Genomic DNA, 288,358 nt, shown 5'->3' with positions numbered 1-288,358 from the left:
TTGCTGACCTTGTTCCTCTAGGGGTAAGAACAACATGTTTAGGGACTGAGGATCCCTGTAATTATTGACATTTCATGCTCCATGCTGCGAGGCACAAAAATGTCTATAACAGGCTCCTTTTGCTAACACTCTTTTAACAATATAGGGGCCCATCCATAAGGAATTGAATTTACCTGCTCCTAATTTATCGGATTCTTGGTCATAAAGCAAGACCAAATCACCTTCTGAGAACACACGGGGTTTGACATTTTTGTCGAACTGAGCCTTGACTCGTTTCTTATGGGCTTCGTTAGCCAAAGCGGCATCACGACGGGTTTCATCCAAGTGGATTAATTCCAAGAAACGAGCCTCTTCTTCTGAAGTTCCGGGGAGGAGATCAATTGCGAGTTTAAGCGACGAAATTTCACACTGGATCGGTAAGACTGCTTCTAGACCGTACACCAATTGGAAAGGTGTGAATCCGGTTGCGTTTCTTACCGAGGTTCGGTAGGCCCACAAGGCTGCATATAGGATTAGGTGCCATCTTCTTTTATGAACCCCGATCATCCTTTGCAACATACGCTTCAGGACTTTGTTGATTGCTTCAACTTGTCCGTTGGCTTGTGGATAATACGGAGTAGAGCTGTCGTGAGATAGCCCTAGTTTGGCAGCTAATTCGACCATCATGTGATTGCGGAAATGCGATCCATGATCTGTAACTATAGCCTGGGGTACGCCGAACCTGGCGACTACATGATTAAAAAAGAATAGGGCAGCTGTTTCACCGGTATTGTCCAATGTAGGCATTGCCTCGGCCCACTTGGTAAAATAGTCTACTGCGACTATAATATGCCCATGCCCCCCGGTCGAGGTGGGGTTACATTGCATGAAATCGATGCCCCATTTGGCGAAAGGCCCAACTGCAACTATTGGTTGCAGGGGTGCGGGCGGTCTTCTGGTTTTGCTATCAAAGATTTGGCAGGAATGGCAACTTCGGACTGCGATTATGCAATCTTTGAACATTGTTGGCCAAAAATATCCTGCTCTTAATATCTTTTGGGCTGTAGCGAAACCTGATTGATGCCCCCCATACGCGCCTGAATGACACTCATTCAGGGCTTTTTCGGCTTCTTCATGGGTGAGACACCTCCTCAGAACGGTATCGATACCACGACGGTAAAGAGTATCACCGACGATCATGTAGTCTTTTGCTTGGTATCGTATACGTTTCTGTTCGGAGTGTGAGGTGTCTGGCCGAAACTTTTGGGTTTGGAGATAGATAATTATATCTCCATACCATTCATCGCTTGCAGATATCAGAAACAAATTCTCGTCCACGATTGATTCCTTGGAGGTTTCATCGTCGGACGACGAAGGGAGGTCGCATAATAATTCTGCGAATACCAGAGCTTTCTTTGACTTGGATTTCACAAATTCCAGATCAAACTCTTGAAGAATCGCTATCCATTTGGAATACTTGCCCCCCAGCAACTGTCGCGACGGTATATAAGTCATGGGGTTGCAATCTGACAGAATGGTAGTTTTCCTAAAGAGGATATAATGTCGAAATCTCTGTACCGCTTGAACAGCAGCAAGCGCTAGCTTTTCAACGTAAGAATATTTACTTTCTGTATCATTTAAGTTTTTACTTAAATAATATACAGGGTGTTCAACTCCATCGACTTCTTGAACTAAAACCATCGCAATGGTTGTATCTGCTGCAGCTAGATACAGGTTAAAATCCCTAAGATAATCTGGGGCGTACATTAATGATGCTTTTACTAGAGATTCTTTCAAAGCGTCAAAGGAAGCTTGCGCAACCTGGTCCCAATCGAAGGGTACATCTTTTTTCAAAAGACGTGTATAACCTTTAGCAAGTTCTGCGTAATTTGGAATGAACCTCCTCAGAAAGTTTGCTTTCCCTTGGAGTTTCTGAATCTGAAGCAAATTCGAAGGTGGAGGCAAATTGATGATTGCCTGAACCTTACAAGGGTCGAGACGAATCCCATCTTTAAAGACTACAAAGCCAAGTAAACGACCAGAACCGACGCAAAACACACACTTGTGTGGGTTGAGTCTTATCTTGTAGTGTCGGCAACGTAGAAATATCGCTCTTAAATGCTGCGGATGATCAGTCCGCTTTCGCGAATGAGCCGGAAGATCGTCGAGATATGGTTGAACAATGCTCTTGATGTCATGGAAGGCATAATTCATAGCCCTCTGAAAAGTCGCCCCTGCGTTCTTCAAGCCAAAGGGTAATTTTCGATAAGCGAATGTGCCCCACGGACATATAAATGCAGTCTTCGACTGGTCCTGCGGGCGGATATTAATTTGATTATACCCGGAGAATCCGTCCATAAAGGAAAAGATTTCACATCCGGCGCATTCATCAATTATCTGGTCGATGAAGGGTGTAGGGTAGTTGTCCTTCGGACAAGCTTGATTTACATCTCTATAATCGACGCACACTCGTATTGTTCCTTGTTTTTTCATAACAGGAACAATATTCGATACCCAATCGGTTAGAGGAACCGGGTAGATGAATCCGGCATGGAGAAGTTTCTCAACTTCTGCTTTAATGGCAGCCGCTTTCTTAGGGTGCACCTGTCGAAGTCGTTGTCTTACTGGTTTGACATCAGGATACATTTTAATTTCATGTTCAACGATACTCGAGTCGATGCCTGGCATTTCATCATACGACCAAGCAAAGACATCTCTAAATTCGCGAAAGAGAGCGTTATATATTTCCAGTTCTGAAGGGGAACAACCTTTGCCAACATGAATATTCTCTACAATACTTGTTTTGGTCGAGATATTTATGGCTATAGTCTCTTCAATATTGGATAAGTTTCGCTCAGAATCCACCGTGTTTACAGTATTTGTTAGGAATTCAAAGACTGAAGGGTGGTAAAGATCTTTCTGAGTATCTTCTTCGTATTCCGGAAGAAGGGAACGATGGTGGTGATCATTCCATGGTGCCCCCTCAATCATCATTGATTGTAAGATTCCTTCGTCAGTCCCATGTCCTTTCGACCAAGGATCTAATGGGGTACCATATTCTCTAGATCTATCTACCCAAACGCTCGAAGAGCGCTGATCGGGATTCGCCTCCCAGGCATGAAACATTGATTGCTACAATATTTCAATGGGGCTTGGTGGCAAAACCATTGCATGATCCATAGCGACTTTGCCTTCTGTGTCTTTCAAGGTGGATACCATGTTGCATGTTGCTACAAATGGTACATTTCCTATGCAACTAGGAGGTGGTAGCGCGAAAGTTCCCATCATAGTGGGATCTTTCAACAGACCTACTCCAATATCTTGAATCGACCGGTCGCTGCCATGGATCATGGGAACGCTTCCTGTAACTTGTGAACCATTAGGGAGGAAGTTTTGTTGATCGACGACCGTAATCCCTCCTTCAAAGGGGAATGCGATCTTCCTAAAATAAGTCGACACAACAGCTTGCATGGCATAAATCCATGGTCTTCCCAGTAGGATGTTATAGTCAAGATTGCCATCAATGACTTCAACATCTATTTCTACTGTTTTGTTCCCTAGTTCAACTTTCAGGTTACTAAGGATACCGTAAGGGGTATATATCCTTCCGTCGAATGCTTTTAATGTTGTCGATGATCGCGACAAGGTTGGAGATCCTAAAGTTTTCCAGCAACTCATCGACATAATACATGTCGATGCCCCCTCATCAATAATCGTTCTATGAACTGTTTTGTTGAGGGCTTTCACTTGGACGAGGAAAGCTAGTTGAGCTGGTAACTGAGGATCATACCCTTTGTGATCAAAGGATACCAGATTGGAATCTTTAGGATCCACCCCACCAATTGCTGATAACAATGCCTGCCTTTGGGATGGGCAATGTTGTAGTACCTCAAGAGTCGACATAGTAGATGGCAATTGCGCCAAATCTTCCACTATGTTATAATGCTGTGCCGCTCTGGCACGAGGATTAAATGTCGACTTGTGTACTACTCCCTTTGGCGGTTTTATCGTTAATTCATGCGTGATGGGGGGTACAACTTCTGCCGAAGTTGTTGTCGAACTGCTAGGTTGATCTTTACCTTTATCGTTCGACACCTGTGGATTCCCGTAATCTTTGTTCCTTGTCGAAATCAAAGCATCATTTTGCTGTTTCGAAATCGACAACATAATTACTTGAGACGGGGAAGCGTTTCCACTATCAACCAGATTCTGACCTGGGTTAGGAAATGGATCACTTGACACAGCTGAGGTATGCGGACTCTTAAAGAACCTCTTTAGCTCAGCTTTGAATGGGCAATTCTTAGTGTTATGATCTTTGTCATCGCATATTTGACATGGATTCGGTTTCCTATTCCCAGGAGGGTTCGAAGAATTTTTCTTAGGGGTTGACTCACCTTTTTTATTCTTCTTCCCTTTGTTTTGTTTCTTCTTGCTTCCTGGTTGATTGGTTTCTTTGCCCTTATATGTCGATACGGCATTTACTTCCGAAGCAAGAACTTCTTCATGCGCATTTTGATTCGAATCCTTACGGGCCTTCTTTTGATTGGTCCTTTTCGGATTCGTGTTTGCCGTGCCAATCACGCCATCGTCGGAATGAGAGTCACTATTTGATTTAGGAGGAGGAGGGATTGAAAACTCTGGTCTAGGGGCGTCTGGTATTTTGTCATAGAACGTGCCGGACTGAGTATATACTAAGTCCAAATATTGTGCACGAGCAATAACCTGCTCTTCTGTTACGACTCCCCCCTTTGCCACATCTTCCGTTATGGCCGGAAGTAACGACTTTATAAACCACTCAGCTAAAAGCTGATCAGGAACGTATGTTTTAACCATTCTTCGTCGACGTCGCCACTCATGTATATGATCTGATATATGAGTGGCGGTTGTCTGCTTGAAGTTGGTCAATATCTCTGTTCCCGTTTCATACCTTATTGGTAATTGAAAGTGGGTTAAGAATGTCGTGGCAAGGGAGCTAAAATTGTCGAACGAAGCTCTTGGCAATTCTATATACCATTTCGCCGCTGGACCTGTCAATGTCCTCTGAAAAAGGCGAAGCCTTATCGAATCATCATTTAAAGTGTTCGACGAACACCATAGATGAAATGTCATCACATGATTCGACGGGTCTTCACCTGGATTTCCATTGAATTTAGGAATGTCGGATGGAAGTTTGTGCGGGATCACTGGCCACCATGGGGCGTAAGCAATTGGATCATTGGTTAACCGATGTAAATCAGGCAACTCTAAAGTCGCCACGAATGGTAACTGTTGATTCAAGTTAGGGGAAGCGTAACCAGGGTACGATGGAATTGTCTGAACAGTTGGTCTTTGCATACCAGCATAATGGAGTTGATGTTGGTATGATTGATACGGTTGATGGACTTGACCACTATAAAGTGGTTGATTTTGGCCATTTTGGATATATGGTTGTCCAGTATTCGCAAAGATTTGCTGTTCAGAACCTTGGTACACTTGTTGGAATTGTGGCTGTTGGTATTGCACTATCCACGGTTGCGATACCATGGGTTGTTGCGCTACACTAACCATTGGACCAAGATGTGGGGTAATTGTACCCGATTGTACTTGTGTCACAATGACCCTATCCCACTCTAAGGGTGATAGTACCTCAGCAACAGGTAGTTAAGGCACAACTTTATCCATGTGAGAGAGAGAAGGGCAGTTAACCAAGGGTTCAACTCAATTATTTGCTAGTGTTGTTGGGCATTTGCCTAGTTATGAGCTAACATGTGTCTTTCTTGAATCCTCTTGGGTTAGGTACACTTGTTTACATTAATAGGTTTACTATGGATGTCATCAATTTGGGGAAACATCCCTTAGGTTTCCCTGTCATGTTTTCCTTGGAAATTGAGTATTTGGAGTAAATATTTGGATTAGCAACCATCAAATATTTTTAAGATAACCATTAATAAATAAATAAATCTTAATATGTTTTCCATAACTATTGTTGCATCCTTTCTTGGTTCGACACTTGTAATGTCAATGATTTAGATGTCATGTTTTGTGTGTTGTCTCTTATTTGTAATTGCTATCCATTTGATGCATGTTGTCTTCGCACAATAAAAATCTTTATGTTGATATTGTGTTTCACATGAACACTACTTTTGTAAATTGTGTATGTGTGATAATATAACCATTGAAGGTGTGTTGCAAATAATATTATATACGCAACCTTTACAAGACAAATATTGTTGACAAGACATTACACACAAAAACAACCTAGGAATCAATTGTAGAGTGTTAATTCTTAATTTGATATGATAGTGTATTCCCTCATTCTAATTACAATATTTCCATTCATTTTAACATTTCAATGTTATACCTTGTTATCATCCTATTTTCCCACATTTGAGTCAATTGTATTCATCCTTATACCATTGACCCTTTTGCATAGCTTGTGCCCTTGTTCCTGAGCATTTTTATGCACAAACACTGGTTTTCCACATGCAATATGTTACCTCCCCTGCTTCTCAGTCTATAATCTAGGTTGTGAGTGTCAGATTAGCCCTTTATAACCCGTGTTCATCAAGATTTTTCTAGAATTTCACATTCCTTAAGAGATCAGATAAATGGATTACCATAATGGCTTCGTCGGGGAAAATTATTGTGGAAATTTGCTAACTTCTCTCCCCCCCTAAGCATCCAAATTCATTTTCCCAGGGAAGCCTAAACACCTATATATACTTGTCTCATCAAAGGGTCAAGTTAGTTTTTGAGCGATAATCTACGATTTATTGTCATTATTATAGTCTGAGTGGGAGGCTAAGGAGATCATGTTGCTAGGCCGAAATAGAGGTGATTCTTGTGTCTTGAAGTATATTTCTTATGTACTTCATTTTGATACAATACATATTGATTCCCTCCCATATTTCCATTATGTAATTCTATGATATATTGCATGTTGGATTTTGTTGTGCATTAACCTTGTGGTTGCAAGGGAGTAGGAGGTTGTGCTCTTTCTTGTGTGCAGGTTCTAGGAAAGGAGTAGGAACTAAGATCTCTATTACATCTTCTTTCATGGTGGCTGCAACAACAAAGGTGAGGATTTAGTGATAATCTGGTAACTCCCATCACTCTTCTTTGTCAATTCTTGTATGCAAAACTAAGGAATTGTTTGAATCACATATTGGCATACACTTGTTTGTCTAGTGATCCCTCGACAAGGATCATGAAGAAAAAACTCATTGTAGTTGTGAGTCTTTAGCTACAACATAATTGGCGACTCCAGTTGGACCAAGGTCCCCTGTGGTCAATTTTGGGGTAAAAGCCCAAGTTTTTTTTATGTAAAGTGTAAAGTCTCAGCAAGTTATGATCGTGGAGCGCGTAAATAGTAAGTGTCATAAAGGGATTTTCCATTTGTTTATGTAAGTTGTGTCGGCTTGTATAGACCTACCCATGGTCCGCGGACCATAGGATTGTATAAAAAGGAGAGTCTTAGAGAGTCTAAGGCAGTTCATAGTCAATGTTGATGCATGTGATGGGTCATTAGAAGTGAAGAGCAAAGAGTCTTGGAGTAGAAGAAAGGCTTTTCAACTGTGTGCGTAGAGGCCTAGAGTAGAGTCCACAGTTAAGTGCGCGAACACCTGCACCTGAGTGCGCAGGGTAGTCTTGAGTCTGTCAGCAAATCTGAAGTATCAATAAAGAGATTATTCAGGAAATATATGTGTTTTGTCCATTTACTTTGGTTATGAATGAATGTATTTATGTTGTGATGAATATTGTGTTTATGATTTAATATTATATTATGCGCGATTATGCATGGTTTACATCGTTAAATGAACGTAAGTAATAATATATGTTTATGCAAAGAATATCTTAATACATGTTAAAGATATCAGACACTTAAGTCGATCTGGGTAATAAAATACTTAGGAGTAATTACAGAGGCACGTAAGTGGTAGATTTACCTATGTAGGGTCCGCGAAAGACAGTTGTAGACCTTTGTGAAGGGCTAGAGGCTAGTAAGAGGGAGTTATATCGATAAGCCTTAAGGGATTATCGATCTGTGTGAAGCCAGATAAAGGGTATAAAAACAACATCACAACCATCTCCGAGTGCGAAAACTTTCTTCCAGCATCCCCTCATACTGCTTCGGGTGAGACTTCAGTCCGCGCTCCGTGGATTGATGCCGAAAGGGCCAGTTATGTAGGGATTTGTTTGGAAAACCTAACTCTGAACCTGGGTCAGGACCCATTAAGCCAACAAATTGTTCTATTGTCGAGATCTGCATAAAGAGATGTGTGATGTCGCATCACTGGAATCCAACAAAGAAATAAATTGAAGACTGTTTGGATAGAAAGATTCACGAATTCGTGGCGCAAGAAAACAGAAATCCGCGATTGAAAAAAGAACAGTGGTTGGATAGATACCTGTACACAGAAATCCATGAAATTTTCTTCTATTCCTTCCCGATCGAATTATACGAGTGGATCACTAAATTGGCAGATGTCCAGGGAAGGTGGAGGCTTGACGATCCAATAGTTTGGACCCTGGAGCTAATGCGGAGATTGGAAGCCTCTGAAATAAGACCATGCACGCTGTTGATCATTGACTTGATCGTGTCATTGAGGGATTTGTGACAAAGTTTGCAGTCGATACCTCGGTCAGCTACAGCAAAGCAGAGCAACACTTATTCAAGGGACCGCGAGGTAAGTATTTAACGTATTTGAATACTTGGATTAAAATGCTCTTGTGTGAAAAGCAGGGTATGCAATTACCTTGATGTTTGGAGCTATGCGAAGTGGAAATTTATTCATGGATAGAAGGAGGACAGGTCCTGAATATAGCTCGCTAATTGAGCCTCCTCTGAGTGACGATGAAGGAGCAGCATAAGATTCTGCGCAGAGTGTTGTCGAGTTAATAAGGCAAGGGTTCCCGCGAATACCCCATCCGCCCACACCACCTCCATCTTCACCTCCACCACATACACCTTCGCCCACACCACCTCCACCTCCACCACCATTCAATATGGAAAATATAGTGAAGTTGCCCGTTTTTAAGGGCTTGGGAAATGAGGACCCGAACCAGTTTTGGTTCATCGCGAAGGTTGTGTGGCAAGCTCAGAATATTACAGATGATCAGATGAAGAAAGCAATTTTGGTCACTGCTTTACAGGATCGCGCGCTAACATGGTACATTAAGTATTGCACCGATAACCCGACAGCTGCATTGGTAGACATTCAAACTGCGTTGAATAAGGAATTCAATAGACCCAAATCTGAAGCGCAATCAATTGTGGGATTCAAGGAAATCATGATGAAGCCTAGCGAGACACCCTGGGATGTGGATCAGAGATTGAAATGCAAGATCCGCGAAGCCAACATGAATCTTACATATGGACAACACCACGAATGGTTTGTGGCTTCACTCTTGCCTCATCTAAGGGTTGCTTTACCAAAGAAAAAGAATGGGACCCAAGCTGAAGCCCTGGAAATTGCGATGAGATTGCATGAGACACCAATTCAAGATGTTGCTTTGGGAGTTCAGTAGATTCACGCGGAGTTGCAAAATCTTTGCCTAGGGTTCCAAAGTCTGAAGAAAGATAGAGCGGCTCGGCTTGAGGTGCGTGAAGAAGTTTGGTGTTGGAAATGTAAGAGTTAAGGGCATGATAAAGATCATTGCCTTGTCTTTGCAAATTATGTTGCAGGAGGAGGGTCAATGCCTCTGAGGTCAGAAGCTCAAGAAGGGCCAAGTACAGGGACCACACTATGGTGTGTTATCTGTCAGGTAGTTGGAAAACATGTGACAAACAATTGTCACTTTTTGCAGAAATTTGTACAGACACCACAACAACCCTTCTGCAACTTCTGCAAATCAGTGGGTCACGATGAGCGTAACTACCGTAGTTATGAGCTGATGATGGACAGAACACCTGTGTATCGGATGCAGATTGAAACTCAGCCTCCGGATCAAGGCACTGGGGGAGCGCGAGGGGTATATCAAGGGCATGGACGAAGCCGAGGCGAAGGAGGACTTGCGAGAGGTCGGGGACAAGTTATTTGCTACAATTGTGGAGGGTCAGCACACTGCGCACGAGAATGTACGAACTCGACGCACTTTTTATGTCGTTACTGTACTCAGTTTGATCACGCAACAAAAGTGTGGTGCAGGTAAATTCTCAGTGCGAACACAAACAATTCCTCTAGTCTGAGAGAGTGGGTCTAGCCACAAACAAACAATATATGGAAAATATCCTTAAGCTAGAATCAATTAAGAGGGCCTACCTTTTAGAACACTATTCTGCTTAGTGATGATCCTGCTTCCTCGCTCCAGCTATCTTCCATTTCCTTCCTTCAAATACCTGAAACAGGCAAACAAACAACAACAACAAATGTGATAGCATACAATATTCTATTCAACCTAATTAATAGGTCAAGGAACATTAAGCCATAAAGATGTAAATAAACACTTCATATAGGAAATCAATCAATAGTTGTATTCCTATAAATCTGAAAGAGATTACAACCAATGCCTTGAAGTTACTAGTCTCCTCTGTCGTATCTGAGTTCCCACACTTTTTCTAGCATCTCATGGATATCCCCAACAATATAAGTTTTAAGGCCTCTTTCATCTAGTCTCAAACTAAACCAAAACACACTATTCTCCCTCAAACATACACTAGAAAGCTACAAGCTATAGATGTCTTATTGATCATTCAAACTCACTCCAAAACTAGTTTAGCTTGGGAAAAGATAGGTATATATAGCTTGGATGGATGGGAGATGGTTCCTCTCATCATGGGAGAAGGTCTTATCTCTTGATTTTGTTCCATCCTAATAGGGGAAAGGAGCCCAACCTGACTCCCTTGGCTCCATTCAGCCCAACCATTTACCAAATTTTTGTTACAAAGCTTCTAGAGCTGGAAGCTTCGACAACATATTTAAAAAACTTGCCAAAAGAGGATCGACGTGACTGAAAAAGGGCACAGTCGCTCCGTACGGCGCTAGGGCTCGTTTTAATCTCTGCAAATCAGCGCGAGGAGGAAGCTTGTCAGTAGCGCCCGTCTTGTAAACTGGGATAAAAAGAAGATTCTTGGGAAATGATGCAAACGAGCATTATTCTGCTCATGAAGAGGGACATACTGGGAGTTTTTTCATGACGGGAAAGAATGTAGGGTTAACTATAGAAGTCCTCCAGGATCGTGGAGGGGGAGTACAGGGACAGTGACAAAATGATGTGTAACAAATTCCCCCTAAATCATGAAGGTCGAACTAGATTTAGGGGTGAAATGCTTTACATGTGGATGCAGGGAACCGGACTTCGTCGTTGGAAAACCTGCAAGCAAGCATAGATACATGTACATCACTGAAAACTCTAACAAATGATACATGAATCGTGGTATGGACACAGCCATCTAGAGAATGATCACGTAAATGGATCCAAGGAATGGGCACAACCATCCAATAGAAAGGATCATAATGAAACCAAGGTATGGTCGCAACCATCCAATAATGAGAAGGATCACATATAACAACTCATGGTGTGGTCGCAACCATCCATCTGAAAGAGACATGTATATCAATATGATCATGTCATATTGCCTCACAACCCAGAATGGTGTAATTTGAGCCTAGGGTCTTGCGCTGCAAACGACCCGATCAAAGTACAAATCCTAAAGTGTGAATGAATGTGTTGAAGTCGAACATGCTAGAAAGTCACTTGATTACCGACCAATGATGTGAACCGTTAACAAGTGCAAGAGAAACCACCAATAATGACAATGGATCTCAAGGTACCGGCAACACAGTTCACGGAATGTGAATAAAGGAATTGATGTCAAACACCTGCGAAATCACCCGATCAAAAGCCAATGATGTGAGCTTGTCGTCAAGTGCGAAGAACTTGCCATTAGGGCATGCAACCTCTAAGTTACTGGAAGGGAGTCTCTCGACCAGCTTCCTGGATAATGATTTGAAGTCAACACGAAGCGACCGTGTCGAAGGAGGGCCATGATGTATCCCACATCATCGTCACTAGACAAAGGGATGCAAATGATTTCAGATGTTACAGAGAATCAAGAGTAAGTGTAACTGTAGAAGGACTAACTCTTGAACATATAGGCAACACAACCCCGGAGTTTGGCAACTTTTGGATCCATAGGATCGGTGGTCATGATGACGTGGCAGAGATCAAATGGAAGGAAAAAATGAATGGCCCAACCCAGGAAGGTCAATAATGAAAAGGAGGATATCCCAACTCGACACGAAGCAGAAAGTGTCATGTTCAAGAGTAAGTTGCCGACACAACTGATAGAATTTCCAATTCCCCCCCACCGTTTCTGGCAGGTACCCCAATTATTTTTTTATCGCAATCTTGAAGGGGATAGCATGTGCTTGCACTACAAGTTCATCCTTCGAACGAATCTGACCTAGTAAGTTTAATGAGCCCTACGAAGGATAAGCTCACATTCATCATGGCGACAAATTCAATGCCATTTAATGTTTTAACGAGTCCGAAAAAGGTGTAACTCAATATCTTTTCATGTTTAGAGAGTTTGAAAAAGTCTCAGAAAAGAAAACTCCATATGGTTCCTTTTCATACATTTGTGTCTCTCGAGCCCGAAAAGGTAGAAAATGATACTTGAAAGAACCGCTTGACCATTTCAGTCAAGGAGTACCTTTTTTGTAAATAGTTCATCCCAACCCGCAAAAGGGGTAAACGTGTACTGGGTGAACGACATTTCACAACCTTTAACGAGTTCAAAATGACAAGAGCTTGACAATCTTTTCGTGTTTAAAGAGTCGAAAAAGAGGTTGAAAGTGGACCCCCATTTTTATTCTCTTTTACGAGTCAAAAAGGGAAAAATACTCGGTGATCTTTTCATTTGAGTTTTACAAGTCAAGAAAATAGCTTAAACACGACTCCAGTACCATCATCGATATCCCGTCACCTGTCGTTGCACAAAAGGTAAATGCATTATCCAGCTTCTGAGGAAAAATATGTCAAAAATACTTTTAAAACCCTAATGTTTCATGAAAAATGAATAAAATGAGGAAAAAGTAATTATTTTTTACCATTTACCATTTTACCTTTGTGTGAAGAGCTTTTTACCCACTTGTGCCCTAGTTTTTCAGGAGCAGATTGCAGGAGATCCGGGAGGCCATTCGTCGAGCCGTTAGTTGTAGGTAAGAGCTAAGACCTTAAGCTCCATTTTCATGCTTATTTTACCTGTTTTTAACCATTTTTTTGGATTTTGGAGGAGATTGTGACAAAAAAAATCGCCCTCGATCGACGCAATTTCCAGGCATGGAATCGCGCCGATCGAGGGTTATTGAAACTGTCAAGCACGCCATTGGTGCTATTGTTTTTAAAATAGCCGCACCGGCGTCGTGATTTTTTTTTTCAATTTTTTGCCTAATTTGTCCAATTGAATCCAAATTTCTATGGACAAAGATGTTTATTGACTTGATTATATGGTTTTTGCAGGGGCAAAATCGTGAAAAATGGTGGATTGGAAGGAACGTCAGCATGAGGACATTGACACTCAAGCAATGGTAGACCCAAATTTCTTGAATGCTCTGAGGAACTGTGGGCTCCTAAAATTATTCCTTACACCAGATCTATGGGCTTAACCCAAATTTCTACTGTATCCGATCAGTCTTTGGGATGTGAATCAGGAAGTTTTCATGATTTGTAATCAAGAATTGGAGTTGGAAACTTTATACATTTATTTCATCACAAGATTTTTCTGAAGAGGGGATCCAACCAATCTATATCAGCAAAGGCCTATTGGGGAAAATGTGACCATGTTACTTGCAGAACACTGCCCAGAAGCACTCAAATAAAAAAAGTGCTAAGATCGAGTCATGACTATTCGGGATCTTGTGCTGACAGTGTTATTGTTGACCATAAACAAAGTGGTTGGGGCTCAAGCGCAACATGAGACCAACAAGTCAAAGTTTCAGTATGCTATCGATTGTATGGCGCCCACTATCTTTAATTGGGCGGAAGCTATGAAGGTCAACATGAAGCGCAGGCTATCAAAACCTAAGGCAAGAAACCTGAAGCGGTTCTACTATGGCTCTATTCTAGTGACCTTCTTCCTAGAGCAGGTTCCGTTGTTTCACTACTAGTTCACTGAGGTGGAATCGCCATTTCCACGAGACGCACGGATGGTTCGTTGGAGTGCGTTGATGCCCAGGATTACCGAGGGCCAACAGATGTCCTATAAGCCCGTCTTCTTCTCGTCACTATGACGACAGTTGATCGTAGTGGAGGGTTGGCCTTACAACGATACCAACTTCCGTGTTGATCCGGATATGGCGCTCCGAGAGGGGGAGGATATTTTTTATTTTATTCTATTGTTTTTTAGATATATTTGTTCATGATATTTTGATTTTATGAATCCAAATGTTGGACCAAAACTCTCTGCTGAGATGTCCCTGATTTCTAGGCTCATTGCTTGGTAGTTTGATGTCGCTCTGTATCAGGAAGGAAGCGACAATGAGGATGAGATCTCGTAGAACCTTGAGGGATTGACCCACGGTATCCGAGAGTATGCCCAGATGGGTGATGTCCCACGCCAGTATCAGGGGCCTATGGTGAGTGTGTCAGATTGGATCCGCCAACTGCTGACTCGTGTAGTGTGAGCAGTTACATGCTACCATGAGCATCATTAGTGCATAGGTCCAGCATTCCACATTTTTTAGGCCTACGAGCCATGGATGTATAAGACCTGTGAGCCACTAATGTATTTGAACACACATATTATTTTTTTGGGGCTTTGATGTATGACAAACATTATCGACATATATATATGTAGGAGAACCAATTGCCTTCCAACAAGCGACAAACATGATGCAGGTAGAAGCACCTTCATCGATGACAGTCATATGAATGGTTTTCTCATTTATGATCACCTGAATGAGAAAGGAAATCTAATGCGGTAAACGCAGAACGTGGTTTTCCGGGTCAAAACATATGACATTAGATTCAGCTAGATCAATACCCCCAATAGCCGACAATAATGATTTCCATTGAGAAGGACAGCTTTGAAGGACCTCGAGAGTAGACATAGCTGATGGCGCTTGAGCCAAATCTTCAACAATGTTATAATGTTGAGCGGCTTGAGCATTAGGATTGTATGAGGACTTTCGTAGCACACCTCGAGAAGGTGGTCGAATGGTGGAATCAGGATTAGGTCACTCTATATGGAGAGGACCAGAACTGGATAGGGTAGAAGAAGAAGGGGTACCTTCTTTCTCTTTCCCTGTTATCAAGGTAGGAGTTTGATAATATTTTGACCTGGTAGCCACGTTAATCAGCGTACTCATCATGAACACTTGTGAATCTGAGGAAGAGGATGACTGAGGTTGGTATACCATTTGAGTCTGTTGGGACAGAAAGGGCTCTTTCAGAACAACTGGGGTCCCTTTGAGCAAACGACTAATTTCATACCTTCTGGGACAATCCTTAGTAGAGTGGTCCTCGTCACAAATGAGTCATGGATATTTGGGCTTCCCTTGAGAAGCATCACCATCAGATGACTTAGGAGGACTTTGTTTCGAGGCATCAACTTTACCCTTTCCTTTGCCTTTGTTCTTACCTTTAGAGGATTTATAAGCTGCGGTAAACTGGACAGCATGAACCTCCAAGGTTTTACTAGGGCTAGAGGAATTGCGAGAGGAATCATTAGGAGCAGTGTTGGAGACCGACTTCTGTTTGGAAGAAGATTTTGCAAGGGTCCAAGTCACTGAACCAATTACTCCATCAACAGGAGGTGTAGCTAGAGACTTAGATGTCATCAGATCAGATGATGGTCTGGGCACATCGGGTAACACATCATATAACGTGTCAGATTGTGAATAGACGAGGTCTACATACTAGGCACGCATGATGGCTTGTCCCTCAGTGATGCATCCACCCATAGCTATGTCCTTAGCAATTTTGTTGACAAATGATTTGGTGAACCACTCGATCAACAACTGATCAACAATCTCAAACTTAATCAGACAACGCCTACGTCTCCAATCATGGATGTGATAAGAGATGTGGGTCGCAATGTCTTTCTTGAGCAACGTTAGCATATGGGTGCTAGTTTCATAGCAGACCGGTAGCTGGAAATGTGTGACAAAGGCCATCTCGAGAGTGTTAAAGTCATGATAGGTATTTCGAGGTAGCTCGATATACCATTTGGCTTCAACATCGGTAAGAGTTTGTTGGAAAAGTCAAAGACAAATGGAATCATCAATGTAGAAATTCGAGGAGCACCAGAGGTGATATGTCATCACATGGGCCTGTGGATCCTCTTTTGCTTTCCTTCAAACTTCGGACAATCGCTCAGAATCTTGGATGGAACTGGAGGCCAATATGGCGAATGAAGAATTGGGTCATTCGCGAGTCTAGACACATTTAGCAATTACAATGTAGCCAAGAACAACAATTGGGTATTGAAAGGCATTTTAGGTCGATAAGGGGGCCCAACTGGCGGGGCCCATCCCTGTTGATAAGGATTTTGTCCCCATATTGGAGTATTTTTTCCATATGGCATTTGATTTTGCCCCCACTATAGGTTACCTTGCGCGTAGGGAGGATTTTGACCTTGAAAGCCTTGAAACTCTCTGGCCATAGGCTATTGATAAGCAACATACGGGTTAAAAGGCTATTGAGCCTACTGGCCTTGGACATATGGATTTTGTAACTGATGTCCCTGGGCGTAAGTGTTTTGGACCTACTGCCCCTAGACAAAAGGGTTTTGGACCTACTGCCCTTGGACGTAAGGATTTTGCACTTTCTGCCCTTAGACATAAGGATTTTGGACTTGTTGTCCTTGGAAAAAAGGAGCTAAACCTGTTGCCCTTGGACATAAGGATTTTGCGCCTCTTGCTGCAGGACTTGACTCTGGCCTTGCCCTTGCAAGGGTTGACCCTGTTGATATGAGTATAAGGGTTGTTGTTGCCCGAGTTGACCTTGTTGCTGCAAGGGTTGACCTTGTTGCTGCAAGGGTTGACCTTGCTGTTGTACAAGTTTTCCTTGTGGCTGCAGAGGTTGACCTTGCGAAGGCATAGGCTAGGAGGATTGCGGCACACACTGCACTTATGGATGCATGGTTTGCTGCGACTGTTATGAGGGTTGCCCCTACAGTTGTTGCAGTTGTCCTTGTTGTGGCATCATCTGGCCTTGCTGCAATGAAGGTTGCCCTTGCTGTCGCAGGAGCTATCCTTGTTGCTACAAAGGTACTTGAACAGTTCCCGGAATAACACCTTGAAAGTTCCTGAACTGTATCTGGCCATATCCACCAAGCGCGGCGGACGGACCAGGTTGGACATAAGGTCCAGGCTAAGGGATGTAGGGTGGATTAACCATCGCTTGTGAACCATGTGGAACATAAGGAGGTTGGTACTGAACCTGAGCCATATTAGGTTGTTGGTACTGGATGTTACTTGACCCAGATGGACCAATAAGGTTCAATTGTTGGTATTGGACATTGCTCGATCTAGCAGGACCAACATCATAGACACATTCAAAATTTCCCCCCCATGTGATGGCACAACCTATCCACTCACTAGAGGGATCAAAGAACTAACAGAGACATGACTCGAGATCGTCAGTTGAACCGAATGGGTTACTTGGACTGAAGAAACAAGAGGATTTGGAATGGTGGGTTGCACTGAGACTGAAGTAACTGCAGAAAGCACCGTCTGTTGGGAGGTCAGGTTCTGAATGAACGAACCTGAGGTAGGCATAACACCAGATGCCCAGATAGGGTTGTGATATAGTGATGAGGCAGTAGGCGTGCCTAAAACCAATTGAGCTAAAGTCACGTAATTACGCGATAACTCAAGATGAACATTGGTCAGAATGATTCCCATGTAAGGGAAACCTTCAGGAGGGAAAGGATATTCCTGCTCCTCGACTGTGCCTAGAGTGGAAACCTTCGAATGACCCGGAGAAGAGACCGATATTTCGCCTTTTGATTCCATGGGTGAAAACATGCGACGACGGACTACCGAAGATGTTCAAGGGGATAATTCCAAAGGAATACTCAGCTGATCGTACAGACTGTACAGATGTTGCGGTGATATCACAATAGGATCGAACAAAGGGTTCAGAGGATAAAAAACCAGTCCAAGCTGACCTTCAGAAGTCGACAGACCCTCAGGAGTTTGGAGAGGATTATCCGGAGATTCCGGGCCAATGTCAGAAAGTGACCCAGTATTTGAAGGAGGAGGACGAGATGACAAAGGTTAAATACTCAAAACAATTCCAAGCTCAACACCTTGGTCCTCAAATGACTGTGGCAATTTAGGAAAAGGCTCCTCAAACAATCTTTCAGATAGAGGAGAGGAAGAGGAACTAGGCGAACTAGTTGGTTCGGCCACGATGATTTTGTCTCAAATAACCAGAAGAGAGATTAATTTCAAGGATTTAAAATGTATTTAAAGGTATACTCATGATGTGGTCTAAAAAAAGACTAACATGGATGTTATATGATCGTGGGCAACAATTTTTTAAGACGTAAAAACAAACTGGTGCTCTTTCATGTTTTAAGAGTCAAGAAAGAAGCAAAGGTGACTTTATCACTTTTGGTTTGAAACAAACTCGAAAGGACAAGTGCTCAGGTGATATTTTATATTTAGGGAGTCAAAAATATCAAAATGACTATTTAGGATGATCTAGGCAAAAAGGATTACCAAAAACCGTAAACTGTAGAATACCTCCCGGTGAACCGAGAAGTACGGGCAGACAATCTCCTCGAATGTTGTGTTCGGTGTATCACATTTACAAGGCAGCAGAATCGGATTCCAATGGATAAATTATTGCAACCTAATGGGGTATTCCTTTATATACGCGACGGTACGGGGAGCACAAGTTTGTACTAGCATTGTCTAGTGCCGAAGTGAACGACAGCTCCTAGGTTTAAAGAGCCGGAACACGTCTCTAGCCTAGACCTTCTAAATGTGATCGTTAGGTTTCAAATGCACCTTAGGTTAATTAAATACATTTTAGAGTTTATATTGATATTATGTCTCGGTTTTAAGGCCTTATCGATGTGACTCAAAAAACACCTATATGCAGCTAAATGAGACAAGACCCTTTCAATTCAATGAATTGTCTATGCTAATGAGAGTAGAAAACACACTCAAATGCAACAAAACAAGCAATCGAAAGCAAAAATTACCTTTTCACTATTTCGCTTTTCCAAAGCAAAATGATGAAAAACTCTTTCCAATTCCTAACTTTCCTATCAAACGTACTTCAAGTAGTCCTTTCACTAGTAAAGAGAATTCATTTCTTTTCCAATGCAAATGACGATGCAACTCTAATCTTCAATGATGCTAACTAATGTAACATATTGATTCAGTAAACTATAATTATGAAATTTTCAATGAAATGACGGAATGAATCTTTCACAAACACTTCACACTTCAATGAAACATTTCCAATACAATCAATCATAAGCAAATGCAAAGCACAAAAGATAATTCCTTTCAAACCAGTGAAGCAAAGACTCAACAAAAAACAAGATGATCAATGTGATCTATGCCGGAAAAGAGTTGCTCAGACAACAAACAAAACTTTTCAAATTTGTTAAATGGAAATCAAAGCAACAAAATGACTAATCAAAAGAAATGCAAGGAGCAACTTTGACTATCGACTTGACTTGCTGAGCACGCAAACGGGTGAATGGGCGACGACCTAGATGCCCTAAGGTTATACACCATCCAAGAACTCAAGAAAATAAGTGAAGAAAATTCAAATCAAACAAGCATGCAAACCAAGCTATAAGAGCGTTCCAGTCAAGGATAACACAATCAAAACAAGCTGAGAGATAGAAATCAAAAGGGAAAGACACACTGGCTATGATCTAGGGGAAACCCTGATCTTCAGCTACAAGAATCGACGCGACTACCTAACTGACAACAAACTCCAAAAGGGGTTCGGCACGACTGTTTTTGAGAAAATCGCACTGATTGGCGCGACTGTCAAAAAAATAAATGCAGTAACTGAGGATTCAAGGAAAAAAATAAAAAAATTCAAAGGCTAAAACCAAACTTGCCACTGTAAATTTCAGGCTCAGAGCAGTAAACCAGGCAAAGCAGAGAACACTAAAGGGAAATGGTGATACTAGAAAAGTTCACACAAAACCATAAAATGACAATCAATCAAACATAAGGATTGGCTCCCCAGTATGGTTGCCAATTTGTGGTGCAGGTAAATTCTCAGTGCGAACACAAACAATTCCTCTAGCTTGAGAGAGCGGGTCTAGCCACAAACAAACAATCTATGGAAAATCTCCTTAAGCTAGAATCAATTAAGAGGGCCTACCTCTTAGAACGTTATTCCACTTGGTGATGATCCTGCTTCCTCACTCCATCTATCTTCTGTTTCCTTCCTTCGAATACCTGAAACAAGCAAACAAACAACAACAACAAATGTGATAACATGCAATCTTGTATTCAACCTACTTAATAGGTCAAGGAATATTAAGCCATAAAGGTGTAAAATAACGCTTCATGTAGGAAATCAATCAATAGTTGTATTCATATAAATCAGAAAGAGATTACAACCAATGCCTTGATGTTGCTAATCTCCTCTGACGTATCGGGTTCCCACACTTCTGTTAACATCTCATGGATAGCCCCAACAATATAAGTTTTAAGGCCTCTTTCCTCTAGTATCAAACTAAACCAAAACACACTATTCTACCTCAAAAATACACTAGAAAGCTACAAGCTATAGATGTCTTGTTGATCATTCAAACTCACTCCAAAACTAGTTTAGCTTGGGAAAAGAGAGGTTTATATAGCTTGGATGGATGGGAGATGGTTCCTCTCATCATGGGAGAAGGTCTTATCTCTTGAGTGCTTCCATCCTAATAGGGGAAAGGAGCCCAAACTGACTTCCTCAGCTCCACCCAACCCAACGATCTACCAGACTTCCGTTACAAAGCTTCTAGAGCTGGAAGCTTTGACACCATATTTAAAAAACCTGCCAAAAGAGGATCGACGTGACTAAAAAATGGCTCAGTCGCTTCGTATGACACTAGGGCTAGTTTTAATCTCTGCGAATCAGCGTGAGGAGGAAATTGGTCAGTAGCATCGGTCTTGTAAACTGGGATAAAAGGAAGATTCTTGGGAAATGATGCAAACATGAATTATTCTACTCATGAAGAGGGACATACTGGTAGTTTCTTCATGATGGGAAAGCATGTAGGGTTCACCGTAGAGGTCCTCCAAGATCGTGGATGGGGAGTACAGGCATAGTGAAAACATGTTGTGTAACAAGAAGACCGCCCTGTATTAATAGCTAAGATGCGCGAAAAGGGGACGCAACCTCAGCAGCCTACCCAGAAGCTGCAGATCATGAGGTCTGAACCCCGCAAAGAGGATTCTAATGTGAATATAGTGTTGCGAAGTGGTATGACGACTGGCGAAGATAAGGGAAAGTAGCCTGAAGAAAGCGAATGGGTTCGCAAAGCTTCAGAGAAGGAGGTTGGCTTTGATCTAGAACGTGCAAAAAATACCTTCATGGAAGTAAAGAAAAGCTTTGCTGAGGGTTCTACCTCAGGAAGTCAGGATAAGTAGTCTAAAGAAAGGAACCCATCCATGCTTACTACCTTTTTAGAGACTTGTATGAAGCTGCTACATGATAGCAAGGCTGTCAAAGGATTACAAGATTTGATCAATAAATGTGTTGGTAAATAAAATGCTCTCGAGGGACCGCTCGTGGTCAGGAAAATTGGTAAACATAAGGTAAGAACAGGGTGTGAGTGAGGCTTGTCGCGTAAATAGGAGAGTATGAAATGGACCAAGTGATTCTGGATCTGGGGTTAGATGTGAATGTTTTGGCAAAATAGACATGGGAGAGAATGGGGAGACCTACGCTACAGTGGTCTCCTATTCAATTGAGGATGGCAAATCAGCAAAAGATTATCCCCATGGGAAGACTACAGGGAGTGACAATAGATATTGAGGTGCAAGCACACTAGCCTATTTCGAAGTGACAGAGATTGTCGATGAAAACAATCCCTACCCCACACTCCTTAGGATCGATTGGGATATTGATATGAATGGGGTGATCAATTTGAAGAAGCGGACAATGTCATTTGAGAGGAAATCGCTCCACGTAGTAGTACCTCTGGACCCTGTAGAAGGACTGTGCTATACTGAACCAGTCCATGATTATGGAAGTGACGATGATTTAGATCATATTTATAAGATAATGGGGCGAGATCAAGATTGGGTGCATTCAAAAGTTGATGGACGTATTGCATGGGACCATTAGCTTTGAGGATGGATTTGATTTTGTCGATGAAGCATTACAGGAGGTCAAGGCGACGATCTTCAGAATACCATAGGATCCCTTGGATTTGATTCAATCAGATTGGCCCACCCAGTTGCGCCATGCGCTGGAGTCCTACGATATGACTACTAAAGAAGAAGAGGAGGACCCAAGGCACATTAATATCCCAGAGACAAAAGGTCACCGTGAAGTTGAGGGGCTGCAGATAGCGAACCCATATATCATTGTGTCGCTGAAAACTAGACAAGTGAATATTGGAACAAAGGTGGAGCCGAAGTTTGTGAAGATAGGGAACTACTGGGATGATTCTACGGTGGATAAGGTCACTGAGTTGCTCCGCGAATACCAATATTTGTTCCCTACAAAGTTGTCAGACCTGAAAGGGATAATAGGTGATTTAGGAGTGAGGAAGATAACATTGAAACTAGATGCGAAGCCTATGAAACAAAGGCCATATCGCCTTAACCCTAAGTACAAGGAAAAGGTTCGCTTGGAGTTGGACAAAATGTTTGCAGCGGGTATTATTGAAGTAGTAGAGGAGTCCGATTGGGTAAGTCCCATGGTCATTCAAGAAAAGAAGCAGAAGGATGAAATAAGGATATGTGTAGACCTCAGGAAGATGAATGATGCTTGCGTACATGATCCTTTTCCGACTCCGTTCACCGATGAAATGCTGGATAATGTAGGAGGCCAGGAAGCATACTCATTTACTGATGGGTTCTCTCGATATCATCTGATAAAGATCGCACCGGAAGATAGGAGTAAGACGACCTTCGCAACCGAGTGGGAATGTTTTCAGTATACTGTAATGCCTTTTGGACTTAAGAATGTGTCGACAATATTTTTGCGCATAGTCATTGTTTAGTCAATTTAGTGTTTCTAAATTGATGTCATTAATTGTCAACCCGGGGCTCGTAAGCTGATGAAGTGAAGGTGTACTATATGTACTTAAGCAACCTCTTAGATCTTTTTGTCGTTTGGGGGTGTTGTTTGTGGTCAATTTATCTTCCTAAGATGGAATGGAGATTTTATAAACAGATGAGTGAGTGTGTGTGTAAGGTGATTTCTAAATGAGTGAGTGTGTGTTACAGGTGATTTCTAACTACCTTCTAAACTTGCAAAGAAAAAGCTTGAAAGAAATAACTTGAAATGAAACTGAAAGCAAAGAACCACTTTCTAATGGCACTAGACACTATTCATGCTGCTGCAAATAAAAAGGTAAGAAAACCACTTTAAAAACCAATGATAATGTTTATCTCTTCCTAACTCTCTGTTTCCAACATATGGTACTATGTAAAACACGATTAGGAAGTAGTTAGAGATGAGTTGAAAAAGTGATCAAAAATGAGAAAAATCTACTTTAAAGACTAGTTATAATGTTCAGCTCTTCCTAACTCTCTGCTTTCAGCATATGGAATTATGTGAAGCACGATTAGGAAGTAGTTAAAGATTAGTCTAAAAAGTACTCAAAGCCAGCTGTAATTTATTAGTATTCTGATCTCTAAAAGATGAACAACTTATGATAAAGAGACCATCAATATGTTAACATACAACTTTGAGAAACTAAACTAGAAATCAGCTATGAAAATATAGTAAAGGCAGCAACTTTGAATATGTCAACTGAAAATACCATCAGATATAAAGCAAATACACAAAGACAAAACAATCCCGGGTTAAAAACCTGCAAAAGAACAATACTGATCAGTTTTAAAATAAATGCTGGAAATGAAATGACATGAGATCAAATGGTACACTATTATACATGATGAAAGAAATAGAAATTGCTGAAAGCAGGAAAATGAAATCAAACACTATGTACACGGGCTGTCATAGATGGGGGCCCTCCATCCACGCAACCAACTTAAAAGATCAGCTACGAAAAGGTGAACAGAATAGTCTTCTTTTTATAAAACCAGCATGTCAAAATACAGTGAAAAGTGTTGTAGGAACAACCTTCTAAACAGAGTTTTTATAACAGAATCAGCGCAACAATTACAATATTCCCAAAAGCTAATCCATAAGCGTTGGCACACGCTTTATTTATAAGCACAGAGGCAACTACTCTCTGCGTGAACTAAGCAACTACAGCCTAATTTATTAACTACGCAGCAACACGCAGTCTTAGCTAATTAACTTGTGCAGCAAACACGTAGGCAACTCCGTGCACTTTTGAGGGAAACGGTCATCATGGGGGACAAATCTATGTTTAGATCCTGTCTTTAGTTGTCTTCGTGGCGTGGAGGAGGTGCCAGCTATAGTTCCGTGTCCCAACTGCTCACGGCTCCCATGCCACCGTTTAGAACTTGACCGTTTGACCGAGGGAATACCTGCGTTGACCAAGGGCATACGTAACTGGTTTGGCTCAACCAATAGCATACGATCCATGTGTACATCCAACCCAACATGCCCATGTGGACCATTCCTTGAGAAGACACGTGGAGTATATCAAACAACAAAAAGGCTGCGGAATCTCTGAACAACTGCGGAATTGCTGAACAGCTGCGGAAACTCTGTTTATATGTCAAAAATCTAAACCAACAGTAAAACATAAGCAAAGTTAACTAATTATGCTTAAAGACATCAAATGTAATGATCTGGGTAAGTTTATGCGGAAAAATAGAGCAAAAGAGAGGGATAAGTGAGGAAAAGCTGTAGGTAATGATGGTTAATCAAGTGCAAGTTAGAGGCTCTACATACCCCCACTACGAGGGTGTTGCATGTCCTCATGCAACGAAAACATTGTTCAATCCACCTGCTGAGATGCCTCTGCTAAGACATCTAGTCTTCTCCTCTTCCTCTGTGTGGCCACATTGACTCTTGGTCTTTTCATCAAACATCTGAATTTTAAATTGATCAAAGCTCTGCTTAATTTCCTGCATTTATTCTTGAGCTTCTTGTTTTCCTTTTGCCAAAGGCCCATATGAAGCATGGTATTATCTTGGACCATCTTGTCCACATTGCTCTGTTCCTTCAGTTTTTCATTTTCTTGTTTGATGTGGCGATTTAGTACCTCTAGCTCAAATAATTCTTGCTTCAGTGATTGAACTTGTTGTTCAAGAGGTAGAACAGTGCTTGGACCAGCAACAGCTTGTTCTAATGTTTCCAAGTAGTTATATACTCTCTGCTGGTCTGGGTCAATCTCTGGTGACCTCTTTGGACTAGGCTCATGCTCAAATTCAGGTTCATGTTCAAATTCAGGCTCATGCTCAAAAGGACTTTCCTCACGTGGAGGGATAGTCTCAACCTGCTCAACATGTGGAGAGCTTTTCTCAAAGTCAAGTCTTGTAGCAACCTTTTTAGGTGTGCTCAAGTCAATAAAGAATGACTCTTTGTTCTTTGTGGCCCCCATTTTGCTTTGTAACCTGCTGCTCCTTCTCACGGTGGTGATGCTCTGTTTTTCTTTTTGTTGCTTCTGTTTTTGTTTTTGCATCTTCTTGGAAAGGGCAGCCTCATGAAGTTGGGCCAACCTATGTGCCAATGGCTGAGTGTCCTCTTCACTGGAATTCTCAGGAGTAAGGTAGGTTTCTTGGGCTATGGCTTTTCCTTTATCTTTCTTTTGTTTCTTCCTACTCTCCTTTTTCTTTTGAGCAGCTTCTTGTACAATTTCTTGCAGGGTTTCTGTAATGATTCCTTGGGCTGTTTGATCAATGTCTACAACAGGTTCAGGGTCAATTTCATGTTCAGAATGATGGGCAACATTTCTTCTTCAACAAGGTCTTGGACAGTTTCTTCTTGGACAGCAGTTTCTGGGGTAACCTCTTCTCTTTTTCTTCTACTCTTTCTAGGCACAGAGGCTTCTCCTGCCTCTTCGAAGTGGTTTCTCACAAGAAATCTTTCCCAGGTATCCCTTTTGGCCTTTAATTGTTCTTCAACTAGTATTTTGACAAGCCCATGATGGTATAAATGTGGCTCAATGTTTCTTGGGTTTCTTTGGACTATTGAGCACATTTTTCTAAGGCTTGAGAGTAAAAAGTATGGAAGGTTAATGTCATGCTCTCCTAAGAAATGCATCATAATTTTGGCATGATAAACATATAGAACTCCAAACCTTCCCTCACATGTAAAGAATTTTTGTACTAGTAGAAGCAGAGCTGTCCATTCTTCTTTGACAAGATTAACAGGGATTCCTTTTGTAAAGATGCTAGTGTCCATACCTGGATTCTTCAGAATTTGCTTCCATTGCTGGTCTTGTACTGATCGGTTTTTGAACCATCTCTCCCCAGTTTGTGGTAGTGAAGTGGCCTGTGCCAAACTGCTCTCGGTGACTGTGAATTTCAGATCTCCTATCTCCACTTGATTGTCTTTCTCTTTGAAAGAACGTGCAAAAGTCTTTGTGACCTCTCTATGATAACCCTTAAATTTTTGAATGCACTGGAGCCAATTTGCCTTTTGCAAAGGGTCTTTGACTTGGGGATATCCTTCCAGAAATTTGGAGCCCTCTGGCTCTGCCCTCAGAAGTTTACCCATCGATTCTCTAGCTCTGTTTTACGGCTCTGTTTTAATACTCTTGAGGAAGGGTTATACGGTTTCAACAGTGGTTTCCACACAGTAGACTTACGGCTTCAACACAACAGCCGTAATACATTCACAACAGTGGTCAAAGTTTAGCAGAGGAGAGAAACGAAACAGAGTATGGTTACGATGACAGAGTGGTGAATAAGGCAGAGTAGTGGAAAGCAAGGAAAATGCGGAAGTGAAACAACTGCGTGAATGAGATAATACATGCGTAGGAGGGTTATGAATGATGGGAAGAAATGGTTAAGTCCTTAGACTTCGGTCATGAGTGTACATTTGGCTGCGGAATCATAACGCAGAGAGTCGTAGTACAATTGTCTACGTCACTTAGGTACAAAAATTTAAATGGAAACGCAGCCGTGTGTGGGCTTTTAAATCGTGATGAATGGTGGCTGTTAAGGCTGAGAGATACGGGGATTTCGGTCGAGTAATGGAGAGGATTGGCAATCATTACATTGAATGGCAAAAAACACAACCCGTAAACTATGCAAAATGTTATAACCATAGGTTTAGAAATTAGATCATACCTTAGGTGTCCGCGTTTTGATTCCTTTTGCTTATCTGACATTAACCTTTCATTGTTTGTTGCTGCTACATGACCTTTCAATTTTTGCTGATGACCTTTGGACTGCAGATTCCTTCTTTAAACAGACTGTGTTTTTTTTTATGCAGGTGCAGAAAGTGTATTGGCTGCGGAATTGCTCCTCAGCTGCAGAAACTGCAGAAATACCCTTCTGACTGCACAAAACAACTTTAGCTGTGTAAAAATAAATCTGACAATGACTTTATTGGTGGAATGGAATGTAATGGATGGATGAATGGAAAGAAATGAGGTGGAGTGAGAGTGGTTGAATGAATAAGATGGTGAATGAAGTGGATGAAATGGCGAAATGAGATGGAAGAGAGAGAGATTTTTTTTTTTTTGGAAAACATGAGGTGTCAGGTGACCCTGATTTTCACCTCAGGTTTTCTGCATAAGACTACCAATCAGAGATTGGTTTTCAGGCTTATACATTTATTCTTTTTTTTTCTTTTTTTTTTTCAAAAACCAAAGATTAGGCTGATGGAGGAGAAGAATCCTTCTCCACCAACCTGATTGCGGAATCTTCTTTAAACAACTTGACAAATTCCTCTTTTGAGAGTGGCCTCTGGTAGATTTTCAGGCGATGACCATTCACAATAAGAGGAGTATGAAATTCATCAATAGTTTTCACTCGAACTGCTCCATTACTAAAGACTTCATCAACCTCATATGGCCCAAGCCAATGAGTTTGAAATTTTCCTTTGAAGTCCTTAAACTTTGAATCAAACAATAGAGCCCAATCTCCTTTCTGAAACTTTCTTTCTTTGATATGACGATCATGCCATTTAGATCTTTGGTGCTGAACTAGATCGGTCCTTAGAATTGCATCTTGTCTTATTTCATCTAGCTCATTTAGCTGGTCCATTCTGTGTTTTTGGGCTTCTGAGAGGCTCATTCCCAATTGGACTGCCATCTTGAAGGTCTTGATTTGGAACTCAATGGGAAGCAGGACTTCCTTCCCATAAACAAGTTCATAGGGAGAATGTCCTGTTGTGTTCCTCCATGTGGTTCGATAGGCCCATAAGGCTTCAGGAAACCTTTCCGCCCAATCTCTTCTATGAAGATGAACAGTCTTGGTGATGATGCCTTCAAGAACTTTATTGGTAGATTCCACTTGGCCATTGGATTGCGGATGGTAGGGAGTAGATGTTCTGTGCTTGATCTTATATTCCTCCATCAGCTTCTCCATCAATTTAGATGTAAATTGGCTGCCCTGATCTGTTACAATTTCCCTTGGGACACCAAAACGAGTGAAAATATCCTCAAAAAGAAATTGAACAACTGAATTTTCAGTGGCAGAAGGCAATGCCTTGGCTTCTACCCACTTAGTAACATAATCAGTACAAACCAGTATATACTTCTTTTGCTTTGATGGTGGATTAATTGGTCCAACGAAATCTAGAGCCCATTTCTCAAAGGGTTCGATGCATACCTGAGGCTGTAGTGGCATTTCATTTGAAGGAGTTGGTCTCCCAACTCTTTGGCAGCTGTCACACCTTCTAACATACTGTTTTGCATCTTTAAAGAGAGAAGGCCAATAATATCCTAAAGAAAGGATTTTATAGGCTGTCCTCTTGTCAGCAAAGTGCCCGCCGCATGGTTCATCATGACATTCCTTAAGGATGTCAGGCATTTCGTCTTCCCGAACACACCTTCTGATTATACAATTTGGCCCTGTTTTGAACCATTCATTAGAAATCCAAGAATAATGTGAACTCTCCTGAATGATTTTCCTTTTCTCATTAGGAAATAAGTGTAGAAGTAGCTTCCCTGTAACTAGATAATTAGCCATATCTGCATACCAACGAGTCTTGGTAGTTACTGCAAACAAGTATTCATCTGGAAACTTATCTTCTACTGGAGAATATTCATTAGTGTTTTGGATTCTAGACAAGAAATCAGCTACTGTGTTTTGTTTTCCAGGTCTATCTAACACAGTAATGTTGAATTCTTGTAAGAGTAAAAGCCATCTTGTAACTCTACCATTAGTAACAGGTTTGTTCATTAGATATCTTATGGCAGAGTGATCAGTATGGACAAAGGTTTCATAGCCGGTTATGTAGTGTCTAAACTTATTGATCGCATGTACCACAGCTAAGAACTCTTTTTCTGTAACAGTATAATTTAACTCAGTGGGAGTCAAATTTTTACTGGTGTAATAAATGGCATAAGGGATCAAATCCTTTTGTCCCAAAACAGCTCCTAGAGCTGTATCTGAAGCATCAGTAGAAATGTGGAAAGGGAGTTTCCAATTTGGCCCCCTTAAGATGGGTGCTTCAGATATTCTAGTCTTTAAAGCTTCAAAGGAAGATTGACACTCAGGATCCCATTTGAACTCACAGTCTTTGGTAAGTAATTTGAAAAGAGGAGATGCTATCTTAGTGAAGTTTTCAATAAATCTTCTGTAATATCCAGTAAACCCAAGAAAACTTCTAACATCTTTCTGGCAATTTGGAACAGGTAACTTAGAGATAACTTCAACTTTGGATCTATCAACCTTAATCCCATCTCCTGAAATATGATGTCCTAAAACAATTCCTTCAGTAAACATCATAAAACACTTTTCATGACTTAAAGAAAGATTTGTTTCCTTACATCTTATCAATACTTTTTCCAAATTTTCCAAAGCTTCTTCAAATGTATTACCATAAACTGTGAAATCGTCCATGTATACCTCTACACAATCATGAATCAGATCTGAAAAGATTCCTAGTACAGCCCTTTGAAATGTAGCGGGTGCATTGCACAATCCAAAAGGGAGTACTCGGTAGGAAAAAGTTCCCCAAGGACAAGTAAATGTGGTTTTGTCTTGATCTTCAGGTGCTACCTGAATTTGATTATACCCACTAAAACCATCCAGAAATGAGAAATACTTTTTACCTGCTAAAGTGTCCAGTACCTGATCAATAAAAGGTAGAGGGAAATGATCCTTTAAGGTTGCCTTGTTCAATTCTCGATAATCAATGTAAACTCTCCATTTACCATTCTTTTTGGGCACTATAACCAAGGGAGAAACCCATTGGCTATCTGAAATGGGGTAAATGAAGTTTACCTTGAGCAATTTCTGGAGTTCTTCTTTCACGATTTCCCTAAGGTTTGGATTCATCCTTCTTTGTGGTTGCCTAATAGGTCTGCTGTTTTCTTCAATATAGATGTGATGAATACAAGTCTTAGGATCGATTCCTTTCATGTCAGTGTATTCCCATGCAAATGCAGTGGAATGTTTTTGCAAAAGTTTAGTTAATTCTTCTTGTTGTGGTCTTTCCAAGTTTTTCTTAATGTTCAATGTTTTTCCTGGAAGGATTTCAACTGTAGAACTACCAAACTCTTCCATTGAGAAGAGAGACATCTGTCTAGAGGAGAGATATTCAATGTCTGCATCTAACTGAAACTGTGTAGAGTCATATTCTAAAGGTATTTCAAAATTTTCTAATGTATTTAGAATTTGACTATCCTCACTGATCTCAGAGATGGTTAGAACAGGTTGAATAGTATCCTCATCATCAACCCACTCATCTTCTCCTATTTCTGTTATTGCCTTTGCTGGAGGATACAAGTTGAATTTCTTGGTGGAATTACCATCTGATATATACATGTCCCCAGACCTACAACTGATAAAAGCATCAGCTGTTGCTAACCAAGGTCTTCCTAAGATAAGAGGATGTCCTCCTAGATTGTTCTTGGGAGTTAAAATCATAAAATCAACTGGATATTCCCAAGAGTCTAGGGAGACTGGAATGTCTTCCAATACACCATCAGGTTTAATGATTGATCTATCTGCAAGTTGCAGTAAAGTAGGTGTAAAGAGAAGGTTAGGAAGCTTTAACTGATCCATGGTCTGTCTACTCGTGATGTTTATAGCGGCTCCTAAATCAATCAAAGTATTTGGGATTTCAACCCCATTAATATGAGTCTTGACAATAGGGCTACCGGGATCCACATACTTTTGCATGGTAATCTTACCCATCATAATGTCTGCAATTTTTCCAACTAGATGTATCCTTTTGGTATCTCTGGTTCTCTTTCCTGTTTTCTTCAAACTCAACTCCTTTATTGTCTTCGCTAGAATGGGAATTTCCTTAATGGCTTGTAACAAGGGGATCTTGATACAGACATTCTTCAATTCATCTAGAAAACTATAGTCAGGCACCCATATTTGCTTTTCCACTCCTTTGTCAATTTGTAATCTTTCAGGAAAAGGAGGTGTAGCTAAAGGTGTAGGTTGCTCAACTATGGGAGTTGTAGAGGTTGATTCTTTTTCTTTTTCTTTTTGGATATTTTGGTTTTGAAGTGATACTTCAGAACCATTATTGACTTTGAGAGATTCTTCCTCAGAAATGCTTGGTTGTTGAACACTTGTAGAAGGTTGATCTAAGATTCTACCTGATCTGAGTTGTACTTCATTGAGAGGAACAACCATATAGGTAGGGAATGGTTGACCTTCCATCATGTAAGCATTTTGAGGGTTCCTATTATTTGGATTTGGTAATGGCTGAGAGGGAAGTTGATTTGATTTCTGCTGGGATTGAAGCGATAGTTGAGAATTTTGATTTTGTGGAGGAGGTTGTTGTTGTTGAGGGTATGGCAATGATAGTTGTTGACCTTGATTTGGAAGTTGTGGAGCTTGCTGATTCTAAAATGATGGAGGATATTGATAGAATTGAGCAAATCTCCCATAAGGATTTTGCATGCTTTGCATCCATGCTTGAAAAGCATTTTGAGGTTGAGGCCAAGGTTGTTGCCAAGGATTCCAATTTGGTTGGGATTGAGAATTCATAGAGTTGTTAAACCCTTGATTCTGTTGCCCTTGCCAAGGTCTCCTTGCAATAAAACAGAGAGATTCAAGTGTATTTGGATCCTCTTGAAAGACTGCTTTGAGGCCAGGTATTGAAGGACAATCCTTAGTCTCATGAGTTTCTGAGCAAATTACACATGTTTCTACAACGTGTGTGTCCAAGGGACATTCCCTTAAAGCATGTTTCTTTCTACATTTCGGGCAAAAAATGGCCAAAGCCTCAGCTTCTGCTTTTTGTTTATTGTGAATCTTAAGGGTATCTAGTTGTTCACTAAGACTCCCTAAGATGTCAGTTTTGAATTCATCAAGCATATTGCCGATTTCAGCCCTACTTACTGATCCTGTTGCAGATTTATTTGCTCTAAGGAGAGAAGGATCTCTAGGCCCTTTTTGAGTTTTTGATTTGCCTCTTGAGAGATGGATACAAAGTTCTGCTATATCATTGAATGAAAGTTGAGAAATATCCCCTTTCCCCATCATGTTTAAGATATCTATCCATTCATCCCTAATGGCTTTTAATAAGAGGGCTTTTAAGGTCTCTTCATCCAAGCTACTCATTTTTGCTCTTTTCAAGTTATATTGAAATCTTTCAAGTAAATCTTCTAGGCTCTCATCTTCTCTTTGTATCATTTTAAAAACCTCGTCCTTGTGATTAGTAGGCATACAATAGTCCAAATACCTATCCAAAAATGTCTGTTTCATTTCATCCCAAGACCTAATGGATTGAGTGAGTAACCCCATGAACCATTTCAAGGCTTGATCCTTCAGTGTTGAAGGGAACAATTCGAGTTTCTGAAAGTCATCCAGGTAGTCATAAGTTCGAAACACCACTTCAAACTCAAATAAAAATGTTTCAGGGTCCTCAGTTCTTAACCCATGGAAATTTGGGAGGACAGATGGTGATATGTTTTTCATAGTGGCTCGGGAATCCTCATTAACAATGGGAAACCCAAATGAATTATCCCCATCTCTATTTCCTCCTCCAAGGGGACCTCTACCTCCATTATTGTTGTTGTTTCCTCCTCCTCCTCTACCTCTACCTCTACCTCTACCACCTCCTTCTTCCTCTGCCATGATGGTTCTCCTAGGGATTTCAAAATCTTCTGGTTCCTCTACAAAAGGTGAATGAGAAGAGATTTCTCCTTCTTCTTCAGATGATTCCACTTCCTCAATTACAATTGGTCTTTCTGTAGGAGAAAGGGAAGAGTCTCTTCCTGGTTCAAATTCAATAGAAGGTGTAGGAGAGTCAACTCTTGGCTCTTGAATTCCAGGAATTCTAGGACTAGGAGTGTCGGTTGGAGATAAGGGAGGTGTCTCTTGTCTATCCCTTGAAGCAGATGGACTTGTAAAAATTGAACTTCGAGCTCTAGCTAAAAACCTTCCCCTAGAATCTCTAGCTCTATGCATGTCATTTTTTTTTATTTTTTTTTTCTTCAAGTCAAGTTAATAGTTCTTTTTCTGATCTTCCAGGTCACTCTAGGTGCAAGAAGAGAGCATACTCAAGAAACTACCAAATCAATAACTTTCTCTTTTCTGATCCTCCAGATCACTTTGAAGTGCAAGAGGAGAGCATACTTTGATAGGTTATCAACTTCTTTCCTTGAAATTTTTATGTTTTTTTTTTCTAAGAATATGTCTACTTAATTTCACTTCCCCTGCAACGGCGCCAAAATGTTTAGTCAATTTAGTGTTTCTAAATTGATGTCATTAATTGTCAACCCGGGGCTCGTAAGCTGATGAAGTGAAGGTGTACTATATGTACTTAAGCAACCTCTTAGATCTTTTTGTCGTTTGGGGGTGTTGTTTGTGGTCAATTTATCTTCCTAAGATGGAATGGAGATTTTATAAACAGATGAGTGAGTGTGTGTGTAAGGTGATTTCTAAATGAGTGAGTGTGTGTTACAGGTGATTTCTAACTACCTTCTAAACTTGCAAAGAAAAATCTTGAAAGAAATAACTTGAAATGAAACTGAAAGCAAAGAACCACTTTCTAATGGCACTAGACACTATTCATGCTGCTGCAAATAAAAAGGTAAGAAAACCACTTTAAAAACCAATGATAATGTTTATCTCTTCCTAACTCTTTGCTTCCAACATATGGTACTATGTAAAACACGATTATGAAGTAGTTAGAGATGAGTTGAAAAAGTGATCAAAAATGAGAAAAATCTACTTTAAAGACTAGTTATAATGTTCAGCTCTTCCTAACTCTCTGCTTTCAGCATATGGAATTATGTGAAGCACGATTAGGAAGTAGTTAAAGATTAGTCTAAAAAGTACTCAAAGCCAGATGTAATTTATTAGTATTCTGATCTCTGAAAGATGAACAACTTATGATAAAGAGACCATCAATATGTTAACATACAACTTTGAGAAACTAAACTAGAAATCAGCTATGAAAATATAGTAAAGGCAGCAACTTTGAATATGTCAACTGAAAATACCATCAGATATAAAGCAAATACACAAAGACAAAACAATCCCGGGTTAAAAACCTGCAAAAGAACAATACTGATCAGTTTTAAAATAAATGCTGGAAATGAAATGACATGAGATCAAATGGTACACTATTATACATGATGAAAGAAATAGAAATTGCTGAAAGCAGGAAAATGAAATCAAACACTATGTACACGGGCTGTCATAGATGGGGGCCCTCCATCCACGCAACCAACTTAAAAGATCAACTACGAAAAGATGAACAGAACAGTCTTCTTTTTATAAAACCAACATGTCAAAATACAGTGAAAAGTGCTGTAGGAACAGCCTTCTAAACAGAGTTTTTATAACAGAATCAGCGCAGCAATTACAATATTCCCAAAAGCTAATCCATAAGCGTTGGCACACGCTTTATTTATAAGCACAGAAGCAACTACTCTCTGCGTGAACTAAGCAACTACAACCTAGCTTATTAACTACGCAACAACACGCAGTCTTAGCTAATTAACTTGTGCAGCAAACACGTAGGCAACTCCGTGCACTTTTGAGGGAAACGGTCATCATGGGGGACAAATCTATGTTTGGATCCTGTCTTTAGCTGTCTTCGTGGCGTGGAGGAGGTGCCAGCTATAGTTCCGTGTCCCAACTGCTCACGGCTCCCATGCCACCGTTTAGAACTTGACCGTTTGACCGAGGGAATACCTGCGTTGACCAAGGGCATACGTGACTGGTTTGGCTCAACCAATAGCATACGATCCATGTGTACATCCAACCCAACATGCCCATGTGGACCATTCCTTGAGAAGACACGTGGAGTATATCAAACAACAAAAAGGCTGCGGAATCTCTGAACAGTTGCGGAATTGCTGAACAGCTGCGGAATTGCTGAACAGCTGCGGAAACTCTGTTTATATGTCAAAAATCTAAACCAACAGTAAAACATAAGCAAAGTTAACTAATTATGCTTAAAGACATCAAATGTAATGATCTGGGTAAGTTTATGCGGAAAAATAGAGCAAAAGAGAGGGATAAGTGAGGAAACGTTGTAGGTAATGATGGTTAATCAAGTGCAAGTTAGAGGCTCTACAGTCATTGCGGTGTTCAAAGAGTTCATTCACAAGTTTTGGAGGTATACTTTGATGATTAGACGGTGTTTGGGCTGGTAAAGCACCATGTAGCTAGTCTCGCTTGATGCTGGATACGTGCCGGAGGTATTAGATCATGCTAAACTTGAAGAAGTGTTTATTTTGCATCCCTTTTGGAATCTTATTGGGTCATGTAGTGTGGAGACAAGCATTAATGGCAGACCCATCAAAGATCGTGGTTATAATCAATTTGGAGTCACTAAGAAGTGTTAAATAGTTGTGCGCAACATTTGGTCCTACTGGTTATTATCGAAAATTCATCAAGAGTTATGCTCATATTACCGCGCCGATGGAAAAGTTGTTGAAGAAGAACGCTACATTATGTTGGAATGAGGAATGTCAGCGCAGCCTGGATGTGTTAAAAGAAAAGATGGTCATCGCGTCGATCCTAGTCTTCCCGGATTGGAAGAAGGAATTTCATGTGCATGTGGATGCGTCATGTATTTCGCTGGGAGCAGTAGTAACACAGGCTGGTAAAGGAGAATTGGATCACCCGATACGCGCTCCAGAAGTTCAAGCATTATTTTCTAGGCAAACACTTTAAGATGTATACATACCATTTTTGCATTAAAGTACTTGGTCAACAATTCTGTGTTGGGGAGGGAGGGGAATATGCAGGTGGTTGTTGTTGTTTCAGGAGTATGAGTTCGAAGAAATTGTGAAACCAGGATGCTTGAATGTCGGATCAGATCACCTGTTGCGCATCGAAACAAGGGAAGAGCCTACTAATATGGAGGCAAGACTGCCTGGTGCACAACTCTTTGCGATGTGCATGGCAGACAATCATTTTGCAGACATTATCCACTTCCTCGCTACAGGAACAACTCCAGAAGGATACATGAGTCAACAGAAGAAGGAATTGGTGGTGCGCGCGACAGATTTTATTGTTATTGCAAGTCACTTGTATAAAATGGGATCGGATGAGATATTACAACGATATGTGCCTGATTTTGAACGAAGCAATATCCTAGTTGAAGCTCATGGAGGGGTTGCAGGAGGCTAGTATATAGGAAAAACAACAACGCAAAAGATTTTACGCGTTGGGTTGTGGTGGCCGACATTGCATAAGGATTCCAAAGCATATTGTAGGGTGTGTGATGCATGTTAGACGACGGGCAGGTCATCACGGAGGGATGAGCTGCCTCTGAATCCGCAAGTGTCATTGTATCCATTTGAAAAGTGGGCGATTGATTTTGTAGGACTAATTTAGCCTCCAGGAAAGAAGACGGGTGTGCAATATATCATCACCGCGATTAAGTATTTGACCAGATGGGTAGAGGCGCAACCTATAAAGGATTGTATAGGGGAAACAACAGCGAAGTTCCTATTTCAATATGTGTTGACCAAGTTCGGTTGCCTGAATATTTTGATGAGTGATCACGGTACGCATTTCCTCAATGAAATGATCAACGCACTGACGGAAGAGTTCCAAGTGTATCATCAAAAGAGAATTCCATATCATACTTAGGCCAATGGGATGGTGAAAGAGTTTAATAAGATATTGGAGAATGCGCTGACAAAGGTTTGCAATGCACAGAGGAATGATTGGGACTTGCGCGTACCTGTTGTGTTATGGATGTATAGAACTACTTGTAAGAAGCCAACTGGACAGACACCTTTCAGATTGTTCTATGGCGTAGAGGTTGTGATGTCTATGGAGTATATTGTGCCTAGCCTACGCATACCAGCGTTCACAGTAATGGCGAACCACAGAGCCTTAGAAGAGCGGCTCGCGTAGCTAACAGAGCTGGAGGAAGATATATTCTTAGTTGGATTCCATCAACAAGTTCAGAAAGCATCGCACGATTGGCACATAAAATTGTTTACCTTCAAGGTAAACGATTTAGTTTTATTATATGACAACAAGTTTGATAAATTTGTAGGAAAATTTCAGATGCATTGGCTAGGGCCATATGTGATCAAGGAGATTACCAATGGTGGAGCACTTCAGCTTTTGAAATTGAATGAAGATCCATTTTCTAGAAAGGTAAATGGCAGTCGATTGAAGCCATACAGCGGGGATATGTCCAGATGACTATATGACGATCGCACAGTCTTAGCACTCCATGCAACTGAAAGGAGGCATGGGACTATAAACTACACTTCCCAGATTGTACAGCTGCGCACTGAGGGGTCTGCGCAGAATCGAAGGGTTTCACGGTATTAGTAGACACGCAAAGGGAGCTGCGCTAAAGGACAAGAGACCGTGAACCGTAGCCAGAAAGTGACTGTTATTGTCACTATTCATGATTTGACTACCAGAAGATGATTAAGAGGAGCGCGAGGCCAGAATTTAAGGTATTTAAGGCTAAAATCAAGTGTGAAATATTTGGAAATATGCTGCCAATCTCACATTTATGAACAGATTTTGGGGGAAACGATCAAATTTGAATTCGAAATTACCTATAAATTACATATGGTCGTCCAACGAGAAACACTTAGCATTCTGAGAATTTATGAGTGTTGATGTCTGTTGCATAAGCTCGTTGAGAATTTTTGCAAGCCTTCTGTCTGAGTCTGATCAGAACTTCATTAACAACATCATGTTTACACCAGATGAGACCGCTAGTACTGGGGGCATTGTTGCCTTTAGGGGGGATGCCCCTGAGGTCGTGAGTGGAGGTTCCCGCAGCAGTGTCTAAGGTGCCAAGGTCACCTACGCCGAGGCCTATGCCGCTGAGAGAGTCTCCCAAGCCAAAGAAGGATAAATAAAAGAAGGCACTGCCGATGCATGAGTCACCAAGGAAACATGCAGCTACACATGCGTAGCAGAAAGAAAAGCCAACCGCGGGGGAGAAAGGCAAAGTGGTAGACCCGGAGGTCGACGAGGGTGCGGAAGACATAGATGTTGAGGGGGTAGACCTTATTTCGAAGTTGTCGGAGTACATCCCTCCGTGCCAAGGCAAGGTGAAGCTCCCGAAGGACCTAGGTGAGGGATGGTTCCTCCTGAACACACCCTTACTGCCAAAAAAAAAAAACACACTTTTGAAGGTCCACACTTAGCTCACGTCCCACATCTGAAACTCGAAGATTGGGATTTGGGAGATGTTGAGCAGTTTCCCCACCTAGCCACGGATACCTTCATGAAGCGAGTATTCTACAAGGAGTCTGGTGTCACCGCGCTGGAGCCGGTGGAATGGATTCGTGGGGTAAATAATACAGGGTTGTGTTGAACCTGCTCTAGGTGCCTCACTACCACCACACTCCTATAACTTTGACAGTCATTAAGCAGTTGTTGTGCCTTGTGCATGACGAGTGCTTGTGGTTGACTGCGCCCATATCGATCACTAATATGCTTATCCATAAGATCACATTGTTACCTCACTTTGGGTTGAATCCTGCAAAGGCATTTGGCGGAAATAGGGGCGAGCACAACCTCGCTAGCAAGATGAAGGAGAAGTTCAAACTTGTCAAGAAAGCGCGTGGGTATTCTATTTCCAGTATTATTGACCCCACAGTGAAGGTGGCCACCAAAATTTTGGCTGGCAAAGTGATGATGAAGTGCCACGCGGACAGGGTGTCGACACCAGTAGTTTCGTTAGCAGCTCAGTGCGCAGAGGGCGTACAATTTAACTCGACACGCTACCTGTGTAGTAGGTTCCTTGCGAACTATAGAGAGGCACAATACCAAAGTAAAACTTTCCATTACTGGTGGCTATTAATGTCAATTGTGTTGATTGCATGGGAATTGCCAGAGGACAGCCAGTTTCCTCTGATTCAGACAGATTTACCAGAAGCAGCGAAGTTTGCTTCACTATGGCCCACAAAGGACGATGCACGCATTCGAGAAACTAAATTTTTTGGGTATTAATGAAGATGAGCATTCATATGGCCATCAACCGAAAGTCGGATTTGTCGCCAAACGTTTTTTAGCATTTATCTGGGTATGTGGAGTTCAAAGCGGGCTTCCACCGCATTTACATCTCAGCATTAAAGGATCCAGACCAGAAGTTGTATGATATCCCTTACTTGGCTACGGATGATGCCATTGTAGAGGTCCTCAAGCGATGGCCAGCTGATTGGCACACACCATCGGATTTAGCCGTCAGGACTAGCAAGTTCGCGGAGAAGCAGAAAAAGGAAGCGGCCTGACTGAAGGTGTAGTAGTTTGTAGAAAAGAGGAAGAAGGAGACCGAGGAAGAGGCACGCACAGAAGCGGAGCGCGCAGCAAAGGAACAAGCAGAGCAGGAAGAGCGCGACTCTAACAGGAGTAACAAATCTCCTTCACCCCAAAAAGAGGACTAAGAACAGTCGGAATAGGGTGGCAGAGATCTGGAGAGCACTCCTTTTCGTGTAAAGTGGCATAGGGAACAAGAAAAGGAGGGATAGTGAAAGAAGACCAAAGCCTCCAAATCATCGCTCGACCCAATCACCTTGACGGAGGGTGACTTGGATGATATTGGAGATAAGGTAAGGGATACAATAGTGGAACTACTGTAGCAGTTTGAGTAGCAGCAGAAGGAGGCACTAAGTGCCATACAGACTAGTCTGCACGAGCTGCAGATCCAAACAACTAGTCTGCAAGTAGGTGCAGGGAAGAGCAGTGCGACATCATATAGTTTAGCGTTTGGGACCACTCAAGCCGCAGAGTTGGTTCGATCCTTGGATCTCTAGGTAGTCGCGCTACTAGATGGAACTCTAAGCACGGAGGTGGAAGCTGATAAGGCTATTGTGAACGCTTCAAAGAATATTGGTTTCAACTTGGTCACACTCCCCAGTGAATTCCTTCACATGCTACAAGCAGGTGTGATTGAAGAGCTTAAGGCCCAAGAGCAACGCACACTGAGCATGATCAACGAGCAGAATGTCAACAATGAACCAATATTTGTTCATAAGACAGTCGCGCTAGAAGCATAGAAGAAGTTTAAGGAGAGGAATGAGCAAACCACAATCGTTGTAGCTGAAGCATGCAGAATAATTTCAGAACTACATATCCTAGAAGAAGCGTCGGTGGAGGCCAAGATCATGAAATTAGCTGCAGGTCTGCGATGCAAGGACAAAGATGGCCAAAGTTCAGTTTTAACTGAACCTTAAAATCATAGAGCTTGATTTGAAGTCACAACCTTCAACTCCACTAGAGGTCAGTGAACAACACGAGGAAACTATGAAGGATGCAGTCGCGACAGTAGATGCCGCAGTGGCGGATTGCACTGCGCTCTTTGAGCAGTCTATGGAGGTTGTTACGACTCAGCAGGAGGATCCTAACCTGTAGAGGTTGAAAATAGAGGTCCGAGAATTGCAGTAGCAATATGACGAAGAAAGAGCGATGACATGCACCATCACTATATCACAGCGATTGGCTAAGTTGCACGAGGCAAATAATTGCTCGAACATGTGGAGACAACACAACACAAAGAGGTAGTCCTTAAGGCTAGATTGGGGCCTTAGTTAGACAAGGCATATGTTATCTCTGCCACCATTGAAGAGAAGTTGGCAGGCCTACAGAAGACACATCAAAAGGTCAAAGAAGACAGTGCAGGACCAACGACCAAGCAACTCAAATAGGTAGCCACGTAGAGCGCGGCTGAGGTAGCAGTAGCACAAGTCGAGCTAGGAGGTCTCCGCAGTAAGATCTCCACGCCAGAAGAGTGACTTGGGGGCGAGTCACGATATTTGTGTTGGGGGCCTATTGGGACAGGGTCCCTTGCAGTCAATTTTGGGGCAGAAAGCCCAAGTTTTATTATGTAAAGTGTAAAGTCTCTACAAGTTGTGATCGCGAAGCGTGTAGCTAGTAAGTGTCATAAAGGGCTTTTCCCTTCGTTTATGTAAGTTGTGTCAGTTTGTATAGACCTACCCATGGTCCGTGGACCATGGGATTGCATAAAAAGGAGAGTCTTAGAGAGTCTAAGGTAGTTCATAGTTGATGTTGATGAATGTAATGGATCATTAGAAGTGAAGCATGAAAAGTCTTAGAGTAGAAGACAGGATCTGCAGCTGTGTGCGCAAAGGCCTAGAGTAGAGTTCGCAGCTGAGTGTGTGGACCCCTGCAACTGAGTGCGCAGGGTAGTCTTGAGTCTATAAGCAAATGTGAAGTATCAATAAAGAGATTATTTTGGAAATATCTGTGTTTTGTCCATTTACTTCGGTTATGAATGAATGTGTTTATATTGTGATGAATATTGGGTTTATGATTTAATATTGTATTGATGTGTGATTCTACATCGTTTACATTGTTATATAAACACAAGTAATAATATCTGTTTATATGAAGAATATCTTAATACATGTTAAAGATATCAGACACTTGAGTATTGGGTCATAACACACTTAGGAGTAATTACAGAGGTGCATAAGTGGTGGATTTACCTATTTAGGGTCCACGACAGATAGTCGTAGACCTTTGCGAAGGGCTAGAGGCTGGTAAGAGGGAATTATATTGATAAGCCTTAAGGGCTTATTGATATGCTTGAAGGCATATAAATGGTATAAAAACAACATCACAACCATCTCCGAGTGCGGAAACTTGGTTGCATCCCCCCATATGCTTCGGGTGAGACTTCAACCCGCGCTCCGCAGATTGATGTCGAAAGAACCAGTAGTGTAGGGATTTGTTTGGCAAACTTAACTCTAAACATCGGGCAAGACCCACTAAGCCAACAACTCCACTTGGGAGTTATCCTTGGTTTTACTTGAATCTTTCCTTCTCTTTGTGTTTTTGGTTTTCTTTTGATTTCTCCCTGTTCTCTGTGGCTATATGACCTTGTCTAGGTTTGTGTCTACTTTATTTGCCTCAAATATAGTCAGATCTCATATACTCTTATTTTTAAAGGCATTTTATTTCGTGAATGCAAATTTATACCTGCTGACAAAGCATTTTCACTTTGCAAATGCTAGTTAGTCGTTGTTAATTGGTGTCTAAAACCCATATTTCTTTGTTTAAACAACATCCACGACTGTATATTCAATTTTTGAAGGGTTCTCCCTCAGGATTTTATTTGGAACTTTTAGGTCTATATTTTTACTGCATGTTACAATTTAGATCTATTGCAGGTATGATTCAGAGCTTTCTATTTTGGTTGGATATTCCTTCTTTGCCTTCTTAGGGTTTATTTTGATCCCACTTGGCTTGGTTTTGGGGTACTTATCCTCTAATTATTGTTGTTACTTTTTTATTTGTGTTCCTACTGCTCCCTATAATACAGATCTACCTCATATTTGGTTTACAACTTTTCATTTAAATTGGATCTATTTAGTTTGCAATTTTAGGATTTCTTTAAACTTGCTTCTGCTTGACTTTGGGGTATCTATCCTGAAGATCTTGCTCTTTCCTTTTAGATCTATACTTGTGTTGGTTTTTACAATTCAGATATAGTTCAAGTATGTGTCAAAACACTTGTTTTGTATTCAATCTAGTCATTTTCTCCTCTTTGGTGTTTCCATTGAAGGATTTTATGCTTGAATTTGCTTGTTTTTAATGGGTTCTTACTTTTGATCTATCGTGGTTGTGCAATAGTGGACTTGAAAGGTCTGGTTGTGTGTCATCATATCTTATTTAAATCATTCTCGTTATTTCATTCCTTTCTAGTCTTTACCTTGGATTAGGGTTCAATTTTTTCCATTGTAGACAATTTTTGGCTACTAATTGAGCTACAACCCTCACACTTGTTTTCCATTTCTTCTTGTTGTTTATCAACCTTTTTTTATTGCTTTTGATTGATATTTTGTCTACAAAGGCAAGTTTAGATCTTTTGAGTGGCTTGTGTTCTTGTTTTATGTTATTTTTGCTCTCTTTTTGAGTGACTTGCTTGGGATTATTTTTTGGGTTTGTTTTGTTATAAGCTTAATGATTTCAAAGGAATGATTATTGAGAGTGTGTGAGGTTGATTTATTTCATTTTGAAAAGGAAAAGGCTCTCTTCCCTTCTCTAGTTAGAATGCATAGAACAAAAAAGAGAATTTTTCATTTCAATATAGTGTGCATTAGGGTTTGGGTCTTGAGTCTATTCATATCACCTCAGTTGCATGCTACTACCCTATTAAGTAAACAACAACCCTTAAAATTAACACTTAATCAAATATGTTCGATACTTTTTTCTTTTTCACCAGTGGCATAACAACATTAGCTTAGGCTATGGTCTTGGAATAGGAGAGTGAGGTTAACTACTCCAAGACCACAAAAACAAACTTAGCATCTTGTGTTAGGGAGGGAAAATCCACTTGTTGTTGCGCGTTTCCTGAGAAGCCTTTATATTGAGAGGTCATACACGAGGTCGCATTAAATCTAGTGGGGTGACATGACCCGCTTCATTCATCTTGGTGGCATGGTTTACATGTATTATAAATGTTGTTATTAACATATTTTGTTATAGCACTTGGGGATCACTTGGGAGGAGTACACCTCAATTTGAGGAATCTTTCAAGGGAGTTAAATTCTTTGTTTCCCTACCCTTGCATGTGAATCCGACTTAATATTGTTCCCCAAGGGCATGTGTTGTCACTGGTAGCCTAGGTGGAATTTCCTAGGAAGCTTACATCTGTGATGATGAGGGGGTCATCGTCCCTGTACCTTGGGTAGATATTGGTCAAACTCACTCGGTCCTCTCGGGGGATGCTCCACTTTTTGTGAGGGTACTTGTGCCGAATCTAAAATGATTGTTAAGTATGTCGCCAATGTAATTGCCCCAACCATATATTCACTATCGACCTGATCCCTCATCAACCATGCTCTGACAACGGGAAGATCCCTTCTCTATCTGTCTATTTTGTGTGTGTGCTTATCTTAGAGGTCTCGTTTAGAGAGTGTTTTTTGATCAAATCCATAGGTTGGTCATATGAGTGTCTTAATTGTCTTAATTCAATAATAAACATATATTCATGGTGGCTAAACAAAATAACTGATATTCTCATAAATTGTTAGGCATTTATCCCAAATAGGAAGGCCTACCACCTCCTAGATGTAGGTTAATTATGGTAACGGAAAACTTAAACCATGCTCAGGTTGGGGGGATAATATTGGTCCTAGGAAGGAAGATCTTATAACCATTGAGGTAATCGACGAAATTCTTATGCCACAAGTGAACCCACCTTTGACTAACCCTCTCGGCCTGACTTTAGTGCAACTGAATCATGACAGTAGTGAATCCTTTTCATACTTGTATTACCACATGGAGAGTGAAAGTATTAATTTTACCATGAGGGGATATGGGTATCTCTTTACCCTCTACATCGACAATATTTGTTGTAGTGTCATCTTTACCACTACTTAATGTGGCAGGATCCATACCTCCTACACCTCTCCCATATTCTCGGGGCATTCCACTAGATAGCTCTATGACCCCATCAAGTTTTCCAACTTTATCTATGTCTACGCCTTCCTCTAGATTTGTATTTGGAGTGGGGGGGAACTCTAATCAATCTGCAGGAGCTGGGATACTCACTCCTAGTTCATCTCAACCTATGATTCATACACTTAGCATGAGAATATTTACTTCTGGAACACGTTGTGGGGGGTCATCTATTGCCTCTAGCCAGACTGGGGGCAACTTTATTTTTGTTAGTAATTATAAACCTTGTTCTAGTTCTATGTTTAGAGGGATGCATTACTCCGGAGGTTCCTTTTCCTTTGGGGGGATAATATACTTGGGGGCACTTATCCCATTAGTACCTCTATGCCTATGAGTTTTAATCCTTACGACTGTGCTTTTGCACATGGGGGTTTTTCCTCTAATGTTGGGTATAATCTTATTGGCAGCTAAACCTTCAGCTGTCCTTTGTTCTCTAGGGGCAGTTACCCTGGGGTTCATAATCCTTACACCTCATTTATTGCCCTAGGACATCACTATACTAGGATGAACGCTAACCTTGGCCTTTAACTATGTTATGGGGGGACCATATGGTACGTCATGGTTTTTTTTTCCTTTATGATCCATTTGGTTAGCAACATATTCATTTCCTGACACCTCTTGATTTACCAGACTTGGATAAGTTGACAAATGACCCCATCTGTTATGACCCTCGATGGCCACCCATACCAGCCAAGTTACCTTTCGATATTCCTAAGTTTGAAGGGAAGTTAGGAGAGAATCCTTCCACACATATAACCACCTATAATTTATGGTGTTCATCTGACTCTCTGGTGGATGATTTTGTGAAGTTGAGACTCTTTCAAAGAACCCTAACAAGGGATGTTGTAAAATGGTATATCAAAATTGATTGCGCATCCTAGTGACTTTGCTTCCTTGGCTCGTACTTTCTTGAACCACTTTCAGTTACCAACTAGGCAGGATCTTAGGGCTGACCTTTTATCAAATTTCAAACAAGATAATGCTATAATATGTTTGACCATATTCATGAGTGACACAAATGCAATAGGTTAGTATGAATTAGGCTTCTTGATGAAGTTCTTAGAGACTGTTTCACCTTATCCCCTTTACCAACTAATAAAGATGTTTATTCTTTTTATTATTTTTACCACCAGGTTGTTGAATATTCTTAGGTGATGTGGACTTCACTGTAAGATCCTTGATGGATTGTTCAGAGAAGAGGGTGCTTGTTGAGAACCAGATGCACTTGTTGGGGCTTGAGAAGTGACAATCATTTTCCTTAGTTGAGTATAGATATGACTTGCAGTATTGGAGAAAATGAAACCAATAACACCATTACAGTGTGGTCGTGACGTGGGTCGTTGCAGATATGTAGAAGGCCAAGGAGCATTGGGAATGACATCATATAAGGTGCCAGAATGAGAGTAAATTAAATCAATATGTTGAGCATGTAAGATCACCTACTCTTCAATTTCTTCCCTAATCATAGGATGCGGAAAATTCAAGTTGAATATTCAAGGTGGAAGGATTAGAACACTTGCTAGTGTTCTGCACATTCTTGAATTAGCCTAAAATCTAATTTTTGTAAGCAATATGGATGATGAAGGTGTAAAAACGGTGTTTGAGAAAGATACCTACAAGATGGTTTCAGAAGCACTAGTATTGATGAGGGGAGTTCAGACCAAAAATCTGTACAAGTTGCTAGGAAGTACCATTATTGATGAGTGCAATAGGTTAATGGTTCTTGAAAGTGGAGCAGAAAATCTTGTAGTCTTTGGCAAAAAGACTATGTTGTGGCATCAAAGATATGGACACACTGGAGAGGAGGCCTTCAAATACTACATGGTATTTGTATGGTAGAAGGTATGTCTAATTACTATTTGGATTTTGTTTTATGTGAACATTGTGTATATGTGAAGTATAATAGGATAAGTTTTTCTTCTAGTGCTAAGAGAGAAAAAGGGATATTAGAGATTGCATATTGATTTGTTTAGACCTATGTCGGTTCCATCACTGGGTAATTCTATGTACTTTGTCTCATTTATAGATGACTTCTTGAGGAATATGTTAACACCCAGGTTGTTCCCTATGACTCCCAAGGGAATACGGCCGGGGTAACCACTAACCAATATTTGGATCACAGTTCCTAGCCAAACTGTAATCAGAGAGGGCTCTCTCTTTATGATTTGTCTCTATTTTAATAGTGTTTAGGCTAGCTATTATGCTCAGGTTTTTGGTTTATGTTTTGGTCGAAGGACTTCTTTCAGTGCTTAAGATGTAGTGATCAGACAGTAGTTTGTCATTGGGAAATGGAGTCTAGAGCTGTGAAATGTTTTGAAATGCTGGAGTGATGATGTTCAGACTGCAGGGCCTATTGGGTATCTCAACAAACAAAATTTAAACTTAAATGGTGATGTATGGTCAACCAACATAAAGCATTTAAGAATTTTCCATTAAACTGGTGATGTGAAAGTGAAACATGTGGCTCAGGAGCAAAATTGAATTCCTGAAACAAAGGTCACTGTGAAAGATATATTCTGAAAGTGCAGCAATTAAGAATTACACTTATCAAGATTATAGCTGAAGAAAACATCCATTAACAACATAGATTGAACTCAGGGTATTGCATGAATAAGTCCTGAAGGTTATTCTTTTTCTTTGTTGCTTAAACACTTAGAAATGAGAAACGTATATGGATTGTAAGAGATTAAAACACATAACAAAGAGAGTTACAGAAAAAACTTATTGTATTATGAGGTACACAGGAATCCTGCAGTTTTTCAACAGACACCAGAACGCATTCAACGCTTCAGAACTCCGAGAAATTCCATCACTTTCTTTATTAAACTCTGAAAGGATTACAGCATAAGAACTTCTTCAGGAGAAATCAACAACAACACCTCAAGCTTGTGCGAGGGGCAAATATATACCATCGGTTATACAAAATATCTGAGTGCTAAGTTATCTCAGAAATGAATACGTTCACCAACTTTTCAAGATATTTGATAAGAAAGATATTACATCATTGAATACAAAGTAAATGCATCTTTATGCTTGTCAGAAGATATTTTGGCCTAAAGAGGCCACTGAGTCGGTTGGAGTGATCCGCATTTAACGCTGAGAAATGCGCTTTGGGAGCTGCTCTGCTGTAGCTTCTCGGCCTGGACACCTGTAGCTTCTCACTTTACTTTGTTGGCCGTTAGCTCTGCTGAGGTGGCTCAGCCTTTATCTTTAATGCATGCTGATTCTTTTAAACTGTCCAGTGTATGAAAATTTCCATTTTCCATGAACAAAATTTATAGAATGGCCTCCTGTTTATAAAATCATATGTATGGCCTTAGTCCACCATTCTAGTGTAGGTAGTTGATGCCTGAGAGTTGCATCCATAGTCTCCTCTGCCTCTGTATATTTGAAAAAATTAGGAGGCACCTCAAACAGGTGTTTGATTTCATTCATTATAAAAAATAAACTTTCTACTCTATTGTAGAGAGTCTGTCCTGTGGCTGGCCCTGTTTCCTCTGATGTGCTGGGCTTCTCATTGATATGACTTGTGGCAAAGGCATTAACCCTTTTGGCATACTGCTCATGAGTGAACAGTCTCCCTGCGCTGTTCAGTAAGCTAGGGAGCCCTCTGTTTTCCAATACCTGAAACTTCTCCAAAAACCTGTTTACCTCAGTCTGCATGTCCTGGGTTCTTCTCTCTAATGTCTGGACCAAGTTTCTCAGTCTAAGAACCCTCTTGATTAACTGAATGTGCTCAGTTCTGTTTGAAATTCCCATGGCAGCCAACTGGGTACTTGTTCTATTGTTAAGCACATTAATCATCCTGGTAGCTATTTCAGGCATGTTGCTTAGAGCAGCCCTTGATCTCTGAATTTCATCATGTGCTTTTGGAATGAGCTCTAGTTGCTCATGGATTGTTTCAATATACTGCCATTGGTCATTAATAGATTGGCCAATGTTAGCCCACAACACTATTTTAAGCTCAGCCACAACCTTATCTAATTTGAGCTCATTTTCTAGCTCTTTGATCTTGTCTTTGAGGGCTTTTATCTCCCTGCCCTTTTCTGCCACAGACTGCTTGGACTTGTCATATCTATCATTTACTTTGGCCAATTTCTCCCTGGTCTCATTCAATTCTGTCATTTGAGCTTCCAGGGCCTGAATCTCATTTCTTAGCTTTTGCATATCTAAGCTAGGGGCCTGCTCTGTTGTTGGTGGTGCTGAAGTAGATGTTGCTGCTTTTTCAGTCTGTTGAGGAGGTGGAATAGTAGTTGTAGGAGCTTCCTCAAGGTTAATGACTAGAGGGGGAGGCTGGGAGGTCTGCCCTTCTTCTCTTCGTTTCAGAGTTGCTTGTAATGCTGCCTGTGCAGCCTCTGATTCTCCCAGCTTTTCTTGTGTCTGGATGAGCTGCTTGTAGAGAGACACCAGCAAAGCTGTGGCATATTGATCATGCCTTTGTTGAGCTCTTCATCTGTTTGAGGGTGAATTGTGGCTGGGAGTTTGATCTTTCTCCTCAAAGCTGCCATATATGCATCCCTCAATTTTAATATTTCTTGTATGCCCTTGATATCTTTGGGATCATGCCCAATCTCAATAATTATGTCTTCTAAGGACCTTATTCTATTGTCCTTTGCTTGAGAGGATGCCCTTTCCAACTCAAGTTGGGCAGCTGTATTATTAAGGCTATTTTCTAGCCTGTAGTTGTCCAATGTCTTATCAGCCAAGGAAGCATAGACCATCTCACCTGTTTGTTTGTGCAACTCAATTTTATCCATTGGGTGGATGTCCTTGGCCAGGACCTCAAGATTGGTCCTCAAGTAATCTGAAGGGGACTTTGGCTGCAATGTAGTTGGTATGAGGTGACTCATAATCATCTTGCCCTCCTGGACATCATATACAGACATTAGTCGTTGTTGATTGGTGGGAGCCATTTTCAACAAATGGTTATACATCTGTATCTTTATGGGCTCATTCCTTTTCTTTATTTCGATGAACTGTTGTTTAATGCTCAGTTCACCCTCTCTCTGCTGGCTAGAGGAGCTGACTTCTCCTCCCACAGTTCTGTTCTGTTCCTCTTGGAAGGAACTTGCAGATGCTTCCCTGCTAGGTGGGCCCATACCCAGAGACTGCCCTGTTGGCATTTCCTCATCAGAGAAAGGGTTCAATCTCTGTCTTTTCTCACCATGACTTTCTGATGTGGTCAAGGGAGTCTCTCTATCCCTTTTTCTGCTAGTATCCTCCTTTTGTGGAGTTTGGAGGATTGATGCATCATTAACTGCTTCTTGACTAGGAGATACTATGTTTTGAGCCTGCTGCTCAGTGAGAATTGGGGCTTCAACTGCCCCTTCTTGTTGTGTGGGCTGCTCTATGTCATGCTGCCCTTCTGTTTGCTGTGATCCCTGTTGTTACTGTGGCTCTACCTGCTGCTGCACTTCTTCTTGTTGTCCCATCTCTTTATCTGTTTGGTCTCCAGTTATGGGAGGTGGTTGCTCTTGTTCCACCTGCTTTCCTTTGCCCTTGCTGCCTGTCTGCTGAGTGTCCATGGCAGCTTGCTGATGTGTTGTTGAAGAAGAGGCAGCTGCTCCAAGTTGCCTTTGATATGATAAGGAAACCTGTCCACAAGTTTCCAAGTCAGCCTCCTTTTGCATATTCCTAGCCTCTCTCTCTAGTATCTGCTCTCTAGAGATTGGCTCTTCTAAAGTGCCCTCTTTCCAGCTTAAAGAATTTGCATACTTTTCAATGTGAGGCAGCTTAACATGTGAATAGTTACCCAATTTGTGTTTTATCCTCCTGAGGGAGATAAAATGATTACGGTCATAAGGTATCCATTTAAAGCTGGTTTGCAATTTGAGACCCTCTAAGATCATATCTGCCTCCTTCCATCCCTCCTCTCTTTTGTTGTACAAAAAGGGGCCTAGCTGGCTCCTTACCTTCAGTTGTACCTTCTTGTTTTTGCTTTGGAAATGGAAGCAATCTGAACTTCCAAACTGCCTAAAGTATTCTAGGGCAAACAGTCTCATGGGGACATACCTTGGCAGCCTGTAGGGGTCCAATTCACAGCCATATACTCTGATTACTGTGTGGTGTTGGTAAAGATACCAATCACCAATGCTGTAGGATTTGGAGAGATGGAGAATTCTCTGCATGTCATCGGTTAACCTTGGAGGAGGGACACCATTCAGCAATGTCATAGCTGGGTGAATGAACAGGTCTATAAATTCACAGTATGTGTATGGTGATTGAGAAACATAATGGAAAACTGAAGTCCAAAACACCACTGACCTTGGATTTCCCTGGGCATTAAGTTTCCTGAGGGGAATGGAGAAACTGTCTGGCTGATAAAATAAGAACAGGTGGTAGATGTATGAGGTGTATCTGAACACCCTTTCCCTTGGTAGATTCATCAGCTGTTCATGGATCTTCTCTGCAATGTAGTTGGCATAGTCATAGTGTACAGCTGGAGGCTTTCCAGGAGAAAACATGGACAGCATTGCCATTATAGTGCCATCAACATCCTCAATCCCCTTGTATCCCAGGACATAACTGATCAAATCCACTAGCATTCTGCCCAGGTCATTCAGGTAGTGATATCCAATAGGGGGAGTCCTTATAGTCTCAGAGCTTGGCTGTACAAATAACTGGTTAATTTTGGTGATCTGGGCACTTGACAGATTATTTCCCTTCTTTATTAAATCCAACATGGAAAGAGGGGCCAATGGCCTTGCAGTATGGAAATGCAGCATCTCATTTATGGTTTCTGGGGTGATGAAAAACAAAACTGAGCCTGTAGGACTGAGAACAGCTCTTTGGCAAGGATCATAGCATTCCTGGCACTTGTGGATCAAGTCTGGGAGGGCATTGACTTGAGGGAGGTTGTAAATGGGCAAATTTGAGTCCCAAATCCCTAAAATATCAGCTCCTTTAAGGTGTTGAGCTTTCAATTCATTTAACATGTGAATATTGAACTTGGAACCCAATGGAAACCAATCTAACATCTGATAATCTAGATCTCCCAGGGCTTTCCATGTTATCTCCCTTTGAGGGGCATTAAGAGGCTGGATATTCAGGGCTATTGGTGTCTCCATGGCTAGTGAAGTTTATGAATTTGTATGTAGACCGCTCTGAATGAGCAGAAAAACGCAGAGGAGTGTTTTCTTGCAATGGAAGTGAATTGTAAGAAACAGAGGGAAAATTGAATAAACAGCAGTTGAAATACTGTCTAAAGGATTGATAAAACAGTAGCAGGACTGACCAGGATTATTTTTTGTGGTGAATTTGGTCAATTGAAATTTCTAGTTCACGACTGCGCGAACTAGCTGTGAATTCAACTTAATTTGCCAAATGCGGCTCTGCAGGAGGTTTATGGCTTCACTGGTTGAAAATGGGTGCAAGTCACTGTGTATTTGATGGTGAAAACAGTGTTTTACAGTCTCTTAACAGTTTGCTTGAGGAAATACGGATAAAACCAGGCTCATGGAATGATTTGGAGGAATACCTGGTAATTTCGCTGGTAAGAGTTGCAAATGTAGGTGCAGTGAAGGCGCCGACGGTCTTGGAATCAGCTTTAGCAGGTTGGCGCTGGTTTGAACGTGAGCAGTATGCAGAAATAGTTAGAGTTTCTTTTGCCAAAAGTGGAAAAAACATGACATTTTGGCCTAAATATGGATTTTTGGCGATATTGGCGCGTTTTTGGGATGACGTCAGCATGACGTCACCGGGTGGGGTCGGAGTCGGATGACGTCAGCATGACGTCACCGGGTGATGTGGCAGGCTGCGATTGGTCCACGGGGATAGTGAGGTGGCGGCCATATCAGCGCGGGGGCGGACGAAGGAGTTGATGCGACGACGAGGTGGCAGTGACGTGGCTCTGACGTGAGGATGACGCAAGCCCGGCAAAACAGGTGGTAAGCGGAACAACGGTAATGGTTTTCTCGGACCGCTTATAATACGGCGACGGTTTTGTCAGAGGCCGACCCGAGAAGCTGTGAGGGCGACGCGTGGCAGAGGCCTGACGTCACCCTCTGACAGTTTCTCGGGTGCTAAACGTCGGACCTCGGGCCCAACCCGATATTCATAATAGCCGTCCGATCAAAAGTAACCAATCGGACGGTTGACGGGTTGATGATTTGATCGGATGATACGGGCGCGGGGAAGGATTAAAATAACATATTTTTTGGAGTTTGCGTCCGGCGGAAAAACTTAGGGGTATGGTATTTTATAATGTTTTTCAATCTATTTTGTCGGAATGAAATAATGCGGGCGGAGACTTTGGATAAATGGCAAAAAGTGGGTTTTTGTGTTATTTCATAATACAGAGTGGGTTATGGGTAAAACAAGGTCTTTTATAAGGTTTTCTTTAGCAAATGAAGGTTCTAAGGGGCCAAATGGATTCAGAAGATGGGAGGGGGTTTGGCTTAGGTTTATCAAAGTGACCAGATGTCATTTGATCCCTGACAGAGGACTAATTGGCTATAATGCCAAGGGGAGGGGTATTTATACAATGCTTGGGGGTTTATACACCATGGTGTTATAATACTAGGGAAAGGGTAACATAGGGGAATTATATAATAGAGTTAGGGTTAATATGGATGAAAAAAAAGGGTGGATGAAGGGAAATAACACTAAGTTTATTTGAAAATAACTTAGCTTAAGGAGTAGATCAAAATGAAAAGAGTTTTAGACAAGAAATGTGGCTTCTAATAGGACTAAAACCACCTTGAAACCATCAATTTTTCCATGAATCTCAACTGATGATGGGATGTTAGTTATGAAGGGGAAAAGGGGAAGAAGGGAGGTTAGACATGCTTCTTTGCTATGCTGCCACCTGATGGAGAAGAACACCTTCTTAAGTCATTGATTTTGCTTTGTGAACAAGGCTACCACACATGCAATTTGTAAGAAATTATATTTCTGCAACCCCAACTGGCCTACCCATCTATTTGCCTAGCATTTTTTGTTTCTTCTTGGAGGGTGCACTTAGGCTTGCAGACCTTTATTTGCCTTTTCTTTTCTTTGGCTTTTTTCTTTTGTTTTTCTATCTACTTCTACCCTTATTTCTTCCAAGGTCCCAGATTAAGCAGTTGGAAGCCTTTCTTCTCTACCTAAACTACTTGTCTGCCAAGATTAAACAGTTTGGACAGACTTCTTTCTCTACTCTACAACTGAAAATTTAAAACATGGCATGATCCAGATTAGGCTGTTGGACCATCCATCAAAATTGAGTTCACATCAAGCTATATACAAACCTTATATTCTCTTGGAAATATGGGATCTTTGCATCATCAAAGCAGAGCATATTTGGACCTTCCCTTGTCAATCATGAAATATGAAACCTATTGGTATAGGTAGCTAACAGTGGCTCCACATGGGGATGGTTTTTCATTTGAAAGACCAAGAACAGCAGGTCAGATTGCCTTTGCCCTTGATTGCCTTTATCAAAACTCGAAGTATGCTGCTCTGAGATGCCAAAATTGTGACCTTCCCTTCTTGGTAGATATCTGAACTTATTTTACCTTTCGCTGATAGTCAATAAAATTTTGAGAAATTGCATTTTTACATCATAACAGAAAATAATATATACATCTGGATATGTACAAGGGAAAACTCAGGTTGCCCTTATGGGTGGTAGTCAAAATAGTGCTTGAGCATCCTGCCATTCACAGGACCCTCATCCAAATTAGTTTCATTAAGACTTTTAAGGAAATAAGTGTTGTTTCCTTGTACTGCTTGGACAGCAAATGGTCCTCTCCAAAGGGAATCAATTTTTCCATGTTTTCCCTTATCCTCTCTTCTTGAATGTCACCAATGTTGAAATCTTCTGCCTTAGTTCTTCTGTCAAAGGCCTTTTTTAGCTTTTCTTGCAGAACTTGAACTCTGCTGAAAACCTGGTCCCTAGTTTGCTGTAAACATATTATTTGATTGATCCTTCTTTGCATATCATTTTGTTCAGCTTGGCTTTCTTGAAGAAGTTTCATAACAGGCACCCCTAGTGATGAAGGGAATTTGGCTTCTAATCCATAAACCAACTCATATGGGCTGGTCCCAATTGATCTCTTGGTTGTTAGTCTATCTGCCCATAGAGCATTCACAAGCTTCTTATGCCAATTCTTTTTGTTCTCTTCTAGCACTTTCTTTATAATGTTTACCAGGCTTTTATTTGATGACTCAGCAAGGCCATTTCCTTGGGGATAGTATGCAGTAGAGTGGCCCAAGGTGATGTGAAATTTATGGCAGAAATTCACCATCTTCTTGGATCTAAAAGCAGCAGCATTGTCTGTTATTATTTTGTCAGGGCAGCCAAATCTAGCCAATATGTTGTTCTCCAAGAACTGAATGATAGTGGAATCATTTGCTTGTCTGCATGGGGCAGCTTCAATCCACTTGGTGAAGTAGTCTATGGCTGTTAAGATCCATCTATGTTGGCCTGAGGATGAGGGGTGAATTTCCCCAATGAAATCCAAGCCCCATTGTTGAAAAGGTCTCTCTGTTGCAATAGGCCTTAAGGGAAGTGGCAGCAACTGTCTCTTTCCCTCAAACACTTGACATTTATGACATGAGGTGGTGAATTTCTTCACATCAGAGAACATGATGGGCCAGTAGTAGCCAGCCCTTAGTATTTTATCCACAGTGGACTTCCAATACAAGTGTCCACCACAGTCACCTGCATGAAACTCTTTTATGATATTGTGAGTTTCATTCTCAATTAGGCAGTTTAGCAATATTCCTTCATGGTTTCTCCAAAATAAATTCCCATCCATAACACAAAATTTAGAAGCTTTCATTTTCAAGAACCTGCATTTAGTTCTGGACAATCCTGGGGGAGCACACAGGTTTTGCAATACATAACATATGTCAGAGTACCAAGGGGATTGTTCAAAGGCTACATTGATCTTTGGAGTCGCCAGCTCCGGTTCACTGTCCAGCTGGTTAATGTCTAGGGCTTGGAAGTTTGCTTTTGTCATTAGTTTGGCCAAACCTTGCCCTTTTATTAGCTTTGTAGGTTTTATCTCAATATCAAATTCCAAGATGTTGGCAATCCATTTTCCTCTTCTGCCCTCTAGGTTTTCTTGAGTGAGTATGTCTTTTACAATAGGACTTGGCACATATGCTATAACATGTGAATAAAGGATGTAAATCCTAAAGTCTTTGATGGCTTTGACCAAAGCATAAGCTTGCTTTTCCATGATTTGATATTTTAAAGGTGCATCTCTAAGAGCTCTGCTAAAGAAAGCAATTGGCTTCTCATTTCCTTGGTCATCTTTCTGCAGCAAAACAACAACAATAGTATGCTGGGAGGCAAAAGAAAAAATGATAAATTCTCTGTCAAATTGAGGATTGGTCAAGACCGGGGTTTGGGTAAGAGCCAGCTTTATACCTTCAAAGGCTTGATTCGCTTCAACTGTCCACTTTACCTTTGAATCTTTCTTTAGCATGTTATTTAGTAATCTGATTAGTTCTGCTAAGTTTGGGATAAACCTTCTCAAGAAATTGATTTTTCCCAAAAAACCCTGCAATTCTTTGATATTTCTTGGGTGGGGCATTTGTAGGATAGCTTGTATCCTGTCTGGATCAATTCTAATGCCATCTTTTGAAATGATATGTCCTAGTAGCTTACCTTCTTCCAAACCAAATAGGGATTTCTTGGGATTCAAGGAAATTCCATATTTCCTACATGTTAAGAAAATCTGCCTCAAGTGTTTTAAATGTTCTTGGTCAGATTTTGAAAAAGGTGTGAGGTCATCTAAGTAAATGACTAAAAAGTCATGAATCTCTTTGGCAAAAGCAATATCCATTGCTCTTTGAAAAGTTGCCCCTGCATTTTTCAATCCAAAAGGCATTTTTACATATTTGAAAGTTCCCCATGGGGTTGTGAATGCAGTTTTGTCTTGATCATCAGGGTGTACTAAGATTTGATTGAAACCTGAGAATCCATCAAGTAATGAGATCCTTGAGGCCCCTACTACTCTTTGGAGAATGTGATCCATCTTGGGTAAGGGATAGTTGTCTTTGAGGGATACTTGGTTCAGATTTCTTAGATCCACACACAGCCTTATTTCACCAATTTTCTTTCTTGTAGGGACTAAGTTTGAGATCCACTCAGAGAATCTGATAGGTGCTATGATGCCTGCCTTGAACATTTTCTGTACCTCTTGTTCCATTGCTGGGAGAAGCATAGGATTGATTCTCCTCAATTTTTGTTTAAAGGGTTTTTGATCAGGCTTGAGAGGGATAGTATGCTCGATAACCGAGGTATCATAGGACTTTAGGTCCTCATAACTCCATGCAAAAACATCCTGGAACTCTTTGAAGAGGTCAATGTATTTAGGCTTTTGATCAGGAGGTAAAGATGCAGACAATTTTATTATTTTGGGCTCTGCAGCAGTCCCAATGTTGCATTCTTCAATGGCAGAGTTAAGGGGCTGCATTTTCGGTTTTCTAGGGATGTCATTTGAGTCAAAGATATCCTCTAATGGAGTTAGGCCTGTTGGAAGAAAATTATCCTTCAGCTCAATGATTTCAGCTTCAACATTAGGCACTTCTTCACAACTAACTTGGTGAATTTGCTGAATGCTTTCCTTGTTGAAAATGGTTGGATGTAGTATTTGTTTTGCTGTTCTAGGTGATATTGGGTGGTTGATTTGTTCAAACTGTATTTGTGATGGACTTGCTCTTTCAAGTATTTGTGATTGACTTGCTTTGTCAAGTATTTGTGATTGACTTGCTCTGTCAAGTATTTGTGATTGACTTGCTCTATCATTGTCAATATTTAATCCTGCAAACTCTTGTTGCAGCGTTAAAAAATTGTTTATTTGCATATCATCCTCAAATACTTGCCAATCATTGACATTGTTTGGAATGGAGGGTCTGTGTTTTACCTCAGCTGTAAAGCAATGATGGGGCTCAAAAGGCAGCTTGCAGGTACTTGCAAATGTGGCCAAACTGTGAGCATGCAGATTGTGGGTTCTAGGAATTTTAGTGATCTGGAATTCAGAGAAAAAATTTAGTACTTCAGCAACAACAGACCTATAAGACCTTAGTCTTTTGTCATTGGTGACAAAGTTTCCCTTCACTTGTTGGATAACTAAATCTGAATCACCCATGATTGAAACCCTGGCAGCTTGCAAGCACTTTACTAACTTGAGGCCTAGTAAAAGAGCTTCATATTCTGCCATGTTATTTGTACATCTGAAGTTTAATCTATAGGCTCTGCCTTCTGCATGACTATTTTCTTTATTGTGTACCCAAACTCCAGCTCCTGCCCCTAATTTGTTGACTGAGCCATCAAATTCAAGGAACCATAGAATGTCTTGTTGTGAAGGAGATTTAATGATCTGCTGATGGACTGGCAATGTAGGTTGAAGTTCTAGTTTTTTATCTGGCTTATCTTCTAGGACAAAGTCATTATTTGATTCAATATGCTTAACAACTAGAGCATCAGCAGTGTCTAGTGATTGATTGACTGTTGTTTCATGGGTGCTAATTCTTTCATTAGAGTTTTCCTCTTGTATGAGTATTTTGGTTTCAACATCATTTTTTGGGAGAGTTGTGCTGTCATTGAATAGAATGTATGAGTCTATGTCTGAATGGACAACATATATGGGAAAGTTTTGAGGCTTTTCTTCACTGCTGACCATGTATTTCATGAGTGTTTCTCTGTATAGTCTTTTTGGTTGCCCAAAAACAGAGATGGTGGCATATGACATGTCTAATTGTAGGGAACCATGAAGTTTAGCTCCCCATGATCTTGATAACAGCATCCCATACTTAGGTGGGATATCAGCAACTACAACATCCATTAGAATGGTTTTGTTTGGGTATTGAACCAGAGACACACATAAATCTTTTATGAGGCCTAAACACTTGACTTGGCTGGAGTCAAAGGAAAACAGGTCCTTGTATGGTCTTGTTATATCTAGATTCAATCTCTCCATGACTGCTTTTGGCATGAGATTGTGAGAAGCACCTGAGTCAAACATTGCATTGTGTAATATCTTATCATGAATATGTAAGCTGACATAAAAAGGTAATACCCCTGTGACTACTGCTTTTCCATCCACTTCTGGGCCAAATAGTAATTCCGGGGTGTCATCCAACACATTGACATCATCTTTGTTGCTAGTGAGTTGAAGGGACTTCTTGATCTGTTGTTTATAGATGTCATGCTTGGCTAGTTCTGAGAGAGGAATTGCTATCTTTAGTTTGCCAATTTCAGTTTCTAGGTTAAAAGGTTTTTCAGATTGGGTCTTAGGGTTATGGATAACAGTCCTTTCCTTGTTCACTAACTCTTCTTCTTGATTCTTATCTTGATTTTGGGACTTGTCTTTTTTACTCATCTCTTGAGGAGTAGTATTTAAATTAGGGTGAGAGGATGAAGTAGCCATAGGCTGCTGTTTTGAAGATAATGGTTCAGTGACCTCTTCAATGATTACTTCTTCTGCAGGTGAATTTGTTTTGTCATTAGGTTCTGTGACTATGGTTCTTTTAGGCTGCTGATTATCCTTTATCTTTTCAGGCTGACTTACATTCACAGTTCTGCTCCTTAGCTTGTATTGTTTATGGACTTCATAAACAGCAGTGTCATAGCCTTGTTTAAAGTCAAAGGATTCACCTGATTTAGTTTGGAACAGTTTGATTTCATCATCCTCATGATCTTCTTGCGTCAAAAAAACTTGACTTTCCCCATCCAGACCTATTAAATTGATCTCAGGATCTTCATTGGGTTCAGCTGATATGGAAGTTTCTGCATAATTTTCTTGGAAAGGGGGTCTTATGTCTTGATCAGCACTGGGCTTGCCAATGCCTGGGTTTTGAGTTCTCCTAAAATTTGGATTCCTAGGAGGGTTGTTTTGAGGTGCTTCCCATGATGATTTTCTCTCAAAAGATTCCACTCTATCACCCAATCTTTTCATTCCATTGAGTATTGCATCCAGCTTTTGATCAAAAGCAGAGGGTTCTTCTTTGAAGGCTGTTCTCTTTTCCAACCTTGCTCTGTTTCTTTTAGCAATCAGGTTAGCTTCCACTGTGACAGCAACATTTTGGGCCTCTGCAAGGGTTTGAGGGTCTCTTTCCTTTAACTGATAGGCCATGTCAGGGTCAAAACCATCAGGGAATTTGTACAAAGCTAAATCAGGAGGGGGTCTTAAATTTTGTGGGATTGCGTTATATACATTGTTGAATCTTGCACAATACTCCAAAACAGTCTCTTGGGGACCTCTTTTGATAGTGTCATATTCACCAAGTATGTGCAGAGGATCCTTCTTCTTCTCCCATCTGCTAGTAAAGGCTTGATAAAGCTCATCAGGAGTTGTGATGGAATTTGCATTCAGAGATCTAAACCAAGTTCTTACATCCCCAGTTAAGCTTTGAACAAACATCCTCATTCTCACACTGTCATCATCTATTTCATAGGTCTCAAAATGGTCTTGCATCCTTTTGGCATGTTGAACAACTGTCAAAGGGCCAGTGGAGTCAAAATATGAGATTTTGGTTTGGTAATCCCGGGGTAAAGCTGCAGCATTAGCTGGTATTTGCAGGGGTGCATATCTGTTAGCCATATTCACAAGGTTTGGGGGATTTACAGGGGCAACTGGGATAAAAGGAACAGTGTGTATTACAGGGGTAACAGGTGTTGCAGCACCTGGAGTATTGTTCAAGGGGATATGTGCAGTGGGTGAAGATGTACCAGGAGGGCTTTGAGATGTAGATGGGGAACTGGGGGAGACAGGGGTAGAGCGGAAAAGAACCTTAATAGGGGTGGGAACAGGTTCAGGGTGAACTGTCTCGGGACTTAAATCACTAGGCTCTTCCTGCCTTTGCTGCTTTCTAATTATTCTAGGGATTATATTAGGATTTTCAAAAACAACTTGTGGATTTGGGTCAAGGTTTGAAATAGTGTGTCTGGTTTCCCTTTTAGGAGCCAGTTTCTAAACTTCTTTTTGGTATTTTGCATAATATTTTTGTGTCTACAGAGACCAGACAAGATTTTGAACTTACTGTATATTTTCCAAAGCTAGCAGCAAAGGGAATGAGCAGCTTTCAGGAGATAAACAGAAATTAGAAAATCTTGAGGTTATCCCCAGAGGAGTCGCCAATTATGTTAACACCCAGGTTGTTCCCTATGACTCCCAAGGGAATACGGCCGGGGTAACCACTAACCAATCTTTGGATCACAGTTCCTAGCCAAACTGTAATCAGAGAGGGCTCTCTCTTTATGATTTGTCTCTATTTTAATAGTGTTTAGGCTAGCTATTATGCTCAGGTTTTTGGTTTATGTTTTGGTCGAAGGACTTCTTTCAGTGCTTAAGATGTAGTGTTCAGATAGTAGTTTGTCATTGGGCAATGGAGTCTAGAGCTGCGAAATGTTTTGAAATGCTGGAGTGATGATGTTCAGACTGCAGGGCCTATTGGGTATCTCAACAAACAAAATTTAAACTTAAATGGTGATGTATGGTCAGCCAACAGAAAGCATTTAAGAATTTTCCATTAAACTGGTGATGTGAAAGTGAAACATGTGGCTCAGGAGCAAAATTGAATTCCTGAAACAAAGGTCACTGTGAAAGATATATTCTGAAAGTGCAGCAATTAAGAATTACACTTATCAAGATTATAGCTGAAGAAAACATCCATTAACAACATAGATTGAACTCAGGGTATTGCATGAATAAGTCCTGAAGGTTATTCTTTTTCTTTGTTGCTTAAACACTTAGAAATGAGAAACATATATGGATTGTAAGAGATTAAAACACATAACAAAGAGAGTTACAGAAAAAACTTATTGTATTATGAGGTACACAGGAATCCTGCAGTTTTTCAACAGACACCAGAACGCATTCAACGCTTCAGAACTCCGAGAAATTCCATCACTTTCTTTATTAAACTCTGAAAGGATTACAACATAAGAACTTCTTCAGGAGAAATCAACAACAACCCCTCAAGCTTGTGCGAGGGGCAAATATATACCATCGGTTATACAAAATATCTGAGTGCTAAGTTATCTCAGAAATGAATACGTTCACCAACTTTTCAAGATATTTGATAAGAAAGTTATTACATCATTGAATACAAAGTAAGTGCATCTTTATGCTTGTCAGAAGATATTTTGGCCAAAAGAGGCCACTGAGTCGGTTGGAGTGATCCGCATTTAACGCTGAGAAATGCGCTTTGGGAGCTGCTCTGTTGTAGCTTCTCAGCCTGGACACCTGTAGCTTCTCACTTTGCTTTGTTGGCCGTTAGCTCTGCTGAGGTGGCTCAGCCTTTATCTTTAATGCATGCTGATTCTTTTAAACTGTCCTATGTATGAAAATTTCCATTTTCCATGAACAAAATTTATAGAATGGCCTCCTGTTTATAAAATCATCTGTATGGCCTTAGTCCACCATTCTAGTGTAGGTAGTTGATGCCTGAGAATTGCATCCATAGTCTCCTCTGCCTCTGTATATTTGAAAAAATTAGGAGGCACCTCAAACAGGTGTTTGATTTCATTCATTATAAAAAATAAACTTTCTACTCTATTGTAGAGAGTATGTCCTGTGGCTGGCCCTGTTTCCTCTGATGTGTTGGGCTTCTCATTGATATGACTTGTGGCAAAGGCATTAACCCTTTTGGCATACTGCTCATGAGTGAACAGTCTCCCTGCGTTGTTCAGTAAGCTAGGGAGCCCTCTGTTTTCCAATACCTGAAATTCTCCAAAAACCTGTTTACCTCAGTCTGCATGTCCTGGGTTCTTCTCTCTAATGTCTGGACCAAGTTTCTCAGTGTAAGAACCCTCTTGATTAACTGAATGTGCTCAGTTCTGTTTGAAATTCCCATGGCAGCCAACTGGGTACTTGTTCTATTGTTAAGCACATTAATCATCCTGGTGGCTATTTCAGGCATGTTGCTTAGAGCAGCCCTTGATCTCTGAATTTCAGCCTGTGCTTTTGGAATGAGCTCTAGCTGCTCATGGATTGTTTCAATATACTGCCATTGGTCATTAATAGATTGGCCAATGTTAGCCCACAACACTATTTTAAGCTCAGCCACAACCTTATCTAATTTGATCTCATTTTCTAGCTCTTTGATCTTGTCTTTGAGGGCTTTTATCTCCCTGCCCTTTTCTGCCACAGACTGCTTGGACTTGTCATATCTATCATTTACTTTGGCCAATTTCTCCCTGGTCTCATTCAATTCTGTCATTTGAGCTTCCAGGGCCTGAATCTCATTTCTTAGCTTTTGCATATCTAAGCTAGGGGCCTGCTCTGTTGTTGGTGGTGCTGAAGTAGATGCTGCTGCTTTTTCAGTCTGTTGAGGAGGTGGAATAGTAGTTGGAGGAGCTTCCTCAAGGTTAATGACTAGAGGGGGAGGCTGGGAAGTCTGCCCTTCTTCTCTTTGTTTCAGAGTTGCTTGTAATGATGCCTGTGCAGCCTCTGATTCTCCCAGCTTTTCTTGTGTCTGGATGAGCTGCTTGTAGAGAGACACCAGCAAAGCTGTGGCATCTTGATCATGCCTTTGTTGAGCTACTTCATCTGTTTGAGGGTGAATTGTGGCTGGGAGTTTGATCTTTCTCCTCAAAGCTGCCATATCTGCATCCCTCAATTTTAATATTTCTTGTATGCCCTTGATATCTTTGGGATCATGCCCAATCTCAATAATTATGTCTTCTAAGGACCTTATTCTGTTGTCCTTTGCTTGAGAGGATGCCCTTTCCAACTCAAGTTGGGCAGCTGTATTATTAAGGCTATTTTCTAGCCTGTAGTTGTCCAATGTCTTATCAGCCAAGGAAGCATAGACCATCTCACCTGTTTGTTTGTGCAACTCAATTTTATCCATTGGGTGGATGTCCTTGGCCAGGACCTCAAGATTGGTCCTCAAGTAATCTGAAGGGGACTTTGGCTGCAATGTAGTTGGTATGAGGTGACTCATAATCATCTTGCCCTCATGGACATCATATGCAGACATTAGTCGCTGTTGATTGGTGGGAGCCATTTTCAACAAATGGTTATACAGCTGTATCTTTATGGGCTCATTCCTTTTCTTTATTTCGATGAACTGCTGTTTAATGCTCAGTTCACCCTCTCTCTGCTGGCTAGAGGAGCTGACTTCTCCTCCCACAGTTCTGTTCTGTTCCTCTTGGAAGGAACTTGCAGATGCTTCCCTGCTAGGTGGGCCCATACCCAGAGACTGCCCTGTTGGCATTTCCTCATCAGAGAAAGGGTTCAATCTCTGTCTTTTCTCACCATGACTTTCTGATGTGGTCAAGGGAGTCTCTCTATCCCTTTTTCTGCTAGTATCCTCCTTTTGTGGAGTTTGGAGGATTGATGCATCATTAACTGCTTCTTGACTAGGAGATACTATGTTTTGAGCCTGCTACTCAGTGAGAATTGGGGCTTCAACTGCCCCTTCTTGTTGTGTGGGCTGCTCTATGTCATGTTGCCCTTCTGTTTGCTATGATCCCTATTGTTGCTGTGGCTCTAACTGCTGCTGCACTTCTTCTTGCTGTCCCATCTCTTTATCTGTTTGGTCTCCAGTTATGGGAGGTGGTTGCTCTTGTTCCACCTGCTTTCCTTTGCCCTTGCTGCCTGTCTGTTGAGTGTCCATGGCAGCTTGCTGATGTGTTGTTGAAGAAGAGGCAGCTGCTCCAAGTTGCCTTTGATATGATAAGGAAACCTGTCCACAAGTTTCCAAGTCAGCCTCCTTTTGCATATTCCTAGCCTCTCTCTCTAGTATCTGCTCTCTAGAGATTGGCTCTTCTAAAGTGCCCTCTTTCCAGCTTAAAGAATTTGCATACTTTTCAATGTGAGGCAGCTTAACATGTGAATAGTTACCCAATTTGTGTTTTATCCTCCTGAGGGAGATAAAATGATTACGGTCATAAGGTATCCATTTAAAGTTGGTTTGCAATTTGAGACCCTCTAAGATCATATCTGCCTCCTTCCATCCCTCCTCTCTTTTGTTGTACAAAAAGGGGCCTAGCTGGCTCCTTACCTTCAGTTGTACCTTCTTGTTTTTGCTTTGGAAATGGAAGCAATCTGAACTTCCAAACTGCCTAAAGTATTCTAGGGCAAACAGTCTCATGGGGACATACCTTGGCAGCCTGTAGGGGTCCAATTCACAGCCATATACTCTGATTACTGTGTGGTGTTGGTAAAGATACCAATCACCAATGCTGTAGGATTTGGAGAGATGGAGAATTCTCTGCATGTCATCGGTTAACCTTGGAGGAGGGACACCATTCAGCAATGTCATAGCTGGGTGAATGAACAGGTCTATAAATTCACAGTATGTGTATGGTGATTGAGAAACATAATGGAAAACTGAAGTCCAAAACACCATTGACCTTGGATTTCCCTGGGCATTAAGTTTCTTGAGGGGAATGGAGAAACTGTCTGGCTGATAAAATAAGAACAGGTGGTAGATGTATGAGGTGTATCTGAACACCCTTTCCCTTGGTAGATTCATCAGCTGTTCATGGATCTTCTCTGCAATGTAGTTGGCATAGTCATAGTGTACAACTGGAGGCTTTCCAGGAGAAAACATGGACAGCATTGCCATTATAGTGCCATCAACATCCTCAATCCCCTTGTATCCCAGGACATAACTGATCAAATCCACTAGCATTCTGCCCAGGTCATTCAGGTAGTGATATCCAATAGGGGGAGTCCTTATAGTCTCAGAGCTTGGCTGTACAAATAACTGGTTAATTTTGGTGATCTGGGCACTTGACAGATTATTTCCCTTCTTTATTAAATCCAACATGGAAAGAGGGGCCAATGGCCTTGCAGTATGGAAATGCAGCATCTCATTTATGGTTTCTGGGGTGATGAAAAACAAAACTGAGCCTGTAGGACTGAGAACAGCTCTCTGGCAAGGATCATAGCATTCCTGGCACTTGTGGATCAAGTCTGGGAGGGCATTGACTCGAGGGAGGTTGTAAATGGGAAAATTTGAGTCCCAAATCCCTAAAATATCAACTCCTTTAAGGTGATGAGCTTTCAATTCATTTAACATGTGAATATTGAACTTGGAACCCAATGGAAACCAATCTAACATCTGATAATCTAGATCTCCCAGGGCTTTCCATGTTATCTCCCTTTGAGGGGCATTCAGAGGTTGGATATTCAGGGCTATTGGTGTCTCCATGGCTAGTGAAGTTTATGAATTTGTATGCAGACCGCTCTGAATGAGCAGAAAAACGAAGAGGAGTGTTTTCTTGCAATGGAAGTGAATTGTAAGAAACAGAGGGCAAATTGAATAAACAACAGTTGAAATACTGTCTAAAGGATTGATAAAACAGTAGCAGGACTGACCAGGAGTATTTTCTGTGGTGAATCTGGTCAATTGAAATTTCTAGTTCACGACTGCGCGAACTAGCTGTGAATTCAACTTAATTTGCCAAATGCGGCTTTGCAGGAGATTTATGGCTTCACTGGTTGAAAATGGGTGCAAGTCACTGTGTATTTGATGGTGAAAACAGTGTTTTACAGTCTCTTAACAGTTTTCTTGAGGAAATACGGATAAAACCAGGCTCATGGAATGATTTGGAGGAATACCTGGTAATTTCGCCGGTAAGAGTTGCAAATGTAGGTGCAATGAAGGCGCCGGCGGTCTTGGAATCAGCTTTAGCAGGTTGGCGCTGGTTTGAACGTGAGCAGTATGTAGAAATAGTTAGAGTTTCTTTTGCCAAAAGTGGAAAAAACATGACATTTTGGCCTAAATATGGATTTTTGGCGATATTGGCGCGTTTTTGGGATGACGTCAGCATGACGTCACCGGGTGGGGTCGGAGTCGGATGACGTCAGCATGACGTCACCGGGTTATGTGGCAGGCTGCGATTGGTCCACGGGGATAGTTAGGTGGCGGCCATATCAGCGCGGGGGCAGACGAAGGAGTTGATGCGACGGCGAGGTGGCAGTGACGTGGCTCTGACGTGAGGATGACGCAAGCCCGGCAAAACAAGTGGTAAGAGGAACAACGGTAATGGTTTTCTCGAATCGCTTATAATACGGCGACGGTTTTGTCGGAGGCCGACCCGAGAAGCTGTGAGGGCGACGCGTGGCAGAGGCCTGACGTCACCCTCTGACAGTTTCTCGGGTGCTAAACGTCGGACCTCGGGCCCAACCCGATATTCATAATAGCCGTCCGATCAAAAGTGCCCGATCGGACGGTTGATGGGTTGATGATTTGATCGGATGATACGGGCGCGGGGGAAGGATTAAAATAACATATTTTTTGGAGTTTGCGTCCGGCGGAAAAACTTAGGGGTATGGTATTTTATAATGTTTTTCAATGTATTTTGTCGGAATGAAATAATGCGGGCGGAGACTTTGGATAAATGGCAAAAAGTGGGTTTTTGTGTTATTTCATAATACAAAGTGGGTTATGGGTAAAACAAGGTCTTTTATAAGGTTTTCTTTAGCAAATGAAGGTTCTAAGGGGCCAAATGGATTCAGAAGATGGGAGGGGGTTTGGCTTAGGTTTATCAAAGTGACCAGATGTCATTTGATCCCTGACAGAGGACTAATTGGCTATAATGCCAAGGGGAGGGGTATTTATACAATGCTTGGGGGTTTATACACCATGGTGTTATAATACTAGGGAAAGGGTAACATAGGGGAATTATATAATAGAGTTAGGGTTAATATGGATGAAAAAAAAGGGTGGATGAAGGGAAATAACACTAAGTTTATTTGAAAATAACTTAGCTTAAGGAGTAGATCAAAATGAAAAGAGTTTTAGACAAGAAATGTGGCTTCTAATAGGACTAAAACCACCTTGAAACCATCAATTTTTCCATGAATCTCAACTGATGATGGGATGTTAGTTATGAAGGGGAAAAGGGGAAGAAGGGAGGTTAGACATGCTTCTTTGCTATGCTGCCACCTGATGGAGAAGAACACCTTCTTAATTCATTGATTTTGCTTTGTGAACAAGGCTACCACACATGCAATTTGTAAGAAATTATATTTCTGCAACCCCAACTGCCTACCCATCTATTTGCCTAGCATTTTTTGTTTCTTCTTGGAGGGTGCACTTAGGCTTGCAGACCCTTATTTGCCTTTTCTTTTCTTTGGCTTTTTTCTTTTGTTTTTCTATCTACTTCTACCCTTATTTCTTCCAAGGTCCCAGATTAAGCAGTTGGGAGCCTTTCTTCTCTACCTAAACTACTTGTCTGCCAAGATTAAACAGTTTGGACAGACTTCTTTCTCTACTCTACAACTGAAAATTTAAAACATGGCATGATCCAGATTAGGCTGTTGGACCATCCATCAAAATTGAGTTCACATCAAGCTATATACAAACCTTATATTCTCTTGGAAATATGGGATCTTTGCATCATCAAAGCAGAGCATATTTGGACCTTCCCTTTTCAATCATGAAATATGAAACCTATTGGTATAGGTAGCTAACAGAATACATGGATATAGTTCCTCACAAAGAAACCTAAAGCCTTTTACATGTTTAAAAAATTTAAGGCTCTAGTGTAAAATCAAAAAGAGAAGAAGATTAAGGTGTAGAGGACAAATAATGGTGGAGAGTTTGCCAAGAAGAAATGCAAAGAGTTTTGTAAGAAGTGTAGTATAGCACAATAAAAGAATACCACAGGCACGCCTCAACAACTGGAGTTGCAAAAAGAATGAATGAGATGTTGATGGAAACGGCAAGAACCATGCTCAGTGGCATTGGATTAGGGCAGAAATTTTAGGCAGAGGCAGTGGATTTGCATGTTAATTGTTTAACATATCACCTTCATGTGGAACCCATAAACAAGCAAGGTTGTCTACAGTCAAGATTTGGTGTTTAGAGAAGTGAAAGATGTTATTAAACATGAATTCCTACCAAAGGAAAATGAACTAGAGAAGACAGAGTTTGAACTAAAGGAGGAAGAATTAAACTTTGCAAAAGAACAAGAAACATAAGAGGAAGAACCACACACTCCAATTTTGAGGAGATCAGTTCGAGAGAGAAGACATCCAACAAGGTATAGTCCATCTACTTTTTGTTCAAATTTTGCTTCATCTATTACTGATGATGATCCCTAAACTGTCAGGGAGCCAGTGGATTCAGAGGATGGAAAACTTTGGAAGAAGGCCATGGTTGAAGAAATTACAACTTTAGAAAAAACGAGGCTTTGGATCTCGTGGAGTTGTTAGCTGGAATGAAACCCATTGGCAACATATGGGTGTTTAAGAAGAAGATGAATGAAAAAGGTGAAGTGGATAAACACAAGCTTGGTTAGTAGCGAAAGGTTATTCCCAGGTGTCGGGAATTGATTTTGGTGATATATTTTTTTATCCTGTTGCCAAGTTAGCTTCTATTATATTACTTTTATGTGTTGTTGCTTCTTTTGATTTTTAGGTAGAATAGATGTATGTGAATACAACATTTCTTCACAGGGATCTAGAAGAAGAGATATACATGAAGCATCAACAAGGCTTTGCGGTGAAGGGTAAGAAAGAACCAATATGAAGGTTGAAAAAATCTTTGTATGGGTTAAAGCAATCACCAAGGATGTGGTATCAAAAAATTGATACGTATATACAAGGACTTGGCTTCACAACCAACAAAGCATATAGCTATGTGTATTATAAAATAATTGGTGATTGCGGTCTTTATTTGGTCTTAAATGTTGATGTTATGTTGTTGATAGCAAATGATAAATAAATTATCAAGAATATGAAGACCCAAGTGTCCTTTAAATTAACATGAAGGATCTTGGTGCTAGAAACTATATTTTAGGCATAGAAATTAAATGAGATCAGGAAAAGTGGAAGCTTTGGTTAAACCAGAGGAAGTATGTCAAGACAATATTATAGAGGTTTAATATGCAGGATAACAAATTGATGAAGGTTCCTATTACTGTAGTTGTAAAGTTATTTATTGAACAATGTCCTAAGACATGGGAAGAGGAAGAGGACATGTCTTGTGTTCCATATTCGAGTGTAGTTAGTCGCTTGATATATGGAATGGTTTGTACCAGACCATACATTGCACGTGCAGTGGCAGTATTGAGCAGGTTTATGTGAAAACTAGGGAGAAGCATTGGATAATATTGAAGCGGGTATTCAGGTATTTGTGTGGCACTAGTGATTATGGTGTTTGCTACTAGGGATGACCAGGATTGGTTAGAGTGTTGGAAATATGTGGCTTTGTTGATATAGACTAGGTTGGAGATCTAGATCAAAGAAGATCTACAAGTGGGTATGTGTTTAACCTATTTGGAGGAGAAGTCAATTGGATGAGCAAGGGATAGTTTGGAATGACAATTCCAACTATAGAGGTTGAATACATGGCAACTACTCATGCAAGCAAGGAAGCAATTTGGTTTCAAAGATTGTGTTCAAGTATGGGGTTGGTACAATGATCTATAAGGATAGATTGCGACAACTAAAGTGCAATTTTCTTGGTAAAGAACCCTACTTATCATTTGAAGACAAAGCATATTGATGTTCAATATCACTTTGTGAGGGTTATGGTTGAAGACAAAAAGGTGTTGTTGGTAAAGGTGGACACTTTGAAGAATGTTGCAGATGTATTGACAAAGTCTGTGAACATTGAGAAATTTTATTGGTGTGAAACAATGGGCATTGTTGCCCTAGACCAATGACTATGCACTCTTTGCAGCTCCTTGTGTGGAAAGAAAACGAGTGGGAGAAGTTGGTTGTGTGTTATATTCTTTCCACGACTAGTATCAGGAGATATTACGTTGCACCAAGTGCAGCATGGGTGGCAGCCACCCTTTCCAAGGGGTTTGCAAGGGGACAGTAGCCCCCCTAAACGAGGTCCTATGCAACACCCAAAGTTTTTTTTTTTTTTATGTAGACCCATCCATGGTTTTGTACAATTTTTTTAGGCATTATGCTTTTTCCCATGGTATTTTGTAGATCTAGTCAAGGGAACTAAAGTTATGTTCTGATCCAAGGTTATTGGATTGGGGTTTATGAATGTTTCAACGTGTATATAATGTATTGTAACATTGAAAGGAAGAGAATGGAAAGTCAATATGGTTTTCATGGTTTTGGGTTCCAGGAGAAAATATCTATGTATATTTTTATGTTTTCACCATTATATATTTTTCTTTTTCTTAAGATTTCGTTTGCAAGTAATTTTTGTACAGGGTTAAAACCTACAAGAGCGTTCTACCAAAGTTTGTCATCGAGCTAGGGGGCAAGACTCCTTGTGTTGATATTGAAGTTGTAGATTCTCCCTTAGATTATAATTTGATCCTTGGCCATAGTTGGTTTTATGCCATGCATATTGTTGTGTCTTCGGTGTTTTGTGTGCTTCACATTCCCCATGAAGTCAAGATTGTCATGATCGACCAGTTGGACTATTGTATATCGTCAACCAAGACTAACACTACGAGCACTTTTGTGCCGCTCATTGGATATAGATTTGGCACTTATGAGAGTGTTGGCACAAGACTGTTTAAAATCCCATCTCTTATTGATGTCTTTCTTTTACCCATGCCCGAAATTCCTTCTTCTTCTATTTCCCCTATGCACATAGTAACTTCCAACATCTATGGATCCCATAGGTATCCTGACCCTCGGGTGGTGCTTTTCTCCTTTGGAATTTGATCAAAGTTGTGAACATGTGCCGCCTTTAGCAGAAGATATTACCTCTTTCATAGTCCCATCAGTACCTCCTAACACTGGTGTGAAACTCCATCCTAATATGGAATATAATTAGACTCCTTTTCCCACACGGGTCATCACTTCGCCTCTTCCACATGACTCCCTCGACGATGAGTCTTCTTCTTGATAAGTCATCTTGGAAGTCATGGATTCACTTATTGATAATACTAGGGAGATTATGCCACTTTAGGCCTCTATTCTCCTGGGCTTCGAAAAGCTTAATCAACCCAGGGGGCATTTTCTTGGCCATCCTTGCATGTGCTGCCCTTGGACCGAGTCAAGTCTTGGGCTTCTAATGTTGAACTTTCCAATGAATTGTCCCACTCATATGTACCTGTCAACAAGTTCCTTGTAACCCCTTTATTCCTTGATAATCCTTGTCAAGGAGCTACACTAATTCATGAGACCACCCACCTTGTATGTCCTCGCATCAATCTTGATTACGCTATAGTTCTAGCTTTTTCCTAGTATCACCAACCTTTAATAATTGGGTAGTTCAACTTTCTACAACATGGTCCCACAATGGTGTGTCATATGGTATCTCCGGTCCTCCATGAGTTCATGAATGGAAATCCTTGGCTTGTGCCTGGTAGTGGGCATGCCTTGACATGACCTATTAGATTGAGTTGCGCGTGTACATAAGAGTGTGTGTGATGTTTTTATCTCTTTTTGGTTTGGTGTGTGATGTGAACACTTTTTCTAATACATTGTATATGCAAAAAATCCAAAAAAATTCATATGTTATAAACCTGTTTTCTCGCATTTGAGTCAGTTGCAGTCATCCTTATACTCTTGACCCTTTTGCATAGCTTATGCCCTTGTTTCTGAGCATTTTTGTGCACAAATGTTAGTTTTCCACATGCAATCTACTACCCCCCTAGTTCTAAGTGTATAATTTGGGTTTCGAGTGTTAGATTAACCCCTTATAACCTACGTATGTCAATATTTTTCTAGAATTGCGCATTTCCTGGGAGATCAAATGAATGGATTACCTTTATGACTTAGCTAGGGGCGAATTATTATGGAAGTTTCCTTATATATATACTTGTCTCATAAAAGGGTCAAGCTAGTTTTTTAGTGAGAATCTCATATATGTTTTCATTATTATAGTCATTGTGGGAGGCTAAGGAGATCATGCTACTAGGTTTAATGAGAGGTGATTCTTGTATCTTGAATTTATATTGTGTATGTACTTCAATTTGATATAATACATAGTGATTCCCTTCCATATTTCCATTGTATAATTCTATGATATATTGCATGTTGGATTTTGTTGTGCACTAATCTTGTCATTGCAGGGAAGCAAGGGGTTGTGCTCTTTCTTGTGTGCATGTTTTAGGAAAGAAGTAGGAGCTAAGATGTATGTTAGATCTTCTTTCAATGTAGCTACAACAACAGAGACAAGGGTTTAGTGATAAGTCTCGTAACTCCCATCACTCTTCTTTTTCAATTAGTATCTTCATAACAAAGGAATTGTTTGAATCACATATTGACACACACTTGTTTGTTTGGTGGTACTTGAGCAAGGATAATAAAGAAACATCTCCTTGTAGTTATGAGTTTTCAACTACAACACTTACCAACTATATTTATGTTGCAATCGTTATATTTTAAAACCATATATGTGTGTGTGTTAAAAATGTATTACCTTATGATCAATTAATTACATGCAAATTGAGAAGTTTAGCTTGGTAAGTCCTAGGGGAAAACCAACCAAATCAAATCCAAAGACAAGTTAACATGAGCTTACATGGAAACTGAGAAATTTGGATTGTTCGGTCTCAGGGGAATCCAACGAAAACCAAACTCAAAAGACAAGATAAACTAGATTTGATAATGCCAATATGATTACTATTGTCTTGATAATTGGGCCCAAGAATTATGATGGGTTTTTTTGAGGTAATTTTTTACTTCATTTTTTTTTTCCTGATGAACATCAAGCCAATCTGAGGAGTCGTCAGGAACATAAGTAGAGGAGATAATGATTGCATTTCCTTGAGTCAATTCTAATCCTAGGGGATCTGCAATGTTAGGTGCTTCCTTATCACTATCTATGATATATGATTCATGGAAACATTTGTGCTCGCTCATTGACGAAGTTAAGACCGTGATTGTGTATCTTTGCCACCATTGTCACCCTCTGCTTGGCTTATTGCTTGCTTTCACTTTGTGTTCTTACCTTTCCTACAGGGGTCGTTGCGATGAGTGGTCTTATTTTCCAACCTCTTTGCCTCCTTATGCTTAAGATTCTTTTGTTAGCTTGAAACAAGTTTCTACCCTTTATACCACTCGTTCCTCCAACACAAGCTTCCTTTGTGGTATGCTCATTAAACCTTGAAATACACCAAGTATTCTTTTATCTCTTTTTTGAGCTCGTTAAAATTGAGCGAAAAAAAAAATATATTATCAAGCGTACTTGTCTTCTCTTTTGTGTTTGTTAAAGTATGAACGAGACTAAAAAGAGAAAATGGAAGGGGAATCATTTACTTATGTTATTATTGAAAATGACAATGTCAGTCCCATTGCCCTTGAACGTGCCACTTGTTTGAGTCATTATCTCCTAATTCAGATTTAGCTTGCCTAGGAGTCATACCATACATATAGGTTTGTTCAATGCTTTGGATGGTTACTCTTTTAGTCACTACAGAGTGTGCTTCAATGAATCCTATGTTATTGAACAATATCACGTGGTACTCATTAGTCAATGTTGCCAAGTCACTTTTTGTGTCATGTCGTGATGTATTCAAGGGAAGTTTTAGCTTGAGTCAACCATTTGTAGTCCCTATTGACCTTTTTGTTTCAACCATCCGTGTGTCAATTGCACTTCATTATTTCATGACTTCGTTCATTGTGTCAATTGATGGGGGACACATTAAGGACCTCCTTCGATGGATCTTCTCCTGTCGACTTCAACTCATTATCTAGGAGCTTAATCTAGGAGCTAGTAGTACCTTGGATCTTGTAGACCTCAGTGGCAGGTTTCCTCACAATCAATAGTGGGTTTACCTCATTGGCTCTTGATCAGTCCAGTCTACGAGTGTTCAATGTCAACTCATTTATTCACACTTATTAGATTGTGCTAGGTACCTTGGGATCCATTTTCATCATTGGTAGGTACCCTCGCATATGTTAACGATATACCTCATAGGCTGTTAATAAGGATGTTTTTACCATGCTTGACATAAACACATATATTCACATGTTGTAGTTTCATACGATCGAGGTTGTGTAGAAGATCCTGGGTTAGGGACATTTCCTTCTTACATGGCACCCTTTTGAGGCTATGTTAGAGTCATGTAACATTTATGTACTTTGAGGACTATTATGGGGCACCTCTGTTTTATGTGTCCATAGTCCTATTGATGTTTACTATGAAATATATCCACACTGCATTTGTTGGTGGATATGATATTTTGATTTACCATATGGATCCACTATGTATTGTTTATGGCCATGTTCTAACATTTCATGTCATGGATCTGCAATATATAGTTGGTGACCATGTTCACTTTCTCTTTATGACCTAGCATGGGTATGCTTGCCTCGAGGATGTTATTAGCGGGGTTGAGACTTCAACGCTTGAGTTCCTCTAATTCGACTTGGTTTTGTATCCTTCCTCCCATTTTGAGATATGAGTTTTATCGCAATGCATTTTGGCCGCTAGTTACTTTTCTAACCTCATGCATTAGGGAGCATTTTTTATCTACATATTTTCATGCATTTGAGTTAGCTGTAGTCATCCTTATGTTGTTGACACTTTTGCATAGCTTGTACCTTTGTTTCTGAGCATATTTGTGCACGAACAATGGTTTTCCACATATAATCTACTACCTCCCCTAGTTCTCAATGTATAATGTGGGTTGCATGTGTCGAATTAGCCCTTTATAATATGCATCTGTCAATATTTTTCTCAAATTGCGCATTCCCTAGGAGGTCATATTGATGGATTATCTTTATGACTTGGCTAGGAGTGAATTATTATGGAATTTTACTAACTTCTATTCCCCTTAAGAATCCAAAATCATTCTCCTAGGGATGCCTAAAGGCCTATATATACTTGTTTCATAAAAGGGTCAGGCTAGTTTTTGAGTGAGAATCTTATATCTGCTGTCATTATTATAGTCAGAGTGGGAGGCTAAGGAGATCATGCTGCTAGGTTGAAGGAGAGGTGATTCTTGTGTCTTGAAGTTATATTCCTTATGTGCTTCATTTTGATATAATACATAGTGATTCCCTCCTATATTTCCATTGCATAATTCTATAATATATTGCATGTTGGATTTTGTTATGCACTAGTCTTGTTATTGCAAAGAAGTAGGAGGTTGTGCTCTTTCTTGTGTGCAGGTTTGAGGAAAGGAGTAGGAGCTAAGATCTATGTTAGATATTCTTTCAAGTTGGTTGCAACAATGAAGATAAGGGTTTAGCTATAATTTTGGTAACTCCCACCACTCTTCTCTGTCAATTATTGTCTACATAGATAAGGAATTGTTTGAATCACATCTTGGCACACAATTGTCTATCTTGTGATCCCTTAGAAAGGATCACAGAGCAACATATCCTTGCAGTTGTGAGTTTTCAACTACAACATTTATGAAATCTATTAATGTTGCATTTGTTGTATTTTACAATCATATATATATGTGTGTGTGAATTAAAATTGTATTACCTTTTGATCAATCAATTACATGCAAATGTTGGCTTGGTCAGTGCCAATGGAAAATCAACCAAATCAAATCCAAAGACAAGCTAACGTGATCTCACATGGAAATTAAGGGATTAGGATTGTTCGGTTTCGAGGGAATCTAACCAAAACCAAACTCAAAAGACAAGATAAACTAGATTTGACAATGCTAATACAGTTACTACTATCCTGATAATTGGGCCCAAGAATGATCATGGGTTTTTTCGAAGGTCATTTTTTTTTCTTATGAACATCAAAACCATTATGCAGAGTTGTAAGGAACATACACAGTGGAGACAATGGTTGCATCTTCTTAAGTCAATTCTAATTCCAGGGGGTCTGCAATGTTAGTTGCTTCCTTCTCATTATCCATGATATCTGATTCATGGAAACATTTATGTTCGTTTGTTAATGAAGCTAAGACCATGATTGTGCCTTTTGCATCTCCATTTAATGGATGGACCCTTACGTTTGAGGGATGAGATGGCACTGCATGTGACTAAGTTGAGGATGAAAGACTCGCTTTAGCTGAAGAAGTTTTTTGTTGCTACTTGTTATTTGGGTTATGTACTGAAGCTTTCTTAGATCTTTTTGGATCTTTCCATCCTCACATCTTATTTTTGGCATTTAGAGGGGGAGAGAGTCCTTGAGAAGAGGAGTAGACATTTTGGAGATGATCGAGTTGTTGACAAATCCTACATTGGAAAGTCATGTATTCACAGCCCATTGGTTACGAAAAAATAATTCCCTTTCAAACGAGGAGGATTGTGTCTGGTAATGGTTTGCTAAGATCTATTTTAACACATAAGTGAGCAAAGGTTACAATACCCATCTCAAGCCTGTATGTGTCTGTCTTAATGAAATGGTTGAGAGAGTTCCCCACAACAACTAGGATATTCAGATGTAGCAGATGAAGGGGCATATTTGGGAGCCTTACCCAAACTGGAGTGGCTAGAGCTAGCACAAAAGAGGGTTAAAACTAGGAAACCATGGCTTATAGTAAAGCCCATATTGGCCCTAAAACCAAGGTCCTTTATAAAAATCCCTTTGATAATCCCAAAGATCTTTGAAATACACCACGAAGAAACCTTTCGAACAAAAATGAAGATCTGTATTTAGGGACCAAGTCTGATGCACACATTCCTGAAGCATAGATGCCATGACCATAACCCATTAAAACAACAAATAATGACATTCTATAAATAATCCATACAAGAATCGAAGGATTAAGGATGATCCACTTTGATAGTTGGAGTATCTTCTGCCTGATCCACAATGAAGGCTAGCCTTGAGAGATCTTTGGGAGTCAAATGTGAGATGCATGGCTCAAGCGCATCCTTAAAGGATTTAGACTTCGAAGTAGAGGGCGCACCCCGACATCTCAGAACTAGGTAGATTAAAACGTCCTTGGCTGTGCTGCAATCTCTAAGTGAATTCCCTTCTTGAAGTTTCATACATTTGTATAAGAGTTGCATAAAGACAGAGGGGGTTCCTACCCAATCTTGAATTTTGGCAACAAGCATAGAGACTAAATCAACGACCTTCACTTGTATATAGAAAGTACCCTTTAAAGTTGGTCTCACAAAGACTGAAAAGTTCAAGAGATCTAGAGTAATGGCCTTAGTGTGGATGTAGGAGGAAAAGCCTCGCAATGAAAGAAGTTCACCCTTATTTACTAGATCTGCAACAAAAGCTACAAGATGAGAGGTTTCCGGCAAATGTCATAGTCCTGTAGCGGAAAATCTCTCAAGAACAAGGTGACTGCTAAAGGCATTAGAGTTTCCATGAGAACTTTCTTATAAATTTACTAAAAAAAGTACACAATCAAATATCGTTATATCTACTATATTTATAATAAATATTTTTATATTGATTATTATTTATGTGAGACATTGTTTCACAAAAAATTATATTAAAATTTTGTTCCATGTTAATACATCTCCTCTTCTTGCTCCTCATCACATGCATTTTTGACTTTCCACTTTTAATCACATTTTTTTATTATTATTTTTTTTATTTTTATGAAAAATGATAAAGGTTGTTACTACTACAATATTAAGCCATGTGGTACATAGTAAAATTTAGAGTGGTATGTCAACTTTATGTCAATGTAAACCATGTGGTACATAGTAAAATTTGTGGGGGTGATATATCACTTTATGTCAATGTTTTATTTAACATTAACTTTACAACTAGACTTTGTAATTGAGCATGGAGGTTTGAAGAGCATTGCTTGCATAAAGATTATCACATAGCAACATATATCATACACATGCATAAAGATTATCACATAGTAATATATATCATAGACATGCATGGTAGTAAGGCACAACTTTATCTTTCCATAGTAAAAGTATCTATCCACAAACCTCTTCTATGCTATATATATTTCTTTAAAAAATTAGATAAATCTATTGACATTTTTATGTTAATGAAAAAAAAGAGCAGTAAGTCTTATTAATATAATAGCTAATAACTAATTGGTTACAAGGTGGATATACCTATTACTTGAATTTCCATTCCTTCCTATCTTAAAAAAAGCTACTAACTTATTATTTAATTTTATACTCAATTGAATTTTTTTTAGAGGTGGTTCACGGTTGGCTGCTACATCCACGGAAAATCTGGGTGGATCAACCCCAAAGGGAATCTTTTAAAGCCCGTCGGCTAGACTAGTAGGGCCTAACCCCAAGGGTGTCAAAGAGAATTGACCCTGTGACCTCTCGATTGGCGAGATACTTAACAAATGGGACTTGACCAATTGAACTAACCCTTGGGGCTATTACTCAATTGAACTAACCCTTGGGGCTATTACTATATTGATTTATTTTTTTTAGTCGATTTTAATTTTCGTAAAATGATATATTGTTTATTGTGATAAGGTTCTAAGAATAGGCCTCTCTTGAGATAGAATCTATTTCGGTCTAGACTCTTGCTAAATAAGTTATTGATGTATTTGGGTTATTACCTATGAGATATACTCTATGTTATAATGACAATTTGAATTTTTCATTATAAATACACTCCAATTATAATGATAATTGAAAAATTTCATTGTAAACTTTGTAAATTATTTAAACAATTTACGAATTCATCATATAAAAAAAAAAAAAAAAAAAAAAAATCATCCTCATTTCAACTCATTTTTAAATCAATTTAAAATAAAATCCCCCTTTCAACTCATTTGTAAATCAATTTAAATTGAAATAACTCATTTGTAAATCACCTTAAGTTCATAAATTTAAATGAAAGATATAAGAGAGGATTTATCAATTTGAGATGGAGTGATAATCACATTAATACGCAGATAGCATTCCTCTCTATATCTATGCATATTTGCATCAATTCATCATAGCAAAACACATGAAAGGAGAAGGGAAGGAAAGGGAGCCTATGCCAGCGTCAATGTCAATGAAAGCTTCAAAGCTTCTAAAAACTTGTATGAATATTTTATATTTAAAAAAAAAACAACCCATTTTATATTAAAAATAGGAAAAAAAGAACCAAGAAAAAAAAACAAGGGTTGGAAATAAAATCTAAAAAAATGAAAATCAATGTCAATTATATGAGTTGAAACCCGCCCAGATGTTTATACGGAAATCTACCAACCAATAAGGGAAATTAGCCTTCTTTTCCTTCATTTCTATTTAATTCATCTAGTTGCTTGCCTAGATAGTTAGATCTTTAAATCTATATCTATGCCTATTTGGATCAATTTATCATATCTATATAGCTACCTATTTAGATCAATTCAGATCAATCCATCATATCCATCATAGCAGAACACGTGAAAGGAGAAGGAAGGAAAGGGAGCCTACGCGAGTGTCAATGTCAATGTCAATAAAAGCTCTTGCCTAAGAAGATGCAAATTGACCGGCTTAAAGGTTTTCCGGCCCAAATCCACTACTAGTTGGTTCGTATTCATCAGTGAAAAATGGCAAAGAGCATTCTCTTGAGGTTCACCGGTTTGGGCTTTGTATGATTCAGCTCTCTGCCTAAGTTAATATGATTATTTATTGATTGCTCATTTCCAATTCATTAGGTTCACCGGTTTGGGCTTCGTCTGATTCAGCTCTATGCCAAGTTAATATGATTATTTATTGATTGCTCATTTCCAATATGATTCAAGTTACAAATTCCAGCGCCTCCACCATGTGACCCTGCTCTTATTACCCGCCATCTCAATGCATTAACTAAAATCTCTCAACATTTTGGCGGGCTTTTTGTCCGTGGAGCCTCTGCGCTTGTTCGCTAAAACCCATTCTTCCTGCAGTATGAGTGAGGGCCAAAATGGCAGGCACAAATTCATCGAATTCTCATGCAAATGAAGCTACTCAGGAAGAGAACGAAGAGCCGATTAAACGCATCAGAAAGGAGCTTAAAGACTGGGAACGCAGCTTCCACAAAAGCAATGGTCGCCCGCCTCAAAAAGAAGATATCAGGGCCTCGCCTACAATTCGTGAGTGTGTTGCCCCAATAAATAATTTTCGTCCGTGGATGCCTAAATTGGATCTTTAATTATTGTTCTGTTTATTTTGTCTTTGACTTCTAAATCAGATGTTCTGTACAAAGAATATGCAAGCCTCAAGACACAACAGAGTACACAGTGCCACATCCAACACAATGAAGTAAGATATTCATCCTTTCATTTTAGTTCAAATGTATTATACACTCCAATTTTCTTTTACTCCTGTAAATGCATCAGATATTCCACATTTCATTACCATACAAGAGAAAATTTTATCACGAATGACGCATCATTGAGCAAAAGCAAGGTCAAATATGTATCCCTTTATATAGGCGAATAGGTCAAGCATGACCGCTTTGGTACGTTTTTTCCTCTCTGGATTGTTATGGACAATTTGACATACCATATATGTATCCCGGGCTGATCTAGCGTGGGCTGAAGATTGATCCTTATCTTCATTAGGCAAACTTAAAAGCAAAACTATACACTATAACTTCACGCCATTATGCAATAAAAAATTGGTAATTTGTGCAAGATTATTCTTTTAATTTTTTTCTCGTGTGGATATGTGCTCTGAATTTCGACGAGCTAATTGATCAATCAACTTGCTTTTGTTTCTTCAAATATGCTCTAGATCTGTTTTCTCAAGCTGAGTAAGGAGGCCTTTAATTTCCTCGAAAAGCTTTCGATTTCCACTATTTTTTGTCCGGGTGCCTTTCATCAAGTTGACAAATATAAGGGGATTCATCCACCACCAACTTCTTGATCCCCCAACAACAAGGCTCGTTTCATTAAAGCAAGTTTTGCGAGCTTTGCCTCATTGCCCGAGGCATGATTCAATCCTTCTCTACAGGCAAGAATCACACTCCCTCCAAAATCTTAGTACTCCCGAGTCCTAATCCCCTGTTTGGCCAGTGATACCTTTGGCTGCCCCCTCAAGGTTTTCTTTATATAATGGAGGGATTACGGTATACTGTACTCAAAGTCTTCGATTACGTGGGCTCCTAAGGTTTGTTTTGCAATGAGAATTTTCCGCAGCATTGCTGTTTAGGCTTGTTCAAACTTCAAAGCTATGTTTGGATGTTAAATGTCTTTTGAAAACGGTCAATGCCATGTGGTTACATTTTTTTCTTCATTGAGAAATGATTAGATTTTGTCAACTTTAACTTGTTTAGTTCTTAAAGATAACGTATTTTCTTTCCATTTTGTTGTCTTAAATAGGGCGCTTCAGTTAATCGAAAATATCATCAGCTTACAAGCACAAATTCTTCTCCGTAGATTGCAAAGGGCCTAGGTAGGATATGCAGACTTTCAAAAATGATAGACAGCCTACACTTAAAATTCTAAATTAGGAGTCAGCAAAGTCAACACACAGAAACGAAACGAACCCGTCTAAAAGCCATAATACAGAAAAAATATTGGATCAAAGCCACGAGTCTAAGATCATAAAAGAAATATAGGCCCTTCAAAATATAAGTCGATAACAACTGTACTGCAAGAAGCAACTAATCATTTTGGGGGTGCAGGGTTATCCATATTGGGTCACGGGTGGTTTAATTCTCCACCCCTAGAGTCCCATCACAGCTATGTCCTTATTCATACCCCCACCTTCCCGACCACCTGTATTTCCTTCCAATGCCGGGGAGATGGGTTAGTCATCAAAATGTTGAACTTCGGATCTTCTTGCTGTCGATTGTCACATGGTGCACTTTCCCACTTATTGACACATAATGGGCCTTTGCTGTTAAAGCGCATTCCTTAGGACTTTACCCCTCCGTCTGCTCTGTTATGTCACTTTTGCATCTGATTTCTTTCCGTCTTTTATTTTTTCTGGTGCCCGCGGTGCCCTGTGGGGTGGGGGGAGGCAGGGTGCTTGTTGATGGCTATCTGCTTGTGGAACAGGCTGATAAACTCCAATTCTCTAGGACTATACCAAATGGTTGAGCTCCAACCGTACTTTATTAGCCAGTGGCCTAGTGCACGCATTTGTAAAAGGCAAGAATGCATTACATCTTTTTGCATTCAACTTAAGGGATCCACAATTAAAAATGACGTTGTTGCAGTGCTTCTAAATGCAACACAGAATTCCACCCTCGAAAGTTGCCCATGAAAATGGGAAGTGATATAGATCAGTGCATCATGTCTCCTGAAAAGGCTGCCAACCAGTATAACTGATCATATAGGTGATGCTTTTCAAGACTGGGTAGCCATGATTAGGCATATTTGGCAAGTGGGCAGAATTTAGAACAAATAGTCTTTTTCTCCTTGTAACAGAGAGGACAACAAGGGTTTTAGAGACCCATTGTAGACAACCTATCTCTGATTGCTAGTCCTCAGTGAATTAGAGACGATGCAAATGGTTCAAGAGGTGGCCCTCCAAATGACTTGAAATCTTATAGCCTACTTGCCAACAGGGGCCTAACATTTCCATCTTCGGTCGAGTTTCTCTGCCAGGCCCATGTGACTCTGAAAGCACTTATAAATATGAGCAACAGAGATGGACAAAAGGGTTTTGAAATCCTCTAATCTCACTACCTCCATCCATTAGCATAATTCATAATGGCCAGCTATGGGAAGATCTCATCAGGAAAGTTCACAAATTCTTTGAAAAATATTTTTTTCAGCAGGTTTGAGGCACAATTTGTGTTTAAACTCCTTTCAGTTCACGAAATTATGCTTTTTATTGTTGTCACCCATCCATATACATTGGGACCTGGGTAACTGTTAATTTTAGGTATGTTCTATGCTGAGAGCAAATTTACTTCAATTTTCCATATTAGCTCAATATCAATTCCAGGTTAGCAATCACATTTAGCATGATAGTAAAATGCAGATAGAACATAAACATAAATCGCAGAAAACAAGCCAAGACAAGAGAACACAAGATGTGGCGCCAACCAAAGACAAAGCCCATTGTGGGGAAACCCTTGATCAATTATTCTTATGTTCTTCAATAGTTCAGTAGAGAGAGATAGTACATATACATCAGAAGTCAACATTTTGACTTGTCATAATAAGGGCAGAGATCTTCTGTAAGAAGATGACACATGGGGTAGTTGATCTGAACTCAGGGGAAGGCAAACTACTTCAACTGATCCTTCAATTGATCCTCCAAGGTGATTCCATCACCATGCTGCACCCATCACAGAGCTGCACCCATCACTGCTGATCTGAACTCAGGTGAAGGCAAACTACTTCCACTGATCCTCCAATGTGATTCCATCACAGAGCTGCACCCATCACTGCTATGCTGTATCTCATCATGCTGTACTAGAGCAAACGTTGCCACATTTGCTCTAGTTTTTCAACGCAAGCTAGCCTCTTGCGTGGTCCCCTTCCTTCCTTCACACAATTTTTTTTTCCATTCACGCAGCCCTTCCTCCATCGCTGCTTCATCCACACACTTGCAAAGAGTCCCCACGCAGCTGTTCATTATCTCTTCGCCATCCCTCCTCATCCACGCGTTGCTCCAGCTCGCCTCACGTAGTCGTTTTCTGCTCCATTCGTGTTACCCATCGCTTTTCTCCAGCTCTGCTTGTTTCCTCTCCACACTCTTCCACGCAACCATCCAAACCTACGCAGTCATATCCTTTGCCCTTGCAAAGTTTCTCCACGCTGCCGTTTGCTAAACCTGCAAACAAATATTGGAACCCATGGCCTTTGCGTCGTTTTTTTTGGGGCTCCACGCTGTTGCGCACAGTAATTCCACCTCTGTTGCAAACTTCATCACATTCGCGTTTTTCCTTCAGCGATTTCCCTCCCTCGCTGCCATCACTTCAGCTCTCCACGCATCTGTGCGCTGTCTACGCTTCCGATTCCTCCCGCATGCTCCTCTAGAGCTGCGTCTCCTTCCCTCTTCAACGTGTCCTGTAGCTCCATTCTCAGCCACCTGCAAAACAAAGAAATCCCTCACGCTGCCTTGTTCGCCTCTCACGCTGCACTCAGTCATGTTTCTGCCTTCCGTGCTCCTCACTGCGTCCTGCGCTGTCAAGCAAACCCAACGTACCCTCTGCTTGTCGCACCTGCAAACACATCAAGCAGTAAAAAACAAAAAAAATCGATTTGATGTAATTGTATGAGTGAGAGTTAGTATTAGCGTTCCATTGATTGCATAAGTTTAGCGTAGGTAGTATTTTAGGTTTTAGTTTTACCTTTTTTTTAGTTTAGATGCTTTTGTTTACTTTGATATAATAAATAAATAAAAAATAATTTTTTTCTAGATTTGATTTAAGTTTTTTATTTAGACTTAGGTTTAGTTTCGATTTTTTTGGTTAGGCTTTAGTTTTGATAATCAGAATTTTTAAAGTTTAGTTTTGTTTTAATTTTAAAATAAATCAAAAATCATAAAAAAAAGTCATGAAAGGTTTTGAATTTTAGATTTTGTTTTGATTCTTAGATTTATTTAATTTTAGATTTAGCTTTGTTTATTTCAAGTTTTGTTAGATTTTGGTACTAGTTTAATTTAGGATTTGATTTTAGAAAGTTTAATTCTTAGGTTTTTTATTTAGTCTTGTTTTATTTTTTAGTTTATATGATTTTTTTTTTTTTGAAAAAAGACTAATTAAAAATTGAAGATTCCTTTTAAAGTCTTTTTTCTATTGTGTTATAGTTAAATGTCTATATTTGAAGATTAACTATTTCAATCTGGTTAGCATTTAAAATTTATGGTTATTTAAAACATTCAATCTTTAGAAATTTAATTGCTGGATCATTATTAAAGCTTTGAGTTTATTGAATAGCTTGTATCGCTTGGGTTATTTGATGATAAATGATTGTTTTACAAGGTTCATATTTCTGCAATATTTAATAAATAATCATTTAATCATTAACTCCACAAGGCACTGGTACATTAATTTCTAAAATCAATCAGGTGCTAAATTGCCTTGTTGTGTCTCCCAACCCAACTGGTCCACAGTTGGTCTTCCTTTATCGCATAGGGTCTACCCCCCTTAGCCTCGGGAGACAGCTTAAACTGAGAGATTGGGGATCAAGGTGACAACCCCCAGTGTGAGGGTTGGCGCGCTGCCCAGACAATCTATGCGACAACATAGTGTTTGTCTCTCCCTCTCAATTAGAGAGGACAAATCCACCAAACCAAGCTTGTCCCTTAAGTATACAAGCTTCTTGTTTGGAAGTGATCTTGTCAATATGTCAGCTACCTGTTCATCAGTGGAGATATAGCGTAGTTGCAACACACCATTTTGTACTAGCTCTCGAATATAGTGATACTTGTTATTGATGTGCTTTGTCTTTCCATGGAACACTGAATCCTCAGACAAACGAATGCAACTGGTGTTATCACAAAGTATCACTATAGGGTTCATCGATCCTTCAAACAGGTTAGATAGCAGCTTCCTTAGTCATACTGCATCTCTGCTTACTTCACATGCTGCAATATATTCAGCCTCAACACTACTCAAAGAAACGGTGTCTTTCTTTCTGCTCATCCATGAGATCATGGAGGATCCTAGACTGAAACATCCTCTCGTAGTGCTTCTTCCATCCTGTTCACTGCCTCCCCAGACGGAATCTGTATATCCAATTAATTGGACATCATTCCTTCTATCATATTTCAGACAATAGTTGATGGTTCCTCGCAAATATCTTAGAATATGCTTTGCTGTTATCCAATGATAATGGTTCGGCTCCACTTGGAATTTACTGAGTACATTTGCTGCAAAACATATGTCTAGTCGAGTATTGACCAAGTACGTCAATAAGCCAACGATTTGTCTATACCTGGAAGGATCCACATGGCTTGATTTAGAACTCCTTAGTCTCTTCAAGTTTGTGATCATCAAAGTGGTCATATGGTTACAATCCATCATGTCAAACTTCTTTAGAATCTCGATCACATACTTTCCTTGACCCAAATAGATTTCATTCGGTCCTTGCCAAACTTCTAGTCCCAAATAGTAATGCATCAACCCAAGATCCTTCATGTCAAATTCTGCTGCCAGTTGCTTCTTACATTCTTCAATTCGACCTTCTATACCTGTGAAGAGAAGATCATCTACGTATAGAAGAATAATTACAGGTTCATTATTTACAACCTTAATATTATGGTTCGAGTCAGTAGAAGTTTTTGTGAAGCCTATTCTTTGAAGGTATGTATCCATTCTAGCATACCATGCCCTTGGTGCTTTCTTGAGGCCATATAATGCTTTCTTCAATCTGCAAACATATACCTTCCTATATAGTCTTCTTCATCTATGGTGCCATTTAGAAATGCAATCTTGACATCCATTTGGTGGATGTTCCATCCCATTGATGTTGCCAGAGAGACTAATGATCAAATCGTTGTGTATCTTGCTGTTGGAGCAAATGTCTCTTCGTAGTCGATGCCTTCAAGTTGAGAGAAACCTCTAGCCACAATCTTGCTTTATACTTATCTATACTTCCATCAGCTGCATGCTTGATCTTATAGATCCACTTGGAAGTAACCAAAGATTTGTCTTCGGGCCTAGATACGATCTCCCAGACTCCATTTTTCGTTATAGATTGATACTCTTCATTCATGGCATCCTTCCATTCTCGATGTTCTACATCCTCTTCAAAGGTGGATGGTTCTGCTTCTATTAATTTTGTCATGTATGCAACATACCCAAAATATTTCGTAGGTTTCTTACTTTCTCTAAATGATCCTTGCGCTGCCTCATGACCTTTTGCATCCAGTAGTGTGGATTTCAACCAATTAGGTCTTTTCCTTGTTTCTAGAATGACCACGGGTTGAACAGGTTCACTAGGCCCTTCTTCTTCATGGTGTGATTCTTCTCCTTCCGTGTCAACTTCCTCCTCAAATATTGGAAATTATTCATCATTAGAATGTATAGAAAGTTCTTTTGACTTCTTGAATGCTATACTCTCATCAAATATGACATACGACTAACTTCAATGTGATGTCCATCTTTCATATAGATTCTATAAGCTTTTGATGAATTACTATACCCAACAAATATACCTTTTATACCAGAAAGATCCAACTTCTTTCTTTTGTCCTTTGGTATATCAATATACACAGGGCACCCAAAGATCCGAAGATGATCTACATACGGCTTCTTTCCAGTGAACACTTCTTTTGGAGTCTTTTTATCTAGAGATCTGCGAGGGCATCGATTCGGAATGTAGATTGCTGTCTTTGTTGCCTCTTCGCATAGAAACTTACGTAGATCTTGATCATGTAACATTGCTTTTACACTTTCTTCAATAGATCTATTATTTCTTTCCACGACTCCATTTTGTTTGGGATTGTATGGGACTATCAATTCCCTCTTAATCCCAGACTCCTTACAGAATGCTATAATCTCTTTGGATGTCTATTCTCGTCCATTATCAAATCTTAGTATCTTGATTCTTCTTTCTGTAAGGTTCTCCACTTCAACCTTGAATTCTTGAAATTTTGTAAATACTTCATCCTTGGTTTTCATTAAGTAAACCCAAGTTTTTCTTGAATGATCATCTATGAAAGTGACATAGGATAGATGGCCTTCAAGTGATTTTGGAGTCATAGGGCCACACACATCAGAGTGAATGAGATTCATGATTTCTTTCGACCGCGAAGCACTGCTTCCAAATGGTCTCTTGGTATTCTTGCCTAATGCACATTCCTTGCAGACACCTTCATGATTCTTCTTCAAATTCGGTATTCCTTGTACTATGGAATGTAAAGTTGGAAGTATTTTGAAATGTAGATGACCAAACCTTCGATGACAAAGTTCACATGGACTAATCTAAGTGTGAACTAGGGCTTGGTTTACGAGAGATATTAATTTGTAAAGCCTTCTTTCTCGGATACCAATAACTTTTGCTTGATTTATGCTCGAGTCTTTTCCCCAAACAATTAATTTTCCGTCAATGAAGGCTACTCTATCTCCTTTATCTTCTAAACTTGAAATAGAAAGTAAATTTTTGTGCAAACCTGGAACAAATAGAATGTTGTTGAGGTGGATGTTGCTTCCATCTTCAAGTTTTATGGAAGTTGATCCAATGCCTTTCACCAGATAGCTTTTGTTGTCTCCAAGTTCCACAGAGTAAGTGGATTTTCCTTTTGATAAGGTCTTCAACCTGTGGGAGTCGCCAACCATGTGCCTTGATGCACCACTATCAATTACCCAAATGTCTTTGTCTTGGAATGTACCAGAGAGCGTTGAGAAGAGACCTTCATCCCTTTCTTTAAATGATACCTTCTTTGAAGAGAATAAGAAACTCCATGCTTCCTTGATACCTTTTTTGAGATGACTTGCAATTTCCTTGATGAACTTCTTCATTGTAGAGGAGATCTTCATGACGCCCTTAGAGAACCAAAGTTCTGATACCATGTTGAGAATTCGATAGGGCAATGAATATGTTAATTCTCTTAACTTGATAATTGTTTGTGTTATCTTTTACTTATTAGCTTTGTTCGTTATTATTCCAATGAGCAATACATCAAACAACTACCAAAACAGTAAGAACAGTGACACAATACATAGGCTGAAAGCCAGGGCCAAAACCCCTCCTCTTGAGGGGAAAACCCGTAAATCTCTTCTTTGCTTAGATCTTTCTATTGACTAATACCATGAACTAGAGGCTCAGACAAATACCTTCCAAGATCAAGTCTACTATGGCCTCCTGCTGCAATATCTTCGACCTCCCAGTAGATTTGAAATTCTTCTCCCCAGCAATTGCTGCAACTGCTACTGCTTCTCTAGGAGACATTGATCTCCCTCTAGTAGCCTTCCTCTTGACTTCGCTTGCCTTGTCTCGAGTCTTAGGGCTATTAAGATGCCTTAGGAGACCCTCGCTTGCCTTGTCTTGAGTCTTAGGGCTATTAAGATGCCTTAGGAGACCTTCACTTGCCTTCCCTTCTCTTTTGCTTCCAAAATCAAACCACACAAGATTCTAGCGCAAAAGCCCTAACCTCGATCTCCCAAGAGAGATAGATAAGGCCCAGAAACACTTCGACTTCTTCGACTTCTTCTACTTCTGTTTCTTCGCATAAGAGATGAGTGAGTGAATGATCCAAGTCGAGGATGAGTTCCTTTTTATATAAGCTTCTTCAAGGGTGGATGTGGCTCTTCATGTAGGCTGACTTAACAGCTCATTAGGCCGACTTGATCTTGGAGGTATTTTGACACTTTAAAGACAATATTTTTTTCTTACAATTTACAATTGTGCCCATAGGGTCTTCATATATGACAATGACTCTCATACCTAGGACAAACCCTAGAAGCACTCAATGGGTGCTTGACCTATAAAATAAAAGAACTTGAGCATGAAACTCATGCTCCAATGATAATAATAACTTCTTTTCATTTTATATTTACAAGAATACATTTCATACTTACGAAGACCGAACCTATTTACACATTTTTCAATAAATACAACTCTGATTATCACAATATATTGTAGTTGGTCTCAACCTCTGACCAAATAAACCAAATAGCATCTTGCGAAGCCACATTGCCTCACAACCTGCCTGACTAGCTACCATAAATTGTGTCTGTTTGCTGTTCAATTTCCTGCTGAACCATGACACAAATGTTGAGCTCAACGAGAAACAACACTAATAAGTAATCTTCCTATCACTAGCATTGCTAGCCCAATCTGAGTCCGTGCAACCAATCAATCTGACTCCATCACACCTGACATAGTCCAGACCGTAATCCATTGTGCCCTAGAGGTACCTCAATACATGTTTCGCAGCCACACAGTGCACTCCCTTGGGCTCCATCATAAACTGACTCAACGTAGTGACTGTGAAACAAATATTTGTCCTAGTGTTACCCAGATACATCAATGAACCGATCAACTGATGATACAAGGTGGGGTTCACCAACTCAGTATCTGAAGCATGTAGCTTCTCCCAGTTGGTGATCATAGGAGTAGCCATAGACCTGCAACTCTCCATATAAAATCTCCTCAAGATATCACTTGCATACCTGCTCTGACCAATGAAGTAATGCCCATACCCCTGCCAAACCTCCAACCCCAGAATGTAATGCATCAACCTCATATCAAACTCTGAAGCAAGTTCTCTCTTGCAGTGTTGGATGAGTCTGTCCTCTCTTGTAATAAACAAATTTTCCACATACAGAACCAAAATGATTTGATCATCACCAGCCATAATAAAGTATAGGCTTGGATCAACATCACTCTTCTGGAAACCCATCTGCTGCAAGTAGACATCTATCCTCTCGTACCATGCCCTCGATGCCTGCTTCAATCCATACAAGGCTTTCTTAAGCCTACACACATGAGACTCCCTCCCATGCACCTCAAAGCCCTGTGGTTGCTCAATGTACACCTCCTCCTGTATAACACCATTGAGAAAGGCGGTCTTCACATCCATTTGGTGAATCCTCCAACCCATCTTAGCTGCTATAGATATGACTTCTCTAATGGAAGTGTAACAAGAAACTAGTGCGAAGGTCTCCTCATAGTCAACTCCCTCTACTTGTGAGAACCCTTGCACCACCAACTGAGCTTTTAACTTCTCTATGTTACCATCTGCAACATGCTTGATCTTGTAGAGCCGCTTAGAAGTCACCACTAACTTCCCATCAGGTCGCGACACTATCTCCCAGGCATCATTCTTCATGATGGAGGCATACTCCTTCACCATGGCATCCTTCTAGATCTGCTGACCGATGACCTCCTTAAAACTACTCGGCTCTGTCTCCACAACATCTGCCACAAAGCCACCCAACCTCTCTGGTGGTTTTCTCTCCCTCACTGACCACTTGGGTTTCCCCACTGCCTCCTATGCTTCCTTCGGGGCTCCCGAAAACATCTTGGCTTCCTCTTCCTTGTAATAGCCTCCTGTGGTGGCATGGGAAAATCCTCAACTGGTGCCTCTCCTCCTGATGAGGAAGGCTCTGCTATAACTAATGGAGATCTTGGACTTTGAGATCACGCACCTGATGATCCTGCACCAGGTGATACTGTAGTTTGAGACCTTGTCATCACTGAAGTAGATGACCCTCCTGATCTTGATGGACCACTTGATGCTCCTGAACCCTGTGGTGTGGCCCCTTGCTGAGGAGCTTGCTGCTCTAACTGATCAATCTCCCAAGACCTTCTCAAAGCCCTCTCTTCCTCAAATCTCACATCTCGTCTCTAAACAACTTTCCTCTATGTAGGAAGATATATATGATAGGCCCTGCTGGTTTCACTGTAACCCACTAGAATACCCTTCTTTGTTGTGGGCTCCAAGTTCGTCCTCTTCTCCTCAGGGACGTGTGAATATGTAAGGCACCCAAAAATCATGATGTGCCCAACCTTCGGCTTCTTGCCGGTAAACACCTCCTCAAGAGTCTTGCTCCCAAAGACTCTGTGTGGGCTCATGTTTTGTAAATAAACTGTAGTATTACACACTTCGACCCACAAGAAGAAAGGTAAACTTTGATCATGCAACATCGCTCTAGATGCACCCACTATGGCTTTGTTCTTCCTCTTTGCGATCCCATTTTGTTGGGGGTTATAAGGCACTATAAACTCCCTCTTGATGCTAGCACTCCTACAGAACTTCTTCATCTCCGTGGAGGTATACTCGCCCCCATTATCTGATCTCAACACCTTGATCTTCCTCCCTGTTTGGTTCTCTACAAGAGCCTTAAACTCTTGGAACCTCTTGAAGACCTCATCCTTGGTCTTCAGAAAGAAAATCTTGGTCTTCTTGGAGTGGTCATCAATGAAGGTGACATAAGACTCACATCTAGTCAATGATACATGAGACATAGGACCATGAACCTCTTGAAGACCTCATCCTTGGTCTTCAGAAAGAAAATCTTGCTCTTCCTGGGGTGGTCATCAATTAAGGTCACACAAGACTCACATCTAATCAATGATACATGAGACATAGGACCACATACAATAGAGTGTACCAAGTCAAAGATACCTGGAGCTTTGCTGTCACTGCTCACGAAAGGTGACTTGGTTTACTTTCCCAAAGCACACCCCCTTCATGCATCATGATGCTTCGTGCTGAAGTCAAGCAAACCTGTAACCACCTCCCTCAACATCTTGAAAGATCCATGGTGCAAATGGGCCATCCTCCTATGCCACACTGCCATAGCTCACACAACTCATTGCTGTTGGTCTGCGCCACCAAGGCTCTAATAGGCTGAAAGATAAGCCTGTATAGCCTCCCACTATGGTCTTCAATCACACGAGCAGACTCGATACTGGATCCTCTAGGATATATCAACATTTGTCCCTTTCTGAACAACACCTCATACCCCCTGTCCTCCAAGCTAGAGACCGATATCAAGTTCTTCTTCAACCCTGAAACATAAAGAACATTTGTCACCTTCAGAGGAGGCAATGACTCCCTTTGAAATGATATTGTCCCCACTCCTATTGCTTTGACCTTGGAGTTATCTCCAAGCATAACCTCCAAGTCAATATCATTTTTTGAGAGACTCTCTCACTTTGGTCGTATGGCATGATGCTCCATTGTCAACGAACCATGCACGGGAAGATGTAACATGAGTGGTTAAGCTCACCACCAAGGCAAACCCAATGTCAAATTTGGAAGCGAAATCGTCCACCTTTGTAGAAGCTGCAACTCCTTGCTTCTTCTTATTCTTCTTATTGGGGCACTGAACAACATAGTGCCCCATCTTCCCACAAGCAAAGCATTTCACCTTTTTCATGTCTTTCTCCTTCGCCTTATGCTTCCCCTTCTGCTTCTTTGCTCCACTAAAAGACCCCTTCTTGGCCTTCTTCTTGCCCTTCGTTGCAAGGGCGACATTCTCCTCACTTCCCCCACCACTCTTGTTGCCCACCTTAGCACTCCTCCTGATCTCCTTCGGATGAAATCATCCCACATCCTCCTCCAATAGGGAAGGTGCTCTTTGGCCACAATGCCATGTATGAATCCATCCCATTTCTTGAAGAACCCATCCAAGGCAATCTTGACCAACTGGTTCTTTGGAATAGCCTCTCCCACTGCAACCAACTCATCCTTCGCCCGTGAGATCTTGGTGAGGTATGAGGTCACATTGTCGGTCTTGGTCATTTTGGTGTTGCGTAGTTTCTACCTCAACACCATCTTCTTGTTCTCATTAGAACTCTGGTGTAATGAGACCAGGGACTCCCACATCTGGTAGGCAAATCTCATCCCGGACACATGAGGGAATAAATGGTCCTTGATGGCATTTAGAAGGATCCTCTTAGCCTTCACATTCTTCTTGTTGAAGTCCACTAATTGAACTAGGTCAGTAGGTGGTTGCACAAGAGCTTCTACAATGTCCCACACTTCAACTTCTTCCAGTAAAAGTATATTTCTCTCTTTCAAAGAGCCAAAATTATCAGCCTCTGCCAATCTGACCTTTACCCTCAATCCTGTTGCCATGACCCCACAACCAACAAAATGGAGCGAATCCGTGAACTAAGAACCTTCCTTTGTTATGAATATAATTCATAACAATTAGCTAAATAAAATAAATATTAATATTAAATAATTAAATGTTATTTAGGTTAAATAAGTCATTAATTAAGTGAACCGGCACGTCTAAAAGACATGCCCATTCACGAAAGGTCGCCTGTTGGGGTATAAAAGTAGGGTCCTCATTGTACATTCAAATCATCTTATACATTTTATATATATTAATAAATTATTATTTTAAATACCTCTGTGTATTTTAACAATTAAGTTTACAAGCTATCAAGTTTTTGTGCTTCAACATAAGTTTTTATGCTACAGTGGTATCGGAGCATGGCACACAATATAATCTTGCAGGCCTTTGAAAGCAGTTCGCTGCACAATGTGCCATTACATTCACGTCGTGAACGCATCGAACATTTTAGTGAAATTCAAGAAGCATTTCAACATTTGAAAAAATCAATTGCAGAAATTAAAGCATGTTCGGAGGAAAAATTCGATCAAAATGTTGATAGAGTTGAATATGACAATGATATAAATAAAGTTGATGATATGAATATGGAAAATTTTGAAGAAGGGGTTATGCTAAACACAAATCAACATAATGCGCAAGTTTAGGGAAAAATGACAGAAAATGACTTTATTAGGAATAACAGGCGCATTAATGGTCCAACAATTGCTGCCATGTCAGTGGTTGTTGACCATGCAGAGGATGTGAGACTTCAAAATGTGGACCCTGTTTATGGCTTTGCTTCGGGAGATCCGTTGAGATTTAAGAGAGCAGTGGGGCATACAGATTTGTTCTACATTGATGATAACGATTTGGAATTCAAAGATGTTACTGAAACACCATTACCAAGAGCTCCTTTGGACACTGCAGTTGTTGCTCATTGGCTAGCTATTGAAGGAGTTCAACCTGCTATACCTGAAAACCCTCTTCCTGAAACACTGGGAGTTCCCTCCAAGAACAAAAACACTGAACAAACCAAGGATGATGGGCTTCTCGTTGATGTAAAACTTTCGGATCCCATGGCGGACCAGTTACAGCACCAGGTTGCCAAAGTAATGGGCAAAGAGGCTGGTTTGTTCGTGGCCTCGTGCACCATGGGGAACCTTATCAACGTTCTTGTTCATTGCGAGGTGAGGGGCAGTGAAGTGATACTTAGTTTAGACAGCCACATACATTTGTATGAAAATGGTGGAATTTCAACAATTGGTCAGGTCCATCCCCGAGTGGTTCCTAACAAAGAAGATGGAACAATGGACCTGAGAAAAATTGAAGCTTCCATTCGGTGTGCAGAGTTATATTAACCTACAACACGCCTCATATGCATAGAGAACACACATGCAAATTCTGGTGGCAGATGCATTACGGCAGATTATACAGACAAGTTAGGGGAATTAGTTAAGTCATATGGATTAAAACTTCATGTAGATGGAGCTCGCATATTTAATGCTTCCACGACATTAGGGGTTCCTGTTAATCAGCTTGTTAGTGCTACTGATTCTGTTTTGGTGTGCTTGTCAAAGGGCTTGGGAGCTCCAGTTGGATCTGTTATCGTGGGTTCACAAGCATTCATTGAAAATGCTGATTTGATACAGGAAGTAGAAAGGGTCCGAAAATCGGTACAAGGCGCAGCATCGAAGGTTGTTTCCCTACAGAGTAGAATTGATGAAAGGGAGAACAGAGCGGAACAATTTTTTTCAGTCAACAACTGAGCAGAAAGAAAGCACTGTCCATTTTTTCACTCACGAAATTGTTTGCGGATCAGACATCCGTCGAATCAATTACACCTGTGCAACAATGGCGCACAAGGGAGAATCTTCAGAACCGAAAGGAGTCAAAAGGGATTTCAGCACTGTTATTTTGGAGCGGAAGAAGGCTCCCAATCGCCTTGTTGTCGATGAGGCTATCAACGACGATAACTCTGTGGTCTGTCTGCATCCGGACACCATGGAAAAATTACAGCGCTTCCGCGGAGATACAATTCTTATCAAGGGCAAGAAGAGAAAGGATACGATTTGTATCGCTCTCGCTGATGAGATGTGTGAAGAGCCCAGGATTAGAATGAACAAGGTTGTGCGTTCGAACTTGAGGGTTCGAATCGGCGATGTTGTTTAGGTTCATCAGTGCCCAGATGTAAAGTACGGCAAGCGTGTGCATATCCTGCCGATTGATGATACCATCGAGGGCGTTACTGGCAATCTGTTCGATGCATATTTAAAGCCCTATTTCAATGAGGCCTATCGCCCAGTAAGGAAAGGAGACCTTTTCCTTGTTAGAGGTGGAATGCGCAGCTATTCTCCCTGATGAAAACAACATTCGTTTCAAACGAGCGTTGAAAATAAAGAACAACCGCTATAACAACCCTACCGTATACATTACTGAGACTAGATAATAGGTGATTGTTGAACGGTAAGTGATATGTGGTGACCAATTGATACGGTGGGTGGAATGGTGTTAGGTAGTTACAATTATTCAAACTATAATATACAGTGGGGTTATTGATAAAATTATTATATATCATTAAACTATATAAATTTTCATTATATAATTACATTTATAATTATATAATTGTAAATATATAGTTAAAAAAAAGAAAAGAAATAGAGTTAAAAAAAATGGTTAATTTAAAAAAAAAGAAAAGAAAAAGAAATAATCTATATATATAAATAGAGTTATGATAAAAAATAAAAATAAATAAATAAATAAATAAATAAAAATTAGACACAAAATATATATATATATATATATCCAAGGAAATAGTACTAATAAGCTACTTGACGAATCAAATGACCAAGTTGTATACATTGACAACGACTAAGTGAAGAAAACCCAGTATTAAAGCTTTGAGGACAAAGCTTACGAAGGGAGAGGCTATGTTATGAATATAATTCATAACAATTAGCTAAATAAAATAAATATTAATATTAAATAATTAAATGTTATTTAGGTTAAATAAGTCATTAATTAAGTGAACAGGCACGTCTAAAAGACATGCCCATTCACGAAAGGTCGCCTGCTGGGGTATAAAAGCAGGGTCCTTATTGTACATTCAAATCATCTTATATATTTTATATATATTAATAAATTATTATTTTAAATACTTTTGTGTATTTTAACAGTTAAGCTTACAAGCTATCAAGTTTTTGTGCTTCAGCATAAGTTTTTATGCTACATCCTCCCTCTCAACTACTAAAGTCTTTGGGTTTCTGACAAAGTTTTATCAGTTCTGTTCATTGTTAGCAGAAGTTTGAGCTTGTTGGTCTTTGTATCAGTTGTGGCAAGTATCTCTGGTCTGACCCCTCTTTGGCTTTGATACCATGTAAAAATTTGAGTCTAGCTTGTATCTCAACCCAGTTATATGTTTTGCATGGTTAATGCCCAAAGTTCAAACACATCTTGAAACATGAGACTGATAATTGCATTTGCATAAAACATTAGGACTATTCTACCATTTAATTATCACAATTAACACATTAGATAAAATAGTAAGCACACACAATATTTGACACAAGTATTTTTGGTCAACTTGACCTTGGAAAATATTGGAATTTCTAAGTCTGACACGTTAAAAACCCTTCATGCACTTTACTGATTTATTCCTACCTACTTGTTCTGTTAATTAACAAGTTATTTACCATGTAAATACTGAAAATAAATACAAGTACATGCTCAACACATTACAGATCATCAACCGAAGGAAATAGAAACAAGCACACAAGTGACACCGTTGTTTTTGGACTAATGTCCCCGAAAAAACCCAATGCGAGAAAACTGGTGCAACTATCTGAGGGTTTGATTTATTAAGTAGTTTCAAAATACAATCTGGGTGCCAAATCCGGCTCATCCAATAGAGAAAAATCTCGACAGTAGCACCTTTCTACTCGGAAGCAGATATTCCGGCTAAAACCCCGGATAAACACTCCGGCAGCTCCACAGCTCCAATCTGCCCCACAAAACCCCAACGTCAGCTCTCCCGACAATTTCGGCTTCTGCCCTTTGCGTCAGCTTTCCCGGCTGTTCCGGCAGCTCCGGTTGTTCCCGATAGTTCCAGCGTCTAATCTCTGCATCAGCTTTCTCGACAGTTCCAGCGTCTACCCTCTGCGTCAACGTTCCCGACAGTTCTGGCAGTGCCCGACAGTTTCGGCTTCTGCCCTTTGCGTCAACTTTCCAGACTGTTCTGGCTTCTGCATCAGCTTTCTCGGCAGTTCCAGCAGTTTTCGGTAGTTCCGGCTTCTACCCTTTGCGTCAACTTTCCCGGCTGTTTCTGCGTCCCTCTCTCCAGCTACTGCGCTAATCCTCCCGGTGCTATCTCTGCCTCTCTGCTTCTGTATTCACTACCCCTCAGCTGCAACTTTGATCACTCTCTCAACTTTCTCAGCAAACCTAGCCCCAAAAAGTTGAAATCTTGATCTTTTGGTGTGTTTTCCAAGTGACCCTCAAGCCTCCTCTTATACTTTTCTCATTGACAATTCAATGGCCGAAATTAAGTGCCTAATCAACGGCTAAGATTAGAACTGGCTTGATCCATGACTTTTGGACCATTCTAACACAATTTTATATTAATTCACATTAATATTTTGTTCTCCATAAGTTTAGACTTAGGGACTCCATTAAAAATATTAATTATTTTAATATCTCCCAAACTGTTTAGAATTTCCCGTATTGGAGATCTTATGTGCCTTAACCTCTCCACCAATTTTCGTGGCTAGAGCACATCTGATGCTACCCCAAATCGACAAAAAACACCTCACAACCTCTTGGGTAAAACCAATCTTCTAAGGAGGAGTTTTATTTGTTTTTTCAAGGAATTTTACAATAGAGAAATGACTACTTATCTCTCTTGTATTGATTTGCAGTTGACACGGTGAGAATACAAATGAGTTGAAGCCTCCACACAATCCTTTTTCTGTTTCAACATTTTCTTGTTCTTTGTGCTAGAACCACAAATTTAGTGCCTGAAGGTAGCTAATATTCTCCTTGAGATTCAAGCCATAAACACTGACAAGAATCCTTTGAAATCTGTGTTGATGTAGCCTCCAAATACTTCGCTCACTGTGGCAAGTTCTAAGATTGATCACACACATAATTTTTGAGCTCAATTATGGTCTTCTCACAGCCAGAAATTTCAGCCTTTGTTCTAGTCTCTCGCATTCGAAATCTCGGCTTCAAGACTGGAGCTGCTCACCCGAAAATCTTTGCTCAAATTTATGCTAAAGTTTAAGCTTAAACTCTACCTAAACCATCCCACAAAACTCGGCATCTGTTCAGATTTAACACAACAAAAATATAGCTGCTTCCTCAAGCTAATCTCCACAACAAACTCGACTTGAATGCTGGAGCATACTACTTTGAAACTCGTGCTAGGATATACTGCCTTAAAACTCATGCTTGCTTTCTCTGCTGTAGGTTCGAACAAGAAGCCACTGCTACTGATTCAATCCTTCCTTCATACACAACAATTTCTCCTTCCTTAATCTGCTCTCACCTCTTCTCAGCGTACTCATAAGAATGATTAATGAGCATTGCCTCCTTTTCTCCCTTTTTGTCTCTCCAATAAGATAGGAACCCTATCTCTAAGATCTAATGCTTGAGATTTAATCTCAAACCATTAGATTAAGGGTGGAGATGAGTCCCCTACTTGACCCCTCCTTATGTGGTCCCCCTTTTTATTAATGAGCCTCCCTCGTACTTTTAATGTTTTTAGTACCTTGGTCACTTTTCCTCATAAAGTCGCTTTAGACTATAGAAGTCACTATAGTAAATAAACAATACTTAGTATTTTTTCACATAAACAGTACTTAGTATTTAGTACTATCATGCACTAGCATTTCATATCAATATCTACTAGGTAAATCCAAGATCAATACATCAAAGTTAGATACACAACAATTTTGATCAGGTTAGGGTTTCAATCATACGAAAGGATATACACCTAGGATTTCATTCCTAGGATCTTATTGTAACTACACCCTAATTCACCAAGCTATAAAAATCTAGGGTTTCATTATATAACTTAGACATTAACAACAAACCCTAAAGGACTAGGGTTTTTACCACGACATTATCAAAACCCTAAACTTCAAAAGAATAAGATTTCATTATATGTTCTAGACTTTATCAATAACCCCTAAGTAGACTAGGGTTTCATTATTAACATTGACATACCCTTAGCATCAAGAGGCTAGGGTTTTATAGTGAACCCTAAGGGTTAGGGTTTCACAAGAATGATCAAATGACAAGAGACAATATAACAAGGGTAGATTCAATCTAATGATTAATCACCCTAACAATAATCTTTATGATAAAAATCCAAGACATAATGATGTTAGTAGTGTAAATCAGACTTCAAAAGGAAATGATCATACCTTTTTGTATGAAGAAAACCTTGCAACAAAATTTTTAGTTTAAGACATATCTTGAGTTGTTCTTTAACAAGCCTTGTAGGACATCAATTCTTGAAGGGATTCCTTTGCAATAGAACTTCTATGATTCAAGTCTTCCTTTGAAGTCTCCTCCATAACCTTTGTGTATTCTGCAAGTTTTCTTACCAAGGAAAATATAAAGAAAAGATTGAATATACAAAACAAATCTTGATGTGAGGAGGAAACCAAACATGAAAAATGAAACATAGAATAATATACTTATCTTTGGTAAAATGGTGAAGACTCCCTCTTAATCTAGTCTTTCTGAGGGATACTTGCAACTTAAACAATCCAAAAGTTCTAACAAGATGTATTAGATAAAAACATAAAAAACAAACTTTACAAAAACTTAAAACAATAATCTAGAAAGATATGTATGGAAAGACTTAATAGTATAAGTCTTTGACTTCAGATTCTTCAGTGTTATTATTCTTAGGTGGAGCTTCTTTTGCAACAGTGGCATGTTCCCTTTCTCTCTTCTTATTCCTTGGATTTTTAGGACATTGACTTTTGTAGTGTCCCATCTTATGACAATTGTAGCACACAATCTTTGATAGATCAACCTTCTTCTTTGGACCTTTGAACTTTTTGTATGCTCCTTTTTTCTTGTGATGAGCATAGTAGGCATTTGAAGTGTTGTTTTCTTCATCCTCCTTCTTGTTACTTACTAGTGAGATGCAGGGTTCTTCTTGATTGCATGCATTCAACATTTGTTCAAATGTTGGAGTATTTTTCCAACTGCTAATTCTTGATGTAAAAGAGCTCCAAGATTTTGGTAGACTTAGAAGTGCAACAATCACAAGTTTTTTCTCAAGTACATTTCATCAATTGCTTGGATTTCATCTCTTATTCTAGATATCATTACAAAATATTATGACACAATATCATTTTTTGTCATCTTTTTTGTTCTTAGTTCATTCTTGAGGCTAGCTATCTGACCAATGTTCTTGATGGTAAACAACTTGGAGAGGGCTTCTTACATATCTTTTGCAAATTCTAAATTAGATATGTAAGGGATGAGATTGTCCTTCACTCCATCTACGATTAAGTTCATGGTCAAGATGTCAATTTCCTTGTATTTTTCTTTTCCTACATCCTCTGTTGGTTGCTTTACTTTTCCTTGAACAAAATCCAAAACTTTAAGCTTAGCAAGAATAAGATCCATCCTCTTCTTCCATGCGCTGTAGTTGGAGGCTCCTTCTAGCTTGTTTTTCGTCTTCATTGAAGTTGCCATAGACTTTATAATGTCTCCTTGACTTGATATAGATAGTAGGCCTTTCTCTTCTTATATGATCATTTCTTTAATGATCTTCCTTTGTTCCTTCCTTCTTAAGCCTTTTTTCAATAGATTTTCGAGCTACCTTTTTCCTTCCGGCTTCACTTTAGCTCTGATACCATGTTAGAGAATCAGAAAGGCAGAAATATTTTCTTATGTTGATAATTACTTGTGATATTCTTATAGCCTTATAAAATTTCTTTATGTTCTTCTTTTCATCAATCAAATATCAAATCAAAACATGAAGATCAACGACACTAGATGTAGGCACTCAGCCAGGGCTAAAACCCCTCTCTAGGGGAAAACCTAGTCGAACTCTTCCATTAATCAAATTGAGATAAACCAAGACCTTAGACCCAAAAGACCTTCCTCCTCCACCAAGTGAGCCTTCCAAGATGATTCAACAAACTTTGGTAGTCTCTTCTTGTCTAGTAGCTTCAACCCAACAACAATCCAGAAATTCGACTCACAGCATCCAAAATTTCGACCCTACTTTAGATCTGAAATTTCAGCCTCCCTAGCAACTTCAGAATTTCGCACGTGTGAGAGTAGAGAGAAAAATTGACTTCCTTTTTCTTGATAAAGATTTCTTTCTCCTTTGCTAGGGTTTTATTCCTCTTCCTTGAATTTCACACCCTTTTTCTGCCTCCAACTACTTTAGATCAAACTTCTTGATTTGATGCTACGAATGAGGTTGAGTTGTTGCCTTTATATATTAGTTTCTGCCTCTTAATTAGGCCGACTTGGTGGAGGTGGCCTAAATGACCTATTTTACATAAAAATAATTTTCTTTCTTGATTGATAGAGCCCAAGAAGGGTCTTTTACACTATGACATGGATAAGGACACTTGACATAAACCCTAGAAGCCTACAATGAAGACTTTGACCATGAAATCATTGACCCAAGCATGAAACCCATGCTTTAACAAGTCAATTTCTTTTATAATAAAATTTCTTTTTTTTTTCTTTTGGCAAATACATTATATCACGACTTAAATACAGTTATGGAGACTGACACTAGTTACATTTTTCAAACACTGCAGTACCATTTTGGCTTTGAACCATTGTTCCTTCTTGCTCAACCCCTCCCATCTAGGGGTTTGCAAAAATTTGAAAAAGAACCTCTATGTCCAAATCTGTTTGACAACTCTCTCAACCAATCAATTTTGGGGTTGGATCCCCCAGCTTCAGTGCTTCCAGCCCTGGCTCGAGCCCACTATCAACATTCGCGGGATAGTAGATTGGTGAGAGTACATGTAGATCTAAACATTCAAACCTGAACCCACCCTTGAAAGCACACTAGGGGTGGTTTGGTTCTTCAGTACGCTCCATCGACCCCAACATAAATAGAAGAATGATGTTTGTGCTCAGAGTTGCTCTAATCTGAGGGCGACTGGGCATAAAAACTTGAGAAGAGTAACATGGGCACTCAGACAACTCCCATGTGGCCGCCCAAAACCCCATCACATCGCCTTTGAAGGAATTTGTAGAGGGGCCAGTACAAACTTGCTGCTTGGATCTCCTCCTGTTCGCTTCGAGCAACTGTTTCATATAAGAGCAGATCTGTAGCTGCATCAAGTCTGAAAGACAATCTTTCCTCTGCCTGCACGTTCTGAGAAAACCAAATCTTTTCTCCACAGGCAGATTAGATGGCACTGCGCAGAGAGGAAAACCAATCATTCCACTTCATCCTCCGATGCGCGCCTTCCCTGGGCCTTGGATGCTTGCGAGCGAAGTCGGCTGCAAGCCATGGGTCGCGCGTTGAGGCTACTACTTGGAAAGAAAATGTAGGAACTCTACCGCCATTCGCAATCGCCATCACTCTCAGGCCCCTTCAGTAATGCAATGTTTATTTTAGTAAATAAATAAATTGTTGGGGATAAAATAAATTGCTGTGAGAAAATAAATCTGGCTAGTATTCAAAATTTAACATGGTATCAGAGCATTCTAGAAGACTCTGAGAGAGAGATCTGAGATCACAAGGGTTTGCAGTAGCGAATTTTCTTTTTATGGCAGCAAAATTATTTTCTTAAAAATTTTGCATATGGGTTTTGTGGTCATGGTTGATTTGTGGAGATGGCATCATTGAGCAATTTACGATATGAGCACAGGTTGGATGGGGTTGCAAATTTCAGTCCTTCGAAGGAGCGAATTACCATGATTTTGACTATGAATGTTTTGTGGGATATTGTGAGACGAGACATTCAGGTTTTAGATACAAACCTTGCAGTGGAACATAAACTCAAAGATATGAAAGCAAGCTGCATAATTTTAGATGGTGTGAGGGATCATATAATTCCTCACATTTTAGGGAAGGACACTAGATGACAGATATGGGTAGCTCTGACCAGTCTTTATCAGAGGTCAACTGAAAACAGAAAAATGGTGCTGCGGGAGAAATTAAACAACATCAAAATGAGCAGATATGAGACTGTGACATCTTACCTCACGAGGATCCAGTGGGCTCATGATGAGCTTGCTGCTGTTAGGGACACTGTGAATGATTCAGAGCTGGTGAGAGTTGCTCTGAAGGGCTGCACTATTAGTTAAGCACTGGACCTGAAATGCTAGGAGGAAAATCCTGAGAAACTGACAATTCTTCCCTAGCAGGGAATCATTCTCATCTCTCAGCATTCAAGTCTTCCTGTGCAATGATTTCACTTTCTTCACTGGAAAATTGAAAATCCCTCCAGCAAGTCATCTCGAATAGCAAAGTTGATTTCTTTCTTATAAGTACTGGTTCTGAGTAGTTGATTTGGGACAATTTCTTCTTTTCAAGTCGTTTCCTTTCTATGCTGCATCAAAATAAAAGAAAGGAGCTCATCCACGGCAGTAGATGCCTCCAGTAATGAATATCTCTTATGCAGAAAATTTTGCTTCTTCAAGGTTGATTTTTTCTTGGCAATCTGCTAAAGACAAGAAGAAATGCATTTCATTCTACATTGATTTCATCTCCGACCAGCTGACATCATCTTCATGCTCAGTTCAGTTTTTCATATTGGAACTTTGGTTATACAAAGAAGGGCTAACAATCAATAGAAGTTTGTTTTAGATTATGCGAGTTCTCACCAGTGGACTCATCCACTAGCAAATTAAGAGCCCTGAAATCTAGAATACCCAGTAGTGATGCTTATGGTCCATACATCTGTTGTATGGTTGCATACGACCTCTACAAAGTTTGCTATCATCTCAAGGGATGCACATGGCCCTGGCCAAGCCAAGACACACAACAAGGACGTGAATTGATTGAATGACAGAGCCAAATGCCCAGGTTCAAGGAAAAACATTACCTAACATTCATGCTGTTATGTAAAAAATTAGTTAATTTTAGGTTTATTGTTTAATTTAGGTTTAGTTAGACGATCTTAAGATCATGCCCTTTCCCAAAGGGTGCCGATGGCGGTATATAAGCCAGGCAACCCATTGTAAACATTCATCATCTGTAATTCATCTTTTTAATAAAATATTTCTATACATATTTCTGTCTCTCCAGAAGTTTTATGCTTCATCTGGTATCAGAGCGTACGATCCTCGGTTGCTCTGCTATTGCATAGGTCTAAATTGCCATTCACTTTCGCCATTTGGTTTTTTTTCCCATCACACCGCAGTGCCATTCCACTGTGTCTGCATCACTGTCAACTACCGCACCGGTTTTCCGCCTTTCTCCGCTCGTCGCTTTGCCTGCCGGCCGTCCGCGGTACTCCAGCCTTTGCACACCATTCATTTAACTTCGGTCGTTCATTTACCTGTCCGCCGTAAATTCCGATGTGTCTGATTCGGGCACTGAAATCTGTATACGTAATCTGCATACGACTTGACCAAAAGTCGTATTGTTTGACTAATACGATTTAAAAAAAAAAATAGAACATAAACACTGTGCGATTGCATTCCATGGTTGGACCCATTCCTTAAAACTCCTCGACGGTGTTATCTGCTCAAGGATCGGTTGAACGGTTGTGCCGTTCCATTTTTGATATATATATATATATGTAAATTATATTAATTAACTAGATATTATATAATTATTATATATAATTTATATATACATATAGTATATAGTTGAAAACGATATCGGTCAAATCGTCGTTATATATATATATATATATATAGTTATATTATATATTATATACAATACATATAATTTAATTAATTAAATTTATTTTAATTAATTAAAAATTATATATGAAAAAGAGTTAATTTAATTAATTAAATTTATTTTAATTAATTAAAAGTTTTTTTTTTTTTCACTTACTGGTTCACGGATACCCGGGTCAGTGGGTAGCCGCTACGTCCAGGGTTTTTAAACTCTGAGTGGACGCCACCCGAAGGGCATCAACACCCCTCGGCCTATTTACTGACCTAACCCCAAGAGCTTTCGGGATTCGACCCTGTGACCTCCCATTGGCGAGGCACTTGATTTGACCGATTGAGCTAACTCTTGGGGCTATTTAATTAATTAAAAGTTATATATATATATATATATATATATGTTAATTTAATTAATTAAATTTATTTTAATTAATTAAAATTTATATGTATAAAATTTATTTTAGCTAATTAAAAAAAAAATAGGGAGGAAAAATATTTTAGCTGGTAAATAAATACACGCCCCCGCAAACCCGCTCAATGTCGACAATGATAATGGCGGATTTCCAAAAAAAATTGTTGGATGAAGAGCATAAGATAAATAGCAACCACGATGAGGTCAATAAAAGATTAAATGAATTCCAGATCAAGCTTGGGGAGCAAGCTGATGAAATAAAAAATCTTCACGATACGGCAAATCGAATAGAAATAAAGATGGAAAATTACCATGTTCAGACAGAAACAGGCATCAGAGAGGTCTTAACAATGCTGAAAATTCTGTGTAAAAGGTCGAATTGTACACTCGAACAACTACTAAAAGAAAGTGAAGAGAATCAAGAACACATCCCGTCAGATTCAACTAAGTCCACAGACTCTCATGACAAAGTTGAATCCCCAAAAAAATTAGCGACACCCCACCAAGAAGCGAGTAACACAGCTTTTACAAACAAGCAACTCTGGGATAACTTTACCAATCAACACCCTTTTTTCGCTCAACCAGTAGCAACATACCAGCGAAGGGCAAAAGTTGAGATGCCTAAATTCGATGGAAACAAAAAAAACAATGTTGCATGGATAAATAAAGCAGAAAAATACTTTGAGATATATGACATCAATGACGATGACGAAAAGCTCAGGCATGCATCCATGAAAATGGAAGGAGAAGCATATAACTAGTATATGTGGTGGAAAAAGACAACACATGTCATTAGCTGGAGAAAATTTAAAGATGCATTCTTCAAAAGATTCCAAGGTGTAAGAGAAGAAGAGTTCTTTTCAAAACTCATCAAGTTACGACAAAAAGGAAGTGTGGACGAATACACTCAAGAATGGGAGACCTTAGTAACATGAGTACCTGGGTTATCAGAATCTCGTCTAATTCAGTCATACATCTCGGGACTCAAAACCCATTTACAAGCAGAACTTGAGATGCATGACATTACATCTATAGAAGTAGCAAGACGAAAAGCAAAAACAGCCGAAAAGAAATCCGAACCAATATTTTGGTCAAAAGCGGAAAAAACTTATGCAAGACGAAGGATACCCCAGTATGTGGACTCAAATAATACAAGATATGTTCCACCACATCGTCGTGAAGATGAAAAATCTAATGTGGAAATGCAAAGGATAAAAGAGGGTAAATGTAAGCGCTGTGGTGAGAAGTGGGACCCCAAACATAGATGTGCTAAATGAAAAGAACCAAAGAACCTATATAATTGTGAAGCAACCAATGCTTCAAACAGTGAAGATTATGACATAGAAGAAATAGAAGACGCCCCAAAATTCTCACCAGAACTAGATGATGGAAGTATTCCACAAGTGTCATTATCAGCTATGACAGGTATATCACAACCTCAGACTTTAAAGTTAAAAGGACACATAAAGAAGAACAACGTAGTGGTTCTTGTCGACTCTGGAAGCACACACAATTTTTTAGATGCAACCGTGGCAAAGAGACTTAATATCTTTTAATTTCCCTTACCAAACATGAAAGTGATGGTAGCTAATGGTAAGAAGATTGAAAAGGTAGGGAAATGCCATAAGGTCAATTTGCAGATTCAAGACTTTAATCTAGAGTCTCCATTCTTCACGGTACCGTTAGGAGGAGTAGATGTAGTCCTAGGTATCCAATGGCTACGAACTTTAGGCACTTATGCCGCCAACCATCAAGTACAATTTATAAAATTCAAATGGGGAGGTCAGAAGTACAAGCTACACGGATTCCAAGCACCAGAAAATCAAGTTGTATCATCATCTCAGATGATGGAGCTGAGTCAAGAAGAGTCACCAGAGATACAAGATCTGATTCGGAAGCATGAAAAAGTATTTCAAGACCTACCTATGAAGATGCCGCCTAATAGGGAAATTGAGCATACAATAGAAGTCAAGGCAAGATCAGACCCTGTCAACATCAAGCCATACCGATATCCACATTACCAAAAAACGGAAATTGAGAGATTAATCCAAGACCTTTTAAAGTGTGGGACCTTGATCATCTTGGAATAAATAATCAAGTGGAAGGTCTTACCGAAGAAGACGCTTCTTGGGAGAATGAAGCATTTTGTCAACAACATCCGTCGTTGTGCATGCTTTGAGGACAAAGCATTCTTTCGAGAGGAAGGCAATGTTATGTAAAAAATTAGTTAATTTTAGGTTTATTGTTTAATTTAGGTTTAGTTAGACGAAAGGGCACGATCATAAGATCATGCCCTTTCCCAAAGGGTGCCCATGGCGGTATATAAGCCAGGCAACCCATTGTAAACATTCATCATCGGTAATTCATCTTTTTAATAAAATATTTCTATACATATTTCTGTCTCTCCAGAAGTTTTATGCTTCACATGCTCTTAATAATTCCAATTTAGCAACCCTCTGTGGAAATGCAATGACACTGTGATGGCAGCGCTTGATCTCTTGGACACCTGAGATGGACGGTTTGCATCTTCTGGTTGTTGAATTTTACCAAACCATGGACAAAATGATTCACAGTGATGAATTATAATTTATGAGTACTGAATCCACAATTATGCTGAATACATTGTCGGCATCTTCATATAGGTGACTTATCATATTACAGACTATGGTTCATTCAAATCAGTGATCATAGCCATTTATTTGAGCAAACAAGGGATTGAATAATCGATATCAGAATGTTGGCAACCATTAGATTTTAACATCATCAAATCACAGAGTCCAAGAATTGAAATTCTCATTCAATATAAAAATGAGCAGATCGTGCCACACAGAATTGTCAAACTCAAAATAATACAGGGAGCATGGCAATTAAAAGACACCTACAAACATGGAGAGTTTACCTAGAAACCCAAACGGGAAAACTAGCTTTGGATGGATGCTCAGTTCTCTATTTCAACAATCTCTGGTTGCAGTTCACTGCTATCTGTGCATACTCCCCTTCTCGGCCAAAAGACGCTTTGAGAGTGAAACTACAAAAAGAAATAGGAAGAGCAGGGGTAATGGGAAGGCCAACTGGCCTGACCTTTCATTTCCCATTGCTGTCTTTTCTCTCCTATTATTATTTTTATTTTTTCATTATTTCTCCTTTTCTTGTCTCATTGACTTTTACATTCGCATTGCCTTTAATAGGTTATCTAATCTTCATTAATTATTGAATACATTTGTTGGCACTGAGTCTTACAACCATTTGCTTATTCAGATCCATTTCGGATTATTAATATCCCAGATGTAAAAGACAAATTGATACTTTAGAAGATTAATATTAAAATACATATAAATCATTGAAACAGGAATAAGACAGAGCTATATGACCTTGTTCTCTACATAGATGTCGTAGCTTATGTAAATTGCACTCTGTGTTGTTGGATGTTAGCTCATGACCTGCATGTTGTAGGCTTACTTCTGTTTCTATCTTGTGACGCCTGTGTACTGTAGATTACTTCTTGCTTTCTTGCTCTTGACAATGGGTCTGGAGCTTTTGATAATGGTTCTCAACAGTTTGTTCATGAGTAATGTAGATTTCTTTTGACAGTGGATCTGACCTGAATACATCGCAGCAATAACTGGGTGTACAAATGGAAATAAAGCATTCAGGCAATTCAGAGGAAACGATGCCAACTGTCCAGATATCTTCATGAAATAACAGAATAAATTTTTTCATTTGATATGTTGCGACTTTGTCTAGGAGTTATATATGTGGACTGTGGCGCTCTTAAGATTTGCGTTCTGCTGAACTAAGTTGCCTTCTTTGGCATGGATGATCTTTCATTTGACAATATTTACCATCCGTTTTAACATTTATAGCATGCTTGTGTCCCCATCCTCATCTTCATCTTTTCCATCATTGTTGAGAGTCGAGACACAACCCTGGATCTACCAGGTTGTTAAGAGCTTAAAAACATTAATAATTTAATACCAATTGAAAGAATATATCAAACAAAAAGATATTCAAGAAGGCAAAAGCAAATAACAGAAAAGGCATTAACCCATTCTAGAATTGTATTTTACACCAAAGATACAAATCTATTGTACAATTAGTGTTATGCCAGACTAACACCTCATTAGGAGATAAGGCTCGGTAGCGGAAAAATAGGATTCAATACACACTTGTAATAAAAACTATATCCTATGATGTGAAATATACATAGAGGTGCAGTAGGACTTATTGATTGTTGGTGTTACTATATCCATGGAAACAACTTTTGATTGGACACTGTTGGAATTATTTAGTTTGGCAGCACCTTTTATACAATTAACATGATTTTTTTCTGCTGTTTACACATTAGCAGAAAATTTGCCAAAATCTATATTTTTCTGAAAAAATATTATGATATGTTGGGAGTATTTTGGTTGCAGAATTTTTTATATGATTAGCACAAATGTTCTGCTATTTACATGAAAATTTGTGCAAATTCCTATTCCTGAAAAGATACAATGACATGCAGAATACACGGACCCCTCTCAATGACAATGACCATTGTGTTCGAGTGAAAGGAGAACCAAGAGAACATCAAGATTACAACCATGTTTTGAACTCCGAAGCATCAGATGACAGTCACATATCAGCCACTCCACCTAGGAAACAGTGTGGCATATCTTCAGGTCCGAGCTCCAACAAAATTAAGAAAGACCCTTTAGATGTTATTGCCAAGTCATTACCTAAAATACTCAAGAATAAAGGAGAAGATGGCAGGCTAGAAAATGACAGTATTTTTTTGGCTGAAAATAATAATTTGCGTATTCTGCGGAAAGGGTCTAAGAAGGTCTTGTTGAGGAATCAAGAGAAGTATTGCAAAAAGCCTGTACAGCCTGAGATTAAGGCCTTGGATAGTGTTCACAACGGCAGTGAGTTGCTATTTCCAAATATTTCAGAACTTGGTTTTTCAATAAAGGTACAACGGCCTGGAGAGCGTGCAGAACAAGGTGCAAGTAATGACAATAATGCTGAGATGGTTCCTCCAGGTTTCTTTTCTAGTTCTATACCTTCGAGTCTGGTCAAGTCTGGTTGGAGTATACCAAGGAAGATATCTTGCAATCATGACTCACAACATGAACCTCTTTGGAATGGTACCTTTTCAGAGGATGATGCATCCAGAAATATACACAAAACTGGGCTGACAGAATTGTTCACTAATAATTGCTCTGAACCTTGTGAAAACAATAAAAATGGCAGCAATCAACTGGATAAAAGCATGAATAAGAATGCACTTGTTGATTCCTCAAACATTCTGTCTGCAGAAGGCTCTGGTGACATCAGTGGGAAGGGATACAGATACCATGTCTTTTCATGCAATGACACTAAAAATACCAAGCAAGAGAAGGAATTTGCAACATCACCATCTAATATGGAACAGACACCTGACTTGCTTATACCCCAAGAAGATAGTGAAGACAATCAAAATCCATTTGGGTCGTTGTCCAACAAAACTATATCAAGGTCAAAAAGAGGTAAATCCACAGGTAAACAATTCAACACAGGTTCTTCTTGGTCAAATCCCAAACTTCTAAAGAAGGTTGTGAGAAAACATCAGAATATGATCATTGGCCGAGAAGCAGACTCTGTTAAGAACGCTAATTGTCTGTCGAAAAAGGTTTCAGGTGGAGGCAACTTTGTGAAGCTTAACCTAAATGGAAAAGGATCTAGATTACGCAAGTTTGTGAATAAAGGCTCTAAAAGGAAGGCTGCATCCTATGGTCGAACTTATCGTAGGAAAAGGCAGAGACGAGACAATAAAAGTGAAGGGAACAATTGTTTACATGAAGCAGATGACTCTGGGATAATAGAGATGGATGAAAATGGAAACTATCAGAAGGAACTGAAAAATCATTCAGTGCAAGACAGGACATGGCAATCTACTGGTGAAACTGGGCAGTCAAAGGAAATTTCAGAGGGGTCTAAGAGTAATCAAACTCAAGGGCAAAATTATCAAGCATTACTAAAAGAGGCTGCAGAAAATGTGCTCAGAGAACAATCCGAGCAAAATCTACTCAAGTTACTGAAGATCACACATGGATTTGATTCTTTTCGTAGTGGACAGCTGGAGACAATTAAGCGAGTTATCGCCATGCAATCCACTATGCTGGTTCTGCCTACTGGATCTGGAAAATCTTTATGCTATCAGGTGAATTGGGTTTAGCTTTCTTATGGATCTGAACTATTTTGCAAAAACAAATCTGAATTGGCATGACTGAGTGATATAGTAATTCCATTGCCTGAAAATTGATTCTGTTATGCAGTTACCAGCTTTGATTTTACCTGGGGTTACTCTTGTCATAAGTCCTTTGGTGGCCTTGATGGTGGATCAGCTAGAACACCTTCCCCCAATAATCTCAGGCTCTCTTCTTACTGGCGGTCAGGTAGCAGCAAGCAAAATATGCTTATGTCTGTTGTATATTTCCTGTGGATTTAATAAATGAGATTTATAGTGCATTTTGTCAATGAAGAAAACAAAAGTTTGAAATATGTAATAGTGGCTGATAAACTTAAGCATGAGAAAAATGGAAATAAGGATTTCCTTACAATGCTTATGCTATGCTATATGACAGACAGGAAAAGAGGTGGCTGAAACATTGGACAGGCTTCGCACAGGCACTATAAAGGTAATGGATACTTGTTTGAGTACAGAGTTTCCACAAAAATTCTAATTAATTACGTTGCAGGCAAGAGGAGGACACTAAGTATCCAGTTTGTTGTTTGGTCAAATTGTTTTTTTCATTATTGTAATGTACCCTACTGAAATTAACTTGTAATTTTTGATTTTTTACCATTCAGACATTTTGTCAAACACTTTGTAGGCAGGCATTTTGTCAAACATTTTGCTGGTAAATAAATATGAAGAGAGAACGACAAATAAACCAGCAATATTACCACAGTAACTTTTGAGGAAAACCCCTCTTCTAGTGTACAAATTCAAAATGCCACGGTAAACAATTTCATCAAGTAACTCTGTTTATTAATACCATGGTAAAATATTTTTGCTAACAAATAAATCAACCATCATATCATAGGCAAAAATACACAACAATAAACTCAGCCAATTATTATATTAATCAGATCAAGAGATTACATGCTTGCAGCCCCCTCTGAGTTCAAAATTGATTTACTGGGAACCTGGCTAATGGCTGAAAACACTGGTACGGCTTCCTCAAGTAATCCCGAAGTTCAGATAGAAATATAACTTCTCAAAATTTCCTGATCTCGGGCTGTACCATGGTCTGACAATGAAATGGATCTTTGGCAATAAGCACCTGTGAAATATCTGAATGATCTTTCCCCCTGATCAGCTAAGGCGGATATGTTTCACCATCGAAACAAATCTTGATCAGCTAGGGTGGATATGTTTCCCCACCAAAACCAACCTCATTTAAGAGTTTCACCCCCTTGCACACCAAGCTACAAGAGCTCTCCAACTCAATATGAGAAAAATTATCGAAAAACATGATCAAAGAGTAAGCTCCAATCTCTTTTTATAACCTTTTTCCCTTTCACCATATCTTTCTGCTCAATTAAATAATAATAAAATAATATAAAGTGACGTTATAAAGTATCTTTGTTTTTTTTCCCATAGTCACTTAATAACACCCTTTTTAATTATTCAACTTCACCTCATAATGTTGTTTTTTCTCCAAGTGACATTGAATAATTAAAATAATTGATCTGTTGGAGCAATCACCTGGAAAGGGACATTACAGTGTGTTGTCACCTAAAGTGTATATCTAAGGTGCAACGCTCAGAGTAAGGGCTGTCACTCTGATCCCTACTCACTCCGTTTAAGCTCTGTCCTAGACAAGTTAAGGGGGGTAGTCCCTGAGGGTAGATGGAAAGGGGAAACTTGTTGGAACAACAAGTTCTAGGAGATTAAGGGCAGGGAAACTATCTTTCTAGGCAACTTGAATTATGATTAATTAGCAAGTGCAATGTTTATGTTAACAGAATGGATTCAATTAGATTCACAAGTTCTAGGAGATTAAGGGCAGGGACACTATCTTTCTGGGCAACTTGAATTATGATTAATTAGCAAGTGCAATGTTTATGTTAACAGAATAGATTCAATTAGATTCTGTCTGGCAATAACAAGATTAGCAAATATAGACCAATGCCTCAAAACAATGCTCAACAAAATATATCACTTGCACAATGGAAAAAATTTCAAGTTACTAGATAAGCAGTGCTGCAAGAAGGATGTTAGTACAACAGATCAAGATAACCATAAGTATTAGTAGACAAATTTGAGAGCAATTACAATAAAGGAACTTATGTTTCTAAGTAATTATGATATTCAAAAGTACAACGAGCTTGCAATTATAAGGTTGAACTCACAATTCCAATTATCAAATGCAAGATGAGATGCAAATCTAAACTAGGTGGAGTGCAAAATCTTGATTGATTTTAGTTATATTCCTAGTTCAGGTGAAGCCTTCTATTCATTATTTTGAAGTTAGTCACAAACAAGGTTGTAGAGAGAACTGTTGGCGAAGGAGGCTAAGGCCTCATTAACGATATCTCCCTAGGAATTCTAACCACTCAAGTGCCTCCGTTCCTACAAGGGATTGCCTGCAAGAGAACTGCAAGGTCACCTCTGTTAACCGTGAATAGGGGTCTAACTTTTCAAATTGAATGGTGGAGAAGGTTGTCCTATCTTTCTATCAACCAAGCTTATGCTTGAAGGTAAATTTTAAGAAATGTGAAATTAGTTCTAGGATGCAAATGCAATTGTTTCAAGAGAGACAATCATATCAATATGCTTCAAGAAATAAATTGCCAATTAGGCTTATAACCAAAATATGAGATAAATGCTTGAACACAAGATTATTAATTTATGACAACAATTGATGAAGCAACAAGAGATATTCGAATGAAACATTTAGATGACAATCAAGTGTTATAGAAAAGTCAAAATGCCTTTAGACAATTAGTGTGATTATTTAGATGTTCTCACTTATTTAGACAGTTTAACAAGCAAGAAATTATAGAAATGTCACACTTACAATATAGCAAATGAGATTGCTAACAATGATTTCAAAAGTTACTTTAGATCATCAATTGAAATATGACAAGGAACTTAGAAGATGCAAAAAGTGAATGATGCAACACAACTAAATCTAGGATGCAAATGGATGCAAGAAAATTAGTCACACACAAGGAACTCCTCTCAAAGAGGAGGCAGGGATACCATGGAGTGGAGACCCCAAGCTCCCTTCAAAGAAGGAAAATATTTTATTAATGCTTTACAAGGCAGTCCCCCTTAGACAGTGAGAGGATTGTTAATGACTTGATAAAGGCTTTACAAGATAGAAGCACTAATGCCTAAATGCCTTTCACCCAAGTGAGAGCAAGATTACAAAGCTCCTTACAATGATTCAACAATGAAACACAATCAAAATCCTTCTCAAGGAAGAAACCTTCAAAAGATGAATTTGTACCAAAAGAGGCTCTCGGCCTGTTAGGAACTTCCTCACTCTTCAATTTAATTTTATGAATTTTTTGAAAGGTAGTTTTGATTATTGTTTATGGCTTAGATTTAGAGACAATCTTCGCTATCAACTTCTCCCTTAATGATCTCGTTTGCAATAGAGAGGAACAATTCGAAAAAGGCTTTCAACTTTCAATATGCAGTGATCTCCAACTGTTCACTTTGTACCAAATTTATGCCAATGAGATAAGCCTTTTCAAACCAGTGTCAGACTTATGGAAGCTTGCCAACAAAACTACTCTAGGACCCCTACAACAACACAATTAAATGAAGAGCAACATAATACAAAATGAGGAGGTGAAAAGACCCTTACTGCTGTTATGAGATAATCCACAAACCCTTGGCCTAGCAAGGAGAAATAGGCTATAAAAGTTTGAGAAAATTTGTAGGTTGAATGTGATCAATTTCAAATTTTTTAAATCCCTTGATTACAAAAATTAAATCTTAAAATCCCTTTAAATGACTAGACTCAGGTGCGAATGATGTCAAGCCTCTTCTAAGGCTCACGACAAGGAGAAAACAACCTCACAGGCCTGGAAAACCTTTGAGGAAAGATGTATGACAATAGTATGAAAGGGCTATACCCTAGCCATGAACAATGATTTAAAACTCCTACAAACAAGTGAGCAATAGACCTGCAAACATAACGATTAGTCTATAAAATAATATGCAATTGGAATGAAACCTTAATAGGTTAGCAACCCTCAAGGAGATGGATCAGTTTTTTTTTAACCATAAACTAAGACCCAATACCCTTGCCAAACAACAAATTATGGCTTGCCAAGCTTGCAGTCTTCTAAGGAGATTCGTCAGGCCTAAAATAGTTCCAAAACCCTCAACTTTTTCTTACGAAATTCAAATGATAATGCTCACAAATCTTTTGAATTTTTTTCTTTTTCAAGTGAAGAAGCCCTCAAAACCCTTGAGAATGTTTGTAAAACAAAATATTAGCCTCTTCAAAATGAATCAGGGCTAGATTTGTGCAAAAGAAGCCAATAAGACTTGAGACTACCTTCAAACCCTTAACAAATTTTTTTAAAGTCCCACAAAAATTTGTGAATAATGTAAGGTTTGCTTTGTATTGTGGCTAGAACAACTCCAAGAGCTTGCGACCCTCCAAAAGATGCCTCTAGAGAAGAAACGACCCTAAAAAATAATGATGCGTTTGGCTTCAAACCCTAGCGGTGATAGCTAAACCCTTCTTCCCTATTCGACTTTCAGGATCTTCAATCCTTGAACCTGCAAAAACAAAAAATGAAACCCTATGCTATCTTCCTTTAGATCTGCGAGGAGAACATGGATAACTTAGCAAATACATATAAGATTATAGATACAAAGGGTTAGGGGAAGAAAAATAGACAAGTATTTACAAGATGTACAAGTATTCACAATAATATTAGCCTCTTTAAATAGCAAATAAATCAATTATAGCACAATGAAATAAGATTTTAAGGATTATTTTTTGTTTTTTCTTTAGATGGATGGCCAGGAAAACCCCTTTTGAAATCAATCTTATGATGAGCATTTGGAAAAAATCCACTACGGTTTAAAAAAAAAAAACAAAAGTGAGTACTTTTGCATTAAATCTGTGTCTGATCGCGGCTGATACCTAGGGAATTTACATTGCAATTATAGCTTTGGGCATCAAATTTGACACTTGCAGACTATCTATTTGTGCCCAATTTTCATCACTAGCTATAAAGAACCACAATACTCTTATTTTTCTACTAGGGTATACACGACAAAATTGTGACAAGAGAAATATGCTGTAAAACCCAGTCATGACAAGATCATATTAGTTGGCAAGATCAACTGGGCAGTTTAGGTCAATGCCCAGGCTCAATTTTTCTGGTGGGCTAGTCGGCTTGGTCATCTGCAGTTGGAGATCCACTACTATACTTCTTAGAGCCTCGATCTTATCCTCTAAGCGCACGATTTGATGGATTTGCTTTTCTATAGTGTCTAGATTATCACTTTCCATACTGCTTTATGGGTGTAACATTACTTGCAAGTTGTATATCTCTGCCTTTAATTTTGTGTGCTCCTGGTTGCAATGCTTATAAACAGAGGGAGCTGAGGGTGTAGAATCGAGAGAGTTCCTGTCAAAGGTGAATTCTCTCGCCACCTGACCCGAACATGCTTGACGACGACCCTAGACACCAGATGTTGTGATGGAGGATGCATGCTGGGGAGAAGAACTTGAAGTTCGAGTGGAGAGACAAAAAGCTTTAACAATTCTCGGAGTGTTCCCTAGTTCTCCAAACAAGATTACAACAACCGTAATTCTCCTTATAGAGCAGCGAGTAACCTTCTGATCATCCCTTGAGTCGACCACACTAAAAAAGGAGGCACGACTGAGAACACGCTGGAGGGTTTTCCTAGGAATGGACAACAACCCTCCAAAATTTGCCATAGGGGGGATTATATAATACCATACTCTCGCCAACCCAATACCAGCCTTCTCTTTAACTAGCAGATTAAAGAAAATAAGACAATCCCTTGCTAATTTATTCATTTTACCTCTTAGATGTCACATGCGAAGCTAAAATGTGATACTTATTGTTGTCGCCTAGCACACGCACCTAAGTTAGTGAGAAAAATCCCTTAACCCCATGAGGTGTGGCTTGGTGGAAAAACTAAGAGATGGGGCTGTCACCTATTCCCAACTCTCTTCGTTAAAACTCTCTCCTAGGTAGGCTGGGGGGGGGTGGTCCCTAATGAAAAGTTAGATGAAAATGATATGAGTTTCTAGGAGATCCTAAAGTCAATTGGACTACTTCAAGATTATGAGCAAGTTCAACAAGTATGATGAGCAATACAAGATATGAAATGAAATATATTCTCAATGATCATCAATATATTCAAAAGATAAACATGTAAAACCAATGCCTTAATTATTGCTTCAAAATAATGAACACTTGCTAAAATGAAATGAAACAAGTAATCCTGCAAAACAAATCAATGTTAGATTAAGAAATATTAACTTGCAATATATAAATTGCAAAGAGATGCCTTAAGCCAAGATACTACATTCATGATTGACAAGCATGTAAAATATCAATTTAAATGACTTGCCAAAATGAAATGAAATAAACCAAAGCTTTTCTTGCAATAAGGAAATATATTGTACTTTCTCAAAGAAAATACTTCAATAATGAAAATGATAACTGAAATAGATGTTCACCATAACAAGTACATGAGATAAACTTGCAATTAAGAAAGCTTTAGAAATAAAATGAGTTAGGATGAGATGCACTTAACTAAAGTGAAATGTAATTATCATGGTAAGTTTTAAACTAAATTCTTATTCTAAGTGAGAGGTTTTCTTTCAACCTCTTACCAAAGGATAAAGATTGGGGTGACTGCAAGGAAGAGGGTTTGAGTACGCACTTGTCGTCGTTAACGGTACCTTTCCCTTAATCCTTACAAGCCATGTGTGCCTTCATTCTTACAAGGGGACAATGCCGCCTTCATAACTGCAGGGTCACACATTTTACCTTACTCCGTACCGGTTGGAAGAACTTCCCAAGAAAATCTTGGTCCTAAGGTTTCTATTAAACCAAGATTGCATTTGGAGGTAAAATTAGAAACATAGGTTATGCTAATATGCCTAAATGAGATGCATGTAAGGTTTTTCCCAAAAGAAATGTTGATTGCAATGTTTCATAATAAGAACAATGAGATAGTGCTCAACATAAATTGCAAAAAAATGATTTCAATCAGAGATTCAGAGTAATAAAATGGAAATTAGCTCACAAGTGTTGAATGAGCTTCACCAATTGATTGAAAGTAGACAATCTAAATGAAATGAGACAAATAAATTGCTTAAGATAAAAATGCTTCAAGTGAAATGTAATGCTCCAATAATTACCAAAACATGTAGCATAAATTGACACAATAATGAAGCATATATCCAAATAATTGTGAACCAATTTAAATAAGTTGAGTGCAAATTGAGTAAATCAAAGCTTGCCAACAAAAATAAAGTGCCTGCACATAAATGAAATTGCTCAAGAAACAAATTCTCAATCTTGAAACTTAGACATACAGGAGCTTAAATAACAAATTGAATTAGCAAATGAAATGTGATTTGAGGTTGTGTTGATTCCCAATTAAGCATGCAAGTTAAAATAAAACTTATCAAGAGAACTAATCCACCCAAAAAAGAGTCCTCTCTCTAAATGAGGAGGAGGTATGACATGGGTAAAATCTCAAGCTTCCATAAGTAAATTTGATCTTTTATTAATGGTTACAATGAGTAGAAAATCTCTTAGAAGTCCACCCAGAAGATGAAGGAGAACTTTACAAAATAGGAGCTAGAGAAGCTAGAGTCTCCTTCCAAACTATGGCAACCACAATGGCTAATGGAATCCTCTCAAAACTTGAAAATTACAAGCCCCAAAAGTCCCATAGCCTAGCTAACTTGCAATTGTCCTCTAATGCTCACGACCCCCTTGAAGTTGATGCTCAAGTGCTTGAGAGGTCCAACAAGAAATAGGTGGATATTTCCAAGATTTCTCTTCAAGACTTTTGTTGCCAAACTCTCCAACTATGGGTTGCAAAACAAAAGAGAGTATTAGTGTAGAGAGAGAGAGCAAAGTAAACAAAATATAATACAAATTAATATACAAGACACTAAATCAAATAATGGGAGCTGTTGACCACTTGAGTGACACTTGAAGATTTTTTGAGGACTCCATGGCCAAGGATGTATCAGAGGCTTCATCTACCATCAAAGTTCACTATATCATCAAAGTTTTTCAACTCTACTTCTTCTTCTCATATTCTTTTATTGTACTCAGATTCCACAAGCCCTACGGGGATAATGTAAAGTGATGCTAGTGTGATGAGTTGAGTCATGTAACATCCTTGGGTAATTTGGGACCTTGTCATCAAGTGAATTTACCCTTGGAGGTTTTTTTACTTGGTTAATTATTATATCATTATGAGGACTTAATAATTAATTCAGTTTTTCCTCCAAGCATAACCCCAAAGCCAAATAGCAACTTGATGGTGAGACCTTGGCTGAGTCCTAGTGTCTAGGGTCATTTTATATTACCATATTAGATCACACAAAAAATTCATGGAATTTGATTAGGTCTAGGGGGTAATTTTTAATTTTTTTTTTTTAAATTTCCCGCAGGGCGGAAATTTGAATAAATTTTGAAAATAAATTGTAATAAGTGATGTTATATGGGGTATGTGTGATCAAAATTATACCTCTCACACTCAACTTTCTACTATTACACACTTTGAAGAGTAAAAAATAAGTTATAGACCCTCAAAACCCACTTTTCCTAAGCTTTGTGTAAAATGTGGCGATAATTTAGCCCAACATTTAAATAAATTGGAGAAAATAAATATCCACACATGCTAAATGACGTGGAAATGAGGTGGAAAATTATCAAAGAGTTAAAGAGTGATGTGGACTCCACCATGGACAAAGAATCAAGGAGAAACACGTGACAAAAAGATAAATTGAATTTCTTGGAAAAGGACCACGAGTTCCCAAAGAAAAATCACATAAATTGTGGAAGATAGCTCAAGTTCCAAGTTGAGTTGAGTATTTGTTGGAGATTTTATTGAGTTTGCTTGAGATGAAGTGGGGAGTGGTCTCTTACCACTCCACTTCACACAACCACGTGTCCCTCTCTCAGTGCTTTATAGGGTCTTCTAGTTGACTGACGATTCAAGACTTCGATGTCATCGATTCCTTCATATGTAGGGCTCAACCATCCATCACTTTCCTTTGCCATGTCATTCCTTCGTTCCTGGAAAGTATCCTCCTTGGCTTTACATCTGGGGCTTCCTTTATAAGCTCATTTGTATTCACTTTTCTTCATCAGTGATTGCTTTGGATCACAAGGTACATAGTTGTGACATCCTTCACAACTCTCCTTTCCTTGATCCTGCACACATACCCAGACTTTTCCAAGAGGTCAAACACCAAAAACAAATCACATATTACCTTTTGGTGATGGCCTTCTTCCAGTGACATCTTCTTGTAGGCATCAATCATCCTGCATTCAGGTTGACACATCTCCCGATGATATCTGTTGTCAAGGGTCCTCATCTTTTCAGACTTCCATTAAAGTCTTCACATCATTCCGGAAGGTTTCTTGGTCAAGTCTTCTTGATCCTTTGGATGTTGACTGCCTTCGTCATGGTTGCATGTCTCACGATCTCTTTCATCCTCATGTCTTTCATTCCCAGGAACTCTCATAGTTCTTCAATGGTCACCAACTACCTCATACCATATTATGAGGACATATTATGTTGATTTCATCTAGTTTGACTTATGCCTTTTTGCATCCTTTCAGAGGAGGAGATCTATTCCCTTTTGATCATGCTTGATCTATTTTATCTGCAACCACATGTCATGACATTACAATATCAAATGCAAATACAAATACAATCATACATACCTTATTTTTCTTCCAGTATTTTCCTGCAACTTCCTTGATTGAAAAGATCTTCAATCCCTTGGTCTGCTCCATTCTTGATGTCATTGAACCACCAACTCATGAGTTCCAAGAGTTGGAATTTCTGACGAGACATTTGCTGCCTTCTTGGACTAGGAGATCCTAGTATACCTCCATCTGGCAAATGTTTCCTTTGACCTTAATGCCTTCTTCCTTTTCTTTAATGTATAACGAGATTCCCCAGAGCTATGTTCTTCAAGATTCCATACGAGCTCTTGATGCCACGATGCATCTTACTATGTTCATATTTGCAGGGACTCCTGATAGGATCCTTTTGAGAGGGATATCATTTCATCCATAGTGGAGATCCATTATTCCCTCTTTCCCTTGATCCTTTCCTCAACTTTCTCTATCTGTCAGGTAATCTTTCCATAGTACTCATCTTGTCTATCTTTCCTCTGCTTCCCTGCACTTATTTGTATCCTATACAACTTGCCTTTCTCTATCTGACATAGAGACCACAGACTGTTGATCGAGGTAACCTTCTTGTTTATGGACAACTGTTACCTTACTTAACAATATCAATATCAATGATGATTATTTTCCCAGATCTCTCCATTGATATTTCATGAAGATATTTCTTCACTCTTTGACGCCTTCTGCACTTTACTTTAGAGAATATATCCTCTATCATTTTATGTAATCTTCTTGTGTCCCCTTTCTTACTTCATAGAACCTTGAGAGTTCTTGTGACTTAAAGGAGACCTTGATGTGCTAACTTCACTTCTTCATAAGCATTCTGTCAATCCTACTGCAAGAGCTTTATCTAACCCATAGATCTTCTTGTACTGATGAAGTCAATAAACCAAAATTTGATTATAGAATAAAAATACTTACATGATACGTGAAGATTCACCTTGATTGAGGTAGATGCATTGATGCTTCCTCTGGATAGGATCCTTGCTGAAGCTTATCTTCAAACTTTCAAAATGATTGTTCTGAATATTTGATCCTTGCATCATCGACTTGAGGTTGATTGCTGTGATGTAGAGGTCCATCAATAGTTGTTATTATGGTTGCGAACACCTTCATATTGCATCGAGAACTCTCCATATACCTCATGTTGCAGATGATCTTCTTCTTTAAGTAGGAATTCGAGTTGTTCTTTATTGGAAGGATGAATCTTTGTATGTCATGATGTGGATTGTGAGAAACACCAAAACTGTTGCAATAGATCAAACTTCAAAACTCTTGCTGTAGATGATTGAAGTTGAGAACTGCTTATTGGACCTTGATCTTCTTCGATACGGTGTAGGTAGATTGTCTCCTTGATCATCTTTGTGTTTACATACTGCTGTTGTAGACTTACCCTTTGATCTAGGGTTTGATCAAGGTATAGTTCTTGATCTTCTTTCAGTTTGCTATGCTTGAATCTTGATGTTGGCATGTCTCTTTTCTGCCCTTCTTTGACTGTTGAACCAATCCCTCTAATACCATGTTGAAGAATCTAGGGCATGCATAATTAGGTTGATTCTTCGTTACATGATAACAATTTGTGAAGTATTTAAACAATTTATCTTAACTTGATGTTTACTTCATTATTCGCGTATTTGATTACTTCATCAAACTGCTACCAAAACCAAAAGGAGACAAGAACACAAATGGTTGGCTATTTGCCAGGGCCAAAACCTCTCCCTCTTGGAGAGGAAAATCTATGCTTAAAATTCTTCTTATAGAGATTCCATTGACGAATACCAAGACCATGACCCTCGACACACTCTGCCTCTCCAAGACCAAGACATCAATCCACTTGCTTGAACGTTGCTGAGATCATCATCTTGCTGCACCTCCGAGATCACTATTTCATCTTCAAGAGCTTCGTCACTGTAGTGATGTTGACGAGAGCATTATACACCATGACTGTTCCTTGAGGCTAAGATGATTTATGTACCTTGAGATCATAATTGCACCTTACTGCATTGTAAGATTATGATCCTTGTCTCTTGCCTTTGATGAGTCTGACACTCCTCACAGTGGTGATCACTATTTCTTTTATCACTGCATTATACTCTAAGTCAATGTCATAAGGATATCACCGAGATCTCTATACTAGGACTGCTGTGCGAGATCCATCAACACAGTTTCATTGTCTGAGATCTCCTTCATCCAATCGTGATCCTTACAGGTATGCCGAAGTCATTAGTTATGCTATTTTGATGTGTCTATGCAGATACGAATACTAAGACAGAGATGCTGAGATGAGATAGTGACATGTCCAGACTATAAACATTCTTTGCTGCCATTCTCCATGCGAAGATACCTTCAGATCATAGGTATGCCGAGACTCCAATTCACTGTGATGACATTATTCATTGCTCCATGCATCAAGGTTGTGACTGCACCTAAAACCCAAACTAGGTGCAGTCAAACCCTACTACGGCTCCTCTCTTTATGACTGCGGCTTCCCTCTTCATGACTGCGGCTACCCTCGTTATGACTGCGACTCCTCTTCATGACCGCGACTCTCTGCGGCTTCATGCCTTGATTGCGAGTTTTGTTCTTCTCCTTTTGTAGATACCCCAACAGGGTATTTATAGTGGTTGTGCACTATATTTGAGCCGACCTACATCCATGAACCGACGAGTCTTTTTATCAAGCCAACATAACATTTATTTATGTATTTAATTCATATTTTGAGCCGACATGAAGTATTTCCTTATTGCTTTGCTTGCAGACTTCAGAAGGCTTGTTTTGAGGCATAGATCTTGGTCTTGGAGGGCTGTTACACTTGTTGAAGACTTGTATACATTTACACAAACTCATGAAGAGTTTCTATACACATGACATGACTCTTTGACATATAAAATAAATCTTAAAGACACCAAGAAGAAGTCTTTTATCTAGTGACCTAAGTAACTGGATTCGTTCATTTAGCCCAATGAACCCGAATCCTGCGTGTCATTCGACGTGTCCTATTAGGATTCGTACGAATCCTGTACGAATCCCGTGCATGGCCAGCGAATCCCGATTTTAGGATTCGTATCCCAAAAAAGTGACTGTCGCGGGTTAAAAAGGACACATTTCTTCTATTCTTTCACGCAGTTTGTCATTTGTATCTACATTGTTTGAGCTGTTTGCAAGGAGATAAGGGTTTGGAGCAAGGAGCTAAGGGAGTAGAGCGTTCGGCAAGGAGATTCAAGCACCAGGTAAGTGCATTTCAACTCCATTTTTTTGCATTTCTTATTCTATTATAGTAGTTTGTATATGATTTTTTGTTTACAATTTTGTGCATGTTTTGTTCATTTTTTTTACAGTATTCATGGCTCAATCAAAGGCAGCAGTTAGGGGGCAAAGGAAGGGCAAGAATGTTTCCATTGGAGATGCCCCTCCTCCCCCAATATCATTAGAGTGTGTTGCAAGTAATGTTGAGGGAAGAGGAGGACCTAGAGACAACATTGATAAATATCCATTGTGGAAATATGTCACAAGAGAGGATGGGACAAGCACCAAGGGGAAGGGAGGAGGCAATGTGCAATGGAGATGCAACTTTTGTCACATTGCTTTCAAAAGCACATATTTCCGTGTGAAAGCACATTTGTTGGCTTTACCGGGTTGTGGGATTGGAGCTTGTAAAGTTGTTCCTTTACAAAAGAGAAAAGAATTGGAAAAGGAATACACTGTTGGTATGGAAAATGTGGCTTCAAAATCAAGAAAACCCAAGAATGAAGACCCCCTTCCATTTTTGAGGAAAGCCACCACCAAATTTCCATTTGAGAGTTCTATTGGGGGACAAGCAGCAAAAAGAAGAGCAATTGCACTTGGTCCAATGGACAAGATTTTTTAAAAAGAGAGATGGGAAGAGCTTGATCTCACCATTGCCTTCTTCTTTCAAAACTTCATATCATTTAATGTTGCACGCTCACCTCTATTTATTGAGATGTGCCGAGCTCTAACTCAAGGGGCTCCATCAGGGTATGTGCCTCTTGGGTTAGAGAAGCTAAGAACCACATTGTTGACGAAGGCAAAAAAAGAGGTGCAAAAAATGCTTGAGCCTATTGTAGCATCATGGACATTGATGCTGATTCTGATGCTGATGATGAGGATTGATGCCTTGAGGCTTGTATACCTATAGTTGTTTTATATTTTCTATTTATATTTGCCATTGGCATTGCACTAGCACTACCTATGTAACACATTTTGATTTGATGACTTAATGAGAAGACTACAGTTGTCAGTGTGTTTATCTTACTATCTTGTAGTTGTAAGTTGTCTTTCATTTATGAATTATGAATCGTGATTTATGTGACCACCGACATGTATTTGAATTTTGTATGTACTATGCATGCTATAGATGAAGATCTATGTTTGAAGTCAATAAATTTGTATCATTAATTAAAATTTGTTTAAGAAATATCTAATTTTTAATATATATATATATATATATATATATAAATAAAATAATATATAATGAATCCTACGTGTCTTGTTTCGGGGGTCAACGTGTTCGAATCCGACACTACGAATCCCAAATCCTACAAATCCCGAATCCCCGTGTCAGGTGACTTAGCTAGTGACACTTCTTGCTCATGAAACCCATGCAGCAAGATTACAAAAATAATTTATTCTCTTTTATTACATCAAATACAAAGATCATGTCATTATGAAGACCGAACCTAGTTACACTTTCTTCAACATTTGGAAAGACCAACCCACTCTTGACACATTTTCCAAGGAGCTCTCATTGGTTCTTTGAAATCCATAGTTCATCTTATGGAGTGATTTTTTACAGGGATTTTCTTTGACATAGCTTGTATACAAGCAAATACTCCATAATTTAAATCTCTTTAAGAAATTGTGTTTTCATTGATTTATTTAGCTATTTAAGAGCATTTATGAAAGTTGGGAAGTGATGGGGTTCACTCCCATCACTTGATTTGGTTTTGTATATTATTTTGTGTCATACTTACATGCTCTTTTACACTAATTTTGTCTTAGTTTTGCAGCTCATAGTTGGAGTTTTGATGCAAGTGCCTTGAGGAAAGACAATTTAACTCTATTTAGTTTTCTTATAGGACCTATCAAGCATCCAAGATTTATTTCAAGGAGGCCATGGACACTAGAAGGAGCTGCAATTAAGGATAGGCCGCAAGCCTTTGTGGAGATTGTAATTTTCAGATTTTAGCAAGTGTTCATTGGCCTTTGAGGTTGCTGTTGTTGGAGGGATATTATAGCCATTTTCTAGCTTCAAATCTTGTACTATTTCCCTTCATCTTTTGGGCAGCATTTTGAGAGGCTTTAACTCCATTGTAATATCATAATAAAAGATTTTTTTTCTTGTGAGTGGTTGGGTTTACCCAAGGCATCCTTTCTCTTCTTTTAGAAGGAGGATTTTGTGTGGGTGGATTAGTTTTGCATCTTTTCTAACTTTCATTTTTAGCTCATTTTAAAATTAACACAACCTCACCATCACATTTCAATTTTTAAGTTAAATTTTGCTACAAGTTTCACTTGATGCTTTGCATTTCATTCTTGCTTAGAGTACAAGTTGATATTTTGCTTTAGAGAAACTCATTTCTTGCATGTAGGTATTTGGAATTATGTGACAAATTTAATTTAGTTGCTTAACTTTTTGCTTTCTTTGGGATACAGTTGCCTCACTATAGGTTCAATTGTTATCTTGCTCACTTATTTTCCAACCATACTTTACAAGCGAGCATTCACTTTTCTTTAGCTTTACCTCATTTCCAATCGCTATAAGTTTATAGTTTGTGGCATTTACTTGGAGCAATTTACAATTTCATTTGCTTATGAAGCTTATGTTTATGTGTTTTGAACAATTTTGAAGTTATATCATTGTGAGCATTTACTTAAGATAATTCCTCTTTTGCAAATCAAACTTACTTGCATCACTTTAATTCATTTTCAAGCTAATTTCCTTTTCCAATTGAAGTTACATTTGCTATTTATTTTGAGCACTATCTCATTTCCATTTTATATTGAGGCATTGCAAATCTCTCTTGGGAAAGCTTACTTGCATAGCATTTAGGCATTTAACATAGTTTGCATTTTAGTTGAATTAACCTTCAAGCATAATCTTGGTTGATAGACATCATAGGGAAAATACTTTCTTGGAAAAGTCTTTCAATTGGTACGAAGTAAGGTAAAGAGTGTGTGACCTTGCAGTTATGAAGGTGACTTGTTCCTTTGTAGGAACGGAGGCACATGTTGGCTAGTAAGATTCAGGGGAAGGATATCATTAACGACATCATCGTGTCCTCAACCCCTCTTTTTTACAGTCACCCCAATTTTTATCTTTTGGCAAGAGTTCAAGAGGAAGATCTCTCATATAGAGTAGGCATTTAGCTTAAAATTAGACAAGATAATTGCATCTAATTTTAGTTAAGCGCATTGCGTATTAACACACTTTACCTTTCAAGCTATTTTACTTGCAATCCATTTATATACTGTCATGATAAAGATGTTTTGAATTAATTATTTTGTAATATCTATTTTGGGCAAGTACCATATCTTTCATTTTGCAAGTGAAGTTTTAACTTATTTCATTTTGCAAGTTATTTTATTTTGCTTCTTTCCATACTTTAGAATTGTGAATGGTTATACGTTAAAGGCATTTCTTTGAGAGCAATTTTAAATCTTGCAAGTGATATCTAACATCTATTTGATTGACATGGTTACTTGTGTTTCACTTTGAAACATTTCATCTCTAGAGCAAGTGTTATTTATTTTGACGCAATATTGAAGGCACTGGTTTTATATGCTCATCTTTTATTTGTGTGTTGATGGTTATTGAAGTATATTTCATTTCATATTGCTCATTATATTTGCTCATTATTTCAATTAATCCAAACTAACCTTGACATCTCTTACAAACCTCACATCACCTTTTAAGTTTTAACTTAGTTTTTTTTAATTTATGGACCACCCCCCTTAGCTTACCTAGGAGAGAGCTTAAATAGAGACAGTTGGGATTAGGTGGCAACCCCATCTCTTAATTTTGCTACCAACCACACCTTGTGGGGTTAAGGGCTTTTCTCACTAACTTGGGTGTGTGTGTATGGGGCGGCAACATTCTTTTGGCGCCGTTGCTGGGGACAAGTCCTCTTGTACCTGGGAAATCGACTAACTTTTTGGTTTTGACATTTTGGACTTTTAGGATTAGATTCTTGCTTAAGTGGCGACTCCACTTAATTCAAATTATACAAGAGTTTCTATTAGGAGGCATCCAAGTAGTCTCGTTAGCCCCACTCTTGAGCCTGATAGGGTTTTTAGCAGTGTGGAAAAAGTCGGGATTAAATCCCCAAAACGTGATTTTTTTGGCTGGCCGATTAAATCGGCTGATTTTTTTTTCCAGTTGAAAAAGTTGGGATTAAATCGAAAAAGTAGGGATTAAATCAGGACTTTTTCCAAAAAATCGTGAATTAGTAGTTTCTTTAACGATTTTTTCAAATTTTTTGAAAAAATCGGGATTTTATTGAAAAAGTCAGGATTTAAAAAAATGAATATTTTTCTATATTTTTAATTTTTCTGACTTTTTCAAAAACCTCTCGACTTTAACGGCTTTTTCAATTTCTGGACTGTTGATGATTTAATCCCGACTTCGACTTTTTCCACATTGGTTTTTAGAGAGAGGTTAAAGAGACTCTCTCATAGTAGGCTTTTGCTAATCTTGGGCAAGAGGCTATTTCTGATATCCGTTTGCTCTTTCAAGAACACGTAGAGCCAAGCATCATGAATGATCTTTTTGCTCTTTCTAATTTTACTAACATAAATGGCTATCCTCAAGATATCCCTAACAAGGTTGTCAAAAAGTTGTCTTCCTTTCAATGTAACAATGTTAGTTTCTGTAGGATCAGATGTGTTCTAGCGACGAAATTTGGTGGAGAGACTAGAATACATGAGGTCTTCAAAACCCAAAAATCGTTTCTAAAAATTCCACCTAGAGATGACTTAATTAGATTATTAACCTTATGTTTCCCAAGTCTAAACTTAAGAAAACTGGTTAATTAATCAGAATTAATTAAGTCAACGTGAGAATTCTATAGAAACTCACACGGGTCGTTCCAGAAATGATCTAAGCCATCGATTAAGATTTAATCTTGGCCGTTGGAGTCCCAACATGAAGATATAAGAAGGTATCGATGTGGTGATGGAGAAAACACCAGTCACTTGGAGAATTCGATTTTCCAGAGTAGTTGCCAGAGAGTTCGAGCTTCAGTGAGGAAGCCAAGACAGTGAGGGGTAGGGTCAGTGAGTCTGGAGGAAGATTTCCAGATACAGTGAGTGCATTTGCAGAGAGGAAGAAGAGCCACAGTGAGGCTGACGCTGGGACTCTGTATTAGCCTCTAAAGGCAGTTCGATTTGCAGATTCGAGAAGTGGTTTCAGTGTTCCGGTGGCAAAATAATTTTGCAGAGGTCGGGAGAAGGATTTCCAGATTCGGTGGCAAACAAAAGAAGCAGCTTAGGTTGAGATCCAAGTCGTACAAATTAGAAACTGCGCAGAGCCCACACAAGGCAATTCGTAGAGGGTCTTAGAGGCCAGTCTTCAGTGCCAGATTTGCTTGTGGGTTGAGGAAAATTCCTCACTAGATTTTTGTTAGTATTTTTCTCTGTAGGATTACTAGATTCGACATCTAGATTATTGTACTCAAATTTCACTGCTGCTTAATAATAAAAACCCTCAGCTGTTGAACCAATTTTCGCAAGTTGGGTTTTTCGGGGACATTTGTCCAAAAATAATGGTGTCATTTTTTTATTGTATGTATGCTAGTATTTTCTCAGTTTCTAGCGTTGTTTTATTTCCGCAATATTTTATTTGTGAAGGTTGCAGTGTGATTTATTCAGTATTTGCCATAGCAAATAAATTGTTAAGATTAATTAACAATTAGAAGAATAATTTCCAGTTGTTGCAATAGGATTTCAGTTTTGGAATTTTCACATGGTATCAGAGTGTGAGTGATCAATTGGGAAGCTCAGAAGCAGAGGAGAGAAATTCAGTGCTCAGAGGGAGCAGTAGATCAAAATTCCTAGAGGCTGCATAGTTCATTGATAGGCAAGCCGAATTGCTGGGCCAGAATTCGATTTTCAGTTGCAGGGTTGGAAACAAGTCAAGTTGCCCAGGTGAGTTGTTGCAGGGTTGCAACAACTCAGATTTTCGCTAAGCAGATTCCTTGTTTGGACGCAAAGGGTTTTGCAGTAGCAGAACCAATGTCGGGCGGAAGAGAAAAGCACACACACCAGAGGGAAAATTTCTCTTAGGGAACTTCGAGTCTTAGAAGTTCGATTTTTTCCAGGTAGATTAGCAGTAGCAGCTAGCAGATGTGCGCATTCCAAAAGTGAGTGCGAGTATTAGAGTAATATCCAAGCAGTGGGAAAGAGGGAGTTTTCGACTTGATCAAAGATGGCCACAACAAGGCTTAGAGATCAGAATAGGTTGGATGGTGCTTCGATCTATTTCATCTGGAAGGCTAGGATGTCCTTCCTTCTAGATGAATATGGCCTGAAAGCCTACATAGATAATGTGGTGGCAGTTCCCCAGGATGCAGACCATCTCAAGGAATACATGAAGGAAATGGTGAAGGTGAAGCGTATGATCCTTAGACGGAGTTTGGGATTATATAGCCTTACATATAGCGGCCAAGGGAATGGCCAAAGAGATGTGGGATGCTCTCTCCACGCTATACTAGGGTACTTCCGAGCAGCGAAGATGTTCTTGGAAGAAAAATTGAAATGTATTAGGATGTAGAAAGGGGAAGGCATAGATCCCTTTCTCACTAGGATTTAGGAAGTCCAAGACCAGCTTGTGGCTATTGGTGCAACACCTCAACCTTCAGAGCTAGTATGGTTGGCACTAAACAATGTCTCAGAGGATTGACAAGTCTTTGTCCAAAGCATATTGGGCAGAGACACGCTACCAGGATGGGACAAAATGTGGGTTGACTTGTAGTAGGAAGAGTTGAGGTGAGCTCTGTGAAAGAGCCCCATTAGTGGCAACAGTTGCAGTGGACCATAGGGTGTGAAAGAGGAGGAGAATGTGGCCCTCGCAGCAAAGGGTCCCATTCAAGGGTAGGGGGAGCAGAAGAAGAAGAAAGACCTATATAACGTCAAGTGCTTAAGGTGTGGTGAGTTTGGCCACTACAATACCCACTGTCCTCTTAGAACGAAATACAAGCAGGAGTAGCAGGACCAAGCTGCAACACATGCTGAGATAGATGGGCTGACCTCCAGGTTGGAGGAAGACTTTGTGATGATGGCAGTCATAACTCTAGGAGTGAGGTGGGGTGATTTGGTGTTGTAGCCCCAGAGAGCTACAAAGATTGGGCAGGTTCCTTGAGGAGTTCACCTCATGGATCATTATTTGGCTACGGGGGCCCACAATATTCAGTAGCACGATGGATCAATGGCTGTTGATGCAGTCAGTACCAGAGCGACAGTTGTAGATTAGCAACAATCAGATGCTAAGGAGTGCAGTGCAGTGTTAATAGCAGAGCAGGTGGCTTAGTGCAGAGTTGGCAGCAACGCAAAATCTTGAGTGATAGTGTAGATGCTGGTAGCACTCAGAGAATCGGGAGACAGATGCATCATACTGAACACAAATGATTCAGTATTTTGGATGCTTCTTAGTTGCAGTGGTTGTAGTTGCAGCAACAATAGATGAGAGGTAGTTGTAGTGTAGATGCAGAGTTGGTAGCAGTATGGCGGTGTCAACAATAGCACAAATGCAACTTCAGAGTTGTGCAGTGGTTGGTGGGTAGTATGGCCATACATCAACAATGTGAGAGGAGGTGATACAGAGACAAGGTGTCGTGGCAGGATGTGCAACACTAGAGAGAACACAATCCTCGCTAAGAGGGAGTGTTAGTTTTTGTACAATCAAATGTGTTCTAGCCACGAAATTTGGAGAGACTAGAATACATGAAATCTCCAAAACCCATAAATCATTTCTGGAAATTCCACCTAGAGATGACTTAATTAGATTATTAACCTATTTTTAATGTTTCCTAAGTCTGAACTTAGGAAAACTAGTTAATTAATCAGAACTAATTAAGTCAAGGTGAGAATTCTCTAGAAACATACACGGATCGATCCAGAAATGATCTGAGCCATCGATTAAGATTTAATCTTGGCTGTTGGAGCCCCAACATGAAGATATAAGAAGGGATTGACGTGGTGATGGAGAAAACATCAAAGTCACTTGGAGAATTCGATTTTCCAGAGTAGCAACAGTCAGTTGCCGGAGAGTTTGAGCTTTAGTGAGGAAGCAAAGATAGTGAGGGGTATGGACAATGAGGTTGGATGAAGATTTCTAGATCTAGTGAGTGCATTTGCAGAGAGGCAGAAGAGCCACGGTAAGGTCGACGCAGGAACTGCGAAGTAGCCTCTAATGCAGTTCTATTTGCAGATTTAGGAAGTTGTTTTAGTGTTCTGGTGGTAGAAGAATTTTATAGAGGCCGAGAGAAGCGTTTCCGGAGTCAGTGGTAAACAAAAGAAGCAACTCAGATTGAGATCCAGGTCGTACGAATTAGAGCCTGCGTAGAGTCCACGTAGAGAGTGATGCAGGGCAATTCGTAGAGGGTCTTAGAGGTCAGTCTTCAGTGTCAGATTTGCCTGTGGGGTGAGGAAAATTCCTCATTAGATTTTTGCCAGTATTTTTCTTTGTAGGATTGCCAAATTCAACATCCAAATTATTATACTTAGATTTCACTGCTGCTTAATAATAAAAACCCTTAGCTGCTGCACCGATTTTCCCAAGTTGGGTTTTTCTGGGGACATTTGTCCAAAAATAACGGTGTCATTTTTATTGTGTGCGCCCTAGTATTTTCTCAGTTTCCAACGCTATTTTATTTCCGCAACATTTTATTTGTGAAGGTTGGAGTGTGATTTATCCAATATTTTCCATAACAAATAAATTGTTAAAATTAATTAACAACTAGAAGAAAAATTTCCTATTGATGCAATAGGATTTCAGTTTTGGAATTTTCACATGCCATTAGTGTTGCATTAGATGTTAAGAATTTCAATGTTTGCATTTTCAAGTGGTGTAACACCTCTAACTATGAGGATATGAAGATGAGACTTTTTGTCCTTTCTTTAGAAGAGGGTGCTCTCGATTGGTTCACTGAGCAACCTGCTAACTCTTATGACTCCTTGCAAGCTATTATCAATGCTTTTATGGGAAAATTCAGAGAGAAGAAAAAGAATAGGCACTTGATCAATGCTATTAGCAATATGAAGAAGAATGGGAATGAAACCATGGAGGAATTTAATAAGAGATTTAATGATTTGGTGAAAAACATGCCTACTACTGTTAATCCTCTTGACGAGTTTCTTTTGTGCACATATTTGGATGCTTTTTGTGTTGACACTGACTATGAGTTAAGAAGAAAAGAGCCTACAAATTTGGGTGCAACTCAAACTGAAGCCTTGAAGATGGAAAAGGCTAGGCATGAATTAGGAAAGTTTGAAATTCCTGGTTGTAATAAAGGGCCTTCAAAGTCTCATGACCCCAAAGGGAAGGCCAAGGAAGAAAACACACATGATCCTATCAAAGAATTAACCCAATTAATTAAGAGAATGGAAGCAAATCACACTAAAGAAATGCAAGCCATGCAAAATAGGTTGGTGGCTATGGAAAGATCACAAGTGCAAAGATTCCAATCCAGGCCAATTGAATAAAGGCCCTCCTCAAGATTACAGGCCTCCAAATCCATTAGAGTCCACTAGCATGGTAGGTCAAATTCCCCCTTATTTTAGGCCATGTGATGAGTTTCATGAGGAGGCCACATGCCCATATGTGAAGAGAATCATGGAAAGTGGCATGTTAGGAGGTGAACATGTGGGAACAAGTGGTCAAATCAATATGTTCTCCATGGAGGATCAAGTTAACACCATTGAAAGAAATCAAGAAATTGACCATAGGCCTAATAATCTTGGGGTTGATAATATGATTGCAAATTTTGATAATGTCACTGAGATTTTTGGGGAAAAGCCTACATCTGGACAAATTCTTGCTATGGAAAAACACAAAGGGATGTCTTATCAGAGAAGGGATATTCAAAACCAGAATAATCACAAAAAAATTTCTCCTCTTACTTTAGAATTAAACTTTTACTTGGGCAATTGGGTGAATAACGCAAAGGTTTCTATCCCAATGACAAAGCTTTTAAAGGGAAAATGACCTAATGATGAACTAGAAGACAAAGAAATTATATTGAAAAGTATGAACTGTTATGTAGGGAACGAAGATCATCAACCATTTTATGTTACTTTGATAGTGAATAATCATCTTTTACACAACTGCATGCTTGATTCAGGGGCTTCATCAAATGTCATGACCAAGAAAGTCTTGGAGCAACTGAACTTAAAAGAATCTAGGCCCTATCACAACATATGTTCAATGGATTCTAAAAGAATTGAAGTATGTGGGATAATTAAAGATTTACAGATTTTCCTAGCTGCATACCTAGACATAATGGTGACTATGGATATTGTTGTGATTGATGTTCCTGATGACTATGGATATTGTTGTGATTGATGTTCCTGATTCATTGGGAATGCTCCTATCAAGAAAATGGGCATCAAATTTAGGTGGTAGCCTTCAGATGGACCTATCATATGCCACCATCCCCATGCCAAATAATACCTTTGTCAGAATTGATCGGGAGTTAGAGAAAAGATATCATGTCGAGGATCCAAAGAAACCCAACAATGAAATTATCTATGGGTCATACAAACGAGGAAGTGATGCAGTGCTGACAAATTTTCTACCATCCTTGATAAAACAGATTCAGAATGAAGAATTTAGGCATAACACAAAAAGCTTGGGTACTTCGAATCTTCCATCAGAGCATTCTCAAGACAAGTCAGAGGGATTGACAGTGGTTGCATCATCATCGCCATGGCAGCTAACCAAGAGGAAAAGAAAAAAGCGAAAAAATTGAAGATATAAAAAGCGAATCACTAGTTTTGAGCAGGATTCTCAACACATCAATAGTCGGAAAAGGAAAAAGAAGGGGTTTGGTATATCTAAGGGCCATAAACAGGTTGATACTGGGGCAAATCAAAGTCCCAAGATAGTCAGAATTGGACAAGGAACATCGGAGAAAGAATCTATGGATCTACTTGTGAGTAGGCAGGTTCTCAAGATGGATTTCACCCAAGACATCTGATGCCATGGTGCATCTCTGTATTTTATTTCTAACATTATTCTTTGTCATTTTTGTTAAGTAGTTTCATATCTTGAATAAATTGTCACTTGGCGCTTAGAATAAATTTCCATTTATGTACTTATTCTATATTTGATTTTAAATGATGATATTTTGAATGGACGCTACTAATATATGTCTTTTGTCGGTGGATGCAGATTCCAGGTTCTTGCATACTATCACTTCCTATCCAACATGCATCCCCATGTATAGCCAAATGTTGACCATTGGAGTGGCACCTGAAGAGCTTTTGAAGACTCCATGCCCAAGGATGTATCAGAGGCTTCATCTACCATCAGAGTTCACTATATCATCAGAGTTTTTCAACTCTACTTCTTCTTCTCATCTTCTTCTATTGTACTTAGATTACACAAGCCCTACGAGGATGATGCTAGTGTGATGAATTGAGTCATGTAACAAACCTAGGTAACTTGGGACCTTGTCATCAAGTGAGTTTACTCTGGGAGGTTTTTTTTACATGGTTAATTATTATATCCTTACGGGGACTTAATAATCAATTGAGTTTTTTCCTCTAAGCGTAACCCCAAAGCTGGAGTGTAGCTTGATGTTGAGGCCTTGGGTGAATCCTAGTGTCTAGGGTCTTTGTAAATTACCATACGAGTGTTATAATTATGCAACTGCGGTCAAATTGCACTTTGGACTACTCATTTGATGGAATTAAGTTCCTCTTTTCGAGAGGACTAAAATCGACCTAAAGATCACCTTGTTTGGACAAGCAGAAGTTGGTTTTTTGATTTTGTGCACCCAATCATGGGTAATAGATCAGGCCGGCTTCACTCTCATGCACACTTGGATAGGTCGACCTCAACATCAAATGGACATTGTTGGACACCTCTAGAAGCCTATAAATACAGGTGACCTAGAAGCTCATTTGGACATCATAACATCAAGCATCTTCTTCCTTTCTATTTGATTTGGTTAGACACTTTGGTGAAGGAAAAGGCTGTACGGAGATCCGAAGTCTCAGATTTGAAGCTTGCACAAAATTAGGGTTTTTGTTCTGGATGCTGGCACAAAACTGGGAAATTTCGTCCTTGGATGCACACATGCTATGGTTAAGACGACATCCAGGAAGCTACAGACGCATGCACGTTAACTTGAAGGGAGCGTCTAGGGGTTTGACTACAGTTGACCATAATCCAAAGTTTTCTGAAGTTGTCTAAAGTTTGAATCAAGTTGTCTCTGATATATTTTGCCACTGTAACCTGGTTTCTGAAGTTGTTGGGTTGAGTTGCTGATCATGTTGTATTGGGCTCATTGTACTCTCTGCTGAACATTTTATGACAATCTAATAAAAGAAGAATTTGAAATGGTTTTCCCCCTAGTGGGGTTTTTTCCTTGGTCTTTGACCAAGTCTAATGTCTCTTGTTGATGTGCCGATTGTCTTCTTTGTCATTGCATATATTGTTCTATATTTAATAACTGTTGATGAATGGAAAGACTAATTGTAATTTGAAATATTGCTAATTGAAGTTTGGAATTAGGCTAAAGTAGTTGATACAACATAGAACAATCTGAAAAGTTAACATGGTATCAGAGCTAAGGTGAAGGACAAGCCCAAAAGGAGACAAGCCTTGAAGCGCACATCTTTGAAAAGTTGAAAGAACTGATCTAGTCAAAGTCAAGATGACTTCCTACTTCAAGAGTGATGAGACGCTGGGTGACTCATCTAATTTTGCTGCATGGAAAGTTAGGTTGGAGATCATAGTTGATAACAATGATGTTTTGGACTACATTCAAGGAAGGTACTTGGGCCTCTAGAGAATGCATTCGCTGCTGCCAAGAACAAGCACAAGAAAGGTGAGTTGAAAGCAAAACAAATTATAGCTGATGGTTTACAAGATAATCTACTTACATATATTGGAAACTTGAGAAGGTCTAAAGACATGTATGATAAGGTAGCCAACATGTATGAGGTCAACAATTTGAATGAAACCCTCACCTTGAAAGATCAACTCAAAAACACCAAGATGAACAAAGGAGAGTCCATACAATCCTACATAATGAGGATCTCTCGTATTAGAGATCAATTGCTAAGATTTGGAGAGGTTGTTCTTGACAGGGAACTGGTGATCGTGACTCTAAGAGGTCTACCTCTGATTTGGGAAACATTTATCACTACTATAAGCAACACAAATGTCCTTCCTTCATTTGATGAAATTGTTGGAAAACTCACTCAAGAAGAGTCAAGGATGATAGCAAGAGGAAGGATTCAAAAGCACAAAGAAGGAGAGCCCGCTGCGTACATCGCTCATGACAAGAAGAAGAAGAAAGGGAAAGGAGGTCCATCGAATTCAAGAAAGCCTCCTTGAAATTCTGGTGGAAGAAAGGAATATGTGAACATTGAATGTTACAATTGTTATATGAAAGGGGGACTATGCTCGAGATTGCCCCGAGAAGAACAATGGACCACGTTATAATACTAGAAGCAACAACAACAGGTTCAATGATCAAAGAAGGAGAGATGACCGAAGGAATGACCGTAATGGAAGAAATGATAGAAGAAGAAAATATGCTCCAAGTGATCGTGAAGAAGATCGTCGTTGACAAAAGAATTCAAAATTCTCCAGGTATGAAAGTAATGTTGCAAATCAATCTAACTATATTCTTATTTCCGCTCTTACTAGTTCATCTCCTCTGGATTCGTGGGATAGTTGGTTGGTTGATAGTGGGGCCACTCATCACTTCTCTGGTTACAAAGAAGTTCTCTCTAACTTGGTAGAGAGGGAGTCAAATTTGAAAATCATTCTTGGAGACAACTCCACTCATCCCGTTAAAGGTTTTGGATCCGTCAAATTTCATTTGAATTTTGGGGAATCTATTGTACTACATGATGTAATGTATGTGCCTGGGTTAAAGAAGAATTGGCATCAATATCCGCCTTTGGAAGACAAAGGGATGAGGCTTGCATTCATCATAGGAATGGTTCTTATTGGCCTGTTGGATCACTTATGAGAGATGCATTCACTTTGGGAACAAGATATGAAGGACTCTGCAGGGTCACTGGAAGACCACTACTAGCATTGGTTCATAATACAAATCATTTAAGAGAATTATGGCACTGAAGGTTGGCTCATCTTCATTATGATGCTCTTCCGAAATTGGAGAACTTGGTCTCAAGGATTGCAAAGTTTCAAGCTCAACATAATGGAGCATGTCCGAGATGTGGTAGTGGAAAAATGATAAGGGGACCATTCACCTCTAGTGAAAACAAGACCACTGACATCCTCCATCTCATTCCTTCCAACATATGTGGATTGATGCCCATGCACTCTATTAGTGGATATATATATTACATCGCATTCATTGATGACTTTTCAAGGAAGACATGGATATACTATTTGAAGCATAAGGATGAAGCCTTTGAAACACTTAAGGAGTTCAAAGCATTGGTTGAAAATCAAACATGGAAGAAGATCAAAATATTCAAGTCCGATAATGGTTGAGAATACATGTCAAATGAATTCATTGACGTTTGCAAAAAGGAAGGTGTCAAGAAGGAAACAATTGTGCCATATATTTCCAAACAAAATGGTCTAGTTGAAAGGAAGAACAGGTCTATAGTAGAAGCCACTCGAGTGACGCTCGATGATCAAAAGTTGCCAAAATTTCTTTCGGCCGAAGCTTCACATGCTGTTGTATATGCTCAAAACAGGGTGCCTCATCAAGCTTTGGAAATCAAAACTCTTGAAGAAGTATTTACAGGTGTGAAGCTCGATATTAATCATCTTCGCATATTTAGATGTCTTGTATATTTCCATGTGCCGAAGGACAAAAGGAACAAATTGGAAGCTATAGGAAGAAAAGGTACGTTTGTTGGGTATTGTGAAAATTCTAAAGCATTTAGAATATATATTCTTGGTCAAAGATAGGTTGAAATTAGCAGGGATGTTACATTCGATAAAGATGTTACATTCGATAAAGATGCCGCTCTTGGAAAAGCAATAGACCTTCCTTTGCCTCCTCCTCTCGAGAAGAATGGTGATATGGATATCCTAGATGGCTCCTTCGTGCTTGAATCCGAGACTGATATTGTTAATGGTCCCATGGAGCCCATGGATCGCTTAGATTCTCCTCCTAGTAATCCTCTTACTAGGAAGAGACCACTTTGGCTCTGTGACACTCTTCTAGATGATGATAGTCATGTGCCCGTCCGAAGATCGTTTAGAGAAAGGAAGAAGCCATGCAGGTACCAGGGACATGTTGCAGCCATGAGCACTGTGATTCAAGACGAATCTTCCACATTCGAAGAAGCTGTAAAAGAACACGTTTGGAAAGATGTTATGGCCGAGGAATATGAATCTATTATGATGAATGATGTATGGGCTGTTGTGCCGAGATCGAAGGGGAAATCCGTGATAACTTCGAAGTGTATATTCAAGATCAAGCATGGAATTGATGGAAGCATTGAAAAATACAAGGCGACGTTCGTGGATTGAGGATTCTCCCAGAAAGAGTGAGAAGATTATGATGATATAGTTTCACCTGTGGCTCGGTATACAACCCTTCGTTCGATAGTTTCCCTTGTCGCAAGTCAAGGATGGACCTTTCATCAGATGGACGTAAAGACCGCATTCCTCCATGGCATGCTACAAGAAGAAGTGTACATTGAACAACCTCAGGGATTTGAAGTAGAGGATCGAAAAACATGTTTGTAGATTGAAGAAGGCATTCTATGGTTTGAAGCAAGCCCCAAGAGCATGGTACGCCCACATAAATAGTTATTTGGTGAAGCTGGGATTCACAAGAACTAATGTCGATCCCAACCTGTACTTCAAGGTAGTCCAAGGCATGCCATTGATTTTGGTTTTATATGTTGATGATCTATTCTTAACAGTTAGTGAGCCTCTGATGATTTAGTGTAAGAGGGAGCTATCCTTTGAATTTGAGATGAAGGACCTTGGACTCATGCACTGTTTTCTAGGTCTTGAGGTGTGACAAAGGCCCGACGACGTTTTCCCTTCACAAGGAAAATATGTTTTGAAGCTGTTGGAAAGATTTGGAATGATATAATGCAAGTCCCTACCCACATCTATGGGAATGAACTTCAAGAAGTTATGTGGAGAAGCTGCAGGACCGATTTGGTGAATCCATTCGAATATAGACAGTTGATTGGGACTCTGATATTCCTTGTGAACACTCGTTCGTGAACACGTTGAGTCAATTCGTGACCGAGCCTCTCAATGCACATTGGACTGCTGCCAAACACATTTTGAGATATTTGTAGGGGACAATTACACTTGGTCTGAGATACTCCGCCGAAGATGTTCGATTTCATGGATACACCGATGCTGACTTGGCAGGAAATGTTATCGACAAGAAAAGTACGTCAGGATGTTGTTTTAGTCTTGGATCTACCATGATATCTTGGATGAGCAAGAAGTAGAAGTCCGCAGCATTGAGTATCGTTGAGGCAGAGTATATTGCCACTAGCATGGCTAGTTGCGAAGTAGTTTGGTTGAGGAAGATCTTTGGAGAGCTATTTGAGCAGGTCGTAGACACTACAGTGATATATTGTGATAACAAGAGTGGGTGCGTCTGGCAAAGAATCCCACGTTCCATGACAAGTCCAAGCACATAGAGATTGGATACCATTTCATTCATGATATGGTACAGAGAGGAATTGTTCGACTCCATCACATATCGATTGATGAGCAAATCACAGATATTCTCACCAAGGCTTTGTCGAAAGGAAAGTTCTTGGTCTTCAGAGAGAAGCTTTGACTAATGGATGTGACCCCTCCTGATAAGGGGCACCATTGGTTAAGGACACTGAGCCATACTCTTCCCTTGTCTGAGCTCCCAGGGTGAGGAATTGAGATGGAGGGCTCTTGGGGTTGAGGGAACTCTAGACAGAACTCTATAAAATAGGGTATCACCCCTATCTGTTACCCATAGGGTTGGAGTAGTAGCTCACCCTATCTTGGTCTTTGCAGAGTGTACCCCCGTGGGTGTCATACCCACACGCTGGGCTTGTTGGGATTACCCTTCCTTGTCTGGCCAATGGGTGAGGAGGCTTGGGCGCGTGAGATCCTTACCTTTGGTAAGTCGGGTATCTCACCCAAGCTAGGATTATGATGCAGGTGTTCTACCACATGACTCTTAAGGGTCATTGTTGGGAAGATCGGTGGACAATAGGATGGGTTGAGTAGTAGCTCCTCTACATCACCTATTGCTCGATATGGGTTGAGTTGTAGCTCCCCCACGATATTTCTGGGTAGTAGCCCGAGGACAGATATTTCCGCGTAGTAGTCCGATGACAGATATTTTCGGGTAGTAGTCCGTTGACAAATATTCCTGGTAGTAGCCCGTTGATAGAGATTCCAAGTTGTAGCCCACTGGACAGAGGGTGGTAGCTTTTGCTCCCCATGATTCTTCTTCTTTAGATTTGAGAATGTTTTAGCAGATAGAGTTGAGCATATTTGTACACATGATGACAGGATGACACATTGATCGATGGACAAGTTTTATAGGTGGAATTCTCCCTAGTTGAGAGGGAGTGTTAAAATTATGCAACTGCGGTCAAATTCCACTTTGGACTACTCATTTGATGGATATGATGATGGAATTAAGTTCCTCTTTTCGAGAGGACCAAAATCGACGTAAAGATCACCTCATTCGGACAAGCAAAAGTTGGTTTTTTGATTTTTTGCACCCACTCATGGATATTGGATCAGGTCGGCTTCACTATCATGCACACTTGGACAGGTCGGTCTCAACATCAACTAGACATTGTTGGACACCCCTAGAAGCCTATAAATACAAGTGACCTAGAAGTTCATTTGGATATTACAACAAGCATCTTCTTCTCATCTATCTGATTTGGTTCGACACATTAGCGAAGGAAAAGGCCGTACGAAGGTCCGAAGTCTCAGATCTGAAGCTCGCACAGAATTAGGGTTTCTATTCTGGACGCTGGCACAAAATTGTGAAATTTGTCCCTGGACGCACACATGCTATGGTCAAGACAATGTCCATGAGGCTACAGACGCACGCACGCTAAACCTGAAGGAAGTGTCTAGGGGTTTGACTATAGTTGACCATAATTCAAAGTTTTTTGAAGCTCTTTGAGATCAAGTTGTCTCTGATATATTTTTCCACTGTAAATTGGTTTCTGAAGTTGATGGGTTGTATTGCTAATCATATTGTATTGGGCTCATTGTACTTTTTGCTGAACATTTTATGACAATCTAATAAAAGAATAATTTGAAAGGGTTTTCCCCCTAGTGGGGTTTTTTACCTGGTCTTTGACCAAATCTAGTGTCTCTTGTTGATGTGCTGATTGTCTTCTTTGTCATTGCATATATTGTTCTATCTTCAATTACTGTTGATGAATGGAAAAACTAATTGTAATTTGAAATATTACTAATTGAAGTTTGGAATTGGGTTAAAGTAATTGATACAACATAGAACAATCTGAAAAATTAACAATTAGATCACACAATTTTTTTTTGTGGAATTTGATTAGGTCTAGGGGTCAATTTTTTAAATTTTTTAAATTTCTCGTAGGGCGGAAATTTGAATAAATTATGAAAATAAATTGTAATAAGTGATGTCTAGAGAAGTTGTATGGGGTATGTGTGATCAAAATTACACCTCTCACCCTCAACTTTCTACTATGACACACTTTGAGGGGTAAAAAATAAGTCCTAAACCCTCAAAACCTACTTTTCCTAGGTTTTGTGGAAAATATGGCAAGAAATTAGCTCAATAATTAAATAAATTGGAGAAAATAAATATCCACACATGCTAAATGATGTGGAAATGAGGTGGAAAATTACCAAGGAGTTAAAGAGTGATGTGGACTTCACCATGGACCAAGAATCATGAAGAAACATGTGACAAAAAGGGAAATCAAATTTCTTGGAGGACCACGAGTTCCCAAAGACAAATCACATAAATTGTGGAAGATAGCTCGAGTTCAAGTTGAGTTGAGTATTTGGTGGAGATTTGATTGAGTTTGCTTGAGATGAAGTGGAGAGTGGTCTCCTACCACTCCACTTCACACAACCACATGTCCCTCTATCACTCCAACGAGTTTTCCTCAATGATTGTGTGGGCCTCTCTACAGGAAATCATTTGGCGACTTGGGAAATACTAATTTGCATGTAGAAGCATTGAAATTGTCAGCCATTTGTCTTGGGATTAACACCATTTGCCTTGGGATTGGCTCCCAAACTTGTATATATTAGAGCCATGGGCTCTCACTTTGGAATCATTGTTACGAGCTTTTATGCTTGAGGAAGTTTTGCTCTTATGTACATTTGTTCTCAATTGCAATAAAGATTTTGGGGTTCATTCATGAGTTGTTGTTCCATTGGAGTACGATGATTAACTCACTATTGGTATAATTTCCTTTGCTCATGCTTTGATCTATGTTATTTTCATATGCTTTTGTAGTTTTGTTAATGTAAAATTATCTTGTATTGACTATTGATTTAGAAGTATGCTCTAGGTGTAGAAAATCTCTAGTTATTTTCCAATAAATTTCTAGAGTTTTCTTATCATTGCTTATTTGCTAGATCTATATGGGACTAATGTTTGATTGAAGTTTTGTAGAGGAAAATCTTGTTGGATCAAATATCAAGCGTGAGGGGAAGTCTTTGGAGAGACCAACCCACTCTTGACACATTCTCCAAGGAGTTTTTATTGGTTCTTTGAATTCCATAGTTCATCTTATGAAGTGATTTTTTATAGGGATTTTCTTTGACATAACTTGTATACAAGCAAATACTTCATAATTTATATCTCTTTAAAAAATTGTGCTATCATTGATTTATTTAGCTATTTAAGAGTATTTCCCAAAATAGGCAAGTGATGGGGTTCACTCCCATCACTTGATTTGGTTTTGTATATTATTTTGTATCATACTTACATGCTCTTTTATGTTAAAATTGACAACTAGGGCCAAACTCCATGTGGGTCATCTTATTAATGGCAACTGATATTTTTCTTGGATCCCTCTCATTGAGAGGTGTAGGATTGATCTAAAGATCATCCGATTCCGATAAGTATTCATGGAGATATGAATTTATTTGTGTTATGGGACAATTCGTCAAGGTTGGCCAACAACCAAATAACCCCCACTTGTGTTCAACGTTTTAGTATAAAAGGAGGTGGCATGATAGCCATTTGGACACACTCTTGAGATCTCTCCTCTCCACTCGTCTAGGTTTTGGTAGAAGGAGACATCACCAAGAATCTACGCTGCCCTAATGTAAAGATGCTCTATGCTAAGGTTGTCATGGTAAAGAAGTTCTAAAACGCAAACATGAAGATGATGAGGATACCCTAGCTAATACACTGTCCAGAGAAGCCTAGTCGCAGTCATGAAGGAGATTTGGCTGCAGTTAAGAGGTACCTATTCAGAGCCTAAAGAGGCTCCAATACGCTACCCAAACCTGCCCTAATACGCTGCCTAAAGGATTCCCTTAGCTATAATCAAAAGAAGCTTCTTAGCCGTAGCAAAGAAGGGGGATCTACCCACTGTTTAGGGGAACTTCTACATGCAGCAAGGCAACCCTAATCTGTAGACATGAGGAGGCCTTAAAGGAGCCTTAGTTGCATATCTAAGGAAGGGCTAAACGTGCCCTAGACGCAGTCTATACATGGCTGAATGCAGGCCTAAATGCAGTCACCTTAACACTGTTCTAGGCTGCATTTTGTGGAGGGTTCATGTGCCCTTAGACTGTTGTGAGAAGGGATCTAAATGGTTCCTTATATGCAGTCTCATGACTGCCCTAGGCACAGGAAAAGAGAAGGTTACAAAAGTTCATTAGTGGGACTATTTGGGAGGTCTATTATATCAAGGAGGACTGTTATGATGCAGCGTGGAGGGCAGCATCTCACTTGAGGACAAACACAGTCATTAAGAGCAATTCTGGGCCAACTTAGATGGGCTGTTAGGGAATGTGGTCAGTACCCTAACCAGTCCCAAAATTGCAGCATTACAACATGTTCAAGAGTTGACATTTCTCTAGACTAAATGTTGCTGCGTTAATAATGATTGGACACTATCTGGGATTCGTTTGTTGCTATGTGCTAGGCCGCAGGCCATAGCGCCATAGCAAGAGTTATTATGGGCAGTGTATCAAGGTGCAGCGCAAGTGTATCAAGGTGCAACATAAGTGTATCAGGGTGTGCAGCACAAGTGTATCAAGATGTAGCATGATGGGCACAGTAAGGTACAGTTTGAAGATGTAGCACAAGGAGGTGCAACATGATGATATAGTGCAGTAGCATGATGTGTGCAGCATGATGATGAAGAGCAGCAAGATGGGTACAACATGATGAGGTACAACTCAGCAGTGATGTCGCATGGTGCAACTCTGTGATGATGGACATGGTATGATGGTGCAGCATGGTGCAACACTATGATAGGGTGATGGAATCACATGAGTCCATATCAGTTATCTCATGAGACATCTTCTTAGAGAAGATCTATGCTCTTATCTTGTCAAGTCAAAGTGTTGACTTCTGATGTATATGTACTATCTCTCTCTCTTTTTGTTGAACTATTGAAGAACATATAAGAAGAATTGATCAAGGGTTTCCCCACAATGGGGTTTGTCCCTGGCTAGTGCCACATCTTGTGTCCTCTTGTCTTGGCTTGTCTTTTGTGATTTATGTTTATGTTCTATCTGTAGTTTACTTTAATGCTGATGTGATTGCTAATTTGGAAAAGATATTGAGCTAACTATGAAAATTGAAATAAATTGCTCTAAGCATAGAACATACCTAAAATTAACATTTTACACTATTTTTGTCTCAGTTTTGTAGCCCATAGTTGGAGTTTTGACACAAGTGCCTTGAGGAAAGACTATCTAACTCTAATTAGTTTTCATGTATGACCTCTCAAGCATCCAAGATTTATTTCAAGGAGGTCGTGGACACTAGAAAGAGCTGCAAATAAGGATACGCCGTGTGCCTTTGTGGAGATTGTAATTTTCAAATTTTAGCAAGTTTTCATTGGTGCTCGAGGTTGATTTTGTTGAAGGGATATTATAGCCATTTTCTAGCTCCAAATATTGTATTATTTCCCTTCATATTTTGGGCAGCCATCTAAGAGGCTTTAACTCCATTGTAATATCATAATAAAATATCTCTTTTTCTTGTGGGAGCTTGGGTTTACCCAAGGCATCCTTTCTCTTCTTTTAGGAGGAGGATTTTGTGTGGGTGGATTTATTTTGCATCTTTTCTAACTTTCATTTTTAGCTCATCTTAAAATTAACACAACCTCACCATCACATTTCAATTTCTAAGTTAAATTTTGATACAAGTTTCACTTGACGCTTTGCATTTCATTCTTGCTTAGAAGTAGAAGTTGATATTTTTCTTTAGAGAAACTCATTTCTTACATGTAGGTATTTGGAGTTACATGACAAGTTTAATTTAGTTGCTTAACTTTTTGCTTTCTTTGGGATACAATTGCTTCACTGTAGGCTCAATTTTTATCTTGCTCACTTATTTTCCAACCATACTTTACAAGCGAGCATTCACTTTTCTTTAGCTTCACCTCATTTCCAATTGCTATAAGTTTATGGTTTGTGGCATTTACTTGGAGCAATTTACAATTTCATTTGCTTATGAAGCTTATGTTTATGTGTCTTGAACAATTTTGAAGTTATATCATTGTGCCATCTCCCATTTACTTGAGGCAATTCTCCTTTTGCAAAGCAAACTTGTGTCACTTTAATTCATTTTCAAGCTAAGTTCATTTTCCAATTGAAGTTACATTTGCAATTTACTTTGAACACTATCTCATTTCCATTATATTGAAGCATTGCAAATCTCTCTTGGAAAGCTTAGTTGCATAGCTTTTAGGCATTTTAGCATAGTTTGCATTTTAACTGAATTAACCTTCAAGCATAATCTTGGTTGATGGACATCATAGGGAAAATACTTTTTTTGGAAATTTTTTCCAATTGATACAAAGTAAGGGAAAGAGTGTGTGACCTTGTAGTTATGAAGGTGGCTTGCCCTCTTGTAAGAACGAATGCCTATGTTGGCTAGTAAGATTCAGGGGAAGGGTATTGTTAAGGACACCATTGTGTCCTCAACCCCTCTTTCATATAGTCACACCAATTTTTACGTTTTGGCAAGAGTTCAAGAGGAAGATCTCTCACTTAGAGTAGGCGTTTAGCTTAAAATTTACCAAGATTATTTCATCTAACCTTACTTAAGTGCATTTCATATTAACGCACTTTACCTTTCAAGCTATTTTACTTGCAATCCATTTATATACTTGTCATGATAAAGATGTTTTGAATTGATTATTTTGTAATATCTCATTTGGGCAAGTGCCATATCTTTCATTTTGCAAGTGAAGTTTTAGCTTGTTTCATTTTGTAAGTTATTTTATTTTGCTTCTTTACATGCTTTAGGATTGTGAATGGTTATACTTTGAAAGCATTTTTTTGAGAGCAATTTTAAATCTTGCAAGTCATATTTAATATCTATTTGATTGACATGGTTATTTGTGTTTCACTTTGAAACATTTCATCTCTAGAGCAAGTGTTATTTATTTTGAAGCAATATTGAAGACATTGGTTTTATATGGTCATCTTTTGTTTGTGTGTTGATGGTTATTGAATTATATTTCATTTCATGTTGCTTACTATATTTGCTCATAATCTCAAGTAATCCAAATTAACCTTGACATCTCCTAGAAATCTCACATCACCTTTTAACTTAGTTTTTTCATTTAGGGACCACCCCCCTTAGCTTACTTAGGAGAGAGTTTAAACAAAGAGAGTTGAGAATAGGTGATAGCCTCATCTCTTAATTTTGCCACCAACCACACCTTGTGGGGTTAAGGGCTTTTCTCACTAACTTAGCTGTGTGCGTGAGGCGACAACATTCTTTTGGCGCCGTTTTCGTGGACAAGTTCTATTGTACCTGGGAAATAAACTAACTTTTTGGGATAGTTTGACCAAGGTTGACTTCAATGTTGATTTCAAATTTGACTGCAGAAATTACGACAGTGTTTCTCTCTCGTTTGACTGGGTTTGACCGAACTGTTTTGGGATGACTTTGACTCTCCTGGAAGGTTGAATTGGACTGTTGTTGAGCGAGTTGCTTGGAGAACTTTTTGGTGCTGCTTTGACCAACATTGACTTTTTGGTTAGGGCTATAGTTGATTGTTGTTGACTGCTGATTTTGACAGGATTGTTTTGGGCAAGTAAATTTGATATTTGTTCTCTCTATATCTCTGCTAAACTATTGAATAATAATAAGAAGATTTGATCAAAGGGTTTTTCCCACATTGGGGTTTTTCCTTGGCATCTGACAAATCTTGTGTCCTCTTGTCTTGGCTTGTCTTTTGCACATGTTTTTATGTTCTATCCACATTTACTCTCAATATGTTTAAGTTAATGTGATTGCTACTGGTAATAATTGGAAATTGTCATTGGGCTGATAAGGAACATTGAAGTAAAATGTGCTAAAGCATAGAACATACCATTGTTATCTAAAATTAACAATGATGTTGATGCTGGATGCTTCCAAATGTAGTGGATGGATATATCAACATAACTAACTCATTCAACCTTTTCTTAGGGAAAATTTTCAGCAAGAGAACAACTGAAGAAGTCATTATGAATACCTCCCTAGCTAAGAGGGTGTGTTGGATTTGTGTAGTTGTGGTCGGTCTTCATATCTAATAATTTAGCCCTTCATATATATTTATTAATAATAATAATAATAATAGTAATAATAATAAATACAAGACATGTTCTTCATATCGATTTCAAAAGAAAGGATTTTGAATTTTTGAATTTGAATATTTTGGATCCAAGAAAGTCAAGTTGGCCCTCTAAATGATCAAGTCGGCCCAACTTGTTGTGGCACCCATTCAAGCTCCTAAGAGGTCTATATATATGGCATTCAACCTCCTCCTCTTAGCATTATTCGATCTCACACACACAAAAAAAGACATAGTATGTTCTGATCTAAGCGAAGGAGAAAAGGACAAGAAGGACAAAGACTATTCCATCATCTTCCCTCTGAAATTGACCTTGCGTGTATGGACTTTACTTCTCTGTTGACCTCGCATGTGTGGCCGAGTTTTTGGGCATATCTGGGCAGCAGGTCCGAGCTTTTCTGGCTGTAGAAGGAGGCCGAAATTTGACCTCAGCAGAGTAGACCAAGCCGAGTCTATTGGGAAACATTTTGACTTGATAAGAAGACAGTTTGACTAGGTTTGACCAAGGTTCTCTTGTTGGTATGTTTGACCTTATTTTGACCCGAAAGGATTAGTTGTATCTCTTGTTGGATTGAATAATTTCTCTAAGGTTGTTAGGGTTTTCCCCCAAGTGGGTTTTCCTAGGGTAAATCTTGTGTTGTCTGTTGATTTTTGGAGCATTGGATGTGCTCTAGACATGAAAATTGGTGGAGAGGCTAAGGCACATGAGATCTCCAAGACCCATAAATCGTTTGGGGAAATTCCACTCGGATGGAGAGATATTAAAATAATTAATATTTTTAATGGGGTTCCAAAGTCTAAACTTAGGAAAATTAAAATATTAATGTGTATTAATATAATATGGGTGAGAAAGTTCTAAATAACGAGGATCAAGCCAAATCTAATCTTAGCCGTTGATTGGGGACTTAATCTCGGCCGTTGAATCGTGAATAGGAAAAGTATAAGAGGAGGCTTAAGGGTCAATTGGAAATACACCAAGTCAGATCAGTCTATTCGATTTTCTGGGGCGAGGTTTGTTGAGGAAATTGAGTAAGTGATCAGTTGCAGTGAGGGGCAGTTCGGCAAGAGGCCGAAGAATACATAGCAGAGAGGCAACGCAGGCACTAGAAGGGCTACACAAAGGCCGTAGAGCTGACGCAAAGGAAGCAGAAGCTGACGCAACCAGTGTAGAAGCTGACGTTGGGCCTTAGAGGTAGCACTGGGGAGATTCCGTGGGGCAGACTGAGAGCAGATCAACAGATTCTGAGCTGGGAGTGGGTGACGCAGCTCCTGAAGAGTGACGCAATTCCAGAGCAGTGCTTGGAGTAGCTTTCGCTGTCCAGCAAATGGAAGAGCTGAAGTCACTGTGGGGTTTGATCATCCGGTTGCTGATTTGCCAGAATATCTGTCTCTAGATAGAGGTACTACTGCCGAGGATAATCTCTGTTGGGTGAACCATTTCTGGCACCCTAGTTGTATTCACGAAATTTGCTTTAATAATACAAACCCTCTATATGTTGCACTGCTTTTCCCGAATTGGGTTTTTTTGGGGACGATTGTCCAAAAATAACGATGTCCCTTGTGTTATTGTCTCAGTTTATTTCAGTGCATGATCTTTATATTTGTGAAGGTTGCAATAGTGTTTACTTCGATGTTTATGCAATTAAATAATTTGTTAATGTAAAGAACAGGTGGGAGATTGTAAACCAGTAATTGCAGTAGGGGTTCTTGATGTGTTAGATTCAGGGATTTTCACATTGTCTTTGTGTATTATTGTTTCATTGTGATCTCTATTGCCCTATTGCTTTTATGGTTGAATTTCTGAAGTATAATTGCTTAAAGAGTAACTGGAAGTGCTAAAGATAATCACCATATCATTGGAAGTAATTATAAGTTTCAAAACAAGTACTTTTAAAATCAACATGTACTTGTGGGTAAGGTGCCCAGGACATGGGCTACTGGATCACCTGACAATCACAACAAAGTTTAGTGAAAGCAACAAGTCATTAGGGACAATAATCATTATCACATCTAAGTGAACCAAGCTTGAATGTAATGGGCTATTTAACACTAGAAATAAGGATTCCCTTCCAAAATTAGAGCCTTGAGCTCGTAATGGTGTTTCCTCCTTAGCTAGGAGTGGTTAAAGGACAACGCTATTAGGTGTTTCCAACCCCTAAGGGGAAGTGACATTTCTTCAATCCACCCTTCAATGGATAGGTGTTAGCGGATAATAATGATGGTACGCAGGGAAGAAGACTTCATGGCTAAGTGCCATGGTCAAAGAGACCAGCATGATGGCGACCCACTTTTTGAGTGTATAGATGTGAGGAGGGAGCAATCGTGGATGCATGAGTTATGAACTCGGCCTGTGTTTTTCTACCCTTATTGTGCGCCTTTTACTTTTGCTTAATTTTTCTTTGTATTACCGCTCGTAGCTCAAAGGGTTAGAGCTTGCTTTGAATGATGTATAACGATTGTTCTACCCCTTAAGGGTGAGTCATTTCATTGCTCATTGGGGTTGGGGCATGCAAGGGTTCCTTTAATGGTGTAAGGGAGCAACATGTGCTTACGAACCAGGTGATGGCCATAAGGAATGAGGTAGAGCTCATGCTTGGATTTTGCCCACTTGCTAATTTTTATGTCCTGGTTGTCTTTTGCATTTTCACATTCTTTCTATTTTGCTTTGTGGCCATGATATGCTCTTTCTTTTTCTTTTAGCTGCATCAACCTCGCAGGGAAAAGTTTTGGACCTTGCCCGAGTATGAGGATGTATGGGTTCCACATCCTATAGAACCAATGGTCAGTTGAACCAGAAGAATGGATGTAAGGGCTTGTAATGTATGATGGAAAGTGGTAAGTATGGAATAGGGATAGATGGAACTAAACTATCTCAATCAGGGCTTGCTATGTTGTGCCCATCCTATACCCATTGGGCCATTAGGGGGGTCCCATTGGAATAGGATCGAAGATTAACCCCCCCTCCCCATTTAAGGTGAGGGAACAAGATCTCTGTCAAAACTCCTCTTTCTTCCAGGTTACCCCATAATCCACATCAAATGCCCAAATACAAACAAACATAACCACTCAATCGTAAAATGAATAAAGTACCTTTTGATCAGAAGCCCACCTTCATCCATGTGCTCTTGTTGGATGGGTGAGAAGCATATGGTTGATGCAGGTGGCAGATATATAATGGCACACTATCAGTTAGTGGTGGTTGTCAGCGGCTGCATGGTTGGTCAACTGGATGTGAAGAATAGGAAAAAGGTTTTCTCTTATAACATTACCCATTTTGGTGGGTAACAGGCCTTGTCTCCCTGTCGACTGCGACTCCTAGTGGCTGGTGTGGCAGTTGGGTGGGTCGTCAAACCTATTGGCCACTTATGAGCCCCCCTCCCCACCCTGCGATTTCCTTCCTTTTTTTTGTAAAATCCAAAAAAAATTGGCCCTTGTTACAATTGATTTTTTTAAAACTCGGTGTTGATTTCTTCAACCTTAAAAAAAATCCTGCCTTTGCATGATCACGGTCGAACTTGTCCCAACAACCCTGTACATGTTGGAAATACTGAGAGGGGGGTGAATCAATATTTCTTTCAATTGTTATTTTTACCAGTTAGATCACTTATAATTAGAACACAAAATGAACAATAAGAATAAATACTTTTATTAATCTCTTCTTTACAATAAATTCAATACAATAATGTGTAGGGATCCAACCCTAGATGAAGACACCAATCTTCAATGTCCCAAGCTCCAACCTGTAGTTTGCTAAGCACCGACTTGGACTTCCCAAGGCTCCAACATTGTCACTTTGAGGCACCAATCTTTAGGGCTCCAACCCTATCTCTGGTACAAGCTCCAACCTGGTCTCTTGAGGACTCCTGTCCTCTAGGGCTCCAACCCTATCTTCCAAGGCACCAACCTTGTCTCTATGAGGCTCCTACCTCTAGGAGCCTCAAACCCTTAGCTTGAATTCTTCAAGATAGGTTTAATGGTTCTCCATGGCTCCCAATATCTTCTTCATCAAGCCCCAAGTCTATCTTTAGCAATGCCTCCTCCAAATCACCAGTGTTGATAATATCGGTATTGGGAAAATATCGGCGAGGGTCCAGAAAATATCTTATCGGCAATATCGGCGAAAATATCGGCAAAATATTGGCAAATATCTGCAAGCATAAAAATGCACAATATATTCATTTTTTTTAGATTTCTAAACATATAAAGCAATAACAACATGAACTAAACACATTGGCACATAAATATGAAGAAGGCATTGATATATATGATGTCAAATAGAAATGATATATCAAACTTCAAAGGCGATACCAAATCCTGCTGATCCCTGATAATTGTCCAATCAAGGACTCAAACAAAATAACATCACATATCTCGCTGATCCTTGATAGTGATAATTGTCCAATCAAGGACTCAAACAAAATAATATCACATATCCTGCTGATCCCTGATAGTGATAATTGTCCAATCAAGGTGCTATGTAAAAATTAGTTAGTTTAGGTTTATTATTTAATTTTCAGTTAAATTAGACGAAAGGGCATGATCATAAGATCATGCCCTTTCCCAAAGGGTGCCCATGGCAGTATATAAGCCAGGAAACCCCATTGTAAACATCATCATCTGTCTATCCATCTTTTTAATAAAATATTTATATATATAATTCTGCGTATCAGAAGTTTTATGCTTCATTGGTATTAGAGCTAGCCGCTGCTGCAGCTCTTGTTTGCTCCTCGTACAGTCCATTGTCTGTGCTCATTGCCAGCTTTGTTCTGTCCTATCCGCGCCCATATACACAGTCAAACCACTGCTGTTCCGTCCGCTAACCATCCACCGCAACGCTGTGTTCCTTCTTCCATTGTGGGGGGCTTTGCGGTGAATTCTGCTTAAAGGTTTTTTGAACGATTAGCAGGAGCATTAGCGCAGTTCATTGTCTGTCTGCCTTCCGCCAGTAGCTCGACCTATCTGCGCGTGTCACTGCCCGACTCCCTCCGCACACGCGCCCATACAATTGTCTGCGCATACAACCCCGTTCAGCCCCAGCGCTTCGGTGATTTCCGCTTAAAGGTTTTTGGAACGATCAGCAGGAGGTGACCCCCACCAACGGACGTGACGGTCAGCATAGACTTGTTGGACGTGACGGTCAACATAGATTTGAAATAGATATAACGTGATATATATATATATATATATAACATATATATTATATGTCACGTTATATATATCACGTTATAACGTGACATATATTATATATGTTATATATATTATATGTCACGTTATATATATATATTATATATATTATATGTCACGTTATATATATATATATATATATAACGTGACATATAATATATATGTTATATATATTATATGTCACGTTATATATATATATATATATATAAAAGTTAATTTAATTAATTAAAAATTATATATATATATATAAGATTTAATTTAATTAATTAAATTTATTTAAAAAAACTTATGTCATATAATTAAATTAATTAATTTAATTTAATTATCTCAAAAAAAAAAGTTGGCAGATAAATACATGCCCCCGCAAACCCGCTTAATGTTGACAATGACAATGGCGGATTTCCAAAAAAAATTGTTAGATGCGGAGCATAAGATAAATAACAACCACGATGAGGTCAGTAAAAGATTAAATGAATTCCAGATCAAGCTTGGGGAGCAAGCTGACGAAATAAAAAATCTTCAGGATATGACAAATCGAATAGAAATAAAGATGGAAAATCAACATGTCCAAACAGAAGTAAACATCAAAGATGCTTTAACAATGCTGAAACTTCTGTGTAAAAAGATGAATTGTACACCCGAACAACTACTAAAAGAAAATGAAGAGAATCAAGAACACATCTCATCAGATTCAACAAAGTCAACAGACTCTCATGAAAAAGTTGAATCCCCAAGAAAATCAGCGACACCCCACCAAGAAGTGAGTAACACAACCCTTACAAACAAGCAACTCTGGGATAAATTTACCAATCAACACCCTTTTTTCGCTCAACCATTAGCAACATACCAGCGAAGGGCAAAAGTCGAGATGCCTAAATTCGATGGAAACGAAAAAAACAATGTTGCATGGATAAATAAAGCAGAAGAATACTTTGAGATATATGACATCAATGACGATGATGAAAAGCTCAGGCATGCATCCATGGAAATGGAGGGAGAAGCATATAACTGGTATATGTGGTGGAAAAAGACAACACACGTCATTAGCTGGAGGAAATTTAGAGATGCATTCTTTAAAAGATTCCAAGGTGTAAAGGAAGAAGAGTTCTTTTCAAACCTCATCAAATTACGACAAAGAGGAAGTGTGGACGAATACACTCAAGAATGGGAGACCTTAGTAACACGAGTACCTGGGTTATCAGAATCTCGTCTAATTCAGTCATACATCTCGGGACTCAAAACCCATTTACAAGCAGAACTTGAGATGCATGACATTACATCTATAGAAGTAGCAAGACGAAAAGCAAAAACAGCCGAAAAGAAATCCAAACCAATATTTTGGTCAAAGGCGGAAAAAACGTATGCAAGACGAAGGATACTCCAGTATGTGGACTCAAATAATACAAGATATGTTCCACCACTTCGTCGTGAAGATGAAAAATCTAATGTGGAAATGCAAAGGATAAAAGAGGGTAAATGTAAATGTTGTGGTGAGAAGTGGGACCCCAAACATAGATGTGCTAAAGGAAAAGAACCAAAGAACCTATATAATTGTGAAGCAACCAATGATTCAAACATTGAAGATTATGACATAGAAGACACAGAAGATGCCCCAGAATTCTCACCAGAATTAGATGACAAAAGTATTCCGCAAGTGTCATTATCAGCTATGACAGGTATATCACAACCTCATAATTTAAAGTTAAAAGGACACATAAAGAAGAACAACGTAGTGGTTCTCATCGACTCGGGTAGCACACACAATTTTTTAGATGCAACCGTGGCAAAGAGACTCAATATTTTTTCATTTCCTTTACCAAACATGAAAGTGATGGTAGCTAACGGTAAGAAGATTGAAAAGGTAGGGAAATGCCATAAGGTCAATTTGCAGATTCAAGACTTTAATCTAGAGTCTCCGTTCTTCACGGTACCATTAGGAGGAGTAGATGTAGTCTTAGGTATCCAATGGCTACGAACTTTAGGTACTTATGTCGCCAACCATCAAGTATAATTTATAAAATTCAAATGGGGAGGTCAGAAGTACAAGCTACACGGATTCCAAGCACCAGAAAATCAAGTTGTATCATCATCTCAGATGATGAAGTTGAGTCGAAAAGGAGCACCTGCTTATGTAGTGAAATGTCACCAATTAGAAATGTTATCTGCAAATATGACCAGAGAAGAGTCACCAGAGATACAAGATCTGATTCAGAAGCATGAAAAAGTATTTCAAGGCCTACCTATGAAGATGCCGCCTAATAGGGAAATTGAGCATACAATAGAAGTCAAGACAAGATCAGACCCCGTCAACATCAAGCCATACCGATATTCACATCACCAAAAAACGGAAATTGAGAGATTAATCCAAGACCTTTTAAAGTGTGGGACCTTGATCATATTAGAATATCTGATCAAGTGGAAGAACTTACCAAAGAAGATGCTTCTTGGGAGAATGAAGCATTTTGTCATCAACATCCATCGTTACGTATGCTTTGAGGACAAAGCATTCTTTCGAGAGGAAGGCAATGTTATGTAAAAATTAGCTAGTTTAGGTTTATTATTTAATTTTCAGTTAAATTAGACGAAAGGGCACGATCATAAGATCATGCCCTTTCCCAAAGGGTGCCCATGGCAGTATATAAGCCAAGAAACCCCATTGTAAACATCATCATTTGTCTATCCATCTTTTTAATAAAATATTTATATATATAATTCTGCGTATCAGAAGTTTTATGCTTCACAAGGACTCAAACAAAACAACATCACATATATAAAACTTTAAAAGTATTTCATCATCATGAGTTATAAACTTATATGTAGCAAAAGTTGCAAAACAAATAAAACTAGTAGCTATCTATCTGAGACCATTGGCCTCTCCCTAGCAGCTTTCTTTCTGTCTTGTTCAGCAATTGCTTCATGAGCTTTTTGTATAACCTCTGCACTAGAAACCATACAAGGCATCACATCTGCATCATATGCAGAGAGTTTAGCCAGATGGTATTTCAATCGTGTAATCCCTCCTGACATCTTGGTCCCACACAAGTTGCATGATATATATGCCTGATTTGCCCCACCAACAGCCTCCCCATACTCTCAAAATGGGTCCAAGGCTTTTGGCATATTTGACATTTGTAGTGAACTAATTCAAACCTAGGGCACAAAAAAACAAAAAATTGGCATTAAACCCCCCAACACAAAATGAAAAAATAACAAGTAATAACAACCTCGTTCAAAAAAAATTACTATATTATTTGCATTTTGCAATGTGAATGAAAAATGGCAATAAGAGGGTGCATAAGAAAGATGAAAAAAAAATGAAGCTTGCTGTCCAAATATGGAGAAAACCCTTGCATTGGTTCATGGGCATGAAAATCATAGCAAATGGAAAAAAACAAAGAAACAAAATGTTGGTAGGCAAAGAGGCAAGCAAGCATAACCCTAAATCTATGAAAAAATCATTAACATAGGGGTTTTTAAGAACATACTTGTTAATGGAAGAAATGAAGTTTGTCTCACTATTTTTCAATCTTTGATCCACAAAAAAATCTTAATTGGTGGTGATAATCGTTGTTTGATCTTCAAACCCTCCTTGACAAGCACCACAAAACTCTTTCCCTTCCTTCTCCAACACTCAGAAACAGAAATGAAGGAAAAAAAAACCAATTTTCCCTTTTTGTAGCCGCGGAAAAACACGCCCGGTGATATTTTATATCGTCGCGCGATATTTTCCGAAATATCTCGATATTTTTTCGGCGATATTTCGGCTCGCCGAAAATATCGCGATATTTCCGATATTCGGCGATATATCGCTGATATTATCTACCTACAAATCACTTCATCAATGACAACCTTGTCTTCTCAAAAGGTGTCACCACTGCTCTTCATATTACCCAAACAAAGATCTCCGTCACCTCATGATTTCTTCAATGCATCATGGTCTCCAATAATATCTCCAAGATCTTCAAGGTGTCTTCAGTTGGCAGCCCAAGTTTTGCACTTGCTCTAAGCCTCTTCAAGGGCTTCTTCAAGAACTCTCCAAGGGAGTCTTCACAATGCTTGCCCAACAAGATATTTTTCCACAAGCTCTTCAATAGGTGCTCCAAGATGTCTATAATAACTGCTCCAATGGACTAATACAATTAGTCTCTAAATGCACCAGATGTTCTTCAAGACTACTTTCACAAGTACTTCAAATATGTTCAAACCCAAAGCCTAATCAGGAGATGCACAATGTATTGTTCCAAATTGATATAGTAACTGTTCCTAGATGAGGTATTGTTGCACAATAGGTTTACTTCAATCAAGACCCAAATTCTGCTTCCCAACAGTCCTACTGTTTGACTGTTCAAGGCTCCAACACTTCACTGTGAAAATATGTTCTACGTCACTTAATCCTTCATTGTGCAAGATCTTTTTCACTTCGCTGTTTAATACTTCATGCCTTGATTTCATCACTGATTAGGCCTTCAAATGCTTCACTGTCCAAGCCACCAATTGCTTCACTGTCCACCAAATGATTCACTGTCCAAGGTCTTATAACTTGTTTAGGCCACCATCACTTCTAGACTGACTTGTTGACTGTTTATGCCTTCATTGAATGGAAAACTTGATAATCACAGTCATTCCACAGTTATATCTTCACTGAAACTGAACCTTCAAAGTATCACTGGTTTAGAAGGCTTGAGGTTTTAATGGTATTAACATAGATCCACTACTGAGATGTTCTGTGGCTAGTACCGAGCTTAAGATCAGCTGATCCGAAGTCTGAGGTGCTGAGTTTTTAGTTTGGTGAAAGTCCAAGCTTTTGAAGACAAGGCTGATGTATATACTCCACAGGTCCGAGCTCCTAACACTGCAACAAATCTTGAGTTTTATTGCTGAGCTCACAGGTGATAGTTCGAACCTTTGAAGGTAGGTCTGAAGCTGAAACAAATCTGACCCTTCCAAAAACGCTGTCCACTGTTTTGTGTCTTGCTGTCTGAGCCCTTTAAATGCTAATAGTTTTCAGCCCTCCACACAGGTAAGTCCGAGCCCTTAAAATGCTAATAGTTTTGAGCCCTCCACACAGGTAAGTCCAAGCTGTTTAGGCTTATCTCCACAGGTCCGAGCCTAAGTACAGGGCTGCAATTCGAACTGTTGTATAGTTCTGAAATCTGAGGCTGCAAAGGTATATCACTGTCCGAGTTCCTCAACTTCTGGTTCAACACAAGCCTGGTCCGAGATTTTTAGAGAAGTAACCCAAACAGATTGCCCAAACAGTTATATCCTTTTATCCTCCTTGGCTTCCTTACTGCTCCGTTTTTCTGTGATCTTCACTGAAATTTCTGTGTTAGAATGAGGAGTCTGAACTCCTATATATATGTGAAAAATTCTGAATCTACACATCAGAAATCCTACTGCAATCACTGGTTTATCATCTCCTACTTGTTCTTCACATTCAACAAGTTATTTAATTACTTAAACAACAATGAAAAACACTCTTGCAGCTTACACATACATACAAATCATGAACTGAAATAAATTGAGACAATGACACAAGGGACACCGTTATTTTTGGACAATCGTACCCGGAAAAACCCAATGCGGGAAAGCAGGTGCAGCATATAGAGGGTTTGTATTATTAAGCAGATTTCTGAATACAACTAGGGTGACAATCTGACTCACCCAACAGAGAATAAACCCGGCAGACATACCTCTATCTAGAGACAGATATTTTGACAATTCAACAACTGGATTATCAAACCCCACGGATGACAATTGCTGTTCCCAGTGCTGGGGAGTGATGGCTGCTCCAAGCTCTGTGTTGGAACTACATCACCTCCTCTTGGAGCTAAGTCACCCTCCCTGGCTCGGGAGTCGATATGATGAGCTACTGCTCTCTGTGCCCCACAGAAAACCCCAACGCTGCCTCTAAGGGACTGCGTTAGCCCCTCTAACTTCTCCGTCACCCTCTCTGGAGCTGCGCTGCCTCTCTTGCTGCTACTTTGCCCCTCTGCTATGTATCCTCGGCCTTGGACTGAAGTCCCTCGACTGAATTGCCCCTCACTGTGACTCAGATCACTTAGCTCGACTTTCTCAGCAAACCACGCCCCAGAAAAATCAAACTCTTTGATTTCTTGGTGTATCTCCAACTGACCCTCAAGCCTCCTCTTATACTTTTCTTGTTGATGAATCGACTACCGTGATCTAATCTCTAATCAATGGCTAAGATTAAAACAAGCTTGATCCTCGTCATTAAAACCTTCTCACCCATATTTTTATTAATACACATTAATAGTTCTATTTTCCTAAGTTTAGACTTAGGAACTCATTAAAAATATTAATTATTCTAATAACTCCTCATCCGGGTGGAAGTTCTTCAAACGATTTCTGGGTTTTGGAGATCTCATGTGTTCTAGCCCCTCCACAAAATTTCGCAGCTAGAGCACATCTGATGCTACCCAAAATAAACACTCCCTCTTAGCGAGGACAGTGCTCTAGTAATACTTCCCAACAGAAGTACTACATTGATCCACTGCATCGGTCCTCTGTGCTGTTGATGCTTGGTTTGCTGCCCTTCATCCACTGCACCGTTGCTTCCTATACTGCTGTCCATGACTCTGCCACCGCCATTGCTACATCTGTATTGCAACTCCCTCTCAAAATGCTGCATCATGCTACCCATAGCACTACCACTGCTAACTGCTGCACTGCAACTCAGTTACTGAGAAATAAGCAACTGACAAACTCACCCAAACACTGACATGCTGGTCAATATGGATGCCTTGTGATGCTGAAACTACCTCTGCTGCTAGTCTGTGCTGACCCTCTGCTGCTACTGCACTGCTGCAAACTGCTTTGTGCCTCTCACATTGCTACAACATTCATTGCGCTGCCTTAGACTATGGCAATCTAGCAATGCCACTGTCGCTCCATCACACCTTGCTCCAACCCACACCCTTCATTTTGCTACTGTCGTTAAGGGCTCCCGTAGCCGTATGTGATCCAAGAGTTTGGGAACCTCAAGGATCTTGCCCTCCATGTAGTCCTCTCGAATACAACTCCATGTTGCCCCACCTCTTCTCTAGAGGCACATGAGCACTCATGGCACCATTGTCATCCTCGCCTTCCTTGTCCACTTTCGCTGGAGCAGCCTTTGAGTAAGAAGCCTCCCCCTTGCCCTTCTTTTGGGGACACTAAGTGGCATAATGTCCTAGTTCCCCACAGTTGAAGCATCTGACCTTGCTGATGTCCTTCTTCTTTCTCTTTTGCTCCCCTTGCTGTCTTGCTGATGCGAGCGTTGCATCCTCCTCCTCCTCCTTCTTTACTTGGGTTCCTTTGCCGCTACTCCCGGTCTTGGTCATCCTCCTGAGCTCTTCTTGTCGAAGAGCTGCCCACATCTCCTCCTAACTGGGGAGAGTCCTCAGTGACTGCATTTAGGGCAGTCCTGACGATGAACTCAGGATCTGGTGTAGACCCCACGGAAGACAACTGGTCGCGAATCCCTTGCAACCTGAGAAGGAAGGGATCGATCTCCTCTCTTTTTTGCATCTGGTATTGTCTCAGCTGATTTTCTGGTAGCATCTTCCATTGGACGAAAGATTCCAGATACAAGGTGGTCAGTGCCTCCCACATCTCCGTTGCCGTGTTCTTCTCAATAATGTGTGGTACTACATGATCTTTGACCCCGTCTAGGGTCATGCACTTGGCCTTAGCCTGGGCCTCCTCGTACTTCTTCAATGGATCAACATCGACCGACTCAACAACTATCTTCAAGGCATAGTCCTTGATGCAATGTTTGTCTAGGATTGCCAGGGTCTTGGCCTTCCAGATGACAAAATTGGATGCTCCATCCAATTTGTCCTGATCCCTCAACCCATTCACTACCATCTCTGCTCAAAAATAGGACTGCTTTTCTTCTCCCTCCTGTTGTCGATCTAGCAAGACTTGGAACTGGATTTCTTTGACGCAAGAAACCCTCTAAGGAACAAGCTCCTCTAGATTCCCTCTGAGTCCTGATTTCCTTCACGGAAATCCTCCTACCAATTGTCAAATCACTTCCTCTCCAATGCTCCTTTGCTACTGCAACTCGGATCTAGATTTCTTTGGCTAGAAATCTATCAAGGCAGAGACTCCCTCTACCTCGGCTCTGTCTCCGCAGACACTGTTTTGCACCAACAGAAGCAGCGTCCCACCAACTCCTCAAATCGAATTTGCTCTGCTCCTCTAGCCCCAATAATTGGCTGATTTGAACCTTTCAGGCTCTACGCTAGCCCAGAGAGCTGACGTAGTCACTGCATGGGCTCCTCTCTAGCTCTGCGTCACCCTCTACAGGCTCGAAATGCTGACACAGGCATTGCGTGAGCCTCTGCGTCACTCCTCTGGCTCTGCGTCACACCTGCAACTGCTCCTCTGCCTCTGAAACAACGCTGTCACTCGGGACAATTGCTTCTGGCAATAAATTCTCTGGATTTCTCGGTTGGTGTCTTCAGTCTCCTATGATCTGTAATGCTCTGATACCATGTGAAAATTTTTGAATCTACACACTAGAAATCCTATTGCAATCACTGGTTTATCATCTCCTACTTGTTCTTCACATTCAACAAGTTATTTAATTACTTAAACAACAATAAAAACACTATTGCAGCCTACACATACATACAAATCATGGATTGAAATAAACTGAGACAATCACACAAGGGGCACTGTTATTTTTGGACAATTGTCCCCCGAAAAACTCAATGCGGGAAAATTGGTGCAACATATAGAGGGTTTGTATTATTAAGAGATTTTTGAATACAACTAGGGTGCCAATCCAACTCACCCAACAAAGAATAAACCTGGCAGAAGTACCTCTATCTGGAGATAGATATTTTGACAATTCCAACAACTGGATGATCAAATCCCACATATGACAATTGTTGTTCCCAGTGTTGGGCAGTGATGGCTGCTCCAAGCTCTGCGCTGGAACTGCGTCACCCTCCTAGTGAGCCTCCCTAGCTTAGAAGTCGATACGCTGAACTACTGCTCTCTCTGTCCCACAGAAAACCCCAGTGTTGCCTCTAAGGGACTGCGTCAGCCCCTCTAGATTCTGCGTTACTCTCTGTGGAGCTGCGCTGTTTCTTTTGCTGCTGCTCTGCCTCTCTGCTATGTGTCCTCGGCCTTGGACTGAAGTCCCTCTGTTGAACTGCCCCTCTCACTGTGACTTAGATCACTTAACTCGACTTTCTCAACAAACCACGCCCTAGAAAAATTGAACTCTTTGATATTTTGGTATATCTTCAACTGACCTTCAAGCCTCCTCTTATACTTTTCCTGTTGATGAATCGACTACCATGATCTAATCTCTAATCAATGGCTAAGATTAAAACAAGCTTGATCCTGGTCACTTAGAACCTTCTCACCTATATTTTTATTAATACACATTAATATTTTTATTTTCCTAAGTTTAGATTTAGGAACTCATTAAAAATATTAATTATTTTAATAACTCCTCATCCGGGTGGAATTTATCCAAATGATTTCTGGGTTCTGGAGATCTCGTGTGTTCTAGCCCCTCCACAAAATTTCGGAGCTAGAGCACATCCGATGCCTACCCAAAATCAACAATATACTGGTTTGACCTCCAATGAAGAGACATGTCTCCTGAGGGGACATGACAACCTACACGTCTCTTGAATTTTCTAACTTATAAATTCAACTTCTCACAATCTAGGAGTTAGGAGGTGTATAATAGCTCATTAGAAAGGGAAAAATATCCTCTACAAGATAATGTCAATTTCATCCTTAGGTGAGGTCATCTTCCCATCAAGAAAATTATATTTGTGAAATTGTCATCATTATTTTTCATGGCAGCCATTAGGATTTTATTTTTAGGCATTCAATTTTTAGGGCTCCTTCATCATAGACTTAGGCCATTAAGTTTATTAGGATTAGGGCTTCTTCATCAAGAGTAAGGACATCATCATATTAGGGCTTCTTCATTAAGGCTTCAAGTGACCTTGATTCATAATATACATGAGGTTATGGCATCTTCATATTCCGACAACAAGGTTAGTTCTAGGGCTTGCATCACTAGGGTATTATGATCAATGGGCATCTAGGGCAACATCACACATCACAAGAATTTGCCATCACAAGCAATGCCATATTGACATCAATGACAACCTTGACTAACAGTACAAACTCTAGTTTCCTATAATTCCGAGATCAGTTTCAGAGATTCTGCGCTGATACCATGTTAGATTTCTTGTGAACCTAACACTCGGTACTTAATTCTTAGCAAAAAAATGATCTACTGAATAAATACACAACTAAGTTCAAACACAAATTCAAGAAAAGCAAATTTAAATAAAAAGTCTCATAAAACAACGACACAAACATATTCTGTCCAATCAAAATAGTTCATCATTAACAATGACTCAGAACCTACTTGGGTTCCCGTCTTGTGATAATGGCCCAAATGAGAAAATATTGAATACAAATAACCTAGATTTGATCTAGTGGATTTTCCCTAGGTTGGTGCTTGATCTTGTTTGCAGATTTGTATCTCCAGCCTCTCTGCACTCCCTCAGACCTAGCACACCGCTCTTTGAGATGCCTCTCTCAATCTTGTGTTGCTGTAGCGTGGTCCTCTGCTTTCCTCAATCTTGCTTTTATAACATTATTTTGAGCTAAATCTATAACCCTATCCCTAATCTCATAGTGATTAATGGCCGAGATTAGATCTCGCCTCACTTGAGATCAACAACTAAGATTAAAATAAAACAACTAAAGTAAATTACTTTACTTTTCTTAAGTTTCTTTTAGCTTAGTAAGCTAACATACTATTATGTGCTTTTTCTAAGTTACAAAGCAACTTGCTCACACTTGAGCAAGTTTTCTAAGGAGAATGTGGGCAACTTTTGCACTGCTAGACACAAGGCTTATGCTAAAGTACCTACCCGAGCTTACATTCTCTTTTAAACAATGATAAATTCTACAATATTGCTCTTGCTAGCCTGATACAAGGGAAGCAATGGGAATATAATAAATAAGGTGGCTATGTTACTAAAGAACCTGCATCAATTGTTATATGTAGAAAGAATTGCCCTTATGATTATGCTCCCCCCACTCTGTTTTCTCCAATGATTTAGTAACTTGTTGCCCTAGGCTATCTTTCCTTTTGGAAATGCTGCTTATAGTAACTATCAAATTCACCTCACAACTTGCTACTAGACCACACCACCATGGGCTTTCCTATGCTACTTTGTCGACGCGAGATTAAAATTTATTTTATTTGCTGACATTTTTAAAGCTTAAGCTTTAATTATGTCACATATATTATGTAATAAGGGTCTAGCCTAGCACTGGTTACTAAAGGTGTGTGTTGCCATGGAACCACAAAGTAATTTATAGAAATTTTTGAAATTGTTTTTTATTAAAATAATATATTAAACTCACTTATTTGAGTATATATTGACAGTTGACATCTTCGATAGTCTTCTTCTGTATATATTTTGAAATTAGCAACCAAATTGTTGAAAGAGATCTGGTTTATCGATTTGTTGTGAATCGTGACAAAGGGAGAGTAAGGAAAGGTGATGTTGTTGTTTATTCTTATAATATTTACTTTATCTAAGGATTCAACTACTCTTTCTAGTACAAATATTTTTTGTTTTTGTATCTGGACTTCAAACTTTAAGGGTTGGAGGAGAGTCTTTTGTTCTTCATGCAAATCTGATTAAAAATACACTCTCTTTGCTCTTGTTGTAACTTGTGATTGATTGTTTCAGTTGAAAAACATTGAGATTTTTATGCACTAGGTCATTCGGAGCAGACAAAATAAAAATCACTAATGCTTGGTTCCCTTGTGATTAACCTTGTGGTTAATAGTTATGTTGTTCTTTTCCTTCTGAAGTGGCAAACTGAGACATTCAAGTCATTGTAGGTACTGTTTATTTCTCCTGAGCGGCTGTTGAATGACAACTTTTTGTCAATCATTGAAAGCATTCCCTTAATTTCTTTGGTGGTTGTTGATGAAGCACACTGTTTATCTGAGTGGTGAGTAATCTCATGGCTTAAAAATATTTTTTGATGATTTCTCCTTTTTTTTGAAGTTGACAATGTTAGATATGGTGTGTTATCTTTTTCTAGCATGGTTAAAAACAATGATTGAGAAGTATTGTGAATTTGTGACATTTTCTTTTTATAATGGAAAAAAAATATGCCATGCACATCTTGTGACTACAGATTCTGTTCACTGTTGCATCTTTAGGCCAAATGCTCAGGTTTATCTTATGCATTTGATATGGGCATGTTTTTCTGCTGATGTATTTGAAATTATCTTATGACATGGAAAGTCGTATTGTTGCTACAGGTCGCATAATTTTCGGCCTTCATATTTTAGGCTTGGAACTATTGTCAGAAAAAGGTTGAAGGTACAGTGTGTTCTTGCCATGACTGCCACAGCAACGAAGAAGACACTGCAGTCTATATTGCATTCACTTGAGATTTCTCCCAGTGATGTTGTGCAAGTATCTCATCTGAGGGAAAACTTGCAGCTGTCATTCTCTTTTAGTGATAGCAGGCAAATGCTAGTGCCTAGTCTTGTAATTTCCGTTGAGCTTCTGCAGGTGCTTTTGTAGAGGTGTTAAAGAGTAGAAACTATAACCATCTTAACATAAATTCCTGTCCATTTTGTAGAATGAAGGATCTTCTCTTACTGATGAAGTCTCCTCCTTTTCTTGAGGCTAGGAGCATCATAATCTATTGCAAATTTCAGGTTTGATTATGCTCTTGTTTCTTTTGGTGTCAATATTGGATTGTCATGCAAAGTGTTATTTTATAGTGACTTGCGTGATGCATCTGTAGAGCTCATATAGTTTCCCTTGCACAGGTTGATGAGCAATTGTAGTTGAGTTTAGGAAATATTTTGTGTTCATCATGTACTTTAAATATATATATGCTTTCTTAACCTTAGGAATATATTCTTAAATGTTAAGCATATTATGAAATTATAGCTTGGCATTGATATGTTTCGTGGGTCTTCCTCAAAAGCAGTGAACCACTCCATAAATTAAACTTTGACATGGAATTCAGTTACCATTTTGAGAAATTCTTGCCTAGAGTGCAGTTAGAGATTCTCACCTTGCTCCCTACCCTCCTTGCTTGTATTCATTGGCACTTGAGCAAGGTCTGAGTTTGTATACTTCGTATGCACACTGGCTGCTTACTTTAGCAGTCAGACTGCTTGATAGAAAGATTTGTCCTCACTTTTCTCCTTTGCCTTATAGGTATGAACTGAGATGAGGGCATGGTGGGAAGTGGGAAGACTCCAATGAGAAAAAGAATTGTTCAAAAACAGAATATTCCAACAACAAAGATTTTTTTTTAATTTAATATATTTCAATTTTAATTTAAATATTAATAAAGAGAAGGCTAAGGCTTTAAAAAGTTTAAGACCGAATAGGGACAACATCATATTGAAAGCCAATGAGGGTATTGCTACTGTGGTGTTGAATTGAAGAGACTGGAAGGAAAATAACAGAACATCTGGAAGCCAGTGGCAGCTACAGAAAATTGAACAAGGATCCAAGCAGCAAGTTTCTGAGGGAGCTAACATAAACTATTAAAACCTCTTCTCTGGATGACTTCACTCCAAAGAGTCCTATTATTCCTTGTATTTATGGTCCACCAAAAATACGCAAGGACAGGATTCCTCTATGTCTGATTGTAACACCATTGATGTTCCAACCTAGAAATTGGCGAAATTCTTGTCTAAAGGGCTTAAACAATTGGCAGGATGCACTTCCTCCTTCATCAAGGATTCAAATGATTTTGTAGACAATATTAAATGTGCAAAATAGAAAAAGATCTGCTGGTTGGCTTCATTGTTGTTTCCCTGCCCACAAAAATGCCAATGGGTGAAGTTTTGGATTTTATTGTAAGCTTGACTAATCAGGAGATCGCAGGCTTGGTGAGTATATGTCTGAAGTCGGCGTATTTCACCTCTTGTGGAACCATATTCAACAAACAAATGGTATCATGATAGGTTTTCCATTGTCACTTCTTACCCCCCAAAATTGGGTGACCCCATAGGAGAATTTTTTCTCCCATCATCTCTTCCAACGGGTAGCTGACAGCTCCTGACAGCCACTAGTAGTGGATGGCGATGTGCCATTCATATCTTTGCCACCTGCATTAGTCATATGTTTCCTCACCCACTTGGCAAGAGCACATGTTGGAATGTGGGCTTCCAATTAAAAGGTACTTAGTCATTTTGCAATCGGGTGCTTATGCTTGTTTGCATTTTACGCATTTGGCATGGATTATGGGGTAACCTAGAAGGAAGAGGCATTTTGACCATCATCTTGTTCGCTCACCTAAATGGGGGTTAATTTTTCATCACAGTCCAATGGGACCTCCCTCAATGGCCCTGTTACCCACCATCTTGTGGGTGATATCCCTAGTAGAAAATTTTTCTCCAACATGGTCCTCAGTCGGCAACCAACAACCCCTTGTAGCCACCAACTAGCTTGTTGTGCCATTTCTCTGCCACCTAAGCCAGCGATGTGGTCCCTCACCCATCTGCCATGATCGTATTTTTGAAGGTGGGCCTCCCGAACCTAAAGGTATGCTTTGTCATTTGGTAATTGAGTTTTGTAGTTTGCTTATCATGGACACTTTTGGGCATGGAATAATGGGGGGGATTTGGCGGAAAGAATGGGCTAAGTTTGTGCTCTTGTCCCCTAGACCCCTTTTGGATGTTAACCTTGGACCCTAGTCCCGTGGGTCCTCTTTTATTGGCCCTTGGGCTTTAGGGATGATGTTGCATGGGAAACCATGATTTTGGTTGCGAGGTCCCGCTCCCTCATCCATATATATTCCTCCCCTTCCTCTCATTATAACTCCATTCATCATTTCTCCCACCTGGGTCTACATTCCTCCATTAGGTCCACATAGGGTCAACTTTTCCCTTCCCCTTGCCCACACCTTGGGTTGGACTTAGAATGATGCTCCAGAAGTTGATGTAGCTGAAAAGAAAAGTAAAAACATAATTGGCCACATTCAACAGGAAAATTTACCACAAAATGCAAAAGATGGTTGGGACAAACACATTTAGCACGTGGGAAAAATGTGAATACATTAGCTCTACCCCATCATCATGGCCATCACCCTGGTTCCTACAGGCCCTGGATAAGCCTCCTTTATCATTTAGGAACCCATGATTGTCTTGTTACCCACCATTTTGTGGGTGATATCCCTAGGAGAAAATTTATCTCCAAGATGGTCTTCAGTGAGCAACGAACAACCCCTTGCAGCCACCAACTAGCTCGTTGTTCCATTTCTTCATTACCTGAGCCAACCATGTGGTCCTTCACCCATCTGCCATGATCGTATGTTTGAAGGTGGGCCTCCTGAACCTAAAGGTAAGCCTTGTCATCTGATAATCGAGTGTTGTAATTTGCTTATCATGGACACCTATGGGCATGGATTAATGGGGGGAATCAACGGAAAGAATGGGCTAGGTTTGTGCTCTTGTCCCCTAGACTCCTTTTTGGATGTTAACCTTGGATTGTAGTCCCATGAGACCTCTTTTATTGACCCTTTGGCTTTAGGGATGGTACTTCATGGGAAACTATGCTTTTGGTTGCGTGGTCCCACTCCCTCATCCACATATATTGCCCCCTTTCCACTCATTACAACCCCATTCATCATTTCTCCCACCTGGGTCCACATTCCTTCATTGGGTCCACATAGGGTTGGCTTTCCCCTTCCCCTTGCCCACACCTTGGGTTAGGTCTGGAATGATGCCCTAAAGGTTGATGCAGTTGAAAAGAAAAACAAAAGCATAATTGGCCACATTCAACAGGAAAATGTACCACAAAATGCAAAAGATGGTTGGGACAAACACATTTAGCACGTGGGGAAAAGCCAATACATGAGCTCTACCCCATCGTCATGGCCATCACCCTGGTTCCTACAGGCCTTAGATGAGCCTCCTTTATCATTTAGGAACCCATGATTGTCCCAACCCTTGCTGGGCAATGAACTGCCCTACCTTAAAAGTGGTATCCATTGCTATATATTAGACATCATGCTCTCACACCTTGAGCCCTGAGCAGTTAATTAAAGAAAAATCATAAAAGGTAAAAGGCATATAAAGAAGGGTGGAAAAATTAAGGTTTGGGCACCTCATGTACCGCGATTGCTCCCTCCTATAGATTATATACCCAAGTTTGGGCTTCCCTTCTTTTAGCTACCCTTGTACCCCAGCATGTGGCCCAGGGCTGCTCCTTTTCATTCCCTACTCCATTCAACTCTTTACCACATGCCACCACCTTTTAAAGGATGTACCTTGGACATATTATGCCCTTTAGAAGTAGAAAGCACTTAATGGGATACTTGGTTAACCCCATTTGGAGCTTGGAGATACTAGCACATGCCAAAGCCCATTATGGAAGGGCATGCCATTATGAAGTCCCCACCTATTGCTCATAATTTGTAAGCTCTTTTACTAGATTTCCCTTGATGACTTGTTGTATTGGAAGGCTAGGGGACACATTGGATCTTATGCAGGATTGCAGATGGTCTCCATCTTGGGTTTGGTCTTCCTATACAGGGTCCTAACCACCCAGAGGGCTACATTGGCACATGTAGGGTGTGTGTTGAGATCCATTGGCCTCCACAGTAGCAGACAACACTCCATGGATCCCTAGAGATGTTCAGAGATTGCTCGAGATTCACCTATTGGACGAGGAAGATGCACCTGGTTCACCTTTGCCCAGCCAACCCCACAGTTGTACCATGCACTTGGAAAGTGACCTAAGACTTGTATGTTGCTGTGGCATCACTTACAACATCATCTGAGCCCTTACAGATGGTCTACATGCATCTTTGACTTACTTGGAGACCCATGAGGTCACTTGTGTGCACTCACAACCATGGGGAGCACCACAGGTTTATTATGCGGAGAACAAGGGGCCAACCCCTTATCCATTTCTTTAGGAAGTCCAATTCATTTTGGCACTTATGGACTTCATTAGGCCTCTGAGAGAGACCAACAACATGCATTTATTGATTATTCGACCTCTTGGGAGGCTTGCTATTTTGTTTATCAGCTAGTTTGGTGGGGTTGTCACAAAAAGATAGTTATTTGTACATTATTTTAGTTGATGGGCTAATCTAGGCTCAAATTAGGTAATTCGAACTCCTAGTAAGTGTATAAATAGGAGAGACATGAATTCATTTTGGATCATCACTTGGATTGGATCATTCTCTCTCTTGAGAATTTCACATTTCCTTCTTGGTGGATGAAATTGGAGCATGAATGAATTTTGATGTTTGGATTGCATTTTCTTATCTTGGAGCGTCTTAATTGGCAAATGTATTGATGGTTGGACATATTCTCTTAAATGTAAGTACAATTTTGATGCTATTTTCTTTTACTTCGTCACATACATTGATCATGGGATTTTCGCTATTTTAGGGATAATTACTGCATGCATTTAATGCTTCATTGTGGAATTATGTTTCTATATAGCATATCTCTATGTATGGGCCATGTTTGCTGAACGAATTTTCCTAGAGATCGAAGTTAACTTGACAACCATCGTGATTTGCAAACGAAGTATAAATGCTTTAAGGTCACTCTCTTTTTTGCCCTAATGCTAAACAAAGTGCCCTTAAAGCCTCCTTGAGCTAGAAACAAAATCCATTCTCATAATTCTTCTTGACTCCATATCCCCAAAGGAATTAGGCACTGATCCACCATAAGGTGATCACCTTAAAACCTCTTTTTCTTCACCTTTTCCCCTTCTTTCTAGGTCTAGCCATGCTGGGCCACCTAGGGCATCATGTTGAAGAAAGTGTAATTAGGTTCGGTCTTCATAATGACATGATCTTTGTAAATGATGAAATAAAAGGAATAAAATTCAGACATAGTTACCGGAGAATCCACAGTAAAACTTATTTTTTGTCAACGTTTCAAATCCCAACTGGGATCCATCATCAGGACTTTCTTGAATGCATTCAAGAAAGTCCTGATGATGGATCCCAGTTGGGATTTGAAACGTTGACGAAAAATAAGTTTTACTGTGGATTCTCCGGTAACTATGTCTGAAGATATATACCACAGATGTCTTAAATTCAGGAATAAAATTATTTTTGTATGCCTCGCTGCATGGGTTTCTTGAGCAAGAGGTTTATTTGTTAGTGGCTCCCATTGAGAGCCTTAGGATTTATTATTAAGTCAAAGAGTCAATGTCATATATGAAGGAGCTCTTCTTGAGCCTATGTGTAATGTATACAAGTCTATAGAAAAGTCTAGAAGCCCTCCAATAAAGAAGAACATTCATCCTCTTCTTGATGTCAGCCTCAAAATGTATATAAATGTCAAGTTGGCTACATATGGAGACACATCCTTTTGATGGACATGTAAGCTCAAATATAGGCACAAACAACTATATAAAGGAGCTTGTACCCTCGCATCTACACAGTGATATCTTCGCATACATCTCTAAAATCTCGGACAAGTATAGTAGTTTAGAAATCTCGGATGAGTATAGTAGTTCAGTGTTGCAGATGAAGAAGGATCTCTGTGTTTTTCGATGATGTCTCAGCCTCCTCACAGTCTTAATGAAGCACTCTCTCGGGATACTAAGACACAGTCCCAGTCTCAGCATATGTGCATTGAAGATCTCTCATTAATACACTCATGTCATACCTCTGTCTCAGCATATAGTCTCAACATTCTTGTGAAGAGGAGGATCTTAAAGTATCACTCTCTGTCTCAACATACATTTAAGATGCAACTATAATTTGAGCATAGAAGTAATCATAAAGACATAGTCATAAGCATGATGAAGATCTCGGTGTTATGGTGAAAGTCTCAATGGAGGAGCAAGAATGATCTTAGTGGAAGAGTAGCAATGATCTCAATAAAGGTACTGCAATGGTGCAACTATAATGATCTCTGTGGTGTAATAATGATGACCTTGGTGAAGCAGTAGTGATGATTATGATCTCAGCAGTGACAAAGAAGAGGATTGGTGTCTTGGTCTTGGAGTGGCCTAATAGGTCAAGGGTCATGGTCTTGGTATTCGTCAACTGGAATCTCTATAAGAAGAACTTTGTGCGGGTTTTCCTTTCAAAGAGTGAGAGGTTTTGGCTGTGGCAGAAAGCCAACATCTTGTTTTATTGTCTCTTTTGTTTTGGTAACTATTTGATGAACTAAGAAGACACACTCTAATAATAACAAGCGAATATTGTGCTAATAAGAAAAAGTTAAAAATACCTCACAAATAGGTATCATGGCAAGAAGAATCTTATTAACCTAATTTGCCCTAGATTCTTCAACATGGTATCAGAGGTAAGGTGCTGAAGTCAAAGGAAGGGCAGCAAAAAGGGACATTCAAGGATCAATGTTCAAGAAGGGCATCAAAGCAAGTTGAAGGGCTTTGTGTTTCAAAACCTTCTTCAAGAATTGAAGGATCAGTCTACAACAACAATATACAATGGCAAGGGCTTTTGTCTGTATAATCAAGGAGACAGTCTACAACAACAAGACAATTTAGTCCTACAATAAGACTGATTTGGATCCTTATCCAAAGATCTAGGATCAAGTAATCTTAGTCAAGAGATGAAGCGTTCAGAACTCAGGTACATGGCAACAGTTTTGGTGTCTTCCACAGTTTCGGTCTATGTCATACAGTGATCTCAATAATAACATGATGTCATTATACCAGTGATAGTCACTACCTCAGATTGAATCCTTTTTTGTAAATAATACAGTCTTGACAACTCAAATTCATGATACTCGATGGCATATTGAAGCGGATCATCTACAACATAGCGCTCAGAAATTGGTCCAGGTACTATAAGGTGATCGTAGCAAGTAGCCTTGATGTTTTATGATTCTACATGACCTTGCATACTGCAAGGTTCACTTGTGTGACAACAATACAATGCCATCTCAAATCATAAGGATCAGATGTATAAGTCGTAGTAACTTGAAGGCAAGCTTCCTATTGTTACAACAAGGATCTCATCCGGAGGAAGCATCAATGCATCTGCTTCAACCACTTTCAACATGATCAAGGTGAATATTTTATCTTCACATGTCAAGTAAGTATTTTCATTAATCAATTTGGTAAAAATGACTTCATGATTGCAAGGAGATCTATAGGTTGGATGGGTCATCAAAGGTCCTTGCATGGAATAAGGAGGATTGTCATAATCCTCATAGATAAGAGAAATCAATGAAAATACCAAAGAAAAAGGTCTCCTTTGAATTCATGGGAGGGAACTCTTAAGGTCTTCTCATCCCTATGCAGCAAGAAAGGAGACATAAAAGAGATATATGAAATGATAGAAGATATACTCTCTGAAATGCATTGAAGAAGGTCATATCACTTAGATATGATTGAAGGTGTCAAAGAATGAAGGAATATCGTCATAAGATCTCAATTGGAAAATCTGGGAAAGATGATAAGAAGATAATCATCATTGTTCTAAAATGCACTAACTGATGGGCAAGGTGACAAGTGTCCTTGGGACAAGAAAGTTACCTCATTGAACAACTTGTGGTATCTATGCAAGATGGAAAAAGGACAAGTTGAAGGCTAAAGGACTCAAACATTTGCACAAAAGAGAAGTTTGGTCCTCAAACAAAGACAAAATAGTGCTATGGAAAGATTATGGAATAAGGAGGATTGTCATAATCCTCATAGATAAGAGAAGTCAGTGAAAATATCAAAGAAAAAGGTCTCCTTTGAATTCATGGGAGGGAACTCTTAAGGTCTTCTCATCCCTATGTAGCAAGAAAGGAAACATAACAAAGATATATGAAATGATAGAAGATATACTCTTTGAAATGCATTGAAGAAGGTCATATCACTTAGATATGATTGAAGGTGTCAAAGAATGAAGGAATATCTTCATAAGATCTCAATTGGAAAATCTGGGAAAGCTGATAAGAAGATAATCATCATTGTTCTAAAATGCACTAACTGATGAGCAAGGTGACAAGTGTCCTTGGGACAAGAAAGTTACCTCATTTAACAACTTGTGGTATCTATGCAAGATGGAAAAAGGACAAGTTGAATGCTAAAGGACTCAAACATTTGCACTAAAGAGAAGTTTGGTCCTCAAACAAAGACAAAATAGTGCTATGGAAAGATTATGAAAAGAAAGCTCATATCACCAGAAAGACTGAGGGAGCTGAATAAAAGGGCCAATGAAAGAGGGATAACAGATCTCTACTATGAGTGAGATGGTATTCCTCCCAAAAGGGTCCTATCATAAGCTCCTAAATCTTGTGTTATACATATGACCATGATAATAAGATGCATCATGGCATCATGGAAGCATAAGAAACAAGAGCTCGTGACATCACCATGGGAATCATGAAGGACATAATCTACAACAGTCAAACATGAAGGATAGAGCTCTTGGAACCTCATTGGGCATTGAAGGAAAGGAAGAAGTAATCCAGGACAAGGCTCATCATACATCAAGTAAAAAAGGAAACATTTGCCAGATGGGGATATGCAGGATCATCAAGATTCTCTGATGGAATCCTCATCTAAGGGATCGCTAATCTAGAAATGAAGCAAGTCTTTCTCAAGAACTCCATCTTATGGAATTCATGGGATGATGGTATGATGAAGTAGATCAAGGGGTTGAAGATGTCTTCAATCAAGGAAGCTGCTGAAAGAAGCCTAGATGACCTAAAGACAAAATGAGGTATGTATGCTTGTATTTAATATTATAAAGTCATGTCGTATGGTTGCAGGTAACATGGATCACCACTTCTATCTTGAGACATGATCAAGGGAAAAGGGTCTCCTCCTCTGAAAGGATGCAGGAAGGCATAAGTCGCACTAGATGAAATCAAGATAATATGTCATGTGAAGTATGAGGTGGTTGACTACAATTAAGGAACTCTTATTGAAAGCCCCTGGGTATGGAATGTGTGAGGAAGGAAGAGATCGTGAGATATGCAACCATGATAAAGGAAGTCAACATCCAAAAGACCAAGAAGATTTGACTAGGAAATCTCCCAGAAAGATATGAAGACTCTGATGAAAGTCTGGAAAAGAAGAAGACCCTTGACAATGGATATCTTTGGGAGATGTGTCAACATGTATGTAGGATGCTGATACCTATAGGAAGATGTCATGATGAAGAGCCATCTCGTAAGGTACTATTTGATTTAATGTTATGTTTTGATTCCTTGAATAATATCTGGATGAGTTCATGCAGGGCTACTGGAACGAGAGTTGTAAGTACAAGTACAAACTAACATTCGTGTGGTGGATGGAAATTCCTAAAAGAAACATGATGAGGAAGAAGTAGCCATATGATGAAGGTTCCAGATATGTATCAAGAAGGCCACTTTCCATGAAGAAAGGAATGACATGACAAATCAAGAAGGAAAGTGATCGATGGGTAATGCCCTACAAGGAAGAAGCTCGATTGAATTTCATGACATCAAGGAAATTGATCAAGCAACTGAAGGACCCACGAAGAAGAAGCTGTTGATGAAAAAGAGAGTCCCTAGTTAAGAGGGAGCTCTGACAAGTTCCTAATTGAGAGGGAGCTCGGGCAAGTTCCCGGTTAGAGGGAACTTGGGTACATTACTTTATAGAAATGGGCATATCCTCCCTAGTTAAGAGGGAGAGATAGACACAACATTCTTATCTTCACTTGGGAAGAAATGATGGAGGATTTGGTAATCATCTAGCATCTGATGCTCTTTGAGGATGTGCAGGGCATCCAAGATAAGAGTAGGCAAGAGGATTGATATTCTTTGAGGGTTGGGAACCCAAGATAAAAATTGTCTTAGAAGGTCATACTTAGTGAACACCTGGGTGGGTATGTACCTTGAGAGACAATGATGAAGGTGTCTATAGTCATTGGTCTCGCCAACATTGTGCTCTGATCTGATGAGAGGGAGAGCTGTCAGTCAAGGCCTTGCTTGGAAACAATGTTGGTTACTATGATGCTATACATATGGGTTACCAATTTGATTCTTCTTATGAGAAATTCTTCAGATTGAGAATGACCAAGTACCATTATGAATACCTCCCTAGTTAAGAGGGAGTGTTGAAGAAAGTGTAACTAGGTTCAATCTTCATAGTGACATGATCTTTGTAAATGATGAAATAAAAGGAATAAAATTATTTTTGTATGCCTTGCTGCATGGGTTCCATGAGCAAGAGGTTTATTTGTTAGTGGCTCCCATTGAGAGCCTTAGGATTTATTATGAAGTCAAAGAGTCAATGTCATATATGAAGGAGCTCTTCTTGAGCCTATGTGTAATGTATACAAGTCTATAGAAAAGTCTAGAAGCCCTCCAATAAACAAGAACAATCATCCTCTTCTTGATGTCGGCCTCAGAATGTATATAAATATCAAGTCGGCTCACATATGGAGACACATCCTTTCGATGGACATGTGGGCTCAAATATAGGGACAAACAACTACATAAAGGATCTTGTACCCTCGCATTTACATAGTGATATCTTTGCATACATCTCTGAAATCTCGAATAAGTACAATAGTTCAGAAATCTCGGATGAGTATAGTAGTTCAGTGTTGTGGATGAAGAAGGATCTTTGTGTTTTTCGGTGATGTCTTGGCCTCCTCATAGTTGTAATGAAGCATTGTCTCGGCATACTAAGACACAGTCCCAGTCTTGTCATATGTGTAATGAAGATCTCTTAGTAATACACTCTCGGCATACCTCTACCTCGGCATACAATCTCAACATTCTTGTGAAGAGGAGGATCTTAAAGTATCACTCTGTGTCTCGGCATACATTTAAGATGCAACTATAATTTGAGCATAGAAGTAATCATAAAGGCATAGTCATAAGCATGATGAAGATCTCGGTATATATACACATCTCTTAGTATAGATATCACGGTGTTATGGTGAAAAGTCTCAATGGAGGAGTAAGAATGATCTTAGTGAAAGAGTAGCAATGATCTCAATAAAGGTGCTGCAATGGTGCAACTATAATGATCTCTATGGTGCAATAATGATGACCCTGGTGAAGCAGTAGTGTGATGATGATGATCTCAGTAGTGACAAAGAAGAGGATTGGTGTCTTGGTCTTGGAGTGGCCTAATAGGTCAAGGGTCATGATCTTGGTATTCGTCAATTGAAATCTCTATAAGAAGAATTTTGTGCGGGTTTTCCTCTCAAAGAGTGAGAGGTTTTGGCCCTGGCAGAAAGCCAACATCTTGTGTTCTTGTCTCTTTTGTTTTGGTAACTATTTGATGAACTAAGAAGACACACTCTAATAATAAAAAACGAAGATTGTGCTAATAAGAAAAAGTTAAAAATACCTCACAAATAGTTATCATGGCGAGAAGAATCTTATTAACCTAATTTGCCCTAGATTCTTCAACACATCATTGTCCCGACAAAGTAGCCATAGAGAAATTTCGATATCTTGGCCTCTACTGTGTTGGTGTGTCCTTAAGGTCTCCTCCAAATTTGAAGAAATTTCGACGATGGGATTGCGAGATATCTCAACTTCCAAGTCCTAGCCCTGAGATCGAACTCTTCCTTGGTGTTCCCTATGCTAGTACGTCATGGATTAGTTTGGCACCTTTAAGTGGAAACTCTTGTTTTGATCCCTTCCCCTTCCTTGTTTAGGTTAAGATCATCATTGGTTGCTAAACTCCCTTCCATTAACCTAACTTGGGTCCACTTGGTCTCGTGTGGTCCCATACCTTTGAAAAGCCAATTCTTCAAAAGCCACTTGGGAAACCAAGTTCAATAAGGATTTTAAGGATTTGGAAACTCCTTTCAAGTCATTCCATTAACCTAGCCCTTAAATCCTCACTTCCTTCTCCTAGAAAGCTTTGTACCTTAGTTAAAGAGCAAGCAATCTCCATTCTTAACCCCCCTTCTAGGAAAAGGATCGTTAAGGTCACTTCACATCCACTTGTTGATTCATCCTTCACAAGTGACTTTCCATATACCAAGGTTCCTCCCATCGGTGAAAGTTCATAAAGAGTAAGGAGTCTAAGCTGAGGTGACAGTGGGTTAAGTCTCCATCGTTTCTCTTGATCTAGTAGTTGTCCTTTTAGCCCTCCGGCTAGTTTGAGCGGTAACATTTTGGCACCGTTGTCGGGGACTGTAAAAATTTCTAACACGAAATTCTACTGCAGTAACTGATTTATTTCTCCTACTTATTTTTCACAATAAGTTATTTACAAAACCCTTCAGTGAACATCAAAGTAAATTCTACCGCAATTGTCACATAATAGCATAGAGAAAAGAATAGTGAAATACAAGCACAAGAATCAATCACATCAACAAAGTGGATTTTTGGACAATAGTCCTTGCAAAACCCAATGCGGAAAAACCGGTGCAGTAGAAGGGGTTTATTTATTGTTCTTCAACAACAATCTCTTTAAAAGGAATTCTTTACAGAACATAGAGAAACCTTTGAGAAAACACTCGAGATAATTTTCCTCCACCCTTTGGAGAAATTCTGACACCCAAGGGACCCTCCAGCTTTCACTGCATCACCTTTGCATCATCTCTGCGTGAGGACTGTGTCCCTTGTTGTGTTGCCTCTTTGAGCTGTCCCTCTGCACTGTCCTTCTAATGCACTACATCCCCTCCTCCTTAGTCATTATGGAACTGTATTCCTCCACCATAGCATCTACCCATACTTGATCCTGAACGAACTCCTGAAAACTAGAGGGTTCTCCAACCTGAGCCACGAAGGCTTGGTATCTATCTGGTTGTCTACGCTCCCTTTTCTCGTTCCTAGGAGCTCCAATGAAATCCTCTGTATCCCGCAGTATATATCGAAGTTCTCGGCTCGTTCTTCCACTGGTAGTGGGTAGATCTATTTGCTCCTCCTCTTGAGATTCCACCCGTTGTGATGCCTCTGGATTCTTGTCCTTTGGAGAAATACTGGTGTTGGTTTCTGCTGGTCGAAGTGGCTGGACCAATGGATCATCCTTTGACTTCTCTTCAGAAGGCATTTCTCGGGATTTCCTAAAAGCTCTGTCCTCCATGAACTTTACATCCCGTCGTACTACGATCTTTCTATTTCCTGGAAGGTAGATTCTATATGCCTTAGCATTCTCGCTATATCCCACAAGATATCCTTTTTTTGCAGTTTGATCCAACTTCTTCCTCTTTTCTTCAGGTATATGGCAGTATGCCAAACTCCCAAATATTCTGAAATGACTCACTTCAGGCTTCTTGTTGGTGAAGACACTCTCTGGAGTAATCTTACCTAATGCCCTGTGAGGAGTCCTGTTGTGAACATATACCGTTGTGCTGCATGTTTCTGCCCATAGAAATTTGGGCATATCTTGATCATACAACATTGTCCTCGTTGCTTCAAAAATAGTTCCGTTCTTCCTCTCTGCGACTCCATTTTGCTCCAGATTATATGGAGCTGTCCATTCTATTCTAATGCCTTCTCTTGCGCAGAAATCAGTGAAGTCCTTATCAATGTATTCTCCACCATTGTCTGAGCGCAACACTTTTATCCTCTTCCCTGTCAGATTGTCAACTAGAGCTTAAAATTCTTTGAATCGATAAAAAACCTCATCCTTGGTTTTTAGAAAGTAGATCCAAGTCTTCTTGGAATGGTCATCAATGAAGGTGACGAAATATTCGGCACCACTAAGAGCTTTTGTGGACACAATTCCGCAGATATCTGAGTATATCAATCCCAAAACACTCTTTTCCCTACTGTTACTTGTAGAATAAGCCGCTTTGGTGTACTTGCCCAATACGCAACCTCTGCATACATTGTCTCGTTTGGTACTTAATTCTGGAACTCCTGTGATGGTTCTTCTGAGAATTCTTTGAGCCTTATGGTGTAAGTGCCTGATCCTTTTGTGCCATAGTTCATTCAAATCTTTTTCACCACTGTTGCCTATCAGTGCCATTGGAGATTCTAGTTGTAATTTATACAATCTGTACTCCTGACTCCAGTTTGGGCCTTCTTCTTCCAACTCGAATGTTTGACATATCCTTTCTTCCAAATGTAGTAACCATCATAGCCCTTGTTCTGTAACTGAGATACAAAGAGTAAGTTGATCCCCAATCCAGGCACATGCAGCACATTGGTAGCTCGAAGCTGATCCTTGCTTTTGTTTGAAAAACTACAGTACTTCTTCCTATGGGGGTACATTTTGACTTATTTCCCATGGTGATTTGTAAGTTCATCCTTTCTTCTTGATAGCTTGAGAAACATTCTCGTATTCCTGTCATGTGTGCAGGAGCTCCACTATCAATATACCAAACCTTAGAGGAAGCAGAACTTGCCAAGCAAGCGACTTCTTCTTCCAGTCTAGAAGCTAACACAGGATTGTCATGATCCATTATATTCTTCGTGCTTTCCTCTTTCCTGGGATAACTGTGTGAGTCCTTTTGAGTTGCTGCCCCAGCATCATGCTCACGATTCATTGTAGATTCTCTAATCCTGTTGCTTGATATCAGCTCTGATACCATGTGAAAATTTCTAATGTGAAATTCTACGGCAGTAACTAATTTATTTCTCCTACTTATTTTTCACAATAAGTTATTTACAATACCCTTTAGTAAACATCAAAGTAAATTCTATTGCTGTTGTCACATAATAGCATAGAGAAAAGAACAGTGAAATACAAGCACAAGAATCAATCACATCAACACAGTTATTTTTGGACAATAGTCCCCAGGAAAACCCAATGCGGGAAAACCAATTCAGCAGATGAGGGTTTATTTATATTCTCCAGCAACAATTTTCTTACAAGGAATGCTTCGCAGAACATAGAGAAACCTCTGAGAAAACACCTGAGATAATTTTCCTCCACCCTTTGGAGAAATTCTGACACCCAAGAGACCCTCCAGCCTTCACTGCGTCACCTCTGCGTCACTTGCTGCGCGAGGACTGCATGAGGACTGCATCACTTGCTGTGTTGCCTCTCTGAGCTGTCCCTTTGCGCTGCCCCTATGATGCACTGTGTCCCCTCCTCCTCAGTCTCCGACTAATGCTGATTCCCTCCTCTTCCTTCACCCTGCAACTCTCCCTCTGAAATCGAACTCTTACTCCTTGAGAATCGATTTCCCTCGGGTTACTGCGTATTTGCCCGGTGTATCTCCAAATGACTCTCAAGCCTTCCTTAATACTTTTCTTATTGAGATATCAACGACTGTGATCTAATCTCTAATCAATGGCTAAGATTAAGTTAGACTTGATCCTCGTCTCTTAGAAGCTTCACACCCATATTTTCATTAATACCCATTAATATTTTAAATTTCCTAAGTTTAGACTTAGGAACCCCATTAAAAATATTAATTATTTTAATAAAATACAATCTGGGTGGAATTTCACCAAATGATTTCTGGGTCTTGGAGATCTCATGTGTTCTAGCCTCTCCACAAAAATTTCGGAGCTAGAGCACATCCGATTCTACCCAAAAATCAACAGGGACACAATACATGTGCTTTGTTCCCTGTATGACATATTGACATATCATTATTGGCGACTCCATTGGAAGAATGAAACCCTGTTTCTTCATTGAACTTCAAAGTCAATGCATGTAGGGTGAAGCAAGCATTTGTTAATGCAATTTTAGTTCACCCTGGCGACTCCCATGGTATCAATATATAAAGATCAATGGATTCTAAAAAGCTTCATGAGTGGTTTCCTCCTTTGGATATCACATGGGTTCCAGGTTACCCAAATGGCCCGGATTGGAAGTTTCTACAAAATATGCCACAATTCAAGGGTGACCCATCCACAACAATGGACCAGATAGCAAAACTTATGAAGCATGCTTCCAAAGTTAATGTGGTCCATCTAGATAGCCTCATGGAGTTATCTATTGCTTCTATTGAATACAAGCACCGAGGTTGGCTCGACTCGTGTGAGCCTGAAAGCATTTCATTGTTTATCGAGTTGCTCAACAAATTCATAGAGTATAAGGGACTAAAATTCCAATCTAATGAAGCTGGTTGTGAAAGTGTAGAGGAAGCCCTCTAAAGGGAAGGTCTTATTAGTCAATATGAAGAAGTTGGAGACAACCTTGAGGATCTTAGTGACGAGTAGGAAGATGAGTCCTCATTAGGTCCACATAATGAACAAGAAAACATAGGTGTTGGGAAGGATGAATTTATGGAAAATGAAATTGGGACCAACCTTACCTTTCTCAAGGATATTACTCTTGATGACTCCTCTTTTGAGAACCTTGAGAAAGTTGATCTCATTATGACATTGAAGATTATTTTCGCGCTGAAAAGGAGAAATGGGAAGTTGTTGGGCCTCAATTTGATAATGCTCCCATTTATGATACCGACAAAGAAGATGAGGCTGAGATTGGTTTTCCCTTTATCCTGGGCATTACTTGCGATGACATATCCATTGATACCCTTGGGAAGGAGAATTATTATTTTCCCTTGCATGAAGAGGGACAGTTGGAAGTAATTGATTCTCCTTTTAATGAAAACCCAATCTTTGATGCTTATAATGAGGAAAGCAATGAGGCTCCTACCTACCCACCTTATGATTATATATTCAAATCATTTGAGCCTTTAGATTATGATTTTGGGGAAGGAAAAGCCGTTGAATATGACACTTCACGCTTCTTTTTGCCTTTCCCTCTTGTTGATCATCTTGAGCCTTCCTCAAGTGAGTCCCTCGTCCCTTTTGGTATGACCTTGAGTGACCATGACCCTTTTCCCCCTTCTCGATATGCTGTCAAGGAAGAACCCTTCATTGAATATACTTTATCCCCTTTGACTCATCCTTAAGATTATGATCACTCCACGACCTCCTCTCCCAAATGTGACCATCGCCATGGGCGACCTATTTGTTGCACTCCTCCTGTGCCTCACCCTTCGTTCCCCTCTAATTACGACGTTGTGGCATCTACAAAGCATACTTGTTAATTTTAGGTATGTTCTATGCTTGGAGCAATTTATTTCAATTTTTCCAATTAGCTCAATATCTTTTCCAGATTAGCAATCACATTAGCATAATAGTAAATTGCAGATAGAACATAAACATAAATCGCAGAGACAAGCCAAGACAAGAGGACACAAGATGTGGCGCTAGCCAGGGACAAACCCCAATGTGGGGAACTCTTGATCAATTCTTCTTATATGTTCTTCAATAGTTCAGGAAAGAGAGAGAGAGAGATAATACATATACAACAAAAGTCAACACTTTGACTTATCTAACTAAGAGCAGAGATCATCTCTAAGAAGATGATACATGAGGTAGTTGGACTTAGATGAAGATATGCTGCTTCAACTGATTCTCCAAGGTGACTCCATCACCATGTTGAGCCTATCACTGTGTTGCGCCATGCTGCACCATCATACCATGTCCAACATCAGTAAGCTACACCATGCTGCACCGTCACTATGTTCAACATCATTGAGCTACACCATGCTGCACCATCACTATGTCTAGCATCACTGAGCTATAGCATGCTGCACCATACATCTTGTACCCATCACTACTACTGTGTGCACTATGCATCTTGTACCCATCGTTGCTACTGTGTGCACTATCCTACACTATGCATCCTGTACCCATCACTGCTACTGTGTGCACTATGCTGCAGTCATCCTGTACCCCTCGTTGCTACTGTGTGCACTATGCATCTTACTGTCATATACTATGATGTCTATAATGTTACAACATTCATCATAAGACCAAGGTGGCTAGCTATAGTGCTATGGCTTGCGGCCTAGCACATAGCAATGCCAATGTCTTCTCCTCTATGACAGCGTTAGAGTGACAACAATAGGCTTCCGTTAAGACAACGATTGGATCTATCATTCATGACTGTGTTTCAATCAAAACAACAGTTAGAGCATCCTTATTTAGAACAACGTTAAGGATAGCTGAAGGTGTGGCTTCTTTATCTCAACGTTTAAGTGTGAGAGCATTCTTTCCATGACAGCGAGGGTATACCTTTCATGACTGCATGTAGGATGAGGGTTTTTCCTTCCATAATAGCGAGGGCATTCCATGTGTAGAACACTCTTCTAAGACAACGTTTAGGTGGTGTTAGCTACCTATATCAATAGGTTTCATATTTCATGATTGGTTATGAAAGGGCCAAATATACTCTGCTTTGATGGTACAAAAGCTCCCATATTTCCAAGAAGACAAGGTGTGTAAATAGTTTCATGTTATCTTAGAGTTTGATGGATGGTTCAACAGCCTAATCTGGATCATGCCATGTTTGAATTTCCTGTTGTAGAATAGAGAAACAAGTCTGTCCAAACTGTTTAATCTTGGCAGACAAGTAGTGCAGGTAGAGAAGTAAGGTTCCCAACTGCTTAATCTGGGACCTTGGAAGAAATAAGGGTAGAAGTAGATAGAAAAACAAAAGAAAAGCCAAAGAAAAGAAAAGGCAAGAAAGGGTCTGCAAGTCCAAGTGCACCCTCCAAGAAGAAATAAAAAATGCTAGGCAAATAGATGGGTAGGCAGTTGGGGTTGCAGAAGGGTCATTTCTTACAAGTTGCATGTGTGCTAACTTTGTTTACCAAAGCAAAATCAATAAATTGAGAAGGTGTCATTCTTCATCAAGTTGCAGCAAACAAGAAGCATGTCTAACCTCCCTTCTTCCCCTCTCCATTTCATTACTAACACTCCCTCATCAGCTGAGATTCATGGAAGAGATTATGGTTTCATGGTGGTTCTTAATCTTTTAGAAGCCACATTTCTTGTCTAAAGTTCTTTTCATTTTGATCTACTCCCTAAACTAAGTAAGTTTCAAATAAACTTAGTGATTTCCCCCTCATTCACTCTTTCATCCATATTAACTCTAACTCTACTATGTAAATCCCCTATATTACCTTTCCCCTAATATTATTAACACCATGGTGTATAAACCCCAAATTTTGTATAAATATCCCTTCCCTTGGCATTATAGCCAATAAGTTCTCTATCAGGGATCAAATGGCATCTGGTCACTTTGATGAACCTAAATCTAACCCCCTCCCCTCTTCTGATTTCATTTGGCCCCTAAAAAGCTTCATTTGCTAAAGAAAATCTCATAAATGACCTTGTTTTACCTATACCCGCTTCATTTGCAAAAATAACCCAAAACACCTACTTTGTTCGCTTATCCAAAGTTCCGCCCGTATTGTATATTTCCAAAATACATTGAAAAACATTGGAAAATACCCTATCCTAATGTTTTCCGCCGAGCGCTGATCCCGAAATAAATATTAAATAATACCGCCCCCTTGTCATATCCACCGATCATCTCATCAACCCGATCGCCGTCCGATCAAGCGATTGAAATCCAACGGTCCTTATCCATATCGGACGGGCCCCGACGTCCGACAGATACCTTCCGATATCTGTCAGAAGGTGACGTCAGGCGCCCGCCACGCGCCTCCCCCACAATGCATCGGAGGTACGCCTGACACATTCCGCCTCCGTAACTATAGCGGTGCGATATAAAACCGCTAACCGCTTCCGGTTTCGCTCGATCCACTCATCCGACGTCATCCCCACGTCATCGCCACCCTGCCATTGCATCAGTACTTTTGTCCGCCCCTGTGCCAACGCGTCTGCCACTGCATCATCCCCGTGGACCAATAGCAGCTCGCCACCTCACCCGATGACGTCATGCTGACGTCATCCGAGTTTGACCCCACCCTATGACGTCATGCTGACGTCATTCGAGAAAAGGCGCCAAATTGCCAAAAGGTCCATATTTTGGCCAAAAATCACGTTTTGCATACCTTTTCGCTCATTCGCTATTGTTTCCGCTGCATGGTCTTTTACGTCCAAAACTGCGCCACCCCGCTGGAATCGACCTGGAGACCTCCAGAGCACCAATTCTGCCCACATTTACGACCACTACTCACTGTTTACCAGGTATTTCTCATCATTTATCCTACATACGCCTAAATTGTCTGTAAATTACTCAGAAGGCTCAAAGGACACTAAAACTCATCATTTTACCGGCAAATTCCCTCTGCAAAGCCTCTATTTCCAACTGCAAGCTCGAAAACCACCAGCTGAGCCTTGTTTACCCATATTTTCACTGAAAACGGTACTCTGTTCACGCAAACGTGAAAGTACTCACTCAAACTGTATTCACCTGCTGAAAAAGGCAGATTTAGACCTCTCACTGGTCTCATTTACACTTCAAGCAGTATTTCAATTGCTGCAACCCTCTCACTCACTCTGTGCCATACAATTCACATTCCTTCCTCAAAGAAAACCTTTTGGGTTGCTCTGCATAGCAACTCCATCCATAAATCCTACAAGAAATCATGGACCCACCAGTGGCTCCCATAGCCCTTAATGTTGCCCCTTTGAACGCTCCCCACAGACAATTAGAGTGGAAGGCATTAGCAGACTTAGATTATAAAATATCAGAAGAAATGCTAAGCCAGCGCAAGTTCCATATTCATCTGTTAAATGAATTAAAAATCAAACATGAGACTGGAACAGACATCTTGGGCATTTGGGATTCCTTCCTCCCAATTTTCAAGCTCCCTCAGGTGAATCAATTTCCTGACCTGATTCACTTATGTGCTGATAAGTATGATGCCACCCAGAGGGCTGTGCTTGACCCTTCAGGCACAGTTCTGTTCTACATTACCCCTGAGGCCATCAAAGAGATGTTGCAATTCAAAACAAACAAGAAATTGGTTCCTCTATCCCTGGTTGATTTGATAAGGCAGGGAGCCAGAATGACAGATGCCCAAATTACCAAACTCAACCAGCTGTTTGTTAATTCTGATACTGTGATAAACCCTCCCATTAGTCATGTTTATCTCAACCAATTGGGCAGGGACCTTGTAGATATGATCAGTCCCATTCTGGGGTATGACTCAATTGAGTATATAGATGAAACTGTGCTGCTGATGATGCTCATGTTCTCTCCTGGCAAAAATCCAGTCTGCTATGACTATGCCACTTACATTTCAGAGAAAATGCATGAGCAGTTGATGAACCTATCAAGGGAAAGGGTGTTCAAATACACCTCCTACATTTACCACTTAATCTTATACTATCAACATGAGAAATTCTCTTTTCCTATGAAAAGAGAGGATGCACAGGGCAACCTCAGATCAATAGTGTATTGGACCTCTGCTTTCCACTGCAGTTTCTATTCTCCATACACCTACTGTGAGTTCATAGATCTCTTCATCCATCCAGCCATGACTCTGCTGCTGGGCTCACCTCCTCCAAGATTGACCGATGAGATGCAAAGACTCCTTCACTTGTCAAAAGCATACAGCATCGGGGATTGGTATTTTTACCAACATCACACAGTCATTAGAATTTATGGCTGTGAGCTACCCCCATATAGACTGCCCAGATATGTGCCCATGAGGCTCTTTGCCCTAGAATACTTCAGGCAGTTTGGCAATGTTGATGTGCTTCACTTTTCAGGAAAGGGCAAAAAGGCACAGTTGAAAGTCAGGAACCAACTTGGCCACCTGGTCTATAATATAAGGGAGGAAGGCTGGATAGAGGCAGATAGAATGTTACAAGACCTTGGTTTGAAGACCAGTTTCCTCTGGAAACCTTATGACCCCAACCACTTCATCTCTTTGAGGAGGCTTAAATATAAGCTATCTCGCTATGATCATCTCAAGATTCCTCACATTGAACAACATGCAAACCAAATTAAATGGAGGAGAGGAACCCTAGAAGAAGCTATTACACAAGAAGAGCTGAATGAAAGAGCACGTAGAAATCTTCTAAAGATGGCTGACTTGGAGCTTTCTGCACAGGTGCTCACTCTTCCAAACATCCAAGTGGGAACAACTGCATCTTCCTCCACAGCAAATCAGCAAGTGGCCAGAGCTACTGAGCAAGCCTCTGCCAAAGGAAAGGAGAAAGAAATGCAATCAGAACAGCCACCTCAGGAGGAGGTACAGCAACAGCAGCAGGCAGAACAACAACAGCAACAGGGTACACAGCAAAGAGAAGGGCAGCAGGAAAAGGAGCAACCCACACAGCAAGAAGGGGCAGTTGAGGCCCAAAATCTCAGTGACCAGCAGGCTCAAAGCAGAGTGCCTCCTAGGCAAGAAGCTGCCAATGAAACCTCAGTCCTCCAAACTCCACAAAGGGAGGATGTGAGCAGAAAAAGGGATAGAGAAACTCCCTTGACCACATCAGCAAGTCATGGGGAGAAGAGACAGAGAATAAATCCATTCTCTGAGGAAGAGATGCCTAGAGGGCAATCTTTGGGTATGGGCATGCCCAGTATGGAGGCATCAGCAAGTTCCTTCCAGTAGGAACAAGAGAGAACAATGGGAGGGGAAGTCAGCTCCTCCGGCCAGCAGAGAGAGGGTGAACTGAGCATTAAGCAGCAGTTCATAGACATAAAAAGGAGAAGTGACCCCATTAAGATACAACTGTACAACCATTTATTGAAAATGGCTCCCTCCAACCAGCAGCGTCTAATGTCTGCCTTTGATGTAAGTGAAGGCAAGATGATCATGAGCCACTTCACGCCAACCACTCTGCAGCCACAGTCCTCTTCAGATTACTTAAGGACTAATCTTGAAATCATGGCCAAGGACATCCACCCAATGGATAAGATTGAACTACACAAACAAACAGGTGAGATGGTCTATGCTTCATTGGCAGACAAGACCTTGGACAACTACAGGCTAGAGAATAGCCTAAATAATACAGCTTCTCAGCTTGAGTTGGAGAGGGCCTCCTCTCAAGCAAAGGACAACAGGATCAGGGCCCTAGAAGATATCATCATAGAGATTGGGCATGATCCCAAAGATATCAAGGGCATACAAGAGATATTGAAGCTGAGGGATGCAGATATGGCAGCTCTAAGGAGAAAAATCAAGCTCCCAGCCACAATTCACCCTCAGACAGATGAAGTGGCCCAACAAAGGCATGATAAATATGCCACAGATCTGCTCATATCTCTCTACAAGCAGCTCATCCAAACACAAGAACAGCTGGGAGAATCAGAGGCTGCACAGGCAGCATTACAAGCATCTCTAAAACAGAGAGAAGGGCAGACCTCTTAGCCTCCTCCTCAAATCATAAACCTTGATGAAGCTGCCCCAACTACTGTTCCTCCCCCTCAACAGACCGATCAAGCTGCACCATCTACTTCAGCACCTCCACCAACAGAGCAGGCCCCTAGCTTGGACATGCAAAAGCTAAAAAATGAGATTCAAGCCCTGGAAGCTCAAATGGCAGAGCTGAATGAGACCAGGGATAAATTGGCCAAGGTGAATGACAGATATGATAAATCCAAGCAAGTTGTGGCAGAGAAGGGCAGGGAGGTGAAAGCCCTCAAAGACAGGATAAAAGAGCTAGAAAATGAGCTCAAATTAGATAAAGTTATAGCTGGGCTTAAGGCAATGCTATGGGCCAACATTGGCCAGTCTATTACTGACCAATGGCAGTATATAGAGACAATCCATGAGCAGCTAGAGCTCATCCCAAAAGCACAAGCTGAAATTCACAAGTCAAGGGCTGCTCTAGGCAACATGCCTGAAGTTGCCACCAGGATGATCAATGTGCTGAATAATAGAACAAGTACTCAGCTGGCAAACATGGGAATTGCCAATAGAACTGAGACCATTCAGTTGATCAAAAGGGTTCTCACATTGAGAAATTTGGTGCAGACATTGGAGAGAAGAACCCAGGACATGCAGACCGAGGTAAAAAGGTTTATGGATAAATTCCTGGTGCTGCAAAACAGAGGACTCCCTAGCTTACTGAACAGCGCAGGGAGACTGCTCATTCATGAGCAGTATGCCAAAAGAGTGAATGCATTTGCCACAAGCGAAATCAATGAGAAGCCCAGCAGCTCAGAAGAAACAGGGCCAGCTACAGGACAGACTGTCTACAACAAGGTAGAAAGTCTATTTTTTATAATGAATGAGATCAATCACCTGTTTGAGGTGGCTCCCAATTTTTACAAGTATACAGAGGTAGAGGAGACTATGGATGCAATTCTCAGGCATCAACTCCCTACACAAGACTGGTGGACAGATGCAATACAGAAAATTTTATAGACAGTGAGCCATTCACCAAATTTTGTTCTTGAAAATATGAATTGTTATGCAAAGCACAATTTAACAAAATCAGCATGCATTAAAGATTAAAGCTGAGCCAACTTAGCAGAAATTTCGGCCAACAAAGCAAAAGTAGGAAACCACAGGTGGCAGAGCCGAGAAGATACAGCGCAGCAAACGTAAAGGCGCATTTTCCAGCATTTAAGCAAAGCGTTCCAACCGACTCAGTGACCTCCAAAGGTCAAAATATCCTCTGACAGAATTAAAGAGCAGTTATGTTGTATTCAAAGCTGTAATAACTTCTTTTCTACTTTTCTGTACGAAGTAATGAAGATATTTCTCTCTCAGATGACTCAATGCCTGAGATATTTTGTATAAACATTTCTATATATTTGCCCCTCGCAGAAGCTTGCAGGGGTTGTTGTTTTCCTCTCTGAAGAGTTCCTTGTGCTGTAATATTTCTCAAGAAGTTTAATACAGAAGATGATGGAATTTCTCAACGTTCTGAAGTGTTGAATGCGTTCTGGTGTTTGTTAAGCTGCATGATTCCTGTGTATCTCACAATACAATAAGTTTTCTGTAACTCTCTCTGTTATGTATTTCAAATCTTTTACAATCCATTTACGTTCCAAATTTCTAAGTATTTAACAACAAAGAAAAAGAATAGCCTTCAGGATTTATTCATGCAATACCCTGAGCTCAATCTATGTCGTTAAGGAATGTTTTCTTCAGGTATAATCTTAATATGTGTAATTCTTAATTGCTGCACTATTAGAATATATCTTTCACAGTGAACTAAGTTTCAGGAATTCAAGTTTGCTCCTGAGGAATATGTTTCACTTTCACATCACCAGTTTAATGGAGAATTCTTAATAGCTTTCCATTGGCTAGCCATACATCACAACCTAAGTTTAAATCTTGTTTGTTGAGATACCCAATAGGCCCTGCAGTCTGAACATCATCACTCCAGCATTTCAAGCATTTCACAGCTCTAGACTCCATTGCCCAATGAAATACAACTGTCTGAACATTACATCTTAGGCATTCAAAGAGATTCTTCAACCAAAAACATAATCAAAAAACCTGAGCCTAATATCTAGCCTAAAATACCTTCATAACAGAGACAAATCAAAAAGAGAGAGCCCTCTCTGATTACAGTTTGGCTAGGGACTGTAATCCAAAGATTGGTTAGTGGTTACCCCGGCCGTATTCCCTTGGGAGTCATAGGGAACAACCTGGGTGATAACAGGTGGCATCTCCATTAGGCACTGTAGCAACTAAGTTTAGGGCATCTCCTTTCCCTTAGTCCTGCGGCTAGGGTTCTTGCCTTCATTTCCATGGCTGCGTATTTAGGGCATTCCATAATTGCAATTAGGGTCACCCTTGGGACAACGTATTAGACAAGGGCTGTCTTCTAGGATTGTGTTTCCACTTAGGGATTCTTCTCTCCACTAAAACCCAAAACGAGTGGAGAGGAACAGATCTCATGTGAGTTGTGTCTTTGCAAGGCAGTTGTATTTATACTAAAACATGGAGCACAATTGGGGGCAGTTTGGTTGCTGGTCGACCTTGAGGAATTGTCCCATAGCACAAATAAATTCATATCTCCATGAATACTTAACGGAATCGGATGATCTTTAGATCAATCCTACACCTCTCGATGAGAGGAGTCCAAAAAAAATATCATTTGCCATAAATAAAATGACCCACATGGAGTTTTGGCCCTAGTTTCCAATTTTAACATTCCCTCTCAACTAGGGAGAACTCCATTCGCTGATCCATTTTCCAGATTGTACTATCTCTGCCATCAGTGCCATGCACTGCTTTGCTCTTTTTTGCTCTGCTGAACCATGAAGAAGAAGAATTGATCGAGAATGTCTCATACCATTCTCTACTAACCCGAAGTCAGTCCCATATGAAGAGAGTGTGTCATACCACTCTTACTGATCTTAGATCAGTTCCAAAAGAGAGTGACTTATATCACACTTACTGACTTGAAGTCAGTTTCATTGATCCCAAATCAATATCAAAAGATAGTGTTTCAAATCACTCACACTGATCTGAAGTCAGTTTCATTGATTCCAGATCAATATCATAAGAGAGTGCCTCAAACCACTCATACTGACTCGAAGTCAGTTTCATTGATCCCAGATCAATATCATAAGAGAGTGTCTCAAACCACTCATACTGACTCGAAGTCAGTTTCGTTGATCCCAGATCAATATCATTAGAGAGTGTCTCAAACCACTCATGCTGACCCAAAGTCAGTTTCATTGATCCCAGATCAATATCATAAGAGTGTCTCAAACCACTCATACTGACCTGAAGTCCATTTCATTGATCCCACATCAATATCATCCTAGCATAGGGAGTACGGTAGTAACACGATGCATCCATCGGTACTACTATGGTCCCTATCCTCATTTCCCAGCTTATTGGCCAAATGAGAGGTACTTCCCATGAGTCCCAGACTGCATGGGTAGGATGTCTCAGGAGGAGAAGGATAAATCACTCATCCTGCCTACACATCGCAAGGGGTATCCTAGGGGAACGCTGAACCACTCACCCTGTACACAACAAATCACTAGGGGAAGGTTGAACCACTCACCCTATCACTGTGTCTTGGCACAGAAGATCACGGTGGTATCCATCATGTGTACAAACAACTCACTAAAGAGCTTCCACGAATAGGCAGCTTCACACGAGGTCATACTCGTAGTTATGTATTCGGTCTCAGCGGTGCTCAAAGAAACCGTCTTCTGCTTCCTGCTCATCCAGGATATCGAAGCAAAACCAACACCCATAAGTGCTCTTGCGATCATCCACACTCCGTTCCTAGTCAGTGTTCAAATAATCATGCAACTTCACATTTCCGGCAGTGTATCTCAATCCATGAGAGATTGTGCCCCGAAGATATCTCAGAAGATTCTTGGCACCAATCGAGGGTCAACCATGTATGAGCTCAACATGCTAACTGCAAAATATATATTCGAACGGGAGTTCACCAAGAACATCAATGCTAGAATGAGTTTATGAAACTCAGAGGCATTTCCCAAATTAGGTCAGTGATCACTACCACATAACTTCTGAAAGTTAAACTCCATCGAGGTAGTCATGGGCTAGCAGTTTACCATTCCAAATCCAGAATCCAACTCCTTCTTACTTTTGCAAATGAGAGGGTTTGCACCTGTCAGAAAGATGTCGTCCTCATAAGGTGCCAATATGAGAGGTCTATCATCTACAACCTTCAAGCAAAGGTTTGGATCGGCTTCACTCCTAGTGAATCTTAGCTTCATCAGACAACTATCAATCCTCTCATATCAAGCCCGGGGTGTTAGCTTTAAAACATAGAGAGCTTTCTTGGACCTACATACATGAGATCCCTGATCATGAATCTCAAATCCCTTGGGTTGTTCCAAACCTGTGGACTTGCTACATGAGGAGAATGGTCCCTTTGTAAGATTTTCCTTCGGTACATCTCGGACATGTACCTTCATGCTCTTCTTGAATTCAGGCATCCTTGTCACCATTTGACTCACATCGGGTAGGGTCCCATAATAAGCAGACTTTCAGTGCTCTAGAAGGCATGTGTCAACTGACATGGTCCCTAATGGACTTCCTATAACTTGATACAAATTGCCAACCTTGAATAAAAGCATCTTTGAAAATTCCATTTTCAAACACGCACCTTTCCATTGATGAATGCCACCCTGAAACCTTTGACTTCCATTGCTGAAATGGACACCAGGTTCTTCTTGCGATCAGGTACATAAAGAAATTCTTGCAAATGAATCGAGTTATCCTCATTCAGTTTAGAGGTAACATTCCCTACACACTTTCCGAGATAGGTGGCATTGACTCCAAGTATAATCCCATGAATGTTTCCATCTCGACCAAATTAGAGAGAGCACCCTTCTATTCGATGAAGTTCCTTGAAGCCCTACAATCAATAAGCCAGATTCCCAAAGAGTCTCGAGGAGAGGGCCAATATAAGATAATGCTTCTTTATCTTGACAGAAACAACATTTGGTTCTTCATACCCGGGGTTCCTTGCTTTCTTTGAAGAGTCAGCTATTTCCTTAATGACTTGCATTACCTGTCATTCCTTCGATCATTAAAGATGTCCTTGGAATGATTGTTATCTTTATTAAGTGATGTGTACCTACCATTCAGACACTCCTTTGCATAATGGCCGAACTTATTGCAAGCAAGGCATCTGCCTTTCCTTCCACCCTTAGATCCGGACTTCTCATTGAAGTGATCTTTAGGTAGGCCATCAGAGGCTTCCGCTGCGCCATTCTAATAATATTCTCTGCTTTGTCTTCACCCTTTCTCAAGTGACGGTGAGCCCTTTCCCCCTTCCGAGTATAGTGTCAAGGAAGAGCCCCTCATTGATTATACTTTACCTCCTTGGATACATCCTCAGGGTTTGATCACTCCATGACCTCCCCTCTCCAATGTAACCATCACCTTGAGCGACCTATTTATTACACCCCTTCCTTCCCTCGCCCTTCGTTCTCCTCTCATCACAACCTTGTGGTATGTATAAAGCATGATATTATAAACATTGATTGTGATAGGGAGTTGTTGACAGTGATCTTTCATTCCACCATTGCATACTTAGAGGGAAAACCCTGCACTTCTAGATTTGCTTATTCTCCTTCTCCTTGGGCTTCCTTTTACCTCAAATGGAGATCATATCTTCCCACCTCCCACCCGCTTCCTCCTCCATACAAATGTATCTGCATCCTCTTTGGGATTTGCTACATGAGTAGTCATATTGGCACACATATGTATATTGATATGATGATATGTTCGTTGCACTGGCTGTATGATTACACTTAGCATTAGCATATGCATGTTAGGGTAGGATGCACTGCATGCTGATTTTTGCATTAGAACTAATGACATATTACATTTCTCATGATAGATTACTTGCATTTAAATTTAAAAATTGCATTTGAAAGTTTACTTCTATGATTCGATTTTATGGGCCTAATCTAAGCATGTGCGATCATGGGACGCTGTGAAAGCATGTTGCCCCGTGTTTTTCATCTATTATATGTGTAGGTGACAGGTCTGCGGTAACCAAGGGATTGCTGGATTTCTCGTAACATCCCGTTCAAGTAGCTTCGTCCACTTCTTTGAGAGATCACGTCTCAGTTGGAGCTAGATGTTACCCACCATTTTGTGGGTGATACCCCTAGGAGAATTTTTTCTTCAAGATGGTCCTCAGTCGATAGCCAACAGCCCCATGCAGCGAGCAACTAGCTCGTTGGGCGATTTCTCTGCCACTTGAACCAGCCATGTGGTCCCTCACCCATCTGCCATGTTCGTATATTTGAAGGTGGGCCTCCCGAACCTAAAGGTATGCTATCATTTGGTGAGTGAGTGTTGTAGTTTGCTTATCATAGACATTTATGAGCATGGATAAATGGGGGGGATTCGGTGGAAAGAATGGGCTAGTTATGTGCTCTTGTCCCCTAGACCGCTTTTGGATGTTAACCTTGGACCCCAGTCCCGTGGGATCTCTTTTACTAACCTTTGGGTTTTAGGGATGGTATTACATGGGAAACCCCAATTTTGGTTGCGTGGTTTCATCCATATATATTCGTCCCCTTCCACTCATTATAACTCATTCATCATTTCTCCCACTTGGGTCCACATTCCTCCACTGGGTCCACATAGGGTTAACGTTCCTTTTCCACTTGCCCACACCTTTCGTTGGGCTTGGAAATATGCCCCAGAGAAGTAAAAGCATAATTGGCCAAATTCAACAGAAAAATGTACCACAAAATGCAAAATATGGCCAGGAAAAATACATTTAGCACGTGGGCAAAAGCCAATACATGAGCTCTACCCCATCATCATGGCCATCACCTTGGTTACTACAGGCCTTGGATGAGCCTCCTTTATCATTTAGGAACCCATGATTGTCCCAACCCTTGGTGGGAAATGAACCACCCTACCTTAAAGGGGGTATCCATTGTGAAAATTCCTACACTCTGAAGGAACCCCTATTGCAGCAAATCTGAATCTACTTCACCTACTTGATTTTTAAATTACATTCATCAAGTTATTCTTCTGGATATTGAAGCTAATTACTTCTACAACCTACACTAATTAAATATTTGATCTCATGAAATAGAAAACAGAGCAAAGAACAAGATACATAGGACACACTTATTTTTGGACATAATAGTCGATGGAAAACCCAATGCGGGAAAATCAGTGCAGCAGCCCTGAGTGTTTATTATTATGCAGGAGAAATATCTGAATACAAATCTAGGATGCTCATTTAGCAATCCTTTATAGAGAAAGTATTAGCGGAAAATTTGTGAGTTTTACCTCACTTCACCCGACAAAATTCAGCTAATCCGGCACAAGACTGGCTAACCCCGGCTATTTCTGTGCTGGTCCTGCATCAACCTTTCATGTTCTGTGTCAATCTTTCAGGTTCTGTGTCAGCCTTTCAGGCTCTGCGTCAACCCTGCGTCACCTTCTTTGCCCTCTGTGTCATCTGTTCCGGCAATTCCGGTAGTTCTCGACAGTTCCGATCGTTCTCTATAGTTTCGGTTGTTTCGATAGTTCTGGATTTTGCATGATAGACAACTTTTCCGCGTCAGCTCTCTCGGATACTACACTGCCTCTGCGTCAGCTCTCTTGGCTGTTCTGGTAGTTCCCGACAGTTTCGACTGTTCCAACAGTTCTGGATTCTGCGTGACAGGGAACTTTTCAGCGTCAGCTCTCTCGGCTACTACGCTGCCTTTTTGCAAGCTCTCTCCGCCTCTCTGTCAGTATTCTTCGAAAAGTCCTCCTGGATTTTCACTGCCCCTATGCTGCTGAATGATTACTTAGTTCGAATTTCTCAGCTTCCTAGCCCCAAAAATCGAACTCTAGATCAACTCTCTCTCTCTCTCTCTCTGTTTCCAAATGAACCCTAAGCCTCCATTTTATACTTTTCCTGTTGAGTTTTCAATGGCCGAGATTAAGTCTCTAATCAATGACTAAGATTAAAACATGACTTGACCTGCCTTATAGATCATTCTCACCCATATTTTGATTAATACCCATTAATATTTTAATTTCCCTAAGTTTAGACTTAGGAATTCCATTAAAAATATTAATTATTTTAATAAAATACAATCTAGGTGGAATTTAACCAAACGGTTTCTGGGTTCTTTAGAACTCTTGTGCCTTAGCCTCTCCACCAATTTTCAAGGCTAGAGTTTCTGATGCTACCAAAAACTAACATCCACTTCTATATCTCACACATCATGCTATCGCCCCTTGATCTCCAAGCAGTTAATTAAAGAAAAATCATAAAAGGCAAAGGGCATATAAAGAAGGGTGGTAAAATCAAGGTCAGGGCGCCTCATGTACCATGATTGCTCTCTCGTATACATTATATACCCAAGTGTGGGCTTCCCTTATATTAGCTACCCTTGTACACCAGCATGTGACCCAAGACTGCCCTTTTCATCCCCTACTCCATTCATCTCTTTATCACATGCCACCACCCTTTAAAGGATGTACTTTAGACATATTATCCCCTTTAGAAGTAGAAACCACCTTATAAGATACTTGGTTAAACCCATTTAGAGCTTGGAGACATTAGCACATGCCAAAGCTCATCATGGAAGGGCATGCCATTATGAAGTCCCCACCTGCTCTCCATGGTTTGTAAGCTCTTTTACTTGATCTCCTTAATGACTTGTTGTACTGGAAGGCTAGGGGATGCATTGGATCTTATGCAAGATTGCAGGTGGTCTCGATTTTAGTTATGGTCTCCCTATACGGGGTCCTAACCCTCTAGAGGGCTGCATTGGCACATATAGGGTGTGCGTTGAGAGCCATGGGCCTCCACAACAGTAGACAACACTCCGTGGATCCCCAAAGATGTTCAGAGATTGCTCGAGATTCACCTATTGGACGAGGAAGATGTACCTGGTTCACCTTTTCCTAGAGAACCCCACAGTTGTACCATGCGCTTGGAAGACGACCCATGACTTGTATGCTGATGTGGCATCACTTACCCCATCATCTGAGCCCTTACAGATGGTCTACAAGCATCTTCGACTTACTTGGAGACCCATGAGGTCACTTGTGTGCCCTCGCACCCATTGGGAGCATCACAGACTTATTATGTGGAGAACAAAGGGCCAACCCCTTGTCTATTACTTTTGGAAGTCCTATTCATCATTATGGCACTTATGGACTTCATTAGGCTTATTAGAGAGCCCAACAATATGCATTATTGATCATTCAACCTCTTGAGAGACTTGTTATTTTGTTTATGAACTAGTTTGGTGGGTTTGTCGCCAAAAGTTAGTTATTTGCAGGTTATGTTTATTTTATGGGCTCATGTAGGCTGAAATAGCTAAATCGAACTCCTTATAATACAAATGATGAGAGTTCATCTGTCATCATCACTTGGTTTGGACTTGCATCTCTCTTGAGATTTTCGCTATTCCTTCTTGGTGGACAAAATTTTGGAGCGTGGATGAATTTTGATATATGGATTGTCTTTTCTTGTCTTGGAGCTTCATGATTGAATAGTTTATTGGTGGTTGGATATATTCTCTTACGTGTAAGTACAAATTTAATGCTATTATTCTTTTACTTTGGCAGAGGCATTTATAATGAGATTTTCGCTATACTAGGGCTAGTTGTTGCATGCATTTACTACGAAATTGTGGAATGATGTTTTTGTATAACATATCTCTATGTATGGGCCATGTATGTTGAACGAATTCTCCTAGGGATAATTCTATGATTGAATTTATCTTGACAAGCCACTTCACCTTGCAAACAAAGTATAAAAGCTTTTAAGGTCACTCTTGTTTGCCCTAAATGACAAGCGAAGTTGATCTTAGAGCCTCCTTGACCTAGAAACAAAGTCTATCTTCATATTCTTCTTGACTCCAATCTCCTAAAAGGATTAGGCACTGGTCTACCATAAGGTGATCACTTAAAGAACATTTTTCTTCACCTCTCCTTTATTCTAGTTCTAGCCACATTAGGGTTCCTAGGGCATCATTTTATCGACAAACCACCCATAGAAAAACTTCGATCTCTTGGCCTCAACTACGCTCTAGGGCATCATTTTCTTGACAAACCACCCATAGAAGAACTTCGATCTCTTGGCCTCAACTGTGCTGTTGTTTCTCCTAGGGCTCCTCCAAATTTGAAGAAAATCCGACAGTGGGGTTGTGAGATATCCCAAGCCTTAGCCTCGAGATTGGTTTTTGCACTAAGTTTCCCTAGGCTATTTCCTCATAGGGATCATTTTGCAACTTCAACTGAAAATCAATTCTTTGGTCCCCTTCTCCTTGTTTAGGTCAAGTCTATCATTGGTTGCTATACTCCTTCCTCTTGACCTAACCTGGGTCCACTTGGTCCCGTGTGGTCCCATACCTTTGAAAAGTCAACTCTTCAAAAACCACTTGGGAAACCAAGTTCAACAAGGATTTTAGGGTTTTGGAAGCTCCTTTACAATTCACATTCCTCAAACCTAGCCCTTAAATCCTCATCCCCTTCTCCTAGAAAGCCTTTTACCTTGCTTAAGAAGCAAGCAAGTCCCCGAGATAACTTCACATCCATCTTAGTTGATCTATCCTTCATAAGTGATTCTCTATATATCGAGTCTCCTCCCAGTCCGTAAAGAGTAGGAAGCTTTAGCTATGGTGAGTCGTGACAGTGGGCTTTAGCTTCAATATTGCTCTTGACCTAACAAGTGCCCCTCTAGGACCCCCTGCTAGTTTGAGAGGTAACATGCCCAATGGGTATAAGAGGGGAACTACTTGAGAAACCCCGATTGAGATAGTGTAGCCTCATCTCTCCCTATTCCGTGCTTACCACTTTCCATCTCGCATTACAAGCTCCATATTTTACCTCCCTTCTTCGTTGTTCAACTAACCATTGGTTCTCTGAGATTTGGCACCATACATCCTCATACCTGTGTAGGGCCCAAAACTTGGCCTTGGGACGTTGTTGCAACTAAAAGAACAAAAAAAAGCATATGATGGCCACAAGCAAAAAAAGAAGAAGATCAAAATACAAAAGATGGCTGGGACATACACATTAGCACATGGGCAAAATCCTAGCATGAATTCTACCTCACTCATTATGGCCATCACCGAGATCCTGAGCACATGTTGGTCTTCATATTATGTGAAGGAATCCTTGCATATCCCAACCTCTGATGGGCAATGAACTACCTCATTATTAAGGGGGTAATAATTGCTATACATCTTATAAAGCAAATTCTAACAGTGGAAAAGTCAAGGCCGAGTTGGTAACTCATGCATTCACGATTGGTCCCTCCCCACATCTATACGCTCAGGATCAGGAGCACTTCATAGCTGGCCCCTTTGACCATGGGACTTGGCCATGAAGTTTTGTCCCATCCATTCCATCATTATTTACATGATATGTATCGATTGAAGGGTGGACCAAGGACATGTCACTTCCCCTTGGGGCTGTAAACACCTAACAGGGTGGTCTATTAGCCACCCATACCTAGGGAGTTAACGCAATAGCGAGTTCAAAGCCTTAATGTTGGAAGGGAAGCCTTATTTGAAGTGTCAAATTGCCCATTACTTTGAAGCTTGGTTCACTTAGATGCAAAAGTGATTAAATGTAATTAGTGATGTTGTTGCTAGCATTGTATATTGTGTGTAATTGTTAGGTGGTTCCATAGCTATGGCTTGGCTAACTTAACTAGGGTCCAAGTCTTTCAAAGGAGCTTATTGATACCCACAGGTGGAGCGTTGAGAGCCATGGGTCTCCAAGATGTATTTGAGCAACACACATAGCCATGGGTACCTCTAGCACTCACAATGTTCTAGCACTTTTCCCTACATTGATGACTTTTATGAGATCATGCACTTGGACCTAGCATGCCCCTAGTTAGCTTAGCACTTCATGAGGAGTTGGCAGGATGGTGTCGCACCTTGAGACATGGGAGGGCTAGCACCACCTTGAAAGCCCTCAACGTTGGAGCAAAGACAAACATTTTGACCACCTTGAGACCCATGAGACCACTTTTGTGCCCCAAGATAAAAATTGGGGTCCATAGAGGAGCATTGACTGAGACCTATGGGCCAACCCGTAGTAGATGATTTTAGAGGGATTCTACTCACACATTGGCACCAATAAGCCTCAACGCTAGCCTTAGAAGTGCTCAAGCATGCATGACGTCATCCTTTCTCTCACCTACGACGCACATGTGTGTGCTAGAGTTATGTTTATTCATTGGCTACTCGATTGGCTTGTGACCTAGCTTGTTAGTACCACATTATTATATGATTTTTAGGGGCATTAGGCTAAAATTAGAACTTGAATTCCTCATATAAGTAGATAAATCATTCATTGTATCAAATCATCATCACATCACTTGGAATTTTGACCTTCTTGAGCAATTTGGCATCTTTTCTTGTGGAGGATTTGGGATCTATGAATGCATTTTGACATTGGAGCTAAACCCTTTGTCTTTGGAGCTATTCTTTGGATTAATGGATGTATTCTTTTGCATGTTATCTTGTAAGTGTACGTATTATAAATATTTTTCTTTCTGCATGTCTAATGTATGAAATAATGTTGAATTTAGGTTTCGCTATTGTGCCCTAATTTATTGAAGGCTATCTTGATGATCTATTGCATGCACTACTCATACATAACATGTGAATGAATGTCCTAATGGTAAAATTTAACTAGCTCTCCCACGAAAATTCCTTTATCCTTTGCATAATTAATTCTTGAATTTTTGCTGCTAAGGCATCACGAATTTGACCTTCTTAGCAATTTCTTGGCTGATCTATCATATCATAGACTCCATACTCCCAAGGAACAATGGATTGGTCCATTTTATTGGTGATCAAACTTGATTTTTATCCATAAATTCTTCTTCTTTAAATTCGACCCCTTCAAGGCCAAGCTTGCTAACTAGGGCATGGTGCGAATTCTTAGGCAAGATTTATTTGTGGGATTGGAGAGTCTAAACATCAAGGGGAGGGTATTTGCCATAAAATTTCTTCTTTTGGTGGGAATCCACTTCAATTGTCCATAAATTTCCTTGCCCTAGTTTTTTGCCCTAAGGTGAAACCCTAGTCTTGTCTTGCTTCAACTTAAGGGCTTGTTTGAGGATTTCATGTGCCTTGATCTTGTTGATATACATTGTTGGAAACCTTTTCTCCTTGCTTGACCTTTGGCCACCCCAATACTCAACCAATCAATCAAAACCTAGGTCTTATGCTCTTAACACCAGGCCTCTATAAAGAAAGCGAATTGCTTACAATAGGAGACCTAAGCCTAAATTGTGCCTTTCTTGTAGGTCTCATTGTGTCACCTGTTAGTTTTTGTAGCATCAATTGGTGTTCAAGTCTCAAACTTTGTGGAGAGGCTAAAACACATGAGATCTCTAGAATCCATAAATCGTTTCTGGAATTCCACATAGAGACAACTCAATTAAATTAATTGGTCGATAATTAAAAATGTGTAATTCTAACTTAGGGAAATTGATTAATTAAAGGGAATTTATTGAGAAAGGTGAGATTTCTCTAGAAACCACATGGATCATCGACTTAGAAATTATCTCAGCCATCCATAAGGACTTAATCGTGGCCGTTGGTGATCCAACTGGAGATTATAAGAGGAGGTCGATGGGGTTTGGAGCAAAAGACACAAGAAGAGCAAGTTTCCTGGGCAAATTGATTTTCCAGAGAGCAACATTCAACTAGAAGAATTCGAGCCAGAAAGAAGTAGGAGGAAGAGGGAGATCAATAATAGATTTTAGGAGGAGGATTCTAAATCCGGAAGAGTCAGGAGAGGACGCTGAATTATTTTCCCAACAGGCTGTGTAGGTGCCTCAAGAGGGCAATTCGATTAAGCCAAGAAGGAGGTCATTTCAAGTTCCAGAGGCCAAGAATATTTTCGAAAGGGCAGGGGAAACGGAGGTTGCTTGGGAGTGGGAGCGGGGAGTGACATTTTCAAAAGCTCCCGATTCGGGAGAATTTTTTTATATAATATATATTTTTATATATTTTGATGCATATATGTCAACAAAAGCATGTAGAATGATGAATTAGATATAAAAATCATAAAAACATAGATTGAACCATATAACATCAATCATCTAGAAGTTCTAATCTTCATCAACCACGTCCACAGGTTAGTAACATACAACATATCGAGTCTCGTGATTCATCAATCTTAAAGTTTCAAGCTTTCAAAATTTGATATATAACATTTATCATCATTGATCACCAAAGTTGTAACTTATAACCATTACCATTACCAAGTAACCAAATGATAACTAAGAATATCTAACATGAAATGAAATGTTTCAACTTTCAACTTTCACGAAGCATCATATTCATAATTCATTACCAATAAGTTATTATTGCCATGTAATATTCCCAATTTTGATTTTGAGCATTAGAGATGAGTTTGGGGAGAGGACGCAATTCCGACACTGAGACTTAGGAGAAAAAGAGAATATTGTGGCTCTAGTGGAAAGCGGGGACCACAAGAAAGGGACCCAAGGAGGGAACTCACACTCTTGGAAGAGAGAGGAAAGAGAAGGGAGTGCGAATTAGGGGAGAGATAGAGAGAGTGGGGACCACAAGGAGATAAGGAGCCACGAATTATAAATAGAGCAAGAGGCACTCATTTTGGGGTTCATTCATCTATTCAGAAATTGTGTCTTTGATATAGCACGCTTGAACTAAAGCCCAGTCTATAGTGTTGTTTAGCACACGAGTGTCTCTGAGCAGAGATCTCAACCCTTGTTTCGGTGGACTTCGAGTGCCAACCCAAGGAGGGAGTCCTACCTATACCAGTTCGTGCTAGCAGTAGGGAGTGCGAGTTCGTGGAGAGGATTGGCAGCAACAGTACAGGGGCTGCACAACTCTTGGAGGAGGCACGCTTGGAGGTTGTGGAGTGAAGGGAGTTAGGGGTTGAAACTTGAGGTGGAGTCCGAGGAAGTGTTGTGGGGGTTTTTCCAACACTTTGGCGGAGCAACAAACACAACATTTGCTATTGGTTACATCCTCTGATTGTGGAGGAGGGCCAAGCATTTTGGGGTCAATTTTGGAGCGTCAAAACTAGGACAAACTCCTCGGTTTTTTTGGGTTTATTTAGGAGAGACCAAGATTAATTTGGAAGATTTTTCTAGGAAAATTTGAGGGGTCAAACAGGGGCCCCAACTCAACTAACAGCTAGAGGAGCTAGGGGAAAATTGGGCCAAAATTCCAAGGTCAACATTTGGCCAATTCCTTCGTGGGTTTTTGTGGGTTATTGGGGGAGGGCCTGGGGTTAATTTCCCGGAATTTTTTGAGCATCCAAGGAGGCTCTAACAATAGTTCTTTGCAGCGAGGAACGTATTTTCAGTGTAGTTTCAGCATAGGGCCAGGAGAGAGCAACAATAGATTTGAGAGGGATTTCTTATTGTCCATTTGGGCTTAGCTAGCTTGCCTTGAGCAAGCCCAGGTGCACTCTTTCCAACACCACATTGTATAAAATGGCTTAGATTAGTGCAGTTCATGGAGATTTCCGGTTGATATAAATTTTTGCATGTGTTTCTGCTATGTTTGCTTTGTTTAACATTGTATATTTCCATTAGGAATATTACAGTGGTATCAAAGCATAATCTTGGCTCACCCTGTGGGAAACCTTCATTCTATGACAAGTCCAAAGTAAAAAAAAACTGAGAAATCATGGGATCCAAAGAAAGGTTAGGATCAAACAACATGGCGTTAACCTTGAATGAGGTGATTAGGATGCAACAAATGAAGATTGATGTGGGGGAGAAGTTGATTCACTCCACAATTGGGAATCCAAACAGGATTACAACTAATGTGGAGTTATTGGGAGCAAGCTGGAGGGCATACCAATCATTGGGTCATGGCATTCAGGCGCCCTTCTCTTTTTGGGAGTTCTTTGAACTAAGAGGCATGCACAAACCAATGGAGATTCAATGGAATTTTGCAGGGATGATGAGGATTTAGGAAGAAGACGAGAGAGTAGTTCAAGGAGCCATGGTTGACAAGGAGACAGTTGTGCATTCACCCGTTGATGAGATGCCATCCGTCATTGAGGTATCCGTTAATGAGGTATCCTAGGTTGTGATCGAGTTCTCAGGTGATAATAGTGCACCATAGGTTGATGAGGTGCCGGGAGACATCTCCACTGTTGATGAGGAGCTAATAGGTACAAGGGCATCCAGATCTATGACAGAGTTGTCGGATGACAATCACCTATAGATGACTAGTGAGCATGTCTTGCATGTTGGGTTTTCTATGGAAGAGCAGTTGGAGGCTCATGTCAAGCCCATGATAGAGGAGGATGTGCATCCATCCTTTGGGCTTGCCATTGATGAGGGGCGACATAGAGACAACACGTTGGAATTTCGCATAGTTCGCTTCAGAGGCACATTGACAAGATCTACAACGTTATCAGCCCATCCCTACACACTGGATTGAGAGAGGCTGAGTGGTCTAGGCAATACTAAAGGGGATGACCAGGTTAGCAACACTATTGGGTGACCTTTGCCCATTGGAGAGAGAGAGACAAAGCTACCTAGTTAGATCTCATGTGTTGACCTGGGTAGCGGGATGAGGCGATCGGAGTTGCAGAGGGTGCAACATCTGCATGTTGGGGTTGTTCTATGTGTAGGAGTTCGTGGATTCGATCCCTCTCTTAGGGTTAGATGGTGAGAAATTTTGAGTTGGTACCCTGTGGAGTGGGCTATGGAGATGGTGGTGGACCTGGGTGTAGCTCAACAGGAGATTCCAGGCACTGGGGATACCGACAGCATAGATTGGCATTGGTTTTCGGGTGGGACTAACTATCATTTCCTAGGTATGTCGGTTGGCTACAACCTGGATGGTACAGTTGACCTAGTAGTTGAGCGTGCACATTCGCTAGGGGAGTCTCAGTCAGCACTAGTGGCCAACCAATTTATGGAGAGACTCCTTTGGTTGTCTTGGTATGACGTCTATACACGGGATCACGGGGCGATCACATACTCTAGAAGGAGTTTGTCAGAGGAAGTGGCATTGGCAAGTCACTGGACGGTGCCTTGTATGGAGTTGGGGACTCTTCACTTTTGTGTGGGGCACAAAGGACACAGAGGAGCAGCAGAGCGGTAGCATCACTGTTGACACATAGGGAGATTCACTTCTCGGATCCCTCAGGGGGGATTTGGAGCGAAGATCCATTCATCAGCAGGTATAGTGATGCGATGGTTTAGGTGATGATACCAATCAGGTGTGGGTTGATACGTAGAGACACAACTCTAGGCCATTACATCTAGAGATGTGTAGGAGCATCTAGTATTGAGCAATGGACTATAGGTGGACATGGAGATGCATGATGGTGTACCGTAGTGCGTTGGATCGCGTTGTGGAGTAGGTGTGCCTTACATCACATTGAGTACACACGGGGAGTGACTGGTGCCTTGACGCAGACATGACGCGGGGTGGTACATGATGGTATGGCCTTAGCCGGGGGTATCTAGATTCCAATGGTGTACAGGGACAGGTTGTGGCTTACAGTGGCATGACGAAGAGTACAATGATACTTGGTGGTATGCGGTGACACATGATGCAACACAACGAACTCTTGTAGTGTTGCCCCCAAGGAGTCTTATGGATCGAGGCATTAGGGGTACCCTTGGATGCAACTCACCTATGATCGATGAGGACATGGTTTAGCATCTAGGGACACCGTGTTTAGCAGAGACAGGACTTCGAGGGAATTATCGGTAGATCCGAGACGGAGAGAGTGTCGTCTGTAGGATCACTCTTGAGCATTCCGAAAGACTTTTGATCATACCCTTTGGGAAATACTCACCCATCATCCTTCAGTGTTGCTTATAGTCACAGAGCATTTGGTTGTTTCCCCTTGACACTCTCCATTCAGGTAGTAGGACATGGGAGGCTCACCCTAGACAGTTGGATGAGATGACATGGTTGATAGTCGAGGTAGTATGTGTTCCATCCCTGAGCTCACAATTAAAAGGGATGGTGGATGGTAGACTTCGTCTTCAGGAGGGTACCTAGACTCTGAACTTTGTCCAGGTGTATCATCAAGAGTTGGGATCTCATATTTCTCTTCGTGGTTTGGCAGGAGTAGGGCAGGTTTGCATGCGTGGGACATGCTCTTGATACTTGGGGTCCACCCAGGGAATACATACAGGGGTCAGAGATGAGGGCCATATGGGTTCTAGTAGATAGCAGTGTTATGCAGCGACATCCTGTGAGGAGAGGGAGTTATGAGCTCCCTGTATGTTTGGGGGATCCAGGGACCTGGTTGGCGGGTGGATCACTCCCCTTTGTGATGAGCAGGGTCATGGCAGAGGGTGATCTAGTTCACTTTGGGTTTGACACATGGGGGATCATTGAGACCTCCACAGCATGGCGAGGCAGACTTATCTTGTTATGGCTCAGGGTCGAGATTGGTAGTGGAGGGGTAGATATTGGCATCATGGGGATGCCTGGGCAAGATGAGCTTGGCTCTCACAAATCTTTCGCCACTATGCCTCATGAGAGGAGGACACAGTCCACATACGGTGGGGAGTATGTCATAATCAAAGTAGCGCAACTTCAGCGTGCCACTGATGGCATGGGGGACCACAATAGCATGGCAGGTGGGCTAGCAAGATGATATCAGGAGAATCTCATGTGAGCGAGATGTTATCTTTACAGGGATTGGGTGGTATCTTCGAGAGTATACTCTTGGAGTGCATGGGATGGGATGGCGTGGTTAATAGCCAAGGTAGGTGGGCCAACAAGATGATATTAGGAGAAGAACATGTGAGCGAGATGCTATCTCTATAGGGATTGGGTGGTATCTTCGAGAATATACTCCTGGAGTGCATGGGATGGGATGGCGTGGTTGATAGGTGAGGTAGTATGTGTTCCACCCTTGAGCTCACAATTGAGGGATTGTGGATGGTAGACTTCGTCTTCAGGAGGGTACCTAGACTTCGAACAGTGTCCAGGTGTATTGTCAAGCGTTGGGATATTGGATTTCTCTGCGTGGTCTGGCAAGAGAAAGGCAGGTTCGCATGCATGGGATATGCTCCTGATACTTGGGATCCACCCAGGGGATACATACAGGGGTTAGAGATGAGGGCCATATGGGTTCTAGCAGATAACATCACTATGTAGCAACATCTTGTGAGGAGAGGGAGTTATGAGCTCCTTGTATGTTTCGGGGATCCAGGAACCTGGTTGGCGGGTGGATCACTCCCCTTTGTGATGAGTAGGGTCATGGCAGAGGGTGATCTAGTTCACTTTGGGTTTGACACATGGGATCCACGACATGGAGAGACAAACTTATCTTGTTGTGGCTCAGGGTTGAGATTGGCAGTGGAGGGGTAGATATTGGCATCATGGGGATGCCCGGGCAGGATGAGCTTGGCTCTCACAAATCTTTCGCCACTAGGCCTCATGAGAGGAGGATACAGTCCGCATACGGTGGGGAGTATGTCATAATTAGAGTAGCGCAACTTCAGCGTGTCACTGATGGCGTGGGGGACCACATTAGCATGGCAGGTAGGCCAGCAAGATGATATCAGGAGAAGCTCACGTGAGCAAGATGCTATCTTTGTAGGGATTGGGTGGCATCTTAGAGAGTATACTCCTGGAGTGCATGGGATGGCTTACATGGTAGGACAACTTGACAAGGAGTTGGGCATGGTGCCACATTATCATGATCCCTTACTCATTGATGGTATACAGGGGACTTTTGGTACTTATACCGGGCAAGATAGTGAGTGGAGCGAGGGGAGATTAAGGTGAGACAAGATGGATTGGGATCCTGGTATTGAGGGATTCTTTCATGTCAGGACAGTGCAGAGACCTAGGATGACTCATCGGCACATTTGTGACCCCAATATCACCGATGGTGATAGGGGTGATCAACAGACAGAGGAGGTGTTGGTTCAGGCATTGCTTGAGGACAAGCAATTTTTGGCGGGGAGGACTGTAATATCCCCAATTTTGATTTTCAGCATTAGAGATGAGTTTGGGGAGAGAACGCAATTTCGGCACTGAGACTTGGGAGGAAAAGAGAATATTGTGGCTCTAGTGGAAGGTGGGGACCATAAGAAAGAGAAATTCAACCGAAGGAGGGAACTCACACTCTTGGAAGAGGGAGGAAAGAGAAGGGAGTGCGAATTAGGGGGGAGAGAGAGAGAGAGAGAGTGGGTACCACAAGGAGAGAAAGAGCCACAAGTTATAAATAGAGCAAGAGGTACTCATTTTGGGGTTCATTCATCTATTTATAAATTGTGTCTTTGACATAGTACGCTTGAGCTGAAGCCATGTTTGCAGTGTTGTTTAGCACACGAGTGTTTTCAAGCAGAGATCTCAACCCTTGCTTCGGTGGACTTCGAGTGCCAACCCAAGGAGGGAGTCCTACCTATACTAGTTCGTGCCAGCAACAGGGAGTGTGAGTTTGTGGAGAGGATTGGCAACAACAGTACAGGGGCTGCACAACTCTTGGAGGAGGCACGCTTGGAGGTTGTGGAGTGAAGGGAATTAGGCGCTGAAACTTGAGGTGGAGTCCGGGGAAGTGTTGTGGGGGATTTTCCAGCATTTTGGTGGAGTAGAAAACACAAAATTTGCTACAGGTTATATTTTCTGATTATGGAGGAGGGCCAAGCATTTGGGGGTCAATTTTGGAGTGTCAAAACTAGGACAAACCCTTTCTGGGTTTTTGTGGGTTTATTTAAGAGAGGCGAATATTAATTTGGAAGAATTTTTTGGGAAGATTTGAGGGTTCAAACAAGGACCCCAACTCAGTCGGTAGTTAGAAGAGCTAGGGGAAAATTGGGCAAAATTCCAAGGTCAACATTTGGTCAATTCCTTCGTGGGTTATTGGTGGAGAGCCTGGGGTTAATTTCCCGGAATTTTTTGAACATCCGAGGAGGCCCTAGCAACAGTTCTTTGCAACCAACGACATATTTTTGGGGTAGTTTCAACATAGAGCCAGGAGAGAGCAACAATAGATTTCAGAGGATTTCTAATTGTTCATTTGGGCTTAGCTAGATTGCCTTGAGCAAGCCCAGGTGCACTTTTTCCAACACCACATTGTACCCTCTTATTTACTAATAAAATGACTCAGATCAATGCAGTTCATGGAGATTTTCGGTTGTTAAATGTGCTATAAATTTTTGCATGTGTTTTTGCTATGTTTGCTTTGTTTAACATTGTATATTTCCATGAGGAATATTACATGCCAACTTCAAACTTCAAACTTAAATTGTCCTATATTGTTTACAAAAAATATCATAATAAATATGAAAGAGTCAATAATTATAAAACCTACTAAAAACTAGAAAAGACAAGTAAATCTATTTTCTATTGCTAATGCTTGGGCCTCTTGCCACCACGAGAAATGCCTAATTTATGAGAAAGCATGTAGAATGATGAATTAGCTATAAAAAACATAAAAACATGGATTAAACCATACAACATCAATCATCTAGTAGTTACAATCTTCATCATCCATAGGTCCACAAGTTACAAGTTTTGTTATATATAGCATGTAAGGGTGCACATAACCAAAATAACATCGAGTGCAATCCATCTCTACACTGAAAATACATCAACCAACAGGCTCTAGATGGCCTCTAGCATCCAAAAAATCATGCTACAACAAATACCTACGTATCATCAAAATAATTGCCTATCTTGGGATCTTTGTCGTTAATATCACCCTCTAAGCGTTAACGTAAGATAGAAAAAAGGTAGTATGTCAAGTCTATTGAAATGTAACTAGCATTTGTCTTCATAATGCTAGATGATCCAAAAAAAATATTATCATAGGTTGGAATAAAATAATTATTAATTTAAGATATTAAATTAATAATTATTATTCTAGAATGTTTAATTATTTAATGGAGACATTTAGAATTAGTATATTGTTGTAACAAGATATGACTCTCCAAATGTGTCGTATCTTAGGCTCTATTTTAGGAGATTTGTTAGCTAGTTGTTTTGAATAGCATTTATTGTAAATGGACACTTTTTATTTAATAAGTGATCCATAATTAGAGGTAGTTAGGATATTGAGCTTAGAAATAGCTCATTGCAAGAGTGTTTGGTTGTTCGGGTGTAAACTCTTTCAAAATCAAATATGTAATTATTTTTTTCTGATTAATAAAATTATGTGTCTGAGGACACTTCTGCCATTATTGTGGTATCAGAGCTCCAGTAATGCTACAGTGGATGTGAGGAGGAGATTCCAGCTCTACAAGTTTTTGGAAAACTCCATTGAATTGTTCAGCGAATGATTGGTATGGAATTTGTCCAGTTTTTCATTTTAAAAGAACATAAATTTTATTATTGATTTTAGATTTGTAAATCCTAAAATCATTTTATTATCAAAATATGCGAAATCTGTGTGACTTTCTGCAAAATCTGTATGTCTATTGTGATGCAACGATGTGGATTTGCATCTTTTGAGTGACGGTGCTAGCGTCAGCAATTTGATCCACGAAACAGAGGTGTGTTTGCGTGAAACTTGTGCCAGTACAGTGAATTTGATCCACGAAACAGAGGTGTGTTTGCGCGAAAGAAAGATTGCAGTTACGAAGCTAGCGAAATCCCGCGGAGAACAATCGTATTCAGTGGATCACAGATTTAGTCATTCTTTGGAGAATTTATGTTATTTAGCGGCAAAGCCTTATTTCCAAGCGCTTTCATATTATTTTCTTCGTATTGTCACGACCTTTCGATAGTTAACATCGACGGATTTGCTGCAGTTGAAAAAAACAGTCTTTAGCTTCTGTCTTCTTTGCCGATTCACCCTTGCTGTATGCAGAATCCAGTAATTTGGCGCCGAGCTTTTCAAGATAGTCCTTGAAAAATTTCAGAGCTGGGTCTTGAAGAACAGTGGGATTGCTGTTGCATTGTTTGATAAAGAGCTTCAGTTGATTTACTTTGCTAGCATCCATAACGCATTCGTTTCCAAAGCGCCTAAATCCTCCCTCAGTCGATAAAAAAAAAACCAAACCAAATGAAACACCAGTCGAAAAAAGCGGTGATTGTAGAATTGAATGCAATCTACATTAGAAATCTGCGTTAAAGTCTGACTAGTTTACGTTGGAAATTTGTATTGAAGTCTGAGTTTAAACTGCATCGAAGGAGCTTGTAGTCTGTGCAAGAACGTTTTTGTATGGGGTATATTTGTGTAGCAAAGCATGGAGACCAGTGTTGAGCATTGAATGACTGTATAGTTCGCTGCTGAACAGTTTGGCGTTGCTGAAAAATAAAAAACCAGCGGTGAGGAACATTTAAAAAGTTTGGAGAGAATTAATTTAATAAAATTATATGTTTGAGTGTTTCCTTATGTAGCCAGCCAGTGTGAGCCACCCTGCCAACAAGAAGCCAACGTGAGCTAGCCTGCCCAGCAAGAAGCCAACGTGGATTGCTAAAAGCATGCACCGTAAATTATTTTAAATGGTCAAAGGATGTGGTTTTTTAAAAGGCATGATGTATGCTTTAAAGTTCATGTAAAATTCACCTTTTTTTAATGGGAGTTTTAAAAGATAATAAATTTTTTCTTTTTGTAATGGAGAAATAAGGTGGATCATAAAGTTTTTTTTGTAATGGAGAAATAAGGAATATTGTATTTTAGAGAGATCTAGTGATTTTTTAATTTTGGGAATTTATTGTTTGTGGAGTAATAAGGTGATTTGTAAATTTTTGGAGTAATAAGGGGATTTCAATTGTAATTTTTTGAAGGGATAAGTGTAACTCAAAGTAATTTTACTTTGAGGGGGAGGTAACTTTTTTTTTTACCAAGTTTTGCAAGAGCATTGATGTAAAAGTCAAATTTTGAAAGTTACCTTGTAATTTTTGAGAAATTGACTAGAGCCAAGTGTAAAGCTTAGTCATTTTTCTCCTGCTTCAACGACTATACGAGGGTCAAGGCCAAGTCCCGATAGATCGTTTTTTTTGCGTAGTGTGATGCGTGTTGTGTTGCCCATCTTGATATTTTTTTCTTCTGAGTCTGATTCTTCGTGCGAAGCTTCAACACTACAATGTCTAATTTAATTAATTTGTTCTCTGATTCTGACAAACTTGAAGGAACAAAGTCCTATAAAACATGGCAACACCTCATCGAAAGCACTCTCACTTACAATGAATTATGGCAGGGTAAACCCACAGATGCAGCTGCACTAGCAAAATGGGAAGTTAAGAATGCCAAAGCCTTAGCTCTTATTAAATCTTCTGTCAATGATGAAATGTATGTCCATATAGAAAATGCTACAGATGCATGGTCTGCTTTGAAAACTTTTAAAGACCTCTTTGATACTCAGCCTGAATCAAAGAAAGTTGATCTACAATTAAAATTTTTGCAACAAAAATTGACTGAAGGAGGTGATGTTCTTGAATATATCTCAAGACTTAAGAATATTAGGTAGGAAATCATTAATGCTAGTTTTCCAGCAATAGATGATAGTTTTATGGTAACAATTGTAATTGCTGGACTTCCTTCTTCCTACACGCATTTTTTGGAGACTTTACAATTATCTGGGAAATTAGAGAAACTAAAGTTTGATGAGCTCTGCGAAATGTTGACCCAACATGATAAAACCTTTGGGAAGAAGAAGAAAGTTGGTGAAGATGTTTTTTTCACAGAGGCCAGCACTAGTAAATCATCAACAGACAGTTCTCGAGGTAGAGGCAGAGGGAATTTCAATCAGAATCAAGCAACACATAATGTACAAAGTCGAGGTCGAAGCCAAAGCAGAGGAAACAACTTTAATAGAGGCAACAGTTCAGGAAGGAGTAATTTTCAAGGTAGAGGAAACAACCAAGGAAGAGGCAATTTTCAAGGACAAGGAAATAATAATCAAGGTAGAGGACAATCTCAAAATAGAAGTCAAAGTAGAGGTAGAGGACAATCTTCAGGAAGAGGAAGAGACTTAAGTCAAATTGTGTGTCGAAGATGTAACAAAGTTGGACATTATGCGGAAGATTATCGAACTTATTTTAATAAAATTCCCAAGTTTTAGTAGCATTCAACGCAATTTGCAAATGATCAAGATGATGATAACTCAGAATATGTTTTTACTTCCTCACCAGCATCACAACTTTCATCCCATCTTAGAAGTGATTATGAAGATGCCTGGATCTTGGATTCAGGGGCAACTCAACACATGACTTGTCGACGTGATTTTTTTTGGAATTTTCAAGATTGCCAACTTAATTCCATTTTTCTTGTAGACGATACAAAACATACTCCTTATGGAAAAGGAGCAGTTAAAGTTTTTCTCCCTGGCATTGGAGAAAAAATGATTTCCAATGTATGGTATGTACCAACTTTTAAGAAAAAATTGCTCTCTTTAGTCACGATTCGACAAGCAGGACATCAGGTGATTATGGAAGATGGTTTAGTCAAGATTAATTTAGTCAAACAGAGCTTGAAAACTGTCATGACAGGTTATGAAGATGGAAAACTGTTATGGATGAAAGGGACAATTATTCCAAGGCATTCTGATTTTGCAGGGGCAGTGACTACAGGTATTTCACCTGTAAGACTATGGCATGTAAGATATGGACATTTAAATTTTGAGAGTCTTTCTCAATTGCAGAAACAAGGAATGGTTAAAGGACTTCCCACTTTCAAAAAGGAAAATGCAAAATGTGAAGCTTGCATTTATGGCAAACAAAGTCGAGAAAGTTTTCCAACAAGTTCAGGCGAGCAAACAGGCGGCTACAACTAGTTCACAGTGATGTTTGTGGACCACTACAAACTTCCTTTGGTGGTTGCAAATATTTCTTACTATTCATTGACGATTTCAGCAGAATGACTTGGGTTTACTTCTTGAAGAACAAGTCAGAAACATTTGAGAAGTTTAAAATTTTTTGCCAACTTGTTGAAAATGAAGTCAAAGAAAAGATAGGTACTCTCAGGATAGAACTAAAATCTAATGAAAAATTTAACAAAAGTCTAAATCCTAACTAAAACTTAGATCAAATAAAAAATTCTAATAAAAAACCCAACTTAAACTTAACCAACGCATATAAAAAAAAGGAAAAGGAACAAAACTTACGCTAACCTACCCAATCAAATTTTTGTTTTTCGCTGTCGTTTTTTAAATGTGTGCAGGTCTGGAGAGTTCGACGGTAGATGGCGGAAGGGATAGCAACACGCAGGGTTGACAACGATATTCGTTTTGGAGTGGCAGCAACGAGGAGAGTTTAACACTGGAATGACAGAAACGCAGGAGTCACGGGTTATATGTTTTTGTTTGCAGATGCGATGAGTGAGGAAACGTGGACAACGTGTGAGGGTTTGAGAGAGAAGAGAACGCAGGTGGCTGAGGGATATGCGTGGAGCTTGAATGAAGAAAACGCAGGTTTGATGGCAGCAGCGTGATGGGGATAGAGGGCAGCGGATCGATGGAAAATCGAGTGCAGGAATAGCTGCGTGAGGAGGGACATGTTTCAACTGCATGAAGTGGTTTTCTGATAGAGTAATGATGTGAGGACGCAGAAACATTTCTAGATTTTGGAGAAGCGTAGAAGCTTGCGCGCGGAGGAAGGGAACTTGCAGGTGGAGCGTGGAATGAAGCAGCTCGATGGAAAAGGAAACGCTTGTGCAGTTTGGAGCACACAAAAAACAGAGGTTTGAAATTGAATGGAGCACCTGAAAACTTGAGGAGAAGGATGCAGATATGACTGCGTGGAGTTGCCAGATTACTGATAAGAGGGTTTGACAGGGATCTTTAAAAAAAAATTTCAAAAAATTTTCCTGAAAAAATGAAAGCTTGGGTAGCAGAACTGTACACCTATAAAACTTGAACTGTTTCTGAGGCCAGATCTTACCCTCCAGGGCCTAGATCTGGCTTCAAGATTGAAGCTCACTTTCAGATTTGCAACTTGTAACCTGCAACTTGAAAATAATGAAAACAAACAGGCAGAACCTAAAAATGCAAAAAATAAATGAAATCCTAAAAAACCCTAAGAACCAGCTAAATAATTACAGTATTTACAAACTGAAGGCTCTAGGTACCCAGAATAATCGTTATGCCACTAAAATATTTTCAGAATTTTAAATTAAATATGAGGTGCTTCAGAAAACCCTTCATGCATCTGCAACAAAAATTCTAATGATAAGCCTAGGATTAAAACTAGCTGGGCTCTTTCAGAAAATGCAATCCGGGAGTTGGCTGGTTCAGCTGAAAACTTCCCTTAACACCCGGTAAACTCACAATTAAGGATATCCTGCACAACTTAAATCAAACATTAACATAGAGGGAGAAAACAACAGTGAAATTTCAGATCAAATGGAGATACCTGCCATTATATTTCAGAAATTAAACTGTCATTCAAACCCCAAAGATTAGACAAGATACCTGTGCCTAAATCAATCTTCATCAAGCTATCATCAATGGCTGAAAATAAAATTATGCAGAAAATAAAACATCTTACAACACTTCCAGAAGAGTAACACCAACAAGATTTCAACCCCAAAGTCTTTCGTTATTGCACAAAAAATGACTACAAGAGAGCTTTCTTTAGCACATGACTCTAAGATCGAATCTATCTCAAATGACCCTTGACACCCTATTTAAAGGAAAATTTCCCAACGGCTAGTTCGAGTGATCCATGTCAAAATGATCTCGACCATCGATGAGGATCAAAATCCCTTTTAATCTCTTCCGTCGAAATTTTTAAATGCATTTTAATATATTAAAAATTTAAATTTTGCATTTATTTCCTCAAAATTTTTGACTCATTATTATTTTATTTTATTTTTCAAATTTTTATTTATTTTTAATTTTTAATTTTTTTAGTTATTTTTTAATTTTTAAAATTTTTATTATTTTTATTTTTTATTTTTGGATTCTCGAACTTAGCCTTTGGAAAAATCACCTAGGACCTAGGACTTGGGACTTATGAGGGGATAAAACATTTTCTAACTCTCAAGACACTTTACATCATGACTTTTACAATTTTACATCACAAGGGGGAAAACCCATTTGACATAGACCCTCATGGACCACCCAGTGCTGCGACACAAACATAATCTAGCAGATCAAGTAATTTGTAATAACCTAACCAAATAGTTAGAATTATTTCCAAATTACTTTTACATAACCTCGGAGCACACTAGGATTCCCCTAAGATTCTAATGACAAAATCCATTCCGGCTTTGGGGTTAGGCTGAAGGAAAACTCTACCAATCATGGATCGGTGAGACAAAAAACCTTCCGGAACGTAGATTATCACTAGAAAATTAGGTTTGCCTAGGCAATTTACATACATGACTCAGATCTGCTAAGATTATTTACAATTTACACATGCAGACTGGGTTTACAACATAACATGATCGCGCTGATGATGACAGTCGAATGGCACAGACACGTCGATCAAGCACTATGCCTTTTGCGAAAAATGGGGTGTACTGCTATGGGTAGTTGACATGTAGTGGTCAGCAAGGAGCATGAATCATGAATCCTAATGCTCCTTATTGAGCATCTATGTTACTGGATCCACCTATGGATGATTCAGGATCTGCATTTCCACAGATCTGGAATTGGGTCCATGTTTCCACAGATCCAGATCTGGATCTGCTCCAGGATTCCTTTCCAGTTTGGATGTGGCAGAGGACCATAACTTTTGCCTATAACATAGCCCCACTGCACATCTTAAAACACAAATAATCTGAGTTTTTCATGACAGCCTGCATTTTTGAGTTTCTGAGAGCAATTTGGAGCGAAATATTTTTGAAGATCTGATTTTTTTTTTGTCTGGTTCATGGCTTTTTTTTGATGAAATATAATCATGTATAGCTATATATTTATTTAATATATGCCATTTCCCCATGTCCAGAGCCTAGCTTTCTAAAAGTCCTGGGGAATCCATATTCATTTCCATGAACTAATGAAGTTTTGTAATCAACGTAGATAAGTATAGTTTGAAAATAAGGCAAAACTTTATTATCTCTAGAATATAAATCTGCAAAGTTTCTACTCAAGAACATGAGTTTTGGGATAGGCTAGATGTCAAACGTTCTTGTATTGTTTTAATTGAATTGGTTTATTGAAGGAAAAATGTATTGTTTTTATTGAATTGATTGTGAAGGAAGTTTTGAATGCAAAATGTCAGTAATTACTCTTGCAAGTTTCAAATATACATTCGAGAGTTTCTAAAATATTCTGCTAAAATTCTCATTGAAGATAGTAAGATTGACTACTTCTGCATCCCTTGTTTTGCAGGCTGAGACAGATTCTGTCAGCAAGTTTCTTCGTGATAATAATATTCATGCAAAGGTTAGGTTTTCAGTCATTGCTTGATTTATTTTCATTGGTTTCTGGTCGTAGAGAAGCTCCAGTCTTAAGTGTCTCTAAATGCATGTCAACTGATATTGTATTACATGCAGAGCTATCATAGTGGCTTACCTGCAAAGGATCGAAGGAAAACTCAGGACATGTTTTGCTCTAACAAGCTTCGTGTGGTAAGCTAATTCAAATGCTCCTCATCGGTGGATTTGGGAGGTGTTCTCACCTTGGTTGGGGTTGTTACTTGTGACATATGTGGTTTCTAGTTTATTTATAGAGGCAAAAAGGTTATCTGCAATTCCCAGTTGAGTTGTTTTCTTATTAACAATTTTTTTTGACCATTGATATTCATGCCCCATGGCTGGTTTTTCATTTTTTAGTGTTTACTATGGATTTGATTGCCGGTATGATGTATCAGTTTGTAAAGTAGGATTTCAATTAGTTGTGTTAATACGGCTCCATTTAAATGTTTAAACATGTTTGCTTCTGCTGTGGTTGAAGGTGGTTGCAACTGTAGCGTTTGGTATGGGCTTTGACAAGAGCGATGTGGAAGCTGTATGTAACCATTAATATTGTGGAGTTGATGACTAAGATTGGTCTATAAATTTCATTTAGCATGTTCGTTGGTGAATGTTAAAAACCATTGCCAATTGTACTTCACTTATTAACACAATGGCGAAGTCTTAAATGTTTGATATTACTTATTGGCTTGTGGCAATGGCAGATGTTCTCTTTGTGTCCATAACTGGTGCTTTCCATGTTTAGTGATAGGGTTCTGATTTTGTGTGTGACAGGTGATTCATTATAGTTTGCCTGGAAGTTTGGAGCATTATGTTCAGGTCAGTGTTAGTTTTTATTTCATTAACTAAGAAAGCTAATTTTCTGCTGTAATTCTTTAAGTGACTCAAACCTTAGATTGTTGGTGTAGGAGACAGGCCGTGCAGGTCGAGATGGCAGGTTGGCTTATTGCCATCTGTTTTTGGATGAAATCACTTATTTCAAAATTCGGAGTCTTTCTTACAGGTGTGTTTTCTATTTCTTTAGGATCTGAATTGTGTGTGTATAGGAAATTACTACAGTCCTTCCTAGCCAAAATGATAGATGGATCTTTACTTGTAATTTTTTGCATCAGCAGTGATGGTGCAGATGAGTATGCAGTGAACAAGTTCTTGTGTGAGTTATTTATACCCTACAAGGATACACCCACACATATTTACTCCTTAAACATTGCATCTGCATCCAGGAGATTCGATCTTAAAGAGGAGGTATGAAATGCATGTTAAGTTCTCATCCTATTTAATTTTGACAGCGGACCTTGACTATTCATGTTTGTTCAGACTGAATTTCTCTTGATCTTTATATGTTTATTAAATATTTATTTTTTAAGCGGTGACCATTCATGAACAACTCATATAGATGTAAGTTCTATGTTTTTCATGTTTTAATTTAACTGAAACTATAATTCTTGGCCAAATGTTAGGCATGCTCTCGTAAACATAGGTTTAGAGTTTGCACACATGCTCCTCAGAGATGAACCAAATGTGATCGTGCTATTCATTGAGCAACATCAATATACCAGGCTCTGTCATCTTGTAACAACCCTGTCCAAAATGCCATTTTTGTGTCACATTCTTGAAGAGCATTTCAACCTTTTCTTCCAAACCTTTTGTTAAATCCAGAACCTAACTCTCAATCCAATCTAATTTTATTTTCATTTACAGTGAAATACATTCGATTAGCATTAACATTGGGTTTTTGATTTCCATTGGGAAAATGTTTTAGTAATAACGTGCAAGCAAATCCACTATACTTATTTCAACCCAATAATTTATTAGATTACCATCCAAATATTCATGTGAGAATGAAATCCATTTTTGTTGGCTTTGTAATGTCCTCTCCAAATTGATGGATTAGTGAAAGTCGAATAGCCTATCTGGCCCCATAGGCTATAGTCTTGATAAAGGGATAAAAACCCAATTGTTCTTATGTTGGGGCAACATTGGGCAAAAGTTGGGAAAAGTTGGGTCGGCTGGGGCAAAAAAAATCCAAAATTGAGGGTTGCGCTCACAACTCCTCTGATTTTGGAGGCCATGGAAAAATGTATAAATAGAGAAGAGTTGTGATCAAATGGGCATCATCAATTGTGGATCAAATCATCTATTTTCTTGAGCTGGAGCTATGAGGGTTTTAAGACCCCTTCTCTATTGACGAATGTAACTAGTGTCAGTCTTCATAATTGTACATGGGTCATAATGAAATGTATTTATCAAAAGAAAGAAAAATTAATTTTATTATTAAATAAATTGACTTATTAAAGCATGGGTTTCATGCTTGGGTCAATTTTTTTTTAGGTCAAAGCTTCCATTGAAGGCTTCTAGGGTTTATGTCAAGTGTCCTTGTCCATGACATATTGTAAAGAACCTTTCTTGGAATTTATTTTTCAAAGAAGAAATTTATTTTATTGTAAAACTTGTCAATTAGGCCTCCTCCAACAAGTTATATACCAATTATTTGTCAGTTGATGCAGAGGAGTATTCGAGCGACAGATGCAGTGGCTAGAATGCCAAGCCTGAGCAACGTAGTGCAGAGTTGCAACAGTGCAGGGAGGCACATCGCAGTAGTAGCAGCAGTGCAGTGGCTTTAGGGGGAAAGCATGGGACTAGTAGCAGTCAGATCTTCAGCATCGAGATGCATCTATGATGAAAACTTGTTTAGATTTTGGGATGTTTTTCAGTTGCAGTGTAGATGAAGTGTTAGCAGTGGCAGTGCTAGAAGCAACACAGATGCAACACTTGAGAGGAAGATGTAGTATGGATGCAGTGTCAACTGTGGCAGTGTCAGCGGCAGTACAGTTGCAACAACAATGCAGTAGTTGGTGGATAGCGTGTCAGACATCAATAGCGCAAAGGACGATGTTATGAAGTCAGGGTGATGCTTTAGTGGGAGGCACTGTTAGAGCACATTCCTCACTACGTTGATTTCTGGTAGCATCGGATGTAATCTAAGTCTCAAATTTTGTGGGGAGGCTTGGGCACATGTATTCCAAAGAACCCAGAAAGCGTTTTGGAAAATTCCACCTGGAGACAATTTTATTAAAATAATTAATTATTTTTAATGGGTCCCTAAGTCTAAACTTAGGAAATTAAAATAATTAATGGGTATTAATCTAACTGTGGGTGTAACTTCTAGAAGAAGACGAGGATCAATCAGAAATGATCTTAGCCATTGATTAGCTTCTAATTTGGGCCGTTGAATGTCAACGCGAAGATTATTTAAGGAGGCTTGAGGGTCATTTGGAAGACACACAGAGAGTTGATCAATCAGATTGAATTGCTGAGCTAGAGAGCAGTGCAGTGATTTTGTGGTGATCACGCAGAGAGTGGCAGAGATAGTTTTGGCTGGAGAATCGTCTTCGGAGCCAAGAATACACCGTAGAGAGGCTGAGAAAGACGTAGAGGAGGCAACACAATGCCTAGTGAGGGTGACAGAGCCAGGAAGGGCTCACGCAGAGTATCACAGTGTCTTCCAAGCAGAAGTCCGAGATTTTGCTAGGGGTTTGACGTTCTGAGCCGGGAGGGCTGAAGTCAAAGCTCTTGAGAGAAAATCGATCTAGTAGAGAGGTGACGCAATGCCTCTAAGGCAGTGACGCAGGCCCACGCTGTGACTACGTAGGGGCAGCGCAGAGGTAGCCGGGGACTCGTTTCAACTGCCAGATCAACCGGGACTTGGCAGTGTAGAGTGAGGTATTCTCACTAATTTCTTTTTCCGAGTGATATTCTTTGTACTGGATTGCCAGCAAGGCATCCAGAGTTTGTATTGAGAAATAATTTATGCTTGATAATAAAAACCCTCAGATTTGCTACATCGGTTTTCTCGCATTGGGTTTTTTTGAGGACATTTGTCCAAAAATAAGTGTCACTTGTGTTGTATCTTTTCCTGTTCAGTTTCTTGTTTCAACATATTATTTTTAATTAAGTGAAGGTTGCAGTAGCATTTACTTCGATATTTACCATAAAACACAGTAAATAACTTGTATGGACTAACAAGTAGGAGAAGTAACATTAGTTTGTTGTAGTAGGGATTTCGGGTTTAGGAATTTTCACACTATCAACTCCCTCTTAATTCCATCCTCCTTACAAAAAGCTACACGTTCCTTTGATGTGTATTCTCCACCATTATCGGATCTAAGTACCTTGATCTTTCTTTTTTGTAAGATTCTCTACTTCTGCTTTGAATTCTTGAAAATTTTTCGAATACTTCATCCTTGGACTTGTGTAAATAAATCCAATGTTGATTTGGGGTAGCATCGGATGTGCTCTAGCCACGAAAATTGGTGGAGAGGCTAAGGCACATGAGATCTCCAATACCCAAAAATGGTTTAGGCAGATTCTAAACAGTCTGAGATATATTAAAATAATTAATATTTTTAATGGAGTCCCTAAGTCTAAACTTTGGGAAAATAAAATATTAATGTGAATTAATATAAAACTGTGTTAGAACTAGAAGGGTCCAAAAGTCATGGATCAAGCAAGAATTAATCTTAGCCATTGATTAGGAACTTAATCTCAGCCGTTGAATTGTCAACGAGAAAAGTGTAAGAGGAGGCTTGAGGGTCACTTGGAGAACACACCGAGTTGATCAAGATTTCGATTTTTCTGGGGCAGGGTTCGCTGAGGAAGTCGAAAGAGTGATCAGAGTTGCAGCTGAGAGGCAGTAAATACAAAAGCAGAGAGGCAGAGATAGTACTAGGAGGATCAGTGCAAAAGCCAGGAGAGAGAGACTTAGAGCCAGCTAAGGCTCACGCAGAGGTAGCTGGGAGCTGTGCAGTGCCTAAGAGAGCCAACATGGGTGACCCATAGGCTCTAAGGGCTGACGCAGTGCCTCCAGAGGCTGACGTAGGGCGAGCTAGGGTGACGCTGGGCAGATGTTAGGCTAGAAAGGGCTGACACAGTCCCTAGAGGCTGATGCTAGGGTTTTTGTGGGGCAGATTGGAGCTGGGAGCTGTCAGAGTGTTTATCCGGGGTTTCAGCTGGAACATCTGTCTTCGACTGAGAGGTACTACTGTCGAGATTATTCTTTGTTGGGTGAGCTGGTTTTGGAACAGAGATTGTATTTTGAAACTGCTTAATAATTAAAACCCTCAGATAGCTGCACTGGTTTTCCCACATTGGGTTTTTCCGAGGACATTGGTCCAAAAACAATGGTGTCACTTTTGTGCTTGTTTTGTTTCCTTCAGTTTGTAATGTGTTGAGCATGTACTTGTACTTATTTTCAGTATTTACATGGTAAATAACTTTTTAATTAATTAGAACACGTAGGCATAAATAAATAAGAAAAGTACATGAAGGGTTTCTAACAGCTAGACTTAGAAATTCCAACATGGTATCAGATTGTGGTTGCAGATCACAGGAGAACTGAGGACATCAGTTGAGCAGAGCAGCAACAACAGAAAATAGTTGTCTCGAGTGACAAAAGCTATTCCTAGCAGAGAAGCAACAAGGAAGGGGTGACGCAGTGCCTGCGTCATCAAGTTTGAGCTGGGAAGAGGATTAGCACAGTGGCAGAGGGGAGCCGACTCGACCTACGCAGTGCGTGATCATCTTTCTCAGTCAGGAAGGATAGACGCTTGTTGCCAGGAGGTGCGGATTTTGCTAGTGTCGGGTTTGCGCAGAGCCTAAAAGCTCTAACCCTCAGTTTGTTGGGGCTTAGGAGGCTGTGGGTAAGTTCTAGAGTGAAGTTGGTGGGGTACTGTAGTCAGAACAATACCTAACAGGGCAAGACCAAGGAGGAGGGAGTTGCTACCGAGGATTTCTAGCCAAGAAATCCGGACCAGTGGTGCAATTGCACTAATGGTCGAAGTGGGGGCATCTCGACATTGGCAAAAGGGTTTCCAGGAGGGAAATCGAGGCTCATAGGGAGTCACACCAAGAACTTCCTGGAGGGAAGTAGAGGAGCAACGAGATGGCAATGAACGAGGTAAGAGACCAGGACAGACGGGATAGAGCCTCAAACTTTGTAGTCTGGAAGGCCAAAATCTTTTCTGTTCTAGACAGGAATCGTGTCAAGCACTTCGCCTTGAGGATGATAGCTATCCCAGTTGACCCAGCTGAGAACGACAAGTACGAGGAGGCAATGGCGAGGGCCAAGAGCATCATCCTTGACGGGGTTAAGGACCATGTAGTACCACATATTTCCGAAAAGGACACGGAAAATGAGATGTGGGAGTCCCTAAAGAAATTGTACAAGCATACTTTTGTGCAGACAAGGATGCTACTTGAAAATCAGCTGCGGTCATACTAGATGCAGAAAGGGGAGCAGATAGACACCTTCCTCAGTCGATTGAAAGAGATCCGAGATCAACTGACTTCCATAGGGGCCATGCCGGATCAAGAATTGATGGTGAGAACGGCCCTGAACGTAGTCTCAAAAGACTGGGAGGTGTTTGTCTAGAGCATACTGGGCAAGGTGACCCCTCCAGATTGGGAGGAAATGTGGGCGGCTCTTCGCTAAGAAGAGATCAGAAGGCTAAGCAAGGTGGGAAGCAGCGGCAAGGGGATCAAAATCAAGAAGGAGGAAGAGGAGGACGCTGCCCTAGCATCTGAAGGAAAGGAGGACAAACAGAAGAAGGAGGACCTCTCCAAGGTCAAATGCTTCAACTGTGGGGAACTGGGTCACTATGGGAGCCAATGTTCGAGGAAGAAGAGCAAGGGAGAGGCTTTCGAGAGCAAGGCTGTGCCAGCAAGGGTGGAGAAGGAAGTGGAGACAGATGATGACTGTGCCATGAGTGCTCACATGCCACTTGAGCGGAAGTGGGGAGACATCGACTGGTAGTCAGATGGACTACAGGAGATGAGGGGTAGGATCCTCGAGGTACTCTGCCTCTTGGATTATACCTTGCCACGGGAGCCCCAAAGAGGAGTAGCAGTACTGGCGAATGTCAGTAGAGACGGATGCTGTTGGAGCATCAGAGGGAGCTACAGTGCAGGATTCCCAGGACAGCGTGAGGCAGCAGTGCGAGATACATGGAGTTGTTGCAGCAGCGTAGAGGTCAGAGAGGGAGCACTTGTCAGCGATAGGGAGTTTTAGCATCGAGGGTATCTCTAGCTTGACAAAGATGTCAGAGTTGGGAGATCAGTTACTTACTTCTCAGTAACTGAGTTGTAGTACAGTAGTTAGCAGTGGCAATGCTATGGAAAACACAATGCAGCATGATGAGAGGGATTGCAGTGTAGATGCAGTAGTGGCAGTGGTAGAGCCATGGGTAACAGCACGGATGTAGAGGGAGTTGTTGTACAGATGCAACAATGGTAGTGGCAGGGCTATGGGTAGCAGTACATGATGCAACAACTTCAGAGGATGTTGGGTAGCAGGCCTAGCATCAACATAAGGATCGATGCCAGATGATCAGGGTGATGCTCAGTTAGGAGTATTACTAGAGCACAGTCCTCGCTAAGAGGGAGTGTTGATTTGGGGTAGCATCGGATGTGCTCTAGCCATGAAAATTGGTGGAGAGGCTAAGGCACATGAGACCTTCAATACCCAGAAAATGGTTTGGGCAGATTCTAAACAGTTCGAGAGATATTAAAATAATTATATTTTTAATGAAGTCCCTAAGTTTAAATTTAGGAAAATTAAAATATTAATGTGAATTAATATAAAACTGTGTTAGAAGGGTCCAAAAGTCATGGATCAATCCAGAATTAATCTTAGTCGTTGATTAGGGACTTAATCTCGGCTGTTGAATTGTCAACAAGAAAAGTATAAGAGTAGGCTTGAGGGTCACTTGGAGAACACATTGAGTTGATCAAGATTTTGATTTTTCTGGGGCAGGGTTTGCTGAGGAAGTTGAAAGAGTGATCAGAGTTGCAGTCGAGGGGTAGTGAATATAGAAGCAGAGAGGCAGAGATAGTACTAGGAGGATCAACGCAGAATCTGAGAGAGAGGGACGCAGAGGCAGCCAGAGGTTCACGCAGAGCCAGCTAGGGCTCACGCAGAGCCAGCTAGGAGTTGCGCAGAGCCTTAGAGAGCCAGCGTGGGTGACACAGAGGCTCTAAGTGATCCGGATTTAAACAAGAACGCAATAAAATATAGAGATAACCATAAAGAAAAATATGCAGCGGAAATAATACTTCATTTCATTACTGTAAAATACTGAAATATGCTTACAAATAGAAATGGAAATAACCCAGCTAGGGCGATGGTAGCTTATCTCTGAGAAGAGATGTGTCGGCTACATGCCTCTTAACTGTTCTGCAAACACTGTGTTACAATGAGGCTCGAGGGCCTATTTATTGCTGAGAAACAATGGAAAACCCTTCACATTCCAAAACCTAACCCTAGAAGATGAAACGCCACATTGTGGGCCACGTTTTTGGGTAAGTTGGTACATCAACTTCCCGGGGTCGCGAATTGGTCGTACTATCTTCGTTTGACGCGCATGATAGCCCGTTGGAAAGATCTCTCTGAGGACTACGACAGAAAAGACGATTTTTAGACAAAAAAATCGCTGGCGGTGGATTTCCCAAAAAAACGTCGTTTAGGGCCTCAAAACGGCTCCAGAAGTTTAGGACCCGAAAAACTGCTAAAAATAGTAAACTGTGCTATAATTAAGGAAACAGAAAAACTGAAAGAGACAGTTGTGGGGGTCCAAATGGGATAGGTGGGTGGCCACCAACATCCACCTGGATCATTCCTCCCCCCTTAGGAAGCAATGGTCCCCATTACGTTGAGTTCCTCCCTGAGATGAGGAAGCTTCTGCTGAGCTGGGTCTTTGGTGAGCTGTTCTGCAATCTCTGATGTGTCCAGAAATGGTGGGGAGCATGGTCGGCGACGGTCCACATTGAACACTCGGTGCAAGCGAAGGAATGGAGGAATGCTGTGCTTCAAAGCATTGTTTCCCGTAGCCTTGTTACTGGTGTAAGGACCATGTCGAAGTGGTCTGAGTTTCTGATGGGTTTTGGTAAGGCGCTCCCTCTGCAAATGTAAACAAACTTTATCGCCCACCTGAAACTTGTGTGGTACCCCTCCGGGTAAGGAGAAGTTGTTCCTATGTTCTGTCACGACTGTATCCCTCTGTTGCTGCTGCTGTGTGGAAGAACCCTTCGCGGGGGTCATGGATGTAGCAACGATCTTTCCCTTACTTTGGGAGCGAACCAGACAGAAAATAAATTTCCTAGTCTGTGAGATGAGCTTGCTGCCTTTCGTAGCAGCGATCAAAGAGGTGGCGGTAGGTGGGGCTACCTCCGGTATCCTGTATAATGAATTATCCAAAGAAATGATGACAGTGCAAGGCCTTGACTCATACACAGCATGTCGCCTCCACAAGTATGGTTGGCCTAATAGTACATCACAAACATCCAGAGGTGTAACATCACACAATACCTCGTCTGTGAAGGGCTTGATGCTGTAGGGAAGGCAGCACTGCTGGCGAACTTTGAGATCTCGTCCTTCGTGAAGCCAACCGATACTGTACGGCTGTGGGTGTGGTGTAGTTGGTAGGCCCAACCGCTTCACGACCTCTGCTGAAATGAGGTTCTTTTGGCTGCCACTGTCGACAATGAATTGCAGCGGCGAACCCTTCACCCACATCTGTGAGTGGAAAAGACGTTCCCCCTCCTCTGGATCTTCGGGCTCATTTTTCTGGATCTTGGCAGTAGCAACAATGGCGCTGGGATCCGCATCAATGATCTGCTTCCCTTTGTCATTCCCCTTGTCGGGTTCTGACTCAGTGTCGGAACATGCATCTGATTCGGAAGCCTTCAACTCAGCCACCAACGACTGCTTGGTCCGACACTCACTTGTGTTATGAGTGGGACTCTTGTGGAACTCACACCACTTTCGTGTGTCCTTCTTCGGCTTCGTGGTGTTGTTCTTTTCTTGCGGCTTCGATGGGTTATCTTGGGTCACCCCGCCTTGGCTTTGTCCTTTTGGCTTTGGACTTGCAGATCCAAAGTCTCGCTTCTTCTGTTTGAACTTTTGCTCGATTTTGACAGCGTATCGGTATGCTGTGCTGAGTGAGGAGATGTTCAAGAAATCCATCTCTTCCTGGATGTATCTGTGTAGGCAGCCGCGGTATTTGAGTACCAGATGCAGCTCAGAATCTTTGATACCCAACTGTGTGCGAAGGGTATGAAAAATGTTTGTGAACTCCGGCACATCTTGGTCTCGTCCCTGCCGCAGTGTGGTCCATTTGATGTATTTGTCCTCATAGCTTTTGATAGGGTAGTACTGCTCCTTGATGGCATCCCGGAAGTCATTCCAAGTGGGTGCGGCTGAAAACAGTGAGCCTGTACTTTCATCCTTCTGTTCGCAGTAGGTTTCCCACCAGTCCTTGACGTGGGGGGCTGCTTTGAGAAGAGCGAAAACAATCTTTTCCCGACTTGAAAATTCATGAACAGAAAAATACCCATCGAGCAGATTTAACCATTTATCTACGGCATCTGCGTCTATTTGACCCTTGAATATGGGGATTTCAAAATTAACTTGTACCTTAAACGGTGTGGCATTTCCAGAGTAGCTGTTGGAAGCCGATGCGTCGCCTCTAGGTAGCCGCTAAAGGATTTGGGCAAAGCTGTCCATCATCGCGTTCCTTTGTCGCTTGAGGGCTTCTTCGAGCAAGATTTTGATAGGATCTCCTGCCCCCTCGTTTTTCTTCTCATCCGCCATGGGAGGTCGTCGAGATTTGCAAGGCTGGTCTTGCAAAGGTTCGACCAGTTCCAGACCTAACTCCTTATATCCCGACCTCGTTGGGGACATGCAAAGAAAAACAGAGAAAAAGCAGACCGCTCTGATACCACTGATCCGAATCTTAGGGGGAGGCCTTCAAGATCTAAAAGATTGAAAACGACCACTTTTCCGGATCTTGGGGAGGAGACCCCCAAGATCTAAAAGATTGAAATGGATCTTGGGGGAAAGACCCCCAAGATCTGAAAAATTGAAATGGATCTTGGGGTAGAGACCCCCAAGATCTGAAAAGTTGAATTGCCAGAAGAAAAATAGGGAGAATGCCTAATAAACAAAACCACAAAGAAACTTTTATTTAAAATAGTAATGAAAATAAACCAGCTAGGGCGATGGTAGCTTATCTCTGAGAAGAGATGTGTCGGCTACATGCCTCTGAACTGTTCTGCAAAAACTGTGTTACAATGAGGCTCGAGGGCCTATTTATTGCTGAGAAACAATGGAAAACCCTTCACATTCCAAAACCTAACCCTAGAAGATGAAACGCCACATTGTGGGCCCCGTTTTTGGGTAAGTTGGTACATCAACTTCCCGGGGTCGCGAATTGGTCGTACTATCTCCGTTTGACGCGCATGATAGCCCGTTGGAAAGATCTCTCCGAGGACTACGACGGAAAAGACGATTTTTAGGCAGAAAAATCGCTGGCGGTGGATTTCCCAAAAAAACGTCGTTTAGGGCCTCAAAACGGCTCCAGAAGTTTAGGACCCGAAAACTGCTAAAAATAGTAAACTGTGCTATAATTAAGGAAACAGAAAAACTGAAAGAGACAGTTGTGGGGGTCCAAATGGGATAGGTGGGTGGCCACCAACATCCACCTGGATCACTAAGGGCTGACGCAGTGCCTCCAGAGGCTGACGCAGGGTGAGCTAGGGTGATGTTGGGCAGACAATGGGCCAGAAAGGCTGACGCAGTCCCTAGAGGCTGACGCTGGGGTTTTCATGGGGCAGATTGGAGCTGGGAGCTGTTGGAGTCTTTATCTAGGGTTTTAGCCGGAACATCTCTGTCCGACTGAGAGGTACTACTGCCGAGATTATTCTCTGTTGGATGAGCCGGTTTTGGCACTCAAATTGTATTTTGAAACTGCTTAATTCCGCATTGGGTTTTTTCGGGGACATTGGTCCAAAAACAACGGTGTCACTTGTGTGCTTGTTTTGTTTTCTTCAGTTGATGATCTGCAATGTGTTGCGTATGTACTTGTATTTATTTCAGTATTTACATGGTAAATAACTTGTTAATTAATCAGAACAAGTAGGCAGAAATAAATCAAAAACTTACATGAAGGGTTTTTGACAGTTAGACTTAGAAATTCCAACATCCAAGTCTTCCTTGAGTGGTCGTCAATGAAGGTTACATGGTATCAATGTCCTCCAAGGGATTTTGTAGACATACAACCACAAACATCAAAGTGAATGAGATCTAGGATTTCTTTAGCTCTTGAAGCTTTGCTTCCAAAAGGTTTCTTTACATTTTCCCCTAATCCATATCCCTTGAAAATTCGTTCATGATCCTCCTTTAATTCAGGGATGCCATTCACCATTGAATTTAGAGTTGGTAAGATTTTGTAATGAAGGTGTCCAAACCTTCTATGCCAAAGCTCACATGGACTGACTTCAATGTGAACCAAGGCTTGAGAGAGAGGGGTAAGTAATCTGTAGAGTCTTCCTTCACGAATCCCAATAACTTTTGCATTGTTGATGCTAGAGCCCTTATCCCACACCATAACTTTTCCATCTATAAAAGCAATTTTATCTCCTTTATCTTCTAAGCATGAAATAGAAAGTAAATTTTTCTTCAAACCTGGAACAAATAAAATGTTGTTGAGATGTTTCCTCCATCTTCGAGCTCCAACAAAGTTGATCCAATTCCTCTTACTGCATAACTCTTTTTGTCTCCAAGTTCGATCGAATAAGAAGATTTTCCTCTTGATGGAGTCTTCAATTGTTTATGTTCACCTATCAGATATCTATATGCTCCACTCTCAGTTACCCAAATATTTTCATCTTCAAAAGTACCTGTAAGTGCTGAGATTAATCTTTCGTCCTTGGTAGAGGTCTTGATTGATGATAGGAGATCCTTAAATACTTCGATGCCTTGCTTGATGTGTCTTGTGATCATAGAAAACTGCTTCAATGAGAACTTCCATAACTTCTTCAAGGATGTAGTGATCTCATGCCCTTTGTCAACCTTAGCTTTGACACCATGTTAAAGAAGTCAATAGGGCTACAATTAGGGTGATTTCTCTTAGACTTGATAACTGCTTGTGATGTGTTTTTACTTTTTCTTGATTATTAACACTTTCTTTTATTATTATGTTGTTCTTATCATTAAACAACTACCAAAACACATGAAGATCAATAGTACACAAGGACACAAGATGTAGGCTGCGAGCCAGGGCCAAAACCTCTACTCTTGAGAGGAAAACCCACAAATCTTTTCTCTTATGGATTCTTCAAATGGCGAATTCCAAGACCTCTAGACCAAGACCAATACCCTTCCAAGACCAAGCCAAACTGTCTTGATGATGTGCTCCTTCTATCCAAGTCAAACAAAGTCAAATTTCTTCCAATTGCACAGTTTCAACCCCCAACTACAAAACTTCGGCCTCTACTGCAGGTCTGAAATTTTCAGCCCCTGCAATAGTTGCTGCTTCCACATGTGTGAGAGAAATTAGGGTTTCCAAGGCTTCCTTGCTCCTTCACTTGGATTGATTCTTCTTTTAGGGCTAGTAGGTGACCTAATAGACCTTTCTTCCTCCAATTTCGACCTTCTTTCTGCAACTTGTAAACTTTGACCTTGTAGCTGCAAAACCCTAGTCTTACCTTCGCACATGTGAGAGAGATAGAGAGAGAAACAACCCAAAACTTTCGACTTCCTTCTTCTTACTTCCTTCGCTTGCCTTCTTCTTCATCTTCTTCGCTTAGTAGATGAGTGAATGAGTGAGTGAGTCCATAGAAGATCGAATGCCCTCTTATATATAGACTTCCAAGGAAGACGACATGCCTTAATGAGGCCAACTTGGTCTTGGAGGGGTATTTTTGACATTTTGACCCAAAAATAATTCTTTTAACATGATACAAAATTTCCAAAGGGGTCTCACATATTTGACAATGACTCTTCGACTTCTTGACTCAATAACAAAAACCTAGAAGCACTCAATGGGTTCCTTGACCTAAAATAAAATGACCTTGTGCATGAAACCCATGCTACAAAATAATAATAACACTTTTCTTTTTCATTGTACAATATACAAGAATCAAGAGTACATATGAAGACCGAACCTAGTTACACTTTTCAACATATCCATTGCAGAACAACATGTGAGTCTTAGATTATGATGCTAATAATGCACGGAGAAACCATCGTAAAGAATTGATGCGCGCTGTATCTTCACTGAGACATATGCACCACTGTGTGCGATTGGCTTGAAAGCGGTCCATAAAGAAAACTATTCACAAAGACATAAGGACCACTGTGATGCGAATACAGAGAGCGAGCCATGCAATTTCATGGCATAGTAATTCATCGAATAGAGCGAGAATTTATTTTTAACAGAGTATAGATAATGAGGTTGTTCTATAGATAGAGCGAAATCATGGTACAACGTATGCCTGCATAGAAGCGATCCATAAAAAGAACAACAAACCATCATAGTTGAGAGACAATAGATCATAATTGCGAGCCTTTTTTTGACTCAAACCACAAAATAAGGAACCCAAGAACATATAAAAGTCTCAAAGAGTCTGCTATGGATGCGAGTGTCGAACCTCAGGGACATATAACTAATTTTTAATTGTGAAGTGTGAGCCATATATTATTTAAAGCAAGACCATAACCAGAAGAATATATGACCTCAAAACTTTTAAGGATTGAGCCACATATGTCTTGAATTATGCGATTTCTTCATCATAGATATGATCAAAATGACAGAGTGTCGTTGTTAATTGGTGAAATTAAAGGTGCGTGAACTAGAGTTGAGATATCCACAAAGAGCTTTCGATGAACTTGATAAGAATGATTCGACTCGTTAATTTTCAGAGTTCTTCAAGGTTGCCAACAGAGAGTGACCTTCAGCCTCCTCCTTTAAACCAAAGCTCTGATACCATGTTGAGAAATCAAGGGGCTTATCAATTTTACATTAGATTTCTCTTTCATAGTAACTGCTTGTGAATTAGTTAGCTTCTTATTAATATTTATTTTGCTTTGTTTCATCAAACAATTACTATAGCATAAACATGAAGATCACAAAAACAAAATAACGCAGAATATAGGCTCACAACTTGGGCAAAACCGCTCTCCTAGGGGAAAACCCAGTCAAAATCTCTTCTTATAAATCATATCAAAGTGAGACATCTAGGACCCATGACCACAAAAGAACTTCAACCTCTAGATGTCAAGTCAAACCTTCCATTTTTCTCAACAAATTCATCATCAAAATATCAGCAACAAGAGAAGTAGCAAGGCAGAATTTTCACATATTCCATCTCAAGAAGATACTCTTCTTCCATTTCAAACTTTATCCCTCCACTTCATCTCTCTTTTTCTGTGAAATTTTAGAGCAAACACACATCTAAGTGTGTCCAAATGAGCTTATATCATCTTCTATTTATACTTTCTAGAGGGGTGTGAACAATCATGTCCATTGGGGTAGGGCCAACTTGTCATGTAGGCCGACTTGGCATCTAGAGGGGTTTTTACCCAAAATTACATATTAAAAGTTATTTTTCCTTTTACTTTTCAAGAGGTCCAAATAGGACTTTGACTCTTTGACTCAACAAAATCTAGAAGCACGAAGAACATGCTTATATAATAAATAATAATAATACAAATCCTTTTTAGCATGAAACCCATGCTTTGCAAAATAATTTTTCTTTTTCTTCTTTTTTCCTTTCTTCATAAGATACATAGAGGTACAATTATGAAAATCGAAACTAGTTACATCCTTCAACATTTTGGTTGTCCTATATATATATATATATATTCATGTTCCTTAGGATAAGAGGAACAAGCAAGTGCCTTCAGGAAAGAAAGGCATATTTGTTGGATATAGTGAATCTTCAAAGGCCTACAAAATATACATTCTAGAGCAATGACAGATTGAGGTCAGCCAAGATGTCACCTTCGATGAGAAAGTGGCATATTGGAGGTCTAAGGAAGTCTCCGTAGATTCCTTGGAAGAAGTAAAGCAAGAGGCCTCAAGGGAAGAGCATTCAAGTTTTACAGAATGTATCGGGAAACTAGAAGGTGCAGGAATTTACAGGGTAAGGTCCTTAGATTGAACACCAAAGGACACCCGTCACAAATAGATCACAGATCATTACACCAATATTCTTGACGTGGTTAAAATCCTCAAAGAGGGAAACAATCCACGACTTGAGCCTACACGACCACTTTAGGCAATATTATTAATAAAAAGAAAGGAAATTTACATAAGCTTCTCTCATAAATGGTCCCAGACAAATGACCCTCCATGCTCTTTAAATAGAGATCATGGAGCAATCAGGTGTTAAGCCATGGATCAAGTATCAGTAATACCGAGGAGAGAATGAATTGTCAGATCACTTCATGTCTAGAACACATTGTGACCGTCAGATTGTAAGTTACAATAAGTACATACTAAAGAAACACACTTTACCTAACTATACACTAGACCAAGTTATACTTAATTATTTCCTATGTGTCGGAATATCCTAACATCCCCCCTTAAGAACAACTTGGGATAGCACTGAAGGATGTACAAAGATGTCACAATAGGAGAATGAAGGAGGCATTAGAGCTTAGCCCCCTGTAATGACAACTTCCTAAACTCCAACCATAAATCGAAGTTTAGTAAACTTTGCCTCTGTGAGAGTCTTTGTAAAGATGTTTGCAACTTGATCATCGGTTGAACAATATTGCACTTCAATAACATGGTCATGAATGAGCTTTCTGATGAAGTGCATGTATAGTTCAATGTGTTTGTTGCGCTGATGTTGGACTGGATCTTTGCATAGTTGAATGGCACTTTGATTATCGCACCCAAGTGTAGTCTGATGTTGCTGCTGAAAAGCAAACTCTGGCAGGGTCTGACGAAGCCATAGGGCTTCCTTACTAGCTTCAACGACGCCACGATACTCTGCTTCTGCTAAAGAAAGATAAATGACACTTTGTTTTTTGCAAGCCCATGTAATAGGTCCAGAACCAAGAGTGAAGACATAACCTGCAGTAGACTTCCGATCATCAGGGTCACCAGCCCAATCAGAATCAGTGAAACCAACCAATAGAGGAGATGCTTCTGCACTGTAATGGTCCCAAATTGAACTGTACCTCGAACATAATGAAGTATTCTTTTAGCTGCTTTCTAATGACTTTCATGTGGTTTGTGCATAAACCAAGCAACAAGGCCAACAACAAAGGAAAGGTCAAGATGAGTATGGGTCAGATACAAATTTTTTCCAACAAGCTGACGGTATATGGTAGCATCAACTTTAGGGGAAGTACAAGTAACTGGAAGTTTGATTCCAGATTGAAAGGGAGAAGGGGCTGGCTTACAGTCTTCTATGTGAAAGTGGCGTAGAAGATCACATGCATACTTGGACTGAGAAAGGGAAATACCTTCTTTGGATTGCAAGACTTGAAGACCAAGAAAATAATGCAAGTGTCCTAATTTTGTCATTTCAAACTTCTTTTTAAGGCTAGACTCACGGGGGCTTCACTCAAGGAACCTCTAACATAGCACGTGCATTCGTGGCATACTAAACAATACCCTTAATTTGAATGCATATTGGAAATACCTCTAAAAATCACTTTATTTAACCCCCTGGCAATACGAACCCAATATACCTTCCCAATTTAAAAAGCCCCTACTTTCAGTAGATATTGTAGGTATCCATTTTTTCATTAACCTTTTTTATTTTATATTTATATCCATTTATTTTCATTAACAATGGTAAGCAAATTTTGCCCTTAGAAAGAATAACCTAAATACTAGGTAGCCGAAAATTTGAAAGTTTCAATAAAAGAGAGGCAGGTATAAGTTGGTTGATTTACAAATACATATTGTGGAAAATTTTAATGGAAAATACATAGATTTGAACTCTCAATCACATCAATCTTCTATTGAAAATTGAAAAAGATACACTACAACATTTCAAAACAAAACCTCGATAACCAACATAGACACACCTTTCATCTTGCTTATGGAATAGGAAGAGGATTTAAAGTAAAATGAATATGGACACATGCAAAATCCTATCTTGTTGGACTTTATTAAATCATAGCCATAATTTGATCACCTAGTGCACCATAGTTGCATGGTAAGAGTGCCAAGTAAGTGTATCTCCATCAAAAGATGAACTGGAGCATGCAAGCATGCATCCCTTTCTTGAGATTTGTGTCCTCTACCCAAGATGGGAATTTATCATGCATATGTTCTAATTGACTAAGGATTTCCCCCCTCTTAGTAAAAATAGATCACGCATGCTGAAAATAACAAAATAAAAGGTCTAATAATAGAAAAAATCTATCCAAAACTGAAATTTCTAAATTTGAAACAACATCTAAACTGGAATTAACTGAAGGTGTGAGATGTGTGCCCTTAGCATGCATGCACCCTCTCCCAAACAATAGTATATTTCACTCTCTCTTGTGGCATGCATGTGCCCTCTACCAAGCAATAGGTGGTATCATTGTCTCCTTCACTTTCATTCAACCTGTTCATCACTAATGTAAGGAAGGGGTGAACATTCCATATTTGTTGTCTTCTCTATTGCCCCATCATTGGGAGGATCACTAAATGAGCAACAACTAAAAAATATTAACACGCACATTAGACATAGATCATAGAGATATTAGTAATGTGATGCATGTATGTTCTGGATCAAGGCTGCTTGGGAGCAAGAGAAGAAGCAATAAGTGGGAGTAGAAGCGGGAAGTGGGAGTGGAATTAAGAGTGAGGAGTGACAATTTCAAAAGATCCTAGGTTGGGAGCGATTTTGGGAGTGAATTTTATATAATATATATTTTGATGCATATATGTCAACAAAAGCATGTAGAATGATGAATTTGTGACAAAAAACATAAAAACATGGATTAAAGCATATAGCATCATTTATCTAGTAGTTATAATATTCATCAACCACATGTCCACAAATTATAAGTTCTCGTTTATATAGCATGTAAGGGTGCACATAACCAAAATAACATCAAGTGCAATCCATCTCTAAACCCTTTGCTGCATGTTGCTCGAGCTTGCTGTATAGTTCTTTTGCATATTGCTTGATCTTGCTGCCCATTACCCAAAACTTCTAGCCATTACCTGAACCTTTCTGCACCCTTCTCGAGATTGCCTAATGCCTCTGCTTGCTCCCCAAGAGGCTCGTGTGCTACTCGGAGCCTCTTGCTCCCTGCTCGGACACTTAAAAAATTTAATTTTAGTATGACGACAATTTTTTTTCTTTTGTTGGCTGCTTCACATCTTGCTTCTCCTGTCACAGTGGTCTTGGCTTCCTTTGTTGGCTATTGGCATGTGACTTCTTGCAACGACTGGTCATGGTCTCGTGCTCGGTTTAGCGTTGTGTTCTTTGTTCGGCTAGTCCCGTGGTCTATTGTTCGGGTGCCGGTTGAGTTTTATTGGCAGCTGGTTCACTCTAAAGCTCAGATGTTAACAATGTTTCTCACAACCCCCAACCACTACCTATCTCTCCTATGCGACCTTGTTCTTGGTCCGATTGTGCTCGGCGGTTGGCCTTCGCCGCCTTGCAAACTCCTCGTGTCACGCCTGACTGTGCCCTTGGTCTCTTTTCTCCCGAGCGACTTCAGGTGGCTTGGTTGCTCAATACAGAACGAGCTGATTACTCTAGCGCAACCCTTGGCCACCTGCATGTCACATTTCTTGATACGTCGATTGCCGGCCATTGTCAGTTGCTTCAACGACTTAGTGGCAGCTGCTGGACGCACACTTCCATCGACATGGGTTTAGCGCTATTGGCAGCTGTGCTGTCGCCCTCCTGTAGCCAGTTTGTGCTAAGCTCACTCTATATTCAATGTGCCAACCTGACACTTAAAGATTTTGGCATTTGCCCCCCGCGTCAGCTTCAATTGGTCGTTTGTTTATTTTTCCTGGCTTGATCTATCTTCTACACCCGTCCTTGGCCTTGAGCAAACAACTGTGTTAGTGCTCGTGTTGTTGCTGCCATTGCTCGGCTGCTTGGGTTGGTGGCTCTAGCGGCTACGCCTGTTCGTGATCGGCTCGACTGTTCCTGCTGTTGCACAAACTTTATGCCCATTTTTGCCTCCACCATCTGTTGAGCCATTGGATCATGCTAGCCCCTGCCCTGACCCAATGTTGGCAACTGTCACGTGGTAACCACGACCAACACTGTCATAGCTACGGTAGCCACGACCACTTCTGTTGCCTCTAGATTGCTAATGGTTGTGTAGTCAGCCTGGTTGGTTGTGCACTCAAATCCCTAGCTGCCGATGACTTCACATAATGACCATCCCCTCACAAACAACAAACTGGCAATCACATGACCCAATTCAATTTTCTCTGTGCATAGAATCTCACTATGTTTATACCTTGTTAAGTTTCCTTGAACCTAGCACCTGGTAGTAAATCTATTAATTTTAGATAACAATGGTATGTTCTATGCTTAGAGCAATTTTACTTCAATTTCTTTATTAGCCCAATATCAATACCCAGTTTAGCAATCACATCATCATGATAGTAAAATGCAAATAGAACATAAACAATAACAGTAGAAGACAAGGCAAGACAAGAGGACACAAGATATGGCACCAACCAGGGACAAACCCTAATGTGGGGAAACCCTTGATCAATTCTTCTTATATTTCTTCAAAAGTTCAGCAGAGAGAGAGAGTACAATATTCAATATTCACTTGCCCAATCACAGTGAGACCTGACCAGTCAAACAGCAGTAACAGAAAGCCCTAACTAGAAAGTCAACGCTGGTCAACAGGGCAGATTTTGACCTCCAAAACAGCTCGGTCAAACTTGGTCAACTTGGCCTCCAACAGCTAGTCAAATTAGCCCAAAACAATCTGAAAATATCTAGGCAAACCTGGTCAATGAAGTTCAACGCAGCAGCAAGCCCTAGCATAGTCAACGCTGGTCAAACAGAGGTCAAACAATGTCAGATTTCGTGCCCAGAACTGTGGCCTGCCCAAACAGAAATTCCCCACACAAAACGGCAGTCAAAGATGGTTAACGCTGGTCAAAACAACTTCCTGCAACTTTCGGTCAACGTCGGTCAACGCTGGGACAACAAAAGAACAGTCCCTTCTTCGTACGTGTGGAGAGAGAGAAGCCTCAGAAGATCCGCACCTAAACAATGAAGGAGAAATGTGTGAGTGAGTGAAGTGCCAAAATGAGGAGGAGGCCTCTTGAATTTATATGCAACGTTGAGGTGTAAATTAGATCACTGGCCGACCTTGACAATTTGTCCATAATCAAAATAAATTCATAATTGCATTTGTACATGTCAGAATGGGATGATCTTTAGATCAATCCTACACCTCTCGGAGAGAGGAATCCAATAAAAATATTAGCTGCCTCGTATGAGCTGTCCAAGATGAAGTTTGGCCCTAGTTGCCAAATTTAACAAAATCTCATACAAACAATTACCCAATTTATTAATTTATGCACAACTAAGTTCATAAAGGAAGATGCACAACGAAAACACACAAAAATCATCATCACACATTGGACACATGATATACCCTGGAAAACCGACAAAGTGGAAAAACCAACAAACTTGTTCTATTAATAACTTGGGTTCCTGTACCAGGGATAATGGCCCATTAGAGGAAATATACAAATAGTTTGAGCAGCCTCACTGCTACTCCTTAACTGCCCCTTGCTCCTCTTTCCTTAGCCCCCTACTCGACTTGCAAACTTGAGTGAAATCCCTCCACTCAAACTATGTACAAGGTGCCTTCACCTCTCCCTCAAATCTCCTTTTATAACTCATTAATGACTAAAATCCCTAACCCTAGATCTCAATGGCCAAGATTAAATCTTGCCATCTCAAGATCAATGGTTGTGACTTAATCTCTCATTGAGATCACTTAAATCACTTAAGTGACTCAACTTTATAATAAAGTCACTTTTAATCATTAAATACAAAAGGTACTTTATAAAATCACTTTACAAAGTTTATCATCTAGAGAGGCAATCTTCCACATGCTAAGACACCAAGCCAATGTGGAAGTCCTTCCAAGCTACACAATCTAACACCATATTTATGTGCCAATGAGTTTATCTAATGTTTTGTTGTTTTATATGTTTAAAATTCTGAAAAATAATGAATATATTTTGTATTTTTAAATGTTTGCTGAGGTTTTCCAATTTTTGCTGAATTTTTCACCGATGTTTCCGAAAAGATGTTTCTGGGCCCTTTACGATTTTTTCAACACTGATAAAAATACCTCACATGTCAATGAAATTACCCTCATTGGACTCAGTGTTCAGTAGGGAGTCCGAATAATAGAATATGTAGCCAGATCTGACATACAAAACATACTAAAAATAGACCTGTTTTACATGTCGCCTGAAAGTAGCTCATCAGAATCGCGAGCTAGGAAGGATTTCAAATATATATCACAACTGACATGTGAGACTCTGAACTGAAACTGTCACTGTAAATGTCATTCATGTAACCTGGAGAAGTCTCACTAGAACCCTGAGCTCATAGGGACTCTGAATATGTAATCGACACTGCGATACAAACCTCTGAACACATCTCCTAAAAAGTAGGAGAACTGCTAATTTGCTTAAAAAAGCAATTCTCTCCAATCTGGTGAAAATCTGTGCAACGACTGAGTCTACTGTCTGAGTAAACGAGCATCATTGAAGCCACACTGCAACAAACCTCCCTGTGAGCCAACCCCAACCCAAGCAAAGCTGTATCTGAATATGTCTCTGAACCTCCAGCCTGATGAAATGTACTGGTCATTAAGCCTCTAATTTTGCATGGGGACAAATTTAGGGGTTAACACATCCCAAGGGCGCATTTCAGCTCTGTCTGTGTTTATGTCTTGAAGTGAAAAATTGTTCATTCACTTTGCTGTTGCATTGTCTTTCTGTTGACTGTATGTTTTGTTCAACACATGGTTTCTATCTCAAGGAAATTTTTTGTCCTCCAAGCTCTAGTTTTGATTTTTGTTGAGTTTCACCATCTAAACTTATAAATTATTACCTTATTTTTCAAGGGTTTGTCGAAGTTCATCAATAACCAATATTTTGGAACTTTTTGCTGAAAGAAAACTGCACAAGTTGTTAGTCTTTGAAGGTATAAACATTATGAAGTGACAATAGTCACTTCTAAAAGTTTATGCTATTGATTTAACCCTTGACGTTTACTTAATTTGTTTGGCATGGACTTGTTTATTGGCATCTGGGCTTGAGGTAAGCATCTAATCGAATTAAACTTGCTAGTATAGGAAATGTTGTTCGTCATAAAATGATCTCTTTAGTCATTTTTAATGTTTTTGGCTATAGGAATAATTCAAGTTACTGACATATAAGAATCAGTACAATTTGGATGTCTGGCTTTACCTATTTTTGTTTTTTAAAACATAGAAAGATTTGAATAAAGGCATGTGAGAGTTGGGATTGACATGAGCTTGGTACTGTGTTTGGCTATGTTGGGTAGTCACTCATCCAGACTTATTAATTTTTATCAGATACATCTTATCTTCTTTACCCACCAAGATTTCATTTTAAAGTTTTTGTTTCATGCAGGTGATGGCCACAATATTGTCATATTTAGAAATTGAAGAGGTGCAATATTTGCGTGTGCTTCCCCAGTTAAACGCAACCTGCTCTCTGTGTTTTCACAAAGTATGCTTCCTAGAACCATCTGTGGATTAATTTGGATTAAAATTGCACAGTCAGATGCACATGCCTATTTTCAGTCTTTCAGGTGTCTGCAACTGTTTACATATATGTCATATTTCTTCATGTTTAACGGGATGGGTAAATGCATGTGATTTATGCGCATCAGTTTTGTCTAGATAAGGAAGAGAGGCGGGTTACCAAATTGGGACTACTATTTGAATGTTTACATATCTATACTTCTGATATAGTATAGATAAGGAAGAGAGGTGGGTTACCAAATTGGGACTACTTTTGATATAGTCTAGATAATGAATAGACGGGGGTTACCAAATTGAGACCACTTTTTATATAGTCTAGATAATGAAGAGACGTGGGTTACTGAATTGAGACTTTGAGCACTGTTGTTGTGAACAGAGTTCTCCATCCTTGCTGGCAAAGAAAAGCATGTTCATTGATGCTCTTCTTAAGAGGTAAGTTTTCTTTCTACTAACAGTGATGATCTTCAAATTTCCTGTTCTTTTCTAAAATATGTATTAATAATTTTCTTATTCTCTGAAACATGGTGTAAATGACTTTAGGATTCAACCTAAGGATGGGCGCTATATTTTTGTCATCCCTAATTTTTCTAATGATACCGGAATGGTGGTTGCCAATGTGTTGAAGGAACTCGAAAAGCTGCAGGTAACTTTTGTGATCATTACTACATTTGAGTAAGAAACCTCTTAGTGTATTAAGCTTATGGTTAGGCATTTATTTTTGTATTGGTCACGTGACAATGAATCTTGCACTTGAGATCCAAAATCCAAAAGACGGTGCAAGACTAAAGGAGACTCAAGAGGGTCAAGGGTGTGTCCTTAGGGTTAGGATTATTAAGGCTTAGACAAAGGAGGCTCAAAGGTGATTGAAGAGTTACTTCTGTAAAACAGATTTTTATTTGGTTTATTACATTGATTTTAAAGGTGGTTGATAGGCAAGGGTAGTGCCTAAGATTCCAGAGGGCATATGGAGTCTGTTGCAGCCTAAATCCACAGCCGGGATTATCTTGGAGAAAATCTTTAACTCCATTTGGTGTGGCCTTGGGGGCAAGTCTCGAGTTGAGACTGTCACTCAATTCTCAACTCCTCCGTCTAGGCTAACTTCTATTGAAGCCAAGGGGGTGGACCCTATAAAAGAATACTGAGACTTAACTAATCTATACAAGATGAGTTAATTTCTAGGAGTTAAAAATAATAAATATTGCCCAAGATATATCCACAATATAAATAAATTCAAAGCATGAACTTCATGAGCATGAAAATAATAATCATCTAAGAGCAAAGATATTGCAAGATAAAACCAATAGACTAGTGCCAATATGTATGATACTTGCAAAGCAAAAAATCCAAGTGAGATAAAATAACTTTGAAAGTAAAACAAGAAAACTTGGAAAGTAAATCCTTAAATGCCCACAATGTGAATGCTTCAAAATAAATAAGTGTACTTGAAGTAAATCACAATTGCTCCAATAGATAGATAAACCTAGGAAAGCAAGGAAAACAAATGAAATTCAACTCAAGCACTAAGATTGCATGATATATGTAGTGGAATGCTCTTGGTTTATTTTAGATTAAGTTAGTGGTTAGTTGTAAAATCTAGAGCAAGTTTCAAATGAACTTCTTCCCCAGATCTTATCCTTGCTGGGGCCCCAATCTCAGAGTAAGGAGTCAACTGGGGAGTTGGTAAATAAAAGAGACAAAGCTAACTAGATTGTACAATGAGGTGGAAAGATTAGATTGCACAAGTAAGACAATTGCAAGTTGAACTAAATTGCATGAAGTAATGGAAATAACTTGCAAAGGAAATTAGATGCACTTAGTTGATTAGTCTAGTCTACTTTAGTTCACCAAAGAGAAGGAATGAAGACCACTGAAGAATCACACAAGATTCTTCCCCAAACGGGGAAGGGGGAATACTTAGGGGAAATATCCTCTTATAGAATGAAGGATGGAGGGTGTTTGAAAGGAGTTTACAATGAATTCCCTCAAAGGGATAAAGTACTTCTTCCAATGTTACAAATGATCAAAAATCTTGCTCAAAAGTTACAATAGAAGTTAACTACTGAAGTTACAATACTTGACTTGATCTCTCTCACAACATGAGATCAAGTTCAAGAGGAGAAATTAAAACTCCCTTTTAGGCAAATGGGAGAGATTAAAATGAGTTACAAAAGAAGGAAATTCTTGAATGTAAAACCCCCTAAAAGTGATTACAAGGTAAGAACTTTATGGTTTTACAAATATCTTGTCTTCAGTGCCCACATCCTTCAAGTTAGAAAATCTACCAATTGTCTCCCTTGTCAAAAGTCTATCCCAAAAATCAGCCAAGCTGGAGATCCTCCCTGTTTACAGTCTGTCCAAAAAAGTCAGCCAAGAAGGACAGTTAGTAAATTACTATGAAAAGTTTGAAACAAACCCCAAAAGTCTAGCATGTGTTAGATCTAATACTTGGTGAAAAATCCCAAATGCAATAATCAAATCCTAATCTATTTTGCCTAAGATAAACCAAGTAAACTTAGTTTTTCTTGAGCAAAATGAGTGGCTATTATAGCAACAGTCAAATCAAGAAGCCCAAGTGCTAGATATTCAATAAATTCGTGAATAAAGTAACCAAATAAATTTCTGATTTGAGTGATGGGAGGAAGAAGTTCAAGGCCCTTGGGAGCCCTTTTGATCTCTCTTTTAGAGTCCTTTGAATGGTCCAAAGTAAATTTGAGCTATGTGTTCCTTGATTAGATTGGAGGTGGCTAGTTTAGCCAAAAACGTTTCCAACTCCAAGACTCTTGGTAACTTACGTTACAATAACCGCAACCTTTCAACACAAAGATTAGCATCAAAGGGAGCTTGCTCATATGATGGCAATATTGGACATGTTGTTCAACTGAGAACATACAAGTCCCAATCAAGCCTTGGATATAAGTAAGTCCAAGAAAAAACTACGAATACTTGTAGCTTTTCTTCCTTAGACAAAACTGCCCCTTTAGGCTAAGACACAAAATAATTGTAAGCAAGTAAAAATTCGCTGGAATAAACATACAAGGTTACCTCAAGTGTCAAGAAAAAATAACACAACACAGTAATGGTGGACCTCCAAAGTCTTGCTTTATTATCAATGAATGAAGACAAATTTTAGCATAGTATACCCAAGCTCCACGCTTCCAACCATCGAAGAATGAGAGCTCAATGGGCTTATTAATAGCAATTGTGGGAGGAAATCCCAAGAAGAACTGATTAAACAAGTGACACAAGGAGTCAATCCCATTGTTGGTCGAAGTTACCAAGTGGCTGAGGACTGATTGTCACTGGTCTGCTAAGTGACCTATGCTGGCTGTAGGTGGCAACAATACTTCCTTGAGTGAGTATCAATGTATTGTTTAGCTGGATGGTGCGTGTCTGAAGGTCTGACAAGTGTGGTTTGAGTGGGAGTGATGCCCCACTGATCTCCTAATAGACCCAACCTCAAGTTGGAGTGTGGATAGATGTCTCAAGTCTCATCTGTGTGCTGACTACCACTATAGTCAATGTATATTCTTGACTGATCTACACATGAGTATTAATTGGTAGCTCAACTGAGGTGTACCAATGTGTGGAGAAGGAGAGGAGTCAAGGGGAGTTGACTCCTAAACCATCTTCCAATCAAATCAGCCCCAACTGTTTGTGAAAATTTCTTGATTGCAGTTTTTCGATATTCTTCTCCTAACTATTAGTAGTTTAAGTATTTACGACAATTAACGAATAACTCACAATTGCAATCTTCACCATAAAATATGTTGTGGAAAATAAAATTAGGGACTGAGAAATAGATGCACACATAATGAAAATTGACACAATAATTTTTGGACTAACGTCCTTGGAAAAACCTCGAAGGGAAATCCGGTGCAAAAATGGAGAGTATAATAATATGGATGCCTCCTTGGCAATCCTTCGGCAAAAATCTGGCAAAATCTCTAGGAGAGAATTTTCTCCCTCTACAAATCAACTAGCCTCCCTCTGGCCTGCTTGCATTGCTAGCCCAGAAACAATTCACATTGGCTGCTAGCTAGCTCCTTGTGAGCCGTCCTGCCTTCCCTTGCCTCTAGAAAAATTTTCTCTGCCTTCTAGATGACTTTTCCGGCCTCTGACAACTGAAACAACCTCTCTCTAGCAATTTGTACTGGGGTTTTTAGCTACTTGCACTGGCTGCTCGACCTTTCTACAGAATAATTATGACCTCCCTTTTCCTGCCTCTTCGACACTGGAAAACTGCTAGGAAACTCTCCAAAATTCTCCTCTGCTGCTCCCTCAATCACTGATGCTTTCTTCTGGCTCAAACTCTCTTCCTTGCTGTAGTAATGCAACTAGATATCTCAATCTGCCAAGGTAACTCGCCCCCCTCTTGCGTCTCTCTCCATCCCATCGGCTTTCTCATATAATCTCTTGTTGGAACACCAACACCTATGATTAGGTCTTCATCAACGGATAAGATCATCTCAGACTTGATTCGTGTGATTTTCTGGAAGTCTCTAGAGCATAAGTTGATCTCCTTAATTAATTCACTTTAATTAAACACTTTTCCTAAGTTAGACTTAGGAAATATTTAAATGATGTCTAATTAATTTAATTAAGGCGTTTCACAAGCTTATGTCACTAAACCTTTTATGGGTTTTGGAGATCTCGTGTTCCTTAGCCTCTTAAACACAAATTGAGAGTAGAACACCTGTTAATGCTACCAAATCAATAAAAAACTATGCTACCAAATCAATAAAAAACTAAAGGTGTTAGCAAATCCATGGGTATCCAAAAAGGAATCTCGACTTGCTGACTGGGCAATACACCCCCCTAATTGGAAGTCAAATGGGCTCTCACTTGGTCATGAACTTGGCTTGTCAATGTGGTTGCCAAATATGCCTCCAACTGCTCCTTTGACTTCACTTCAAAGCCACATCACTTTATTTGTCCCTTGACTTGGAAAACATGTTTTAATATGCCTCCCATTATTAAGTTTTTGCATTTTCTTGTCTTTTTCTCCACTTTTATTAGATAAAGTGGATTTTCATCATTTATTGACACCTAAAGTTGGTCTTAGGATAATGTTGGCATTGCGAGCATGGATTTTGAGCTCTCACATGGTACAAACATTTCCTAGTGCCACTTATTTTCATCATTACATGGGAAATTAATTAAAAATCCCATCTTGTGGGAAATTTTAACTAATTAAAAATTCTTAGAAAAACCTTGTCAAATTCCATAAGACTCCAGATATGACCTAGCATAGTAATATATATTGACCCTAGACATTAGGACATATTCAAGACCCAGTGATTAAGTCACACTCCAACTTTGGAGGTGTTACTGCTCAATCTAGTAGGGGTCCTAGGAGGGGTTCCAAAGAGATTGCTACTAGACCAAGTGACAACAATGGGACAAGGACCCATTATCACCTTAGTCGATGCCCCCTACTCTTTACGGACTTTCACCGATGGGAGGAGTCTCGGTATGGAGGAAATCACTTGAATGATAAGATAATGGCAAGGTATAACACGATTTCCTAGGCCGATTCAAAGGGGAGGCTCAATTAATGGTTGAAATACTTAAAAAAAAGTTGAAAGGCTCCCCAAGAAAGACCTATGAAGGATGCCATCGGGCTTAGGAATATTAAAAAATGATGAATGCCTAAGATCAAAACTTCCAAAATCCCTCACTTGTGATTGATGTGTTTATGCTAGGGGTCAAAGTGAGGCAAGGATGGCTCATTCAATGGAAAGATTCAATTAAAGTGTGACTTACCACGAAAAACTGCTTGAGAGAAATACTATAAGAGACCAAGGGTTGAGAGATATACCGTGGTAAAGGCTCATCCAATGATCACCTATAGTTAAGAGGAAAGGTTTTGAATGATGAACTACAAAGTGCAAACCTTCAAGAAATTCCCACGTCAAAGCAGCTTCAAGGGTTCCCTCTTGGTGTGATAGCGACGACATCAATTTATTTGAAATTCCACCGTCAGAATTCGTTCAAAACTAGATGCTTAAAGGAGACATAAATGAATAAACTTGTCCAGACAGAATCCTAAAATTTCTCTTCCCTAAAATTTCACACCAAGCCCTAGAGAATCTCCTTATCCTTAGGGGACAAAGAAAAGAGGAAGAAAAGAGGTGAACGAATGATATTTCGTTAAGTTAGTGTGATCACCAAGGATCTAAGACCAGTGCCTGGCTATTGGGAAGATTGGAGTCAAAATGATCAAGATTTAGGAACTGTGTTAGTTTTTGTAGCATCGGATGTGTTCTAGCCATGAAATTTGGTTGGGAGGCTAGAATACATGAGTTCTCCAAAACCCTAAAATTGTTTCTAGAAATTCCACCTAGAAGTGTCTCATTTTTATTAGCCGATTTTTAAATTTTTCCTAAGTCTAAACTTAGAGAATATGATTAATTAATTATTATTAATTGAGATAAGGTGAGAATCACCTAGAAACTCACACAGATTGACTCATAGATGATCCTAGCCATTGATTAAGTTTTAATCTTGGTCGTTGGTTGTCCAACAGTGGATTATAAGAGGAAGTTGATGGGCATTTGCAGAAAACACTTTTGCAGTTTGATTTTCTTGGCAGATCGATTTCCAGAGAGTAGCAGCAGTTGCTTGAGAACCATAGATCGAAGTAGGGTCAGTGAGGGGTAGAGACAGTGATCTAGAGGAAGTTTTCCAGATTCAGAGAGGCAACAACGAGGAGGCCGAGTTATTCCCAAAGAGGCAGTGCAACTACTTCACCAACAATTCGATTTTGCTGGAGAGAATTTTGTTTTGAGTTCTAGAGGCCGGGTAGAGGTTCCTGAGTGCTAGAGAAGCGATTTCCTCAACATAGATAGACAAAACGACCTCATTAGAGGCAATTCAGAGGCTAGATGTCATAGGGCTTGTGCAGAGCAGTGTTTTTAAAACCAGAACCGGTGACCGGACCGGTCCACTTAATGAACCGGTTTACCGACTGGAACCGGTCTAACCGGGACTGGTTTGGTCTAAACGAACCGGTTTTTAAAAAATACATTAAATAATTAATTTTTAATGAAACAAAACTATTTTTAATATGTAAAACCATGATTCCAAGACAATAGAGACAAAATATGCAAAGTTTGCTCATTTATATACCATGCAAAGGTGAATATATCAAAATGGCACCGAGTGCAATACATATCATCGACAAAATAGCAAAATACATAAGAAATGAGGCTCTAAATGGCCTATAAAGTCCAAAAACAATGCTGCAAGCTATGAGGCCATTGGCCTACTACAAGTCTATAGTGTACCTCCATAAACTACTTTTTTTTAACTACGAGCAACTGTTTATGGTCAAAGAAAAGATTGAGAAGAAGGTATGGTGATGTTACTTTGACCCCCTGAAAGATTGCTTCTATGCAATGAAAAATAGAATGGAAGTTGTTTTTGAAATCTGTTGAAAACTTGAAACCTTTTCCTAAATCTGAGTATGCAAGGTGAGGGGTATATTCATGAGCTGTAGCGATCTTTTTTAATTGGGATTCATCTTCTTATATTGGACCATGTACATTTGGATTCGTCATAACTGCAGTTACGTTGAGTGTGATCTGTTCTGAGAAGTGGGCACCTTTCTCAAGGAGCTAGTAGTTATTTTAGCAAGAAGAAGAGATGGTTTTACTCTTTGTTTTCCCATAGTAGAATACTAGAAACCACCTGCAAGCATTTCCATATGTTGGAATGATAAAACCTGTTCATACTCGACATGAACCTATGATACTCGGATCAAATAGATCAAACTCGGGACAAATCTTTCAAACTAAATCATGAATGGTCAAAAGTGGTTCACGACAGTCCCACAAGGTCAAATTTGGCCACACTCTCCCGCGTTTTCCAATTCTTTTAATGTCATGTAACATGGCGCGTATGCTTTGAGTTTGAAGTCCATAAAGGCACAAGTCAAAAATATAACTAATATAGTAAAATACTAAAGGCCATTTCAGAAATATAACTAATATACTGAAAATTAAAGACTACTTCAAAACCATAACTAATTTAGTAAAAACTCATAGCAGACAGAGTCCTCTTCTAAAATATCAGCAGAAAGAGAATATTTGAGGAAAGAAATGTGATATAATTGTGAACTCTGTACTATATGGAAATATCAGCAGAAAGAAAAATGGTTAAAGGATAAAAACTGTATTATGTAATTGCACTTCAGTTTGTCTATTGCGTGCCAGCTCAGTTGAGGACACCATGATCCCCTTAAAGAAGAATATTGGACTTCTGCCATGGCGCTGAGAGTATAAAAAACAATGATTCTAAATACAATCATTTCAAAGATAGACAACTCCAAACCTCTTACATGCAATCCACAAAGCCACTTCAACATCAATCCAATACAGTCCTGAAAACAGTCCAAACTTCTAATCCCAAAAAACTGGAAAGCAGGCCACTGCTGGACAGAGCATCCAAACAGTTAATAAGACAATCTCCATCCATCAGAAGATGTCCATAGATCAGAAAACATATAACTGTGGGGCTTTGATGACTAATTCAGACTTATCTATCAATTTTTGAAGCATACTCAATTTGGAGACATAAGAAACAATGCTGTCCATAAACCGGCCGGTTTGCTACAAACCGGCCGGTTCCGCCCTAAACCGGCCGGTTTTGACCGGTTAGGGCCTGTTTTTGGGCACATAAGGTAATAAACCGGGTTTGTTAGGCCGGTTCGGACCGGCCAGGCCTCCAACCGGCCGGTTAGACCGGTTACCGGTTTTTGTGGCCGGTTTTTAAAACTATGGTGCAGAGCAGTGAAGAGGCTGACACAGAGGGTCCAGGATGTGAAAATTCCTAGACTCGAAGGAAACACTATTGCAGTAAATTTGAATCTACTTCACCTCTTGATTTTTAACATACATTAACCAAGTTATTCTTTTGAATACTGAAGTAAATTACTTCTACAACCTACAGTTATTAAATATTTGATCTCATGAAACAGAAAATAGAGCAAAAAACAAGATACATAGGAGTCTAGGACACACTTATTTTTGGACATAATAGTCCCCGGAAAAACCTGATGCGGGAAAATTGGTGCAACAATTATGAGGGTTTATTATTATGTAGGAGAAATATTTGAAAACAATTTTAGGATGCTCCTTTAGCAATCCTTTATAGAGAAAATATTGGCGGAATATCTGAGTGAGTTTTACCTCACTTCACCTGGCAAAATTCCGACTGATCTGGCACAAGGCTGGCTAACCCCAACTATTTCTGCACTGAACCTGCGTAGGCTATGCATCAACTTCTCTGCCCTCTACATCAACTATCCTCGCTGTTTCGGCAGTTTCCGGTAGTTCCGACTGTTCCCGATAGTTCTAGATTCTGTGTGATAGACAACTTTTCTATTATGCGTTGGCCCTTCTGGCCCTGTGTCAGGACTGTGTGGGCCCAGACTGGCCTAGCGTCAGCTCTCCCGACTACTGCGCTGCTTGTCTGCAAGCTCTCTCTGCCTCTCCGTCAGTATTCTCCGGAAAGTCCTCTCGGATTCTCTCTGCCCTTCTGCTGCTGAATGATCACTTAGTTCGAATTTCTCATCTTCCTAGCCCCAGAAATCGAGCTCTAGATCAATTCGTTCTTTGTGTGTGTGTTTACAAATGAACCCCAAGCCTCCATTTTATACTTTTCCTGTTGAGTCTTCAACAACCAAAATTAAGTCTCTAATCAATGGCTAAGATTAAAATATGACTTGATCTGCCTTCTAAATCATTCTCACCCATATTTTGATTAATACCCATTAATATTTTAATTTCCCTAAGTTTAGACTTAGGAACTCCATTAAAAATATTAATTATTTTAATAAAATACAATCGGGTGGAATTTCACCAAACGGTTTCTGAGTTCTTTAGAACTCATGTGCCCTAGCCTCCCCACCAAATTTCAAGGTTAGAGCACTTTCGATGCTACCAAAAACTAACACAAGTGGATGAGTTTCTAAAGAGAATTCATGCCGGGGTTGCTTGTGGGAGGGGTAATTTCCCTTAAATAATTTTGGCTAGATTTACTTGCTATTTGGATTTCCAGTTGAGCATCATAGATTGTACTCAGATTTCACTGCTGCATAATAAAATAAAACCCTCATTTGCTACATCGGTTTTCTTGCATTGGGTTTTTTCCGGAGACATTTTTCCAAAAATAACGGTGTCATTTTTATTTTGTGTGTGCTATAGTGCTAGTATTTTCTTAGTTCCAACGCTATTTATTTTTCATAGTTTTATTTGAGAAGGTTGCAGTGTGTTTATTTTGATGTTGCCGTAGCAATAAATTGAATAATTAATTTATTAGTTAGAAGAAATAATACCAGTTGCTGCAATAGGATTCTAGTTGTGGAATTTTCACACTTTTCTCTTCAGGGTGGCCTAAAGAAGCAACTGCACTCTCTGTGGATGCAACTTCATAGCAACTTTAGACTTTTATACTTTGATATGCAATATTTAATAGAGTTGCAAGATAAAAGGTGCAAAACCTACCCCTAAGAAAATTCGTTCTTGCCAAGATGAATAGCATATGCAACGAGACAAGATTACAGGTGTTTCATAAATTTGCATTAATTTTTAGGGCACAAGTAAAATCATGACATAGCATTCCATACATTAGACATGAAACATTATGAAATTCGCATGAAAAGAGCACTTACATGACAAAAAGAGTATATCCATCCATAACCTTGCCAAATAGAAGCTCCAAGAGAGATAGCGATAGTATCCCACACATCAAAATGCATTTAATCATCCAAATCATTCCACAAATTGTAGGTCTGAAATCTTTAGAAAGATATATCCCAAATCCAAATGATGATGAGAGATCAAATGATCCTCTCTTATATTTATATGATCCTCCAAGGGATTTGAATGGCCTAATTATGCCTAATAATACCCCTTCAATAAAAATAATGTGCAAAATAACATCCCTTTGGTGACAAGCCCGCCAAATAGCTCCATAATGTGTAAAATAAGCCTCTCAAGACAACCGAAATGATAATACAATAGCTAGGAGGGCCATTGGAAGGCCTAGTGAAGTCCCTCATGTGCCATGATGAATAGGAGGGCTCCAATAACAGTGATGAAGGGGGTGGTCCCTTGATCTCCAAGCAAATGACTTGTGGTGCTCCCAAGTGTCTGTGGGGGCACAAAAGCAACCTCATGGGTCTCCATCTGAATTTAACAGTCATGTATCCCATCTACAAGGGCTAGAACAATGATGCAAGGCCTCCCTTGTCTTCCATGGTGAGACAAAACACCATTTGGGCACTGGATCAACTGCCAAGTGTGTAGTGCAAGTGTGTAGCCGGGTGGGCATGGTCGTCCAAGTGCATTATCATCATCAAATAAGTCGGAAATGAGCGAGCAATGCATGGTGCTAAAGGATCCCATGGCATGGCTATCTACTCTTTACTATAGTGGAGGCCCATGGCTCTTAACTCACACCCTACAAATGTCAATATGACCCTCTAGAGTGTTGATTTCCGGTAGCATCGGATGTGCTCTTAGCCTCAAAATTTGTAGGGAGGCTAGGACATATGTATTCCACAATACCCATAAATTGTTTTGGGAAATTCCACCCGGAGACAGTTTTATTAAAATAATTAATTATTTTTAATGGGTGCCTAAGTCTAAACTTAGGAAATTAAAATAATTAAAGGGTATTAATCTAATTGTGGGTGAAACTTCTAGAAGAAGTCGAAGATCAAGCCAAAATGATCTGAGCCATTGATTAGGATCTAATTTGGGCCATTGATTCTCAACTGGAGGATTATAAGAGGAGGCTTGAGGGGCATTTGGAAGACACATTGAGTGGGAGATCAGAAGATCGAATTTCTGAAGCACAACTTTTGCCGGGAAGAGAATTCGAAGTGATCTTTTGCAGTGAGGGGCAGGGATAGTTCCGATTGGAGATTTCTCCTGATCTGGGAATACTCAGTAGAGGAGGTAGAGAGAGATTCGGGAGAGGCAACGAAGAGACTAATTTGGCCAGCGTAGGCTGACGCAGAGGCAACGCAAAGCCTTGAAGAGGTTCGTATTTTTGTTAGAGGAATCGATTTCTGAAGCCGGAAGCCGGGGTGTGAGACCGGGAGGTGGAAATCAAAGTTCTTGGGAGGCAAACCAATCAATAGAGGGGGTGACATTATCCCTAGATGTTGTGACGCTGGGTTGATGCAGTGACTTCACAAAGGCAGCAAAGGGCAAGCCATTTTGTGGCTGGATCAGTCGGGATCACCTGCAATAGTGTGAGTTACTTCTCACTATTCTTTTGTTAGCGATATTCTCTGTACTGGATAGCCAGTAAGGCATCCAGAGATTGTATTCAGAAACTACTGCTTAATAATAAAACCCTCAGTTGCTGCACCGGTTTTTCCACATTGGGTTTTTCTGGGGACTTTTGTCCAAAAATAACTATGTAGATGTGTGTGATGTTTATTTCTCTCCTGTGTTGTATTTAGTTTCCTCAATTTTTATTTGTGTAGGCTGCAGTGTATTTAATTCGATATTTGCTATAGCACACAACAAGTAAGTTGGTTAATCAAATTAACAATTAGAAGAATTAACATCAGTTGCTGCAGTAGGAATCGGGTAACTGATTTTTCACATGGTATCACAACATAGATCGTGAGCAGAAGAGCTCAAAAGCAAAAAGGAAGAGGAGTTCGAAATTATATCAAAGGCAATAATTCGAAACCCAGAGGCAACGCAGTTTGTGGGCCAAGGAGGTTGAAGTTTTGAGGAGAATTCGATTTCTCTGAGTGAGTCGACAGAGAAATTTGATCTCCAGATCGAAGCTTTCCAGAGGCTGAAGTGAGCAGCGTACTTTTCCTTGCAGAGCAGATCTTTAGCTGGGATGCAGATATTTTGGAGCAGTTGCTGGCAGAATAATGTCAGTGGGAGAGAAGGAGACACACTAGAGGGAATTCTTTCTCAGAGGACTTCCAGCCAAGAAGTCTGATTTCTCATTTGCTGAGCAGCAACAGGGAGCAACAACTCTACTACTCCAGCAGGGAGTGTGTAGGCTAGCCCAATGCCGCTCAGTGGAGAGAGGAGGCAATTCGACTTTTTCATTGGCAGAGATGGCAACTAGTGGATTGCGAGATTAGGACCGGTTAGATGGTGCATCGAACTATGTGATCTGGAAGGCGAGGATGTCATGCCTTTTGGATGAACATTTTCTCAAGATCTACATCGACAGTGTGGTAGCTGAGCCCGTAGATCCAGATCCACTCAATAAGTACAAGGGAGAAATGGTGAAGGCCAAGCGGATGATCCTCGACGGAGTGAAGGATCATGTAGTATGTCACATCTCTAGCAAAGGGATTGCCAAGGAGATGTGGGATGCCTTGTCCACGCTATATCAGGGATCTTCCGAGCAGTGGAAGATGTACTTGGAGTAGTAGATGAGATCCACGTTGATGTAGAAGGGGGAACACATTGACCCGTTCCTTGCAAAGCTTTAGGAAACACGAGACGAGTTGGAAGATGTGGGGTCAAAACTTCAGCCTACGAGATGGTGAGGCTAGCCCTGAATTCAGTCTTAGAAGAGTGGCAAGTATTTGTCTAGAGAATCTTGGGTAGGGAGAAATTGACAGACTGGGAAGGAATGTGTGCCACTCTTCAGTAAGAAGAGATGAGAAGGGACTTGGTCAAGTGTAAACTTGATGGCAGCAACAATAATAGGAAGAAGCCCATGGAGGAGGATGAGAATGCAGCCCTCACATCTAAGGGGCAACAGGGGCTACAGAAGAAGAAGAAATATATTTCAAAGATCAAGTGCTTTTGTTGTGGCGAACTTGGTCACTACGCTACACAATGTCCTCACAAGAGGAAGGACAAGGACGAGAAGCATGATCCGAAGGCTGCATCCGCACAGATCGAGGAGGAGGAGTTTGCCATGATCGCCCAGAGGTGGGGTGATATAGAACTATAGTTTGAAAGAACTGCAGATGGGCAGGATCCTTGAGGAGTCCACCTCTTGGATCAATACCTTGCTATGGGAGCCCAGATCAGAAGTAGCAGGATGGACCGGGTCAGTTGATGTAGAGGAGTGTCAAAGTGACAGTTGTAGTGGCTAGGAGCGCCAGAGACTGAGTAATGTAGAGCTAGAGTTGGCAGCAGTGCAGTTGGCACAAAGCAGAGTTAGCAGCAGTGCAGAGGTTTCAGAGGGTCACCATAGAGACTAGCAGCAATCAGAACTCCAACAACAGATGCATCATGCTGAACATCTATTCAGTAATTTTGGATGCTTTTTCGTTGCTAATGCAGTAGCAACAATAATTGGAGAAGGGTGCAGTGCAGATGCAACGTTGGCAGTGGCAAGGCCAACAACAACATTGATGCAGAATTTGAGAGGGAGTTGGAGTACAGATGTAGTGTTGGCCGTGGTAGTCCCAACAGCAGTTCAAATGTATCATTTGCGCAGTAGTTGGTGGGTAGCGACGCTAGACATTAGCAGCACAGAGGGAGATGTTACAGAGAAAGGTGATGCTTCAGTAGGTTGCATTACTAGGGCACATTCCTTGCTAAGAGGGAGTGTTGATTTCTGGTAGCATCAGATGTGCTCTTAGCCTCAAAATTTGTAGGGAGGCTAGGACATGTGTATTCCACAATACCCAAAAATTGTTTGGGAAATTCCACCTAGAGACAGTTTTATTAAAATAATTAATTATTTTTAATGGGTGACTAAGTCTAAACTTAGGAAATTAAAATAATTAAAGGGTATTATCTAACTGTGGGTGAAACTTCTAGAAAAGGTGGAGGATCAAGCCAAAATGATCTGAGCCATTGATTAGGATCTAATTTGGGCCGTTGATTCTCAACTGGAGGATTATAAGAGGAGGCTTGAGGGGCATTTGGAAGACACATCGAGTGGGAGATCAGAAGATCGAATTTATGAAGCACAACCGTTGTCGGGAAGAGAATTCGTAGTGATCTTTTGAAGTGAGGGGCAGGTTTAGTTCCGGTTGGAGATTTCTCCTGATCCAGGAATACTCAGCAGAGGAGGCGGAGAGAGATCCGGGAGAGGCAGCGCAGAGACTAAGCTGGCCAGTGTAGGCTGACGCAGAGGCAGTGCAGAGCCTTGAGGAGATAGCTAACAGACTTGGACCACCTATTGGAGTGCATTGAGAAGCACCTTGACATCCCCCCCACTACTGGCTGCTCACCCAATAGCAACAAGGAGTTGATCCAGGCTGCAGCAACAGATTTGGACTCCTACGCCTAGTCTGTTCACTCTTATTATGTCTTTGGTTCATCAATCTTCTGTTTCTTTGAATTTCTCTCATGGCCTCAAAGGTCGATTATCACTCTATGTATTTTGTATTTTGAATCTCTAACTAGTGTTCTGTCCTCTGCCTCTCTCAAAGGGGCTCATTTTAGGCTATTGTCAGGTTTCCCCAATGACCGGCTAGTCTAAACCCTTAAGATTTTCTAGTAATTTCTTGTTCAGAAGGTAATACAAACTTTTATTTCGCAAAAAAAAGGTTGGATATAAATCTGGTCCTTATCACTGACTGAATCCAAGGAGAGAAGCTAGATTGCTAAATAGTGAAAGTGGTCATGAGATCATCTTGAGATACCTGTTCTAGAGTGATAATATTTGGGCTTGCATTAACCTATAAACTTTTGTAGCCTGCAACTCACCATGATATGTTATTTCAAATAAACTGCTGCAATTGGCTTCAACTTTTTTATATGAAATATATGAGACTTTAGCCTCCCTGCGAGCTGAAATTTTAGATAGCCCGAAAATAAAACTTTCCCTCCCGCAGAAAATGGGTTGTCCATCTTGCAGCATTATGAAGAGCATGTTTATGTTAGCTATAAAATAAGATACTTCTAACTCTGGATGCAGTTAGCATACTTAATTTATTGGAAGCTTAATATAATAATGACTGTTGAGGGTTGGCTCCCCAAAACAATGAGGGTTGACTATTTAAGCATCTTCAGCATTTTTGTAGAGCTATAGAAGATGATCAATGATAAAGTTGCATATTTCATATATTACGGATTCAACATCGTATAAATTTTCAAAAGCAGATGTTTTGCATGTAAGATTGGACTTGTCCTGAATTTTATGTAGACTCTTATCGGAAGATAGTCAAATTTTATAGGATTTCAATTAGCGCTAAGGTTTATTTACAATCAAAGCTTTTGAACAGATAGTGGAAGTATCACTTTTTTCTACTATATATATAATTTTCTAATCTCTCCCTACATGAATGGACAAGATAAATTTTTTAAATATACATTTGTGTCTTTAAGGATGTTATGTTTTCTAATTATCTATGTTATACCTCAGTTTTTAGGGGAGATCACATTCGAACTTAAGGATCCCACCTTCTGCTATGCTATTTATAAAGTTCCAGAAAGTTTCTGCTCCCTTACAACACAGATTGTGTCATGGTTAGCTGAGGTCGAGATATCTAAGGTAATTGTGACTCCATTGTGATATGCATGGTTCTAATTCATGTTAATGCTTGTGAGACAATTTTTTTTCTTGCACACCTGGATCTAACATGGTATACTTGAAGATGATCAGGTGCAGAAGCTAGATGCAATGTATAGTGCAGCAATGCATGCCATGGAAGAGTCAAAACAATATGATAGCTGCAGGGTTTCACTTTGGCAATCATGCTTGCGAAGTATAACATATGAATATTTCAACTCTGAGAATTATATTGATGCAAGCTGTCAAAATAGGATTCAAGAGAGATGGTAAGGTCATCTGTACTTTATTTTTTGATGAATGTCACAAACATATTGATTTCAAATTTTCAAGTTAATTGCATTTCAGAAACTAGAGCAAGTTAAGAATTTCAGGATTGCTTGCTTTCTCTATTGGGATGTGTCTATATCTCAAAGCAAGGAAGTGAGTATTATCATGTTCACATATCCATATGGTTGCATATTCACCATATGCAGAAGTACATATGTATGTATGTTCAATATTGGTGATTGCTCTCTCATTGCTTATTTACAGAAAGTACAAGATGTTGTTTTTCATGGGGTATTTTGGGTACTGGTGGTGTGATATAAATTTATAAATATCAGAAATCATTAGGCCAGAGGGTATAGCTTTGTTGTTAAGGCCATCAAGTATGTTTTGAATTGACAAATATCAGAAGGATTTGTTTTCATTATTTTAGATGGTTGCCCATTCTTTTTCATGGGACGAAGAATCCTACTTTTATCTAGTTGCTCATTCTATGTATTTGTCTTTCAATATTTGATTTCCATTGCAACAACTTAAAAGTAATAGAGCAGTCTTCTTAGTGGTGTTCTAGAAATGTTTATTGTCCCAAGGAAGCAAGGTTGCTAGGGTTCATAGGTGTGGGGGGAAGCATTTTGAAAAATAAGGTTCATTAAGATTTGGGGATGTGTGACACACATACATCCATGCATGCATTACTGTTTATAGTCCCATGGAACAAAAGTTTGCTTGGGTTCATAGGTCTGGGGACAGCATTTTCAAAATCAAGGTCTATACTGGTTTTGGGGTGCATGGCACGAGTGCTCACCTGCAAGCATGTATTATGTATGTTATATAGTACACATGTTGTGCAACGACATCCTAAATTGTATTATGTAATTATTTGTAAGAATGTCAAAAATTCAGCTTAGAGGAAAAATAGGTGAGTTTGGATTTTAAGAGATCGAGTAAGACTTGACAAAAACTTGTGGAATAAAATAAATTTTAAAATACCCAACTTTTGATAAAAGAAGATCTAATTCATTAATATAAAATATATCAATATCCATGTCATGCAAAATATCAATGTAAGTCCAAAATTCATTGATATAATATGAGCTATGACATCTATCTCATGGTAACCATGTTTCTTGCCAAGCACGGATGATAGCACGGGGAAAAGTCTAAACCGTAAATTGACACAGTATCTGAGAATTAAGAATCCTGGAATCATGAGTCGTGAATGTCAAGCCTCTATGATGTTCCTATAACTCTCTCAATCTTGAGAAAATCTAAGTCTTGATTTGGAAAAAAGGGAACCTCCTTGGTCTTGACTAGATCATGCTAGATTTACATTGTCCAAGTCATTTTTCCTGATGATACCTCCTACAATGACAATGTTGAAAATTTTACTCTCTAGTGTTTAAATTAATACATATTAGATAATAGGAACAAAATGTTATAGAATCAAGACTTGATTTTCTTCACCTTTTATCTACTTGATGTGATGTTGAAGATTATAGTGGACTCATATGAGATCATTCAATAATTTTTGTGCTAACTGATTGCAATTCTTAGAGTGGATTTTCCTATGTTGCTCTGGCTATGGGGGCGGGGGACGGGGGTATGTGGGGACGAGTTTTCTGGATGGCTAGAGCACACCCCCAAATTTTCAAGGGACGGTAGGTTGGGGACGACAAGTGCAGCAACTAATTTTTATATTTATTAAAAAATAAAAATTAAAATAAAATTTAGTAATTCAGCATAAACATGAATGATAAATTAAAATATAAAAATTAGAACTATTACTAATTTTGAAATTCAAATTACAAAATAAAATACTAAAGTCTAATACTATCTAATCATCATTGTGCATCACAAAAACAAATCTCGTCATCATTGCCCATTGTCAAGAACTTAAGAAGTACTATTAGTTTGCTACAACCTACAATCTACTACTATCTACATAATCATTCTCTGATGCATAATGAATCATTTCAAAATTTAAGTAGCAGCTAAACTTTAAAGACAAAGTAAAATTTAATAAAAATGTAAACATGGACAAGTCATTAAAATTTAATTATAAATCCCAAATTAAGAGTCTAGAAATTAAGAACCTTGTGGGACCTATCATTAGTTTAATGTATATCATAATCATTCAGAATCACTATTATTTACAGAGCACAAAGATTATTACCATCCCGTCTATTTACCTTATAACATTAAGTGTTAAAGATGAGTTAGCCATTGTAAGGTTCATTTCAGGAGTAACAAATGCTATGTACTAAAGTAATAATGTCATATTGTGAAATAAATTATATATAATAAATGATGTTTATGTTAATGTATCCAGGGAATTAGTTGATTGGTTCCTAAAATAAATAATGGAACTTGCTACATATATAGACAACACCACTAGTAATCTAGTAGCACATTGATATATCATCTAGTCTCTCCTGCTTGTCTTATGCGTATATTTAACATGGTATTAAAGTCATGGTGATTGTGGCATAGGGAAGTTTCAAAGATTCATGCCAAGAAAAGGTTTGTCACAGATGTGGAGAAAGAGACAACTTCATATTGAAGGCGAATTAAATCATGGAGTGTAGTGATTGTAAACTGTAAACTTGAATAAAGTCATTAAAATTTAATAATAAATCCCAAATTAAGAGTCTTAGAATTCGCCCTGTCGCTTGACTTTTACCTCGCCTACAACCTTTGTTTGAGTTCTCTTAGCTCTGTTTACCTTTGCTGCTGTGAATTAAGTTATATGTTTAGCGTTACCTTCGCTCGTCTTTGCAGAATTCACTTGACTCTTACTTGCAATCCTCGCAACCTGTGTTTACCTGCAACCTTCCCTCGAACATAGGCTTAGTTTGTTGATTTCTGGTAGCATCGGATGTGCTCTAAGCCTCAAAATTTTAGGGAGGCTTGGACACATGTATTCCACAATACCCAGAAATCGTTTTCGGAAATTCCACCTGGAGAGAGTTTTATTAAAATAATTAATTATTTTTAATGGGTGCCTAAGTCTAAACTTAAGAAATTAAAATAATTAAAGGGTATTAATTAAACTGAGGGTGAAACTTCTAGAAGAAGACGAGGATCAAGGCAAAATGATATGAGCCATTGATTATTATCTAATCTGGGCCGTTGGTTCTCAACGAGAAGATTATGAGAGGAGGCTTGATGGGCATTTGGAAAAGACATCGAAGAGAGATCAAGAGATTAAATTTCTCAGAGAGGGCAGCACAACAGTTGCTAGAGAGAAGATCGAAGTGATTTCTTGCAGTTAGGGGCAGGGATATTTCTGGAGGGAGATTTCCTGATCCAGGAATACATTAATTTTTGAAAATTAAATTGCATAAGTTACAAGATTAATTTCTAGTTGCTGCAATTAAGGAAATTTCACAAAATTTAACAAGGAACTTCATGTTCCTCAACTTTCAACTAACTCCCTTTCCATTTATCAAATGGCTCATACATCTTTAGGCAAGAAAGTAGAATTCACTCTAGATACAATGGTGATTTCCAACTTGTTAGATGGTTCTAGAATTGCTATTGGAGAGGTGAACCTCCATTTTAGGTTATACACCCTCTCGGTTTATTCCTAAATCTGATTTTCCTCTTCTAACACATGCTAATGAAGAAAGCAAGTTATGGAATCAAGGATTTGATCACCTTAATTTTAAGCTTTTGGATCAGCTACCCAAACATGGAATGGTTGAAGGGTTTCCACATATCCAATACATAGATGGAGTTTGTCAGGGCTTCATAATTGGAAATCATCCTAAAGAGAGGTTTGATATAGGTAAGGCTAGTAGAGCCTCCTCACTACTTGAACTAGTGTACAGTGACATTACTAGTCCTTTATTCACCCACAATACGTAAGGCAAGGTATGTGTTAACATTCATTGATGGTTTGTCATTTTTAAGTTGAAATTTGAAGTTTTTGAGCATCTCAAATATTTCAAGCAACTTGTAGAAAGTCAGACAAGGAAGAGGATTAAATGCCTTTGAATAAATAATGGGAGTGAATATGTAAATAAGAATGCTAAATATCATTGCTTAGAATTGGGCATAGAGTGCATAATATAGTTCCTTACACTGCACAACAAAATGGAGTTGTAGAGAGGAAAAATAAAACACTAAAAGTGATGGTGACCATATGCTTCGTGCTAGATATTTACCTCCTAAGCTATTGGCTAAAGCTATTAGCTGTGCAACATACATTCATAATAGAATTCCTCGTAAATCAATAAAGGGGATCACTTCTTTTGAGGCCTCGACAGGGAAGAAATTAAATGTTACTTACTTCAAAGTTTGTGGTTCTTAGGCGTGGGCTAGGATTCCCTCTGATAGGAGGAAGGCTATGGAGCCTCAGAGCAGGGAGTGCATATATGTGGGATATTCAGAGGGAGTTAAAGGATAGGAGTGCATATATGTGGGATATCTAGGGGGAGTTAAGGGATACAAGTTATTAGACTCTTCATCAAACATTTTGTTCATCGAGAGAAGTGTCAGATTTGAAAAAGGTTCCCTATAGGCACTTACAGAGCACCATACTTCATCCTCCCCACCTCTACTTGTGCTAGATGCTAGTGATACTTCTTCAAATCAGAAATCTTGTTAGATTTTAGATTATGATATTTCAGAACAATGGCAAGAATTCACAGGTCCATAGTAGATGCCTTGATGGGTGCAATAGACACTTCAGGCAACTGGTGATCTAGTGGGTGATCTTGTTGATCCATGGAGAACCAATTCATAGTTTGTGGAGCCTCTGCAAGCTCTAGTTATCCTGAATCTTTCATATCTTATTCTTTGTTATTTGATGCTTGGATTAGAGCGTCAGACCTGTGCAAAGATTGAAGGGAACCCATCTTGGGAAGCATATATGAGAGAGGAGTACAATTCCCTCATGGAGAACAATACTTGGGAATTGGTACCTCATCCTCCTGATAGGTTTGCCATCCCTGATATGGGATTTTCCTACTTTCTTGGCCTTGAGATTAGCTAGGATTATAATGGGATCAAGTTGACTAAGTCTAGATATGCCAAGGACATTCTTGACAGATTTCAGATGACTAGTTGCAAGGCATGTCCTACTCCCTTTCTTTTAGGAGTTAAGCTAGAGGATGGTGATGCTACAACATTGGTGGACTCTACTAGGTATCGACAATTGATTGAGATTCTTTTATGCCATACAAATTGTATACCAGAAATCTCTTATGCAATTGGAGTAGTTTCTAGGTACATGTAGGAGCCACATGAGTTACACTAGAAAACAACTAAGGGGATTTTTAGATATGTCAGGGGCATTACTAGCTATAGCTTATATTATGCAATAGGATCTTCCTTGGATCTTGTTGGTTATACTGTCTTAGATTGCGCTGGTGATGCATAGATTGTAAGTCCACATCAAGATATGTTCTCTACCTTGGTTTTGGTCCCATATGTTTGTTGAGAAAGTAGGCAACTATTGCTCTTTCTTCAACAGAGGCAGATGTTGATTTGGGGTAGCATCGGATGTGCTCTAGCCATGGAATTTGGTGGAGAGGTTGGGGCACATGAGATCTCCAATACCCAAAAAGGGTTTGGACAAATTCTAAACAGATCAGGAGATATTAAAATAATTAATATTTTTAATGGAGTCCCTAAGTCTAAACTTAGGGAAAATAAAATATTAATGTGTATTAATATGAATCTGTGTTAGAATGGTCCAAAAGACATGGATCAAGCCAGAATCCAGATCTAATCTTAGCCGTTGATTAGGGACTTTATCTCGGCCGTTGAGATGTCAACATGAAAAGTATAAGAGGAGGCTTGAGGGTCACTTGGAGAGTACACTAGAGTGATCCGTCATTCTATTCTCTAGAGCAGGGTTTCCTAAGAGAGATAGAATCAGTGATCGGGAGAGAAGCTGAGGGGCATTGAGTGCAGAGAGACAAAGAGGCAGAGATAGTGCCAGGATAGTAGCAAAGCAGCCAGAGAAAGAGACACAGGAGTAGCTAGTGCTCACGCAGAAGCAGCTAAGTGCTGTGCAGAGCACCAGAGGGGCCAGCGTAGTTGATGCAGAGGCTCAGAGAGCTGATGCAGGGCCAACACTGGGCTAGGTGAGGCTGACATAGTCCAGATTGGGTAGACGTTGGGGTTTCAGGGGCAGATTGGTGCTGAGTAGCTGTCGGAAGGATTATCTAGGGTTTCAGTGAGTAGATTTGTCTGAAACAGAGAGGTATTACTGCTAAGGAAATTCTCTGTTGGGTAGGCTAGTTTCAGCACCCAGATTGTACTCTGATATTGCTTAATAAGAAAACCCTCAGATAGCTGCACAGGTTTTCCTGCATTGGGTTTTTCCGGGGACATTAATCCAAAAATAATGGTGTCATGTGGTGTGTTTGTTCTTGTTTCTTTTAGTTGTTGATCTGTAATATGTTGAGCATGCACTAGTGTTTATTTTCAGTATTTACATTGTAAATAACTTGTTAAGGAAAATAACAAGTAGGTAGGAATAAATCAGATAAAGTGCATGGAGGTTTCTAACTAAGTAAACTTGGAAACTTCAATAGAATATATGGGTGCAATGAACATTGTTTCTTAGAATATATGGTTGCAAAACTTTTTGGCAGAGTTTGGTGTACGGATTCAATGCCCTACATTGATATGGTGTGATAACCAAAGTACACCCATGTTTTGTAGAGACCTAGTTTAGAAGGCAGTGGAGCAAGCACATTGAGGCTCACATGCACTACGTTAGAGAGCTGATCCATACAAGAGGTATTGATATGCAATATTGTTCTTCTGCACAGACTACAAACACCAAGAGTTTCACTCAACAAAGTTTCATAGCTTTGTAGAAGCTCTTCGGAGTAAAGGACAAAACTACTTAGTAGCTGAACTTTTTGGCATAAGCATTCTTATTTTGAGGGGGAGGTGGGTTCTTCCCACTAGGTTTTACCTCTTTACCTCATTTATAATTTATTTATTCTATACATGAGTACTTAACATGACTGAAAATTGTTGTGACTCATTAATTAGGATACTCGCTTGTGCTTCAAGGACCTTGCACTTGGTAGTTCATCGGGACCTTATCAAGACCTCTATTGTGGCCATCATTTGACCCTCTTCTATTCATTATTAAGGGCACATATGACCACATTTCTTTCACTACTAGACAATTCTTACCATTTGAGATCATTTCCTATTTTGGCATTTTCTACTTATAGTAGGGTGTGACACCTAGGATGACATGTCGCAGTGACTGGACATTGATTGAGCTATGACATGTCAATTTCTTCTCCATTATTTCATCCCTAAGGTCCCTAACACAATTTCCCTCCCTTATTTTGGCAAACCTCCTTATCCACAACCTTGTCCACTCACCCACCAGCCTTTTTATTGTCTTTCAGTGCCATTTCTGGAGTTTGCATGGGCACTGATTGCATGTGAGAGTTGTTGCATCAGTTCCAACTGATTTTTATCTTCACTGACTTTCATTTAACTCTCTTACTAGATATTTTTCTAATTTAAGGACCACCCACTTCAATTTTTGGTTTTCTGGCTAATTCTAGGAAACTACTCTAGTTATATGAGTGCGTGCATGAGGAAATCCCAACCTAATCTGAACTGGTTCTTCCTCCTGCAGGGTCTATATATTGTATCCATGTTCAGCAATAATATGTCATTAGATTTTCATATCATGTCTTTTGTGTAATTCCAATTGCCTCTTTGGTTACTTAGCCAATTTTCTAAGCAATTTTTCTCTCCTCTCTTGTTTTGCAGTAGCTAGTCTGGTATTTTTTCACACATAGATCTTGAGCTTGTGTCTAAAATCCTACATATCTTATTTGATTTACCTATAATGGTTTTTGTTTATTCTCATTTCAATTTGAACCAGGGTTTTTACTTTGATTTAAAACGTTTTTACAACATATTGTTTCTCATAGCAAAACTACAGAATCAAAACTAGCAGTTAGCAACACATGAAGACTGTCTCTTGTTGTAGTGTTCAAATTTTATGAGCCATTTATTTCTGTTCTTCACCATTGCTCGGAGGGTTAATCCTAGAAACTGACTCTTTCTATCCATATTCTCTATTTCTGTCTTTTTATTTGTAAACATCTGCTATGCAATATTGACCAATATTAGATGTTTTTGGGAGCTGTGTTCAGTGTTTTCAAAGCATAAAAGGTGCCTTGTTTTTAGTCTAAGATTTTATTTACAAGTATGCTGCATAACCAATGCAATGAGTTTTACTATTGGCTGTTTTGTTTTGAAATTGTGCCTGTTTGGACGAGGGGATTAAAGTGGGTCTAATCATCCGAACTTCTCTTTTATTGCAGTCCCTTTTTGCGAGCAGACATCAAGGTAAGGTTGTCATTGTGGATATTTAGAGGTTGTACAGGTTTTCTCATGCTCTGCAAGCATGATCAGATTTGCTGTTTGAATAAGAAACTATTCAGGTTACTGAAGTGTGACCAATCAGCTCTGTTATCGTTTGTCCTTACTCAGGTATTCTTACAGAGCAACACGGAGATGAACTTTACTCCCAGGGCTATTGCAAGAATTATGCATGGCTTGTCAAGCCCTGCATATCCAGCTGCAATTTGGTCCAAAAATCATTTCTGGTAAGTAAAACCATTTCACTTTGGATCATTTTGTGTTCATTAAAGAGCTTTTTGGTAGTTTATTCATGTGGTGAAGGCTCATTCACACTTAAGAGAGTGTTCTACTACATAATTTAGCATATTTTCACTTCTGACAGGGGGCGATATTGGAAAATTGACTTTAATATTGTCAAAGAGGCAGCTGCCTCAGAGCTTGTGGCATTTAGAGGCGGGTCAAAGATTTTACAGCCAATAAGTTAATTTCTTTCCTTTGTGATTAAAGTGATTCTTTCAATTGCTTAGTATAATTATTCAACACCTATACCGCATTATGAATATGTTGTTTCGGAAGGCCGTCCGGATGGCTAAGCTGATATTCAGAATCTGTCAATTGGAACATTGTATGTTACTATGCCAACAGCCTATGTACATATTTTTTGTATATTGTGCGTTGTTCTTAGCTTTCCACAATCAAAGTGATCCAGTCGACTGCAGTGCTCAGATTTGAACACAATTTGGTGGAAGTTTCTAGTTGACTTGGATCTCTGCCTTTACTAAAATTCTTTTCAATTCCCTTTCAGTTATGGAAGTAAATTTTGACAGCTCTGATAAGGGGAAACACTTTTTCAGAGTGACAGTTCGAATGATCAAGACAGGTTAGCATTGTAAATCTTGAGAGGCACATTTATATTGTGAATTAACCAGCCTACATCCATTTTAACTCCACATTTATCAAGCACTGAGATGAATGAAATTGTTCATGGTTCAAACCTTTCTCAAGTTTTGCACTCTACATTCAAGAAATAACATATATGATGTGACTTAATTGAAGAACCCAGTCCCAATTTCAGTTAGCTTTTCAATTTGGTTCTCTGTTTGATGATTTTAGTTTTTCTTTTTTCAGTGGTTTAGTTCCCTATTCACCTAAGTTATTTAATGATTTTAAATTTGTCATATGTAGTTTCTTATATCTATTGAATTAATCTTAATTTTTTATATAGTTAACTTTTTTTCCAAAGAGAAAAGTCCATAATTTTATTTATCGAAAACAAAATTACAAACTTGTATGCCTCCCGGCATTCAAAAGAGTGCTCAACAACCTGTTAGAGCAGATACCCTTTTCATATTTTTCATATCTTGATACATATAACAGCAAGGTGTCTCTTTCCTCAAAAATTACATAAAACAAGTGCATATATCAGCAAGCTGTTTCTTTTCTCAAACAAAGTTACATTGATGGTTACATCAGAAAAAGAAAGGCTGTGATCAGTCCTTAATCAGAAAAAGAAAGTATTCCTTATATCCAGTGAGCATGTGCCAAAACTGTGGAGTGAGAAATTTGTCATCTGCATTTGTATATCATCATATAAGGGCTGTAAGGTGAAACTTCTGATTTGTGCTTCCTTTCTAATCCGTTTGATGTCTAGGACACAGTCACAACAATCTTGAATTTGTTGGAGACCATGTTCTTGTGCCAGCCGAAGAATTTGAGTGCCATTAGTGCACATAAATTGTTTGATTCTTGACCAATTTTTGCTTTGAAGGAGATGTAGTGGGTGGAGGATAGACATAGAATTCCTCTTGCACCTCCTTTAGGGGGATTTCCTGATAAAGCTCCATCAAAATTGCCTAGGGGAGAGCCTTTTTATTACCTCTTCTTTGAGTTCAGGTCTAGTTTGTTTTTTCTCCGCTTGTGGGTAAGCATTTGTGATATTGAGAGACTGAATCACACATTCGAGATGGAGAATATCCTTCAAATAAGCATAGATTCCTAGAAAGCCATACTCCCCAAGGGGAGGGCATTGATCTTCTGTGTCCTTATTGGAATACCAAGATCCTAAGGCTTCTTCCACATCTCCTTTCCATACACTTTTATGTCTTTTCGTGCTGATCCACTTCTTTACAAACCTCTATAGTGAATGTAGATGAAAGAATTAGATGGCATATGGTTTCATTTGTTTGTTTACATAAACTACAACTTGGACCATTAAAATTATTTTTTTATTGGAGAACCTCCCATGTAGGAGCCTTGTCACCACACAAATATTTTATTTTTGAATGGACACTTTACTTTCCAAATAATTCTCCACCACCAAGCCTGTTGTCCATCCAAGCCTTCCTTTGCGAATGCTTTGTATCCTAAGTTAGGCACATGTGATCTAAACATGATGTTAGATAACCTCCTCAGAGCCTCTATATGTTTATATTTGCACATATGGAATACTTACTATTTTTGGAATGACTGCAAGTGATGTTAGTTCATAATTTGTATACATTCTTACAATGTTATTACGCAATATCATTCATGTCATTTTATGTGCCACTAATTACTATATATTTTGATGTAGGCAATAAAGATTGATTAAAGTAGGACTCCACATCACAAATATGATGATCAATGAAATATGCTCAGAAGATAAATATTCAATATGCATCAATATTTGTGGTTGTAATAAAGAGGGTACAAGGCCGAATATATAATACAAAATAGGAAGGGTTGTAACTTTTTGGCCCACACTTAGGTTTATTATAATAATACTAATATTGATAATATACATACTATTGATTATTATAATATATCATAAATATATCATAATAACAACAAGATCTAAGTCGAAATTACACCAACATGATTTTTGTCAAATTGACATTGGAAAACATAATTTCTAAGCTCAATTGGATTTATAATGTGGTATGTGTAGGCATAAACTTGGGATTTGACTATCATACTTGAAAGGTTCAATTAATTTCACAAGTATTTTGGTAAAGTAGTTTGTTTAATATGAAGGATATGGTTTCAAACCTTTGCTAGATTTGAAATTTGTACTTCTTAACCCACTCTTCTTGCATCATGTAATGCATATTACCTTCCAATGAAGGTTGTGTTAGCTTTCAGGGTTGTTCCATAAGTGTTTTACTTTGCTAGGGGTACATTGGGATTCCTAGCCCCTTGGTGATGCTTTATGGACCTATGAATGGTTTAATGTAGGTGGATGTGTGATTTTATAGTGCTAACATGGTGCCCTTACCTAGGAGGTTGTTACATTGATCGACATATTGGCTAACCCATTAGGTACACATAATGGGGGAGTTGGATGGTCAATTAAGAGAGGGACCTACCTAGGAAGGAGCATTGGCACTTAGAGGAGGGCACTTAGTCCCTAGAGCTTGGGACCATGTGATACACATTTGGGAAATTGGACACCTGACTTGAGGATGCTTAGGTTGAGGAACATACATGATTTAGGTTGGTGATGGATATAGACACATTTGTTGAGGAGGAACATTGGAGCTTTATGAACACACTAGCATACATGAGAGTGGCATTGGGCACATATGAGGGCACGTGTCACACAGCTAAAGAAGTACCTTACATGAGAACATTTAGATTAAGTTGACCACCATAGGAAAGGGAGTGTTGGACTAACATTTTCTTTGAGAACACACCATCTTCGAGGGAGGTGTGGATTCCAAGAAGGATCATGCTTGCTAGCTGTTTCACTTTGGGGGTTGGATATACCCTTATTTTATGTTAGCTACAATGATTACTAGGGTTTGTATTGTAAATGTAAACCCTAGAGAAGAACATCACATTGAAGATGTTGATGGTTGTTATGGCTCTTCTTGTAGCACTTGGAAGGTATTACCACCTTAGGGGGCGAGGTCGACATCAAGATGCCAAAGCTTCTTGTTGATGTGAATTCTTGGGAAAGATCAACCTGTTACCCCTAGAGTAACTTTTATCCATTGAACAATAGCCCTTCCACTTGGCACTGTCAAATCACTAAGGTCGATCATAGTGAAAAGATTGTATCCATTAATAAGCCGTGAAGAATTTAACCATAGGTAATCTCTTGACCATCCGATCAAATAAGTGGACGACTCATCAATTAATGCTACATTACCTTGCCATAATGTTGTATGCTTCCAATGCTAACATAAAGTAACCCATCCACTAGTACTCAACGTGCAAGAAATTACTAAGTAAAATGATTCTAGGGTTTGCTACAATGATGACGAGGGCTTGTCTTGTAAATGTAAACCCTAGAGAAGAACATGACATTGAAGATGTTGATGGTTATGGTTCTTCTTGTAGCTCTAGGATTTCTTCCCCAATAGAATATGTGGAGAGTGGAGCTCACACCTTCCATGCACTGCATATACATATTATATATATAGTTTTTAGATGTCCAATACTTGCGTAGTTGCAAATTGCATTTCCAATTATCACTCTCTCCATGATTTTTTAATTTCCAAGACTTTTATCTTGCTAATTTGACCTAAGTTGAGGCTGAAATTGTTCAATGATTTGAAAAACACCTTGAAGATAACATGACATGTTTATTGACGTAATAATAGTGTAATAAAGTGAATATATATATATATATATATATATATATATATATATATATATCCAATACTTGTGTAGTTTCAAATTTTATTTCCAATTATCATTCTCTTCATGATTTGTTAGTTTCCAAGACTTCTGTCTTGCTAATTTGACATAAGTTGAAGATGAAATTGTTAAATGATTTCAAAAACATTTTGAAGATAACATGACATGTTTACTGATGTAGCACTAGTGTAATAAAGTGAATTTTAGATTTGATTTATGCTTCGAAAAGTGAGCCTTAAGGGATGAAACTTGTCTTATGCGTAATATCTTTTCTCTTGGGTTGCCTAGTGTGTTGGGCTGACTTTGATGAAATATTGTTTGTTTTTTCCTATTATAAATTGTTAGGATATTTTGACACATAGTAAATAGTTAAGTATAACTTGGTCTAGTGTAGTGTTAGGTAAAGTGTGTTTTTTTACTATGTGCTTTTGTAACTTACAATCCGACGATCACGATATGTTCTGGACATTAAGTGATCCGACGGTTCATTCTCTCGGTATTACTGACACTTGATCTGTGGCTTAACACCCGATTGGTCCATGATCTCTATTTAAAGAGCATGGAGGGTCATTTGTAGGGTGACTGTTCATGAGAAAAGCTTATGTAAATTTTCTTTTTTTTATTAATAAATTACTTGAAGTGGTCGAGTTGGCTCAGACCGTGGACTGTTTCCCTCTTTGAGGGTTTTAACCACGTCAAGTATACTGGTGTATTGATCCGTGATCTGTTTGTGAGCGGTGTCCTTTGGTGTTCTATTTGAGGAACTTACACTGTAAATTCCTACATGGTATCAGAGCTATTTGAGAGCCGCATTTGTTGGTGTTCCAAATTTGAAGCCGGTAGGAGTGGATGCGACTGTCGTTTCCTAGATCTATTGTTTTTTACTGCTTTCAAGTTGAGAGGATTGCTCTATTGTGTTAGGAGCATTTGTTCCAGTGAGGAACCCCTTTTGTTTTACGCGAAAAGGTTTCCGATAGCCCTAGCTACGTTATTTTTAAGATCTGGAGGTATACAATTTTTATTTGCAGTTTTAGTTATTCATCTCTTTGTTTATTTCAGTTTATTTAGCTCTTTGTTTTTTTTTATTACCAGATCTATACCTTTCATTTTGCGTATGCTCTTTGCCCCGCAACTCTGTGCGATCTGGGCAAATCAGAAACATAAAGGAATGATTTTTCTCATGCGTATGCTCTTTTCCACCGTGCCTTAGTGTGATCTCAAAAAATCAGAAACATTGAGGAAAAATTTAGTTGTTGGTGAAAGCTAACTTCAAGCCGTAAGGTTTGGTTTTTTTGTATGTTTGTGTTGGGTTGTGTGGTTTTTTGTTTTGTAGGAAAAAATAGCTTTTTCAAGTAAGCACGTACCCCAAAGCTTCACTCTCTTTTCTAAAAATTACTAATCTTTTAAACTAGTTCATTTGGTTCAAAGTTACTTTATGAGAATAGAGATTTTGAGTTCAAGTCTTTTTTTGTTGAGTTACTTTTTTCAAAAAGCACATGTAACTTATGTTTTAAAGTTACTTTATATAAAAGTGTTTTCACCCATTATAAAAAGTGAGTCACTTATAATTTTTAAGTCTTTTTATCTTTTATTTAAGTTACAATTTAGTGAGTAGCTCATAAAGTACCATTATAAAAGTGGGCCATATAATTTTTTATTTTTAAGTGAGCTAATTAGATTAAATTTGAAAAGGAGAGATTTTTTTTAAAATATAAAATTATCATTCACTTCTGCCCATTCACGCACTTCGTCGGCATCTTCAACAATTTTTCTTCAAAAAACCATAACTTCTTCATTTGGAAGTCGTTTTCACAGCTGTTTTTTTTTAATCGGCCTAATTTTTCGAGATCTTTCCTTTGGAACACTTAGTTTTAGCATCTACAGATTCAGTTTTTGTTAAAATGGAAAGTCCATGCCAATTTATTCTTGACAGCACCAACTACTTCCAATGGTGGTCCTACATTATGGATTTACTTAGAAGTAAAGATCTTTACAAAATATCCTCAGGCCAAAAAACTAAATCTAAAGATGAAGATAAGGCAACCAAATGGGAAAATAAGCAAGATCAAGCACGTGGGTTGATAGGGATGTCTATTTCTCCAGACCTTAGATTCCATATTGCAGAACTTGATATCCTTAATGAAACAATGAAACAACTCACTAAAGTTTTTGGAATTAAAAATGAAATTAGAACCTATGAACTCGAAAATGAGTTGCTTACGTTGGACCCCAATACTTTTTCTTCCATTGAAGATTTTTGTCCAAGTTCAAGACCCTTAGACTTCTCTTGGAAGGTGTTAAGGTTAAGAAAGAAGATGGTATCGTTATCTATTCTATTCTTACTAAGTTGGGACCCGCCTACTCTGTGTTTGCTTCCACCTTCCATTCTACTAGAGAAACCTTTATTTCTCAAGGACAAGACTACAAGTCCCTCTCTTTTGATGCCTTTTGTGATTCTTTAATAAGAGAACAAGAAAAACTCTTACATCTTGGTCTTCTTAATCTTGGAAACTCTTCTAAGAAAGCCTTAGCCGCCCAACAACAACCAAATTCAAAGAATCTTAAGAAGCAGTATCCTTAAAAGAATGGTCTTAAACCAAACAAGGGTCGTAAGCAATTTCAGTCTCAATGAGAAATCAATTCAATAAAATGATAAGACAAATAAAAACAAAGGGAAGAAGACTAATAGACATTGCAACTTTTGTAATCGAAATGGCCTCTTAGAATCCAAATGCTTTAAGAAGATGGAAGCCTTGGAAGTAAAAATGAAGAAGCATAACATCCATTTGGAACACTCTTCAACTTCAACTTCATCTTCAGGAATAACACTTTCTGCATGTGGTTGTCAAGCATCTCGGTTTTGTTTATGCACTAAATGTATCTTTTTCTTCTCATTCTCATGAGTGGCTCCTTGATTCTAAAGCTTCTTATCACATGGCCAAAAACAAAGCCATGTTCTTTTATTTAAATGATTGTAACACCAAAAATATATATGTTGGTGATGATAGATTTCTTAGTGTTGTAGGGACTGGAACTGTTCATTTAGACAATGGTCAATTTAATGATGTATTGTGTTCCAACCTTATCTTGCAACCTTCTATCTGTATATCAGATAACTCATTCAGGTGAAAGTAAAACCGTTGAATTTTCACTTCACGATGTTGTAAATAAAGACCTAAGAGATCCTAAATAGATTTTAGCTACTAGCATTGTTGATGATTCTACAAGATTGTATAAGTTTAACAACTTTGGGTTGTCAACTGTTCCCATTTGTTGCTCATAATTATGAAGTGAGCAAACTTTGGCATGAGTGATTTGGTCACTTAAACTATCACTCCCTTCAAAATCTATGTAAAGAAAATATGGTCACACGTCTTCCTATGGTATCTTGCAGGGATGGTGTTTGTTCTGGATGTGTACTCGAAAAACATCATTGAGATAGTTTTGAAAAACGTGCCTCTTGGCACCCCTCACCCCTTTACATCTTGTGCATAATGTTTATGTGGTCCACTTCCAGTTGTTTCATTCTCTGGCTACAAATATTTCTTAATTTTCATTGATGATTTCTCCAGACGCACTTGGGTATACTTCTTAAAACTCAAGAGTGAAGTATTTAACATGTTCTTAGCCTTTAAGGCCTTTGTTGAAAAACATATGGACATCAAATTCTTAAGCTAAGATTTGATAATGGCGGAGAATATGTTAACAACAAATTCATCAACTTTTGCATTGATCATGGAATTCAAATGCAACATACTGTTCCATATACTCCACAACAAAATGGTGTAGCTGAAAGGAAGAATTACACCTTAAAGGAAATGGCTAATTGTATGCTTCAATCTAAAGGACATAGTCTTAATTTTTGGGCAGAAGCAATTAACTGTGCAAATTACATAGTAAATCGCACTCCTACTAAGGTTTTAAAGAATATCACTCCAGAAGAAGCATGGAGCTCAATTAAACCAGATGTCAGTCACTTTCGTGTTTTTGGAAGTGAAGCATGGGCCCATATTCCAGATGAGAAACATAAAGCCTTAGAACCTAAGAGTGAAAAATGTATTTTTGTTGGATATTCTGAAGATGTCAAAGGATATAGACTTCTTTCATCTAAATCCAAAAATATTATCATTAGAAGAGATGTAAAGTTTGTTGAAAATATATTGGCCTACGAGCCTAGTTCGACGGATGTGCCACCTCTCTCTATCCCCTCTACTTCTGAAAATATTTCTTCTTTAGATGATGACAGCAAAGATGAAAATCCTTCCCCACCTTCTCGGGATCCTCCTTTAGCTCCTTAGCTTCCAAAATGGGTCTGTGCTACTCGGGATGCAGCAGGTACTCTTGCAGGTGATCCTACAGATCAACGTCGCGCTCATTCTCAGTTTGATAGAGCCTCTTCTTTATTGGCTCAAGCTCCAGCGAATTATGATCCTGACACCTTTGCAAAAGCTTCAGGGCATTTAGATTGGGATGCAACTATGAATGAAGAATATCGTTCATTATTGGCAAATGATACATGGGATCTTGTTCCTCTTCCAAAGGGACGAAAACTTGTTAGATGCAAATGGGTTTACAGAACCAAGTATGGACCAGATGGAAAAGTTGATAAATATAAAGCTCGTCTTGTTGCTAAGGGTTTTTCACAAGTTGAAGGCATCGACTATACTGAAACCTTCTCTCCTGTTGCCAAAATGAACTCTATCCGCCTTGTTCTTTCCCTTGCTGCCTCTTTCAAATGGGAAGTCCATCAGATGGATGTTAAATTTGCCTTTTTGCTTGGGGACTTGCATGAAGAAATCTATATGGAACAACCTCCTGGCTTTATACAATCAGACTCCAGCCTTGTATGTCGGCTTAAGAAATCCCTTTATGGTCTCAAGCAAGCCTCTCGGGCTTGGTATGCCAAAATGGATAACTTTCTTTTAGATACTGGCTTTTCTAGGTGTCATTTTGACAAAACTGCCTACACCAAGAAAGTGGGTAAGTCTCTTATCATTCTTGTTCTTTATGTTGATGATCTTATCCTTACTGGTAGTGATCCCAACCTTATAAACCATGTGAAGTCCAACCTTAAAAAGCAGTTTGAAATGACAGACTTAGGACACTTGCATTATTTTCTTGGTCTTCAAGTCTTGCAATCCAAGGAAGGTATTTCCCTTTCCCAGTCAAAGTATGCATGTGATCTTCTACACCACTTTCACATGGAATATTGTAAACCAGCCCCAACTCTCAGGGTAGAGCCAAAATTTCAGTCACTTGTACTTCCCTTGAAGTTGATGCTACCTTATACCATCAGCTTGTAGGAAAACTTTTGTATCTGACCCATACTAGTCCTGACCTTTCCTTTGTTGTTGGCCTTATTGCTCGGTTTATGCAAAACCCACATGAAAGTCATTCGAAAGCAGCTAAAAAAATACTTCGTTATGCTCGAGGTACAGTTCAATTTGGGATTCATTATAGCACAGAAGCATCTCCTTTATTGGTTGGTTTCATTGATTCCGATTGTGTTGGTGACCTTGATGATCGAAAGTCTACTGCAGGTTATGTCTTCACTCTTGGTTCTAGACCTATTACATGGGATTGTAAGAAACACAGTGCCATTTCTCTTTCTTCAGTAGAAGTAGAGTATTGTGGCGTCGTAGAAACTAGTAAGGAAGCCCTGTGGCTTCGTTAGATCCTGTCAGAGTTTGGCTTTCAACAGCAGCATCCGACTACACTTTGGTGTGATAACTAAAGTGCCATTCAACTATGCAAAGATCCAATCCAACATTAGCGCAACAAACACATTGAACTACACATGCACTTCATTAGAAAGCTCATTCATGACCATGTTCTTGAAGTGCAATATTGTTCAACAGATGATCAAGTTGCAGACATCTTTACAAAGCCTCTCACAGAGGCGAAGTTTACTAAACTTCGCTTTATGGTTGGAGTTTAGGAAGTTGTCACTGATGGGGGATAGGCTCTAATGCCTCCTTCATTCTCCTATTGTGTCATATTTGTACATCCTTCAATCCTATCCCAATTGTTCTTAAGGGGGGATGTTAGGATATTCCGACACATAGGAAATAGTTAAGTATAACTTGGTCTAGTGTAGAGTTAGGTAAAGTGTGTTTATTTACTATGTACTTTTGTAACTTACAATCCAACGGTCAAGATATGTTCTAGACATTAAGTGATCTGATGGTTCATTCTCTCCTTGGTATTACCGACACTTGATCTGTGGCTTAACACCCGATTGGTCCATGATCTCTATTTAAAGAGCATGGAGGGTCATTTGTAGAGTGACCATTCATAAGAAAAGCTTATGTAAATTTTCTTTCTTTTGTTAATAAATTGCTTGAAGTGGTCGCGTTGGCTCAGGCCGTGGATTGTTTCCCTCTTTGAGGGTTTTAACCATTTCAAGAATACTGGTGTATTGATCTGTGGTTTATTTGTAAGCAATGTCCTTTGGTCTTCTATCTGAGAAACTTACCCTATAAATTCCTACATAAATTAGTATTTTAAATCAATCTTAAGGCTCAAGTTCACAAGTACTAGCTTTGAGAAATTTCCTTGTGAGAAGGAATTTATATTTTGCATCAAAAGTTAGAAAGGGGAAATTTCAACATGGTATTAGAGCTATTTTTCTAAAATCACTCTTTTAGTGAAGGATTTGGTATTTCAACCAACCATTGTACTTGGGATTAGTTCTTAACCTTTTTGAGTTTGATTGGGCAGTGAAATTGTAGTGTGCTTGAGATGAACACTTGCACTTATGAACGGTTTGATGGGTTGAAACCTTAGTTTCTCTTGTGATGAGGGTATGTTTTCACCTGTGATAATTTGTACAATTACTATGTGGATGGTTGTTATGTATTATTTTCACCATGTGTGATGTCAAGGAGCAAATATGATAAGTGGTTGATTTGTTCAAGGGGTTGTAATATGTTTTCATGTATGGGAGTTGGTGGAATTATGTGATTGTTTGTTGGTATGGATTTATCTTTTGTGAGTGAGATGCCCAAGGGGACTTGTGATATGTTGTTGATTTTCTATTGTGGATATTAATGTTTTCTACTTCATTTATCGATGGCATGTAAGTTTGTTAATTATGTGAGATGCCTAATGGGACATATGATAAGGGGCTAATTTGTTCCACTAAATACTCAAGTGAGCGATGTATAGATTGAAATAAGCACCCCGTGCTTGGTACACTAGGATTGACAACTATTTCACCAGATTGGGCTTCACCAAAAGTGAAGCAGATACAAACCTTTACCATACTGTGATTGAAGGTAAATTGTTGACTATAATATTATATGTCGGTGATTCAATTTTAACAGGTGATGAGAAGCTGGGAAAATATTGCAAAGAGGATCTTGTAAGAGAATTCAAGATAAAGGACCTGGGGCTCATGAATTATTTCTTGGTATGGAAGTATAGCAAGGAGATGAGGAACTGTTTGTCTCTAAGGACAAGTATGCCAACAACATACTGAAGAAGTTCCACATGGAGACTAGCAAACCCATGGAGACTCCTCTAAAAGGGAATTGGAGGAAGGAAGATGCTTCTTCAGGTGAAGTAGTGGAGGCTACTATTTACAGACAACATGTGGGTTCACTTATGCATTTGGTGAATACCCGACCAGACATATGTTTTGCAGTTAGCCAGCGTACTCAAGCAATGGTTAAGCCAACCAAAATCTATTGAAAGGCAGTTAAACATGTGTTGTGATACCTTAGAGGCGCCACTCAGTTTGATCTTTGGTACAAACGGACAGAGGGAGTGGAGCTTCAAGGCTTCACAAATGTAGTTTGGGCAGGAAGTCCATCTAACATTAAGAGCACATCAGGGGGAATATTTAGTATTGGGTCTCCAACAGTTTCTTGGTACAACAGGAAGTAGAGATCAGATGCACTTAGTTCAACAGAAGCAGAGTACATGGCTGCTAGTCAAGCAACTTGTGAAGCTATCTAGATGAGGAAGATCCTTGTTGGGTTATTTGGTTAGCAGATGGATCCAACTATGATTTATTATGACAATCAGAGTTGTATCAAACTCTCTGAGAATCCAATTTTTCATGATTGGTCCAAGCATATCAACATCCGGTATCACCATCTACGAGATTGTGTGTAGAGGAGAATCATGTTGCTGGAGTACATTCCTACATAAGAACAAGATGCAAATATTTTGACAAAGGCATTGTTAAGATGCAAAGTTGAGTTTCACAGAGGCAGGATTGGGGTGGCAGATAATTCCTTTCTTATTGAGAGGGAGCGTTGAAAATGCAACAAGAAAATCCTAATTTAATTTTGTCCTTGAATTAAATTGGGAATAAAATTGTAATTCCACATCTGATGATAACTTGTATTAGTTAACTAAGTTAATTTGACTTGGTTGGATCAGTTAATTCGAGTTGAGGGTCTAACTTGAGTCATGTAGAGTGTCTCCTACATTATAGGAGCTCTGGTTGAGTTTATTTTGAGTTGTAATTAATTAATTTAGTTTAACTGAGTTAAAGTCAGTTAAACTAGTTCCAACTGTTGGAGGAACTAGTGGGAGGTCTAGTAGTGTGGTGCTGTCTACAATGATCAACCAATAAACTGATGATTCACACATAAATAACTCATACATGTCAGATCTAAGAGTTACCTAGTTGAGATTGGAGCTCAGAGACTGTGTACTATCAGTTGTATAATCATCTAAATTGTACATGTGGTGCATGTAGTAAGAGGAAGGCCAATGAGGATTCACAATTCCAATTGAGGAATTTTCCTAATTAATAGGGGGCTAATTTCCAAGGAAACATCGCAAGGAAATATGGAGTTGGGCAAGCAAAAAATTGGTTAAGTATTGGCCTGGGATTGTCTAGGAAGCTGTGAGACAGATAGGGATAGTGCAAAGGTTGCTCGAGCTTGAGCAAAGCATTGTAATCTTCTCATATTTTTTTACTAATGCAATATATTGATAGTAGGGGTTTTTAGTTGTGGCTTTCCCTTGGAAATCATTGTGTTATGTGTTGATTGAATTCTTTCTTTTATATGCTTCGTGATTTCCCGATCCTTTAATTGTTTTCGCTGATGAGTAGAGTAGACTCAAGTATATTGTTTTAGCATATTACAATTAGCAGTTTGAATCTACAAGGAATTCCCACATGGTATCAGAACAGAAATCACTCTAGAAGAGGAGAATATGAGTTTGTCTTTTGTAGGTGAAATCGAATTTGCAGTATCATACTTCAAAGCCAACAAGATGTCGTTTTACGGATTGAGACCTGAATATGTCCTTGAGGGTAATTCAAACTATATTGCTTGGAAGGACAAGATGGAGGCAGTGTTTAAAGACAACGAGCTTAAGGAATTCATAGACAATGATATTCCTAAGCCTCCAACAGTTGATGCTCAAGATCTGGTAGAGTGGATAAAATTTGTGGCAAAGGCGAGAATGATTATCCTAGAAGGAGTTCGAGGTCATATTGTCTCGAACCTCCACAGTAAGGAGACTCCATATGCGATGTGGAAGGCCTTGACAAACTTGTTTCAAAATAGTAGTGACCACATGAAACTGGCATTGAAGGACAAGCTCAGAAAAATCAAGTCGGAGAAACAAGACATAATACCAAAGTACTTGACCTAGTTCACCCAATGTCGGGATGAGCTTGGAAGTGTTGGTGTTATAGTTGCTGAAGACGATCTGGTTAGCCTAGCACTTCTAGTCCTTCCAAAGAGTTGGCACAACTACTGGGACTTAGTAAATGGGAGGGGGAAGCTACTAGAGTGGGAGAATTTGTGGCCCTACTTGGTGCAAGAAGAGATTCAACAGAAACCAGAGATGGATCCTCATCCAAGCATGATGATGATGAGAACTGTACCTTAGCTAGAAAGGCGAAGAAATGGAAAGGGAAGTCATCCCATTCAGAATCATATTCCAGTAAAGACAGCAAGAATAAGGACATGTCGAAGATTAAATGTTTTCACTGACACGAGCTGGGACACTATGCCACGAAGTGTTCACACAAGAAAGCTGATAAGAAGCCCTTGGGAGGAGCGGCAAGTGAAGCTCTTGCTTCACAATTCTAGCTATATTTCACCCTCATCGCTTGCATGGTGACATCGGTGATGGGTAGTGTGTGGTATCTGGATAGTGGAGCCTCATTCCATATGACCGACAACAAAGAGTTCTTCAGTGACTTGGAGGAGAAGGACCTCTAGATGCACATCGAAATGGGAGATGATGGGAGGTATAGCATGACCGACATCGGTATTATTACCTTTCAGAAGGAGTCTAGTTCTTTGTTGACATTAAAAGATGTCATGTATGTTTTGGGTTTGAAAAAGAATTTGGTTTCAGTTTCCATGTTGGAGGAACATGGCTATGATGTGATATTCAACAAAGGAAAGGCTTTCCTTCGTCACATAGCCTTAAAACAAGTGAAGCGGATCAGGGTTCAGGTGAAGAACCTCTACAAATTGGATGTAGAAGATTGTGTTGCTTTGAGTAGAAAAGCAGAGAAGTTGCAGAGCCATGATATCAATGAGTTGTGGCATAGAAGATTGGATTACTTGCACCACAAAGCTTTAAGGATCATGCAACAAATTTCTATAGGACTTCCCAAGTGTAAACTAGAGCAGAGACACATGCAAAGAGTGGACATTGGGGAAGTACACTAAAGCTACCTTTCATGATAAGGACAATCGAGCACAAGAAATCCTTGAAAGAGTTCACTTAGATGTGTGTGGACCGTTCTCGACAACCTCCACGACCAAGCACATGTATTATGTAATTTGTAGATTATTTTTCGGGTAAGTGCTTGATTTTCTTCATGCGGAAGAAAGATCAGATGTTCACTAAATTTTGTGAATTTAAAGCACTTGTTGAGAAATATATTGGCAGGAAAGTTAAATCTCTTAGGAGTGATAACAATGGAGAATGTGTCGAATGAATTCAAGAACTTATGTGCATCAAAAGGCATTTGACAGGAGTTAATATCACCCCATAACCCACAACAGAATGGGGTGGATGAAATGAACAACAAAAGTATTGAGGGAGTTGCATGGGTGATGTTACATGATTAGGGCCTACGTTGCACTTGTGGGCTGAAGCATGCAACACTACTGTATATGTGCAAAACAAGAGTCCTCATCAGATTCTCAAGATGAGTGCACCAAAAGAAGTTTTTTTTTTTTTTTTAGGTAAGAAACCAGATGTGGCACACTTCAGGATATTTGGTTCATCAGTTTACTGTCATGTTACCAAGGATGCAAGAAAAAAGCTAGAACCAATGGCTGAGTTGGGCATATTTGTGGGGTAGACTGATATACCTCACAACTATCGAGTGTACCTGCCATCTCACAGGATGCCAGTAGTTCATAGAGATGTGAAGTTCGATGAAGAGAAGGCCATGAGACGTTTCCCTTGAGAGGGAGCTTCAGTTGCATGGAGAAGAGGAGATTTTAGCTCCAAAGGAAGAACCCCAAGATGATGTGGAGCAACCACATGCAGAGGAGCAGAGAGTGGAAGCACCCATTCATGCAGAGACTTCTAGAGATGGGAGGAAGCGCACTAAAGAGGTCGACAGATTAATGCATGATGCTAGAGAGAATGTGGGAGCACCCACATCACAGCGCAAGCAGAGGAGGTCACCAGATCGGTACACTGGCTACATGGCTCTGATGAGCGAGAGTGTAGAGATTGAGCCATCCTCATTCGAGGAAGTAGTGTAGAAACCAATATGGATTGATGCCATGGTTGAGGAGTATGACTCCATTATCAGAAACAGTGTTTGGGAAGTGGTCCCAAGACCAGCAGACAATTCAGTGGTTAATTCCAGATGGCTTTACAAGGTAAAGCAAGCAACAGATGGGAGTGTGGAGAAACACAAGGCCAAATTTGTGGCTAGAGGGTTCTCTTAGGTGGAGGGAATTGATTACGAGGAGACCTTTGCTCTTGTAGCAAGGTACTCTTCAATCAGATCTATTCTATCTCTTTCGACACAAATGGGATGGGAGATACATCAGATGAATGTGAAGACAACATTCCTCAACAGTGTGAATGAGGAAGAGGTGTACATTAAGCAATCAGAAGGGTTTGAGACCTTCAATAGAGATTCACATGTGTGCATACTCAAGTGAGCGATGTATAGATTGAAATAAGTACCCCGTGCTTGGTACACTAGGATTGACAACTATTTCAACAAGTTGGGCTTCACCAAAAGTGAAGCAGATACAAACCTTTACCATCTTTTGATTGAAGGTAAATTGCTGATTATAGTATTATATGTCGATGATTCAATTCTAACAGGTGATGAGAAGTTGGTAGAATTTTGCAAAGAGGATCTTGCAAGAGAATTCAAGATGAAGGAACTGGGGTTAATGAATTATTTTCTTGGTATGGAAGTATGGAAAGGATATGAGGAACTATTTGTCTCTCAGGACAAGTATGCCAACAAGATACTGAAGAAGTTCCACATGGAGAGTAGCAAACCCATGGAAACTCCTGTAACAGGGAATTGGAGGAAGGAAGATGCTACTTCAGGTGAAGTAGTGGAGGCTACTATTTACAAACAACATGTGGGTTCACTTACGTATTTGGTGAACACCCGACCAAACATATGTTTTGCAGTTAACCAACTTACTCAAGCAATGGTTAAGCCAACCAAAATCTATTGGAAGACAACTAAACATGTGTTGAGATACCTCAGAAGCACCACTTAGTTTGATCTTTGGTACAGACAGACAGAGGGAGTGGAGCTTCAAGGCTTCACAAATGTAGTTTGGGCAGGAAATTCATCTGACATGAAGAACACATTAGGGGGAATCTTTAGTATTGGGTCTCCAATAGTTTCTTGGTATAACAGGAAGCAGAGATCAATTGCACTCAATTTGGCAGAAGTAGAGTACATGGTTTTTAGTCAAGAAACTTGTGAAGCTATCTAGAAGAGGAAAATCCTTGCTGGGTTATTTGGTCAGCAGATGGATCCTATAGTGATTTACTGTGATAATTAGAGTTGTATCAAACTCTAAGAATCCAATTTTTCATGATCAGTCCAAGCATATCGACATCCAGTATCACCATCTACGAGATTGTGTGTAGAGGAGAATCATTTTGTTGGAGTACATTCCTACAGAAGAACAAGATGCAGATATTTTGACAAAGGCATTGTCAAGATGCAAATTTGAGTTTCACAGAGGTAGGATCGTGGTAGCAGATAATCCCCTTCTTGTTGAGGAGTGTTGAAAATGCAACAAGAAAATCCTAATTTAATTTTGTCCTTGAATTAAATTGGGAATAAAATTGTAATTGCACATCTGATGACAACTTGTATTAGTTAGCTAAGTTAATTTGACTTAGTTGGCTCAGTTAATTCGAGTTGAGGGTCTAACTTGAGTCATGTAGAGTTTCTCCTACATTATAGGATCTGTTAGAGTCGGTCTAGTAGCCCTCCATCAGCGATCAAAACTCTTTGCATTTGCATAAGTAGGTGTCTCATCAGTGTCAATTTTTGCATTCCATTAGGCATGCCATAACCCTGATGGAGGAGCTGGTGTCTTTGTCCCCCTCTTGGCATTGCTGGATCAAAGTCATTTCAGTCCTTAATCTCTTTCAAGCTTGTCTTGTCTTGTCTTGAAATCAAATTCTAGGTCTAGGGTTTTGGTCAAGTTTGTCTTCAAGGTCATTGTCTTTGAAGGTCAATAAGTGCCCAGCAAGCCAGAGGGATGTTTTTCAAAGTGTTTCTTCGAAAATTTCTATCTTGTACAGTTAAATTTCACCTTGGATTTAAAAACCCTGTTTTTAAAGCCAAGGTCATTTTTCAAAATTTTGTAAAAATGGTAAAATTTCAAAAGGCTTCCAAAGACAGCATGTAACCCTGGATCCCTTGCCAAGATCCCTCAGATGCTATCCCTGCAAAAAACATCAAAGAAAAGCATCAAATCAGTCAATTTCAGGACAAAGGAAACCAAGAAAAAGTCAAGTTTATAAATTGTCAAAGAAAAACATTATAAAGTGGGTTTGGGCATGAAATTAATTCAAATCAAAGTTATAAAAGCCCAATCTCCCTCCATCGACCCTCATTGTGTATCCAAGTCGTTGAGCAAGTTCTTGCAAGTGATTTCGAGCTGAGTTTGGGAGCTTGACAGGCGCGTGACCCGTCAGACCAGGCGCGCGACCCGTCAGAGGCGCGCGACCCGTCAAGCGCCTTCCAGCAGTGTTAATTTCTAACGGGCGCGACCCGTCAGTGGCGCGCGACCCGTTGGGTGAGGCGCGCGACTCGTCAGTGCCCTCCTTATAAAATCGCCTGCAAATTCATCCAAGGAGCCAACAAAATCGCCAAATTGCCTAAGGTAGGCCCTCCAACTTACAAATTGC

General features: G+C 39.7%; 1 protein-coding gene and 1 pseudogene across 3 annotated transcripts; both read left to right on the top strand.

The window, feature by feature from the left end:
• The first annotated feature begins 80,071 nt into the window (after window positions 1-80,071).
• Window positions 80,072-270,463, top strand: LOC149151343 (ATP-dependent DNA helicase Q-like 5). 3 transcript variants are annotated; one of them, XR_016263637.1, is made up of 22 exons: window positions 80,072-80,736; window positions 80,835-80,905; window positions 110,822-112,498; window positions 112,614-112,733; window positions 112,923-112,976; window positions 167,309-167,421; window positions 167,738-167,947; window positions 168,064-168,142; window positions 220,622-220,675; window positions 220,786-220,860; window positions 221,186-221,239; window positions 221,479-221,523; window positions 221,613-221,707; window positions 221,817-221,949; window positions 244,164-244,262; window positions 244,674-244,729; window positions 244,838-244,940; window positions 260,618-260,746; window positions 260,858-261,033; window positions 269,315-269,374; window positions 269,519-269,634; window positions 269,772-270,463. XR_016263637.1 is itself a non-coding variant. In XM_089445599.1 (22 exons), the coding sequence occupies exons 1-22, from the start codon at window positions 80,568-80,570 to the stop codon at window positions 269,872-269,874; spliced, it is 3,756 nt and encodes a 1,251-aa protein (XP_089301725.1). In that variant the 5' UTR covers window positions 80,075-80,567; the 3' UTR covers window positions 269,875-270,463. The 3 variants fall into 3 exon arrangements, 2 of the variants coding, with proteins under 2 accessions (XP_089301725.1, XP_089301726.1); XM_089445599.1 differs by having other exon boundaries at window positions 80,075-80,736; window positions 269,350-269,374; XM_089445600.1 differs by having other exon boundaries at window positions 80,076-80,736; window positions 221,820-221,949; window positions 269,350-269,374.
• On the top strand, window positions 94,736-96,202 carry LOC149151344 (low-specificity L-threonine aldolase 1 pseudogene; annotated as a pseudogene).
• Window positions 270,464-288,358: the final 17,895 nt, after the last annotated feature.

The sequence above is a fragment of the Pinus tabuliformis genome, chromosome 9, assembly GCF_031772625.1.
Source record: "Pinus tabuliformis cultivar Carrire ecotype Pingquan chromosome 9, CPIR1, whole genome shotgun sequence".
Classification (NCBI taxonomy): domain Eukaryota; kingdom Viridiplantae; phylum Streptophyta; class Pinopsida; order Pinales; family Pinaceae; genus Pinus; species Pinus tabuliformis.
This window is presented reverse-complemented; position numbering and strand designations above follow the sequence as displayed.

Coding starts and splice junctions, on each gene's coding strand:
- LOC149151343 (XM_089445599.1), top strand. CDS start 80,568: ATGGCAGGCACAAATTCATCGAATTCTCATGCAAATGAAGCTACTCAG. Junction 112,499..112,613: donor GAAAATCTTTATGCTATCAG/GTGAATTGGGTT, acceptor TCTGTTATGCAG/TTACCAGCTTTGATTTTACC. Junction 221,524..221,612: donor GTTTGGAGCATTATGTTCAG/GTCAGTGTTAGT, acceptor TTGTTGGTGTAG/GAGACAGGCCGTGCAGGTCG.